This window comes from Rhinolophus sinicus, linkage group LG05 (genome assembly GCF_036562045.2).
Source record: "Rhinolophus sinicus isolate RSC01 linkage group LG05, ASM3656204v1, whole genome shotgun sequence".
Taxonomy (NCBI): Eukaryota; Metazoa; Chordata; class Mammalia; order Chiroptera; family Rhinolophidae; genus Rhinolophus; species Rhinolophus sinicus.
In genome coordinates, this window is record NC_133755.1 from 81,040,246 (window position 1) to 81,319,670 (window position 279,425).

Consider the following 279,425-nt stretch of genomic DNA (forward strand, 5'->3'; position numbering starts at 1 on the left):
ATATATTTAGTTTATTTAAGTAAACCAGGTGAGGCAATGCGTACTTCACCTCGAGTGAGTGGCCCGGCTGTTTGTGTATTTTACCACATATGGCCCTTGGTGAAAAACGTTGAAAAAAGTTTGGACACCCCTGACCTAACGGTTACATTCAGGGGACAGGGTAAAACTGCAATTAGGTTAAGTATTGATTCTTAGTTTGTAGACATGGGCTTGGCACAAGTGACTCCATTTTGGACCTGCTGTCTGTTTTGTAACAGGGTTTTGCACTGGCCGAACACCCCGTCTAGCTCTCCCCTCACCTCTGCCCCACTTAACCCCAAGGAGTAAAGAAGCCAAGGAATCTGATAAAAGATTCCAAGTATATATCTACATACATCTTTTGGGGAAAAAAATTACCTAGAAATAAGGTTTAATTGCTGGTTGAAATGCTCCCGTGCGGAATGGAGGGAAGAACATGGTTCCTTGGCAAATTGGGTTTCAACGCCAGACGTACCATTTGCCAGCCTCGGTTTCCCCCCTGTGGGGACAGAGCCAGGAGTGCAGTTTCCAGGCTCTCGGCCTCACGTGGAAAGGTGCTGGCTCAGGTAGTAAATGGGCCATCAACTGTGATCGGATGGCCATCAGCTGTGGCTAGTTGGCTGTCAGCTGTTACCAGTGAGCAATAGGCCACTAATATAACTGCTGTGGCTACGCTAGCAGCAAATGGGGGCCTAGCAAGAAGATGGGGCTGAGCTAGCAAGCGCGGATTGCAGCTAGTAAGTGAGGTTGGTTGGCAGAGAGAGAGAAGTGGACGGCGGGTTGCGTGTGACTCCCACTACCTATGTCTCCAACCCAGCCGCCAGCGAGACCATAGTGGTGTGACTCCCCTACCTATGGCTCCGTGGGTGTTCCTTTTTGGCCTCACCATGTCCTGCATTCTTACGTGGGGAGCGGGACCAGAGACCCCACATGACACCCTACATGACACCCTCCTCCCCCCAAGAAAACAGGAGGGCAACACCTACCTCGCAGGGCAGGGGTAGGACACAGGGCGATGTGGCCAATGCCCAGCCCACACAGCAGGTGCCCACTTAATCTCCCCCTCTCAGCACTTGGCTGGGCACGGGCAGTACATTTTACCACCGAGGCGGCTTACTAGTCTCCGCTCCTACCACTCAATGTTTCCCAAGGCCCGACAGGTGGGCCTCCCACAGCGGCAGCCCCCGTGAGACGAACATCGCTTCTCACCCGCGCAACCAATCAACACGAGGCCCGTGGGCCTCCGATTGGCTGTTCCTCGCCCGCCCTCCATATCCGGCGTCGGCGTCCGCCGGGAGGAGGTGGCTTCCGGTCCCGGCCGCGCGGTGGTTGTTTAGACGCTCTCCGGCCGTGGGGCGCGTGTACCGGCGGGGGCGTGGTGGCGGGAAGGACGAGGACGGCGCGGCCGGCGCTCGCGGTCTCCCGGAGCCGCGTCTTCCCGGGAGCCGGGCCCTGTGGGCACCGTAGGGGAAACGGAGCGGCGGCAGGAGCCTTCCCGGGCCGGCGGGGTCAGTCAGGCTCGTGGCTGAAGGTCCTCCTCATCTTGTTCCGCACGCGCTGGAAGTGAAACCCCTGGTTGGTGTTTGATTGTTTTTGTTTTGTTGGTGGGGATGTGCGCGGGACTGAGCTGCAGAAACCATCACTGAAAATGGGGGGTGGGGAGGCGGGTGGTATCTGAGGTGATATGGTCCCTTTATCCGATATGACCCCCGTCTCTTTCCTCCGCAGCTTTTATCTCGGTGGGGCCTTCCACGCCCCTCATCTGTTCTCGATTCTCTGCGACATCTCTCCTTCCTAGGAGGCCATGGATACCTCGACGCCTTTGCCTCCGGTCCCTCCGTCCCCGATCTGCAACCCAGCGCCACGGACCATCCAGATAGACTTCCCTCAACATAGCTCATTGCTGCTGGAAGCCCTGAACCGGCACAGGCTAGAGGGAAAGTTCTGTGATGTGTCGCTCCTGGTGCAGGGCCGGGAGCTTAGGGCTCACAAAGCAGTGCTGGCTGCTGCCTCTCCTTACTTCCATGACAAACTTCTTCTGGGGGACGCGCCACGTCTCACTCTGCCCAGCATCATTGAAGCTGATGCCTTCGAGGGGCTGCTCCAGCTCATTTATTCAGGGCGCCTCCGCCTGCCGCTGGATGCGCTCCCTGCCCACCTCCTTGTGGCCAGTGGCCTCCAGATGTGGCAAGTAGTAGATCAGTGCTCAGAGATCCTGAGAGAATTAGACACCTCAGGTGGTGGAATGTCAGCCCGTGGAGCGACCCCTTGTCACACACTTCTTTCCACCACGTCCTCTACGGGAGGTTGGTGCATTCACTCTTCCTCTTTCCAGACTCCAGTGCAGTCTTCTGCTTCTACCGAGAGCCCCTTTGGAGGGGAGGGGAGTGAACTGGGAGAGGTGCTACAGATTCAGGTTGAGGAAGAGGAGGAAGAGGAGGAGGAAGAAGATGATGAAGACCAGGGGTCAGCAACACTCTCTCAGACTCCTCAGCCTCCGAGAGTATCATGGATTCCCCGCACTCATGGATCCCACCCACTGCCCATGTCCGCCGTTCCCTGTAGGCTTCCGGAGGATGGGAGTGCACCAGCTGAACCTCCTGCCCCTCTAACCACAGTGCACCCCAAAATCTTCTACGTTAAGCAGGAACCTTTTGAGCCTAAGGAGGAGGTATCAGGAGGTGGGACTCAGTCTGGAGGAGTAAAGGAGGAGACCAAAGTGGTTCCTGGAGGGGACACTGAAGGGACTAGAGAGCTGGGGTTCTTGCTTCCCTCAGGAGCAGGGGCAGCATCTGGGGAAGGAGGTCCATCCTGGAAACCCGTGGATCTTCATGGGAATGAGATCCTGTCAGGGGGTGGGGGACCTGGGGGTGCAGGGCAGGCTGTGCATGGGCCTGTGAAGCTAGGCGGGGCACCCCCTGAAGATGGAAAACGCTTTGGTTGCTTGTGTGGGAAGCGGTTTGCAGTGAAGCCAAAGCGTGACCGGCACATCATGCTGACCTTCAGCCTTCGGCCCTTTGGCTGCGGCATCTGCAACAAGCGCTTCAAGCTGAAGCACCACCTGACAGAGCATATGAAGACCCACGCTGGAGCCCTGCATGCCTGTCCCCACTGTGGTCGTCGCTTCCGAGTCCATGCCTGTTTCCTTCGCCACCAGGACCTATGCAAGGGCCAGGGCTGGGCCACTGCTCACTGGACTTACAAGTGACCACTGAGGCCAGACACTAACTTCCAGGACGAGAGCTGCTGCTGCTGCTGATGCTTACCCTTCACTACCATGACACCCCAGTCCTGGCTCTTGTAATCGTGCCAACAGGAGAGATACCTTATGGACTCTTGTTCTTGGTTGTGGGCCTCAACCTGGCAGATTTGGAGACTCAGATTTTTCATCCCACTCCAGGTTTTGACTAATCACCCTTAGCAAAGTGGTTTACAGGCCATATGTAAATTGGTCACTTGCCCACAATAGACCTTTTCATACAGGAAACCAGATTGCACATTAGAAGTTTATCTGAAGAGAGAAAAGTTAGAACAAGAAGACAAAATGATATATGTTTCATTCAGTCTCCATGAGGAGTTAAGGGGCAGGTCTCCACCTAGGTGTATGTTTGATTCAGAGCTTTAGTAATTCAGAGACGAAGCTCTAAGTTTCCTTTCCCTCATCATAGCGGAAATGTGAACAAAATTCTTTTTTTTATTTTTTTTTAAACAGAACTTTATTCGGGAACAGTGTGTACTTCCAGGCCTTTTTTTCCAAGTCAAGTTGTTGTCCTTTCAGTCTTAGTTGTGGAAGGTGCAGCTCAGCTCCAGGTCCAGTTGCCGTTGCCAGTTGCAGGGGGCACAGCCCACCGTCCCTTGCGGGAGTCGAGGAATTGAACTGGCAGCGTTGTGGTTGGTAGGAGGTGCTCCAACCAACTGAGCCATCTGGGAGCTCAGCTGCAGCTCAGCTCAAGGTGCTGTGTCCAATTTTAGTTGCAGGGGCGGAGCCCATCATCCCTTGTAGGACTCAAGGAATTGAACTGGCAACCCTGTGGTTGAGAGCCCACTGGCCCATGTGGGAATTGAACCGGCAGCCTTCGGAGTTAGGAGCACGGAGCTGTAACCGCCTGAGCCACCGGGCCAGCCCCAGAATTCTGTTTATGTACTTTCCTTATGTCTTTCCAGAAGCCCCTCAGGGTGTAACTTGCTTTCTCACCAGTAGACACCTTCCCAACACCTTTATGTTTATGTTGTAGTTGAGCACTTTAATGTTGAGCATTCCATGTGTCACCCCTAGGAGCCCCTGTAATAGAGAGTATTCCCTCCACAGCCTGTGCCTCTTGTCTACCTTTGACCCCCCTGATCACTCATATATTGATCACGGTAACTGGCATGTGACCGATGAACTCAGGAGATGGCCACTGACCTAAAATGCTCTCAAGGTAGAACCACTGCTCTGAACAAGTGGCCTTGGTCAGAGGGACTCAGGGTGGAAACAGCGCCTGCTGCAGGCACAGTGGGACCACACCCTCCCTTTCTGTCCCCACCCACACAACTGCCTCTTGGTGGAGAGATACAAGGGCAGATTTTGGAGGGGACGAGTGTCGCAGGTTACTTAATTTCTTCAAATAAACTTTGCCCTGAGGTCTCGGCTGACAGTGGATGGGACTGAGTGATTTATATGGGGAAGAACGTGAGAACAGAATTGCAAAGACTTCGATGTGTTCCTTGTGCAGCTGGGTTATGTTGATGGGGGAAGAATGGGATGGTTTCACACTGGTGCAGAGAAAACTGTTCTGGATTTCAGTGGGCCAGATTCTAGGCCCGGACCTGCTGCTGTGAATAACCTCTGGTAAGTTACCTTATCCTTCAGAGTCTGAGCTGTTACTTTTTTTTGGTGGGGTGGTATGTACCTCCTAACTGGTTCACTGTCTTCTTTTTTAAAAGGGCTTGGTTCACGTGATCTTTACCTATAATATTCTCTGGCTTCGTGTATTACGTATAATGTTTGGTTTATTCTACAAACATTTAGTGCAAAGCACTGTGCTATACCCTGATTCATACTCTGCCCTCAAGGAATTCACAGCTACTATGGAATCTAGACAAATAATGATAGTGCAGTATGGCAAGTCCCTGTAGTGGGCAGGACAAGCCACTGCTGGTGCAAAGGAAGTCCAGCAGACCTAGTACAGCTCAGCAGAGGTTTCACAAAGGACTCCATGTGCCAGAGTGTGGCAGTTGGTGTGGGAGGCTGAACTGAGGTGGAAATGGAGAGCATGAGTTGAAGTCCCAACTTCACTTCCAGGAGTGATAGCCTTCCCCAAAGCGTGTTCCTCAAAAGTTACTAGGTATGGCACCAAAAATGTGACATGGCTGAGAAGGTGAGATGTAGCTGAGAACTGTCAGCCTCTCTAAAGAGCCATGCCTTGGCACCATCCCCATGGTAAGGGCTGTGAACACATTGGGAAAGGTCAGGGAGCAAGGCTGCCAGTCTTCAATCTGCTGCAATCCCACCCCCGCCCGTCTTTTGGCACACAGTCTGTAGGTGGCTGTAGCCGGGGGCCAGGATCCTTTGGTTGCAAGCAACAGAACCTGGCTCTGACTAGACTTATCAAAACAGGGATCAGTGGAAGGATGTGGGGTGGCTCCTAGAATAAAAGGAAGGGATGAAGGACCAGCCTTTGGAAGGACAAGACCTCGGTCAGCTCTGGGGGTCCAGGGAGCAGGAACTCCTGGGGAATCTCTTCAGGTCATATGTTACGGGATGATGACCCAGTCATTATTTCTTGTGTCACTCAAGATAAAATTTCCCAGGTGAAAACTCAGTCGCAGGTCCACCCTCTGGCCAGAGCACCTTGATCATGTTCTATCAAGGCAACAAAGTGGGCATAGAATCCTCAAGGGGGAAATTGAAGTCCTGGGATGATTGAAGAGTGGGGAACGGATGCTGGCCAGACAACAGGAACACAGGCTCACCCCAGACAATCTCCACATGCTGCCCATCTTGGGATCCTTAAAGCCTCAGATACACCTGGTACTTAATAGTAGGTGTTCAAGATATATGTTGAACCTGCCCACCTTCCACCTCTGCTCTCTGAACTTAAGGCAGAATTGCTTCCTCCCACTCCTTAATCCCCGTAGCACTTTGTTATGACTCTGTAAAGCCAATTAAAACATGTTCAAGTTTGATTTTAAAAGTTACTAGGTATTAGAAAACAAGTTCCGTGATGAAAGATTTTGATTTAAACAAACGTGTGTGTCCCTTTCCTCCTTGTAGTGGCAGAGATGTCCCTCCTGCAGTCCAAGGCTAGCCCCTACCCAGGACCTTTGTCCTTTTTCATTATCCCGTCTGCCCTGTTTCTTCGTGTAGTTCCTCATTTGCAGTTAATCATGCTCACGGGTTGTGAGATTAATATCTGTAAAATGCTTAGTGCCTTGCAGTCAGTAAACTCAATAAATGTTAGGTATTATGAGAACATTAGTCAGTTACCCACACCTTTACTGGGACCAGTTCTTTCAGGGATCAGGGAGGGATCACTTACGTAAAGAGAAAATATTTTCAGCTAAAAGGGAAATGAGGCACACAGCGCTCAGTAAGGGTTAGATGTTAACCCTTGTGTGGGGACAGAGCCAGGAGTGCAGGGTCCAGGCTCTCGGCCTCACATAGAAAGGTGCTGGCTCGGGTAGTAAGTGGCCATCAACTGATCAGATGGCCATCAGCTGTGGCTAGTTGGCCGTCAGCTGTCACCAGTGAGTCATTGGCCACTAATATAACTGCCATGGCTACGCTAGCAGCAAATGGGGGGTAGTAAGAAGATGGTGGCTGAGCCAGCAAGCGCGGGTTGCAGTTCGCATGGTGGATTGCAGCTAGCAAGTGAGGTTGGTTGTCAGAGAAGCAGACGGCAGGTTGCAGATCGTGTGGCTCCTGCTTCCTGTGTCTCCAACCCAGCCGCCAGCGAGTCTATAGTGGTATGACTCCCCTATCTATGGCTCCATGGGTGTTCCTTTTTGGCCTCACCATGTCATGCGTTCTTATGTGGGGAGCAGGACCAGAGACCCCGCATGACACCCTGCATGACACCTTATTATTACCTTTCTCATAAATGCTAGAGTTCTAACTTTATGCACTCCTGGGTGATTTTTATCCACTCTTCTGAGTTAAACCACTTAATACTGATAACCCTTAATTTTGTATTTTCGATTTTCCTGACCTCCAGACCCACTTAGATTTCTTCTTTCCTTCCTTCAATAAGTGTCTGCTGTGGACTTGTACGTACCAGATAAAAAGAGCAGGAAGTATCACAAGGGCTTGGACCTAGGAATATCGCTTTAAGAGACAGATGTTTAAACCGGCTATGTGGATACTTCATAGATACCTCAAGCTCAGCATGTCAAAATACTCTACCCCACCTACAGCCAGCTGTTCCTCTGCTCTTTCCAGGTTTAGTAATGGTTCCGCCATCCACCTAAATGCCCAAGACCAAAACCTGGAAGTGTTCCTGAACAGCTGTCCCACCTCCCATACCTGCCCTACCACTGGTGTTTCCTAAATATTTCAAATTGATTCATTCCTTCATTCTCACTACAGCTACTGCAACCTAACTGGTTGTCTTCTGTCTTGCTTCCCTCTGTTTTGCCATCTACACACTACAGCCAGAGTGATCCTTCTAAAGCAAAAAGTACTGTTTGACCAACTCTTAGCTTAACCCTTTTGTCTGCTTCCTCTTGCTCTCATGAGGTCCACGTGATCCGGTTCCGGTTATCAGTCTCTCAGTCTCGTTGCCCGTGGCTGTCTTCCCTAGGCCTCTGCTTTGTTCTGCTTATCATGCTTCTCTCTCCACCTAGAATAGTTATCTACCTAGAAATAGCCTTCCATCGGCTAATTCCTACTCTCTTTAGGTACCAGCTTAAACATTACTTCTTCTAGAAGTTTTCCTGATCGTTAAGACCTCTGCTATGTGTTCTTCTACTAGCTCTTATTTCCCGAGTCATGAGACTTCCTTGGAATTTCCTTTGTTCAATAAGCATTTGCCAGCTACCCACTATTACCCATTATATGGGGGCACTGTTTCAGGTGTGGTGGACATCGCTTGCCCTCATAAGATTACCTTCCAGGCTATAAAGGAAATAAACCTGGTAATAAGGCGGAGAGTAACAGAAAAGGAAGACATACGGTACACGTTGATCTAGTGTCCAGAAGAAAAGAAAGACCCAGACATGCAAAGCAGGGCAAGGAAGATGGTTCCAGTAAGGTGTTTAGCAGTTGCAAAGTTCAAGAAACAGAGGTTGGTATGTTTGACAAGGAGACTGGTGGGCCTGGAGAGGAATGAGATGTTGTTTTAGTCTGTGTAGGCTGTTCTAACAGAATCCCATGAATTTGGTGGCTTATAAACAACAGAAATGCATTTTCTCAGTTCTGGAGGCTGGGAGGTCCAAGACCAAGCGCCGGCAGATTCAGTTAGCGAGGACCTGTTTCCTGACTCATAGCCGGTCATCTCGCTATCTCCTCACATGGCACTAAGACAAAGGGAGCTCTTTGGGGTCAATTATATATAAAGGCACTGATCCCATTCATGAGGGCTCCACCTTTATGACCTCATCACTCCCAAAGGCCCCACTTCCTAATACCATCACATTGGAGGTTAGGATGTCAACATAGGAATTTGGGGTGGGGGGGGCACACATTCAGTCTGTTGCAGATGTGATTGAAGAGGTAGGCTGAGCTTGGTTATATACAGCCCTTCAGATCGTGATAAGGAATTTGGATTTTATTCTAAATGCAATGGGAAAGCAATCAAGAGTTTAAAGTAGGGGAGTAATGATCTTAACATTTTAAAAGAGATTTCTCTGGCTGCAGAGCAAATATTGGATCATAAGGGGGCAAGAGTGGAAGCAGGGAGACCAACTAAACTTTCAGTTGTTCAAAGAGGTGGATAAAAGCAGCAGATATGGAGAGAAGTAGATGATGAAAACTATTTTGATGTAGGACTGACACAGGACATTCTAACATTACAGATTGTGGAAAAGTGAAAAATCAAGGAAGATCTCTATAGAATTTTGGCTTGAGCAATTGAACTAGAGGCCATTTAATGAGTGGAAGACAGGAATAGAAGAACTTGGGAGTGGATCGAGGGTTTTGGTTGAATGACTAGAAATACCTACTGGGCAGGTGGATGTACTTGTCCAGTGTTCTTCTAGACCAGGGGTTTGCAAATTTGTTCTCTACGGGATCAGATAGTAAATATTAGGCTTTGCCTATTAAGAAAAAAAATCAAGGCTATTTCATAAGTACATAAAATTTGAATAAAAATTACAATTTTGTTATTGACAAAATTAAAAAATAATAATAGAGCACAATCTTTTTGTAATACAAAGTTAGTGTTCCCTATCATCAAAACCAATTGCAAATGTTCATCTGTTAATGCTGATGTGTAATGAGATTTTATATATTTCATCTTTGAAAATGTCTTCATACAGATAACACTGCCAAATACTGCTATCAATCCAAGGGCATATGATTTTAATTGAGCATATTTATCACTTGAAAGACATTTATTGATTCTATTATGTCCTCTTGATACTTGTCTCTTACCATGTCATTACATTATAGATTAATCACATCCAATTGGTGGTTAGGTGGAAGTTCCTCAATTGCGCAATTAAATGAAATTTTCTTTGCACTTGCAGTGAGGTTCAAAAAACACTGTTGGAACGGTAATTTGAGCTCAGAAGATATATGTGCTACAGATTTGTGTGGAAATGGAGGTCTTGCTTTTTGTTTTACCATTTGATAGCACAGGAGGTGTGTATAGCAGCTTAGCATTACCTGTGATTTCAATGACCTGAATGAGTTGGCTGCAGTAGGTTTCACATATAAGCACTCTTCTCCTTGTGATGTCAGATTAAATTAATGAAGAAACATTACCATGTCTGCAGCGAGTGTCCACTGCCAGATGAAAGGACAAACAACATGTGGTATACACATATAATGGAATGTTATTCAGCCTTAACAAAGGAAGGAAATTGTCACATGAATGAATCTTGAAGACATTAGGCTAAGTGAAATAAGCTAGCCACAGAAGGACAAATACTTTATGATTCCATTTATGTGAGGGACTTAGAGCAGTCAAGTTCTTAGAGATAGAAAGTAGAACGGTGGTTGCCAGCGGCTGTGGGGAGAGGTAAATGAGGAGTTATTGTTTAATGGCTGCAGAGTTTCAGTTTGGAAAGATGAAAAAGTTCTGCTGATGGATCATGGTGATGGTTGCACAACAGTGTGAATGGACTTAGTGCCCCTGAACTGTACACTTAAAAATGGTTTAAATTGTAAATTTTATGTTATGTATATTTTGCCACAATAAAAATAAATAATAAACAAACAAACAAACAAACCATCAATGATCTAGTGGATCTAGATATTGAGCTTCAGTGGCTGCTAAATAACATAACAAAAAAGAAACAACCAGACATTTTGTGCTTCTTACAGAAAATACCACCACAACCTATGAATTAGTCTGGCCCAAAATATCGCACTTGAATGTGACCAATTGCTCAAGATATACCTACCAATTCCCAGAAAATGCAGAGGGCAGGGAAACATGTTACACCACACCACAGTGGTGCAATGCACAAAACTGAGACTGTAAGAAATACTAAGGAACAAACAACCCATTTTCTTCATCAAAAAAAGGGATGCCTTTTTTAAACCTATAGTTTAAAAGATTTTAAAAGACATATTAACCAATTATAATGTCTGGAACTTATTTGGATCATAGTTTAAAAGATTTTAAAAAACATTTATGACCTATATGAGACAACTAGGGATTCAACCACTGACTGGGCATTTAATGATATTAGGAGTTACTGTTAAAAATTTTAGTTGTGATAATGGTATTTTTGTTAAGGTTCAAAAGGGCCCTTGTCTTTTTTTTTTTTTTTTTTTTTTTGAATTTTTATTGGGGAACAGTGTGTTTTCCCAGAACCCATCAGCTCCAAGTCAAGTCATTGTTTTCAATCTAGTTGTGGAGGGCGCAGCTCACTGGCCCATATGGGAATCAAACCGGCAACCTTGGTGTTATGAGCACTGTGCTCTAACCAACTGAGCCAACCGGTCGCCCAGGCTCTTGTCTTTTGATGGAATTGGTTATTTATGGGTAGATGAATATATCCATAATTATGGATTGAATAAAAATGCCAAATACATATATATGAGCTCTAGGTAATTGTATAAATTAAATTATCACTTTTGTATATATAGTCCATTTTTTAAAAGATTGAGAAATAAATTTGGAAATAGCTGTACTCTTTTAAGAAAGTCTAATCAGAAATTTTATATCACAAATACATTCTGGTTTGTGTTCTGGTCCAAGTTAACAAAACTTCCTGCTTGACTCTTAAGATAATCGAGTGCTCTGTGTATTGATGTAGAAAGATCTCCAGTATATATTGTTGATTGAAAAAAGCAAAGTGCAGAGCAGTATATATAACATGCTATGTTTTATAGAGACAGTGAGGGTGGAGAGGAAATAAAAAATAATATTTGTTTATATTTGCAAAAAGATGTACTTCTAGAATAAACAAGAAACCAGTAAAAAAGGAAAAAGTTAGGTAAGGACAGGACAGAAACAAGACTATGCTTATTTTAAGATTCCTCTGTGAGTACTTTGAATCATGTAATTCCATTACCTAATCAAAAAATAAAAGTAAAACATTTTTAATTCTTTAAATTTGAAAATAAATGAACTGAACCATGTCGACTTGGCAACATAATCACAGAGAAGGAGTTCTGTAATGGGATGTACTCTAAGGACAAAATAATCTCCAACTAAAATTTTAAACTTTAAACCCTTACATATTAAAATTTCTTAAATTTAAACTTCTCTAAGAATTTATATTGTTTGTAGTACTACCAGTAGTGGAATTTTGAAAATATAGTGATTTCTTATAAATAGGTTAAAGGACATCAATAATTATATTAATAATGTAAGGAATCAATATTTTAGTATAAAATATATACAATTATATAACCAAAGAAACTAAGCGAAAACATAATAGCATTAAAAATGAAAAATCAATATGAACTTATGAGTTTTCAAGTATGTATTTTCTGGTCCTGTCCATCGAAATGGATGTCCAACGGTGGGGCAAAGCTGTAATGGCCACCGTAACAAGAAGGTATCTTCAAACTGAAAGATGAAGCAGCAACTCCATAGATTATAACAGAATTTATTATAGGGTAATTTACTTCAGGAAGATTGGGCTGGAGCAGACTGACAGCCCAGCAGTTTTGTGTAAATTATAATCTGCAAATAGACCCCTGCTATCACACTTTAAAAATAGTATAACGTAGGTACTGGTGAATGACAAGACAAAAAGACAAATGCAGAGGTACCAGGGACCATACCTCCTGGTGGTCTTGTGATAGATGATTGTTTATAATTGATACTCTTACTAGTTTGATGTTTATTTTGGTTGTCATGACATTCTGTCCGTTACTAACAAAAATATGTCTACATTTTAAGGAACACATATAATTACCAACTAGCAAGCTTTGATATGCTTACTAAGGACAGTGAGGTCGCTCAAAGGTCACACACAGCATAAAAGGACACGAAGATGGAAATGTTTCTATTCACATCTATCACGTACAACGGACTGGGAGCAACGAGCAGTTCTTGTGCCCGTTTTGTGATCTCTAATCCTATTCCCCATTCAAACAAAGTCTGGGTTCTTCTAGAAACCTCTGACTCCAGGTCTAGAGCAGGCACTTTCAAAGGTTCACCTGGGACACCTCTGTGTTAAGAAGCAAGAAAGCTTTAGAAGATACTGTCATGTCAGAAGGACCCAGGAGCCCATATGAAAGTGTCCCCACTGAACAAAGTTGTGACAATCTGAGCAACTAAAAATTGATTGTATTGAACACATTGAAGCAATGAAAATTCATTATTTTATAATGATACTCAAAATGAGAGTAAGTCAAGAAGTCTCATTTGTTACCATTTGAGGCAACTATTAAAACAGTTATTTTAAAAATTGGTAATTAAAGGAAAAATATTAAGCATTTATTTTGCTCTCCCAGTAAAAATTTGTTTTAGGATAACCAAATATTCCTAGTAAATAAAGAAAACCTTCACAGAATTCTAGTTAAACAAAGTAAAAGAAAGAAAAGAATTAGAAAAACAAAATTTCACAGACTCCCACCAAATTATTGATTCAGGCAAGCGTTATTAATTGGTGTTAAAACCAATAGATGATTGATGGTTGTAAACATTCATATAGAGCCAAAGTAACACCACACAGTTTACTCTCTAGTCTCGAGGGAAAGCATTAACTGTAAACCAACCAATGAAACTGTCGCCACCCTAATCTAGGGAGTCAATCTCAGCATCACAAATGGTTGATCCCATATGTCTTGTAATGGAAAACAACATTAAGTACACGGCCGTCTGATAACTGTACGGCTCTATTCTCTCAGTACCTCGTATCCCAGTTCAGGCCGCCTTCAGAGCATTTCATCCATTCCTAAAAACATGTTGGAGAGTCAATTTCTAGATAGGGTGGTTCTGTACATCATTCTTTTAAATGGAAAAAATACAACTGTATTCCCAGCACATCTAAAAACCCCAACCAATTTCCCTGAGTACTTGAAACACTCTAAAAAAATACATATAACAACCAACCAGGTTTTCCTGCTTAATATAACGCCTTTAAATCACCAGTTACCTGTTCGTTTAACACTTAATTGACTCATGAATGAGTTTATTTGTGCAGTAACATTATAGGATATGAATCATGGTTTCCTTTTAACTGCAACAAATGTTTACTGTAATATAAATGAACACAAAATAATATGTTAAAGACACATAATGAAAGGAAATAACACTCAGCCATAATAAAATAAGCAAGGCAACTTTTTAAACATGGTCACTGAAGATTGCAGTGTTTCCTGAGTGAAGTTTGGGGCTGAGAAGGGAGAGAGGGAGGCTGTAGTCACTGTTGCCATGTAGGGTGGATAAAGGTGAGCAAGAATGAGCATCAGTGCTCACCTGGGCAGCCCACAGGCTGAGACTGGAACGGCACAGAGATTAGCATGGCCCCTGTGCCAGGATGACACGCAAATCTGTGAAACGTTCCATATTTTTATCACTTCATAGATTATATAAATGCCTAACCATTGTACTGTACACCGGACCGAGGGTTACAAAAAAATGTGTACACATTTTAAGAGATGTCACCTATGCTCAAGCAGTAGTTGGCCGTCATCAGAAGTGTCTGAACGCTGATGGTAACCACTTTGAGCACCTCTTGTCATTGCAGAAGTCAGACGTGACTTGTATTCATCTTCTGTTATCAGTATATATTGAGTATTACAATTAATGCAGTTTTTTCCTTTCTTAAAATGTGTATACATTTTTTGGCACCTCTGTATGTATACATATATGTATATATACTGACGAGATGTAAAGTACCGGATAGGGAGTATAGTCACTGGCACTGTAATAGCTGTGTACCGTGTCAGAGGGGTAGCAGACTTGGAGGGTTATCACTTTGTTCAGGGTGTAAATGTCTGATCATTGTTGTTTTAAACACCTGAAATAAGAAAGAAAGGAAAGAGAGAGAGAGAGACAGAGAGACAGAGAGAAAGAGAAAGAAAAAAAGGAAGGAAGGAAGGAAGGAAGGAGGGAGGGAGGGAGGGAGGGAGGGAGGGAGGGAGGGAGGGAGGAGGGAGAGAGAGAGAGAGAGAGAGAGAGAGAGAGAGAGAGAGAGAGAGAGAGAGAGAGAGAGAGAGAGAAAGAGAGAAAGAGAGAAAGAGAGAAAGAGAGAAAGAGAGAAAGAGAGAAAGAGAGAAAGAAAGAAAGAAAGCTTCAGAAGGAGAGAAACGGTAAATGCCTGAGGTTCATCCAGGTCGGCACCCAGGAAGCTGGTCTGTTTGCCTTGGCAGTGGCGTCTTCAGAAGTGGATGGCTGTGAATCATCTTTTGAAAGTATTGACAAAGCATGACAAGGAACTCAAAATGGGCAAGTGTCACATTCCCTCGGCTTGTGTTATGTCGCTTCTGATAACCCCAGACTGTGTTGCAAATTACATTTTGAATGTGATTTTTCTGCTCTCGTCATGATTATGATCAATGTCTTGTAAGCAACACAGATCGTTCTGTCTACATGATCTGAAATCTCTTTTAAATACTTGTTTTCAAGTATTAGTGGCTCCTTATATTAGTCTGCGAGGGCTGTCATTACAAAACACCACAGGCTGTGCAGCTCAGACAACAGATACTTATTTTTTCACAGCTTGGGGACTGGAAGTTCCACGTCAGGATGCCGGCAGGTGTGGTTTCTCCGGAAGCTTGAGGATCACTGCCCTCGTGCTGGGTCCTCAAGCCGCCTCTCTCTGAGCCAGCACTCCTGCTGTGTCTCTGTTTTTACAAGAACACGGCCACGTTGGATGACGGCCCCACCATGATGGCCTCATTCAGCCTCAGTGACCTCTTTAAAGGTCCTGCCGCCCAATACAGTCACAGGGAGCGTTAGAGCTTCAACGTATGAATTGTGTGGGGGCACAATCCAGTCCGTAACACGTCTCTTCTTCCAACTTAGTTCCTTCCAGCATGATTCCTTCCAATGGAATGTGTTTCTTGGAAGGATTTTGGTTAACTTTCCAGAATCAACAACATTTTAATAATGCGTTTTTGTTTTCTCACACACAGGAAATAAGGTATTCATAGTAATTGGAAACATGTGTATGGCCAAGCACACATCTTGAGTGTGCTCTTAAAACACTTCACCTCTTAAAACACTTTATCACCCGGCCTTGGGCGGGTGGGATGCGGGGGGTGGGGGGGTGGGGGGCGCCGCCCGAGGGGGTAGAGCGCGCCCGGTGGGGATGGGGCGCTGGGCAGAAGTGCGCTCCGAACGCTCTCCCTCCTCGCTCGCCCGCCGGCTCGCTCCTCTCGCGGCGCAGCTGGGCGGCTGCTGGCGCGCAGACAAGGCGGCGATCTGAGCCTGGAATGAATCTGCTCCCTGCCGGGTCCTGGACTTACGGGATCACCAGGGGCGGCCGAGTTTTCATCAACGAGGAGGCGGAGAGCACCACCTGGCTGTGCCCGGTCACCAGCGAGGCAGTGGTCACCAGGCACCGGCTGCAGAGCACAGATTTACCTACTGGCTGGGAAGAAGCACATACTTTTGAAGGTGCAAGATGCTACATAAATTATAATGACAGGAAAGTGACCTGCAAACATCCAGTCACAGGACAGCCATCACAGGACAATTGTATTTTTGTAGTGAGTGAACAGACTGTTTCTACTATGACATCTGAAGAAAAAAAGGAACGACCCCCAAATATGATAAATGAAGCTTTGAACTATAGCGTGACTTCACATTACGCAGAGCATCCAATGAGCCCTGGAGGCAGAACTTCACACCTTCCAAAAAAGTTCATAATTTGGGAAAGAGATCAAATTCAATTAAAAGAAATCCCAGTGCACCTGTGGTCAGCTGACTGAGGTTGGCTTATGAACAGGACTGGCATGAGCTCTGGAAGACACGCTAGGTGGTGCATTCTGACCTTTGCCTTTCTCATTATAGAGCTGAGAAAGAAGAGGGTGGTTTTCAGGTATGCTTACCTAATCGCAAAAATCTCAAATATGCTTTTAAAGCAGCCCATCCAAACATGCGGACCTATTGTTTCTGCACTGCTACAGTAGAGGAGGTGGAGTTGTGAATGAAAACCATGGAAGACGCTGCCCTGGTACAGACAGAACCGGTAAAGAGAGTGGACAAGATTACATCTGAAAATGCACGGGCTCAAGAAATCAATAACTTTCCCAAGCATAGAGTGCTAATTAAACTAGAGGCTAAACATAACCAGAAAAACAAGGGGGGAAAGCAAAAATGAAGAAAAAAGGGCATTAGAAGCTGAAAAATATGGATTTCAGAAGTATGGTCAAGATAGACCTCTAACAAAAATTAATAGTGTAAAGTTGGATTCTCTGCCATCTGAATATGAAAGTGGGTCAACATGCCCAGCTCAGACGACACTACAGGCCAATCAATGTGAATAGTTCACAGAACAAAACAGTCAACGTTAGCCTGGCAGACCTTAGAGGTGGAACTTGCCCAAATACAGGGCCCTCACACACACAGGCCGATCGACTCAGGCAGAGAACCAATGCAATGCAACAGTTGGAACAGTGGATTAAAATCCAGAAGGGGAGGGGTCATGAAGAAGAAACCAGGGGAGTAATTTCTTACCAGACATTACCAAGAAATATACCAAAGTCCCCGATTATGGCCGGCCATCCTGAAGGTTATAGAACACTCCCAAGAAACAGCCAGACCACGCCTGAGAGTATCTGCAGTGAAACTCCTTCCACTCATGATAAAACAATAGGACCTGGAGCAGAAGAGAAAGGAAGCTCAATGAGAGATGACGCGATGTGGCAGCTCTATGGATGGCAGCAGCGTCAGTTTTATAACAAGCAGAGCACCCTCCCTCATCACGGTACATTGACCAGTTCTAAAACCATCGTTAATATTTCTAACCAGACAACACATTCTATTCCCATATCACCTTCCCATGGGTCAATAGCTACTTATCAGGGAGACTCCCCTCAACGAACCTACAGATCAGAAGTGTCTTCATCAATTCAGAGAGGAGATGTGACGATAGACCGCAGGCACAGGACCCATCACCCTGAGCGTGTGTATGTGCCTGACAGGAGGTCAATGCCAGCTGGCCTTGCTACAGTCTGTTAGTCCCCAGAGTCTCCAAGGCAAAGCGCTGTCACAAGATGAATGAAGAGGCACATTATACAAACGAGACCTGAAGAAGTAGATGCTGATGCCAAGTGAAGCCATCTATGTGAACAAGATAAAGAAAGTGGTACGTGCTCTGGAAGAGAAACTTCAGCAACTCCACAAGGAGAAAGACACACTTGAACAAGCTTTGCTATCAGCCAGCCAAGAAATAGAAATGAATGCAGATAACCCAGCAGCCATTCAGACGTGGTGTTACGGAGGGATGATAACACAAAACGGACTGCTTAGTACATGTCCATAACTCTCTCGAGCCACTGCTGAACTGGAATGAGCATGGAGAGAATGTGGTAAGTTAAGATATGATGTAACTGTTACCAGAAACAAGATGCAAGAGCAGCTGGATCGCCGTGGTGAAGTTCAGACTGAAGCAGCAGGAGTTCAACATGCACAGATTCAGAAAGAACTTTGGGAATTCAAGATGTCATGGAAGGACTGAGTAAGCACAAAGAGCAAAGAGGCACTATGGAAACAGGCATGGCAGTATCAGAGCCTATCTCAACAGTTACACACAAAAATGAGGGTCCAGATTATAGATCTACAAGAGTGAACCAGAGTTACCAAGAGTGGCAGAAGTCAGAACCTGTTTCAGAAATGGATAAAAGTTCCCACTTTCCTCTTGGAGTCGTCCTTCCAAAACCAAAATCACCAACACCCGAACCTTCAACTATAGCCTCATATGTAACCTTAAGGAAAACTAAGGAATGGTGGATTCAAGAACGGAAAGACCAAGACGTGCAGTGGAACCGCTCTATTGGGCTGAAAGTACTCGACCCAGGGTGACTGTGGAAGAACACATGGAAACAATAAGGAGACATCAGCAAGCATGCTTAAGGGAAAAGAAAAGAGGATGAAATGTTATTGGTGCCTTACACCAGTCACCCTTACAGACTCCTTCAAATTTAAGGGATAACCCTTTCAGTGTTACCCAAACTCGAAGGAAGGATAAAAATGTTAAGGAACGGGACACTGTCATTAGCGAAAATGATGTAATGCCAAACCGTGAAACTCCTGCAGCAGAAATTGTTAAATTAAAAGAAGCCGAACCTCAAAACATGGATTTCAAAAAAGAGTTTAAAAAACTGAAAAAGTGTTTCACAAAACACTTTTCAAACCTGAGCCAAATGGAGTAAATTCTGAGGAAGTCATGGATGAAGAAAAAAACAAAGAAAAAATGCCTGAAGATGTTTCATACAGCTCTCCGGATGAGACACAGATCACAAATCGTATATCAGGCCACTGAAGAAAATATAGAGGATGATACTCACCAGCAGGAAGAAAGCGTTGTTTCTTGTGAACTAACTCCTGAGGCTTCGAGAGGAAACCAAACAATGACAATGAGAAGCCTGTCCTTGTCGCCTGAGTCCTCAGCTCACAGGTTTGTCCCCTCAGCTGCAGCTCACAGAACGACCACATTTCGTGTGTGTAGTCTCAGAAAAACTGTACTGACTTCTGCCGAAACCATCACACCTGGGGACATGCCCTCTGGCAATGTGAGAAGATATTGTACAGTATATTTGAAATCCATGAAATTCATAGTTCTGATGCTTTGGGCCACGGAGCACCCTTTTATCACTTCTGGCAAATGTTTATTCCAAAACAGCTTTAATGGTCCATATGGACACTCCGTGATCTCAAGGTTATTATTCTGACACCAGCTTGCTGCTCTGATTTCAGAGCACATAAGTAAAGGTGCTTTTTCCTATGCAGTCTGCAGCCAGAGTGCATAGCTGCTGATTTCCAGATTTTGATGTTCCTAAAGGCTAGGTGGAATTATATTTTTTTGATTTTCCGTTTTTTCCAGCGAAAGCTTGTTTTCCTTTTGTTGTTGTTGTACCCATTTTGGCTACTGCAATGCTTTGTTTCACACTTGATTTGTTTTATATGTATATATGCCATGCAGTCATCACCACTATCTAGTTTCAGAACTTTTCCATCACCCCAAACAGAAACCCTGTGCACATTAAGCAGTCATTCTCCATTCCCCCATCTACCAGCTCCTTCAATCTGCCTCTGTCTCTATGGATTTGCCTATTCTAAATATTTCATATAAATAGAATCACTCAATATGTGTGGCCTTTTGTGTCTGGCTTCCTTCACTTAGCATGTTTTCAAAATTCATGTAGAAGGTATTATTAGTACTTCACACATTTTTATGTCTGAATAACATCCCATTGTGTGTATATACCATGATTTGTTTATCCATTTATCCACTGATGGACATTTGGGTTTTTTCCATCTTTTAACTATTGTGAATAATACTATGGAACATTGGAGTACAGGTATCTATTTGAGTCCTTGTTTTCAATTCTTTTGACTATCTAGAAGTTGAATTGCTGAATCAGATGGTAATTTTTTAAAGTTTTTTGAGGAACTGCCATTTTGTTTTCCACAACAGCTGTACCATTTTACATTCCCACCAACATTTTCCCTATTTTTAAACTGGGTTGTTTGCCTTTTGTTTTTGATTTGTAAGAGTTTTTTGCATATTCTGGATACTAGCCCCTTATACATTTTTTGCAAATATTTTCTCCAATTCTGTGACATATTTGCAAGTATTTTCTCCCCTTTTATAACTTATCTTTTCATTTTCTTGATAGTAGTGTCTCTTGATGCACAAAAGTTTTACATTTTGAAGCGGTCCAACTTAGCTATTTTTCTTTTGTTGCTTGCACTTTGGGTGTCATGGTCCAGAAACCATTGCCAAATCCAAAGTCATGAAGGTTTCTCCCTAAGTTTTCTTCTAAGGGTTTTATAGTTTTAGCTCTTACTTTTAGATCTTTGATCAATTTTGAGTTAATTTTTGTGTTGTGTTGCGTAAGGTTCAAATTCATTGTTTTGCATGTAGATCTGTGTTTGTGTGTGTGTGTGTGTTTCTTGAATCCATAATTTAATGTTTATCAGCGATTGGGGAAATCCTCTGCCATTATTCTATCAAATATTGCTTCTACCACATTCTCTATCTTTTCCTCTGCTAGAACTCCAACTAAGCCTATATTACACTTTTTACCATTTCTGATGTTTCTCTGTTCTTTTTTGTATTTTTCATCTTTCTGCTTCAGTCTGGATATTTCTTACTAACCCATTTTCCTGTTCACCAATCTCTCTTCAGCTGTGTCAGTTCTGCTGTCAAATCTACCTATTAACTTATTAATTTCATTTATTGTATTTTTACATTCTAGAATTTCCATTTTATTTATTTTTATATGTTCCAGTTCTGCAAAATTTTCCATTGTGTCATGTTTTTTTCTTGAACATATTAATCAGCTATTTTTTCTTTTTAATTTTCTTTTTTTGTTGTTCTTTTATTGTTTGTCCTTCTTTCTTAATCAGCTATTTTAATATCTGCATCTGAAATCCCAATATCTGGATCTCCTAATGGCCTGTTACTGTTGACTTTATTTCTTGTTCCTGTTTCTTGGTGTGCCTGGTAGGTTTTTATTCAATGCTGAACATTTTGTTTGGAAAATTGTAGACACTCTGGATGATGTTATCCAGAGAAGATTTACTTCAGCTTCTCCAGGTGGGGAGTTAGAGGTAGAACAGATTAATTTAATCTGGTCAGGAACTGAGCTAATTTGTGCCTGGTTTGCTCTAAGGTTTTATCTATTTCTGGTTTCCCATTGCTCCTAGGACATACACCTTAAAAGGTCCTAATGAGAACCTGCAGATAATAGGGAGCTGTCATGCGGGGGACCCTGCTCCCTGCACCATTTGTCATGCAGGGTGTCATGCGGGGTCTCTGGTCCCATTCCCCACATAAGCACGCAGGACATGGTGAGACCAAAAAGGAACACCCACGGAGCCATTGATAGGGGAGTCATACCACTATAGTCTCGCTGGTGGCTGGGTTGGAGACACAGGCAGCAGGAGCCACACTATCCGCAACCCGCCGTCCACTTCTCTGCAATCTGCAACCTGCACTCCGCCGTGCTAACTGCAGTCAGCGCTTGCTAGTTCAGCCACCATCTTGCTAGCCCCCATCTTCTGCTTGCGTAGCCACAACAGTTATATTAGTGGCCAATGGCTCACTGGTTACAGCTAACGGCCAACTAGCCACAGCTGATGGCCATCTGATCACAGTTGATGGCCATTTACTACCCGAGCCAGCACCTCTCCACGTGAGGCCGAGAGCCTGGAAACTGCACTCCTGGCTCTGTCCCCACAGGAGCCCTCCTCCTTAATCGGCCTGAACTCTGCATATTATGTCCCTCGCACCATGAGACAGCCGAGACCCGTGTTTAGATACTCATTTCTTGGCATATGCTTCCTGCTCAGCTTCTTAGCCTCTCACTCTGTCACTGGCAAATAAGCAAATGCCTTGCAGGGAAAGTTCATTTTTTAGGTCTTTCCCCTCCATGGTCTTGGCCCCTCGAGTCCTGGTTGTCTCAGAAGCTTCCTCAGCCCCATGACATTGTTGAGAGAGCTTCCGAGCTTCTGGGCTTTTAGTGGCCCCTTTCTGATCAGCTTCTTCTCCTCCTCCTCCTCCTCCTCCTCCTTCTTCAAGTGGGAGGAGAGTCAGTGATCTCCTTCCTATTTATTTATTTATTTATTTGTATTACCTCATTTAATTCTTATTATAACCCTGTTTTTTTCTTTTTTCTTTTTTTAGTTCCAGGTGTACAAAACAATGTAATAGACATTTACACCCCTCACAAAATGATAACCTCCCTCCCCCAATCTACTCCCCCTCTGACATCGTATACAGCTGTTACAGTTCCATCGACTCTATTCCCTCTGCTGTGCTCCACATCCCGTGACTATATATACATTAAATTATAATTGACATTCAGTATTATTCAGCTTCAGCTCCAGGTGTACAGCACAGTGGTCAAACACTCCGTCCATGAAGTGGTCTCCCCAGTAAGACAAGTGCCCATCTCTGATAAGCTTCTTAGCCTCTCACCCTGTGCCACCCACAAACGTCTAGGTGAAAACTGGAGTAGAACTTGGGCTCATCTCAGTGACTTTCCATTCTCTTTGGAAACTTGGCCCCTGAAATTCTGGCTGTCTTGGTAGCTCTCTGATAACTTCAAATAAATTTTGTTTGTTTGTGTTTCTTTTTATCTAGTCCTTCTTGTTCTTCATGCGAGGGTTAGTCAGTGACAAGCCAGTCCATCGTAGCTAAAAGAGGGAGTCTCTTCTTCACTTTGTACCCCTTTCCTTGCTTTATTTTGCATATCACTTATGGCCAATTGACACCTTTTTTTTTTTTAGTGTTTGTTTGTTTATTGCTCATCTCCCCTCATTACAATGTGAGCTTTATGAGAGCAGGCAATTGACCTGTCTTGTTCATTGCTGTGATGCTAGGACCAGAAACCGCACCTAGTACATAGTAGGGGATCAATAAATATTTTTAAATGTTATAGTAGCCTCACAAATGGTCTGTAAAAGAACATTCCTTTTTTGCCTTTTTCTGGAACTGCTTGGATAAGCACTATAGAAAAGTGGTTGAAAGCATTATGCTAGTTATCCATTTATCAACTGTCAGCTCCAAATTCCGCCTGTAGTACTTGCTCTGCAGTAATGGACTGCATTTTGCTTTTACTGCTCCCACTACATGGTCTGTCAGCATGTGTGTGTGTGTGTGTGTGTGTGTGTGTGTGTGTGTGTGTGTCGGCCGGGAAACCATCCGGGAGTGCTCTGCCCTCACCATGAGCCCAGGCCGTGCAGTCCCTCAGCTACCGTGAAGACCCAGGGTGGGCCCAGTGGTCGCTTCGCTGCTGCTGTCCCCGTGCAGACAGAGCACATGTGGGCCTCATGCCCATGGTGGTGCCCTGACTCCCGCTGCCTGCCCGCTCACCAGCCTCAGCTCACCCGCAGCCTGGAGGGTTGTTTCCTGCTTTACCTGGTGATTGCTGACGAGCTCTGGCCTGGGCAACCCAGCAAACGTGTCTGCCATCCATTGGGCTGCAAACATACCTCCTCCATAAGGTCTGAACCACAGCCTTGGGGACTCTCCCTCAGCGCTCGGAAGATTCTTTTTAGAATCTTCTTCACATCTTTATAGTTACTATCCTATCATTGTTTAACAATTCTTTGTATTAAACTACCCTGTTTAAATTACTATGTGGTTTCTGTCTCTTGTTTTGACACAGATTAAAAAAGAATTAGTCAGGAATGGTCCCAGGAAATAGACCCATAAAGGTGGGATTTGGGCATCGGTTTGGTTGTGCCTTTGGGCTTAAGCACAGTGCCCACCTCTTTGCCAATGAGAAATGGGCTGCCAGGAACCCATAGCAGCCGTGGCACCACAACCAATCAGACTATCACCTGTGGTTGTTTGCGATGAAGTGTGAACTGAGGCACATGCCGGGGAGCCCACGTGGTGGCAGGAACAGTGACCACAAGCACAGTGGCAGACACCATGTATTTGAGTGTATTGAGCACTTATAAGGAGACAATGAGAAGCTCGGGTCTCTTAACTCTCAGCTCAAGTCACGGAGTGAGAACCAGAGAGCTTCCATGAGAACCCTAAAAGAATTTCTCACTTCTAGCTCCAGGATAGTGCTGAAAATCAAAAGCTAAATTTAATTGTGTGGGTTGCTGATTAGAATGACTGTTGAATTAACAATCTTGCCAAGGTTTTCATATGAAAGTTAAGGCATTGATCAGGAAAGAAGAGGATCCTGAACCTTGAAATTGAGACATCTCAAATGAATCGAGACATCCAAATAAAATTGATAACCATGGATCCCGGGTCATTCTGAGGTCCCTGACCATAGAAGTAGTTTGCCCTCTGGTGTCTGAGGACACTAGTTTTCCTCTACTTGAAAAACTTGTGACAACCTTACTTGAGCAGATGCCTTGAAGGAGGATGTTCATTCTTCTCAGGAGCCACCACGGTCAGGAGCCACCACGGTCAGGAGCCACCACGGTCATGCCCTATTGCCACTAGGCTATGACAGTGTCAAATCTTGGCATGCTCTAGAGGGTCAGGAGCACAATATGACCCAGGAGGAAGTAGCTTGGGCACCGAAAGAGTTGCAGGACTTTGCTAATATAGATATATTGCAGTAACCTGGGGAACATGGGTGGGAATGGGTTTTTAGGTTGGTAGAACAAGGAGGGCAAAATATAACACTACAGCAGGTCGTTTCTATGTGAAGATGCTTACTAGAATTCCAGATAGAGTGTGTAGCAACTTGTGTAGCTAGAAGTACTTCTAACTTCCTATTTGGTTGACTGACTGAAACTTGAATTCAATATCCAAGTTTAATGAGGTCACATTTAATGAGGTTAAGATGCCAGAGCTTTCCTGGCATGATGCGGAGGAAGAAATCCAAAGGCGTCGGGAGACTGCAGTGTTGGCTTGGGTTTATCTCGTGTGACCTATCCCCTAACTATATTCTGTGTCGAGGCCCAAGAAGACACTCCTTTTACTGAGGAACTGAGAAATATATTAGTGAGGGGTCACCTGCATTCTTGAAAAGTTCACTGGTTGCTCTCCGTTGTGGGCCCGTTATAACTGTAGGAGATGCCACCTTGAAGATGGGCTCCTGCCTTCAGTGAGGACGGTGGTACTCCATTGCAGCACAGGCCAGCGTGAGCCCTTCACCAGCAAAGACAAGGTAGTCCCGTCAGTCGGAAAGGGCATCGGGAATGTGTCAGGACTCAGAATACCTTGACCAGAGATCTTCAGTGCTGGCTGATTGATCATGGTGTCCCTAGGAATGCAATTGTAATCAGCCTGCTAGAAAGTTGCTTGAGCTCCATAACAGGAAAAACTCTAGGTCTGAGAGCCAAAAACCTGACTTGAGTCACCATAGTGGAGAATGATGCCCTCTCACCCTGTCCAGACTTAAGTCAGTTCACAGACCCAGAGCCCTTTGAAAAAGTCGGATTCCCTGAGGAAGCACCTTGCACGACTACCACAAGGAAACACCTTCATCTTCCTCCCAGCATCCCCCACAGGGACCTGCCGCCAGTTACTAGAGGGAGAAAGGAAATACCCAGACTTTTCAGGGATTACTATTACAGACACTGGCTCTGAATTGATGCCAGTTCCTTGGGATTCAAAATGCCACTGTGACCTCCCACTCAGAGTAGGGTATATGGTGACCAGGTGACAGATTGAATCTCAACTCAAGTCTGACTCACTGTGGACCCAGTTGGCCCATGAACCCACCCTGTGGTTATTTCCCTGGTTCTTAGAAGTACAATTGGAATAGACATCCTTCGGCAACTGACAGAATCCCCACCTATGGGGATCATTATGGGGTCATTATGGCAGGGCTAAGTGGAAGCTTCTGGAACTTCCACCCCTTGCCAAGATAGTAAACCAGAAGCAATACTGCATCCCTGGAGGAAATGCAGACATTGCTACACCATCAAAGACTCGAAAGAAGCAGGGTTAGTGATTCCTAACCCTTTGCATTTACTTTACTAGTTTGGACTATGCAAAAGCCAGGTGGATGTTAGAAAACTGAGTGTGGACCATTGGAAACTTAATCTGGTGCTGACTCTGACTGCAGCTGCTGCCCAGACGTAAGGTGTAGTCTTTTTAACCATAGTATCTTCTACTGGACCTGTGGCCTGCGATTCACCTAGGGTGTGTGTGTGTGTGTGTGTGTTTGTGTGTGTGTGTGTGTTTATGTGTGTGTGTGTGTGTAATTTACAAAAATATGGAGCTTTAAAGGTATCTTTTTTAAAAATTAATGTCTAACTTCATTGCATTGTCATCTAAGCATATGTTTTGTATAATAACCTTTGCAATTTGTTAAGACTTATTTATGCCTCAGTGCATAGATAATTTTTGCCATTTTTGTAAATGTCTCCTATGTACTTGACAGGAATGTGAATTCTCTAATTGTCGTATGTTAGATTGCTTAGCTATGGTGTGCTAAAATATTTCTTACTAACTTTGTCTGCTTGATCTAGAAATTTCTGAGATGTATGTTAAAATCTCCCATTGTCATTGGGGATTATAAACTTCTCATAATTCTGTCAGTATTTATCTTTCTGTGATACATTTTTTATCATTTTGTTTGCTTGATCTGCCAGTGCCCAGTTCTAACCTCAGCTACTTCTAATCTTCTGTTTAACCCACCCATTGAGTTTATAATAATCATTTGTAATCATTGATACCTGTCCAATCATATTCCATTCATTTTTCATGCCTTTGATTCTTTGTTTTACGACTTCAATAATTTTTAACATCCTAATAGCTGAATCTTGTAATTCCATTGTCTGAAGTGCCTGAGGGTCTAATCCTGCTCTTTGTTATGTAGACCAACTCCCATTCATGGTGGATTAATTTCTTGTGGGTTTTCTAATTTTGGATTGTGAGTTCATGTTGGTGGCCTTGAGACAGAGCTTCACAGACTAGCACGAAGATTCAGTAAATTAACTCATATGAAGGTAGGTATCAAGTCCAGGTGTAAATGAAATCACAATGCAAAGAATATATAGAAGGGCAAGAACAGTCCGCCAGGTCATACTATGTGGTGTAAACACAAACAAACAAAGCAAAAACCCCACAAGAGTGATGTGCTTAAACCATCAAACCCTGACAAGAATCACCCAGGGAATAACATTAAAAACTCTCCCCCATGTGCCAGACACTTTACTCAGATTATCTTCAGTCTTCATAACAACTGCAAGGGAGGTGGCAGTCCCATTTCACTGACCAGAAACTGCAACAAGCTCATTAATTTACAGCTAGTTGGGGAACCCCAGTTAAAGCCCAGGTCCGAATGATTGTAAAGTTCATGCTCTTTCAAATTCATCCCATTGTCCCTCAGAATTATTACTGGGGGGAAAAAACACCATCGTTTGGACTACATATGTATTCTTTCCCAGTTTTAATTTTAATTCAGGCTAGTTACCCTAATGGATCATAAAAATGTGTTAAATAATTAAGGAAAAAGGAAAAAGAATGCATAAAACTACAAAAGAATTGCATTTTAAGTAGAGAAATTTTGGTTCTTAATCTTCTTTCATTTTTCCAATTTGGGATTTTGTTTCTGTACAAAAAAGGCAACTAACAAGAAGCTTACTTATGAGAAACCCCTGGAGCTCCCAGAATCTAATGAAAAATGTATCTGAGCTGAGCATTCCAAATACAGCACAGCAAAACAGTGTAAATCCCATCCCTTAATGAGGAGCTTGCACATGTAGCTTCAACACAATTTTACATCAACAAACCGGAATCATCAAAGCCAATTGGTGGGGATACATTTCAGTAATCAGTCCTTTGTTACCCAGGCCTAGGCAGGCTGTTGGGATGTGCCCACTGGAATGTGAGGTTCTGGGCTGTCGAGCTCTTCCAAAGATCAGCTTCTAAGAACATGCCAGGCATGTTCAGGAATTGCTAACTAGAATAGATATACTTCCAGTTACTTCAGGAATTTTAAACATTATCGGCATATATTGTGCCTAGTATTTGGGGTAAAGGGATCTGACTTTTTTTTTTTTTTTATTTAATTGGGGAAGGGCAACAGGACTTTATTGGGGAACAGTGTGTACTTCCAGGACTTTTTTCCAAGTCAAATTGTTGTCCTTTCAATCTTAGTTGTGGAAGGTGCAGCTCAGCTCCAGGTCCAGTTGCCGTTGCTAGTTGCAGGGGGCACAGCCCACCATCCCTTGCGGGAATTGAGGAATCGAACTGGCAACCTTGTGGTTGAGAAGAAGCGCTCCAACCAACTGAGCCATCCAGGAGCTCAGCGAGGCAGCTCAGCTCAAGGTGCCGTGTTCAATCTTAGTTGCAGGGGGCAGAGCCCACCATCCCCTGTGGGACTTGAGGAGTTGAACCGGCAACCTTGTGGTTGAGAGCCCACTGGCCCATGTGAGAATCGAACCGGCAGCCTTTGGAGTTAGGAGCATGGAGCTCTAACCGCCTGAGCCACCAGGCCGGCCCCTAGGGGATCTGATTTTAATGAGGTAGATTCAGTTCCCGATTTAAAACATATGGTATGAGTTTATTTAAAGTACTGATCTGCATCTTTTGCTATAATCACCTTTCCACCAAAAGTTAGTGCTTGGCATTTGATATAAATTTAATACATGACTGCCACATCTCAGATTGGCTCTAGATTTAATTTTATTATATGGACTTTAAAAAATTTTAATAGCATTAAATAATTAACTAAATAACTAAGTTTAATCATTAACCAGAAATATGAAGATTATTTTGTTCACGAATTTAGCAAAAATAGATGATGCAAATAATTGGAGTCACTGGGAGATTTACTCTCTCCAACTAATTGATCAGTTTTGTATTTTGGCTGTGAGTTAATTTTGCCAGACTGTGGGACCAACACTGTTACAAAAAAACAAAAACAACTGGCATTATAAAAATATTTTATTTTTCTAAAACAGCCACATCATATCATCTGGATTATTTCTTCTATAACAAGTGTGTATTAACTTTAACAAAACAAACTAAGCGATTTTAATACCATGACAGCAGTACAAATAAAATATTGTTAAAATTGAATTTTGTAATCATCTCAACATGAAAAAATCACCTTGGCTTCCTATTTAGTTAGGGCCCCTTAAAGTAAAGCTTTCTTCCTTTTTCAGTTTCCATAGGCTACTGAGTGACTTATTCCAAATGAAAACATTCCTTTCATGTCTGCTTTAATAAAGCCACTGCCAGCTACATGAGGGCATTCATGCCAGCGGCTTGCAGCCCAGCATGGCTGGGGTAACGACCCTCACGCTGTTCTCTGCACAGGCCTGTGCAAGGGTGTCTCTGAGCTCTGAGCCCAGGACTAATAGTAACAGTGGGCACACGTGCTGGTGGCACAAAGCACTACAGGTGCCTCTCCAGAGGGTAGTAGTCTAGACATATCCACAAGCATTGCCCAAGGATGCCAGCTCCCCGAATCCTGGCCAGGGTTGGATATTTCTCACTTTGCTAACTTTTGTCTCTCTAATTGGCATAAAGTGGTTCTGTCACTGACATGAGTTTTTCATTCCATGTATTGCATTTACCATTTCTAGAAGTTCAATTTGATTATTTTAAAAACCTATCACATTGCCTTTTAATGTAGATAGTAAGGGTACATGGTGTTTTATGAAATTACCTTTTCAGTTTCCTATTTCCTGCCGATATTTCACCCTATTTCTTTTAAATAATAAACGTAATTATTTTATAATCTGTATCAGATAGTTCCAATATCTAAAGTCTTTATGTGGGGCTGCCCCTAGGCCATAGGGCACCTTTATGCAAATTAGAAGAAGTGCCCCTTCTTCAGGCACATTTTTTGAAAAGTTGGAATATTATCACAGAACCTGACTAGCTCTGCCAGGGAGAACTTTCTAGCACTCTGGTGGCACACACATGCACCTACAGTGTCATCTACTCAGAATCCCTGGATGCTGGGACACACCTCTGCTGATGGCCACACCCTCTATGCCACCCTTGCACCCAGGTGTCAGATTTGAAGCCCACAGAAACTGGGCGTCTTAGGCAGTGGGTGGAGCCTAATTCCTTGTGTCCCGAGTTATCTTTGACTATATGCTGGTCATTATATTTGAAAAGTTCTTTATAGGAAAAATTGGGGGGCCAGGATGAAGGTAATTTCCTCCAAAGAGAACTTGTGTTTGCTTCTTCTGGGCGCCTGGGGGCATTGTCAGTGCTGAGCTACCCAAGGTCAAGGCTTGGGATCCCCTGGGTAACCCAGGCAAACAGAAGCTGTAATGCTGGCAGGTTGGTCCACTTCTATAATAGCTTACCTTCATGGATTACTAGGGGCAAGGGGACTCCAGTTGGACTCGGCACAATGCCCCCCTCGGCACAAAGGCTTGGCAGGCCCTGGGTTGTGATAGAGACCTCGTCATCTCAAGGGACCATCAAAAGGGAAGCTCAACCAACCCCTAGTGGAGTCCTAGGGAGAGAGCCGACAGCAGCCTCTGTCCTCCCTCCTTGGTTCTCGTGACCTGAGAGTGATGCTGTCCCATCTTGTCAGTTCTTTTCAGAGCATGCTTGCAACATTTTATCCAGCTTATTTCATAGTTTTCAGGAGGAAGGTTGCTGGAGAGTTTTTCTGCTATGACCAGAAAGAGAAGTCCTGTTGTTTTAACTTACATTCCTGTGATTAGTGATGTTCCCAGCATCTCTTCTTACTCGGGTAGCACTTTGAGTTTCCTCTTCTGTGAAATGCTTATGCATCCTGGGACCTCTTGATGGTTTCCTGCTTTTCTCTCGTTGATTTGCAGGTGTCCCTTAAATACTCTAGCTATTCATTCTGTGTTAATTTTATATAATGTATTTTCCTAGTCTGTTATTCATCCAGTCATACCTTTATGGTGTTTTTTACTGATCGCTGATTTTGATGCTGGCAAATTCAACATATCATTCTCCTCTAGAAGGTTTTAAATGCGTCAATGTCGTCCTTAATAATTGTTCAGACAGAGCCAGTTCTTCCCACATCAGTTTATCTGCACAAAGCAGAGCGGCTCTGACCGGCCTCTGTTCACTAAATCGCATTTTCACAGGCTGTCTGCAGTGTCCACGACCTTGCCGTATTTGTCAGCTTCCAGCAAAAACCACAGGTCCCTCACATGTGTTGCTGTGAAACGTATGCCCCCTCATCCTGCGCTTATGATGTCAAGTTTTACACCTACAGGCCGAGTACAGATCTCTGTTATCCTTCGTCTTGATCCAGCGTGCCATTCCAGGCTGCTGTTATTTTTGGACCCTGATTTTGTCATCCAGTGCTTTGGCTGTCCCAGTTTTCACCACCTGAAACTTTCATAAATATGTCATCCATTCTCATGTCCAAGTAACTGGTAAGAATGTGGAACGTGAGAGAGCTAAGGCCAGAGCCCTGAGTCATGTCCTGGGCTGGAGTCCTCTTTCAGGCAGATACTAATTAATGAATAATAACAGTCCACCAAGAGTTATTGAGGAGCATTGAAATGCCTGAGCCTGAGTAAGTGCTGGGAAGACAGAGGTGGCCCATGAAATAAGAGGACACCCTCAGAGGGTTCACCTTTGAGCGGAGGAGACAAATGCAATGAAATGTATGATAGACATGATAACTTAACACTTGTTCAGTAGTTTTGGTTTGACAAAGAACTCTCCTCAGGGATTGTCTCTTTTGAGCCCAGTTTGGGACAGGGAGTCAACCAGGGATAAACTTACTTAACCACAAACCATCCCACATCTCCCGAGTTATCCTTGGGGTTATTAGGAAACTAGTCAAATGCTTTGCTGGAATCCAGGTGCACCGTGTCTACAGTCCTCGTGGAAGCGTTTCAAACAGGACAGATTCATCCGGCGTGAATTGTTCCTTGGGAATGCGCGGTTCCCCTTTATATCTGCTTTTTAATTGTTTGTTCATAATTCCCTGCCAGTTTCAGTGTGGCACTTCCTCAAAGGTCTCTGAGGCCAGTTCTCTCCGCTGGGATGTAATTCATCAGGACAGGGAGATTCAAGAACATGATCTTACAGTTCTCATTGTTTATCTGAGGAGGGGATTTATCCTTCAGCCCAGCAATTCAGGGGAGCCTGGTAAAGCCCTCTTCTGATCCACTGTGGGGAGGTGGTAATGCAGTGTTTCTCCACCTGGGGATTGGGGGAGGGCTGTCCCATTAATGAATTATGAAATGCATTGAGCAGTTCGTGACCAGCATTTCCTTTGAAATGAAGTGGAATAAATAGAATAGAAAGTATTTGTGAGCACACTGTAGGTAGTAAGGGTCCATGTTGTTTTATGACATTTTCCGTTCATTGTATGTTATATGTATGTGCTCTAGGCCAAGACCTAATACATCTCTTACTGTGTGGGTCTTAGTCAAATTTAAGTTCGCAAGCTACTGGCATAGTGATTAAATCCATCCTCTTGAGTCAGCTAAAACTGGGTTTAGCTGTGTGGCTTTGGGCAAGTTACTCAACCTATGAGAATTTCCTCGATAAAACAAGATTGTAATACCTATCTCCTTGGGTTGTTATGAGGATTAAGTGAAATAATAAGTGCAAATTGCTTAGTTTAGCACCTGGAACGTAATGTGTTAGAACAGTGGTTATTTCCCAGCTTTAACGATACGCACACATGGCCCTGTTTCTTTCTCATTCCCAGAGCTATTAATTGCACTTCCTATTTTCTATTTTCAGCAGTTTGGAGAAGCAAGTCTGTGGCTTTCTAGCAATCCTGGATTTTATGGATATTATCTCTCACACCTCAGAGGGTTTCAAGGCTCATAAACCTGCCTCTCCCACTGCTGGATGCGGGTGTTACCTGCAGTTTGGGGCGCGGATCCGAGCTCCCCGACCACCCTCCGCAGTCGGAGATGCGCCTCCGGGGCCCCATTGGTTACTGAAGTGGGGGTGGGGATGAGGGTTTTGTTTTTAACAGAAGGCTCGCTCCTTCCTTTTCCTCTCAGGAATCGAAACCTTTTTCCTGCCTGTCCTCCCAGCGCTGCACGCTTTCTCGCGTTCCTCGCGGGAAATGCCCTCCGGCCCGCCGGCCATTCTCCCCCCACCCTGCACCCCCGCTCTTTGGCCGTGGGGTCCAGGTGCGCTCAGCCCACCGCCCGCCTCATTCCTCCACCGCCCTCTCTGCTCCGACCGAGGGGAGGGAGCCATCTGTCCGCCGGGGTTTGGGGACAGCTCCCAGCTGTAACGCCTCCTGTGTGGGCGGGGACCTAAGGGCGGGGCAGCTGGGCTGCGGAGCCCACCCCCTCCGGGAGCAGGCCCCCGGTTGGCTGCTTTATGGCCACGTGACAGCCCGGCAGGCCTCAGTCATTTCCTCCTCATTCAGTTCTTCATTCACAAGCGCTGGAGATACCGAGATGGCTGAGAAGTGGCCTCTGCTCTCAAAAAGCTCAGTGTAGCCCTACGGCTGTAACGCCACCCCTCATAAAAGTTCGTATCAAGCAGCAGGGGTAGGAGGGACCTCTGAGAAGTTTCTAACGGTGGAAATGACCTATGTTAACAATACAATTTAAATTCAAATACGTAAGATTTATACAAGTGAGAAATGGAATCAGGATCAAAGAATTTTGAAGATGAAGCGAAGCTGGCTTTTAAAAAAGACTGTTCCCATTTCAACGGTTTTCCTGTTAAATTTAAACAGGAACCACCCTCATTTTTCTCTTCAGGTTACGCATTTCGTGTGGTGTGGAGAGGGTAGCACGATACTGCAGCGTCACTTCTAGGCCAGGGGAAACACAGCATCACACGGAGAACCCTGGAAGATAAAGAAGTCCGCTCCACCTCTGGAGACAGGTCCCCAAGTGACTACGCATGGGACACTCCCTGCTCTGCACAACTAGCAAATAAACATCACTCAGAAAAAACTCTGCAGTTGGTACACCAGTAGGCAATGAAATGGATACTTCTCAAATATTCCAAAATTATACCCCCTTTTCAGCAATCCCATTAGAACTAGGCTTTAATCTTTAAAAGTAGCTCTGATTAGATAGTAACTATTTTTCTACACTTTCCTTAAGCCAAAAATAGGTTATAATTTTTTTAAATCTGTGCTTTACTAATCACGTGGACTGTGTGGAAATTAAATTTCGAAAGCAATAGATGTTATGGAAGGATCAGCTGAGCAGAGCCCTAATCCTGAAAATATTCCTTACAAAAGACACTAACTAATGGTCAGCAAACAACACACATATATTTTTCAATATTTTCATTTCTCATTCTGATTACAAAGTACCTTAGAGGCACACGACAGACAGCAGGGCTCTCCAACAATTCCATTTCCGATGACAAACCTCAAAAACAGTTGAGTGCCTGGCCCATCTTATCCATAGTGAGGCCTGTGTGTAAACACTCTTCCAGGAGAATCTGTAAAATAAGTAGAAATGTTTGCTTCCATCAGATGGTTTGAAGTGCCTCTGACTGGTGGGAGGACAGCATAGGATGGAGGGGCTTGTGCTGGTGCTGGGGGTGGCACACTGCCCCCTGCAGCATTTCTTTAGCTGGGGTTGGCTGAAAGGAATAGAAGGGAAAACTGGGGAAGGAGGCGACTCAAAGGAAACACTTCGAGTTGGCATTCCTCCAGGGAAGGGGAAGAGCTGGGAGGTGGCAAGCAATTCCTGGAGGAGGCCAGTGAGGCCAACCTCCGGAGGGAGGCTGGCATACCCCCATCCTCAGTGACTCCAGGAGAAGGCCAGCCACTCTCCCTCAGCACCGCCCCTGCCTCCACCACCAGCACCACCAGCTGCTATGCCCGGGGCAGAGCTCACGGACCAGCTCCTGCAGGTGGCAGGCGGCAGTGGTCCTCTTGGACATCTGCTCGGAGCATAGCCCTTCTGGAAATGCAGGAGACAGCTGATTCCTTCTCCCTACTCTTCTCCTCCAGTTCATTCCCCCAAACAGGGATACTGGGCCAGTCTCTGCCATCGTGGAGCTACCCTCAGGCTGATGACAGACACTAAACAAGTGAATTGAAAGAACAGAGGACCCAACTTACTTGTTAGGGGTGTGTCTCGGAAAACCTTTTGAAAAATGTATGTTTCAGCTAAGACTTGAAGCACATCCTCCCCACAAACCATCTTCCTCCAGGTGTTATCCCTTTCCAGCAAGTAATTTCATCCTGGCATCACATGTCTCTACACATCGAAATGTGGCCTATTCTGGAGAAGGCCCCTCCCTAAGACCTTGTTTAGTTCTCTTTTGTTCAAGGCTGAGATGACCTCAACCCCCCCATTCCCCAAAGCACACCACTATTTGTGTCCCTGTTTAAGAAATCCTAAGAGCTGGGGTAGGCTTTTACCACCTGAGATCTGGGCACTGGCCTTATGCCAAGCTTACTGTGGGTGCCCTGCATACAAGGAGACGGCTTCTTGTCCCTGGGAGCTTGGGAAGTGGGTTTTGCTATATGAGGACAAGTTTCTTGTGGCTGCGGGGAGGATATGTGTTTGTTTTATGGATGGCTGCCTCAGTACAGAAGGCAGCCTGGTTTCTCTATGTGCCCTTAAGGGCTGCCAGGGGCGCCCACGGCAGCTGGGGCCATTGTAAGTTTGTTCTCTTTTGCCTCCTGCCCATGGGCCTTGGCAGTGCTCTCTCCCCACCCCCAGGCAAGCTCTGGTGGCCTCTCGACATAGAGAGCCCCTGACGCAGTACGCCCACTGCAACAGCTGATTCCAGAAAGGCCGTGGCTGTGTAACAGGAATACTGTGATACAGCTCCCCCCACGTCCTCCATCCCCCTTCTGAGAATGTGTGTGGGGTGCTGCATCTGAGCTGAGTATAACAAGATCCTTGCTTTCAGCAGACAAGTGTGACTCAGGCTTACCCTCTAGCTCTAGACACACTTGCTGTCTGTGCTCCCCCTGCCCCCATTCTCTCCAGAACCAACAAAACCTGTAGTGGGTTGAATGGTGCCTCCGCAAAAAATATGCCCACACCCTACCCCACAGGAACCTATGAATGTGAACTGATGTGGAAAAAGGGTGTTTGCAGATACAATTAAGAATCTTGAAATGAGATCATCCTGGATTATGGGATGGTCCCTAAATCCAATGACAAGTGTCCTAAGCGACACAAGGAGACAAAAAAACAGAATAGGGGGAGTGTGAGGATGGAGACAGAGAATGGAGTTCCACAGCCACAAATCGAGGAGTCCCAGAGCCGCAATTCAAGGAGCCACCGGGAGCTGGAAGAGGCAAAGGATTATCCCCTAGAGCCCTGGGAGGGAGCACAGCCCCTGATTTTGGACTTCTGGACTCTAACAATTATGACAGAATAAATTTCTGTTGTTTTAAGCCACTCTGTGTGTGGTAATTTGTTGTGGTGGTCCTAGGGAGCTAACACGCCCCCCTGACAAATCCAGTGGTCCATTCCCAGCCCTGCTCTTCCCTGTCCAACGGCAGCAGTTGGAGGTGACCGTCCCACCCTTCAGAGGCTTCCTTCTCCTGACCGCACATGCTGTATTCCTTCCTCACAGGATGCTTTCAGTCTCCGGCTGGATCCCTCCTTCTCCCTGATTTCTAAATATTGGAGGCCCCAGCTCAACCTTCATGAATCCCCTTGGTGAAATCATCCAGTCCCATGGCTTTAAACACCATCCACATGCTGACATGTCCAAATTTACCACTGCAGAAACCTGGCACAGAGTTGGGGCTCAAAAATTATTTGGAGGAAAGACTGAATCTTTTCACATGAATCCCTATTTTAAGTGTTTTACCATAGTCACTTCGAAGGCACTATTATTTCATATTTCTCTAATTCACTCGTATTGATATTTTTGTGACCCAATACATTTCTTTCTTTTTAAAATAATGTTTAATTACAGTTGACATATGATATTATAGTAGTTTCAGGTGCACAACATAGTGATTAAACATTTATAACTTATGAAGTGATCACCAAATCTGACACCATACATAGTTAACTATATATATTCCCTAAGCTACACTTTATATCCCTATGACTATTTTGTCAATACCAATTGTACTTGTACTTTTTTTCCTTCTTCCCCCCCTCCCCCACTCCGGTTCAAGATGTTGTTTCTCAGTCTAGTTGTGTAGGACACAGCTCCCTGGCCCATGCTGGTGTTATGAGCCTTGCGCTTCCCTGGCTGAGGCAGTTGTTCGGCAGCTCACAGCTGCTCACGCTGGCTGCCGGCCACTCACACTGGGTGCCAGCCACTCCTGGCAGCTCACAGCAGCTCATGCTGACCTCCGGCTGCTCATGGCTCATGGCAGCCCAGCTCCAGGGAGAACCATTGTTCACAATCTAAGCTGTAGAGGGCGCAGCTCACTGGTCCATGTGGGAATCAAACTGGCGACCTTGACGTTAGAAACATGGTGCTCCAACCACCTGAGCCACTGGGCCGGCCCTAATTTGTACTTCTTAATCGCTTCCCCTTTTTCACCCATCTCACCAACCCACCTCCCATTTGGCAACCATCAAAATTTTCTTTGTATTTATGAGTTTGTTTCTGTTTTGTTTATTTATTTTGTTTCTTGGATTCCACATATAAGTGAAATCATATGGTATTTATCTTTCTCTGTCTGACTAATTTCACTTAGCATAATACCCTCTAGGTCCATCCATGTTGTTGCAGATGGCAAGAATTCATTCTTTTTTATGGCTGCATAATACTCCATTGTATACATGCACCACATCTTCTTTATCCAGTCATCTATTGATAGACCTTTAGGTTGCTTCCATATCTTAGCTACTGTAAATAATGCTGCAATGAACATATGGATGCATATGTTTTTTTGAATTAGTGTTTGTGTTTCTTTGGATAAATACCCAAAAGTGGAATCATTGGGTCCTTCTTTGTTTCTTGTTATAGCCTCTGTTTTAAAGTCTACTTTGTCTGGTATAAGTATTGCTACCCTAGCTTTTTGTTTGTTTGTTTCCATTTTCATTAAATATCTTTTTCCATCCCTTTACTTTCAGTCTGTGTTTGTGTCTTTCGATCTGAAGTGAGTCTCTTGTAGGCAGCATATGTAAATGGGTTTTGTTTTCTTATCCTTTCAGCCTTCCTATGTCTTTTGAATGGAACACTTAATCCATTTACATCTAAAGTAATTGTTGATAGATATGTAGTTATTGCCATTTTATTATTCATATATATTTTTTTAATTTTTATTGGGAAATATTGGGGAAGAGTGTGTTTTTCCAGGACCCATCAGCTCCAAGTCAAGTCGTTGTTTTTTCAATCTAGTTGTGGAGGGCACAGCTCACTGGCCCATGTGGGAATCGAACTGGCGATGTTGGTATTATGAGCACTGCACTCTAACCAACTGAGCCAACTGGCTGCCCTTATTCATATTTTTTATTCTTCTTCTCCTCCTCCTCCTCCTCCTCTTTTACCTTCTTAAAGTCCCTTTAACATTTCTTGTAATACTGGTTTGATGGTGACAAACTCCTTTAGCTTTTTCTTGTCTGGGAAGCTCTTTATTTGTCCTTTGATTCTAAATGATAACTTTGCTGGGTAATCTTGGTTGTACGTCTTGCTTTTCATCATTCTGAATATGTGGTACCAATCCCTTCTGCAAAGTTTCTGTTGAGAAATCAACTGACAGTCTTATGGGAGCTCCCTTGTGGGTAACTAACTGTTATTCTCTTGCTGTTTTTAAGATTCTGTCTTTGTCTTTAACCTTTGCCACTTTGATTATGATGTGCCTTGGTGTGGTCCTCTTTGGGTTCATATTGTTTGGGACTCTCTGGACTTCCTAGGCTTATATGTCTATTCCCTTTGTCAGGTTAAGGAAGTTTCCCATCATTATTTCTTCAAATAGGTTTTCAATTCCTTGCTCTCTCTCTTCTCCTTCTGGTACCCCTATGATGCCAATGTTAGTAGGCTTAATGTTGTCCCAGCAGCCTCTTAAACTATCCTCATTTTTGGATTCTTTTTTCTTTTTGCTGTTCTGATTGGGTGTTTTCTGCTACCTTACCTTCTAAATTGCTGATTCAGTCCTCTGCTTCATCTAATCTACTGTTGATTCCCTCTAATGTATTCTTCATTTCAGTTACTGTGTTCTTCATTTCTGACTGGTTCTTTTTTATGTTTTCTATCTCCCTTTGTATGTTTCCTATCTCTTTGTTGAAGTTCTCCCTGAGATCATTGAGCATCCTTATAGTCAGTGTTTTGAACTCTGCATATGCTAGATTGCTTGTCTCCATTTTGTTTAGTTCTCTTTCGGGAGCTTTGTTTAGTTCTTTCATTTGGGAAATATTCCTTTGTCTTCCCATTTTTGCTGCCTCCCTGTGTTTGTTTCTGTATTAGGTAGAGCTGCTGTTTCCTGGTCCTGGTAGAGTGGTCTTATGGCACAGTCCCTTTGGTCACCTGAGCCAGGTGCTCCAGGGGTGTTCCTTGTATGGGTTGTGTGTACCCTCCTGTTGTAGTTCAGCCTTGATTGCTGTGGGCATGTCAACGGGAGGAATTGACCCTCAGGCTGACTGGCTGTGAGAACTGGCTGTGACTACAATGGAGGAGCTGTTGTGCAGGAGCTGAGCCTACAGAGCAGGATTTGCTTTAGTGGGGCTCTGATGCGTGCTGAGTCTGCTCTTTGGGTGTGTCATTTGTGGAGCTGGTTGGGTGGTGCTCTGGTGTGGTTTGAAGCTAACCACTAAGTGTGTTGGTTCTAGGGCCTCTTGAGAGGGCTTCTCATGCAGGCTAAGGTCAGCTGCTGCCTATGCCCTTCCTAGGGCCACTGGTATTAAATGCAAAGTGATCTGCAGATGGTTGCCACTTGTGCTGGCCTTGGAGTGCCTGGGAGAGGATAAGCTATGAACTGAGATTGACTGCCGCTAATGCCAGCGTTTGGGCTGCTTAGCAAGAGGTACAGGGCACACCAAGGCCAGATGCTGATTGTTTGGGGGTTATGAATCTTTGAGAGATTTTAGGAAACTTTGCAGCATTAGCCAATACAGGCCATTTGTGTGGAAAAGCCACTGAAAGCGACTTGGGTGGGTCCACAAGTTGGATGGGGCGGAGTGTCAGGGAACCACCAGGGCGAGGTGAACAGTGTTCACCAAGTTGATGGAGGCTCAGCTATGGTGGCAGCCTGTGTCTGAACGCCAGGAGGGGAGAGGGCTCAACAAGGAAACAATGGCTTCTGCCATCACTTCTTCTGGGAGAAAGCTGCCCCTCCAGCCCTCTTTCTGAACCCAAACAATTCACTTCCTCCACCGTATGTCCCTGGCACCTTTAGAGCAGCTGTCCGAGCACTGGAGCTCAGGTAAGTCAGTCCGTCAGTGAGTAAGTCCATGTACAGGCTTTAAGAGGAATGCCTGGGACTCCAGCAGCACTCTATCTCACTCAGACACAATCTCTCCTGGTTTTTACAGCCAAAAGTTATAGGGACTTCTGCCGCACTGGAACCCTGGACTGGGAGCCGGGTGTGGGGCTGGCATCCCTTGCTCCTTAGGGGGGGCCTCCATAGCTGAGATATCCCTGCCAATTTTTAACTGCCACACGTGGGTGTGGGACCAGCCCATTCCATGTCTCTGCCCCTACCACCAGTCTTGAGGTGGCTTCTTCTGTATATCCTTAGTTATAATCTTCAAAGACACTTTTAGATTTACTGCTTTGTTCTTTTCATAAAGCCCTGTGGCTTTTGAGTGACTGGGTGCTAGTCCTTCAGCTCTTTTGTGGCAGAACCCGGGTCTCTGGGTATTCAATGCGTCTCCTACTGATCCCCCTGACAAGGTGGGAGCACCCCCCTGAATGCTTTGCTCCACTGATCATGACTTTCTAGGATTTCTCTGAAGAAAGAATCCAGTCTAATGTGACTTTGAGTATAAGGTTTCTAGAGAGGCTTTCTCTCTAGAACAGGGGTTGGCAAAGTATGACCCATGGGCCAAATCTGGCTGGACATCTGTTTTTGTAAAGAACGTTTCACTGGAACACAGCCACGCTCATTCATGTCTCTACTGTCTGGCTGCTTCATGCTCCAACAGCAGAGCGGAGTAGCTGTGACAGAGACTGTAGGGCCCAACATATTCACTCTCTGGCCCTTTACAGAACAGCTTGCTGACCTGGCTCTGGAATGAATTAGCTGCAGTGAAGAATTTCCCCTCCTTGGTTTCTTTGCACAGTCTGTCTCCTACATCAATTCTGGGATAGAGTAAGGTGAGATCTTTTTCTGCTTTCCCACTCATCACACTCAAGGGATTTGAAATTGTGTGAATTCTACTATGTTAATGAAAATCTCCAAGATCATTAATAACCTTCCTATCCTCCTCCCTCTTCGTCCCCAGAGAGGAGTCTTTGATTAATAAGGTTGGTATTCTTTGTAAAGGCCTTCTCTCCTGGTGTGGCCCTTGATAGGCCCTGAGATTCCAGTTCTGGCTGAGGGCTTTCCCGCACCTCTGAATTGACTGTTAAGGCTTCTTCACAGTATGAATACTATGATGGGCAATAATGACATGGGGCTGGTCCCTGCACTTACCACACGGAAAAGGCTTTTCTCCAGAGTAGATACTCAGAGAAACCAAGGGTTGGAAGCATTTACACTCAGGGGCCTTCTCTCTGCAGTGAAGTTAGTGTTGTGGGGGTTCAGAATGAGCCACCCAGGATGTGCCTCAGTGGTATGTAGATTGTTTTGAGCTAAAGGCAACCCCTACAGGCTCAAGAGAAACTTCTGCCCCTCCCTTAACTACCTAGAACTTGAATTGAGGGCCTTGCCCTTAATAAGAGATTATCAGAAGTAACCTCTTTTAACCTGTCTACAGGGCAGGGTAAACTACTAATTACTAAGCATGTGCTTTCCCTGCAATGACCCTTTGAAGCCCCAAGGTGCCTTACCTCATCCCTAGTTCAGAATGTCATATATACCCATGTTCCCTTTCGGTCTGAACTTCTCATGTATGTGGGATCTCTTGCTCACATATGCAGAGTTCCCATACATATGTATGTAGTTAAGTTTGGTTATTTTTGCTTGCTAATCTGTCTCATGTCTATTTGATTATTAGCCCAACTGAAAGAACTTTGAGGTTAGAGGAAACTTTCTTCCTCCCCCACATAAAAACTTTCTTCCTCCCCCTACATAAAAGCCCTTCCACATTTGTGCGTGCATATGGCCTATCTTGGCTGTGAACTCTCTGGTGTGTAATGAGGTGTGACCTGTCTCTGAAATCTTTCCTGCATTCTTTATATTCTATTCAGCTTTCCTCTAGTGTCAACTGTGTGGATGAGAAAGGGGCCACACACTAAACCTGACAAGCTCAGGGGAGGCCTGTATGGCAGGCCCTACAAATCCAGAGACCTAAATTAACCACACAGGATGGTCTGAACATAAAAATTCCTAACTAAAAGTGGGTCATCATGGTGAGTAGTCTCGTCCTAGGCCTGTAGCTTCCTTGACAAAAGTCAATCTTTACTTTAAGGGAGACTATTTTCTTTTTGCAACTAAGATAATATACCCTTGGAATGTCAGAGTAATCCCTTTTTCCGGACCCCTCCGGACACACCCCACCACACCAGAGCATGAGACCACAGACCCCTCATTGTTATCTTGTTGCTCATATACCATCTCCATGTGCCATAAATGTTAATTATTAACTATCCTGTACCCACCAATATAAAAGAAGTATGTGTCTCTCTGTTTCACTTTTTATCAATCCCAGAGATTTCCCCACTTTGCTTTTTTCCACCCACTTAATCTACTACCAATGGATTTCATGTAACCCTCCTTACAGCTCCTCCTTTGATTCTAATGTATAAAATAAGCTGAAAAACTGCCATTCTCTAGAGAATTTTCTCAATCCATTGAGATTTTGCTTTCTGGCAATTGTCATCAGTTTGCCCCCAATAAAAATTCCCTACAGGTTTGGATGTTTCTTATGTCGACAACTGTTTGATCAACAATAAAAGTGGCCTCCTGAGAAGCGGCCTCTCTGCACTGCTTACAGATATCCAGATATACTCCTTCCCACCGTGTGCTTACTAATGGGAAGAAAGGGCCTCACGTTGGAAGGCTCTCCCACACTTGTTACATTCGTGGAGCCTGTGCTATTATGAAGTACTGATGAGCGGTTTGAGTGACTGGTTCCTGATGCTTTTTCCAGACGCTCAGCACTCAGGAGACTGCTTCCCATGTGTTGTAAACTAGGAACCAGGGCTAAAGGTTTGGCCTCGTTCACAGGCCTCGTTCACTCATATTCACAGGCCTTCTCTCTGCTGTGGATAGTCACAGCCCTGGACACACAGAATTCCCCACTCACTGCAGGTGTGGGGTTTCTCTCTGGTGTGAACGTGAGAACACATGTCTCCTTCTCTGCTTTCTCACACTCCTTATACCTAGGAGACTCTTCGCCCAGGAAGTCCTCTGGGCTGCAGGATGAATGCCAGCAAACCTCTCCCCAGTGGATTTTCTGACAAGCAGTAAGTTGTGACGTCCTTAGGGATTCCTTACTGCACGCACCATACTTGGAGGATCCTTCCTTCTAAGACCCCTTGTGGTTTCTTGGGATTCATGAGATTCTTCAAAATTGGATCTCTGGAGCCAAGGCGTTGGGAGTTCTCACAATGCTCTCCCTCCCCATTTAGTGTCCTCAGAAATGCCACGCTTTAAACTTGAACCTTCTTGATTGTGCTCTCACCATCTGACAAATAAAAACACATGACCTGATCCCCATTCTGAGCAAAAACCAACTTGAAAAGGACAGAATAATCATGTACAAGAGAGAATGGCAGTGTGCAGCACTTGTCTCACAACCCGTAACAGTAAGAGCAGGGAATGGGGCCAGAATGGAAACCTCCAAGAGCCAGCAGACAAAGAAGGCTGAGTGTACTGGTAATACATGAACTAGAGTAAGAGGGAGGGAACAAAGAGCTTGCTGGGGAAGCGCAAACAGGCAGGGCTACTATCTAAGGGGACGACCATCTCAGGACAGAAATAAAACTCCCGAGGGCAGGGTCTTCAGTACAAAGGCAGACTCCCCGGGTACCAGTGAGGCGAGGGCAGACCCAGAGCACGGGAGAGCTGCCCATCTCCAGTGAGGGAAATACCAGAACGCAACATTAAAGGGAAGCAAAAATAGCCCCTTTGCATCAGGAGGGATCCTGCAGCTGGCAAGGATTCAGAAACTGAAACCAACTGAACTGACCCTTTAGACACACCCCTGCTGACAAGTGGATGGCGCCAACGACGTGGTTAGCAATGGTGAACTGAGTCAGACAGCGTTCTTAGGCAGTCACATCATGTTCCAGAAATTCTCCATCATTGCATCCTGATGGAGATGCCTCCTGGAGGGGCCCGACAATGTCAGTCCCCATGAGTAGAGTGTATGGCCATAGCCTCACCGTCCTCTGAGGTCTTTCTGGGGACCAGCCCCGTCCTGAGGCGATGGAGGGCCCCACTCTAAGTCACCTCATTAGCATAAACTTAGGTGTGCTCAGAAGGGGCTCCTTGTGCATAACAAGAAAGTCCTATCACTCGGGAAATTCCAAGAGTTTTAGGAGCTCTGTGCCGGGAATCAGGGACAAAGCCCAAATATACTTATTAATATTATAGCACAGGAAGGAATGCAAACCTTATTTGGGTGGCAAGGCAAAGTCTTGCGAAGGAAGCAGAGGGAAGCAAGGCTTCCCAGACCCAAGTGCTGGGGCTGCAGCTGCCATTACCTGGCCTCGTGGTTTTCCTCTGCAGAGGGTGGATACTTTGGGGCCATGACTGGTTAGACTCAGGGAAGTTTAAGGCAGAAAAAATGGCAGAGATAGGACAGGGCAGAGCACCTAAATGCAGGAAACAACAGAACATCAACTGTGGGCCAAAAACCAGTGAACCAGGATGTAGCACAAACTGACCAGAACTGGCCAAGACCAAGATGGCGACAAGATTCACCTCCAAGTAACCTCCAGCCTCATTATACCCTCATTAAAATACATCTCCATACTAAATAACACGCCCACCAGCGCCATGACACTTCTGAAAAGGATCGTAAAAGAACAAAAAAGGATGTATCCCTAATTTTCAGAAAAGCCCACCTGTTTCCTGAAAATAGAATATCCTTCCCCTTCATTTCCATGTGGAATACCTACCAAAGAAAAAATTACTGCCACACATCGAGTGGAGGTGGTCTCTTACTCAGAGGCAACCTCTACTCTGCCTGGAGAGTAGATCTTTACTCAATAAACTACTATTGCTTTCCATCTGGCTGACTCATTTTTGTTGTTGTTGTTGTTGTTTTTTAGTTTCAGGTGTACAAAGCAACATAATAGGCATTCACACCCCTCACAAAGTGATAACCCCTCTCCCCCAAGCTACTGCCTCTCTGACAGCTTATATACCTATTACAATATGTGATCCACTCTTGAATTCTTTCCTATACGTAGCCAAGAACCCTCTTTCCTGCAACACACCTGCCTTGTATATTTGTAATCCCAGAACCAGCTCAAAATGGTCCTGTCCAGTTTGACAAGATGCTGAGTTGCTTTTCAGACACAACAGGCTCAAACCAGAAGTCTGTAGCCAAAGCATGCACAGAGGAGAGAATTTTGACCTGGAGCTGTACCTGGATCTAAAGTCTCGCCCTCCCCCACCCCCTGGCCCCCCAACCCCCACACACAGAACCAGAGGACCTGGACATAACCCGAACTTGAACACTGGAACCCTTTCAGAAACGAAGAGTCCGTTGTCCAGGAAGACCCAGTGCTGATACCTCTTACCACAAATGGCCAAGTTCCAACGTCCTCAATGAAAACTCACCCCACCAGTGCTTCTGCATATGTGTTCCCCTAATCCCTTAAAAATCCTTAACCTAAAAAAAAACCAACAAAAAAAAACCCTTAACCTAGTCCAGTGAGCAAGATGGATTTGAGGCACTATTAGGTCTCCCATCTTCTTGCTTGGCACCTTCTCGATCAATAAACCTTCCCTTACTCCAAACCCGGATGTTTTGAGTTCTGGCTTTTCAAAGTGTGGGCACATGAACTTGGGTTTAGTAACACCCTGAACAACTCCCAGTGACCAGGGAGAGACTACACACAGGCAAGAATATTTACAAAGGGGGGAGTGTTCACAACCCTGCACTTCTGAACTTGCACCAAATCCACTTCAGAAACCAGACTCTGGGGTAATAATGTACCCAACATCTCTCATGTGGAGGAAAAAACATGTAGGTTTCGCTCTAAGAATTTTAAAATTTAGCCATATGTACCCTAACCTTATCTTAACTTGGGCTGTTGAATAGTTAAGCAACTAAAAATATCATAAAGGATACATCCCCATTGGCTAGATGGATACGGCACGTCAACATATGAGATACCATGAGCTATAAAGAATAAAGTATGTTTATATGGAAAGACCTGGAGGTGTTTTCATACTGCAGTAAGTTGCGGTAAGTGGAAAAACAAGGTTCAGCTTGTTGCATTAAAAAAATACATATACATACATAAAATCTGGATGAATTTATTCTAAACTTTTGAAGGAAAGGATAAAGAGAGGTATTCACTTTCCACATCTGTTTTACACAAAGAACTTCAAATTTTCTTCGCAAATTTTTATTATGGTAAAATATAAACATAAAACATAGCTAGTTATTTACTTTTTAAACCAGCACAAAGATTTATTTCTCATGTGTGTTACTTCCACGAGGATGTGGTTGGCTATGGCTTTGCTCCCTGGCATCCAGCTGAAAGAACAATCCCAAACAAGACTCTCTCATGGCTGAGCCCAACCAGCCACCATTCTTTTTTTTAAAGTTGTGGTAAAATGTATGTAACTTAAAATTTACCATTTTAGTAATTTTAAGTGTACAGTTCAGTGGTATTAAGTACATTCACGTTGCTGTGTTACCATCACCACCATCCAGCTCCAGAACTTTTCATGTTCCCAAACTGAAACTCCATACCCATTAAACAGTAACTCCTCGTTCCTCCCTCCTCCAGGACCCTGGCAACCACCATTCTGCTTCTAGCTCTATGAACGTGACTCCTGTACATACTTTTATAAGCAGAATCAAAAATCGTTTTGCGACTGCCTTATTTCACTAGCATAATGTCTTCAAGGTTTATCCATGTTGTAGCAGGTCAGAATTTCCTTTACTTTTAAGGCTGGATAACATTCCATTGTGTGTGTGTGTGTGTGTGTGTGTGTGTGTGTGTAGAAGGTACGATCAAAAAACATGGTGCATGTTTAAATTTTTAAAAATTATTACAGTAAAAGACACCTTGCCATTAATCCCCCTCACTTTGAACACACTTATCCCATTGTTCTTGCCACTTTCTGAAGCAATTCTGGAAGTCCTCTTTCGTGAGTCTGTAGTTGCACTGTTGTGGCTGCCTCTATATCCTGAATTGATTCAAAACGTTTTCCTTTCATGGTCATTTTGACTTTGAGGAAGAGCTAGAAGTCACACGGCACCAGATCCAGTGAACAAAATGGATGAGGATGCACCATAATGTTTTTATTTGACAGAAATTTCCGTACCAGAAGTGATATGTGACAAGGAGCATTGTCATCATGGAGGATGAAGTAAAGACACTCACGAAAGAGGACTTCCAGAACTGCTTCAGAAGGTGGCAAGAATAAATAAGTGTGTTCCAAGTGAGGGGGAGTATTTTGAGAGGGATTCATGGCAGTGTGTCTTTTACTGCAATAAACTTTTTAAATTCAAACATTCACTGTATTTTTTTATCACACCTTGCATGTATATATACTATCACATTTTGTTCACCCAGTCACCCATTAATGGAAACTTCTTGGCTATTGTGAATAATGCTGCTATGAACATGCGTGTGCAAACACCAGAGTTCCTGTTTGCAAGTCTCTTGGGTGTATACCAAGAAGTAGAATTGCTGGGTCATTGGTAATTCTATCTTTAATTTTTCTGAGAAACCGCCATACCACTTTCCACAGTGGTTGAACCATTTTACATTCTCACCGGCAACGCACAAGGGTTCCAATTTCTCCGTAGCCTTACCAATACTTCTTATTTTCTGATTTTTTTTTTTTTTTTATACTAGGCATCCTAATGGGTGTGAAGTGGTATCTTATTGTGGTTTTGATTTCTGTTTCCCTAATGATTGGTGATGTTGAGCATCTTTTCATGTGCTTATTAGCCATCTGTGTATCTGCTTTTGGAGAAATGTCTGTTGAAGTCTTTTGCCCATTTTTAATGGAGTTTGTTGTTGTTGAATTATAGGAGTACTTTATATATTCCGGATAGCTTTCAAATTTTTAAAACTTTCTAAAAAGTAGAAAAACTGCAGTCATAAATATTCTGTCATTCTTGTTTCATCTACTTGCTCTTGATGACCAAGAATGTGTCAAAAATATCTTTTATTGTTGGATCAGGTTCTTGGAGATTTTTCAGCTTTTTGTTTTGCAATGAAAGCTCTACAAGATCTTAGATATTTGTATCTGGACTTGAAACAGCATTACAGGCTGAATGTAAAGCCTGTACATGTGAAGCCAAGCGGAGAGCCTGTCGCAGCCCCGCCCGGAGGCCACCTAGTTCACAAAGCAGAATGGGACACTATATTTGGCAGGGAGAGTGTGTATCTGGGAAGAACAACAAGGTCCATCACTTCAAGTTATTTTGGTTTCACTGAGAACATCCCCAGAAAAGAATTTCCATAAAGGGTAGGCAGTGGAAATCATACTTGCTACCAAAAATGAACTGTGACTATTAGTGGGGCAGATTTTGTAAAAAGCTTCTCCAGTACAATCTGAGCACTTGTGCTAGTCACCCCCCAACATCACGTTCCTCTTTCCTATGAACAGAAACACACTTGTATTCAGGGTGACAAAGTGCTCCGCTGACAGACCACAGCTTCCAGCCTCTCCCGCAGCCAGGGCTGCTACATGATACAGTTTTGCCCAATGAAATGAAAGCAGGAGTCACTGGACAGGGCTTCCAGAAAGCTCTGTAAAGCCCTGTTATTAAAAGTATGATATTTTGGGGGCAGCCAGTTGGCTCAGCTGGTTAGAGCGCGGTGCTCTTAGCAACAGGGTTGCCGGTTCAATCCCCACATGGGCCAGTGAGCTGCGCCCTCCACAAGTAGATTGAAACAACTACTGGACTTGGAACTGATGGGTCCTGGAAAAACACACTTAAATAAATAAAAAAGTTTTAAAATAATGTGTGATACTTTGTTAGCCGTACTTGTTGTCTGTCGTCAATAAATCGACAAACAAGTGCGAGCGAGGATGTGGAGAAGAGGGAACCTTCGAGCACTGTTAATGGGATTGCAATTTGGTGCAGCCACTATGGAAAACAGTATGGAGGTGCCTCAAAAAATTAAAAATAGAATTAACTTATGACCCAGCAATTCTACTCCCGGTATTTATCCAAAGAAATCCAAAACACTAATTCAAAAAAATATATGCACCCCTATGTTTACTGCAGTGTTATTCACAATAGCCAAGATATGGAAACAACTGAAATGCCCATCTATAGACGACTGGATAAAGAAATTGTGGTGCATTTATACAATGGAGTATTACTCGGCCATAAAAAAGAATGAAATCTTACCGTTTGCAACAACATGGAAGGACCTAGAGGGTATTAAGCTAAGTGAAATAAATCAGACGGAGAAAGTCAAATACCAAGTGATATAGAGAAAAAACTGATGGTTGCTAGATGGGAGGGGGCACGGGGGAGAAGGTGAAGGGATTAGAAGGTACAAATTGGTACTCACAAGATAGTCACGGGGGTGTGAAATAGTATGGGGAATATAATCAATAATGTTGTAAAGGGCCGGCCCGGTGGCTCAGGCTGTTGGAGCTCCATGCTCCTAATATCGAAGGCTGCAGGGTTCGATTCCCACATGGGGCAGTGGGCTCTCAACCACAAAGTCGCCGGTTCGATTCCTCGAGTCCCGCAAGGGATGGTGGGTTGTGCCCCCTGCAACTAGCAACGGCAACTGGACCTGGAGCTGAGCTGCGCCCTCCACAACTAAGACTGAAAGAACAACAACTTGACTTGGAAAAAGTCCTGGAAGTACACACTGTTCCCCAATAAAGTCCTGTTCCCCCTCCCCAATAAAAAAAAAAAATCTTTAAAAAAATAAAATAAAAATAATCTTGTAAAGAGTATGTAAGGTGCCAGATGGGTACTGAACTTATTGGGGGGATCACTTCATAGACTGTGTAAATGCCTGACCACTGCACTATACACCTGAAGCTGAAGTAGATTAGTGTTAAATGTCAATAATTAAGTGTGTGTGTGTGTGGTCACAGGATGTAAAGTACAGCATAGAGCATACAGCCAATGGTATTGTAACAGCTATATACGATGTCAGAGGGGTAGCAGACTTGGGGGGTTATCACTTGGTGAGGGGTATAAATGTCTAATCATTATGTTGTTTTGTACACCTGAAACTAATATAAAAAAATAATAAAAATTTTTTTATTTTTTTTTATGATCCTTTGTTAGAACTGCAGGATCTTGGGCCACAGTGCAGACCTACAGAACCGGGAGCTACATTTTAACAAGATCCCCTGTTGATTCACACGTGCATTCAAAGTTTTGAGAAGGGGAGCTGACATAGTTAGCTTCCTCTTTCTTCCTGACTGAAATGTGAATGCGATGGCTGGAGCTACAGTGGCCATCTTTTGACCACGGTGTGACCTCTAAGAAGCCACACACTGAGGATAGGCGTGGGGGAAAAAGGCGCCAGGGGGCACTGATGGCATCATGGGGCCACCACACCACGTGGAACTCCTTCCTCCAGATTTCTTCAACAGAGAACAATCTCTACCCTGTGCATTCACTACTGAGAAGGAGTCAGTCAGATGCAGACTGGGTATCAGAAAGCCCTACGTAAGAAAGACCACAGACGACCGCTACTGATTATAAGCTATATATAATCATTTTAAGTTAACATATGTACGCACATATATCTGTATAAAAATGTCTGGGGGATGGAAGTACATACATCAAAATGCTTATGGTGGAAGTGGTGGGACTATGAGTAAATTTAATTTTCTTCTTTATACCTTCCTTTAGTGACTGAATTTTTAATATTTTGCATGAATTTTATTTTATAATAAAAAACATTTTAAAAAAGAAAGAAAATGTACCCCACCCCACACAAAAGTACACCTTTCTTAAGACAAAAAGGTACATGTTGAACAGGATAAAGAATTGCCTACTTTTGGGGGAGTTAGTGCGCTAAGAAGAAAATAGGGGATAAGAGGGACCTCGCTCGACCAGTGATGACAATGAGCCTCCAACTGAGTGTATTTGCACACCCCCTACTCCCAAGGTCCAGCAAATCCCCAGGGCACATCACATATATTTTTGACAAAACATCAATTTACCAGCTTGAGCAGTCAGTCCCTTGGTTTTCAGACTCCACTAAATAACTTTTGGCTACATTTCATAATAAAGTGATCTTCAAGAGGCAAAAACTTACCTCATCTGAGGCCTACACTCATATATGTGCCAGCTTCGAAGGCGACTCCACAAACACTTAAACAAGCACAGCAAAACTAAACTAAGTATAGCTTTCCAGGATCCTACCTGTAAGGGGGAAATGTACACACACACACACGCACACACGCACGCACACACACACACACACACACACACACAACACTGCAGCATCCTGTTACACACATTTCCTTCTCTCATTTTCCTTCTCGCTCTACTCTCCACACAATATATAAGAAGAAAGTTTCAAAAATTAAAAAAACACAACTATTTAAGTTGAATACAGCAAAGTTAAAATGTCTGTACAACAAGCCAAACTGGCAAAACTCACACTAAACTAGAACTGTAACAAAAGAGTAGCTGAGCCGATACTAGTACATTGATGCCCCACAGTGAAATTCCTAACACCCAAGCCCCACCCCACGGGGATGTAAGTTCATGAGGGAAGGGCTTTTGTCTTTGTCTACTGGCGACCCCATGTGCCTAGAACAGCACCGGGTACACGTTAGGTGTGGGGAAAAACAAAAGCTGAAGGACCGTATAGAGCAATAAAGTCTTTGCCTGAATTTAAAAATTACTGGTACGCACACACATTAAGTTGATTTGCAAATGTCTCCAAGAAAAAAGGATACTAAGTTTCCGCCAATTTATACATTCATCTAACAGTATGTAAAGCTAGTATTTTGTCTATTAATACTTAGATGTTACAAAGATACAGATTCTCCCCAGGCAAGGAGATGAAAGTTATGGGGCAAAGATTACAAGCAGCATGTATGCATGATGGACAGCCATGTAAGGTGTTTGGGTGTCAGCCCGTGGGGATGATGGTGACAGACACTCAGGAGCCTGAGGGTGGCGAGAGAGACACAATTAGTCACCTGCAGAACCCATTCACCTCAGGGAATCTCCAAAGGTGTGGGTAAGGAGACCTGACACACATGGTTCAGGCAGTCTCTGATGTAACTTGGAAAGCTGCAGTGTAGACAATCTTACTCAAACGTCCAAATCTGCATTTACAGGCCATCACAGAGCTTGCTGACCCCAGTTATTAAGACCAATGTCCCTGTTCTGAATTCTATGATATAGTTTGATTTCCTACATACTTTCTTACAGGGAAAAGATGTGTGACCAATTTGCAGAAATACTCTTGTTTGCTTGCCAGATATATTTCTCATTGTAAATTTGCATGCTGGTTAATTATAACAGCTTGGAAGTTACATAAAGGTCCAACAATAGAAAAATCAGTTAAGAACAAAATTCATTATAGTGCATACGTATAAGACTATGCAGCCATTAAAAAACATGATGTAACCGAGTAGGTACTGCCATGGAAAATGTTCACAATTGATGGCATTTTAAAAATTAGGCTACAAGGCCGGCCTGGTGGCTCAGGCGGTTAGAGCTCCATGCTCCTAACTCCGAAGGCTGCTGGTTCGATTCCCACATGGGCCAGTGAGCTCTCAACCACAAGGTTGTCAGTTCAACTCCTCGACTCCCGCAAGGGATGGTGCGCAGCGCCCCCTGCAACTAAAATTGCACACGGCACCTTGAGCTGAGCTGCCTCCCGGATGGCTCAGTTGGTTGGAGCGCATCCTCTCAACCACAAGGTTGCCGGTTCTCCCGCAAGGGATGGTGGGCTGCGCCCCCTGCAACTAGCAATGGCAACTGGACCTGGAGCTGAGCTGCGCCCTCCACAACTAAGACTGAAAGGACAACAACTTGAAGCTGAACAGCACCCTCCACAAATAAGATTGAAAGGATAATAACTTGACTTGGAAAAAAGCCCTGGAAGTACACACTGTTCCCCAATAAAGTCCTGTTCCCCTTCCCCAATAAAATCTTTAAAAAAAAAGAATTAGGCTACAAAACAGATGTATCATATGACCCCAGCTGTTTTTAAAAATTTATGCTCAGGAAAAGAAAAAAACAACCCTGACAACCCCTAGTGTGGGTTTATGTCAGTGTACAATTAAAAATGAATTGTTTTAATTTGTAGTTTCTAAATTTATTTTTTTCTATATTTTCCAAATTTTCTATAATGAACAATAATTACTTGTATAATACAATCAGAAAATAAGAAGAAATATATATGTATTTTAAATTATCATTCAGATGACCTTAGGCAAGTTATCAACCTCTGTGCCAGTTTCTTACCCTATAAATGGAGATAAAAGCACCTCCCCCTGAAGGTTGCCAGGACAGGGAAAGCTTCTAACAGTCCCTGGGAAGTGGGAGTTGCTCGATAAAAGTTAGCTATTAACACCGGAATTTTTGTGAATTTGGGGGTGAGCCTGAGGGCCAGGCCTGTGTCACGTGTGACCTCACTTGTCCAGCCACCATGAGGGGCCAGCAGGCTTCTCCATCCCATTCCAATGTGAACAGGTAACACAGACAGAAGGGAAAGTGAGAGCTGAGTTCACAAACTCACAAGTCTTCAGGTACCAGGTAGGAAATGTAAACATGACTGAAGCAGCTGGGAGTCAGAAGGGGGGTGGGAGGGCCTCCCTGGAGAGGGCGGACTCCCCAGAAGTACCTCAGTTCAGCTTATTGTAACACCCTGCACTGGACTAACAACCCTCATATACCCCGCAGCTGCCCTGATTTGTGCACTAAGGTGTCCCCCAAAAAGACCAACGTAAAGCCGTGTGAACTGCACAGGACTTCCCAGTTGATGCTCTGTTTTCTTCAGGGTGTTTACAACAGGGTTTCAAATGTTTTTCAGTGTTCCTTTGGAAGGGTGTTGTTAAAGCATACGGCAATGAACAGCTTTCATCCTCATACAGTATCAGCGACCACAGAAATGATACTGTGGTAACGAAAGGATGGGTGGGTTGCACAGTTGAGGGGGCCTGTAGGCAAGTCAGCCTGACTGGTTCCAGGTGGACGGAATTCAGAGCAGGAACCGACAGGGAGCAAACGTCAGCTGTCCTGGAATTCTAGGGACCATGTGATTTATCGGTACAATGGGGATACCTCCTACTTCTGAGCGTGGCAGGGAATGCTATTAATTACACCAGGACACAGGACTTCACTGGAACTGCCTCAAACAAACTGGGACACATGGCACCCTATGAAGTGAAAGTGGTCCCTGAGCCTACGGTAAATTCCAGCGCTTCACCTGAAAACTACTTCTGTGGCGGGAAGGCACCTCCTCCAATCCAGAGACCGATTTCAAGGGCTCACCACACACACTACCCTGGGATCTTCCTCTCCGGAATCCCGGACAGAAAGCAGAGAGCCTCTGGAGCCAGGGGGAGAGCCCTGCCTCCCAGAGCTGAGAGAAGTGCTTCAGAAGGAAAGGTAGCAGAGATTACTCATCTCTGACTCTCTGCTCCCTGGTCCCTCCCCAGATTCCTGATACCATGCCAGCCCCCACTGGGGACAAGAGCGGGTGTTTTCTGAGCAGCTAGGCAGTGGCTCCATATGGACTTACCAGTCAGGGGCTGTCCCACCAGCCAGCCTCTCCCCTTTCCTCACTGGAACCCAAGGGTTACAGGTTGGCCACTGGCTCAAAAGCCACGTGAGCAGCTGGGCCCACCTGGGACTTAAATTTGATGTGCACCCTACCTCCCAAGTATCCTACAGATGGGAAACAGGACTGTTACATCCCCACTTTCTGTTCGGTAATTATCCTATTCAGCCCTTTTCCTTTCTGGGTTGTGAATTCCAAGCTTCTAGACTTGCCTCTCTTTTCCCTCATCCTGTACTAACAGAATTCCAAGCCTGGCTTTGAAACCTCAGGCCTTCCCAACTACTGGAGAATTAAGTTTCAGCAAGATCCGGGGAGAAAAAAAATTGTTTTCCTACAGCTGCAGAAAAGCAAAGACTATTCAATGTCATAAAACTGCTCTTGCCAATGTTATTTTTAAGGAGACTTTCAAGACTCCTGGACTTTAGAGACTGTTACCACATCCTGGGAAAGTGAGCTTTACAATCAAGTCTAATTCCAATTGGTTACTTAATCATTTGTTATCCTGGTGGCACTATTTAAAAAGACATGCTAGGTTTTCTGGAAGCTGTGATTTTTCATTCTTAAGCCAGGAGAGGGTCATTAGCAACCTCCTGTACTCATAAGACCATGGAGGTAAAAATGAATAAAAACGATGACTTTACTGGATTTAGTTTTTAAAGAGAATCTGACAGTCTAAGGTTTAAGTTAACCTCAGCAATAGAGCTCCAACTGTGTAAATGTCTGGTGGTTGAAGTCATTCTTTCGCCTTCAGCAAACCCGCGGAGAGGACTGCCACAAGCTGTCTGGGTCACAGGGACCGCAGCCATCCTGCACGATGGCCAGGGCCCAACCCCGCAGCAACCATGAGAGCGGAGAACAGGCATGGCTGTCGGTCCTCCACGTAGCCAGAGAAGGGCTTCATCTTCAAGGGGCAAAAACAGGCTGTCCTATGGAGATAACTTTCCGGTCTTCTTTCCATTGCCCTGAATGAGAAGTCTCTATGATTTCACTGAGAGGGCAGTGGTGAGGAAGGAGGGCTGGGGTCCCATCACAAACACCTTTTCTCCGTCCAATGTCAGAATAGGGGCCACTGGAATCAGAGTGGTGCTTATTTGAATATGAGCGTTCTGATGATTTGGGAGTTCCAGGTCCGAAGCCCCATTCTCTACTCTGCTTCCATTTCCAAAGGAAAATGAAGATGCAATTTCTAAGTAGAGCACATAAGAACTGTAAATGCTACACTGTGCTCACTTAGAAATCCTAAGTCCACTGGCAACTGAGGAAGATGGAAAGAAAGCCACCTTAAGGCTTCTTTCACAGTAACTCTGAACCAGAGCAAGACCTGAGAGAAAAAGGCTGGGTAATCACTGGTAATAGCAAAATCAACCAGGAGGAAATAAGTAATTAGAATGACCCTATAAGCTGTTAAGCAGAACTCACAAGCCTTTAGAATTACTTACTATAAACAGCGGAAGGCAGACAGCACAGGGGCCCCAAAGCTCTTCCTGCACTCCCCCTACTGGCTTTGGTTTTGTCCAGCCCAGATACACAAGGCCTCCCTCTTTCCAGATGGCTTATCACCTCAGCTTTATAAACTGAAAATGCTATTTTTGGCCAAAGAAAAGAGTCGCACATTAAGGAATCTGGGTATTAGAGTAAACGTCTGCCGGTGCCCCCCCTAATCTCACCACCCCAAGCAAGCTTTGTTCGCCCCTTGGCTTTTTTCCACTGGTTCTAGACAGTCCATTTGCTTCCTTCTTTCCTTTCTCCCCATGATTAGCTGTAGACTTCGCAGCTTTCCATTTTCTTACTGTCCACTCTAACCTAAAAAAAGCTTCTCAGATAAAGGTTTTTCCGCTGATCACTACAGAAACAGACAATAGGGAGTTAAAGCCAGTCTATATTTCTGGTTTTCCTTTTTAGATGCTATCCTGGGAACTTTTTTCTACCCCTTTCATATCAAGGGTGGAGTTCAACTCCATCCCATTCTTACATACTTTCTCCAACACTGGGGGGGGGGGGGGCACTCCTTTTCTAACTACCAAGGAAGAGGGACTGGCAAACTCCAGGGGGCAAACTCCACCTCAAAGTCCCTCCTCCCCAAATTTAACCTAATTAACTCATCCTGATACAGGATTATAGTGACAAATGTAGCTAAACACTCCTTTCATATATTTGGGAGATTGGAGAAATATGCTTCCTCCGGGGCCAGATTACAGAGGCCTGCAAAGCAGCATGGTGCTGGTGGGCACGTCCTTTTTGTGTCTGAGACGACCTGAAACACAGCGGCAGTGAACAGCCACCCCAGAAACCTACCAGTCAGTCCCAGACCTGGGATCCCACTGCAGGGAACGCTGACAGAACTACCATATGAGAAAGGCAATCATGGAGAGCACTTAGAAAACTGCCCACTTTTAACAGGCAGGAATCGGGATACGAGTCTAAGAGCAGAAATCGTCTTGCCCCATGGCCCAGTAGCACCTCAAGGCTCTCCCCGTCAACACAGGGGGATCACACAGCTCAGCTCCATCCAGCAGCATTCGCACCAAAAGAGGGCCTGTCAGCCCCAAAAGGACACAGGAAAACTCCAAGCCTTTTCGTCTGACATAAAGGTAAAGTAATATAAAAAAGAAACAAGGAAACACTGACTAAAAGAAACAAACAAAAAACGAGACACTTGAGCTCAGAGGTCTATCCAGACACATTCTGGAAGCTCCCGTTTCTGACACGGTCCAGAACACACGGAAGAAGACCCAGTGAGGACGAAACGGCAGCTAAGCTTTCCAGTCCGGCCGCCCGTGGGTCCCAGGCGGTCCTTACTCAGGGCGATGACGTTCCCACAATTCTGCAGCATCACCTCCGTGTGGAGCCTTCCCAGGGCGCCCGGCGCTTCCACTCCGTATCCGAAGCTCAAGTTCTACGTCCTCGAAAGTCACCAGTTCCAGGAACAGCAACTTTGCCACTGTGGCCCGGGGACCCCACCACCACTCCTCAAAGGATACGCACGAGTGGAAACGTGAGGCGTGGGGGATGGTCGGGCCTGAGACGAGGCGGCCGGGAGACACGGAGGGTGCCAGGGCACCGACAACCCGGGCACCGGGACACGCGCGGCGGGTGTCGACCCTGCAGGGAGCCCTCCTCGGGCGCCGGCGACACGGCTCCGCGAGGGAAAGAGGACAGAAAGGTAAAGGGCACGCTGTCCACGCTCCACTGGGCGCGTTCCACGGACTCGCGTGGAGCGGCAGGACTCCGCCCCGCACGCCGACTGAAGGCGACGCGGTCCCGCCCTTAGCCAACTGAGTGGCCTCTCTAGGCTGCGCGGAGGACCTGCATCTCGGTGGGCCTCCCGGGACACCGGGGACCGCGGGTCCAGGCTTTTGCCGGGGTAGGAATGCGCGGCGGCGCTGCTCTGAGGCTTGGTTTAATCTGCATTCAGATTTTATGTGACTTTTTTTTTAATCCAAAATGTGTTTATTGGGATGGTTCCTCACTCATCTTGACTCAAGGTGCTTTTAGTGCTGCTTCCTTCTGCAGGAGCATCCTTCTGTAAGCCTTGCTTTTCCTCCTGTAGACTGACAGAGGGCCGTGGAGCAGCCAACACACAAACTCCCGTCTGTGCATGGCTAAAGACGGTGGTGATTCTATAGCATCCTGGGCACTTCACGTCCCTGAAGTAGGAATCGGGCTCTGCACCAGGCGCTTCTTCTTGTGTTTCTTCTTCTCCTCTTCTGGACAGGAATGATGGAGACCGAGCGAGAGGCATCTTCTCGTGGGGAGGTCGTCACCGCCGGAAAGGGTGACTCATTTTTTAAAATGCTTTTTCCCCATTGTAGTTCCCGTTGGACATCTGAAGAAAAATAAGGAAGGAAAAAAAAACAAAAAAAAAACGTTACTCCTAATATACGGAAATTACTACTGTTAACATTTTAGTGAATTGTACTCCGATAATTTCCTACACATAGATATTTTTGTGTTTTTGTAACCTCCGATGTTTCAACTTAATTTTTGTCACGTAAGCGCCCCGCCCCCCCCCATACACACACTCTGTGGCGTGCATTGTAACAGTCCATTAACTGGGTTATCATCAATTATTTATTCATTCCATATCAAATCACCTGGATTGAGCTCTTCCATAGAGCGGCGGCACCGAATTGTGTCTTAGCCTATTCCTGGGGAAATGCTCGTCACTATATTTTCTCCAACGAGTTGTTGAGTATGGTGCTTGTTGACTGCGCTGTCCCTCTTCCTAATTACTCAAAGGAGGATGTTCTTACGATCTTGCTCTCAAGAAGAGTTTAACTTTTCCAGAGCAATTGATTGGATTTTGGCCTATGGACCCTATAAGTTTTGAATTTGAAAAGCTTAGAGCAAATCATACCGGGCAAGATATATGACGTTAGAATGTGAATTTGGTATCGCTAACCCCACTCCTGCCCGCCCCCCACTCTACTATCTTTGTTTTTCCTTTGTCTTACCTTCCTTGTTTGTTTTAAATATATTTTATCTTGATTTTTTGTTTTATCAGCCCCCATAAAACCCCTTAAATCCTATTTGAAACAAAGTGGCATAGAAAGAAATAAATAAAATTGCTCAACTATTTCCCTACTGTTGGAATAAATAGTCCTAATGTTTAGTTATTTGTAATTTTGTTGCAAGTGAGCATTTTTTACCATAAAGCACTTTTTCTATTTAGGTTTTCCTGTAAGCCAAACTCCTAGAAAATACTGGATCAAGAGAAAGGATATTCATTGAGTATTTATTGGGTTTGTGGATGCTGTGGGATATGGAGATGATTGGGGGAGAGGGGCAGGAATAGCTAACATTTGTTGAGGGTTCACTCTATGCCAGGTACTTCCTAAGCCTTTCCCCTGGGTCTTGCCCTCAAAATGCTCAGACAAAACATGTATTCTTATAAAAGTTAAATAACCATAAAAGACAGGGCTCAGTGAAAGAGTTCCCAGGAATGAGTGTCGGGAACTCATGAGATGGAGTTAACTGGCTACCAAGAAGGTGAATATCCTCGGGACACACACGCAGAAAGGACTGTTTGCAGTTGCTCATGTTTAAATTAATTTTCAATTAATTAAAGTTGTAAATTTACAAACAGATTTTCTTAAATTTTTAAGTTTAACTTGCATACCTTTGATGTTCTAGTTAGAAATCTTGTAATTTTGTATAAAATAAGAGCAGTAACTTGTTCCTTGATTAATGTTCAATTAGCCTATGGGCTTGACATATTAAATTTACTCGAACATTACTTATGCCATTTACAAAGTTAATTAAATTCTCTTAAATATTTAAATGGCGTTTACAAATTTAATATACTTGATTTTTTTTCAAGCACTTCAAATTCTTTGTAGGGCAGATTTACAAGATAAACAAGAAAAAATCTTAAGCACATAAATAACTCTCATAAACCTAATAATTCAAGCTTCTAAATGTGGCAAATCAAGTTATATTAAAGATTTCAATACTGTCTGCAAATGTAATAAAATTATCTTATAACTTTCAACTTTAAAACACAAGTCTAAAATAAATTACACAGTTCTCTTTGAAATCACAAACTAATCTGTCAGATTCTCTTGTCTGACAAATATTCTTAAATATTATAGACACATTAAAAACAATCACACAGAGACCATCTCAACCTTCCAAAATCTTTCTCCTAACCTTTACAGTAATGAAATAACCTTTTGGATTTGTTTTTAGTAATTTCTGTTTTCCTTCCCAAGATGGTATGATAAAATACCTCTTGTTCATATTTTTCTTGCAACAATTCTACAATTATCTCATTTATTTTCCTCTACAACTAAAGAAAAGTCATATAAAATAATTACCATTCTAAATGTAAACTTAGGTTTAAACAAAACTAACATATTGTGAAAATTAATGAAAGAAACCTCAATTAAAATTGGACTTGGGAAGGCCTGTAGAGGGAGCTTACACCATACCAGTCCTCACCAATTACCCCAAACGGAAAAAGACAGTACTTTGCATCGCCAACAGGAAGGTATTTCTACTTTACTACCCCAGCAGAAAAAAGAAAGATTTTCTTCTTGCCCAGCAACAAGCCCCAGCAACAAACCCAGCCAATGGAAAACGCACCAGCTCAGCCAATGAGAAGCCGTCATCACCCTTTTACTTTCTTCCAATGAATTTCACTTTTCTTTTGCTAATGACTTGTTTGCCCCACCCTCCTTTCTATAAAAGCCTTCCATTTTTTATAACTACTGGGAGTATCTTTCTGCTTGGTAGATGAGATGCTACCCTGTGTTTAATAAAGCCAATTGCTAAATTTATTCAGTTGAATTTTGCTTTTAAATAATATTTATTAATTTATATTATTTATCTGCAAAGAAACAAAATATTTATGATAGTGCCGGCCCATTGGCTCAGGCGGTTGGAGCTCCCTGCTCTTAACACGGGAAGGCTGCCAGTTGGATACCCACATGGGCCAGTGGGCTCTCAACCACAAGGTTGCCGGTTTGACTCCCGCAAGGGATGGTGGGATGTGCCCCCTGCAACTAACAACGGCAACTGGACCTGGAGCTGATTGGCGCCCTCCACAACTAAGATTGAAAGGACAACAGCTTGACTTGGAAAAAGTCCTGGAAGTACACACTGTTCCCCAATAAAAAGTCCTGTTCCCCTTCCCCAATAAAAAAAAAATCTTTAAAACAAGATTTATGATAGAGTAAATGATGCAACTAACCATTACCTTATACTATCATGTTCTCCTTTCTTTTTTTTTTTTGCTTTTACCTATACTTTTTTTTTGGTTCCATATGTTAAATGGATATAATAATGAATTATCTTAGAGAGTTGTACAGCCAAAACAAGATGTCAGTCATAAGCATATTAATGCATGTTTGTTCCCTCCTTTTTCCTTTCCTGGTGCCACAACCTGTCCCCAAAACTCAGATTAATGTTGAGAAATTCCAAGGTCTCTTCTTCTTCCAAATGTAAGGGGAGGGGACATGTCAGAGAGGTAGTTTTGTGAAAAGGAAAAAAAAAACATTTTTATCCAGAGAGGCATCCCCTCTCCTTACTCTGTTCACAATGGGTTTTTTTAATGATTTAATTTACTGCTTTAAAAAAATAGCAGTAGCATATATACTTGCGTCTTCTGTTTTGAGGAAAGAATGAAGAAACAAATAGAGTTACTATAGTTAAGCTAACAAAAATCAGAGTGAGCTGAAACATGAGGAAAATTATTCATTTTACTTTAGCCTGGAGACTTAAACTTTTGAACTTTTCAGTTGTGCATCAATGGCTGGAGATTTTTAAATCCTATAGAGGACCCTCTGAAGAATTTAGGAAAGAATGTTCGAGGCCAGTTAGCTCAGTTGGTTAGAGCGTGGTATTCTTAACAACAAGGTTGCTGGTTTGATCCCCACACTGGCCACTGCAAGCTGCACCCTCCACAACTAGATTGGAAAAACTACTTAACTTGGAGCTGATGGGTCCTGGAAAAAGACACTTAAATAAAGTTTAAAAAATAAATAAATGAAAGAATGTTCAAGTGTCCAGACCATGGGCCATCTAGAAGATTACCATCTCAGACCAATCCAGGAGCTAAGAATACAGGACTGATTCTTCTCAAGGATGTGCTTTTTACCATAAAAACTTTCAACTTTTCTTTTTCTTTGGAACACTCTGGATGTTGCCTGACAGTTTTTCCCAAGTTGGAATTCTCTTGCTTAAGACCCTTCAATAAAACTTTGTCATTTAATTCTAGTGAGCTTCCTGTTTCATTTACACTCAGTCGACATTTAAAAGATATGTTAAGGATTCTAGGAGCCGGCCAGGTGGCTCAGGCATTTGGAGCAACGAGCTCCTAACGCGGAATGCCCCCAGTTGGGTTCCCACATGGGCCAGTGAGCTACGCCCTCTACAGCTAAGATTGTGAATAACAGCTCTCCCTGGAGCTGGGCTGCGGTGAGAAGCCAGAGGTTGGCGTGCTACCATGTGTCAGCGTGATCAGCCCACAGTCAGTGAGAGCTGCCATGAGCGACCGACAGAGGACTGGAGACTGACTGCCTCAGCTTGCAGACCGACTGCTTCAGCTGGGGGTCGAGCAAGGCTCATAATACCAGCATGGGCCAGGGAGCTGTGTCCTACACAACTAGACTGAGAAACAACGGCTTGAACTGGAGAGGGGGAATGGAAGAAAGGCGAGGAGTGGAAAAAAGAGGGGGAAGGATTCTAAGAAAAACAAACTTTTTAAGGAGAAAATCTAAAATCATTTGATTGATGATTTAAATCAAATCAGTTTAGAGCAAGATAACTTCTTAAAGAAAAGAAAAATTAGACAGTTAATAATAATTTGTGATTGCATTAATGACCCCAATTCTTCCCCTCTAGCTATAGCCACATCCTTTGCCCTATGACTTTATAATTCCTCTCTCTCACAAAAGAAGCAGAGCCTATTTCCCGACTCCTTAAATCTGGACTTGACCATGTAACTTTCATTGGCAAATAGGTGTTAGCAGGCATGAAGCCAGCAGGAGATTAAACAAGTGCTTTTGTGTTTGCATTTCCTCTTACTTTTCTGTAATTGCTATAAGAACATGACCAGTCTAGCCTGAGAACATGTCTGGGCCAGCTGGAGGGATGTAAGAGAGACACAAGTCGTCCCAGCAGAGAGCACCCTAGACCAGCCACCATTAGCAAGACCAATTGACTAACTACAGATGGGTGAGAAAGCTCAATCTAAATCAGCAGAACTGCTCAGTTGACCATTGGCTGTGAGAAATAATCTATGATTATTGTTTTAAACCACTAAGGTTTTGGGTTGTTTGTTATGCGGTCATAGCTAACAGATATTATTAGAAAAGAAAAGAAAAATGGAGTCACTTATGCTAAGCCCTATGGCAGCGAACCAGGACTTAATTGCAGTTTCAACCTCTTCCAGGAATGTGACATTTAACTAGACAATCTGGAATCAACCGGTCAGCACTCGTGAGGTAATCTGCATGGTAGACCCTTCCCCTTACCCCAAAGGAAGACGACCTTGTCTAATACAATCTACTCCTTGTTACAACCTTTTTTTCCCCATCCCCTTCCGCCTATAAAAGCCTTCCATTTTGTACAGCTCCTCAGAGCTCTTTTCTATTCGCTAGATGGGATGCTGCCCAATTCATGGATCATTGAATAATGCCAATTAGATTCTCGAATTTACTCAATTGAAATTTTTTTTTTTTAACAATACAGAAATTGGTGCCAGAAGAGGGGTGCTACTATAACAAAAACCTAAAATATGTGGCATTGACTTTGAGGCTAGGTGGCAGGGAAGGCTGGAAAAGAGTGAAGAATGTGTTAAAGAAGGTGAGGGAAATGACAACTCACATTCTATAATAGCGAAACAATTGGTAAAACTGTCACCTGTGATAGAAAATGTGCCTAGTAAACTTGTAGACTTGAGCAAAAAATCTCCAGGTAGAATGATGAAAGTGTCGGTGGGCTCTTACTATGTTCGATAAAGTTTTATAAGAAAGAGAGGAGCTAAAGGAAGAACTAGTCAATTTGCAAGCAGAATTTGGAGGAAATGTGAAGGGGTCAGAATTTTCTGGGTTGGAAAATAAAACTATTGCTCATTCCCAGACTCACAGGTCAATAAAGGATTATCAAAGTAATAAATGGCCTCAAAGATGTGCCTGAAAAGTGTTAAGTTCTTTGAGAAAGTAAGGTTATGCCTAACAGACCCTCTTAGCTGAATAAATGGGCCTCTAGGAATTTTAAAGGCATTACCCCCATAGCACTCTGACATAGCCCAAAGACTGTAAGTCAACAGAGAAGCATGTCTCAAGAGAATTTTAGATGTGGTTCTTGGTGTATGAAGTGGAGTCCAATCAGATATATAGAATAACTCCCAAGTTTTTAAGAGTATTGTATCCTTAAAAGCACTGCTAGAGTGGTCAGATGACTCAGTTGGTTAGAGCACGAGCTCTTAACAACAAGGTTCCTGGTTCAATTCCCGCATGGGATGGTGGGCTGCACGCCCTGCAACTAAGATTGAAAACAGAGACTGGACTTGGAGCTGAGCTGCGCCCTCCACAACTAGATTGAAGGACAATGACTTGGAGCTGATGGGCCCTGGAGAAACACACTGTTTCCCAATATAAATGAAAAAAACACTGCTAGTCTAGACAAAAAGGTATTGAGACTATCCATCTTGTACAAAGGCCTCTGGGCTGCCTACTTTCCATCTGTGGGAAGCAAGCTGAGAAAGCTTTTTGGTAACAACTGAAGGCTGGTTCTTCCAATGAAGTCAAGGAACATAACAGAAAAGAAAAGTTGCCTCACACTTGGGGGACCCAAAAGCCATGGAGAACAGTGGACTGGGGAACCAGTCTGAGGGAGCATAACCAGGCCTAATCGAGGAATACTACCCATCCCCAAAGTAGGGGTTCATGGCTGGATTTGCCCAGCTGATTTCAGAAGTGTTCTGGACCAGTGACTGTAATATGCCTACTATTCTTCCTTATTCTTTTTTAAGGGAGTGTCTATTGTGGTTATTCTGTCCCTGACTCACTTGTAGTGTGTGTGTGTGTGTGTGTGTGTGTGTGTGTGTGTGTGTGTGTAAATAACTCGTCTTTGTAGTCTTTGTAGATCATAGATATTCCATTCAGAGCCACATCCAGATCCAATATAGATTACAAGATTCTGGACTTAGAGCCTAATGTCATGATTGCATGAGCTTTTGGGGGTCCTGAAGTGAGGGTGAGCATATTTTACATAGAGGGAAAACAAATAACTGTGGGCAGATCTTGGTAGATGGACTGTATTGATTGCTCGAATTCTTCACCCTTCTGTATATCCACACCATTTGTCCTGTGCATTTGTAAATCCTTTCATAACAGAAGTACAGTGCGTATCCCTACGCTCTTGAAAAATCTGAGCTTATCCATGTGACTTGCTTTGGCTATTATCATGATATTAGCAGATTTGACACAAGTAGAGGTTTCAAAAAGTATCTATGTGTTTCTGCTCTTCTCTTGCTTGTCTGTGATCATGATGAGAATGTTAAAAAAATTCAACTGAGTAAATTTGAAGATCTGATTGGCTTTAATTAATCGACTCATGAATCAGACAGCATCTCATCTAGCAACTGGAAGGGCACTCTTGACAAAAAAAAAAAAAAGAAAAGAAAAGAAAAGAAAAGAAAGAAAGAAAGAAAGAAAGAAAGAAAGAAAGAAAGAAAGAAAGAAAGAAAGAAAAGATTATTTTTGGGCCTGGACATCTTTTCTTTGGGGGAAGAGAAAGGGAAGAGTTATTATCATATAGATTGCCTCTTCTTTCTATGGGGAATGAAGAGGGTCTAGGTGACAGATTACTTACCGGTGCTTGACCAGAAAATTCCAAACTGGTTAATTAAGATTATGTTTCTGTGAGAGGTTGAAACTGCAATCAGTTATTAAATCTAGGTTTGATACCATGGGCTTTTAAGCATGAGTGATGCCATTTTGGGCCTGTGGTTTTTTTTCTTTAACAAGAACATACCCATTATGTCCCTGACAGAAAAGATGGCACCCACCTGGGGGCTGCATGGGAGGAAAACCCCATTCAGGGAAACTGGCAGCTGCCCTCCAGTCCTTGTCCTAAAGCCACACACCTCAGTCTGTCCCTCATATGCCTCCATCGTCCCCTGAGTCCCACTGGAGCCCAGGCAGGGGGTAAGCATAGTGTTCATCTACTCTGGCATCTTGGATGTCTCCTTATTTGCAACTTTTGAAAGAAACAATGGCTCCTGCCAGCACTTCCGTCTTAGAAAAAGCTGCCCCCCAGCCCTCGCCCTGAGGCCAGACAATTGAGTTCCTCTCCTTATATCCCTGGCACCTTTTGAGCTGCTGCCCCAGTGCTGGAGCTTTGAGCAAGTGAGACCATCAGCAGATTGGTGATCTTACAGAAAAACTGGAAACTGCATCTTCAAAATGTCTACATCTAAATGAAAAAAATCAATTTCTCCAAGAGGGGTTATTATCTATGGAAGGAATGCAAAAGAAATATGAAACACTAGAGAATAAAAAAAGAAGCTGAAACAAGAATTAGTAAATCTCAAACGTCATATGGTAATAAATATGATATTGTAGAATACAGGGAAGTACAACAGTATAACCAGGAGATTGAAGAAAGGTAAGTCAGGATATAGTAGAAAAATTAAAAGAAGTCAATCTATTTTTACAGGCATAAGCAACAGGTCAAGAAAACTTAGAGCAGTTAAGATAGAAAAATAAGGGCCGGCCCAATGGCTCAGGTGGTTGAAGCGCCATGCTTCTAGCTCCAAGGTCACCGGTTCAATTCCCACATGGGCCAGAGAGCTATGCCCTCTACAGCTAAGATTGTGAACAACGGCTCTCCCTGGAGTTGGGCTGCCATGAGCAGCCAGAGGTTGGTGTGAGCTGCCACAGGATGCTGTGTGCTGCCCTGGGCTACCATGTGCCACCATGAGTGGCCGGTGGCCAGCGTGAGTGGCCGGCAGCTGGCGAGAGCTGCTGTGAGCAGCCAAGCGATGACCACCAACCAACTGCCTCAGCTGCGGGGAGTGCAAGGCTCATAATACCAGCATGGGCCAGGGAGCTGTGTCCTATACAACTAGGCTGAGAAACAATAGCTTGAAATGGAGTGGGGGGTAGAGGGGAGGCAGAAGAAGGGGGATAAAAGATAGAATAATAATGCTTCAATAAGAAGTCAAATGGAATTCAGAATTAAAGACCTGGAATCTGAATTCTCCAAAATGAAAACTTTTCAAAAAGATTCTAATAAAATAGCATTGGAAAAATATGAAACACTGGAGGAATTAGAAGTTAGAACATCACTGGGAAATAAACTGAACAAGACTAAAAAGAGGTTAGTGGAGATCAGTATCAAACTTTTCATGAAGAAACAGCAGAACAGATCTTTACTTAGCACTCTTGTTACTTGACCAAGATGCAGCAGGAGCTGGACAAAAACATATAACTAGAGAACTAAAAGAAGCTGCTGCTGAATTGGAATCTGAATCCTATAGACCTTTTCCACAAGTCTACATCAAGATCTAGGTTTGGAAATGTCACAAGACTATGTAGATTTTGAAGAAAAATTATATGATCTGAAACATAAATAGTAAAAATTTATTTATTGGACTGTTTACATAACATTTTAATTGTTTCTCATTAAACATATGACATGTGGGGAAAAAAAGAAAATATTTGCAACTTTTAAAACTGACAAAGAATTAATTTCTAGACTATACCAGAAACTATCACAAATCAAGAAGGAAAAGATAGGAAACTTTTTAGAAAATTAGGCAAAGGATATGCATTTATAGGAGGCTTACAAATATAAAAAGAGATGCTCAACCTCACTGGTGATCAAAGACACACAAAACAAAACAAGATGTCATTTTCTATGCATCAGATTGGCAACCATGAAAGAGTGATACCACCAAGTATCGGAGAGAATCTGGGGAATGAGAACTCTCAAGACTGCTAGTGGGAGTGTAAAATTGGACATCCTGGAGAGCTGTGTGGCATTTCTTTGTAAAATTATTTATATACTCCATAATTCAGCAATCACTTCTAGGTATATGCCCCAGAGAAATTTATGGTCAAGTCTAGGAAGAAATATGAACGAGGATGCTCATTGAAGCATTGTTTATGGTGGCAGAGAGCTTTCTAACCAACACAGACTTCACCAGGAAATGGGGAATAAATGATAATAATATTTTTTAAAAAAAAGAACAACATACCCAAACACACCCTGGTTAACCTGTTGGAGGGTTGTGAATGATACATGGAGGGAAGATGAGTTGTCCTAGGTGAAGTTATCCTAGACAAGCCAGTCCTTAGTTGATTGTCAATATATGAGTGAACCCAGCCAAGAGCAGCCAAGCCTGGCCTGGATCAGCAGAATTTCTCAGTTGAAACATTGATTGTGAAGAAAAATAAATGTTTGTTGTTTTCAGTAGCTAAGTTTTGGGATAGTTTTGTTACACAGTAGTACCTAACTGATACATGATTATTAAATATGTATGTACATTTTTTAAAAGATTGGAAAAGAACCACACAAAATATTGAGAAAAGTGAATTATGGATTTATGGTGATTTTCAGGTTTTCTCTTTATTTTTCTCAACAAATCTTTCCCATTATAAAAAGAACACAGAGTAACAGAGTGATGAAAATAATAGACTTCAGAAAAATCACAGGCTCTAGAATAAAATAGATTTAAGTTAAAATATTGGCTTATCACTTATACTCCAGAAGAGTAATTTAACCCCACCTCAATTTCTTTATCTGCTAAGTAGGTACACTTCATAAAATTGTGAAACTTAAACAAGATAAAATATGTAAAAGATGTAGTACAGAACTAGGCACATAGTAAAAACTCAACAAGTTCTAGATATTTTATTAACAATAAAATATTTTTGAAGATTATAATGAGGGCCTATTATTTGATTAGCAGTACTGATAAACAAAATACAATAGGTACAACTCAGAATTGCTACCCTCAAATCACATATGTTGACATAAGCAATGCCGAAACCTGTAGAAAATTTTTATAATTTACTTGAGCCAAAACTGATGACAATTGCCTGGAAGCAAGATCTCAAATGCTCCACAGAATGGCACTTTGCAGCTTCTTTTATGCATTTGGAATTCAGGGGGAAAAGTAAGGAAGATTTTATGGAGGTGGGAGAAAGCAAGACAGGGATTGGATTACAGGATAGTTAACAAAGATTGTGTGCTCTGTTGAGGGTGGTTATGCTTCAGGGGGTCTGAAAAAGAGGCATTTCAAAGGTGAGTTAACCTAGATGCATGAGAACAATGGACAGGGCTGGCTTAAGGCAATGATAAACCTTTTACTACAGAAACTATATGCCTGGGGTGTGACTACCCACCACGACCTGCCCAGTTAGGAATTTATGATCAGGTCACCCTGGGAGGTTACTTTCCATAGAACCTCTTCTTTATCCACACATACACAACAAGAACAAATACTAGAGCTACTTCCTAAGATCTTCCATTTGATTTGGCTTCATAGAGGCTTTATGGTTGAATGAATGAAAGAAAGCATGAACTCTAATTTGGTTTCATATTTAAAGAGAGTAGTCTAAAAACTAATACTTATAAGAAGCAGACCTATAAGAAGTTGCAGACCAGGTCCCAAATACTTACACCAGGTCCCAAAATTTACAGTAAAATGTTCTTCCTGACTGGACAAGGCCATTAACTCCAAAGGAGTGGATTAGATCCTCAGGGGCACTGGAGATGAGAGGAAGAGACTCAGAGTTGGCAGCGTGGTCAACAGAAGACTTCCTAGCAGAGAAGGAATTAGCAATGGACGTGTAGGGAAGGAAAGATCATTTTCCCTCTCTCCTGTAACAAAAGAAGGATTAACAAGAGAAAAACAAACAGAAGTTTATTAACATGTATACCTCATGCATATATAGGAAAGACCCTGGGAAAAATGAGTAACTCCCCAAGATGGCTTAGAATTCAGGATTAAATATCATCTTAATAGGGAAAAGGGAGGGGTTATATAGGCCTTTTAAGAGAGAGTACATGATTTTTAGGAAAGATAAATGACCTTAAAAGAGATGGGAGGCATGAGAGTTTGTGACAAAGTTTGGGTGTGGTGTCTCCTCTCCTCTAATTAAGAGTCAGTCTTCCCTGGTTGATGAAATTCCCTGGAAGGGATCTGGGACAATTGAGTTTCTTTTGCATGATATGTCTTTAGGTAGATAAGAGGAATTCAGAGACAGTTTCTCCCTGCACCTGCTGTTTTTCAAGTGCCTACAGCCCAAAATATACCAAAGTAGCATATTTTGGGGTGACATATTTTGCTGCCCTTCAGATGTTAAAGGATGCAGATCCTGTTAAATGTGGTGTGGGATGGGGGTTTCAGGAGGAAGTGGGAGAAGCTCTAAAGACACCACAGTAGTACAAGCACCATTTATTAGGAATAAGAAAAATGGCAAAAAAGCTATTGAGGTCTCAAGTGCCTGTCTGACATGATGAACTTTTGTCCCTTCCTTTGAGGAGCCTTCCTGGATCACCCCCAGGCCAAGCTTGGTGCATCTCCTGTGGGACCCCTTGGCCCCTGCCCTCCTCTGACACTTCTCACCTGGGTCATCATCACTGCTTGATGCCTCCTCCATTAAAATGTTAGTTCCCCGAGGACTGAGCCTTTGACTCTCCAGTGCCTCCTCTAGGGACCAGCAAAGAGGAAGTGAGTGTAACACATCGAGTAGATTTTAAGTGGGGATGCAACATGAGGACAACAATGTTTTGTGAAGCCAGTTTGGCGGTGGTGGGTGCTGGGGATGATCTGAGCTGGACCGGACCTGAGGAAGGACCATTACCAAAATTCAGAACATAGAGAATATGCCCCAGGGCCTCGGCAGCGGGGATGGGAAATCAGAAATGGGGAGCCGAAGGGTACACAGTGTACAGAAGCAGTGCCTGACTCAGGGCAGCTGTGAGCAGAGGGAGGTACAGTGACACACAGCGTGGTTTTGGGGAGGGCCCAGCGCAGCAAGGAAGAGACGTTCCTTTGAGACACTATGCCCGAAACTTTGCCCCCAGCTTTCCCTTCTCCACCCTCTTCAAGTTACCCCTCCCATTGGACAAAACCCTCTGAGTCTGCCCCTGTGTGGCAAGTTCAAGACAAATTCTGCAGCATCATGTAGCATGGGAATAGGCTTTTCTGATACTGGAATTTATAATAAAAAATACATATTTGGTCTTCATCCTTGTTTCTGGTACAGAGCTCCTAAAACCCTTGGAGTTTCTTAAGTGATAAGAGCCAAATAGAAAAAAGTGCCTTTTGTTATTCTTAACAAGATGTTGCAAATTAATCAAACCTGATGAGGGGGATGTGAGAACTTCTGATTTAGCCAATAGGTCAGAAGCACAGGTGACAGACAGCCTGGACTCGAAATTGATGGCTGGGCGGAAGCAGCAGGGCGCAGTCTTGTGGGACTGAGCCTTTGACCTGTGGAATCTGACTCTATCTGCAGGTAGACAGTATCAGAATTGAGTTAAATTGTAGGACACCCTGCTCGTGTCATAGAATTGTTTGGTATGGGAAAAATTCCTCCACACTTGGGGGCCAGAAGTGTCAGAAGTGATGGTAGTGCTGTGAGTACACAGAAGACAGGAGTGTGTTTTTCCTTTACAGCTTTACTGGAGAAATAGAAAACAAGAGGTCACTAAGAGGGCCCTCCTGTCATCCCAAGGGAGGTGAGCAGGGCAGCGGTGGCCGGGCCTGCTGTCGGGCTTGCTCTCGAGCGTGCATTCCAGCAGAAGAGCCTTCCTGCCATCGCCCTGCCTTGTGTGGGTTGTCATGAGAAAGCAACCTTGTCAAAGAAGGAACACCAGGCGGCTTGGCAGCACACAGTCTGGATTCAGGGTGACAGCCCATTACAGGAGTTGTCTGAGGATGTCTACACCAGACACCTCAGACCCGTGAATATTACTGTGTCCCCCGCTGGCCAGGGAGGGGGAATAGCCCCCAATCTCAAGGTAAGCAGAGCTTGAGTGTGGCCTATGTCACCCAGAGAAGGGGGGTTTGACACCTAGTTAGCCCAATGTTCAGGCAGAATGAAAGTCCAAAGTCACGGGAAGACAATCTTATTCATGACACTACACATCACAGCCAGGGGCATTTCCCCACCCCCTTACCAGGACAGCACTTGGCTGTTAGCCAGGACACATCCCTTCTCATACACGGCCTGGCAGCAGTGTTATTCAGGTTCCTGGAAACCTCATTCTTTTTCAGCAGACACAGGAACCACATCTCTAAGCCCAACCCAGCAGCTCCCTTGTACTCTGATTCCCATCCACAATTCAGAGATGTGGGACATGCCAAATGTACCCTGCCTTTCCCTGGTGTGGTCCTCCTTTAGCAAGAAAATGTTGCCACTCTTGAATCAGTGTAAACATCTGCAGGAAATGAATGGGACAAGTTGCTCTCAGTAGGGTCAGCTGTCAGGTCAGAGAGGGGTCAGTCAGGCAAAACATGAGAAAGTTGGTAAGCCCAGCTTCCATGCAGCCAATCACAAAAGTTTGTGCCGTGAACTCTGCCAAATAGGTACTGCATGATGCAACGGAGAAGACAATTTTGAAGAACTGTCTTCGTGATGTGTTCTTAGCCAGTATTGGGAAAAGCTGAGGCGCTGGGCATCAGGAACGATCCCAACATTGCACAGGAGGAATTGAGGTGAGTGGAGCTGAGAGGTATACTGATTTACATGTTGAGTTCAACAATCAATGTCCACTCAAATGTTACTCTCCAGATATCACACACATACACACCCTCACAGGCATCCAACTGGTGCCTACCCACATCCATTGCCAAATCCCACATTCTAGGTGAAGGGAGAGTCTGTGGCTTTACTCCCTTTGGTTATTAAGGGGCTTTTTCAGAAAAGCCAAGAGTCTGCCTTCGTTGGTCCTTCACCTGATTTCGGTCTTGTGAGGCTGCCCCTCTATGGGATCTGTCATGCAGGGTGGCCTGCGGGGTCTCTGCTCCCGCTCCCCATACAAGAACGCAGGATATGGTGAGGCCAAAAAGGAACACACAAGGAGCCATAGGTAGGGGAGTCATACCACTATATTCTCTCTGGCGGCACTATACTCTCACTGGAGGCTGGATTCACACTGTCCGCAAACCGCCATCCACGCTTGCCAGCCCAGCCGCCATCTTCTTGCTAGCCCCCATTCTTCTCTTTCCTCTTTCTCTCTCTCTCTTCTCTTCCTAGCATAGCCACAGCAGTTATATTAGTGGCCAATGGCTCACTGGTTACAGCTGACGGCCAACTAGCCACAGCTGATGGCCATGCAATCACAGTTGGCCATTTACTACCTGAGCCAACACCTTTCTATGTGAGGCCGAGAGCCTGGAAACTACTCTCTGGGGCTCCGCCCCCACAGGATCATTCACACAATTTGCTGGGGACCTGCTTCCAGTCATGTGCCCAATAGGCCAGATCACTACTTTTTGTCCTCTTATTATTTGGTGGGCAGACGGGCCTCCTCTCCCCCCCCCCCACATCTTTTATATCCCAGCAGTCTGATGTTTACCTTTTGAACACGTCCAGCATGGTGAACATGCCTCAGAAACTGGGTTTTGCTGATTTTCTGGTCCCTGACCTCCAGCAATCTCTGGTAACTCCATTGTCTGTTTCTCTCTGCGCCCCCCTCCACGTCCCCCCAACACACACAGGATTATGAACATCTGTTCTGCTTAGACCGAACTAAATCTATATTTTACAAACGTCTTTGACCAGAGATCTTTACATCTGAAGTGTGTACAACTGGAGCAGAATATGGTGGTTTCATTTACTTTATCTAATGAATTAATTTTAATTTATTTTAATGTTATTCAGATGGTTAGGTAATAAACACTTGTTCAAATAATTTACTGAGTGATTTGGGCAAAATAGGATTTTCTCGAACTAAAGGGTTTGGATGGACACCCAGTGACCTAAAATACACTTTCTTCAGAGGAGGCCAACCAGCAGACACTCGCAGGTGGTGCAGAGTGGGGGCGGGGAGGTGCCGGGTGAAATGTAGGGCAGGTGTTTATACCGACACTGCACAACTAAGCAGGTGACACCGGGACATGCTCGTTTCCCATCGCTGACCTGCCCCATCGCAGTGGCACCACAGACTGAGGAATCTAGACCTCTTTGGTGGAAATGAAGCTACAATTTCAGAAGAACCACACAGTTTTAGGACATTCTGAGAACCTAACTTCCTTAATACCTGCTCCCTTATGCCCCACAGCCTCGTTCTGTCCCTCCCAGCTTCTCCTGCGCTGGTTTCAGCACCCCCAGAACGCTGATTTCGGTTTTGGAAACGTCGTCCTGGCAGCACAACAGAGGGTGGAAGTGAAGGGGCCGGGCTGCACACTGGCCAAGACCTTTTGGGGCGCCCCGTGCCTTTCAGGACAGCGTTCCAATTCCTTTCTTACAGGGGTAGAGAGGCCACCGCCGCTGCCCCTGTCCCCCCGCCTTTCTGCTTGCCATAGAAGCATCTGCTCTTCCAGGAAGACCTCACACTGTCCTCCAAACCCCGAGCGAAGGGAGGCTGAGGCGCGCCCGGGGGCCCCGCCTTGGGGGGGGAGGGGGGACACACTAGCGCGCTCGGTGCGGCGGCCATCTTGGACCCGGTTACCCCGCCTGCGTCCGGCCACGCGCGGTGGCCCAGCCGCTGCCTGCGGGGCGGAGAGAGGACACCGGACACCCTCTCCCCTCGTAACCCCTGGCGGGCCTGTGCTCCTTGGCGGGCCCAGCTCCCACCCCTCCTCCGTGTAAAACCTCGAGCCAGTATCCTGGTGGCGAGTGCCAGCTCTCAGCCCTTTCCTACCTAATGACAGCAGGCACCTCAGTTTTCTTATCTGTGAAGTGGGGGTTTGAGGCCCCCCTCCCAGGGCACCAGCTATAATACCTACTGGTTGAGCATGGACAATGAATTCTCAGCATGAAGCCCAGGACAGTGTCCCATAAATGCCTATGAGCTTTTCATTTTGGTGATTGTGCGGTGCTTTGGAGCCACCCCTGCTGCGATTGCGTCTGTGTGGACTCTGAAGGCCAAGTTGGAGGGGCAGGGGATTGGCAATTTAGGAGTTAAAGCCCGAGTCCTTTAGGACTTGCATGGGACCTTTTGGAAGGGTGTCAGCTCAGGGTGCCCAGGACTGGAAACACTTTGTAGGTTGTGGAACATTTACACGCCCCCGTGCTTGTTATTTTTATCACCCCTGGTTGTGTCCCCAGAGGGACACCGATCAGCACAAACGTCCTAGAATGAAAAGCCCAATGTGCTAGCTGTGAGGGACATGCAGAGGGAGCTGGGACATCACGTCTCAGGAGCTCAGCAGAGGGGAGAAGGGTTTTGGGCCAGTGTGGTGGTGGCCCCAGAAAGGGAGAATTCACACTAGGCCTCAGGTTGCCTATGGGCGCCCCTAGACATGTGCAGCTGCTCTACCCCCTCTGCAAGCCAGAACCCAGCAGTTTGGGATCCCTCAGCTTCCTCAGGGGATGGGAAACTTGCCCAGAACTCAGAGATGAGGGAAGTGCTTGGAAAAAGGGCTAGAGAGAGGTGGGGAGCGGCCAAGGCCTTCTAGAGAATCACACCCAGCCCTCTGCAGGGCTCTGGAGGCCCAAGATGAGGCCTTATTCAGTAATAAACCAGGTGAATGCCAGGAAAGCCCAGGTTCCCCCAATCAATCCTGATGGAAAAAGGGGTAGATAACAAAAATTATCAAGCAAGACATGGGGATGACAGTTTATTTTCAGACACACTCAGAGGGTGGGGGTGGCCAGTGGGCTCCATCTGCATCCCCTCCCCGCATTTGGCTTAACTTCTCTCCCCAAATCCCTAGGCTGTGCAAGTCAGACAAGGCTGTCCCACCCCCACCCAAAGGAGGGGCTTGGGCAGGTGAGGAGTGTAGAGGGTGGGGGGGTAGGTTCAAGTATTCACAGTTCCCCCATCCATACCCCCAGATTACACTGTGCCCAGGCCATGTGGGAGGATCCCAACCCTGAGGTTCCTAGTGGTTCACAGCCCTTCTCTCTCACAAACCTCAAGATGAGCTCCCTACTCTGTTTCCCTGACAAGAACCGCACTCTTAAACCCTGGTGTGCACCAGGAGGGCGCCTCTGCTCTCCACTCACCCAGGGCCTCTGCCTGCCTTATATGGAGTGATGGGGGCAGGCAGACTGCACTACTAGGAATGAATGGGTTGGGAGCAAGTGGTAATGGGTGCGGGGAGAGAATCGAGGATGTCAGGAGGCAGGTTTGGAGAACCTGATGGAGAAATTCAGACAGCTCTGGCCTGTACCCTCACCCCACACCCCAGGCCCAGAATCCCTGAGAGTCCAACAGCCAAGGCAATATAGGGTGGGGGAAATAGGTGCAGGGGACAGCTGAGCAGGTCCTTGTCCCCCACCCCCAGCCAGTCCTGTTCCTGGGGGACATGAAGCTTAGGAAGGGCCACGACTGGGCTCCAGGCCCAGCTCTCAAATTCTAAACTTCCAGAACAGGATTCAGTGGGGGTTTACTAATCCCCACATACTAGATGTCCTGGCTTTGGGCAGAGTGGTGGGAATGGGGGTGGGGAGGTCCTCCTAAGGGTATTATTAAAAAGCTAAAACGGTTAAAAACTTCTTGGGGAGAAGCCACTCCAAGCCTCTTGCTCCCAAGTTATCAACCTTCCCAACACCCAGCAGACAGAGCTGAGCCCCGAGATGGGGCCCATTAGCACCATGCAATGTTGGGGCACCCCTGTATCCTGACTGACCCCTAGGCAGGGGCCCTTCAAAGCTGGAGTGCCCACTTGCTAAAGCTTCTGTACTCTTGGTGGGGTGGGGGGAACCCCTGAGGGGCGGGAGCGAAGGGAGAAAGCTTGGCTAAAGTCCAGGCTGGGGTCTCAGCTGGGACCCCAAAGGGTCCCTCCAGGGGTCATGACTTGAAGAATCTTCGTATCACATACTGGCCCAATAGAACCACAGCCAAAACTATCAGCACGTTCCGGATGGGGCCGTTGCCCAAGTCCAGGGCTGCCACCTGCCAGGAGAGACAGCGGTCACAGAAGGGCTGGCAGTGTATGCGGGCACCCAGGGACTGGGTGGGGCTGGGAGGGGCGGCCCGGCAGCAGGGAGCGGTGCTAGTGCTGGCACTCACCCAGCCACCTCTCTGTGCGATCCACCGGGCGATGCAGTGATGCAGCATGAAGTCAACCACGAAGTGGGTCACCTGGCCCAGGAAGCCAGTCAGGCCGCGCTGGTACACGTGTAGGGCCAGGCGGTAGCCAAAGCCCAGCAGAGCCACCACTCGGCCCCAGTTGATGCCGCTCTCAAACAGGCTGCGGGTAGAGCACGGATACCCTCACTGGAAGCCCCCCAGGAGGCCCTCAGCCTGCTTCCCCTCGCCCAGCCCGTGTCCCCCACCCCTCCCAACTCGAAAGCAAAATGGCTTAGCTGTGAATCAAGGTGGCAGAGGCTGCCCCAGCCTGGCCTCTATTTGGGAAGAGCCTGCATCTCTGTGAAAGGAGAAAGCTCAGAGGGCATGGAAGCGGGTTGCTGCTGCTGCTGTGTTGCCCCAGGGCTGCGGGCGCAAAGGGCACAGAGAGGGCGCAGGGCAGAACGAGCGGACGGAGGCAGCAGGGAGATTACCTGTGGGCATTTCTGCTGGCCTGGCAGCCCAAGGGGCAGCAGAGAGAAAAGGACAAAGAGGAAGTTAGGATAAGTCCTGGAATCACAGCGAGATGGGGGGTGACCTCTAAGGACACAGACAGGACATTCCAGCTCTGAGTACTAATATTCTGAATCTATTGCCTACTCCTGCCTTCACCCCGTTTCAAATCTGCTGAGACTGACCTCCCTGACCTAGATGGTTACAACAGCTAACACCTTGTAAATGTAAACTCTGTTCTAAGCAGATTTTTCCTATTTTGTGGTCGAGGAGACAGATGGCTAGAAAGTTTCGCAAATTAGTAAGAGGCAAAGCTGAGATGTGACCCAGGCATTTGGTCTCTAACCACCACACCAGATTTCCTCTTGATGTGATCACAGCATCTGGACGCCATTTCCAGGACCTGGTAGGGGGTAGCAACCTTACCATCTTTGGTGTGAAATGTGGTTCCAAATTGGAAGGACAGCTGTGTCCTAGCTGGGCTGGGGGGGCTCTGGGGACATCCCCACCCCGCCCGTCTGCAGTCCTAACCTAAACGCTCAAGTCCTCAGTGCCAGAACGCACGAGAGGTGTAAGCTCATGCACCAGAGATGTGGGGTCTGGGACCCAGAGAGAGAAAGACAGGGGCCCCAGGCAACATGTAAATTAACAGCAGACATGGAGACAGCGAGCGTGTCCTGACACTGGCAGAGAAGCTTGTGTGTCCCATCCCCTGGGCAGGGCACAGTGTGGTGATGACAGCACAGCAGAGAGGCAGGGCCGGGGCTACCTGGAGGCGATCTTGGTGAAATACTGATAGGCATTCTCTACTGTGGGCTGCAGGTGCTGTAACATGGTCTGGAACTCCTCGTCATAGCGCTGGTTGATGTCATCCCCGATGATGGCGAGCCTCTGTCCCACCTGCGCCATGGTGCTGGAGGAACAGGAGGCAGCAGGTGAGAGACATGGCAGTCAGGGCTGGGGTCTGGGCTCACGATGAAGGGGCTCTGTCTGAGATGCCCCTGGCCTTGGCACCCCTCCTCGGAGGTCCTGACTGTGTTCTGAGACACAAGGGCTGGGCCCAGGGACAGGGTCCCACATGGGGTTGGGAGCCCAAGGGGAGAGAGGGTCAACAATGAGAGGACAAGACCCCCCCAGATCGCCCAGCTCCCAGGACCTGAAGGCAACTCCGAGCCTCTGCCTCCCTGAAGACGTCCCTGTGGGCAGGGGGCTGCTGCTTACCTGGCAGGTTCTAGGGACAAGGCAGCTATTTCCGGGTCGGCGGGTAGAACCGCCCCTTCAGCCTCCTGCTCCTGCTGATGGCGGTAAAACACGTAGCTGCGGAAAACTTCCTCTGTGTCCTGGGCTACCTGCTCCTCTGAGGATCAAAGCCAGGAGTCAGGGAGGAAGAGCTGGACCTGGTAGCCCGTGCTCTGGGGGTGCTTGCTCTTCCTCAAGGCCATAGCTGTGCTCACCCCTGGCAGCAGGGCCCCTACTCCAGCCCTTACCTGACACCTAGTGCTCACTCTGTGCCAGGTGGTCTTCTGGCACTTCCCATTTAATTCTCACAACAGCCTTGAAGTAGGTGACCCCCACTTTACAGATGCGGTACTGAGGCACAGGGTGGTCATACAGCTGGAATGAGCAGTGGAGCCGGGATATAATTCCAGACATTGGGTCCCTGAGTTTGTTTTAGCTTGTACAAGGGACCCAGCTCTCACAGCTTAGGGAATGTGGGACCACAAAAGCCACAAAGGGAAATAGTGACAGGCCTAGGATGGAACCCAAAGTCCAGGGAACAGCCTGCAGTGGGCTGTGAGCAGCAGGCTTCCCTGATGCTCCCCTTAGAAGAGGGAAGAAGTGCAGCCATCTCACTTCCTCCCCAAAGTCATAAAGTTTTCCCTGTTGAGCAGCCGTGACTCTGTGATAAGCCAACTTACTTCCTTATTTCTCCTACTGCAGGAATAGGTCAGCCACGCCCCACTCTTCTTTCCTTCTAACCCCATCCCACCCCTCTGCCCTGGGATGGCCCTGAGCCCAGCTCACGCTTACTCCCTAGCATCTCCCAGCCTCTGTACCTCCCAGGCCCACACTCCTCCCCACTCCCAGGGTTAACCTTGACTTCACTTTAGCTTCTGAGCCCAATGGGCCACCTGCATTGGATGGGAAGATATTTTCTCCTTTATCCAAGGTGAGTAAACTGAGGCAAGAGAGCCTGCCCCTAAGTCCTGCCTGGCCCTGTCCACTTCTGTTCTCTCCATCCTCACAGACAGCCCTGGTGGTTATGGGATAGCTGAGGGGACAGAAAGACCCTTACCCGAAGTGGAGGAAGGGGCAGGCTCTTCACACCCCTGCCTGGGAGGGCCTGGTCCTTGCCCAGATGCCATTTTTCAGGTCCCAGTGGAGGGCAGTGTTAGCCTGTGGGGGTGGGTTTAAAAAAGCAGAGATGAGGACAAGCAGGGGCCACTGATGAGAGCTTCCTACACAGGAGTGAGGGGGCCCCCCACTCCCCAAAAGACCCCACAGTCCTAGCTCCAGCCATTCTTATTTCACCACCTTGGATCTGTGGAGTCTGCTGTGGAGTCCTAACTTATTGAGCATTTCACTGGCAACTTCAGGGCAGCCTGGGGATGAGAAAACCAAGGCAGCCAAGATTCCCAGCCAGGCATCAGCACCCTGGCATCCAGGGCCCCAGGAGGGGTGGCTATAGCACTGCCCTAGTGAGTCTCAGGTCACAGTTCACTTCACTCCTGGGAAGTGAGTCTAGTTTCATAGGCTGGGGGTTCTTTCCACTGCTCATGGGCCCTCTGCACCCAGCCCAGCACTTACCGCAAGCTTGCCACCTTCCCAGCCAATGACCCATGAAGGTCGTCCTCGAAGGTCCCACTTCCCCTTGGCTGGTCAAAGCACACCTGTTTTCCACCTCAGGCCTATTAGCCACAAATATTTCCTGAGTGCCTATCGTATACTCCAACCATGTATGAGCACCCCCAGGGGGTGTGGAAAATGCACATTAGCTCAGCAAGATAAGCATCATTATACCCATTTCACAGGTGGGAAAAATGAGGCACAAAGAGGTTACTGGCCAAGGCCACATAGCTAGTCAGGGAGTCAGGTTGGTTATCTGAACTTCCATGAGTCCATATACTCAACACTCACTTAAGATTTATCTTCTGGTTTCTGGATCTCAGAGGGTATGCTTTCCAGGGCAACTTTTCCTGGTTACGTGTGGCCCGTGCCTTCCCATTCCTGCCTTGCAGTGAGCTGAGGAGCCCTCAAGAGTCAGAGCCTTTTTCACAGCACCCCAGCCTGCCTCACACAGATACCCCCACTTGCTCTCCTGTCCCCAGCCCCAATTTTCCTCCTTGCCTAGCCCTGGCTATAGCCCCAATGTTCTCCGGGAACCCTTGACACAGGGAGTATTTCCGGGACATGAGCTGTTTCACTTTCAATTTGCACCCCTTTTATTTCCCCCTACCCCCCTGCTGCTTCCATCACCAGCGGGAGTGCCCTTCCCCCCCATTCCTGGGGAGGGGACAGCCCCCACCCTGGGCTAGGCAGAACAGCCCCTCCTCCCTGGGAAGGCCTGTGTACCCTTCCTCACCCCCTCCCTCTCAGACCTGAGGCCATTTTTGAAAGTCCCCAAGGACGGAGAAGGGGTGGGGGAGGGCTGGACCACCAGTGTACTCAGCTCTCCACCCCTCCACTCTCAGGGCGGGAACAGGGAGAAGGCAGAGCCTCCCTCTGCCACACTTGGGTGCTCGTCAAGATAGACCTTTGCCTGGCACACCCCCATCCCGGCAGCTCTTTCAGGAACAAGATACCTGTGCCTCTCCCCTGGTCCCCCAATCTGGGCACCCCAGGACAACGGCCAGAGGATGCTGACTGAACCTGCACCTCCCTTTCCCACGACCCCAGGGCTCACTTCTGGGGAGGAGGTGGAGTCTCAGAACAGTCCCCGAACCAGAGGTCTATGCCAACCCGGGCCTACCCCTGCCCCCATCCAAGTGGCCTGACTTCCTGGTAAGGGGAGTCCCCTACACCCTACCTACTGGGGCTGCTGGGCCCAGAAAGTTCCCCAAAGAAAATGCCTGGCCGGGCTGCAGATGGAGTCCAGGGCTCCTGGGGCAGCAGGAAGCGCCGTCTGGGTTCTCCCCCTGCTCTTGACCTTGGCTCTGACCTCCACTCCCGTCCCCCAGACTGCTAGCAGACCTGGTTATTTGGCACCCGATTCTCAGGCACTCAGGGCCTGGGCTTGAGGGGAAGCTGTCTAAGGGGCAGCCAGAGGGAGCCCTGGCTGAATCAGGCCCCCGTCAGGGGTTGGTGAAGCTGCCCGGGCAAGGCTCCTCCTCCCACCCGGCTCCAGTGGGCTCCCTGCCCCACCCTAGGCCTGGGGTTGCCCAGGGTGGGGAGGATGGACAGGACCCTCCTCCACCTTCCCTCAGCCCCGGCTTACCTGTCCGGACCCTAGCCTAGGCCTAGGATGGGAGGAGACTGGAGATCCTGAGGGGCTAGCGGCTGCTCCCAGGCGAAGCTGCCCAGGCCTGCTTCCAGGAACGGGTGTCAGTGAATTCCTGGAATCTGGATGCAGCCTCTGCTCGTCCCAAGGCAGCCCTGGGGACTGAGAGGCTCCGAGCGGTGATCATAGAGCTGCCGGCCGGCGGCTCCCGGCTCCAATCAGCTCCCTCTAGAGGAAGTTGCTCGGCGGCAGCCGGATGCGGATGTACCTCTGGCAGCCTGGGCTCAGAGCCCCCACCCACAGCCTCGGCCGCGCAGTGCAGTGGCTCCTCCCCTGCTGCTTTTCCCACTCTGGATCCTTGATCTTTCCCCCCTCCCGTCAATCAATACCAATAAACAAGTCAGGATGGTGACGTTTCTTAAGCAGCACTGTGTGCCATGAACGTTAGTAGCCATCGTCTCATTGAATCGTCTCAACAGCCCTTGGAAGTAGGTGCTGTCAGCCAAACCCATTTTACTGATGAACAAAAGCAGCTGAGGCTCAGCTGTTTTAAGGAATTCTTCCCAAGCTCAGCAAGCTGGGTTTAGAATCAAGTCTCTAGGTGCAGTGGGGAATAATAATACTAAATTGAGATACAACGTACAACTAAGACGTGTACTAGGCACCTAGTGGTCTCTGGAGGTAGAAATCCTGAAGGTGATAGTCAGGTAAACAGATGAAAATGTGGTGAGGTCTGCTCCCCACATGGGCACATGCAAGCTGAGTATTCAGAGGAGAGAGAAAAGGGCCACAGATACCAGCCGGCCATCGTCAATGGTTCTCAATGACAGAAGCAGCCACAGGCAGGAACAAGCCAGGTGGAGGGAGGGTGTGCTGAGTCCTCGAGAGCCCTGCCTGCATCATGCTCAGGGTCCAGGTCCACTGTCCACCCTCCAACCCCCTGCTTCCTGGAGCCTCACCAGCCAGCCCCCAGACTGGCTCCCCAAGCCTCCTTCCTCTGCCTCATCAACCCCCTGCCCTCTCTGCCCCCAACTAATCCCCCCACCATGCCCCGCCCCCATAACCACCCCCCACCTGCCTGACCTTTGCCTTCTAGAACTCCTGGAAGTTTCCAACTGTAGGTTTTCATTTGAAAACTCCTCCTGTTCTTAAGCAGTTGGTCCTGGGGTGGCTGCTACAGGTCCTCCCTGTGAGTCAGGGTCCCTCTCAGGATGGAGAGCCCAGCTCCAACCCCTCGATACCGAATTTTGGGCCGCTCCTCCATGTTCCGCTTTTTTCGTAGCCTGGTGGGGAGCAAGGGCAGCCCAAAGAGCTCTGACAAGGCTCTGCTGGGAGATCGGGCGTGCCCCTCACAAGAGCAGGATGCAGTCCCCCTGATGATGGACCACCAGGAGGGGGTGGGGAGGAAGGAGCCCAGGCCACCCGCCACGGGACCCAACACCCTCTCTGTGGCCCTGCCATCAAACGATCCCTCAGGGCTGGGGATGGGGGACATGGGGGCCCAGATCCCCACCCCCGTGGAGGTCCTGAAGGTCGTGGCCCAGGGTGTAGAGATGAAGTCATTTGTGCCCAGAAGCAGCCAGGAGGTGTCTGAGAAAGAGAGAGAAGAGGAGGAGAAGGAGGCAGCAAGGAAGGCCTCTGGGGATACAGGGACCTCAGACAGGTGAAGGACTGGGCTGTGGGTGATGGGAAGGGGTCTGGGATGGAAGTACTGGGACAAGGCCTGGATGTAAGACGGGAAGGATTTGGGCCTGAGATGGGAGGACCCAAATGGGGGAGATGCCAGAATGCGAGTCCCTGGATGCGTGGAGCTCTGGACCAGGTACCTGGACGGGGAAGGATGGACATACCAAGGGCGAGGAGAAGTCTGGAGGTGGGGTGTGAGTATGTGGGGAAGAGGGAGGTTTCTCCCACAAGTTAGGAGTTGCGGATGGAGGCACCTAAAGGAAAGGGAGACAGGCTGGGGACTGGGAAGGAAGTGTGCCAGGGTGAGCGGGCTCCCATTGCTTCCCAGCTCCTTTCTCGGCCCCACTCCACCCTGCCTTCCCTCCCCACTTTCTCCCTCCTGGTTCCCACTGCCATTTGGACCTGACCCCCCCCCCCCCGTGAGGAAGGGAGACCATCTCTCAGCTACCTCCCACCTCCATGATGAAGCCCCAGAGGACCCAGCAAGGAGCTGTTGGGAGCAGGAGCATGGAGGGGCTCTGAGCAGGGCCTGTGGAAGAGGCTTGGGGGTGTGTGAAGGTGTGGGGCCTTTGCCACATCTCTGGGCCCCACCTGCCACTACCACCTGACTATGCTTTGGGATCAGGGACCACTTTGCCCAAGCTCTGGAGCTGGAGAAAGGATGCCTGCAGAGCTCCATGGGGCCACTGGAGGTCAGCCCGGAAGCCTTCAACTGGGAGGAGGAGGAGTGTCTGCTGGACAGGGATGGTGAGTGTGGGAGGGGCCACAGGTGTGGGGCGGGGCCAGAAACAGATCCTCCTCCTCTAGGACTCTGCAGGGCTGTGGGACCTGGAAGGACGCAGCCTAAGGGAATGCTGGAGGCAGGTTCCCTGGGTTTGAATCCCATCTCCACTGTGTTGAGCTGTGTGTGGTGGCACATTGTTCAGCCTTTCTGTTTCACAGTTTCCTCATCTATAAAATGGGAATGTAATAGTACCTATCTCAGAGGTAGTTGCAAGGATTAAATGAGATGTCCTTTATAAAGTGCCTAGAACTGTGTCTGGCACATAGTAGGTGTTTGCTAAAGAAAACCAGGAAACTTCACCCACAGCTCAACCTTCCAGCTGTCCCTGCCCTGCTGGGCCTGGGCCACCTCCCATTGCTATTAGAATGTCAGTGACATTGTCCCATCACAGGAGACCTCAGGCTGGCCTCTTGGACGGTGGGGGCAACTCCCTGGAACCGCCTCCTCACCTTGTACAAGCAGCTTCAGAAATCGACCATGGCCAAGGTCTGTGGGGCCAAGCTGCAGTAGTTGGGGGAGGGGCCAGGGAGGCCTGGGTGGGGCCCCTCCCCACTTCTGGCTGGGCCCCAGGATATGTGGCGTGGGCCAAGGGCGAGCAGTCCCCTTTCCTAACCTTTTGGAGGCTGTTCCCTCCTGCTTTCTGTTTTACGTGGGGTGGGGCTGGGACTGCAGGCTTGGGGTCCTCCTCACCTGCTCAGTGACCTGGCACACCCTCAGCTTCCTCTCAAGGAAGCCTTACTCCATGAGGAGGAAAGTGAGGAAGAAGAAATGGAGGAAGAGAACAGCTCATTCAAGCTCTGTGTCCCAGGCAGTGCCACACTCCAGTCGTCAATCCATAAGACTTTTAGATCGACAGATACAGTGGGTAAGTGCGCTGCCCCCACCTACCCTCCCAACCTGCCCGGAGGAGGAAATCACACTTTGTCTAGTGGCTCATAGGTACGATACCAGTTTTTACCACCAGGTGGTACCAGAGGACCTAAGATGACCACCCGAGGTGGGGGCCAGTGCGGGGCGGAGGGCGGGGGTGGCTGGGCTGGAGGTCCTCCTCTGTCAAGGTTTGGGAGGCAGGAAGGTGGGGGTTGTGACTGTGGGGGCTGTGGCTCCTCGAGTCCCACCCTTTCGCAGCCTGGAATTCTCTTTTGGTGGCCACCTCCATCCCTGGTTTTCCTATCACATATCCACTGTTGTGACAGTGCCCCAAAGGGTGTCCTGAGGGCAGATAAGGAAAGAGTGGGGGCTGGTGATAATATGAAAGAATCGTAGACATTTACATAGTCATTTCTATGGGCCAGATCCTCTTCTAAGACCTTTTCACGAAATAATGCCCTAGGACTCCGAGGTAGGTCCTATTACAGTCTCCACTTCAGTGAGGAAACTAGGCACAGAGAGGTTAAGTAACTTGTCCAAAATCACGCAGCTAGTAAGTGGCAGAGCTGGGACTTGAACTGAGGCAGTTTGGATGGTTCCAGATCCATGCTCATGAGTTGGTGGCTGGATGGGGGGCAGATATCTGCCCCTTGCATGCTCTCCCCAAGAGGTGATGAGACACAGTCATGCTTGCAGGAGGGAGCCCATGGAGAGTGAGTTTCTTGAGGAAGGCATGGCGGTGGGGAGGTGGCATCTGGCTGGCTCCAGGTAATGGGTGAAGAAAGCACTGTGGCTGGGGTGACCACAGGGCTGGGAGGAGGTGGGAGAGGGAGCCGCCGCCTCTTCCTTTGACCTCCAACAGGTTGCTCCACCCCACTCCTGCCTGTCCTTTGCCCATCTCTCTGGCTGTCAGGTTTCATGGAGTCAGAGTTAAAGAAGCTTCTGGTCGTACAGCGGGAGTCCCGCCTCTGGAAGATGGGCATTCACGAGGACAGGGAGCTACTGACCCAACCAGAGATCACCTTGGAGGAGGCGGGCATTTTGGATGGCCAGGTATGCCACCCTGCCTGAGGATACTTGCAAAATGGGGCTGGAGGCCTCCCATCTCCATAGGCCCAGGTCCTGGCTCCAGCGCCTACCCCACTGCCTGGGTAGGGAAGGCAGAATCTCTCCTTGGTGGTATTTCTGAGAATAGGACCGTGACCCCCTGCACACACACAATTCTCCATCAGTCTCTCTCTGTCTCTCACTTGACTCAGAGTCCAAATGTCCATTTTTAAGGCTTGACTTTGCCATTCACTTGCTGTGTGGCCTTGGGCAAGTCCCTTCCCCTCTCTGGGCCTCAATTTCCTCATCCATACAAGGAGGAGATTTGTCTAGGTGGCTTTAAGGCTTTCCAGTTCATCTGTAACTCACATAATGTTGCTCTTTTTCTATTTTCTCTCCCATTCACACCCAAGCCTACTCCCACAAACATAGGTGTGAGGCAGTTCCCCTGCTGGGTCACACCAAGGACCACCCACTGCCCACCCTCCTTGACACCAGCCTTAAAACATTAGGCCTGTCCCAGCTTCTCTGAGTGCACGTGGATGGATGTGTTGTTGAAACGTGTGGGTATCCTTCCTGAGTTAGTTTCCCTTCGTTCATCAGCTCATTCTTTCATTCAGTGGACAGGTGCCCCTGTCGGTCTGTGTGATTTACAAAAGGAAAGAGCACAAGGTTTGGAGACCAGAGTCTTTAGTCCAAGTCCCTGTTCTAGTGTCAGCTTGTTCTGTGACTTTGACTACAGCCTTGGTTCCTTAGCCTGTGAAAGGGGACTGTTGGCAGGGTCAGAGGAGATACAGGCTGGATGCTGTCCCTGCACAGGGCTCTCCAGTATTAAGGATCAGGAATACAGGCCTGCCAGGCACCGAGGGGAGGCCTTCTTATTGCCCTGAGCCCACGTGCCCCCTGAGCTCTGGGGAACAAGGCTGTACCACGTCCTTCTAAGCCACACAGCCTGTCAGCCCTGGCAGGGCCCCATGCTCTGCCTTTTCACCCTAAAGGGATCTGTTACTCACTCACCCTTCTCTCCTTCTACCCTCCCCTAACCTCCAGAACCACCCCCTGAGCTGGCCTGCCCCTGGCCCAGAGGTCACAGTCATGGGGTGGCCTGAGCAACATTGGAGGGGCCTAAGGAGTTTCTGGATGGTGGCATGTGGGGGCCCAGCTCAGTCTTCACTTTGGGGGCACAGCTGCCTCAAAAAGATCTTCCTCCTGTGGGAGTTTCAGGGGTCCTGTCTTCATCACCACCCCACTCTCTCCTTATCTGCCCTCAGGGACACCAAGCTGAGGGGGAAGGAAGCCGCCCCCCACTCTTTGGGGAATGCTGGGGACCTGGGGGAGGGGTGCTGAGGCAACTGAAGCGACACCCTAGGCTGGAGGGAAGAGTGCAAAGCCCCCTTGGTGTGGTGTCCAGGACAGAGGTGACAGAGGGGTGTGGTTGGCTGGGGTGCCTGACTCCTAGGGCTTCCAAGGAACCCCCAAGTTGGATTGGAGGGAGAAGGGTCCCTCCATTTTGTGGGAGGGAGGTGGCTCAGGGTTGGTGGACCGGGGTCAGCTGCAGGATGTAGGGTGGGTCTAGAAAAGGGGGCCTCAGGGTGCTTGTCTCTGGGGAGTAAATGGGGAGGTTCTGGGGGTGCAGAGCCAGAAGGGGAGAGCCCACAGATGCCCAGGCATCTTCCTTCACCCACTTTTCCCCCCCAGCACCTGCTCCTGGAGGAGATGGATGAGATGGGAAACTGGCCTCCAGAGTGAAGCTGCTGCTGAGTCTGCCCTGCCCCCGATCCCTGGAACCTGCACAGGGATGCAGCCCCCCTCTTCTAAGGGAACATCCAAGGAGCTCCTGGGGCCAGGGGGTCTTGGGATAAATGGTGTCCATGTGTCTGCAGGGTGGGCCTGCCCAACAGGCTGTCCCCCCATCAGACTCAGGCCTGTGACGTCATTAATAAAGCCCAATTTAACTTTGGCCTCCTTGGCTGGCAGGCTGTGGACCCGCCCCTCGTCCTCAACTTGGAACAAGCTCAGTTTATTTGGGGTCTCAGTCTAGTCCCCAGTCCGTGCCCATGGGGCTGCAGGACCGTGGGCCCCAGCGGGGCATCTGAGCTAGAGGACAGGAGGTCTGCTGCACCTGACCTGGGGGCGGGAAGAACCCAGGAGCCTCTGCTGCCACAAGACCTGCCCTTGTTGTCAGGAGCTTCCCTGACTTCCCTCCCGCCTAAGTCCCCAGGCCAGGCTTGCGGCCTCACAGGGAGGATCCGGGAATTCTCCAGCAGGAAGTTCCTGCCCAGCTAGCACAAGGACAAAGCCAGGAAAGCAGCCCCTGAGACCGTGGGACCTGCCTCGGGCTGGGCTGGGGGGCAAACGAGGGGTCCCTGGGGTTGATGCAGGAGGGCCCCATCCTGCTGCCCCTGGTCACAGCCCACTCTGCCATGCTCAGTGCCTGGCACCTCTGGGGATCCTGGGCAGAGGGTAGGCCAGACATCTAGAAAACCCAACTCTACCTAATCCCAAGAGCAAGGGTGGGCTTGAGCTGAGGGCTCATGAGGCTGTGCCCTGACTGGCCATGGAAGGGCACACCCTCACACAGGGCTCTGATGGGGGCGGGGCCAGGCCTGGTTTGGACACTCGAAGGTGCTATTCGTAGGGAGGGCCTGTTGGCTCCGTGGGACCCGGTTCCTTCCCTTCTGTGTGAGTCCAGGCTCTGAGGGTCTAGCATACTTTTGAGAGAGAGAGCTCACTCTGCCCCCAACTCTTTTCAACACAATTGCTAGTCGCTTGTCCGGTCTTCTCCACGGGCCCCCACTATGTCTAGCCGGAGGCCTGCTGCTGAGCTGAAGTTCAATATCAGAACATGGCCGCTGCTCTTAATAATCATTGTGATTATTAATAATCATTGTGATTATTAATAGCTGTCTGTTGGATGGATGGCATGTGCTTTGGGTGGGGGTAGGAGAACTGCAGCAACTGGCCTCCTGCCCCAGCCCAGCCCAGCCCAGCCCAGGGAAGGTGGGAGTCCCCACCTCCTACCCCCCAACCTGGAGTCGGGAGAACACGGAGAGGGTAGGTGGTTCACGAGTGGGCTAGGGGCTTTCTCCTGGGCTTCCTGGCCAGGGCCCCTGGCATCGCTGACTCAGCCTCTGAGCTGGAGGCTGGTGGAAGGGGCCATCTGGACTGTCCCCCTGAGTCAGCCAGGAAGCAGCCTTGTGACCATATGACTCACCTGTGCCCTAATTATTTCCTCCCAGAGTGGTGGCTGTTGGGAAGGGTGAGGGCCTTGGAGGGCAGCCTGTGTGCTCCCTGGCTCTGCCTGGACCTCCTGCTCTCCCCTGCACGGACCCAGCATGGACCCCATGAGGATACTTCGCCTCCTTCCCCTTCCTGATAGGCCCCCAAACCTGGTGCCAGCCATGCCCACTGGAGTGGGGAATCCTGGGGCCCAGGGCACTCCAGAATGGAGCTTCTGCCTCTCCCCAGTCAGTTACCCTGGGTGGGGCCAGCCAGTGGCTCCTGGCAGGCACCACCTCAGGTCAGGGCAGGCCAGGCCCAGCTGGTGGCTCAGGCTCCTTGGCTGCCTGCGTGAGCTGAGTGGCCATGCACAGGCCACATCAGCTCCTCAGACCCCATGAGGTGGGGCTATGAGGAGTGAGGGGGCAGAAACCTTGGTTCAGTGGGGGGCTCTGTGCTCACCACTCCCCTGTGCACCTTTCTCTCCCTTTTTGTCAAGTGAGGGTCATGGCACCTCTGCGTCCAGCCCGCCCGGGCTTCCTATGACCTGCCGAGAAGGGCTGGGAGGCTGGGAGGTGTGGCTGGTGCTGGAGCAGGAAGCTGGCACAGACACAAGGGCCTTTTCCCGGTCCCTCAGAGCTCTGGCTGGTCTCTGTGGATGGGCCTGGCTTGACACTCGTGAGTGGTGAAGGCAGGGCTGACATGGCCCTGGGACCTGCTGTGGGGGGAGGCCCGGTGGGCAAGTGGAGACAGCTGGGCTCAGGCTCACCACCACACGGAGACAGCACAGGAGTTTCTGAAAGGCTCTGGTGGAACGCCAGACACATTTGTGGTCAGACCTGAGGACTGGCTGGCTTAAACTTGCCTTGCCCTCCTGGGTATGCCAATAGCTGGGGGAGGCTGCTATGCCCTGCTGTGCGGGCTGGGCCCTGCACAGGGTGCCTGGCTCCAGAGTGAGAGGGCTCTGAAACCCAGAGAGGGTGCCTGTTTCTAATTTGCTCAAAAGGGCCAACTGGGCTGCCGGTGACCCTGGTTAGGCCTGTGGGGTTAAGTTCAGCCATTCTATGAGAACTTGCCAAGTGTCACCACCCTCTGAGTTTCTATCACCTTCCCCATCTTCCTCCATCTCTGTTGGTATCTGCACGTGTGTCGCTGTTTCTGTGTCTGTCTGTTCTCTCTCCTCTCTGTTACATAAAATTTCCCAGGTCCGAGAGATGGAAGGAGGCTGAGAATGCATCATTACATCAAGAATTTAATAAGGGCACTTCCGTACGAGGCGCGTCTCGGACAGTGACAGGATGACGTGGACATCCTCGTGGCAGGCGCTAAGGGGTTACACAGGACAGGACAGGATGGGTAGGGGTGCTGGGCCCCCGATAACGGGCAAATGCCTCACATGCGTGCCTGGGGAAGGGCCAGGGCATGTTCCAGGAACCAGCACAAACCAGCATGCTGCGGGGCATGGGGCAGGGATGGATCAGGGAAGCAACGTCTGTTCTGCCCCAGATCTAGATGGATCTATCCGGAGGGCCCAGCAGTGGTCCTGTCATGTACAGGCTCTTCTCCACACTCTGTTTTTCTGCTGTTGCTCACTAGACCCCTGGTGGGATACAGGCAAGAAAAGCAGTCACCAGATCCATTCTGAGGGTATTGTGGGGACAGGGGTGGCTGAAAGGAAGGCAGTGGGGTGGGGAGAGCAGGGTGGGGGGTCCCAGGGAAATGTGGGCAGAGTCAAAGCTGGGCCTGTCTGCTTGGGGAGACAGTGGGGTCTCCCTGCGGCAGGATAATGGGAATGCTGTTTGAGACGAGCGATGGGATGCAGAAGGCCTCCTTGAGGAGATCGTATGTAAGCAGGACCACCAGGAAATGGGGGTGTTGGAAGGGCATGACAGCAGAGGGCACAGCAAATGCAAATGCCCTGAGGCCTGGTGTCTGGAAGGGCATGAGGCGGAGGGGGAGTAACAGGAGGTGAGGTCAGGAAGGACAGAGGAGACCTTGTATTTTGCTATCTGGGTTTTTAAGGAGTTATTTTATCAGTGAGGAGTAACATGATGTGGTTTGCATTTTAAAAGTCTGCCTTGGCTGCTGAGTGGGAAGAGACTGTAGGGGGAGGAGTAAAGCAGGGAGGACACTTAGGAGGCGTTATTATTATGAAAAGGGGGCTGAGGTTGCTGGGGGGAAGGGTCTTGAGCACCAGGGGGAGCCCATTGGCCTGCAACTCTGTGCCTGGAATTCCCCCCCACCCCCACCCCCATCCCAGAGGGTGGAGGGGGACAGGGGAGACCTTGGGGACTGGGGCGCAGGAAGGGCCTGTTGAAGGTAAGTGGGCGGCCTGGTCACACATGGGCGACTAGGCGAGAGGGCGGCAGGAGAGTGTCAGGAGGTGGTTGGCACCAGCAGGGTGTGTGCTCACCGAGGCAGAGCAAATGTGTCCTGGCAGCAGCCCCACCACGTCGAGAACAGGCTGGGCCAACGGCTGGGAGCCGCTGAACTGTAGGGTGTTTCTGCTCCGGCGGCCCGGGCGGTGCTCAGGCTGGAGCTGGGCTTTCCTCTGCTGAAGGCAGCTTGGTTCAATCTGCCCATCAACCAAGAATCGAAGACACTTCCTGCATGAAATTCCCAGTCGGGGGTGTGGGGTAACAACAGACCCTGCAATGAAAATCAGATGCTAATGTTGCCATAACACAGGTTTGGAGACCACAGAGGAGGGAGGAAGTAATTCCTCGGGTTCAGATGAAGCACCGTTTGTGATTTGGGCTTGCAGGAGGAGGAGTTTGACAGGTGAAGGAAAGGAAGAGGGCGCGCCTGCCGGGGCCGTCTGCACCACTGCCCACCTCTCTGACCAAGCCAGGAACATCCTGGACCCCCCCCCCCCCCGGCTGCTTGTTCAGTTCACCCCTTCAGTCCTTTGCTCCCTGCCATCCACACCGTCTTCACACTTGCTTTCTCAGTACGTTTGCTGGGGCCCCGAATCCCAGCCACAGCGTCCCAACCATCTCAAAGCTACTGCCCATCACTGCTAGGTCCTCCACGCTCCCCTCGATCACCCCCACCCATCCTGTATAGCTCAGCTACAGCACCCCCTCTTCTCCTGGAGTCCTGGTCTAACGGGATCCACATGTTTACCTGCTCTCCCCTGCCCTGGACAGACAGACACACAGGAAGGCCGGCCCTGGGGGCTTTGTCTCCATGTCTGCAGTGTCCAGCGTGGTGGCTGGGGCAGAGCAGGCTCAAGGGGTGGTGCCAGACTGAATGCGTGAGGGAGGGCAGGCGGGGCAGGGGGCTCAAGGATAGACCTGGAGAGGCAGTCAGGGGCACATATGCCAACCTCAGTAGGTTGGCATTTATCCCTAGGGCAGGACTCTAAGGATAACGCTAACGCTGGGGGAGTGGCCTGCTGAGGTGTACAAGGGAGGACGGAGTAGAAGGGCAGGGGGCCATTCAGGAGGCTGTCATAGGCGTCATAGCGGGAGGTGCGTGAGCCTGAGCTGGGACAGTGGCATATGGGGTGGACAGGAGGACCCTTGGGCAGTGGTTTCCAACCGGGCACAGCTCTGTCTGCCAGGAGACATTTGGCAGTGTCTGCAGACAGTTTCATTTTGTGGCAACTTGGAAGGGGTGGTGGTACTAGCATCTAATGGGTAGAGACCTCTCCAGCAGGGGTGTCCTCATCTTTAGTAAAGGTTATTGGGAGAATTAAATGAGTTAATACGTGTACAGTGTTTAGGAAAATACTTAGAAACATTAAACACTAGATAATATGAGCTACTGTTATTTTGGAATATAAATCCTCTTTTTAAAACCCTGCCCCCCATCGTCCAAGTGAGAGCTGAAGTCCTTCCCAGGGCTGCTCAGGCCCCTCACCATCCTGCTCCCTCTCCGCCTCCAAGCCCACCTCATGCTGCCCTCCTTGCTCCATATGCTCTGGCCACACTGGCCTTGTTGCTGTTCCTTGGACATACTCAGCCCCTTCCTGCCTCAGGGCCTTTGCACGTGCTATTCCCGCTGTCTGAAAGCTCTGCCCCGAGGAATTTATGTGATTCACTTCCTCACCTCCTGAGGTCTTTGCATAGCTGTCACCTTCTCGGGGGTATTTATTAACCATCTATGTTTTAAAAAAATATCTACCTTGCCTCCCCCCCAACTTGTCCTGTCCCTATACTTCTGTCCCACTTTATTTTTCTTCAGAGCATTTTCACCATATCATAAAATAAATTATCATATGTTTAATTTACCTAGGTGCTTATTGTCTCTCAGCTCAAATCTAAGCTTTTTTTTTCCCAAGTCAAGTTGTCCTTTCAATCTTAGTTGTGGAGGGCGCAGCTCAGCTCCAGGTCCAGTTGCCATTGTTAGTTCAGGGGGCACTGCCCACCGTCCCTTGTGGGAGTCAACCATCCCTTGGAGGGAGTCAGCAACCTTGTGATTGAGAGCCCGCACTCCAACCAACGGAGCCATCTGGCACAGGCCCATGTGGGGATCGAACTGGCAGCCTTCGGCATCAGGAGCACTAAGCTCCTACCGCCTGAACCACCAGGCCGGCCCCTGAAATCTAAGCTTTGTGAGGGCAGGCACTGTTGCCTGTCTTGTTTGCTCCTGTGTCCTCAGGGCCTAGAACCTCATTAGCACATACCCAGTGTTCCTTTAAGTGTTGCTTCAATGAATGAATAAATAGAGTGAGTGAAAAACTCCACCAGGAGTCAGAGCTGTAGGAGGGGAATGGAGGGCAGGTAGAATTGAGGATGGAAGGGAGGGCCTGAGTGGACCTCTGAGAGGGCCCGGGGTCCTGGCACAGAACCATGTTCATCTGCTCCTCCCCACCCCCCAGCCCCATTCGTTTGTTCACTGGGACCCTCCTTCAGGCAGTGCCTTGCTCTGCCCGCCTGGCCGTGGACATGGTAGCCCCAGCCCAGGCAGATGGCCAGGCCTGAACAAAGTGTCCTTTCCCCTTGATAAGCTGCCTCCTTCCAGAGGCATGCGGGGCAGGACGTGTCCTGCTGCTCAGGAAGTGCCTGAGGGCCTGGGAAGGCTCTGGAGTGGGCAATGGCCGCCACCCGCCTGGAGATGGCACAGAGGAGCAGGGGCCAGGGGCCAGGGGCCAGGGGCCAGGGCAGACCCCTGCCCACCACCAACCCCACCACGCACCCACTCATTCAGCAAATCTCTACTGAGAGCCCATCAGGAGTACAGCTGTGAATGAGTCTCTGCCCTGGTGGGGAGGAGGGAGGCTGGGTGACAGGCTGCCACGCACAGGGACACTGGCCTGCCTGGGCCACTTTGCCTTGGGGTGCTATGGTGTTAGATGGGGCTGGAAGCCTAGAGCAGCTTCAGGGACAACGGGGACAGGCTGGGTACTAAAGGGGAGTCTTACCTCTTAGCCTCAAGGAGGGGCTGGGAGGGTGGATTTATTCAGGCTTCCCTGACACCCCACCCCAGTGCCCCACCCCCTCTCTCTGCGGGTGTTTCAGTGGTGACCATGTCAGTGGGCAGCTGTCAATGGTTTCTGTTCATTGATCATAGCTCAGCTTGTCACAAGCCCTGAACCCTGAGACCCCAGGACCAGAGTCCCAGCCCCTCCCCCCACAGACCTCCTTCTCACTCATAACACTCTTGACTTGCTCCCTCCCTCCTGAAGCCCCTTCCTCCCAGTGGTCCTGCCTCTGTGTTCCCACAGTACCTGCAAAACGTGTGTCCCAGGGGAGGGGAGTTTGGTTACAGAGCGCAGCATCTTCTAGAGGGTAGAGTCACCCTCTCACATCACCGACACTTGCAAGTGCTTGTACGCACACATACACACACTCCCACACCCCATCGCATACCTCTCCAGGTTGCTGACCTGCCCTGGGCCTCAGGGCCGGAGGACTCCTTGGCCTTCCCCATGACAGACAGGCAGGATGGGCAGAGGCGAGGGCTGAGGCCAGAGCTCTGCATTCTCGGGGCCTGAGCCTTCACATATGTAGGCTGGCTGCTGCCTTGAGGGCCTTGGTGTCCCCAGGGCCTATAACCTGTGAGGTCCCAGTTAATGTGGGGAGAGAGCCCTGTTCTGAGATGTCACCTGTGATAGTTTTCAAATATGGCCCAGCATCCTTTGGCCCTCCTCTCGGGGAGGGGTCTCTGTCCTTCTCCCCTTGAATCGGGGAAGGCTATGACTGCCTCCATCAACAAAGTACAGTGGCAGTGACACCATGTGACTGCGGAGGCTGAGTTATAAAAGACCACACAGGTTGCACCTGTTTCCCTTAGGACACTTGCTCTGGGATAAGCCAGCTCCCTGTAAGAAGTCAGACGGCCCTGAGGTTGCCAAGCTGGAGAGGCCACGCAGACTTGCTCATATCCACGGTCCCAGGTGAGTTCCCACAGAGCCAACGCGGCCTGTCAGCCATGGGAAGGAGCCATCCTGCACTCCAGCCCCCTGAGCCTTTCAGAGACTCCAGCCCCCTGAGCCTTTCAGAGACTCCAGCCCCCTGAGCCTTTCAGAGACTCCAGCCCCAGCCAACATCTGAGCAATCACATGAGAGCCCAGGTGAGAACTGCCTAGCCAGGCCCTTCCCTAATTCCTAACCCATCCCGACCCATGAAACTTGGAGCAGAATAAAATGGCCGTTGTTTCCCACCACTGAGCTTGGGATAATTTGTTATGCAGCAATAGTAGTCAGAACATTGCCCCATACATTTCCTGATTCTTCTCCTAGTCCCCTTCCCACCTTGACTCCCAGGATGAACTCTCCTGGATTGGACCCAAAGCCCGGAGATGGCTCCCTGGGCTCTGCGACTACCGAAGGGGAGCTGGGGCAGGCTGCCCACCCTCCCCCCCAGGAGGTGCTTGGCTTACCCTGATGTCCACCACCAGCCAAACACCTGACAGATGAGCTGCTAAGTGGTACCTCCACCCTGGTCCCTCCTGTTTGGCCAGGACTAGGGTGTGTCTGATGCCCACCTCTGTGCCCATGCTGGCCCTCAACCAGGCTCTGCCCTCAGCCCCCGGCACCCCATGTCTCCAAGGCTTGGCCTCCTGTCCCCAGTCTGCTGGCTGAGCAGGACTGGCGCTGGATGAGGATGTGATACTCTGTCAGAGCACAGAGCTGTGGGAAGCTGGGGCTTTGGACGTGGTGGGGTTTGAGTCCATACTAGGACTACTGACTGGTGGTGGGACGTCAGAAACTGACCCGGCTCCCCATCTCCCTGGAGGGACTGGGCTCCAATTGCCCCTGGTGGTCACTGGGTGGACAATGCATCCGTCATTGGCATCTATCCCTTTCCTGTCTCACTTCTCCACTCCTTGATTGGCATTTAACGTGGTCAACTCCACTAATGTATGTGTCCTCGAGTCTTTGTCTCAGGGTCTGCATCGTAGGGAATCCAAACCAAGACAGAGATATCAAGATGAGTCCTCAGTGAGCTTAGAGTCGGGCCTGGGAGTGAAATCAACAGTTAGGATGCTGAAGTGCCAATCAAAGAGTATATGTCATAGATTTAGTAATGACAACGGGCCTCATCTGCTCTGTGCCAGGAAATGGTCAAGATGTCTGCTTATCTTGCTGAACACTCACCATGATCCTCTATGGTTGGTAATGCATTATCCCCATTTGACAGATAAGGAGACTGAGGTGTAGGGAAAGTCCTTTGTTCAAGGTCAAGAACTAGGAAGTGGCAGGTTGTCCTGGAGAGCCTGGGCTCCAAACAGTGGTGGTCCCTACACGTTGTTGACTGCCGCAGGGAGAGCAGAGGTCCTTGGCACAACCTCTGGGAAAGGAGGACATTTAAACTGAGCCTTGAAGAATGAACAGACATTGGGAAGATGGAGCGTCCTGGAAAAGGCCTTGGGCCTTGGTTTCCTCATCATTCAAGTGGACATAATAACGGTGGTTCTCCCATAGGGCTAAGTGAAGGTTAAGTGAGCAGAGACATAAAGGGACGGTAGTACGTGTACTGTAAGTGCTAATTCTTAGTAGCTATGAAAGGGGACAGTGTGAGCTGCTGGGTGTGGTCCTGGCTGGAAGTCTGAACAGGTTTTGGAGGTAACCTTCCAGCTCCCACTCCTAGCACTCAGGCCCTGAGGGGAGGGAGCTGGAGAAGCCTAAGGAAGTTAATTAGTCTGGAAAGCCCTAATTTAGATTTTTTCTCAGGCAGCCTGGAATATTTCTTTTTTAAAAGAACTCCACAACCTTTGTCACCCACTCTCCTTAGCTCCCATCCCTGACAACCTGGAAGTCCTTCCTGCTGTCTAACCTCTTTTCCTCCTGCTGTGCATGTTGTCTCTTGGGACAAAGAGCATGCTAATGAATCATGGTTGGTGCTGGAGTCAGGGCAGGTGCAGCCTTCGTGTGGCGCTCAGACCTTGGTACCTGAGAGAACCCATCCTGGGTGTGGAGGCCCACCGTGCCAGAATTGAGGGAGCCAGGCTAGCTCCCGCTGGAAGATGCAGTCAGAGGAAAGATCTAGGTGACAGCTATAGGTGGAGGCTGGAGGCAAAGGCCTCGTTGGGGTCCCTGTCCCAGTTAGGAGGCTTCCCCAGCCACCAATGAGGGGCTCTGGCAGGGTCCACAAGGGCAAAGGAACAGCCCTCTGTGGGCCTAACTCCTGAGTGAATAAAGATCCCCTCCCAGATTCCCTGTCTGTGACCCTCTACAGAGTGAAGATGAAGCCTACAGGCTTTGGGGTCAGGCAGGCCCGAGTTTGAGTCCTACCTCTGTCACTGATTAGTCGTGTGACATTGGACAAATCCCTTCACCTCCTGAGATTTCCTTATCTGTTTGTACATCTTACTAGCTGTACAAGTTCCACCAATCTAATGGATAGCTGGTTTCCGTTTCCTGTCTGTAGACTGGGAGGGATCCATTTGCTGTTTGACTGCTGTCAAGTCCCCTCAGCTCTGGGAGCCTCAGTTTCCTCATCTGTAAAATGGCAAAAGGGATGAGGTCAGACTAGCTTCATGAATGCAGCCATAGCGCCCCCTAGGAGTGGGCAGCAGGTGTGGGCAATGGCTGATTATTACTGCCTCCCCTTCTGGCTCCAGCCCCAAAGGGCCTTGCCTTGGGGAGCCTTCCTCTCTGTTCCCCCAGCCAACCCTGAACAAATACTGAGGGCTGGCTGAGGTGCTGGGGGCCACTCCCGGGAGTGGCTACAGTTAGAGAAGGTGTAGAATGATGGCAATGCCAACCAAAGGAAGGAGCGGGGCAGGGGCCGGGGCCGGGCCCATGGTGACCATGGCACTTAGGCCCTCGGGGAGCCCTCATCCTATTGCGTGTAGAGTGTCCAGCACACAGCACAGACTCAAGCAATATTCGTCAAGTGGCTGAATGCAGCCCTCCTCTCCGGACTGCTTGCCCGCAAAGGTCCAAAGCTGGGTTTGTTCGCTCCAGACCAGGAGCGCCCCTTCCAGAGAAACACTGGCCAGGTTTGAAGTCCCAGACCCGGAGGGTTTCTGCAGCATTCAGGCCTCAGGAAGGCAGCATCCGGGGGTTGCTGTCTGGGTGGGAGTGGGGGCTGCACTTCACCAGGCCCGGGGAAGGCTCCTGGCTTCCTCTTGGGCTGGCCCAGGAGCTGGGAGGGGGTGTGGGAGGAAGAAGCTGATTGCTCAGCCCGGGAATCCCTTCTCTCCCCCGGCTGCTCTCCATCTGGCCAGCAGCCTCCCCCGCTGCCCCAGCACAAGGGCCCCAGTGTCTGCTCTGCTCCTGGGCAAACAGCAGGCCTTTCTCTCCCGCTCCTCTCTGCAGCGCCTTGGCTGTGACCCCTCCCTGCCCTCGTGGAAGGGCATGGCACACCCCTTGCTGCACAACCTCTTTCTTCTGAACGATCCAGAAACAGAGGCTGGCAAACCTGGTGTAGGAGCAGGTCCTGTTTGGTGGGTGAACCCCTTTATTTCAGCCCTCCCAAGCTTTGGCCAGGCAGCCTGGGCAAGGGACGGATTGCAGGGCCTCAGTCCTGCCAAGGTGGGTGTGGGGCGCAACTGGAGGCCGGGCCCAGCCCAGGTGCACCTGACGTCATCCTGTTTGTGTCCTGCCAGACAAAGGCTGCTCCTGCTGGGCTCTGGCCCACCCCACCCACCCCCCTCCGGCCCGGCCCGGGGAGGTTTGTCATGCTCCTCCCTTTCCCAAAAGGATCACAGGCTGATGTTCCCTTGCCCCCAACCTGCCTCCCTTGCTGACAGGTGAGGTGCAGAGGCCTGGGCAGCTTTCCTCATGGAGCAGTGCCCCCCTCCGGAGTCTAGAAAGAAATGGAATTGCCCAAGGCCTCCTGTCTTCTCAGGGGCTCCTGCCAAGGTCCTAACCTGGGCACCAGGATGAAGTGACCTCACAAGGCAACTGGGAACTGAATCAGAGGGCCTCCACTGGACCCTCCAATGCTTCCCAACTCAGACTTGGAACTCAGCGGGGTGTGCAGCCCAGCCCAGGCCCCTGGACTCCTCCTGGGCAGTGGGTACAACAGGCACTCAATAATGGATTGTTCAGCCGGGGAGGGGATGCGGAGGCCTGATTTGTGAAGAGCTCAAGAAAATCTTCTGCCTCATCAATGTTCCCTCCTTGGTCATCCTATAAAGCAAAATTCCACCATCAGATTGTCATTTATTTAGATCTCAAGCACTTCTCTTTATTGAGAACCCTGAGAACTGTGCAAACAAAGACGATTACAGAGAGTATTTGCTGACTGAGCTGAGTGTTCTACAAAGTAGTTACTTATGCTAGATATTCTCCATTCACCCCTCCGGGTCCACTGGCCACTCTTCTGTGCTCGCGCTGTGTCCAGGGAGGCTGACCTCTGTGGCCTGAATTCCCCGGGCTCCCTTGCCCTCTGAGCCAGTGGGAGGCACCAGTAGGTCAGACCCGGAGGGCAGGAGCAGGGAGAGGTGCCTGGTGTTTGTTCTGTTGACTCCTTTGCAGGCTGGGGTGGTACCAGCTCTGCAGTTGCTGGCTCCAGGGCTCTGTACCTCCCTTGTTAGGCCCTTAACCCTGCCCACAGCTCTGCAAGTCCATCCATTTATTAACCTCTCTTCAGTCACCCATTGGGCATGTGTTGGCAGTTTCCTGCCAGGGTCTCACTAACACAGCTCTGTATTCTTACTTTTCACTCAAGAACAGTGAGGTCCAGGACGCTGGGCAGCGCCCCTGTATAGCTGGCGAGTGGCTGGTCTTGCTCCAGGATTTCTGCTTCTCACTAATTGTGGGGATGCCAGGGAGGGTCACATCTTACTTGCCAGCCACTTCAGGACAGAGGAAGAGCAAGGACCAGGAGTGGGGCCCTTGGTTTCAGGACTCCAGAACCAGGAGGCTTCTTTCTTGAGAGGCCAAAGTTAGAAGAGAAGGGGGATGACGCCTTCTTTCGTGACCACAGGGAATCCCAGCGACAGATTGCCTTATCTGTTCCTTCCCAGCCCAGGCCACGTGTTAGGCTTAGCAGAGCATTGCTGCAGTCTGCTTCCCCTCTAGTCCCTTGCATGTGGTATGTAGTCAGCGATGTCTGAATAAATAGATATGGCACTGATGGCTGGCGAGTGGGGGTGGGGTGGAGACCAACAGAACAAGTTCTGTCTCCTTCAGACTTCCCAAGAGGGTGAGTATGTGAGAGTGTGTGTGAGTGTGTATAAGTGTGTGTGTATATGTAAGTGTGTGTGTGTGTGTGTGTGTGTAAGAGTGTATGAGGGAGAGTGAATGTATGAGGGAGAGTGAAAGCTCCTGGAGCGGGCAGCCCTGGCTGTGGCTAAGCGGTTACTGTGGGCTGGGGTGCCCGCCCAGAGCCACTTATGGCATGGGGAAGGAATTCTCTGGGAACCCCAGCAGGCCTGGGCTGGCACCACACCCACGGCGGGTGACCGGGCTGGGTGGCTGCTGCACTGAGTCAGTCCTGGCCTGACTCCGCCCTGCCTCTCCTGGCTCTGCTGCCATATCGAGTGAGGGGCATGAAAAGGCCTTGAGAACTCCCTGTTGGTTATCTGCCCCAAACTACGAGATGGCACAGCTAGCATGGGGTGGGGAAGGGGAGGAGGTCTCCTCTTCCCAATTCCATTTGGGGAGGGCCAGACAGAGCTTAAAGAATAGCCAGAGCCAAGGTTGAAAACCATGTGAACTCTGTTGACGAGGAGGAACCTGAGACCAGAGAGGCCTGTACTTTGTGCAGCCACATTGGGGAACTGGGAGTACGTCTCCGCAAGGCCGTTGTGGTGGCGATGGGGGTAGTGTAGGATTCAGAGCTGGTAGCCCCTCCCCATACTCCAATTCAGTCTTGTACCGACCCCCACCCCCTCCACACGCACTGTTTTCGTTGGAGTCCAGGGAGAGGGTCTGAGCAGAAATTCCCTTCCTTCCCTCTCCTGCTCCGGCTCAGGTTCGATGGAGAGTGAGCAAGTGGATTTCCTGGAGGTCTTTCTGCTGGTTCTTGGAGCTTGGGGGTGATGCTGTGAACATTTTTATTTCTTTTTGGTTATAGGTATATATCCATATAGTCCAAAATTCAAATGTTTAAATAAGAGATATGGTAAAAAGTAATTACCGGCCCCCAACCCAGCCCCTGCCCCTCTGTTTCCCTTTCTAGAGGCCCCTGTAAGCACTGGCTTCCTGTGAATCCTGAGTTTGAGATTTCGGACCAGAGCTCCCCATTGCTTCTGTTTTCTTGCTAGGAGAGGCTCCCTTGGGAGGTGGGGCTGGTGGGTGCTGGGAGACACCCAGCCAGGAGCTGGGGGCCTAGACCAGGCAGACTACTTGCCATGCAGATGGTGGTAGCCTCTCTCCTGGGCCTGCGCTTGGCCCAAGCTTAACAGTACCCAACTCAAGCCACTCAGGAGAGGTCAGTTTCTCCTTTCCAACTGCTTATAGCATTTCTGAAAGCCCCCCACCTCCCACCTGGGGTACCCCAAGCTGTGACTGTCACAATCTCCATTTATCTCCTGGTATAATTTATACTGGGGATGCCAAAAAAATGTATAGAAGTGGATATTTTGGTCAATGTTGCTCAAGCAGTAGTTCGCCATAATCAGAAGTGTCTGAACGCCAATGGTAACCACTTTGAGCACCTCTTGTAATTGCAGAAATCAAATGTGACTTTATTCATCTTTTGTTATCGGTATATATTGAATATTACAATTTTAATACAGTTTTCCTTTCCTAAAATGTGTATACATTTTTTTTGGCACCCTCTGTATACTTTTCCCACCCTCTTTCTCCTTGACAGTTCAATTCCACTCAGATTTATTAAGGTAGATTTATAACGTGCCCAGCCTGGCCTGAAGACACAAAATGCAGTGCACACAGCCTCCTCCATCCAGGAGCTCATGGTCTACTGGGGAGGCCAAAAAGGAGAGAACATTATAATTCAAGATGGCCCATGTTACATTCTCTGCTAGGGGGCAAATAAGACATTCCACATTAAGAAGCCTGACAGTACCTCGTATTGGTGAGGGGGTCACACTTCTAGTGGCTGGTGAGAGGATGAGTTAGAAAGGCCACTTCGGAGAGTCATTTGTCAATTCTAGAAGTTGACAACGCACCTTCCCGAAGATTCAGCAATTCCACGTTCTAAGTTCTCATTCCAGAGAAGAGTTTTTAAAACTTATTGACAGGTACCCTCAATAAGCATACACTGTGTTCCAGGATACACACATCACCCACAACAGGCCCAACTTTTACCCTAATAGTTACCCTGGTGATATATGATGCACGTTGATATTTTCTAATCAATTCTGAGTTTGAAAAATGCTGATCTTCACCCACTAAATTGATTTCATGACTCATTAATACGCCTCAATCCATAATTTGAACACTGCCCTAGAGACACTGGTGTAGGAACAAAGAGACAAGAACGTTTATCGCAACATTGTTTTGATAGCAAAAGCTAACATAGGGCTTTAATGGTCAGCAACAAAATGGATAAACAAATTGTGACGTGGTCAGGAAGTGGATTATCACACACGGCAGCTCCATGTTTCAAAGGATACACACAGGGTGATACCATTTATATAAAATGTAAAACCCTGCAGAGTATAACATCACTGTTTGTGGATACATCCATATTGTGGTACAAGCATAAAATTAAATGAAATGACACCCAAATCAGGACAGTGGTTGACTCTGGGGGAGGGGATGGGAAATGTCACTGGGAAGGAGTGCATAACGAACTCCAAATGAATTTTTAAGGTTTAGTCTTTAAAAATATATGTATTGAAACCAAATTTTGCAAAACATTGAGATTTGACAAAGCTGGAGGAAAGGTACAAAGCATTCACTATATTTTTAATATATTATTTTTTACTTACTATTACTTCTTAAAGTATTTCGTAAAAATACTTATAAGATTGGTACTCCAGGGCGGCCGGTTGGCTCAATGGTTAGAGCACGGTGCTCATAACACCAAGGTCGCTGGTTCGATTCCCACGTGGGCCAGTGAGCTGCGCCCTCCACAAGTAGATTGAAAACAACGACTTGACTTGGAACTGATGGGTCCTGGAAAAATTGTTCCCCAATATTCCCCAATTAAAAAAAAAAAAAGATTGGTACTCTAGTACCTCAGGGGAGGGGGCTTTATTCTGACCATGGGAAATAAAAGAGTGGAGGGCACAGCACGAGCCCAGGAACAGGGACAAAAGTGGATAAAGTCCTGGGGAAATGAGAATGAACACCCCCAGTCCTTCCCAGCCTGGGCTGCTGTACCGCGGGCTTCATCCACTTCCCTCACATGTCCAGACCGTACTCTCCCCATATAATACATGAGAAAACAGGCTGAGAGAACGGTCCCTGGAAAGTGGCAGGTCTGGGACTCGAACCCAGGCCTATGAGAGCCAGAGCCTGCGCTCTTGAGCAGTTGACTGGGTAAACAATAATATAAACTAAGCTGCTTTAAAATGGAGCAGGAGCTGCCATGACAGAGGAACTGCCTTGCACGTCTTATGCCTCAAACCTTGGAATTTGTTAAAAAACAAGGCAAAACAAGGCCTGGGTCTTAGTAACCTCGTTTCCCAGAGAACTGTTCACAAAGATAACAAGAAAGCAGATATGATGACTACTGGACTGATGAAAACTGAAACTTAAAAACATTATTTAGAATTAGTGTCACTCTGTTAGCTTATCTGAACCAGTAGAAAATGCCTTCCTCCTATTGATGGAATTGTTCCCCTCCCCTTTTTCATGAATAACCATTGCCTTTGTCTCCTAATCAGAACATTATCTGGGCTTCTGCATGAATCAATGCTTCCTGAATAGCTATTCTTTTTGACCTCAAATAAATGCTTGTTACCTCTCACTTTGAAAGGCTTTTTATTTTTAGGTTAACAACAGTATGGTTCCTCCCTGAGGGGCAACCTTTTTTGTCTCCCCCTGGGACAGACCAGGTCCTGGAGTGCTGAGCTAAGGCCTGTAGACTTTATTCCGTGGGTGAGGAGGAGACGCAGGAGGGTTTCAAGCAGGGGAACAGGGAGTGAACTCACTGGAGCTGTAGCGTCTGTTTCTTAAAATTCTTTTTTAACCAACTGAACCTTTCTTTGACCAAACTCTAACTGAGGACCCAGATCTATAAATGCCTTCCAGTGGAGTTGATTTGGTAGAAGCAGACGACCAGGGCCTCAAGCCCAGGGCTTGCTCCTCTAGGAACGCTGCATGGTACATTATGTTCCAGAAAAATACCTAGAAGCAGTGTGCGTGGCGGGAGGCTGGCAGTGGTGTCCTGATGAGGACTTCTCAGTCGGATGGGAGTTATGCTCCCTGCTCTGGGTCCTCCTGGCTGGTGGAGGGACAGAGGCTCAGAGCACTTCCAGGTTGGGGGTGGAGGGAGAAGCGGCAGCATGTGCTTTGGGTGAGCTAGGCCTGACCCCCGTTCTTGGCCGTGACCTTGGCTGGTTATGGGACCATCTTTGAGTCTCAGGAGAGGAAGGACATGGACTTCTGGATGTGGCTGGGGCAAGCAAGGCACGTGTCCTGAGTCTGGCCACTGGAGAGGATATTTCCAGAATGTCCCTCTTCATCCTTGTTGTCTGGGGAAGTGGAACAGACAATTGCGCTGGGGTTGATGGCTTGATCAGAACCTGGTGCCCAGAAGAGGCCTGGCACATAGTAGGCCTTCAATACATGCTTATGGCATGAATGCATATGTTTCTACCTACCAGGAAGTCAGTGGAAGTCGGACTTCTGGGAGCTAGTGAGGCTGTTCCAGGGGCTGGCCCTTTGCAGCAGGGCTCCCGGGGTGGACAGCTGTGGCTCCAGTGCAGTGCAGGGTATTGGAGAGAAGAGTCAGGGGCCGGGCTTTGCGCTGTGGTTGCCATGAACCTGCTGTATGACCTTGAGGTTTGATGTTCCTTCTGTGGGCTTTGGTCATTTCTTTTCCGCAGACTGGTCTGGATGAGGTTTTTCAAACTGCAGTTTACAACCCGTTTGGTACATTTGAAAAAGCAATTTAGTTGGTCACAATCGGTATTAAAAAACAAAACACTGAAATAGAACAGAAAATATCAGAGTGCATCACAGGTCATAAGGGTATGTATTGTTTTGTGAAACTATTGTTTTGTTTATATATAGATGAAGGTGTGGATTGGTCTGATGTAAAGCTTGTTACTGTGGGTCCTGGTGAGAAACTGTGAAACACTGAACTCAGCAATTCTGGAGGTATTCCCCCTCCCACATTCTAGGGGTCTTTGTGAGAAAGCCACACACCCAGGGACTCTTTTCTCCCTCCCCCTGAGTCAGCAGCTGTCTCTTTGCTCTTAGCTGCCTCACCCCTCCCAGGTCTCTTCTTCCTACTTCAGTCTTCCAGTCCCCTCCTCCCTTTCTCCCAGGGACAAACCTCCCCCTTCCCAGGAAGTCGGGGTGGGGGGGTTCGGAAGGAAGTAAATGTGATCGAATGTGGGTGGCAGTGGGCACTTTATGCCAGGAGTTCAAATAAAAGGACTAGGAAGCAAAACACCGGGGAACAGGACAGAAAATAGGCGAGCTGAGGACGTGAGTTTGAGGGCAGGGCTTCGTAAGCTAGACCTTGGCGGCGACAACGCAGCGGGTCACTCCCAAAGGCCGGCACCAGCCTTGTCATTGTTGGCAAGGTGCGCAAGTAACTAGCGAAGGTAGCTTTCGCCCCCGCCCCCTCCTCCCTTTTTAAAAAGAAAGACCGAAAGAGCTAAGAGTTTGGGAGCCAACTCCTGGAGAGGGAGAGGCTGAACTGATTCGGAAGTTGGATCTCTTTGTACACAGGAATGCGGAGAGAAAAAAACAAAACCCACCCCATTGCTTCATTTCCCCTCGAAGTCCGAGCACTTTCTATTGTGCAATGAAAAGGCTTTTCACGTTGAGAAAAATGAATCTCGGTTTGTGCTCCGAAGGAATGAGCGCGCCTGTGGGCGCGAGACGGCGCTCAGCTGGGCGCGGAGACCACGCGGTGGCCAGAGGGCGGCCACGGCCAGGGCGCTACCGGGTCCTCCGCGCGCGGCTCACACCAGCTCCCAGCGATCCGAGGAGTAGATGATCCGGGGCACCCTGAGGGCGTACAGCCCCCACTACGGCTGGGCCTCCCGGGGTGGCGGTTCCCGGGAGCTGGAACTCCGTCCAGGGGAGCCTGTTGGAACCCAGGACTCCTCGGAGTTTCGCAGGGCAGGCGGCTCGCTCCGCGTCCGGGAGGCTGGGCCGGGACGCGCGGGGGGCGCAGGGCGCCGGAGGCGGGCCAGTGCACGTGGGTGCCGGGGGCGGGCCGCGCGGGGTGCGGGGGGGGGGCAGCTGGGGTGTGGCTTCCACGCCTCCCGGGCGGGATTTGCATGTGTATGTGACGGCCCCAGACTTCCTGCTCCTTCTACGCTGCAGGTACGCGCGGGCCGGGTCCGCGGGCGGGCGGCGGGCGCGCCAAGACGTGGCCACCTCCTCACCGCCGGCTCTTGGCCACGCTGCGCCGCCTTCCGCTCCGGTGACCGCTAGCCCGCCCCGGCCGCGGCGTGCGCCCTGCTTCGAGGTGAGGACGCTCCCCACTCCGGCCCCTCGGTCATCTCCGTGCTTCGAACCGAGCCCAGCCGTGCACCCCTGGGTGCCCCCACCGCCCCGGCTCCCCGAGTGCCGCAGCCATGAGCGAGATGTCCAGCTTTCTTCACATCGGAGACATCGTCTCCTTGTACGCCGAGGGCTCCGTCAATGGCTTCATCAGCACTTTGGGGTGAGTGAGCCGAGTTCGAGGGGGGCGCAGACGGGGAGGGGGCTCGGTGGGCCCTGGTGCTAGTTGCGTGCATCCAGCCGGCCGCCCCCGACAGAGGACCCGGACGTCCCCAGCTTCCAGGAGCGGGGGGAACGATTCCCCTCCTGCTTTTAGAGAAAGGAAGTTAGATGTTTGCCCAGGTAGGAGTCGATGCTCCGCGGGAGTTGGCAGGAGGCGCCCTCCTCTGCGAAGTCTCCACCCTGGTGCGCTCGCCCGCCTTTCTTCAGACGGGGCGGAGAGACTTCCTCTGCAGGTGGTCCCGGGGCGGGGGCAGGTGGGTGCCTGGGGCCTGACTCGGAGAAAGGCATCCGGGCTGGACGTGACCAGCTCTGGGGCTGAGGCAGACTGTGGGGGCGGGGGGGGGGGGAGGCGGGGAGGTAGGGCAGCCTGGAGCCCAGAATCCTCTGTTTAGGCACCTGGCATACCTTTGAGAGGTTGCACCTTTTCCTCGTAGCTCTCTCCTGCCCTGCCCCCTGTAGTAGGAGTGTCTCCTCTTCCAGGCGTCCCAGGTCCTGGCCGGCTGCCCCCCTTCTCCCCGCCTCTCCCTGTCAATTTCCTGCGCAGCTCATCTGGCGCCCCTGGGTCCCTGGTCCCAGAATCTCTGGAGCACTTTACAAACATTAATTAATTCTGGCCGCCACCCCCCAAGGTCTGGGTTGGATAAACAGGGAATCAATTCAAGTCGTGGGAGAGGGCCAGGCCAGAAGCCGAGAGAGGGCAGGAGAGGAATTAGGCAGAGGGAATGGGTTCTCCTCAGAGGAGCAGTTGGATGAGCTGAGGGTAGGGATAGAGTGCTTTCTCCATCTCCCCAGCCAGGCCCAAGGGCAGGGCCTGCTACCTTCATCCCATTTTCAGTCTGGAGACCTGTGTTAAGTTGTCTCATCCTCCCCACCACCCGCAGCTGCCCTTTAGGATGAATCCACTCTCCTCTGCTGACTACTTCTCTGGACAGCAGCCAGCCACCAGGTGCCTCCCTGGGGCTTTGGAGGACAGCCCCAGCACCCTCAGCCCAGGGTTGACTCTGTACCTGGCCTGTCTAAGCCTGAGCTGGGAGGTGGGAGACACCTGGCTCCTTGGGTGTCTCCCAGGGTTGCTGGGAGTTTAGCTTTCGTTGGGCAGCAAAGGGAATCCAACAGGACTGTGGGGGCTGGAGGCTGGCTCTGCTGTCCGGACTCTAGGAATCCCAGCAGACCCACTCTCCTTACTTCGCAGCACCCTCCAGGCCTCTCATCCCCTCCCCCACTAGACCTGACTTCTCTTGCTCAGTTCCCCTGAGGATGGGGGGGGGGAGGCACATGTGGGCATGCCCCCTGCCCTAGCAATGACCAGGGCCCTAGCTACCCCTCAGCTCAGGGCCTGCACCTAGTAGGTACACAGAAAACACCTGTAGTAATGCTGAGGGGAGGAGGAGAGAATGTAAGGGCTGTGGGGGACGTGGGGCGAATGGTGGAAGCCCCTGTCCTCGTGTCTGAACAGCACTGGAGGCTTTTGAGAAATCACATTCTTCTTGTTGCTTTGTGCCTGGCTCAGGGCTGGGCACACAGTAGGTGGTTTTAAGCACCTGTGATGTGAGATCCAGCTGAATCAGGGGCAACAGTCTTCCTCGACCCTCCCCACAGGCCTCATCCCTCCAAGGATTCTCTCTGTTGCTTCCTAACATAGCTCTCTCCTGCCTTGGCCCTTCCTGCCCCAGAAAATTGCTTCTTCCAGTGCACTTTGAGCCTGGGGCAGGACCAGGTGACCTCTGAGAGGCCCCCTACTCCAGGGTGCTGGTACTCTGTGTAAACACCCCCTACAGCTCCTGACTTTCCACTGATGGATGCCCACCCTCTCAGCCTGGCATTCTAACACCAGCATGTGCGGCCCCAATTTAATTTTCAGGATTTTTTCACCTCCCCTCACACCCCCGCCCCCCTACGTGCACCACACTGCTCCCAGTTCCTGGAACCTACCCCACATGCTCACAGTCTCTTTACCTTTGCTCCTGTGTTGCCTGCCCTTCAGCAGGTTTCCACCTAGGTAAATCGGACCCACCCTCTAAGACCTAGCAAAGTGGCCTCTTTTGAGAGCTCCCACCCTCCACCCAACCCAGCAGAATTAACCCTTTTCCCTCTGTGCTTTTCACTGCCGTATACAAACTCTTCTCTGGTGTTAATTGTGTTGTTTTACAATTAGTTGGAAGTTTTTCTGTAGGGCACATTGCCAGGATTAAGTGATTAATTACACCATTCATCCACTCAGCATGTCCAACTGGGGACTAGGTGGCGAATAAGGGAGCTGTGCGTCCTAACTTCTCAGAACTTAGAGTCAGTGATAGCTCCTCAGAGTCTAGTCCTCGGTCCAGCGTCAGCGTCACCGAAAGCTTGTTAGAAAAACAGAATCTCACACTCCTGCCTGTCTTGCTGAATCAGAATCTGCATGCTGACCCCAGGGGATCTGGTGCCTTAGAGGGCGAGATGCTCTAAGTGATTCTCTGCTCCATCCTCGCCAGGACCTCTCTGCCTCCATCTTCAACTCTGGCCCCCTTTGCCTCTACCTGGCTGTTGGTGCCCGTGTCTGTGAACCCTGGAGGCTGATTTGACTGAGTTCCCAGGCTAGCCCAACGCGCGGTGTCCAAGAGGTGCCCAGTAAGAGCTGGATGAAATGAATGTGTTGGAGACGGGGGCAGTCTTGGAGGGCAGAGGGGTTGGTTCCGCTGGGAGGTGGGAAGGGGGGGCCAGTGGTGGAGGAGGGAGTCTAGGGCAGCCTTCGGATCCCAGCCAGGCTCTGCAGGGCCAAGTGGAGGAGGCCAATTAGAGCTGCCTGGATAATTAGAGCTCTGGGTGAAGATTGTACATTAACTCCCGATTGGAAGGACGGGAGGGGTCTGGGGAGTGGATGCCGGAGCAGTTCGAGACCTTGGCTGGAAAAGCAAAGCAGGCCCACTCCTGTTCTTGGCAGGAGAGCGTGGCCAGGCCCCTGCCTCGTCCCTCTCCCCTGGTGGGAGGCAGCAGAAGCCAGGGCTGGAGCACCTGATGGGGCCAGCCAAAGGTGGAGGATTTAATGTGGCTCCGGGCCAGTGGCTGCCGGAACTAGCCCTGAGTGTGCAATGTGGGCCCCTCCAACTCTCACATCCAATCCCATGAAGACCTCTTTGGGTGCCCAGAGGGGGTGGCCTCGTACCACAGGATGTAAGGTGGGGAGTGCAGGTGAACTGCTCTTGAAACTGACCTCACAACATTTGTCACGGTGCCTCTGCCACCCACACCTGGGCCTCGGAGCACCATTTGGCGGCTCTCGGGGCCTCCGGACCAGTATCACCCAGGGCTGGGTGATCACAGGGAGGAGGGTTATGAGGGCCCCCCTTTGGGGCTCCCTGTCCATCTTGCACCCTGAGCCACTTCCCCAGGAGGGTGGGCACTGGAGGTCAGCACCTAGAAAATGTGGAAGGCAGAGTTCTTTGGAAAAGACAGTGATGCTGGGAAGAATAGAAGGCAGCAGGCAACGAGAAAGACCACGTAGGACATGGACTGACTCCATAAGAGCTACGGGTGTGAGTCTGCAGGAGCTGAGGGGCTGTTGAAGACAGGACAGTGTGGACATCACTCATTCGTCGGGTTTCCAGGGGTCAGAGCTGACTCAGTGGCACATAACAAATGTGGACGGTCAGGGGCATGGCTCTCCTGCTTTGTCACTAACTCACTGGGTGATTTTGGCAAGGCCCTGCTTTCTCAGCGTGTGTTTCCTTCAGCTTGGAATCCTCTAAGGTCCATCTGAGAATCCCCTGGGGTTACTTAAAAAAAATTCAGCTCCCAATTCCCTCCTCAGACCAGCTGTATCAACATTTCTAGGACTGGGGTGTGAGGTTTGGATTGTTTAAAAGCTCCCCAGGTGATTTTAATGGGTGCCTGGGGCTGGGATCCCTGATCTGAGGGCCCCCAGCTGACAGGCTATGAGGAAGCCTACCTGTTGGGTTTGCCAGCCCTTTGGTCCAGAGGGCCCATCTCAGCCTTCGTCAGGCTTCATTAAATCATCCAACAAACATTTATCGAGCACTTACTATGTGTCACTGTTCTAGTCAATGAAGAATCAGTAGTGATTGAGACAGAGTTCCAGCCTGGTCTAGTCTGCACAGTGAGGAGCTGTCAGAGAGAGATAGTCTGTCAGGGCCCTTTGAGCCTTAAGTCTCTGTGACACATGTAATTCCAGGAGGGGGCACTCGTGCAGACCGCATTCCCCCAGAGCAGATTTCAGACCTGCCCTTTGGCTTTCACTTAATTGTGATTTCACCGGAATGAAATGTTGGACTCCCCCTGTCCTGTGCCCCAAGGCAGGGTCTTGGCCTCCGCTGAGCCAATCCTTGCAACTCGTGTTTGGAAAATACATACTTTTTTTCTGATTAAAATACAGTATCTGCTCGATGGAGTAAACCTGGAAAACTCAAATAAAAATTGTCTGCAACACCACTGTGACTTATATTCACATCCTGTATGTGGACCTTCTAGACCTTTTACTTAACAAATAAACGTTTACAAAATGATATGAAATTGCACATAGGGCTTTGCACCTTGCCTTTTTTTGGGGATACGTTAAGCTGTCTTTTCCCATGCCAGCACACCACTGATAGGGCTGCATAGCATCCCCTGCTATGATGTAGCTGAATTTATTTAAGCAACTCTAGTATTGGGCATTCAGGCTGTTTTTAAATTTTTGCCATTACAGACAATCCACACTAAACACCCTAGTCTGTACATGCCCGAGCACTTGTCCAGTTATCCTCTTAGGATAAATTCCCAGAAGTGGAATTCTGAGATCAAAGGGAAGGAAGGCACACCTTTTATCTCACAGGCTCTCTCTAATTCTGCTTGTTTCTCTGGCGGTGGAGGTGGTGGAAACAGGGACCCTGTGCCTCGGGGTATGGCCCAGTTTATGTGACAAGTTTGAGAGTGTTATGCTAGGGGGTAGGGGGAGTAAGACCAGCCTCTGTCCTGGAGGTTGGATGTGGTGGCCGTCGTGGGGAGGGGAAGTGGAGAGAGGCCTTGTGCGGATAGGGTCAGCCCCTAGATTCCTCCCCGGGATTCCAGGGGCCAGGCTATACACAACGCCTCCCTCCGCCTAAAGAATCCGCTGCAGCCACTTACTCTCACTCTGCCCTGCCCTACATTCCTGACCCCACATCCCCTCCCCGCTTGGCCCAGTGGGGCCATGGGGTGGGTGGGGCCCTGTCTGGGGTTGGGGGTGGGGTGATGTGCTGGATTTTAGGGTGGGGCCATACCAGCTTTCTGCTCTCAGCTTAGGGGGAGGTTTCTGGGTTTCGATTACTCCTGAGCACACCCCTGGAGTCCCTGCTGTCCAGCCCCAGGCCTGCTCTCCCTCTTTCAGCCCATGTTGAGCTGGGAGGCTCTTCCCTGGAAGTGGGGACTGTGAGAGAGGAGGGAAGGAGGCCTGGGGGGAGGGGCGGAGAGCAGAGCCCAAGTCTGCACTAAGTTCATTCCATGTGAGCCCTGAGCCCCCAAGTGTGTCACGCTGGTCATGCCAGGAGTGGCAGTGGTACCCAGCATTTGTACCTGCAGTGAGGACCCCTGGCTTAGTGAAGCTAAATGACTTGCTGGTGTCACATAGCAGAGATCATCGGAGTAGAGGCTGCAGGGCCTTTCACACCAGGGCTGTGGGGGCAGAAATGAGGCTGGGCCTTGACAACCGTGAGCCCAGGATGTGGGATGGGGCTGGGCGAGGACGAATGGTAGAGGGGTTTCCACTTGGACAGGCAAGCTGGAGGGACACCTGGCAGGAGACTGAGTGGGGAGAATGATCACAGTGGTGTGTGAAGGTGTGTAAAGTATTTTGGCTGGCAGGTGGGCAGAGCCAGGAGAGGCAGGCCTCATAAATCTCAGCCTGGGGGCAGCTGCAGGTGCTCTGGGAGACACCTGTGTACATTTGGTTGGCAAATCACTCAGCCAGCCATCACCCCTTCCTCCAGTCTGCAGGAGAGCCGTCTTCTCTAGGGTGAGTCTAGACATGGGTGATACAGGTCATAGGAAGGACAATTAAGTCTGGACCTCAGAGACACTGCTGCTGATGGCAATGGGTAGATTTTATAGAGCTTTTACAGTTAGCGCTGGCCTTACCTACGCTGTCACTTTGGCCCGTCACCACCAGCCTGATGGGTGAATATAATTCAGGAAAAGTAGAGAGAACTGTTTAAAACACCCATATGCTCATGTCTTAGATTTAATAATTGTCCACATTTTGCCGTATTTGCTACATCTCTTTTTTGCTGAAGCGTTTTACGGTAAATTACATACATTGCATGTTTTTACCTCTAAATACTCGTTATACATCTCTAAGACATAAGGATATGCTCCTGTGTAGCCATAATACTGGTAGCACACCAGCTAATACTTTCGTAACAGCACCCACTGCCCAGTCCTTAGTCAGATGTGCCCCATTGTCCTCAGTCTATCTTTGACCACTGGTTTCTTTAATTCAGGATCCAATCAAGGTCCACATGTTACAGTTAATTCTTATGCTTCTTAATTAAATCTCCTTTAATCTAAAACAGTGCTCTGCCCCCGCCTCTTTCTTTCCCACCATGATACTGAGTTCCTGAGACGGGTTAGTTTTTCTGTAGACTCTCACTTGCTGGCTTCGTGAGGGCTGCGCTTGCTGCTGTTGCCCAGAGAGCTGCACGGAGGCTGGGAGCTGGGCTGGCTGGATGTCAGGGCCTGTCCTGCTGCAGCCCCTGTCGCCTCAGTGACCATGTCAAGTAGGACAGGCTGAGAGCCCAGTGCCGGGTTGTGGAGGCCAGGAGAAAAGCGTGGGCCCTGCAAAGCCAAGGCCAAGGTGTAAGGCGAGGGCTGGCTGGGCAGCCCCTGGTCGGACTCCTCTGTCTCAGCTTTCCCTCTTATCTCTCCTGCTCCCTCCCTCTTCTCCTTGGCCTAACATATGTCTTCCCGTGTTCCCAGCAGCCCTATTGAGACCCTAGGACTTACCAGAGCCCAGCCAGTCCTGAGAGTCAGAAATTCAGTGACCTGGAGGTTTGCACACGGGCCAGGGATTTTTATTTCTATTGGGCTAAGTTCAGTCATTGTTGCCACCTCCATTCCTCGCTGGTGAGACCCTTGGGGGTCTCTGAGCGGGTGGCTTACTGTCTTTTCTAGGCTTAAGCTGTCTGAAGGGATGAGGCATGCTTGGTTTGAAATTCCATATACTGTGTGTTCCCTTGGGTAGCACAAGGTGGATCCTTGGTAAAGAAAGATAGTAGAGGTTAAGTAAATGGATTTTTGTGCAGGGCTGCTGAAGTGAATTTCTTTTCTGTGATGAGCCAGGGATCCCAGCCAGTGAACTTGGGTTCCTCTCCCAATAGACCTCTCTACTGCTATCTAGTGGGTGTGACTTTGGGTATCTGGAGAAGAGCACTCTAAGGCCCCCCCATCCACCACCAGCCAATCCCTGTGTTCTGGCAGTGCCTGCATAGGGCGCCGTCTTCCTTGGCTTTATCCTAGAGCTGTGGGGTGGTGGGCAGTGCCCTGGGCTGGGAGTCAGGAGACCTGGGGTCTGGAGCTGGCTGCTCCTAACTTGTGTGACCGGCTCTGCTCATTTCCCCGCTCCATGCCTCAGTTTCTGAGCTGGATTGGGGAGGGGCTGTCTAGGGTCCCTCCGGCATTTGCCCAGTCGTGATTTCTTCATCCGGAGCTGTTCCGATGGAGGCGTGGCAGGTGCAAGCTCTGATTCTGGCCTGTCTGCGAGTTTCCCACCCCACTCCTAGCTCCCTCCTTCCTCCTCCTTATCTAATCTTTCCAGACAGCACTGACCCGCCCATTGCCTTCTCCATGGCTCCCACCTGGATCTCAAAGTCCAGCCTGGGCAGAATGGAGCCACCCAGGTCCCTGTATGCATCTGACCTTCTCTCTCCTTCAGACCGAAGTCTTGGGTGCCGACCCGAAGGGCGTTTCAGGGACAGTGCCCTCCACACCCTTCTAGAGCAGTTGTCAACCAGTTCCTCTGAGGGTCCTGCAAGGGGGCGGGAATTCAAGGGTGTAGGCCATGGCTGCTGTCCTCAGAGTACCGGGTACCGGCATGGTGGGCAAGATCTTCTGTGGTGGGGACCACACCCAATGCATAATCTGCTCTGAGTGAGGTTTTATTGAGTGGATGGTGGCCTGGGTTGTATATGTGACCTGGGTACCTTCTACTCTGTGAACCTCATACTGGACTGTGGTAAGAATGGCATGAGGTATTGGATGTAAAAACGATGTATAAATTAGAATGTGTTCTACACGTTGGAGGGTCAGTTTTTCTAATGCAATCCAGGCTGGGGTGCCACCTGCCTTTAGATGAGGGGTGATGCCTGTGGTGGGAATGGGCCGGGAACTCTGCAAGAGTTTAAGCGCCGCCTTCCAGAAGGTGGGACTCGGTGGGGTTTCGGGGTGTGCAAGATGCAAAGGTGAGATGGTGAGCTTGGTGGGCTGGCAGGACCTTGGGTGGAGGCGGAGGAGCTCAGGAAACGGGAGAGTGAAGCGATGCAGCCACCTGCCCCTGGAGAGCTCGGGTCCGGTTACAGGGAGCCAGGTGCGTTACCTGAAGCCCAGCACCTGTGCCACGCTAGTTTAATAAACAGGTGCCCCCAAGAGGAAGGGAGGTGGGCTTGGGTGCCACCGGGTGGGGAGGGGGAGGGGTCCTCCGGGGCAGCCCTCCTCCGGGGCAGCCCTCCGTGGACGGCCGAACCCCAGAGGGGAGGAAGTGCAAGTGCGTGCGCAGGTGGCAGGTCGCCCACCCCGCCCCCGGGCGCCTCTGGCGGTGTCCCAGCGTCTCCAGCATCCCGAGCTCGACTTGCTGTCAGAGGCAGGCCAGGGCGACGGCTGCACGTGGGGCGGGCGAGTTTCGCTCTGTTGTAGGGGGCGGGGCCCAGTGGCCCTAGTGCATCGTCTGGGGGCGCACTCCGGGGTCTGCCGGGAACACAAGTTCGGGCCTGAACCTCCGAGGCCCCTCCTCCCTCAAAACTTACCCATCAGGTGTCCCGGCCTCGGGCCTCCCTCTGGCCTCAGGTTCCCCTGCAGCCCATCTGATAAGGGCTTGCCTGCTTACCTGTTAATGGCTTCGTGCTGCACCCTTCCCACCCTCTCCACCCTCCCCCGCCTGATAACACCTTCTTGGGATGCTTCAGTCCTAATGCATGTGTACGGAGGAATGAAGAGGCTTTGCGGGGCGCTTGGGGACATCTGGGACTCCAAACATACTGCAGATGGCCTTTGCCTACAGGCTAAGGTGGGGGGCTGCCCTAACAACCAAGTGTGAAATAAAAAGACCTAAGGCGCCACCCCTGGAGCTTCTTGGGGAGGGATACAAGGTGTAGCCTAGAGTTCCCAGGCCATGTTGATTCTGCTAGTTGGGGACCCATGTGTGGACTATAGGGGTGTGGAATGTCAGAGCTGGAAGGAACCCCTGAAAGTCCCATCTACTGACCTTGCTTTCCTGGGGAACCTCCCTGCCTTTCTTATCCTCCCACATGGCTTGCTTCTGTGTTCTGGTTCCTTACACAGACCGTTCCTGTCCCCTCCTGGCTGTGGGTCTGGGCTGTTTCCTTCTCACCCCTGTTTGAAGTCCTCCTGGAGGCCATGCTCCCCTCCTGACCAATCCTGCCGCTTCTCGAAATGCCTTCAGTTTATGCTCCCAAAATGTTTTCTGGATCCCTGGACGCTGGGGAGGGGCTTAGCTGGAGACATCAGGGCTTCAGAAGCTGTGCCGGAGGGGGTGAGGACAGACGGACAGCCGCGTCATGGCCAGGTGGATTTGTGCTAGGGCATTAGGGAAAGCATGCCCGGCACCTGAGTTTGCATGACAAGGTGTTCGCAGGGGAAGTGTGGAGGGGCCTGGGGTGAGGATGGGTTTCTCCTCTGACGGGAGTCTGTGAAGAGGGCCTTTACAAAGTCTTGTGCACTGGTCAAGATAGGGGCGGTGGGGGGGCTGCCCAGCCTCTCCTCAGCTGTACCAACTTCCATGCTGCCCTCTGGCTGCCCAGCACCCCTGGCAGTGCCAGGTCCCAGGCCTGGGCCGACACTTTCTCCCCTCCCCCACCAAAAGTTACCCTCCCCTTAGGGCTCTGCTAAGAGACAACCAGCTAATCTGATTCACTAATGTCTTACAGGAAATGCTATGAATCATTCAAGGCTCTGCATAGCTCCTGCCTCTTCTTTCACACCTTCTCTGATTGGCGAAGCTCTGACCTCTCCCTTCCCTGAATTCAGACGAAATCCACAGCTGGTATCACCAGTTGGCATCAATGCATATTCCTTATATCATTAACTCTTCTGAGTATGTGACTGGTCTTCCCAATGAGATTTTAAACTCCCTGAGGCAGGGACCTTATCTTTTGCTTCTTACTATGTACTTCCCTCAGCACCTGGTAAAATGTATTAATCCACTCAGTATGTCTTCCTGTGTGCGTGCTCTGTACACGGCAGTGGTCTACATGTTGGATACAGCAGGCGGCAGGACAGACGAGCTCCTTGTCCTCATGGAGCTTCCGTCCAAAAGAAATTAGTGAAATATACAGCAGGCTCTGGAGAACAGTGAGGCAGGGAGGTGGATAAGGAGGTGGGAAAGAGCAGTTTACAGTTTTAAAAAGGATGGGGGAGGGAGGGTGTCCAGGGGAATGGGCCATTGGAACCAGAATCTGAAGGTGAGGGAGGGAGCCAAGAGGGTACCTAGGGGCAGAGGGTTTCAGGCAGAGGGAAGAAGCAGTGCCAGCTGTCCTGGAAGGTTTCAGGGGCCTGGAGGAGGGCTGTGGCTGAGCAGAGTGGACTCCGGCAAGGGGACGAGATGAGGTTGGAGAGGTGAGGGTTGGATTATGTGGGGTCTTTCAGGCCATTGTGAGTTCTTGGCTTTTACTCTGAGACGAGCGGTTCTAGGGTTCTGAGCAGAGGACTGCCCTGACTTGACTCACCTTTTAAAGAGATCGCTCTGTTGCTGTGTGGGGAGCAGGCTGTAGGGGGAAGGCTGAGGGGGGGTCATCAGGAACCAATGAGGAGGCAGTTACTGAAATCCAGGTGAGAACTGGTGGGGGCCTGTACTGGGTGGTTGGTGGCAGTGATGAGAAGAGGGCGGATTCTGCACGTGTCTTGAAGATAGAGCCCACAGGGTTTCCTGACAGAGTAGGTGTGAGAGGTGAGTGGAAGGAGCCAAGGATTGGCCCAGGGTCTTTGGTCCGAGCAATTGGAAGGATGGGGTTGCCATCAAATGGGGAGGACTTCAGGAGGGGCACGTTAGGTGGGAGACCAGGAGCTCGGTTGTGAGCTACAGGTTGCGATGCCTGTGGACGTCTAAGTGGAGATGTGGAGTAGGCAGTGAGATCTCTGAGTCTGGCGTTTGGGGGAGCGGAATGGCACGGGGTGTGGGAGTCATCGGGGAGTGTATGGAAGTGGTGCTTTGAACCCATGAGTCTGGCTGAAATGAGCAAGGGCGTGAGTGCAGATGGAGAAGGGGAGAGGGCCAAGGACAGAGCCAGTGCTGGAGGCCGGGACAGGGAAGGAGACCGAGAGTGTCCTCGCAGAGCAAGCCGCCCTGTCCCCTCCAGGCCACTCTGATGCTGCATAGCCTGGCTTCAACGCCCAGCTCTGCTGTTTGCTCGTTGTCTCTGAGATTGTTTGACCTCTCCCTACTCTGGTTTCTCGGTCTGCGACGTGGATATAATAACAAAGTAGATTTAGAAAATTAAACAACATATGAAAATATTAGAAACAAAATACTGCTTGCTATTGTTATTACTATGGGCCGCATTGTGTCAAGGACTGGTGATGCCAAGGGGAAAAACACAGGGTCCTACCTTCAAGGAACTCCTCGTCAACACGGGAAGTGGTCACAGTAGAAAGAGATGGCAGCAGGTGAGGCCAGGGCCAGGTGCTGTGGGAACACAGCGGGGTGGGGGCAGAGGATGGGGAGGCACTGGGCAAGGAAGGCTTCACGCAGTAGGAGAGAGGGGCTGAGGCTGGAAGAATGAACGGAGGTCTGGGGCTTGGAGGGGAGCCAGGGTGGGCTGAGTATGAAGAGCATTGCAGGCTGCCAGGACCATTTCTGTAGAGGTGAGAGCTCCAGGGACCGTGGGCTCAACTGGAGGTCTAGCATGGCTAGGGCAAGGATGCTGTGAGGCTAGAGGGGGGAATGGGTGGAGGTCAGATTAGCCAGCCCAAGGAGGGGAGGAGCAGAAGGAGGCTTTAGAATTAGCTCTGTGACTGCAGGCAAAGTGTTCAACTTTCAAACCCAGTTTTCTCCTTTGTAAAATGGTGCTAATGACTAGCCCCTTGTGGGGAAGTTGGTGAGAATTCAGGGGTAACAGTTGTGAAGTGCTGAGATAGAGCTGGCCTCTGAAATGATGAGTTATCATTACTTTATTCTAGAGGCATAGAATGAATGGATGGATGGGTAGGTGGGTGGCTGGCTGGATGGATGGGTGGGTGTCCTCCAGATATTCAAGATTAATCCCAGTAAGGGGAGAATTTCAGGCCCAAGGTGGTCAAAGAGAAGGGTGTGAAATGGGGGCTCACTGAGTTTGGGAAGGTGCTACAAGGTTTATTGACCTGTCTTTGAGACCCAAAGGCTTGTCCCCCTAGTTTGGTGTCTCCTAAGCTACTCTCATCTGTCCATCTGCCCCCAGTCTCTCTCTGCCTGTTTCTTATCCTATTTGTCTTTCTGCCTCTATTTGTCTTTTCCATCTCTTTCTGTCTCTCCCTCCCTATGCTCTAACTCTCTCTCTCTCTCGCTCTTTGTTTCTCTTTCTGACTTGGTCTTTGTCTCTCTTGGTCCCTTTCTCTCTCCATCCTCCATCACCCACTGCCCTTTTAGGTCTGCGCAGTAGGGTCTCAGGGTTATGACAGGAGTTATATCTATAGTGTGTGTGACAGCCCAGACTGGCAGCAGACCCCCACAGGACAGCTCTAGCTCCAGCCAGGGGACTGGGGAGGGCTGGATGTGTCTCTCTGCTTTTCCTGGGGGCTCCCCACCCCCACCCCAAGAGATCTTGCCTTTTAACCGTGGTGCCAGGAAAGGGAGTGACGATGGTGAGGGGTTTGTCAGTGATGGAGAGGTTACTTTGGTGGCCTCCCTGGTGCCCTGGGATCCCCTGCCCTGAGGGAGGGATGCTGTGAGGAGATGGGGCTCTTCTCTCCCGCTGACCGAGCTACCTTGTCCCCCAGGCTGGTGGATGACCGCTGTGTGGTGGAGCCTGCAGCTGGGGACCTGGACAACCCCCCTAAGAAGTTCCGAGGTAAGACCTCCCCTCCCACAGCAAACTCCCCCCCCCCCCCCTCCAGCTGCTGAGTCTTGGACCTGGGACTGAACTCATTGAACCGCATTGAGCCCTCACGGGCTGGTCAGGCAGGGCTGCCTGCAGCCTTCACACTGCTGTCTGGACCCCTCCCATCCACTTGCACTGGCACCATCTTGGCACTGATGGCGTCTCCCTTCATTTCTTTGGGGCCACGCCCCACATCTCAGGGGCACACCCATTTCTTGCCAGGGACCCATTCTCCCTGGAACTCCCCACCAGCCACAAGGCTTTCTTTGTCCGTAGAACTGGGCGTTTTCTGAGGGAACAGGGGAGGAAAAGAGAATTCCCTCAGGCATTAGGAGGCCCAGGGTGAGAGCTCTTCTCTGTGCCGCTGTCTCATCTGTGTGGTGAGAGGAGTGGACCTGATGGTCTCTGGGTCCCTTCTCCTGACCCCAGGTGTGTCCTCAGCCCCATGTGGTGTGGATGATCCTGCCCCAGGGGGCTGTGGAGCCCAGACCTGGCTCTGCTGAGTGACCCCGGGCACATGCCTGTCTTCTCGGGCCTCTGTGCGCTCTGTGGTCAGCGGGAGGGTCCTTGTGAGGATTAAAAGGTATCCTGCTGTCACTGTGCCCAGCCAGGGTAAGGTGTTACTGTGATTACTGAGGAGGCTGAGAGTCGCACAGACGATCCTGGGCGTGGTGGGCATGGTGGGAGCAGGCAGGGACATGCCAGCCACCCAGCCACCTTGCCTGCCCACGAGGCTGCTCCTCTGAGGAGAGATTAGCTGGAATTGTCCTCGGCAGGGTGCTGGGAGGGGAGCAGGATTGGAGATAATCCTGTGGCCTCCTTGGCTGTCTGTCTGTTGTGGGCCTTGCCCATCCATTGCAGTGTGGAGAAGATGGGGGTTCCTCCCAGCCTGCAGAGGGGCCCCGTGTCTACTCTTCTGCTCCTGCTTCTATCATGGGCCCCTGAGTGGGAGCTTTGCTTAGTGGTCTTAGGGGACGTGCGTGGATGTGTGGCAGCTCCCTGTGGCACTGGGCTTTCCTCACCACTAGAGACCCCTCGCCCTATACCAGCCAGGCTGCTGCCTCTCCACCTCATCGCCTCCCCCTTGCCTCTCACTTTTTCTTTCCAGCCACACCAGCCTCCCTGCTATTCTTCATATGTGTCAGCCACACCCCCACCTCTGCCCCTTTGCACTTGTCCCTCTGCCTGCGAGGTTCTTACCTCAAATATCCGTGTGGCTCGTGCTCTCATTGGCTTCAGGTCTCATATCCTCAGTGGGCGTTCTCTGATTCCCCCTCCCAATATAAAATTGCTCCTCCCCCAAAGCTCCCTTCCCAGCTGTCTTTTCTCCGTGCCATAAATCTGACAGTCTGCATGTATTTTGATTATCTGTTTATCATCTATCTCCCCCGCTAGAATGTCAGCTCCACCAGGGCAGGGACTTCTGTCTATTTTGTTCACTGTTTCACCTGCAGCGTCTGCCACGTAGTGGGTGCCCAGTACATGTGATGAATAAATGCATGCACCGGCCCCCTCCTCGGGCTGCCTCCTGACGCCGCTGCCTCTCTCTGGCTGCTCTGGGTCCCAGTGTCCTCTGGTGGAGCCCAGCCTGGAAGGTGCTGGGCCCAGGTTCTGGGGTTTCAGGGTGCTGCAGGCCTTCTGCGTGGAGGCACAGAGCTGACCATGCCTGTCCCTGGGTCCTGAGGGTTATGCGTAGGTGGAGAAAGGGGCCGTGGGGTCTCCTGCAGCCAGAAATAGAGTTTTGTAGCTACTGATGGAGGGGGCAGATTTCTGCTCTACTTGAGGGAGTTAGGTAAATTCTTGGAATAACTTAGTAAGAGAGAAAGTGGTGAGGATCCTGAGGGTGGGCCGTGCCAGGGCAGCGAGGGGACGGAGGCTGAAGGGAGAAAGTATGTGGGTGTGTGGAGGTACATGCATGCAGCTTTGTGGTGTGACAGGTGGTGACAGGGAAGTGGGTGTGGCAGAGGAAGATTTGCCCTAGAGTTTCAGTGGACAGAGTTTGGGGCCAATTTTTGACAACTAAAAAGCCACTTAGCCGAACAAATGCTCCTTTGACTTCTTGCCTTCCTTCCCATCATTCCTTCCCAACTCCCTCCTTTCTCTTCCTCTCTATTTTCCCAAAGCGCATGAGCAGGGCCCTCCCCAGCATCGGGGAGCTGCCCAGTGGTCCCCGTAGCCTTGCTGGGCCCAGCCAACTCTGTGATGGAAGAGGGGACGGCCTCCTGCCTCTGCCCGCCCTCTCCGCCCCAGGCCCTGGCCTGTGGTGCTGTGGTGAGGCAGGCACAGGCCCCCCTGTGGCCCCCCTGTGGCCCTGTTTGGACCTGAGAAGACCCAACCTTCTGGGACAGACCCAGGTCTCCGTGCTGCCTGTGGCTGGCGGGTTAGAACTTGGGGCAAGAGATGGACTCCAACGTCTTCAGTTGAGCCCAGAGAAGAGAAAGGTGGAGCTTGGCCTCACACCCAGGAGTCCTGGCTCTCCTTGTTCTCTGACTCCTCTGCAAACACCCTGGCCCTGGGGGAGGTCCCAGCAAGGGCGTGGGGCCATGGCACGCATTTTAGAAGTTGGCAATAGGCTGTCAGAGATGGCTGTGTCCTGAGGCCCCCAGTGTTGTCCTGCCATCTTGGGGTGTGCTAGCCATTGCTGGGAGCCGTGGGCTGTCCCCCCTCCCCACAGCCCACTACCAGTTCCAGGCTGACTCCTCTTCACCTCTTGATTCTGGAGATACCTAGGCTGGGCTGGCAAAGCCCCGTGCAGCCCCCACCCTGTCTCCATCAGCCTTTGATTGGCTCCTTGCTTGTGGTTTCAGTTCTAGCCTTCTTCCAAGGTCATCCCAAGCCCTAACATGTTCTGGGAATTCTTCCCAGAGTCTGCAGAGCCCTGGGAGGCCCAGGCTACTGGTGCCCCAGTGTGTAGGGCGCCCCATGTCAGCCCTGCCTTCCCGACCTCTGCTTTGCTGTAGGGGTCTTGGGGTTGTGGCTGCTCTGAGTCATGCGTGGCTGGCCTGCCCTGCGTCTGGGCACGTTCCCTCCCATGAGTCCTTGCTCTTTCTCCTCCTCTTCCACGCTGGGTCGATGGCTGACCCTCGCCTCCCCCTCTACCTCAGGGAAGCTCAGAGGTCACAGTCCCAGCTACAGGGACCCCAGGAAAATGTGTAGGGTTCAGTTACCCACCCAGACCGGCGGGGGCAGTGCTGGGAAGGGGGCTGATGAGGTGGCCCCCCTATGCTTGCACGGCCGGGGTTCCCCCCTGCCAGCCTTATGCCTCTGCTCTACCTGTCCATCTTCCAAGCCCAGTTTATTGTTATTTTCATTATTATTAAGCCATACTTTAACTCTACACAAAAATAAAGAGAAAAATAACACACACCTATGTACCTATTATTGTGTTCCGTCGAATCCTTTTTACCCTGTTTATTTCAGATGTTTGCATTTTTAAAGAGATAGCATCTTATGCCTGTAGTGGCAGCCCCCTGAGTCTTCTCCCTGATCCTTTTCCCCTCGCTCCCTCTGCAGAGGCAAACACTCTCAGAAACAGGTGTGTGTCATTCAGGGGCCTATTTTCATGCTTTTGCTATTAATGCATAGGGCTATATCCATGAATGATATGGGGGATTGTTTTGCATTTTACACCCCTGTATAATAAAGGTAGTCTCCTGTGTAACTCTGCACTTTTTTATTCTGCACTGGTTTTGAGATTTATCCATGTTGACACTTGCGGTTCTAGTTCATCTGTTTAATTGCTATGTAATAATATTCCACTGGGCAAATAAACTGCAATCTATGTATTGGTTCTCGTTTCCAGCGTTGGTAATGCCTACGATGCTGCAGTGGGTGGTCCGGGCATGTATGTACATCTCCTCGGGCTCCTGTGCAACGGGCTGGTGGGTGTGTTCCCAGGGCAGCCATTCTATTTTTCGTTTTCTTTTTTTTAAAGATTTTACTGGGGAAGGGGAACAGGACTTTTCTTTTTTTTATTGGGGAACAGTGTGTACTTCCAGGACTTTTTTCCAAATCAAGTTGTTGTCGTTTCAATCTTAGTTGTGGAGGGCGCAGCTCAGCTCTAGGTCCAGTTGCCGTTGCTAGTTACAGGGGGCGCAGCCCACCATCCCTTGTGGGAATTGAGGAATCGAACTGGCAACCTTGTGGTTGAGAGCCCGTGCTCCAACCAACAACTGAGTCATCCGGGAGGCAGCTCAGCTCAAGGTGTCATGTTCAACCTTAGTTGCAGCCTTCGGAGTTAGGAGCATGGAGCTCTAACCGCCTGAGCCACCGGGCGGGCCCATTCTGTTTTTCGAGGAGTGGCCCTGCTGCCTTCCTTAGGGGCTGTGCCTGCCCACCCCCAACTCCACAGACTGTGGGTGTGGCCCTCCTTCCTCTATCCCCGTCCTTGCCCCCCTTGGTTTTGTCCCACTTAAATTTCTTCCAGCCCAATGGGTGTGAAATGGCATCTCACTGGTTTTAACAGGCATTCCTCTGGCTATGGGTGGGATGGAGCATCTTTTCATATGTTTATTGGCCACTTACAATTTTGTTCTTAATCTTTTTCCTTTTTATAAAAGTAATACAAAGACTTGCCCTAGGATGAAGATGAAAGCAGTGATGCCCTCACCCCACCCTCGCTCACCTCCTGCCCCCCCTCCATATGAGGAAATCTGACTAGGTAATTTATTCATACAGTTAGGACCTCAAAACATGGTGCAAATATACACTGGGAGTGGCTCCCACTGCCCTGCCCCCCTCACTGTTGTTCCTCAGGTAACCAACCACTTTCTTTAGTTTCTTATGCATCTTCCAGTGTCCTCGATGCAAATACAAACACGTATTCAGATTTCCCTTCTGTTCTAATACAAAGGTAGCATTCTCTGTACACTATTCTATTCTTTGTTGTTTTTACTTTATACATCTTACTATGGATCGACCCTACTGGAGATCTTTCCATACTAGCATGTAAAAATCTTGGACACTCTCTTTTTTTCATTTGATAACTCATTTTTATTCCGTATCCTGGACAAATGTGAAAATAATGTTCCTATCGATTATGTAGTTTTAAGCATTTAAAAAATATTTATTTTTTGAATTGTGGTAAATATTCATGATACAAAGTTTACCATCTTAACCGTTTTTAGGTGTACAGTTCAGTGACATTAAACACATTCTCACTGTTATGCAGCGATCACCACCATCCGTTCACAGAACTTTTTTCTTGTAAAACTGAAACTTTCTACCCATTAAATAATAACTCCTCGCTCCCCCTCCGCTCAGCTCCTCTACGCTCCGCTCCCCCTCCTCCAACCGCCATTCTACTTTGCATCTCTATGGATTTGACTATTCGAAGTACCTCCTATGAGTAGAATCATACAGTATTTGTCCTTTTGTGACTGGCTTATTTCACTTAGCATTATGACATCAAGGTTTACACACGTTGCGGTGCGGCCTGTGTGTGGATTTCTGACCTCCCTTTCCACAGCTACAGAGCCTTCCATTATGTGGCTCTACTGTGTTACTTAACCCATCCCCTCTGATGGGTACTTGGCTGTTTCTAATCTTTATCATGCCTGCCAGCACTGCGGGGCAGGCCCTTGTCCCCGGTCATTTTGTACAAATGCAGACGCATGCACTCTTAGAATGAATGACCAGCGGTGAGAGTGCTGAGTCAAAGGGAGGGCACATCTGTGATTCTGAGCAAGACTGCCAGTTGCACCCCCACTGGGGATGCCCCACTTTGCACCTCCTCCTGCAGTGTAATAAGAGAAAGCAATCCAGCTGAACTCTTTTCATTGTTTTTTCTGCTGGCTACTCCCAGGTCTCCAAATGCTATGCTTATTACAGGAGAATTTAGCTCACTCCTCCGCTTTCCCTGCCCCCGTCCTCCCAACAGCACCCTGTGCCCTGTCTCCCTCCCACCAGTGCCATGTCACTTTCAGTTTTACAGCATCAGGACTGAATAAGCTTTACATTCTCTTCCGTAACCACAGTGGAGTCTTGGGTGTTTTGTTCTATAGATAAATCTAAACACTAAAAAAACTTAAAAACTGATGTTTACATGATTTATACAGATCTTATACATTATTGTGACTGTATAACTTTATTCCCTGTCTGCTGTTATTACCTTGAATCCTCCACTAGTGCTTTTCAAACTGTGTTGAACAGGAGAACCATTTGTGTGTGTGTGTGTGTGTGTGTGTGTGTGTGTGTGTGTTTGTGTTTGTGTGTGTTTGGGGGGGCGGTGCTTTTAAAAATGAATATTCCCAGGCTTTCCCCCAGACCTATCAAGATCTGTGGGGAACCTGGGAGTTTCCGGGGTGCGTCCATGCAGTGGCAGTGGCTTTTGAAGTGTTACACACCCTAGTCAGTTTGAGGGAATGTCAGTTGACTTTTATACGTAAAGATCCTTTTGTCTGTGGTCTCACAAGCCCTGTGTCCCCCTCACACACAGGTACATGCCCCCCAGCACACACTCATTACTGTAGGAAACACCCCCTGGACCCAGACTCTTCTCTTGGACTTTTCTCTTGCTGCTCCTGCGTGGGCTCAGTCTCCTGGCTGCCCGTCCACCCTTCTTCCTCTGCCCTTCTGCCTTGAGGATTGGTGAGAAGGAAGGTTCTGGCCCCTTCTGGGGTTTGGACAGGGCTGCCTCTGGGCAAAGAACATAGACCGGTAAAAGCCTGGACATGTGCGTGGGGTGGACCACAACATTTTAGGGAGCTCAAATCATTTATTCATTCAACAAGCATTTTCTGAATATTACGGGCAGAGCTCTAAGGGAGGATCTACATGATAGAAAAAGACGAATTTGATAAGGTAGTATGTTTCCAAGAAACTATAGAGGCGTCGGGAGCAGGGAGGGATCCCTTGTGGCTTCATCCCTCTCCTGGGATGTTCCAGTGCAAGGTGCTTCATTCAGACACAGGTTCTGACCCACTAATGGGCTGTAAAGTCCCTTTGATGGGGCTCAACTATCCTTTAAAGAGTGGGACAGAATAGAATTAGAATGCATCAACTGTAGTAAGGGTTGTTATTTCATTAATTCTTCAGCTCTGGCTATTCTCCTGTTAAATGTACTCAGTGAGTTTTAAATTTGGTTATTGAAGCTGTTTTATTTCTAGAAACTCCATTTGGTTCTTTTTCATTCTGCTGTGTCACTTTTTATAGTTTCCTGTTCTCTGCAAGGATCCTCAAGGGCTTCTTTTATTGATTTAAGCAGAGTAGGCATTTCTGGTTTACGATGACGTCAGTGTCTGAAGTCTCCTCATATCTGTTTCTGGTGTCTGTTTTGTGGGTTTATTTTCTCTTGTAGTGTCTAGTTCCCAAGAGTTCCTGGTTATCTTTGACTGTATACTGGTTATTGCATTTGAAAATTTGTTATGAGTGGTTGTGGAGTAGGAGAAAGGTACCCTCTTTCACAGAGCCTGTGCTCCCGACTCTTGGGGGCACCACTTGTCCAAGACTACCGGAAGCCAAGCTCAAGCCTGGGGTTTTTGCACTCCCCCCTCCAACGGGGCTCTAGCTCCTAGAAGCAGCTGTTCTACTCCAGGTTCAGCCTTCACTGGGGGTGTAGCCCTGAGGGGAGACTCTCCTGCTACTCCCACATTCCGTTGGCCCGGGCTCTGATTTTTGCTGCCTTAATAAAAGGTCATGTCTTCTGGAATCAGCAAATAACCCTCAGGGTGAAAGTAGCTTGGGTATTTCTGTATCGCCCTGGTTTTCCTTTTGATCTGTTCTGGCCGGATGATTCCTCACTGCCTCGCAGGTTCTTTAAGAAGTCTTAAAATAATGACTGAAAAGTCCGGTTGCTTAGTTGTTTGCTGGTTGGGGTGGTCCAGAATGGAGTATAACCACAGTTCTCAGCCCTGTCAGACTCAGAGCCTGCCCCACTTACCAGGGACAGAAGTCGCCACGTTGCTTCATGACATGGTGATCTGAATATGTGTTTCCTAGGTGAGTCAAGTCAGAAAAGTCTGAGAACGTCTGTTGCAGGGTGACCTGGGCAGCCTCTCCCTTTCCTCCTGTCTTCATTGGGGCTGTGGGAGACCAGGGAGCTCAGATCGCCAAGGCCTGTGGGCTGCTGGCCTCCCAGCCCTCCCCTGTCTCCAGGCTCCAGGCTCATTAAGTCTCGGGCCCGCCAGACCTGATGTGACTGTCCCGTGTCTCACTGCCACCTCCACCTCTGTCTTGCCTTTCCCTCCCTTCAAGGCTGAATTCAAGCCCCTCCTCATCATGAGGGAGTATTTCTGGATTCATGTGTTCATCTGGCAGACGTTGCCTGAGCCCTGGTCTAGCGGTTGGGGACACAGTGATGAGCTACACTCAGCCCTGCCTGCCTGCCTGCCCGTCAGAGCCTGGGAGGGATGCGGAAAAAAGCACATCAGCCTGTTAGGCCCAGAGCCACCCCCGTTTAATATTATGAAGTAGAATTAAGTAATAATACAATCTCTCCGTTTCCATATTTATATAATATAAAATGGGGAGGGGTCCAGGGTCTGAGGGAACCTGGAGCTGGGGGGAAGTAGTGAGGCCAATATAACGCTCTTAGCATGACAAAAAAGAGAAATAAAAGGAAAGCATTATATAACACAGTCCATATACATAATGAAATAAGTAAGAATATACAGAGGGTGCCAAAAAAATGCATACACATTTTAAGAAAGGAAAAAACTGTATTAAAATTGTAATAATATATACCGATAACAAAAGATGAATACAAGTCATGTGTTTCCGTTTTTTTGGCACCACTGGTATAGTATATACTTAGAAGCAAATATTGGGCACAACTAGCAGACCGAGGAGGCAGTCAGAGCTCGCCTCCGAATCATGACACGGTGGCCACACATGGAGGCATTTGGCGATTGGTGCAGCCGTAAGTGATGCATTTTCTGAAATAGCAAAAACCTGTTGGTCAACTTGGAACAATACAAAGGACAGTCTTCCTTCAGTTTAAATCGGAGTTGCATTCCTGTAATTTTCAGTGTTTGCCGAAACTATGCAAGAACTGTGTGGTGTTTCTGTGTGCCACTCTGGGCCCAGAGCACTGCCGCAGCTGTCCCCTGCGAGCGTGTGGCAGGACCTTCGTGGCAGGTGTTACACCGGAGAGTCTTTATGGTGGAGGTGCCCAGCATCCCTGTCCTGCCCACTAAATGCCAGCTGTGACCTCAATCACTGAGACCATCAAAATCCCCCTCACCTTTCCAAAACGCCCCCTGATGTGGCCCACTCCCCTGCCTCCTGCTGGGAGCCAGTGTCCACTAACAAGGCAGTGAGGTTGATACAGTGACAGGGGGATTTGCGGGAGCCCTGGGAGCTCAGGCTGAAGAGGCAGGAGGACTTCCTGGAGGGGGTGACATCCTACTCCTTGAGGGCTGAGTAGAACACCGTAAAGACATACTCTCTCCAACAAATGGAGTGCGTGTTTCCGGAAGTGATGTCCAAGGTGGGCTGGGCAGGGCGGCCCTTGGCGGTTCTGTGTGCTTATGGAATTGACATTTCCCCCTCCCTTTAAGGAAGTTCTGTCTTCTCTGAACTTTGACTCACTTGGTTTCTGCTCCTGATGACCCTGATGACGCCTGGGACCTCTGCCTGCTCATGGGCTACATGGAAACTCCAGTTTCACTTTTAGTTCCCAGGGCCTGGAGGACCAGCTTTTACCAGAGCTGGGACATAGCTTTCCTTTAGAGGGCAGATAAGAGGGGCTGAAGCAGGGAGCTCCCCGTCTCTGTGATCGGCTCCCCCAGCGGCCTGTTTCCAGGCTCCCCAGCCCACCATCTTTCTCCTATGTGCTAAGTTACTGGGGCACTGCTGTTGTGGAGGCACAGCCCTGCCGCAGGAGGGGGTCTTAGAGGCCATGAGCCCACGCCCTTTTGCAGGGTGTGGTTCCCTCCTGTGATGGGGAACTCACTGCCTCCTAGCACAGCCCTTGTTCTTGTCAAATAGGTCCATCTCCTGTGCCAGCGTTTCACTGTGACCCAGAATCCTTGTCCCCACCCACCACACTTTAGAACAGGATTTTCCAACTCATGGCTCCTTTTGATAAGCAGAAAAATCTGACACCCTTTCTGCAGTTTGGGCTTATAAAAATCACTATTGAGTGCTTATTTTGTGTGCTTTCCAAAATAAAAACTAATATTGAATTTGTTTCTGGAATTTTGACCAGCCCTGTCTTAGGTCGAGTTCCCTAAAATGGGGAATTATTGAGAGGGCTCAGGAGGAGAGTGAGGGAGCCTCGCTCACACAGGACAGGGGAGTGCAGAGCAAGGATGTGGTTTTAGGGGAAGAGAAGGCTTAGTGATCCCACTGGGAGCTGGGGAGTGACGGGCACACAGATAAGCTCCCAGAGGCCGGGCTGTTACCTGCCTGGTCGGCTGCTGGGTGCGGCTGCCCCTCTGGGGGGCGGGGGGGTGATGTAATTTTACAGGCATCTGTGGGCACGATGGCAGGTGGCCAGAGAAGGATGCAGGTATGAGCTGTCAGCCGTCAATGTCCACAAAAGCTGGGCACAGACAGGGCAAGGGGTGGGGGCCCAATAGTCTCTGATGAATCTCCTGTGGGGCAGAGGGCAGGTGTCCATCTCCTAGGTGAGATCCTGCTCTCAAACCTGCTTCTGGGACTCTGCCTTCTACCCAATCCAGGGTGCTCCAGGTTCTATGGAGTTCTCCCAAGCTCTGCCTCTCGGTGGGGGGAGCCGAGGTGGGATTTGAGGCAGGGCTGCAGGCTGGGGTTCCCCAGGGAGGGCCTCGAACCCCACATGAGCCCGTCTCCCTCCCCCCCCGCCCTCCCACAGACTGCCTCTTCAAGGTGTGTCCCATGAACCGCTACTCAGCCCAGAAGCAGTACTGGAAGGCCAAGCAGACCAAGCAGGACAAGGAGAAGATCGCCGACGTGGTGCTGCTGCAGAAGCTGCAGGTGTGTGCTCGCAGGTGTGCACTGCGCGTGCCTCGGGGGCCCTGCTTGTCAGCGCTCACGGGCCCGTGGCGGGCTCGGTGGGTTTTAAAACCCCAATATGCAAGAGATGGGTGTGGGGCTGTGAAGGAGGTGAGGTGGGAGTGCTGTCCTCCCAGTGACCCGCTCGTCTCTGTGGCCCCTTGTGCCACTCAAAAGAAGGTGCCCCTTCCTTCAGGCTGGCGCAGCCCGATGCCAGGGCACACGCTCAGTGAGTAGAAGGTGGACTGGGGTTCAGCTCCCACCCAGTCCTTCAGCTGGACACCGTGGTGCAGTGAACAACCTGTACAGCTGTACATGGAGTTACCAGTGGCTCCAGGGAACCTGATTTGAGAACTAGTCTTAACTTCTTTCCTTGTTTTATAGAGTTGGAGCCTGGGGCCCATAGAGGGGGCTGGGCTGTCCATGGTCACCCTGTGTTTGCAGTAGGGCCTTGAAGGTCCCTGGGTCTCTGGCCCACCTTGCACTCCTTGGACACGTGGACAGTGCATGGGGTGAGGGCCTGCTGGTTGCCCATGGCCTGGCAGTCCTCTGGACAGAGCTCAGGGCCCCAAGCCCAGGCCCCCTGGAAAGGAGAGTGAGAGGCTTTGGCTGTGTCAGCAACTTGGCAGCCAGCTTCTGAGACTCTCTCGGCCCAGGTGCAGACCTTGCATCCCCATGCAGACCTTGCTTCCTTATGTTCCTTCCCCTGAGGAGAGGTGTGAAATGGGGGAAGGGTTGTCTGTACCCCATAGCTGTGAACTGGGCTAGAGACAGGTGGTTGAGGGCGGGCTTCCTGAGCTCTGTGATAATCCCATCTCTCCTCCGGGCTGGGGCTGTCACAGGCTTCCTCCCTGCTGCACAGACATATACTCAGAACCAGATGTGGTCACACAGCCACACACTGTAGGTCTATGGAAAGTCACGTGTACACAGCAAAGCTACCCAGCAGCCACCCTCCTGCCTCAGTCATGAGGCCCGGGTAATGGGACTGAGGGAAAGAAAAGGGGCAGAGGGGCCAGTGTTCTCAGGGAGTGCCAGGCTGATGGAGGAGACAGAGCCTATCCTCAGGCAGCTTCCAGTCTAATGTGACACAAGGGTCCTTAATGGGATACAAACCAAATTCGCAAAGCACCAGAGTTGGATCCATCAGCATTGAATATGGCCAGTCAGGAAAGGCCACCTGGGCTGGAGGCAGTGGGCTAGGAGCACACACAGCTTTGGGGAGGGAGGGTCACAGAAGAGTGGAGTGGATGAGGAAGACGTGGCACCAAGCATGCCTGTCAGCGTTTGGGCTGGGGCAGGGGTTCCATGTTGGGGCATCGGGAGTGTGGTGAGATGGGAGTAGTGAGGCCCAGCTTAGGTGTCTTCTGGGGTTGTCCAGGGGCATAGGGGGCTCTAGGACCAGCTGGCATGCCGCCTCCAGAGGGAAGTGATGGAGGGGGGCGGGGCAGGGGTGAGGGATTTGGTTTCCTGGGCTGCAGGCTGCATGACCTCGGGCTGCACTTCCATGCTTGCAGCCTCAGTCCCTTAATAGTGGGAGGGCACGGGCTAGACGGCATCTGAGGGTCACTCTGGGTCAGCGCCAGGAGCTCTGTGTGCGTATGGGGGGGCGGGCTTCTCCACCTTGTATGTGTCTGCACAGCATGCAGCCCAAATGGAGCAGAAGCAGAACGACACGGAGAACAAAAAGGTGCACGGCGACATTGTGAAGTATGGCAGTGTGATCCAGGTGAGGCCCCCCCACTGCATCTCCCCTCGAGGAGGCCTGGGATGCTGTTGGGTGGGGGGTGCTAGCCGACATGCCCTTGGTGGGTTTCGTCCCCAGTGGGTGGCTCTGGGACCTTCTCTGTGACTGCATATCTGCTTCTGTGTGTGGCCTGAGTAGCATGTCCAAGGGTGCGTTTTCAGCATGGTTGTCATCAACCTCGATTCTGGGGCCACGTGATCTGGGTTCAAATCTTGGCCCCGTGACTTAGGCAAGTTGCTTAACTTCCCAGTGCCTCAGTTTGCCCATCAGGCCAGTGATAGTACTTCCCGCTTGCTTGTTGTGGGAGTGCATGAGATAATACATGGAGGGTATTTAGAGCAGTGCTAGCTTCTTTTGTGACTAGGTGACCAACTGTGTGTGTGTGTGACTGCGTGTGTCTCAGTCTGTGTCTGACACCGTGAGCATCCAGCTGTGGCCCAGGATCCAGTGGCCCCAGTGCCCCTCTCTGATGGGCTGGCCTCCTGGGCTCCCTCACCCACACCCGCCTGCCCCCCAGCTCCTGCACATGAAGAGCAACAAGTACCTGACAGTGAACAAGCGGCTGCCGGCCCTGCTGGAGAAGAATGCCATGCGGGTGACACTGGATGCCACGGGCAACGAGGGTTCCTGGCTCTTCATCCAGCCCTTCTGGAAGCTGAGGAGCAACGGGGACAATGTGAGGACAGGGCCGGGCTGAAGGGGTCTGGGGGGGCCGCAGGCCACAGCTCCAGAGCAGCTTCTGTGTGGTCTTCGAGGCGGGGCCTGGATGAGGGCGTGTCCATTTCTTAGAGGGGCAGACTGAGCCAGAGGGAGGCCTGGAGGCCTGGCCCTTCCCACCCTCACCCTGCTCTGCCTGTCCCCATAGGTGGTCGTGGGGGACAAGGTTATCCTGAATCCCGTCAATGCCGGGCAGCCTCTGCATGCCAGCAATTACGAGCTCAGCGACAATGCTGGCTGCAAGGAGGTGAGTGGGTTGGTGGAGCCAGCCCTGGAGGGGAGAGGCGACCCCACACCCCTGAGGGTACAGAGCCTCCCCCTCTCCACCAGGGTCTCTGCCTCCGATCCCCTCTGGCCCGCTGGACAAGCTGGGTCTTACTGCCCTCCCGCCTGTCTCCCAATGTTGCCCCCATTCTCCACCCCACAGGTGGCATCCCCAGGGCAGCTGGGCTGGGGTCTGCGGGCCCTGGCTGGGAGGAGACACCCCTTCTTGTGCTCTAATGGGTTGGGTTGGTCCTCCTCTCACCCTTCTCTGGGCCTTCAGTGCTGCCCCCCTTCCGAACCGCTGGGGGTCTGCCTGGCATCACGGATCTCTTCGCCCTTCCCCAGGTCAACTCTGTGAACTGCAATACCAGCTGGAAGATCAACCTGTTCATGCAGTTCCGAGACCACCTGGATGAGGTGTTGAAAGGGGTAAGGACGGAGAGCGCCCCACTGCCGCCCTGCCCGCTGGCTGCCAGCCCCTGCCCCACAGGCCCCTCCTCTGCCTTCTCTCTCCTGCCCAGCTCTGCTCCCCGTCTGGCCCTCCCTTCCGTGTGCCCCCTGCTCTGGCTCTGCAGCCCCTTCAGCCTCCCTCTGCACACCCCCAAGCCCCTTCAGGGGTTCCCCCCCAGGGGCCCTCCCACAGGGGCCCACCCACCAGCCCCAACCGGACCACCCCTTCTGTTTTCTCTGGCCTCACAACCCCCCTCTCCATCCTCTGTAAGACCTGGGTGGTCTCAGTTTGCTCACTTGCTAAGGGGGTCAGTCGGTGGACTGGGGTCCCCATCCTTCCACCTTGGGGTGGGGCCAGATCCTTTGAGCAACCTGTTCCCTCCCCCGTGCCTGCTCCATGGTCTGGGCCAGACTCCCTACCCTTTGCCCTGTGCCCTCTTGGCAAGGATGTGAGGCTGTTGAGTCAGGGCCTGCGCCCTGGTTCCAGACCTGCCGATGTGGGCGCTAGAACATAAGGGGTTGGCAGGTGTGGAGGGACGAGCCTGTGTGGGACAAAGTGCTGCTATAAAGTACCGCAGGAACGACTGGGAGGGACCAGAGCAGAGGGTGGAAGGAGGGCTGGAGAGAGCGGGAAAGAAACCCTGAAAACCAGACTTGGGGACAGAGAGGAGTGTTCAGAGGTTCCTTCAGTGGACTTGTAGGGGAGGGAACCAGCCTACTGGGGTGCAGGCGGTATGTGGAGGGGAAGACGGGAGGGACAGATGTGGGTAGCAAAGGGGGTGGGATTCCTCAGCTAGGGGAGTCGGCAGGTACACCTGGTGGTGGTGCCTGTGAAAGGGATCGGTGACAGGCCCGCGAGGCTGCCCCTGCTCACTGCACAGCAGCCTGCAGTGCTCCCTTGCCCTCCTCCCACAGCCAGTGCTCGGTCAGACCCTCCTGTCCCCCTCAGGCTGCCTCAGTCCCTCGCCCTCCTCCTTGCTCCTGTCTCCCAGGCTCTTTCCCAGCTACCTATGCTGTGTGCCTTTCCCTCCGTCCCTTAAGCCTTCTCATGATCCACACGTCAATCAAGGCCCAGCCCATGTGCTACCTCCTCCCAGAAGCCTTCCCTGATTATACGTTCTAGCCCCAAAGCTATGCAGCACTTAGAAAAGGACGCATCGCTGGGCCAAACCCTGAGGTGCTGCCCAGAGTGGTTTCAGTGAATCTTTCATGGATTCCAGGCACCTGGGACGTGAGACTTGAGCTAACAAAGCCCACCCCTTGTTTGCTGTCAGCCTGCCCTGCCGGGGTACAGCAGTCACTGGGTTCTGCCTAGTAACGGACCCAATCTGTGTATATTCACTCATTCCTTCGTTCAGCCACTCATGCGTGCACTCCACAGGTGTTGGCGGAGTCCTTTGTGTCCAGCGCAGTGCAGGGAAAACAGATAATGCCATCAGTGGTCACCATGCTAGGAGCAGGAGCCAGGCCGAGAGCCTGCGGGGGGCAGGCTCGCTGTGGGAGGAGGTGTGATGCAGAGATGAGGGTGTCGCCCTGGAGCTGCGGCACGGATTCATGTCCCATGTGTCACTAGCTACGTGATCCTTGGCAGGACGTTTGCATTCTCTGTGCCTGGGTTTCCCCACCTGTGAAGTGGGGTAATGATGTGTGTTCCCAGAGGGTTAGTGCGAGGATCAGGGGAGGAAGTACCGTAAAGGGCTCTCACGGCAGCTGGCACGTGGTAAGAGTGTAGTGTTACTTCATTGTAGAAATTAGAATCCTCACAATATCGCAAGGAGGTCATAATATTCCCATTTTACAGAAGAGGAAACTGAGGCTCAGAGATGTTAAGGCCTCGGGTGGGATACCAGTGGTTTCAGGGGGCGAGGTCACACACACAGCTTATCAGAGCAGAGCCAGGATCCAAATTTGGTCCTAGTGTCCAAAGCTATGGAGATGAACAGGTCACCATCCCTGCACTCCGGCTGCTCCAGTCCAGTGGGGAGCAAAAGGAATGGGAATGATGTATCAATGAGCAGAAAGGGCCCAGGGGATCCCTCCTGTGTGACTTAAGACTGGCCTTTAGGAGTCAGGCAGGGTTTCTAGAGATACAGACTGGGGAGGGAGGTGATCAAGGGCAGGTTCCAACATGGAAGGCTGGGGAAGGCTCTGGGTAACAGCATGTCCCTCCTCAGCTGTCTGGAGTTTCTGAATTTGGGGTCTGGCTGAGGGCTGTGGGCACAGTGCCTGGCTGAGGGGTCTGGCTGCTCTCTGGTGGGTGGGGCTCAGCGTGCACCTCACCCTCTGCTTGCTGGCTCTGGCAGGAGCGTGCAGGGCCCAGCCAGCTGCGCCTGCACCTGAGGCAGGTGGTGTTAGCCCCCGGGAGGGTCTTTGTCTTTCCTGAGCCCACACCCTGCCGCCTGCAGGGAGACGTGGTGCGGCTGTTCCATGCCGAGCAGGAGAAGTTCCTGACGTGTGATGAGTACAAGGGCAAGCTGCAGGTCTTCCTACGTACAACGCTGCGCCAGTCCGCCACCTCAGCCACCAGCTCCAACGCCCTCTGGGAGGTGGAGGTCAGAGCTCTGCTGCTGTGCCCAGGGCCCAGCCCTTCTCTCCTGCTCTGGGCTGCACCCTTCCCTCTTCTCCCATCGCTCTGGGGGGTGGGAGGTCAACCTCTGCCTCTCCTCTGTTCCCCTCCCGAGCCAAAGGGCCCGGAAGGTCCAGAAGCCACCCACCCAGAGTTCCAGTGCCCCTTCTCCCATGGAGCTTTCCCTCCCTGGATAGCCTCACCCCTGTACTCCCTCAGGTGGTCCACCATGACCCTTGCCGTGGAGGCGCTGGCCACTGGAATGGCCTGTACCGCTTCAAGCACCTGGCCACAGGCAACTACCTGGCTGCTGAGGTGAGTGGGGAGGCAGAGGGCATCCTGGGAGCTCAGGCTGTGTGTGCTCATGGGCATGCACAAGTGTGTGTGCCTGGAGCACGTCTATACAGGTAGACATGTGCCTGTGGACCCTGACTTATCTGTGCTCGTGTATTTAACAAATACTATCAAATAAGTGCACGACTGTAAATGAGCCTAATAAATACTATTGTGCTGCCACGTGCCAGGAGCCATTCTAGGCACTGGGATACAGCAGTGAGCAAAATTCCCAGCCTTGTGGAACTTATATTTGACCCCCGTGTCTATCGTAATGCACAGGCTTGTGTGTATTGGGGGATTCGTGTGCATGTTCAGCGGTGGGTCTGTGGAGGGTGTCAGGAAGGGCAGGGCCCTGAGGCTCTCATTGCTGGTCCTCCAGGGGTCCTGTGGGTTTTGGGGCTGGGGTGGGCACCCCTGGGTGGATGGGGCTGCGTGCCCCGACCCAGGGCCGTTATGTGGACTTTGCTTTGGGGTGGGAGTCATGTGGGTATAGCTTGGTGTCCAGTAGCTCTTCCCCCTCTTGTATCTTTGTCCAGGAGAACCCCAGCTACAAGGGTGATGCTTCTGACCCCAAGGCAGCAGGAGTGGTGAGGACCAAGCCGGCTCCAGGGCCAGGGGAAGAGTGACTTTGCAAGGCTCTCGGTGTGGGCAGGGGAGGCCGTGAAATCCTGGGAGGCGGGCTGGAGCGAGAAGGCCTCTCGGGTGGGATCCCAGTGGTTTCAGGGGGCCTGATGACGGGGGCTCCTGCCTGAGTTGGGGTGTTTATCCCAGGGTGCGCAGGGCCGCTCAGGTCGCCGGAACGCGGGGGAGAAGATCAAGTATCGCCTGGTGGCTGTGCCCCATGGCAACGACATCGCCTCACTCTTTGAACTGGACCCCACGACGCTGCAGAAAACAGACTCCTTCGTGCCCCGGTGGGTAGGCACCATGTGCCTGGGGGCTGGCCGGGGTGCCCAGGCTGGGCCATCCTGTCCCTGGTCTCCCTGCATCCTCTGCTCCTTTGTTCTCCTGAGGTCCTTTGGCCTCAGCACCTGCATGATCTGTCCCTCTGGGGATTGAGCTCTGAGGCCTATAGGCAACTAACCGCCATCGAATGCTTGCCATGTGCCCAGTCCTGGGTGCTGCCCACACTGGGTGATGCCTTGTGCTAGTCGCTTTATCAAAATGCCTTCTCTCCAGTGTTCTTATCAGCTGGTTGCCCGGGTCAGTCTGGGTGCTCAGGCACAGGCTGCATGATAGTTTGTCTGGGGTACACTGGGTGGGGAGCTGGGCTCTGACCTGTAAGGCCCTGAGATTCTAGGATGTAACATTGAGAAACTGCCGGGTGTCATTCAGGTGTTAGCATTTACTAGCTGTAGGACCTCAGGCAGCTTAGTTGGTCGCTGTACCCCGATTTCCTCACCTGTCAAGTGGGAATATCGAGTCTACCTCTTACCAGCGCTGATGGGAGAATAAATTGGTGGAATTAATCATATAGGCCCACGATTCCTTATCTGGAATTCGGGCTAGATGTGTGTGGAGATTCAGATTGCTTTTCATTTCAGAAAGATAATTATATTTCATAATCAAAGACATGAGTATTTCTGCATATTGACATTACATGGGACAGATAGTCTAAACAGCCTCATTTGTCCGAATGAATTTTGGTCCCATGTTTACAAACAGGCCTTGGCTTTTGGAGCGCTTTGGGTTTGGGGGGTGTGAGTGAAGCACGTGTCCTGGCCCGGGGTGTTCGCTGGTGCCTCTGCTCTGGCTCCTACCTGGATGGGACCTACTGCTGTCCCATGGCTACTGGGTGTGGAGTCAGGTGGAAGATGTGAAGCCGCAGGGGGTGAGGGAGGGCACCCAGCCGGCGTGCTCCGTGGTACACTCCGTGCCCTGCCCCTGCCCTGCCTGCAGGAACTCGTACGTCCGGCTGCGGCACCTCTGCACCAACACGTGGATCCAGAGCACCAACGTGCCCATAGACGTGGAGGAGGAACGGCCCATCCGGCTCATGGTGCGGGCCGCCCAGGGCTGGGGGGCAGGCTGGGGTCTGAGCGTGGCCCTGGCGCCCTACTGACCCCTGTCCCCGCAGCTGGGCACCTGCCCCACCAAGGAGGACAAGGAGGCCTTTGCCATTGTGTCAGTTCCTGTGTCCGAGATCCGAGACCTGGACTTTGCCAACGATGCCAGCTCCATGCTGGCCAGCGCTGTGGAGAAGCTGAATGAGGGCTTCATCAGCCAGAATGACCGCAGGTGGGCTGCGCGGCAGGGTTACTGAGATTTTCTGAGAGGCTGGTCCTCCTGGGATCTGGAGTTCATGAACAGAGGACTCACAAAGCAGAAGCTGGGCAGGCTGGGCTGGCACAGGGGAGACACAGGTGGGGACTGGTCCCTGGGGGCCCTGGGTGGCCCCAGACCTCTGCCTCACTGCTCACGTACTCCCAGAGCTAACCCTGTGACGGAGCTGTCATTACCCTTGTTTTACTGATGATGGGACTGCAGTTCAGAGAGGTTAAGAGACTTGTCCAAGTTCACACAGCTAGAAATGGCAGTCAGAATGGAGCCCTTGGGCCCTGCGGTTCCTTTTCGGATTGGAGTACACTGAGATGCTTTGTCTTAGGGGCACTTTGGAATCTGGGGGTGGGGAGCACGTGATAGGTCCTGGGAGCTTTCCCAGGGTCGGTGCCTCACACTTGTCACCCCTTGTGTCCCTTTGTGAAGGTTTGTCATCCAGCTGCTGGAGGACCTGGTGTTCTTCGTCAGTGACGTCCCTAACAATGGGCAGAATGTCCTGGACATCATGGTCAGCAAGCCCAATCGGGAGCGGCAGAAGCTGATGAGAGAGCAGAACATTCTCAAACAGGTGCCCGTGCCTACAAGTGGGGCCCCCAGCGGCAGGCCTCGGGGAAGGGGCCGCGTGACAGGGAACGGTGTGACTCTTTAACACGTGTTTGCTTTTTCCCGTCTCCAGTTGAGCTGCAATCTCCTGCAGTTTCTTATCGCCCCCTTGTAATAAAAATAATATATACTGGCACTTACTGTGTGCCAGGCACTGCCCTAAGTGCCCTACATGTATAAACTCGTTCGATCCTCTCAACCTGTGGAGTCCCTATTATTATCTACATTTTACCTGAGGAAACTGAGGCACACAGAGGTTGGAGTACACAGCTGGAAGCAGCAGGGTCATATTTGAACTCAGGATGTTGGGTCCAGAACTTGTGCTTAAATTTGTTTTCTAAGTCTTTATTATGAAACTTTTCAAATATTAAGAAAGTATTACATCCACTGCCTGGATTCACTAGTCACCGGTTTGCCAGGTTGGCTGTATGTAACTCGGCATCTGTACGTCCATCCTCCATGCGTGCATTTCAGAATTCCCTAAAGTTTTCAGTGTGTTATCTCCTGAGCATATGTAAGCACAGTACCATTATCACACCTAAGAAAATTAGCAATAATACCCAACACATACAGAATTTCTCCACCTTTCCCAAAATGTCTTTTTAAAGCCTTTTTTTTTGAACAAGGATCCAAGTAATGTTTTCTTACTCGATTCACTTCTATCCCTTTGGTCTCTGTTGTAGAATAGTTTTTCAACCCCACCTACACTTGCCTTTTAAAATTTTTATAATTCCTTTTAACGAGATAGGCCTGTGTCTCTCTGAAGCTCTGGCCACACCGGCCTGGCCTGCCCTTTTTCTTAGCCTCAGGCTCCTTTGCTCTTCTCCCAGACACTGGCCCAGGCCCAGGATCTGAATTGGGATTTGAATTCACGTTGGCAAGGGTGGGCGGAGGCCAGCGTGGGGATTCCGGCCGGAAGGGAGTGAGGGCTGGAGCTGGCCGGTGGTGGGTAGGCTGGGCTTGTAGTCCAGCTTAGAATCGGCTCAGGGTTAACGTGAGGGTGGCTTTGGGGCAGGGTCAGTTTGGGGCTTAGGGTGCCTGGGGTAACGAGGGGTGCAGGCAGGGGTGGGGCTCCCTCCTCACTCTCCCTATTCCTCTAGATCTTTGGCATTCTGAAGGCCCCGTTCCGTGACAAGGGGGGCGAGGGCCCCCTGGTGCGACTGGAGGAGCTGTCCGACCAGAAGAACGCCCCCTACCAGCACATGTTCCGCCTCTGCTACCGGGTGCTACGGCACTCCCAGGAGGACTATCGCAAAAACCAGGTGCCCGCCCGCCAGCCTGAGCCCTCCCCGTCTGCTGCCCCCACTCATGACTCGCTGGCTTGCTCAGTCCCTCGCTCGTGCTTTCATTCAGCCAGCAAGTATTTACTGAGTCCCATGTGTGCCAGGCGCTGTTTCAGGCCCTGGAGACATGGTGGGGAAGTAGACAGTTGGGCTGGCTTCCCGGGTGTGTCACCTGGCTCCATCCCCAAAAGGGCCTTGCGCTGGGTTCAATGCTCTGTTGCCGTCTTGAAATTCTTAATGTTTGAACAAGGGTCCTGCTGCTTTATTTTGCACCGGGCCCCACAAATTACATCGCTGATCTTGCCAGATAGACAACGTCCCTTCCTGTGGCGGTTTCACTCTGGTAGAGACAGACCTCGCGCTGAATAACTGTATTGTGTAAATACGCGCTTCTGCCCAGTGCAGGCTTCCTCTCCTGAGCCCCCACCTTTGTAGGTGTCAGGCCCCTGTCTCGCTGTCTGGGGCAGTGTGTGGAGCACAGCTGCACCCCGTGACCCCATCCCGTTTGCCCCCCAGGAGCACATCGCCAAGCAGTTTGGGATGATGCAGTCCCAGATTGGCTACGACATCCTGGCTGAAGACACCATCACTGCCCTGCTGCACAACAACCGCAAGCTCCTGGAGAAGCATATCACCAAGACCGAGGTGGAGACCTTCGTCAGCCTTGTGCGCAAGAACCGGGAGCCCAGGTGGGCCTGCCGCCCTCCCCTACGGCACCCATTCCCTTCTCCCTCCACCCCTGCCCAGGGTAGAAAGTCCGCCACTGCTGGTTGTTAAATACTGAAATACTTATGCCTCTGTTGGTAAATTGCCACCTCTCTGAAGCCCCAGCTGCCCCCCGCCCCTCACTGGGCACCCTCCCAAATTAGGCCCAATCTAGCAACAAGAGGGCTGCCACCTGATGCAACAGGGCCCTTAAGCCCTTCTCTGGTGACAATGTCGGTGCCTGTATTGTTGTTAAATATTTTGAATATCACTCCTGTCCTTGTGCCTTCTTTATCCCGACGCCTCTGGACCCCACCTAGGTCCCCCCCTGCTGCAGGGTGGTATCCATGGATTGTGCCGAGCAGCCCATCTCCAAGCTTTGGGGAGGGAGCAGGAGCAGTCCCTGGTCCAGGGAGCCTGTGCTGCCAGCTGGGGAGAGCGGGCTTCGTCCTCAGGCCCCCACTCCTGTTGTCACCACCCCAGGTTCCTGGACTACCTCTCTGACCTGTGTGTGTCCAATCACATTGCCATCCCCGTCACCCAGGAGCTCATCTGCAAGTGTGTGCTGGACCCCAAGAACAGTGACATTCTCATCCAGACCGAGTGAGCAGGCGTCCCACACCCAGGGCTGTGCCCTGCCGGCTCCCCAGCCGCCTGAGCTTGGGCCCCGTCTGGGTTCAGGATAGAACTGGCACTTGTGCTCTCTGCAGATACGTACCTAGTGCCTGCTGTGTGCCCACCTCTGTGCTGGCACTGTTGGTAGGGGTGTGGAAGGGGGCACAGAAGGATGAGCCAAGGGTCCTGCCCTTAAGAAGCTCAGGGTCTGTTTGGGGTCGTAAGCTGGAGGCGGGTCCCCCATGGAGGCAGCATGGAGGCCTGACTGGCTCTCCGCCGTGCTCTGGGAGGAGAGGACTGTGGCCGGGCCTGCTGGGGAGGGCTCTGGGCGTGCGTCCCGCCCCCGCCCCGCACCCTGTGATGGATGGCGTTGGTCTGCAGGCTTCGGCCAGTGAAGGAGATGGCCCAGTCCCACGAGTACCTGACCATCGAGTACTCGGAGGAGGAGGTGTGGCTCACGTGGACCGACAAGAACAACGAGCACCACGAGAAGAGCGTGAGGCAGCTGGCACAGGAGGCGCGGGCCGGCAATGCCCACGACGAGAACGTGCTCAGCTACTACAGGTGCGCCTGCCCCAGCTCCTCCCCGCACTGCTCCTGTGAGCTTTGGCCTTTTCTGGAGGCTCCCACAGCTTCGAGGGGGCCTCCTGCCTCCACTGGCCCACAGCGCAGCCTCCCCCAGGGAGACTACGTGGAGCTCGAGCAGCACTGGGCGGCCGTGAGACCAGGCTCAGCTCAATGATAGGCCTGAAAGAAACCCAAAGCAGTCTCTGCACATATGCTTTAAAAACAAGAATAAGATAACCCTTGTCAAATGCTCACTGTATACCAGGCACGGTTCAAAGCCCTTCATCCATCTCACAGCAACCCTGTGACGTAGGGACCATTATTACCCTCATTGTAAAGTTGGGGAGACAGGCACAGAGACGTAAAGGAACTTGCCCAAGGTTACGCAGCTGTCCATGGAGAGCCACGGTTCAAACCCAGGCTGCCCGGCTCCAGAGCCGTGGTGGGTAATGCAGGGCTGAGGAGGAAGCAGAGGGCGTGATGTCAGCCGGTGCAGGACAGAGCTTCCCACAGTCTGCATTTCTGCAGCTCTTCCATCACTGTCTCCCCCTTTTCACTGGCTGCTCACCCTTCCCTCCTCTCCCGCCCAGTCTTGCCCTCACGCCCCTGCCTGAGGCCTGTTCCTCTCACTGCACTCTTCTTTTCATGTCCCTGCCTTTCTCTGCCATCCCTCTTCCCACGAAGACCCGTCCTGGCTGAGCCAGAAAGCGTTCTCATCCTTAGCAAGTTGGGGGAGATTTGCAAATACTCGTAAATCTAGACTTTCCTTTCAGGTCTCTTACTCAGAATTGTGTCCTTCCTGTGACAGTGGCCGGTGCACGCTTTAGCCTAAGTCGCGTTGCCACTGTCGCGGGTCCTCCACAAGCCCCCCAGTCCTCACTGCCCTCCTGCCAGGTCCTCACCCGCCTCCCTGCCCCACAGGTACCAGCTGAAGCTCTTTGCCCGCATGTGCCTGGACCGGCAGTACCTGGCCATCGACGAGATCTCGCAGCAGCTGGGCGTGGACCTGATCTTTCTGTGCATGGCGGACGAGATGCTGCCCTTTGACCTGCGTGCCTCCTTCTGCCACCTGATGCTGCACGTGCATGTGGACCGCGACCCCCAGGAGCTGGTCACACCTGTCAAGTTTGCCCGCCTCTGGACTGAGATCCCCACAGCCATCACCATCAAGGAGTGAGAGGGGTGGGAGAGGGTGGGCCAGGCAAGGTTGGGGTGGGAGGATCTCAAGGACCCTCACGCCTCGCTGCCTCCACTCCCAGCTATGATTCCAACCTCAACGCCGCCCGAGATGACAAGAAGAACAAGTTTGCCAGCACCATGGAGTTCGTGGAGGACTACCTCAACAACGTGGTCAGCGAGGCCGTGCCCTTTGCCAACGAGGAGAAAAACAAGCTCACCTTCGAGGTGGGCTGGGGCTCAGCGGGCTCTGGCTTGCTCCCTCACTGGTTCTCACTTGCTCCCAGGGGTAGGGGTGGGACCCATGACCTCACTTCCCTCAGTTACCTTAGCAAGTACAGAGGGACAGTATGGACTGCTGGGACTCCCCAAGGGAGGCTTCTCTCCTCATCAGCTGGGGCTGGGTGGCAGGCCACTGCCAGGAGCCCCATCCCTTTCCTGCATCTTTGTTCTATCTTCCCCATCATAGCCTCCTTTTCAGGCTTCTATTCCTTAGTAACCCACTGGGGTGGGGCTGCTCCTGTCTGGGACCCTTGGATCCATGTTCAGGCAGCCCCACTGTCTTAGGGGAACCTCACCCTTATTGCATCCTTTTAGCCCTGGTTTCCTGAGCTGGCCCCGCCTTTCTCGAGGCCCCGCCCATCACGCTTTGGTCACGCCCATGCTCACCCCGCCCCGCCCCCTCTCCACAGGTGGTCAGCCTGGCGCACAATCTCATCTATTTCGGCTTCTACAGCTTCAGTGAGCTGCTGCGGCTCACGCGCACCCTGCTCAGCATCATCGACTGCGTGCAGGGCCCCCCGGCCATGCTGCAGGCCTTTGAGGACCCAGGCGGTGAGGCTGTGAGGCCATCCACCATCCCCCGTTTCTCAGTCTCCCCTTAGCACCGGAGGTCCTCTCTGATCACACTCCTGTACAGCCGCCTCCTGGCTCTGCTGCAAGGGGGCGTCTTCCTGCCCAATCCCCTTCAACCTCCGCTGGACCAGCAGGGCTCCCTGCGCAGGCACTGTGGTGACCCCAGGATCTGGGCGAGATGCCTTCCAGTACAACTTGGTCTTGAGGGAGTAATGAGAGAGGAGGGGAGACACAGGCCTTGCCTGGGGAGCTCGCAGTCAGATGGAGGGACACAGCCCTGCCATTGGGGAATATAGGGAGTAAGGGGGGGCAGGCTGAGGGAGGAGTCACAGCCCTGTCATTAGGGACATGCCAAGGTTGCGTAAACTGAGTTAAAGAAAAAGTGCATAGAGACTGACACCTGCTTTTTAGTGCGCTCCAAACATTCCCCTCAGCTCCTTATGCTCTGTAGCAGCTCTCATGATTTCCTGCAATGGAATGATTAGTGATCTCCCCACACAGTTCACCTTTGCCCTGGCCCTCCTTTTTCCTAGATTTGGCTTAAAGCTCACCTCCCCCAGGAAGCCTTCCTGGGTTAGCCTTGCCCTTTCCTTAGCATGGCTTTGCCCTGCAGTTAGTTGGTGGAGACAGAGTTAGCCCAGGGGCCCCTCCGACGCCCCTCTGTTCCCCACTCCTCAGGCAAGAACGTGCGGCGGTCCATCCAGGGCGTGGGCCACATGATGTCCACCATGGTGCTAAACCGCAAGCAGTCTGTCTTTGGTGCCTCCAGCCTTCCTGCTGGTGCTGGGGCTGCTGAGCCGCTGGACAGAAGCAAGTTCGAGGAGAATGAGGACATTGTTGTGATGGAGACCAAGCTGAAGATCCTGGAAATCCTGCAGGTGGCCAGGCCAGAGCATGGTGGGAGGTGCTGGGAATAGGGCAGGAGAGAACGGGGAGGTTGAGTGGGGTATCTAGCACTGGGAGGCTCCAGGATGATTGGCTGTGTAACCCAGTGGTTCTCATACCAGCAGCATCAGCCTCACCAGGGGACATAGATATGCACATTCTTGGGTCCTGCCCTAGACTTATGCACCACAACCCTGGAGAAGGGGCTCAGTCTGTGCTGTGACACGCCCTCCCAGTGATTCTCGTGTGCACTAAAGTCTGGCTCCATCCCCCTACTGCACAGATGAGGAAAGGAACAGGGAGGGGACTTGCTTGTGGTCACACAGATTTTGAAGCACAACTAGAGATTTGAGAGCCAGTTTCCTGGCAGGGCAAACACAGTCTTCCGTCTTCTGGGTTTCATCTGAGACTCCCCGCAATACTTGGGGAAGGGGTTGTTAAGGTCCTGAGAAGGGATAAGGACTTTGCTTTTGCTTTGCTGCCCCCAGAGGACAGGTGGAGTAATGCAGTGACCTCCGCTGGGACTCAGTATGGGCAGGGCCTGGTCAGGAGTCAGAGGAGGGGGCTTCTGGGTCATTCCCGGGCCTGGGGCTTCCATATCTGAGTTCTGGGCTGTGGCCAGAAGCTCTGTGCCCCATGAGGATGGAGGCCAGTCAAGGGTGTGTGCAAACCCTGGGTCCTCACCCCCGCCCCAAAGTGGCCTCTACTGCCTCTTCACAGTCCTTGGTTTCCCCCCACCCGCCCCGGGAGCCCCAGGGTCTGTTTGGCAGAGTGGGATGGGAGGACAAGAATTGGCCTTTGGACCTGGGGATCTTCCTTCTCTTTCCTGTCAGCGTCCAGCCTGGGAAAGAGAGGCTGAGTGGTCTGGGGTGGGGGCGTCTCGCCTCATTCTAGAGGAGGTACAGGAGCTGGGGAGAGGGTGCCCTGGAGCTCCTTGGGGAACAGGGTCTTGACTGTTTTGTTATGACGTCCTGGAGCATCCCTGAAGAGCTGTGCTGAGACCCCGGCATGCTGGAGCTCATTCGGGGTACCTGTCACCTTCCGGAAGTGGGATTGGCCGCCTGTCCTCAGACCGTCCTCTCCTTCTCCAGTTTATTCTCAATGTCCGCCTGGATTACCGCATCTCCTACCTGTTGTCCGTCTTCAAGAAGGAATTTGTGGAGGTGTTTCCCATGCAGGACAGTGGGGCCGACGGCACCGCCCCTGCCTTCGACTCCACCAGTGAGCCCCACCCCTGCCTTCACCCCCTCCCAGGCTGAGGCTGACTTACCCAGGGGTACCAGTGTGTGGAGCCTGGGGGACACTGGGGGCCAGCTCCCCAGCCCTGGCCCTGTTTCCCAACCTCCAATGGCCTTTCTTCTCCATTGTCTCATTTAATTGCTGCAGTGAGGGGGAAGGGCAGGGATCATTCCCTCCATAGAGGGGCAGGGACTTGCCCAAGACCACAGCCAGTCAGAGGCTGAGCCACATCAGGACCCTCAGGCCAGAACTCTGCTCTGGCCCCTGCCCTGGTGGGTTCCACTTCAATCCCAGGAAGGGGCAGGCAGAGGGCTGCCACCCAACCAGGTGGGGAAGGGGGTGGTTTGAGTGTCTCCCTGCTCCCTCACCCCTGTGCTCACCATCTTTCCTGCACATGGACCCCACCTGCCCCCATCTGCCCCTCTTGCTCCCCACAGCTGCCAACATGAACCTGGATCGCATCGGGGAGCAGGCGGAAGCCATGTTTGGAGTAGGGTAAGGCCAGGGTTGAGGTGTGGGGGGATCTTCAAATCACGCCTGGGGTTGTGTGGGGTTGCGTGGGTGATGCCAACACAGGCTTGAGACCCCCTCGGAATGGTCTGCATTTCCCAAGGCTGGGGCTGGCCTCTCCCTCCCTGTTGTACCCCCTGCAGCCCCTTACCAGGACGGGCAAGGGGACCCCTGGCTATCTGCCCAACCCCAGTGATAATAGGGCCACTTGGGGCCCACTGTCACCATGGTCACTCCCCTGCCTCCAGGCAGGACAGTTGTGCCTTGTGCATCAGGACTTGGCCAGGTAGCTGGGAGGACGTCTCCCCCACCCCAGGCCCCAGGGATGTGCCGTCTGCTCCCCAAAGGGCTGGAGTGGGGAGAGGCCGCCCAGGAGTTGGGGGCTCACCCATTTCTACGCTGCGCCCTTGGCATCTAGTGAAGCCTTTGGACCCCTTCTCAGGTGGCATTTGTAAATTGATAACATAAAGTGCATAAAATTACAAAGGAAACCAGTGGTACTGAGATAGTTATCAAACTATTGAAGAAAACAAATGTGAAGTGACAGATATATATGTGCCTGTTTATTAACACGTTAAATAACAAGCTGTGCCGAGGTGTAATTAGTACCATTACTCCGAAGTGGTGATGGATGTAAACGATATTTCACAATTTCTGTAACAACTCTAAGGTGGTGTGAAAACGTCTGTGATTTTTATTGGTGACAAAATCACAGGTACCACTAATTTTTTCTCATTAAAGGAAGTGCTACCTTTTAGTTAGAGGTTGGTAAAAATAAAGATGTAGTTTTTCCCCATCTCTGTTCATGGACCCCAATTTCTGTCCATGAATCCCCCTTGAATCTTTGCTTCAGTTGCTTAATCAAGAGGTGCCCTGTGGGACCTCAAAGGGCATGGGGGTCACTTGGGGAGCTCAGGGCAAAGGCTGTTTATAAACTGGTGAGAAAAACGTCAGTATTTTTAGCACGTATGGCACTGGGCGCTGCATGGGTGGCAGGGAGCGTGCGTGTCCCCTGGGACAGCAGCGCCCACCGTGCCCGCACCCGCTGCTGCAGGAAGACCAGCAGCATGCTGGAGGTGGACGACGAGGGCGGCCGCATGTTCCTGCGTGTGCTCATCCACCTCACCATGCACGACTACGCGCCGCTCGTCTCGGGGGCCCTGCAGCTGCTCTTCAAGCACTTCAGCCAGCGCCAAGAGGCCATGCACACCTTCAAGCAGGTGCTGCCCCCGCCTCAGCTCCCTGGCCCTCAGGGAAGGGGAGGGAGGCCCGAGGACCACCAGGCCCCGGCACCGAGCAGGCAGGCTGCCCTGGCCACACACTGGCCTACGCTGGGCACTGGGGGTTAGCAGTGATGGAGGAGGTGCTCACAGCTCAGAGGGGAGCTGGAGACGCACATTGGGGTTCTCGGTCTTGCTGAGCTCCTTAAAGGTGAGCGCCAAGTCTTGGCCACTATCTCCTCTCAGCCTTAAGGCCTATTGTTTCTTATGATGTGGACAGCACTTTACAGTTTGCAAGCTCTGTCACGTGCACCTTTGCTAAGTGCTTCAAATCACGCCTGGCACACAGTTAACCCTCACCGAGGTGACTGGTTTTGTTATTGTGATGTCATGTGGTCTTGATGGCTCCCTGTGAAGTGGGACTAGCATTTAACGAGTGCTTGCTGTGTACCCAGCACCGAGCATTGGACTGGCGTTCATGGAATTCTCGCAGCAGCCCTGACAGTGTGGTTACTGCTCTCATTCCTATTTCACAGAGGGGGCAGATCGAGGTCCAGGGATTGAGGTCCTCCCTTACCCACTGGCCCGGAGTGGGTAAGGTGGGAGTCAGGGTTCAGGTCCCTCTTTCAAGCCAGCATTCAGTGATGACAGAATGCTCTGTCCTGCCCTGGTTAGGGTCCGATTGAACAAATGACAGGCCATAGTAGCAAGTGACATGAGTCAGTGCGTGACTGAGGCCAGGTGATGCGTCAGCTCACGACAGGCAGTGCAAGCCGGCCTGAGGCCATCAGGGAAGGCTTCCTGGAGGCAGTGGACTTAGGGCAAGGCCATAAACATTGGCTTTGGGTTGGTGGAGAGGAACCGCGGTGGAATGGGGATGCCAGGAGCAGGAGCCTGGAGCAGGGCAGGCACCGGGACTCGACCTGGGCTGCTGGTGTCACCAGGCAAGGCTGTCCCTGACCTTCAGGTGCAGCTGCTGATCTCAGCCCAGGACGTGGAGAACTACAAGGTGATCAAGGCGGAGCTGGACCGCCTGCGGACCATGGTGGAGAAGTCGGAGCTGTGGGTGGACAAGAAGGGCAGTGTCAAGGGCGAGGAGGTGGAGGCGGGCGCCGCCAAAGACAAGAAGGAGGTGTGTGGGGTTGCGGGGAGCTGGGACCGGGCTTCCTGGATGGGCGGGTCCAGGCTGACCCCAATCCCTGTGCCCCCAGCGGCCCACGGATGAGGAAGGCTTTCTGCCCCCGCCTGGGGAGAAGAGCAGTGAGAACTACCAGATCGTCAAGGGCGTGAGTGGCCGCGGTCCCCAGGGATGGGGTCTGCCTGCCCTGGAGGCTTCGGGGCCAGGCCTCTGTCTCCTCCCAGCTCTGCTGGCCACTGGCCCTCAAAATAGACATCTTCCAGCTTTTCCTGCACGTTAAAAACAACCCTGCCACGGTCCAGATGGAATTATTTTAAAGCCTAAGGAATTTAATGAAATTCCATTTCACAGTCATATTGTTCTATTTACTTTTATGGGTGGAATTGGGTTTTTAGTGCTCCCCTGCCTTACGATGATCTGATTCAGTGGCCGTGGCCTGCTTCCCCCTTCCTGTCTGCCGTGTGCTCGGGGACCCCTACGGCCGTGGTGGGCATGGCACTCTGAGCAGCCTGAGGGGTGGGCTGGGGGAGGGGAAGCCTGAGGAGCAGGGAAGGGGCTCTGGCTCACTCCTCTCCCCTCCAGATCCTGGAGCGGCTGAACAAGATGTGCGGTGTCGGGGAGCAGATGAGGAAGAAGCAGCAGCGGCTGCTCAAGAACATGGATGCCCACAAGGTCATGCTGGACCTGCTGCAGATTCCCTACGACAAGGTGACCTCTGACTTCTGACCTCTGGCTCCTCAGGGCAGGTTCACCCTGAACCCTGACCTGACCCAAACCACATCCCTAAGGCTGACCTATCCTCGACTCCCCTGACCTTTCACCCTGACCTGTCTGTCCCCAGGCCCGCCCTGGCCCGACTCCAGACTTAGCTTCATCTCAACCTCTGACCCGCAACCTATTGCACATTTCCACACCCTGACCTGGGGGTCCAGCTTTCACCTTGAACCCAGGCCCTGACCCACCCTCACACCTGTCTGAGTCAGGCCCACACCCGGCCTCGCCTTCCTCCTGTAGTGGGCCCAGCACCCTCTCCCCCCTCTGTGCCCAGGGCGATGCCAAGATGATGGAGATCCTGCGCTACACACACCAGTTCCTGCAGAAGTTCTGTGCGGGGAACCCCGGCAACCAGGCCCTGCTGCACAAGCACCTGCACCTCTTCCTCACGCCGGGGGTGAGGGCGCAGGGCGGGGGCGCCGGGGTGGGAGGGGCGGGGCCCGGACCCCTGTGTGACGGCTGCCCTGCCACCAGCTCCTGGAGGCGGAGACCATGCAGCACATCTTCCTGAACAACTACCAGCTGTGCTCCGAGGTCAGCGAGCCGGTGCTGCAGCACTTCGTGCACCTGCTGGCCACGCACGGGCGCCACGTGCAGTACCTGGACTTCCTGCACACGGTCATCAAGGCCGAGGGCAAGTACGTCAAGAAGTGCCAGGACATGATCATGACTGAGGTGAGGGCGGGGCCGAGGGGCCCATGGGACTTGGGTGGTGGCCACAGAGGGGGGACCCGGGCGCCCAGACCCAGAGCTAGAGAAGCCAGACAGTGTGTCACGAAAGGATCACTGGGATGCTGGGTGTGGAGGGGCCGCAGAGGGAGAACTAAGGTCAAGAGGCAGGTCTCGCGGAGCTCAGGCTGCAGCCTAACAGAACGTCAGTGGGGCCCAGCAGTTAGGCACCCACTAGGACTCAACTAACAGGCCTGCAAGATCTCAGACATGCACTCCTTCCTTTATCATCTATTATCATTTATTTAAAAATCATGAAGCACCTGCCATGTGCCAGGACCGTGTATACCTGGGCAAGTCAGTCAAGTATAAGCTTGGAGGGATGGGGGCACGTGGACCATGTCCTTTGTGCTCATTGCTAGCGCCCCAGCACCTGGCACATAGTAGGTACTCTGTAAACACCTGATAACTGAATGCATGAAGGTGAAGGGCTGAGTCTAACTCCAGAACAGACGTGGTCTCTGCCCCGGAGCATCTTATAGTGTGGGGTGGGCAGGGGGAGAAAGGAGCAAACACTAACGTGAGATGAGACACTGCGTACTGAAGTGCTATACAACGTTAATTATGTATTGCTATTATTATATTACGTGTATTATATAATCGCTGACAGGAGAGAGATGCAGTGTGTGCTCTTCGAGGGTTTAAATTAAATGCTGTGGGAGCACAGAGGAGGGAGGAGATGAGCTGGGCAGGGCAGGATTACAAAGGGCTTCCTGGAGGAGGCGCTTCTGAGACAAGCCCAAGTGGAACTTTTTTCCTTGGGGAAGAGGGTGGACTTTCTGGGGCCAGGGATCAGTATCTCTGTTGGCAGAAGGCCCCAAGGGCCAGGGAACCCAAAAAACTCAGGGGATGTTTCCTGAGTGTCGGGTGAGGATAGGGGTCAGAGTCTCAATCTCCCTGGTAAGTTCAGAAGAAGGGGGCCCAGGCCTTGCTGCACTGAGGGGCTGACACGTGCCCCCCTCCTGCTGGCAGCTGACCAACGCAGGTGACGACGTGGTGGTGTTCTACAATGACAAGGCCTCGCTGGCCCACCTGCTGGACATGATGAAGGCCGCCCGGGATGGCGTGGAGGACCACAGCCCGCTCATGTACCACATCTCTCTGGTGGACCTGCTGGCCGCCTGCGCCGAGGGCAAGAACGTGTACACAGAGATCAAGTGCACCTCCCTGCTGCCCCTGGAGGACGTCGTGTCGGTGGTGACACATGAGGACTGCATCACCGAGGTGGGCCCATGTATCCACAGGGGACACAGGACTGGGAGAGGTGGCTGGGGTCAGGGGAAGGCCTCGGGGGTGAGGGGTGCTAGAGCCAGCCCGAGCAGAGCAGTCTCAGGCCTGCGTGGAGGGGCAGGGAGAGGGAGGGAAAGGAAAGTGGGGAAGGGGCCAGGAATGGGGAGCTCGGGGAGAGTGGTGGGGATTGGGCAGAGAATAAGGGGCGGTCGGGAGGAATGGGTGAAGTGTGGGGGAGAGCCTGGGTGGGCGGGCCTGCGTGTGCCCCTGACCCCCCGCCCCGACGGCCCAGGTGAAAATGGCGTACGTGAACTTCGTGAACCACTGCTACGTGGACACGGAGGTGGAGATGAAGGAGATCTACACCAGTAACCACATCTGGACACTGTTTGAGAGCTTCACCCTGGACATGGCTCGGGTGCGTCGGTGTGGGGGTGGGGCCTGGGGCCGGACTGTGGTGGCTGGGGGCCCGGGCAGCCTTCTAGGGGTGGGGGTGGGAGTGGAGGGTCCGTGTGTTGGATGCCCCCAGGCATCGCTGTCTCCTACCCCAGGTCTGCAGTAAGCGGGAGAAGCGCCTGGCGGACCCCACCCTGGAGAAGTACGTGCTGACCGTCGTGCTGGATACCATCAATGCCTTCTTCAGCTCCCCGTTCTCTGAGAACAGCACCTCCCTACAGGTGAGCTGCTCCTGCCCAGGCGGCTTTTGTGTAGGGAAGGGGGAAAAGCAGAATATATATTCCTATTTGCTTGTCATGCAGAAAGATATAATGGGAGGATATACGAGAGTATTAGGTGTCCATCCTGTGTCACAAATGACCCCAAAGTTTAGCAGTTTAAAACGACAAACACTTATTATCTCAGTGTCTGTGATAGCAGTTACAGTGGGAGCTCTACCATAGAATAGGAATTCCTAAATTCACTGGGGTGGCAGGGGACGCCTGGCAGCACTTACTCACCAAAGACAAGGTGGGCATGTACCACAATGGCCAGCAGAGCCAAAGCAGTCATCAGGGGAGTCTGGTGCACGGAGAACTTGGGCGTTGATCACGGTGTCCCTAGAACTGAGATAGGTGGTCAGCCTTCTGTCTTAGAAGCAGAAAAACTCTGGGCTGTGAGCAGAGGTTTGACTTGCCTCACTGAAAGACTCATAACCCCTCAGTCGATTCCCAGACATCACAGCCCCAGAGCCCCTTGATGGAAAAGAGCCAGGTTCCCTTGAGAAAGGAGCCTGCTACACCACCTGAATCATGAAGTAACCCTGGAAGGATGTACAAGAAACCAATGAAAGGGACTCCCTCCCTACAGGTGGAGAGCCTGGAAGTGGAGTGGGGATAGTATGCTGAGAGTTGTCAAAAATGTTGAGTCCTACTCTCCCAGCAAGGGTGGGTTTATTTTGCCACGTGTGTTTGGGCCCTTGGACCTCTGTGGGACTGTGGGACTCTGGTCATTTGTATCAGCTTTGCCTGCCTCTCAGCCACAGGGCAGAATGAGGGGCAGTGGGGATGGTGAGGTAAGACTTCTCAAAGTGCGCCTTTTAATTACCTGTCGGTCTTTGACCCATGTAAGTAAATATATCACCTTTTCACAACATTAATTTATTTAAAAATATTTTTAAAGGAAGAAAAGGGTCAGCAGTAGGGCTGTAAGCCTCAGGCCTGGACCTTGGGGAGTTCTCATAGAGCTGCCGTGTACAGTTGGGCAGGTTGTGCACTGCTGAGGAAAGGGGGTGTCTTTTTCCACCTGGCGCAGAGGCACATGGTTGCAGTGGAGGCTCTGTCCCTCCACCCATGCTCATTCTCAATGGGCCCTGTTCCCTGGGCCTGGGCGGCCTGTGGTGGAGGGTGGGCCAGGCTGCAGCCGCACATGTGTTGCTTCTTGCAGACACACCAGACGATTGTGGTGCAGTTGCTGCAGTCCACCACACGCCTGCTCGAGTGTCCGTGGCTGCAGCAGCTGCACAAGGGCTCCGTGGAGGCCTGCATCCGGACCCTCGCCATGGTGGGTGAGTGTGCCAGGGCCACTGGCTAGCTCCAACCACCCTCCCTTCCCTTCGCCAAGGGACGCATGCCACACAATAAGCATGTTATCCCTAAGCTCACCCATCATCTGCTCCCAGGTGGTTCTCAGTAAGTGCTTCTTGGTGTCTAGCTAGCATCTTGGTGATTGAGAGCAGCTGTTTTCTCCCGAGTCAGTTCCCCGAAGGAGAATGTTGGGTGACATTCCCCCACCAGAGTTTTTTGTGCTTGCACATGGTCTCTGGCAGGAGGGGGGCCTGCAGTTTGTCAGGGAGAGTTAGGGAAGGGGAGAGAGAAGGTGTGGGAGAGGAGAGAAGAGGAGTCAGGGTGGGGCCGGGGTGGCATCAAAGAGGCAGAAACATGTTCTTTTTACCTAAAAGGGAAGAGGGCACCTCAGTCCAAGTGGGGCCCCAGACCCCCAGCCTAGTTCACCTTGTCCACCAGTACAGCAGCCCTGGGCGTGGCCCCCAGGCCGGTTGAGCCTCCGCACCCCTACCATCCCTCCAGTACCGCACCCCACTCCCCATCCAGCCAAAGGCCGAGCCATCTCCCTGCCCATGGACCTGGATGCCCACATCAGCTTGCTGCTCAGCAGTGGTGTCAGCTGTGTGGCTGCTGCCCAGCGGAACGCTTCCAACTACAAGGCGTCCACACGGACCTTCCCCCGAGTCACCCCCACCGCCAATCAGTGGGACTACAAGAACATCATCGAGAAGCTGCAGGTGGGTGTGGGGTGTCCTCCACGGGAGCGACTTTGGGAGGGTGTGTACTTGAGGAACCACTCTTCCTGTGCTGCCCACATTCCCTGGGAAGGGGCTGGTCAGCTCTTCCCCTCCTCGGGGGCTGCTAATTGTAGGCCCTGGGCAGGGGACTAAGGGGCATCATTCCAGGGGACCCAGGAGAACCCAGGGTCCACAAGTGGGGTTCGTATTCATAAAGAGGGTCAGGACACCCCTCAATCCTGACAGGACACACTTCTGTCCATGCTTTTGTTGGCCTGTAAAGGAAGTCTGGTGGCTTATTATCCCCATGTGGCAGGAGACAGGCCCAGAGAGGGCAAGGAGTTTGCCCAAGGTCACAGAGCAAGAGGAGGGGCTAGGAGAAAAGCTAGGGCTTGCACTCTCAGCCAGGGGCTCTGAACAGACATCTGCTTTGTTCAGGGCAGTTCTGTGGGCCCAGGGTCCCTCAGACAGGTGTGGGGCAATCTGTGGGGCTGTTTGGTGATGGGGGGAATGGCAGGCAAGCCTTGGTCGTCTTTTGAGCCTGAGTGGCCTGTAACTCGCCCGGCGGTGACCCTGCCCTGCCCACCCCAGGACATCATCACGGCCCTGGAGGAGCGCCTGAGGCCCCTGGTGCAGGCCGAGCTGTCCGTGCTGGTGGACGTCCTGCACTGGCCCGAGCTGCTCTTCCTGGAGGGCAGTGAGGCCTACCAGCGCTGCGAGAGTGGGGGCTTCCTGTCCAAGTGAGTGGGATGGGTCGGGGTGTGGAGGGAGCAGGGGTGCAGCAGCCTGAGACAGGGAATGGCCCTGCAGGGCCTAGCCGGCCCGCAGGTCAGAGGGCGGGGGCAGTGGCCGCAGGGAGGCAGTGGGGCTGTCCTGACGGGCCCCTTTCCTCCCCGGCCAGGCTGATCCAGCACACCAAGGACCTCATGGAGTCGGAGGAGAAGCTATGCGTCAAGGTGCTGCGGACCCTGCAGCAGATGCTGCTCAAGAAGAGCAAGTATGGGGACCGGGTGAGTGCCCAGGCAGGCTGGGTGCCAGCGGGCTGGCCAGGGGCTCCAGGGGCTCAGGGCCAGGACTGGCAGGCCAGTGGTTGCATGGTGAAATGTACCAGTGTGGGGCCTCGCTCCCTCCTCCCCAGGGCAACCAGCTGCGCAAGATGCTGCTGCAAAACTACCTCCAGAACCGGAAGTCCAGCTCGCGGGGGGACCTTCCGGACCCTGTGGGCACTGGTCAGTACTGCCTCCCCCGCCGGGTCTCTGGGCGGCCCATTGGCCCAGGACCTGGGTCCTCCCTCCCGCTGCCCCGCCCCATAGCTCCCCCTCAAGAGAATCCCCCTCCTCCAGGCCTGGACCAAGACTGGTCAGCAATTGCAGCCACCCAGTGCCGACTGGACAAGGAGGGGGCCACCAAGCTGGTGTGTGACCTTATCACCAGCACCAAGAACGAGAAGATCTTCCAGGAGAGCATCGGCCTGGCCATCCGCCTGCTGGACGGCGGCAACACTGAGATCCAGGTGTGGGGTGCTGGGGCTCGCCTCCTTTGGGCGGGCGCCTCCAGCTCAGGAGGGGGACGGTGGCAAGTTTCTGAGGCCATGGGGCTTGGCTGCTGCGCTGGGTGCTGGCGGCCATTTCGAGTCTGGCTGCCTGTGGGCGGCTCCACCTCCCACATCTGCCCCTTTTCTATCCACGCACTCTCCCTCTGCTGCTGCCGGGCCTGAGCCTGTCTCCCACCTTGCTGTTCTCCATTACGTCCACCAGCCTCTGCTCGCACCTCCTTCCCTCCTCTTCCACGCCCTCCATGTCTTTGTTGCCCGATTAGAGGCCTACCTCCTCCAAAAGGCCCTCTCTGCTTGCTTTATCTCCTTCTCTCCTTCCTTTCAGTAAGTCTGCATCGATTGCCTTCTGTGTGCCTGGCAGTGTTATAGGTACTAAGTATTCAGCAGTGAAAAGAAGAGACAAAATCCAGGTTCTCTGGGCACTTACATCCTCGTGGGGACAACAGTCAATAGCGTAATCCCTGTGTAACATGGACAGCATGTTAGCTGGTGGTCATTCAGGCAGGGGCTCAGGAAGTGCCGCGTGAGTGAGGGACGTCTTAGATGGAGTGTTTGGGGAAGGCCCTCGGGGTGGACATGTGGGCAGTGGGCAGTGGCAGGGCGAACTGGGCAGACCAGGCAGCTGCCACGAAGGCCCTGACTACGAAGTGGTGGCCGTGGCTGTAAGGGGATGGAGGACACGTGAGTGGTGCCCCCTGGGTCAGAGAGGTGGCAGGCCGTCACATGGCCTTGTGGGCACTGTGAGGCATGGCTTTTCCTCTGGGTGCGATGGGGCCACTGCAGGGTTTCAAGCAGAGGAGGGACACGACTTAGATGTCAGAGGGACCCCTTGGCTGCTGTGGGAACAGATGAAGGCCAAGGGCAAGCGCAGAAGGCGGTCAGGCAGCTCGTGCCAGCCTTCAGATCACAGTACAGCAGTTACAGGCCCTGGCCCTCCACTGCCCCCACCCAGCCTCAGTCTGGCGTCTCTGGCTTCCCCACCTCGGTCTGGTTTGAGCGTGTCTGGGGACCCATCTCTGCCCTGTCCTTGTCCTGCAGCATAGGATGGAGGTCTTGGGTCTCACCCAGGGCTGCTTAGAGCTAAGCCCAGCTGAGGCTGCCCCCCCATATCACTGTCCTCCCCCAGAAATCCTTCTACAACCTGATGACAAGCGACAAGAAGTCAGAGCGCTTCTTCAAGGTGCTGCATGACCGCATGAAGCGGGCCCAGCAGGAGACCAAGTCCACAGTGGCTGTCAACATGAGCGACCTGGGCAGCCAGCCCCGTGAGGACCGGGAGCCGGCAGACCCCACCCCCAAAGGTCAGGGTCAGGGCCAGGAGCAGGGGTACAGGGTGGGAGTGCTGGGTGCGGTCAGAGGGTACAGGTGAGGGCATCACAGGGCAGGGATAAGGGCTTAGGACGTAGAAGAGGGGGCTCAGGTGGGAACATGGTGAGGGTGAGCCCTGGCTACGCCAGCAGCCCCAGCCTCACCAGGCCTTGTCCTGCAGGCCGAGTGGCCTCCTTCTCAATGCCTAGCTCCTCATCCCGCTATTGGCCGGGCCCCAGCCTGCGCCGGGGGCACGAGGTGGGCGAGCGTGTGCAGAGCAATGAGATGGGCGTGTCCGTGCTCATCATGCAGCCCATCCTGCGCTTCCTGCAGCTGCTGTGTGAGAACCACAACCGGGACCTGCAGGTCAGCGCCACACGCCCGCCCCTTCCCCTGCCCTCCAGCCCCTGTCCTCCGCTGTGCACTGATGCTCTGTGCCATCCTCTGGCCTGGGCACCACTGCTCTGTGGCTGGTGATGTCCTCACCCCTGCAGCACGCAGGATCGCGGTCCCCCGCAGGCCTTTCCCCGCCTGCTGGAGCCGTGCCACGCCCCCCCATCTGTGCTCTGCAGAACTTCCTGCGCTGTCAGAACAACAAGACCAACTACAACCTGGTGTGCGAGACGCTGCAGTTCCTGGACATCATGTGCGGCAGCACCACAGGGGGCCTGGGGCTGCTGGGGCTCTACATCAACGAGGACAACGTGGGCCTTGTCATCCAGACCCTGGAGACCCTCACCGAGTACTGCCAGGGCCCCTGCCATGAGAACCAGGTGAGCCGTCGGGGTACGAGTGGCAGCCGGGTGGGAGGATGGAGCAGGCTGGGCAGGGGAGAGACTGAGGCCTCTGGCTGCCACAGTCCTGAGGGGCCTGGGCCCTGTGTCCCCCCACTGCTCCTGCAGACCTGCATCGTGACGCATGAGTCCAATGGCATAGACATCATCACTGCGCTGATTCTCAATGACATCAGTCCCCTGTGCAAGTACCGCATGGATCTGGTGCTGCAACTCAAGGTGGGGCCCGTGGCCGCCCCTGTGAGTGCATGGGTGTGCATGTGCGTGTGCACATATGTGACGTGTCGAGTGTGCATATTGGTATGTGTGCAAGCATGTGATATGTGCAGGTTGCATGCAGATGTGTAATGTGTGCAGATGTGTAATATGTATGTTTTTATGTACTCCTGAGTGAACGTGTGAGCAAGCATCCTGGACATACACTTACGCTAGAAGCAAACATAGTCTCAGTTGATCCGAGGGGCTCCTGTGTGTGTGTCTGTTCTCTGGTTGGGGGTGGGGGGTGCGTGCCTGCCACAGGGTTGGGTGAAGGTGGCGTTGTTGGAGGCCTGGATATGCAGGACACTGCTCAGCAAGCCGTGGGGATTGGTGGGGAGTGGGGAGGCCAGGAGAAGCCGTTATGGAGTACTGAGCAGAGGAGATTGTGGGGGGTGCTGGGGTCCTCAGACTGGCCTGTCTCCCCCCCACCCCAGGACAATGCCTCCAAGCTGCTCCTGGCCCTGATGGAGAGCCGGCACGACAGTGAGAACGCCGAGCGCATCCTCATTAGCCTGCGGCCCCAGGAGCTTGTGAGTCTGGGCGGGTGGGGAGGTGGGCAGGTCACTGTTGGGGTGTGTGGGCATCGGGATTAGGTCCCAGCCCGCCCTATGCCCCAAGAAGAGGGCATTCGAACAGGCACTGCTCCACTAGGTGGACGTCATCAAGAAGGCCTACCTGCAGGAGGAGGAGCGTGAGAACTCAGAGGTGAGCCCACGTGAAGTGGGCCATAATATCTACATCCTGGCGCTGCAGGTACCAGCCCCTCCCCGTGGCCCTGCCCCTGGTGATCATGTCCCCCAGCAGTCACACTGCAGTGACTGGCACTGTCTTCTCGGTCAGCTCTCCAGGCACAACAAACAGCTGCAGCACCTGCTGAAACCTGTGAAGCGCATCCAAGAAGAGGAGGCTGAGGGCATCTCTTCCATGGTGGGGGCCCGCATGAGGGCGGGGCTTGGGCCTAGGGGCGTGGCTGGGCGGGAGAGTGGGTGGGCAGTTATCTGCGGGTGAGGCTGGGAATTGAGGGCGGGGCTATGACCCGAGGTCAGGGATGAGGGCAGAGCTGAGACCTGAGAATGCGGCTGGGGGTGAGATGGGGCGGGGCCAGGAACTCGGGGCGGAGCTACGGCTCGGGGGCGTGGTCGATCTGGAGCCGAGCTAGAATTGCGGGGCGGGGCTCAGGACGGCCTGTGGCCGGGGGTGAAAGCGGGCCTTAGAAGTGGGGGCAGTGGGTCTGCGTGGGTCTGGAAGCCTGGATCAGGACTTACGGCGCACCTGCGCAGGGCTGCCAAGGGCGCTGACTGTCCTATAGGATTCTGTGGACATGGCTCTCTCACTCCTTCCGACCTCTTTGGGGCCGGGTCTTAGTTGGGCTGGATCTGGTCTGACTTGCAGGTCACACACTAGGCTGTAGTTGAGAGCTGGGCTCAGTCCTGTGGGGGGCTGCCAGGCCTGACCTCAGCCCCCTCCCCACCCCCAGCTCAGCCTCAACAACAAGCAGCTGTCACAGATGCTCAAGTCCTCGGCGCCTGCGCAGGAGGAGGAGGAGGACCCTCTGGCCTACTATGAGAACCACACGTCCCAGATTGAGGTGGGGCCTGAGGCAGTAGGGGCCCAGGGAGTGAGGGCCGGGAAATCGGCCTCTGGCGTCGGCCCCAGTGTGACCACGTGCCTGTGTGTGCCCAGATCGTCCGGCAGGACCGCAGCATGGAGCAGATCGTCTTCCCGGTGCCTGGCATCTGCCAGTTCCTGACGGAGGAGACCAAGCACCGCCTCTTCACCACCACAGAGCAGGATGAGCAGGGCAGCAAAGTGAGCGACTTCTTTGACCAGTCCTCCTTCCTGCACAACGAGATGGAGTGGCAGCGCAAGCTCCGCAGTGAGGACCCCGGCAGGGGGGAGGGCAGGGCTGGGCCTGGAGCAGCTCCCTGAGGCCCCTGAGGCCTCCCCCGCCTGCTGGTGGGTGCCTCACCCCCGTCCCTAGGAGGGCTCCAATCCTGAGGTGGGGCCTGGAGCTTGTGGGGGCAGTGGGCCCCGTGGGGTGGCCCTTACACCAGCCCGCCACCCCCTCCCGCAGGCATGCCGCTGATCTACTGGTTCTCCCGCCGCATGACCCTGTGGGGCAGCATCTCCTTCAACCTGGCGGTGTTTATCAACATCATCATTGCCTTCTTCTACCCCTATGTGGAGGGCGCGTCCACAGGTCAGGACACAGGGACTCACAGCCCACAGTCCCCCTCCCCGGGTTCGGGCAGAGCCGTGGGGTCAGCCAGTCTCTGAGGGGGCCAGAGGCAGAGTGGGGAGAAGCCACCCCTACACGGCCCTCTGGGCTCCACATCCCACCATGGAGACACAGATGTGGTCCAGTGGGACAGACGGGATCCTCCCCTCTGGACACAGGGCTTGTATGTGCAGACACATGAGCCAGAGACCAGACGGGTGGCAGCACCTCCTGCCTTAGGCCTAGCGGTGCAGGGGTGGCAGGGCCCTAACCCAGGTGACCAGGACCTTGACAGGGAAGGCTGCAGGAAGGTGTGGCTTCTTGGGATCTGCTGGGTGTGGTGGGCGTGAGCAAGCTGTGCTGAGCCCCGCTGCCTGGCCCCAGGAGTGCTGGACTCCCCGCTCATCTCGCTGCTTTTCTGGATCCTCGTCTGCTTCTCGGTCGCGGCCCTGTTCACCAAGCGCTACAGCGTCCGGCCCCTCATCGTCGCGCTCATCCTGCGCTCCATCTACTACCTGGGCATTGGGCCCACGCTCAACATCCTGGGTGCCCTCAACGTGAGTGCCAGGGAGCCCCCCAGACCTCTCCCATGGTGGCCCGGCAGCCACTGCTCTGCCCCATCTCCTTGTCCCGGGCTTGGGGGGACCGGCAGTGGGCCTTGTCCGTCCCCCTGGACAGCCTGGGGCGGCTGGCACTGGGATCCAGCAGCCGGGATCTCTCTGGAGGCCTATCTTCAGGGCTGCTGTGCGCACGGTGTTGGTTGTGCACTGTTCCCACTGGGCAGCAAGGACTTGTGTGTCATGACAGTTTCCTGACAGAAGTCAAGTGCCTTGAGCAAGGGGGCGCCTTTTCCTAACTCAGTCACTGTAAAGGCTAAGGGTGGTCTTCTCCAGCCCATTCTCCTTTACTTGTGTCTCCTGTTCTTCCTGGGCCTGGGGAACCTAAGCAACTACTCTATTCTAGTCCCAGGGGCCCAGATGCGCTTCTGGGAGGATTTTCATTAATGCTGTTTCCGCTGGGCTGAGCAGGACCAGCTCAGGTCCACTCCATGGAAGGCCTGGCCTCTGAGCAGGGTGCTGGGTGGGCAGGGAGGCAGAGGGTGGTGATTCAGGGTGGGCAGGGTCCTGACTTCCGTGCGCTGCACTCACCCCCAGCTGACCAACAAGATCGTGTTCGTGGTGAGCTTCGTGGGCAACCGTGGCACCTTCATCCGGGGCTACAAGGCCATGGTCATGGACATGGAATTCCTTTACCATGTGGGCTACATCCTGACGAGTGTCCTGGGCCTCTTTGCCCATGAGCTCTTCTATAGCATCCTGGTGAGACCTGGTGGGGTGCTGGGCGGGCGCGGCAGGGTGCAGGGGCTGCTGGGGCTTCTGGTGAGTTGCTGGCGGTTTTACAGCGCCAGTCTCTGCCTAGTCCTCTTGCTGCTGGTCTGGGAGGAGTGGATTTCCAGAGTCCTCCTCTGCCTGACCCGCCTGGCCTGCAAGGCCCTCATGGCCCCTCCCAGCCCCCAGCTGACCCATCTGCCCTGTATGTTGCTGGTGTAAGCCTGGACTCAGGAGCCAGACCGCCGAGCTTGGCCACTACTAGCTATGTGATTTCGGGCAAGTTTCTTCACTGCGCTGTGCCTCAGTTTCCCCATCTGTAAAACAGGGATAATTGACAGCGCCTACCTTCTAAAATAATTGTGGTTGAAATGAGCTGAAGCACAGAAGTCACACAGAGTATGTCCTGTAGCAAGTACAATATAAGAGTTGGCCGTCCCTCTCCCTCTGTGTGGTATCCACCTGTCCCTGGACCCCTCCGTTTCCTTGGCTTAGAACTCCAGGTTCCTTCGAGAAGTACCCCCACCCCTCCAGGACCACTGACCTGGCTATGCCTGCTCCAGTGCAGACGCTTCCAGTGGAGGCTATGGGGACCACTGGCAGCTGGGCAGCCCTGGTTCCAGCAGTGTGCCCAGCCCCTCAAGGCCCCATTCCTGCCCTGCAGCTCTTTGACCTTATCTACCGTGAGGAGACACTGTTCAACGTCATCAAGAGCGTGACCCGAAATGGCCGCTCCATCCTGCTGACTGCCCTGTTGGCCCTCATCCTCGTCTACCTCTTCTCCATCGTCGGCTTCCTCTTCCTCAAGGATGACTTCATCCTCGAGGTTGACCGGCTGCCCAGCAACCACTCCAGAGGTCTGGGGCCCCTCTCCTGGGGGTGTGGGGAGAGAGGGCCTGCACAGGTGACTGACAGCAGGACCAGAGCGTGGGAGTGCTCATCCTGCCACGCCCCTGCCTCAGTTTCTCATCCTGGGTTCTGGGAGGGCTAGCTCACACCAGTCTGCCTCCCTCTTCCCTGGGGCAGACTGAGGCGTGGGAGAGCCTTGGGTCTCCAGCTCCCTAAGGAGACACTTGCTTGCAGACCTTGTTATTCATGTTAGACTCAGAATTTGCAGGGGCTGCCCATGTGGCAGATTTGGGGGTGCAGAACCCCCTTTCCTGCCCTTAGTGTACAACTCAGCTGGGACAGGGCATGAAGACCCTTCACTTGTAGCCAGACAGAGTGGGGAGCTGGCCGGACCAGGAAAGGCTTCCTGGAGGATGTGATGCGGGGGACAGAACCAGGTATTTGGACCTCCCTGTGACCTTGTCTATGTCCCCTCCAGTCAGCCCCCTGGGGATGCCACAAGGAGCTGCCACGTTCATGGGCACGTGCAGCAGGGAAGAGATAGACTGTGTCTCGGGGGCCTTGATGCCGGAGGTTCTGGAAGGTGAGGGCAGTGTCTTTGGGAGTTTGGGTGGGGTGGGGGGCGGAGGCAGGTGGCCTGGTCTGGGTATGAGCACGTGCTCCGCTGACAGAGGACGAGGAGCTGGACAGCACGGAGCGGGCCTGCGACACCCTCCTGATGTGCATCGTCACTGTCATGAACCATGGGCTGCGCAATGGTGGTGGCGTGGGCGACATTCTCCGCAAGCCGTCCAAAGATGTGAGCACCCCGGCCCCTCCCAGATCCACGCGGCCCAAGCCCTGGCCCCGCCAGGTCACGGCCGGCAGAGCAGCTTGGACCCTCAGTCTTCAGTGTTAGAAGCCCCCCGTCCCCCCCATTTGTATCCCCCTTTCCCTGCTTTCCCACCTGGTCAGTGTACAGTTATCACTGAGCCATCCCCACCCCCAGCTGCTCAGGCACCCCACCAGCGCACTGTGGGTGCTCTAGGGAAAGGCGTTGGTAACAGCTTTGCCCAGGCTGGGTAAGGTGTGAGTCACTGGTGGGCAGTTCCCTGGGCCACACGCTTCATCTGCGAGCTGGAGCCCCAGCCCACAGGAGGGGAGGCAGGGCGGGAGCTGAGCCGGCTTCATAAGGAGGCCTCAGGATTTGGCTTGGGCAGCCCAGCCTTCCCAGAACAGCAGTCTGTCCCCAGTCCCATGGGGGCGAGAAGCCACCTCCCTGGCCAGACAGGAGTCCTGAGGGTGGGGCAGTTCAACGCCGGCTCTTCTAACCAGAAGTTAGGGCCCGGCACACGCCTCGCCCTGTAGCCCTAGCTCATTCTGCAGGGCTTTGTCCCGGCTGGCATCTTTTCCGAGCCCGCTGTTTCCTAATCCACATGTGGGGGTGTGATTCTCGCTCCATGGAGTGAGGCTGGGTCTACTCTGCCATCCTCGGGGCCCCGGGAGCCAGAGGCCCTCATTTCCTTCGGCCCTGCCCCCCGAGTCCTGTCTGCCTGTGAGCTGGGGCAGCTGGGCCCAGCCTCCCTGCCTTGCCCGCAGGAGTCCCTCTTCCCGGCCCGCGTGGTCTACGACCTCCTGTTCTTCTTCATCGTCATCATCATCGTACTGAACCTGATCTTTGGGGTGATCATCGACACCTTCGCGGACCTGCGCAGCGAGAAGCAGAAGAAGGAGGAGATTCTGAAGACCACGTGCTTCATCTGTGGTGAGGCCGCGTGTGCCGGGGCCTGTGGGCCAGTGGCAGCCTCAGTTTGGCTCCTCCCCTGGTGCCTGCGGCCACTGGGGAACCCTGCCCTGGGGCTGATGGCTTGATGGCTGTTTGCTCATCCCAGGATTGGGGACAACCCTGCCTAAAGCTGCAGTAATGGAGGGAGCTCCAGGAAAGGGCCTCAGAAACCATGCCTTTAAACGCTCTTAACTTACAGAGGAAACTGAAGGCCAGTCAGTGGCCTCAAGCCTCTGGTCTCAGTCCAGGGCTTCATTCCCATCCCTGGTGTGAAGTGCTGGTCCCCTCACCAGCCACCACAAGCTAAGGAACAGGTGTCACCTCTAGGACAAATCCTTTATCCAGCTCTCTCCCTGCTTCCCTGGGTTTGAGGAACTCAGGTGTTTGCTCTCATCATCCTTAGCTGCCATTGTGGAGGGCTGCAGCGGTGGCAGGGCGGGATCTCCATGGCTAAGTGGCTGGTGCTCTAAATAGAAGTGACATAAATAGCCCGGAGCGGGCTGTGGCCTGCGTTCATCAGACCTTTCAGCCCGAGAACAGACGTCCCTCTGCATCGAGAGGTGGTGTGAGCTGCACCAGGGGCCCCGCAGGGACTCTTGGAGGCTGACCGCTTCACCCTCTGCATCCTCAGGTCTGGAGAGGGACAAGTTTGATAACAAGACGGTGTCATTTGAGGAGCATATCAAGTTCGAGCACAACATGTGGAACTACCTATACTTCATCGTGTTGGTCCGCGTGAAAAACAAGACGGACTACACGGGGCCCGAGAGCTACGTGGCCCAGATGATCAAGGTGTGGGCCCTGGGAGGGGCGGCCGCGGCTGCCTGCACTGACCGGGAGGCCCGGGGGTGGGGCAGGACAGCTGTGGACACTTGTTGAAAGGCCAGCGGGGAGCAGAGGAGTAGCTGGAGCAGCTGGAGCCAGCCCTCGGCGATGCGGGAGCCCGGCCAGCTCTCTGCTGCAGAGGGTCCTGCGTGGGCTCTGCTGTCAGGAGAAAGCCGATGGCAAACCCATCAGCCCCAAAGCATGGGCGTGGTGCCCCCGGGCCGTGGGTACGATGCTGAGGTGGCATGGGAGCAGGGCAGACGCTGTTGTGGCTGCTGCTCTGTGGACCATTCCGAGGGAGCCTTTGCAAGCTCGGCGAGAGGAAGGGCAATTTCCCAAAACCTGGACGGTCCCAGGCCGAGAGGGAGCATGGAAAAACTGTTAGACTTCAGAGGAGTCAGACTTAATCTGTCCAATTTCTATAGTAACGAAGGGAGTGAAGACAGTGAATAAAAGAAGGTCTTGTAGCGGCGTGTTGGGTAAAGGCAGCCCATCAGCCCCATCAGATGCAGTGCGTCTTCAAATTGCTGCACAGCAGATAAACTGCAGGCTGAACAGAAAGGCCTATTTACTGGGGAAAAGGAGTTCTATTTGTTTTTCAGTCTGTAATTGGAACTGCTCTGAGTCCAGGTTTATCATTTGGTCTGAGAATTCACAGCTTGCCACAAGGAACCAGAAAACTGCTTGGTGCCCCCTCCCGCTCCTCCTCTGTCCTGGGAAATGTGGCTTTGCCTCTCAGACACTTCTGATGGCAGCGTCCTCAGCAGGCCTCCCCCGCTCCCTCAATGTGCCGTCTGTCTGACTCGCATCTTCCTGGGGTGTGGGGTACGGGGCGCGTGTGTTAGGGCAGGGTGGGGAGGAAGGAAGGAAGGAGATTCAGGGCCTGGGTGCAGAGGCCTTCGCTCCACCTCTCAAGGGGTGTTGTGAGCGTAAACAGATGGTGCTGATAGCGGTGAGACTCAGGCCGTCTAACGGAAGTCAGCCTGTCAGTGTGCGGCCCTCACGCCCACAGAGGTTCGCTGCCAGCTCACTCTGGCCCCAGGGAGGACCCGGTCAGGTCAGACTTTCCCATGACACATCCCTGGGGAGTACTTTTGTTAAGGGTGTGGCACCAGGCTCCCCGTATGTTACTGCTCTTGTCAGCGAGGCCTTGCTAGGCCAGGCCCACGCTTGCTCACCCACTGGTGATCTTTCAGAACAAGAACCTGGACTGGTTCCCCCGGATGAGGGCCATGTCTCTGGTGAGCAACGAAGGGGAGGGGGAGCAGAATGAGATCCGGATTCTTCAGGACAAACTTAACTCCACCATGAAGCTGGTGTCCCACCTCACTGCCCAGCTCAACGAGCTCAAAGAGCAGGTGTGCACCCCAGCCCCGTCCTGGTACCACCCTCGGGGTCCCACACTGGGCAGCCTCAGACTGTCACAGCCCAGCCCGCCACTGGGGGGCGGAGTAGGTGTTGGGCCTTCACTGAAGTGTCCCCCCTTTCTTCCTGGCCTGTCCTTGGCGTTGGGGTGGAAGACAGGTCCAAAACACATTCTCCCCTCTGTGGAGAGTTAGACTGGGGTGGCAGGCCCCATCCCTTATCCCCTGAAAGACATGGCCAAGTGGAACCTTGGGGCAGGTGTGAGGCCCCCCCCCCCACTCTTAGCAGCTGCTAGAAAGTCCCTCCGAGGGGTTCACTGGTGGTAGGGGGAGGTCAGGGTGTCCTTCCACTTCTCAAGATGCCCTCATGCCTGGGGAGTCCTCTTTATGGGGCAGTGACAGCGAGGTCAGGCAGCCCCTCTGTTAGGTGGGGTTTCCCAGCTGCACCACATCGGGGGTTGTGACGCTAATTGAGGACGAGGGTTTGGGGCTGACGTCCTTGCTGCACCCCAAGGGCCTTGACCCGTCACCAGCGTTGAACAGCAGCTGGGTCCATGGTGGGAGGGTGGGCCTGTGGAGAGGGCACCGGGTGGCCTGAGCTGTTGGCATGTTTAACCCTAGATGACCGAGCAGCGGAAACGCAGGCAACGCCTGGGCTTCGTGGACGTCCAGAGCTGCATGAGCCGCTGAGAGCCACGGAGGCCCCACTGAAGACCCAGACGGGGATGCCTGTCCCTGGAGAGCTGTGAGGGGGAACACTGAGCCTCCCCTCAGGTCGGGTGGCCCCCAGCCCCCTGCCTCCAACTCCTAATCTGCCAGACACCCCCCAAGCCCACCCAGGATCTGACCAGCATGGAGGGAGAGCCCTTAAGACTCAAGAAAGTCACTGGGACTCAATTTACCTTAATGCCTTAGAGGAAGGTAAGTCCTCTTAAAGGACTATTGCTTTGTCCCTGAAATCAGTAACTGACATTCCTTGTATTCCTCCTCGTGGGTGATCAGGAGTGGGGTCATCTCTTTACCAAGCACTACATTTTGGTTGCTGCTGCCTTGGGGGCGGTGCGGTAACACTGTTGCTCATGATTCTAGGGCTGTTACTTAACTTATTCACAGGCCGTGCTCAGCCCTGCCCATGGCTGCACGGCCCCCGAGCTCGTGCTGCCCAGTGCAGACCTCACTGTCTGTCCGGGCCGCCACTTGTGCAGCCCCAGGTGGACTGGTGACCCGAGGATGGAGAGCCTTGCTCACGGGACCTGCCTCTTCTGGGCCTCCTGGGAAAGAGGCACAGCCCCAGGGGACATGGCTGTGGTGTTAAGAGTGGCTGGTTTTTGACCGCTTGTGTTTTTTCCTTTTGGTGTAATGTTTTACAAATCCTTTGGCCTGAAAACTAATGTTAATTGCCTTAAATAAATTAATAGAAATATAGTCCATTAGAAAGGACTGCTGTTTCCTATACCCCCGGGGTTGGGGGGGGGGGGGTTTGTGGCATACTGGCAGAGGACAAAACACAAGCCCTCGCCTTGGCTGGACCGCACCGCGGGCTTTTGGGAGATGCTCTGAGTGATACCCTGTCTCACAGCGATTCCTCACTAGGGCTCTGCACAGACTACTTACTGGTTTGCAGTATAACTGGTTTCTGTCATAGTCCCACGTATTTTACTGTATGCGTTCCAAAGCATACTGAGGAGTCCAGGGACAAATGAGATGAAGAACCCACTTCCGATTCTTCCTAACGAGGGGAGAACTGCTGTCGGCCTCTGCCCCACCCCTGCCCAGCTCGGTTTTTAACTGAAGAAAGCTCAAGTACAAAATACGAAGGTCTACTAGTAAGACCTAAAGTTCCATGGAGTTACAGGCGACCCTGTATGTGTCCCAAGCCAGGGAAGCCTGTGGCCTCCAAAGAACCGTCCAGAGCACTGAAGCCACCACAACCCAAGGCCTGTCTGTAGCTCCACTCTGTCCCTTAAACCAACTTGGAACACAGGTTTTCTGCAAGGTCAGGGGCAGAGGGCCAAGCTCCGTCCTTCTGAGTCAGTGGAAATGAGGGCCCAGCAGGCTTCTCATCTCTGCTGTACCCCCACCTGCTGCTGTTTGCGACAGGATGCCTTCTTCGATATTCGCTGCTATTTTTGGCTGTCTCCCAGGAGCTCCTCTAAAAGGGAGCAGGGAGTCTTGCCAGAAGCCAGCCAGACCCCTGCTGACAGGTGGGGCTCCTGTGGCTGCACAGGAAGCACCTTGTCCAGGGGCCCTGTCACCTTCCCTTCTCAGGCCCCCACGGACCCCGTGCTTCCCCTCCGGGAGACTTCCCGCCCCTGACTGGCGGGCAGGGCGGATGCTCGATGGCATCCCTTCTGAGGCTGAAGCTTTCTTTAGAGCAACCAGGGCTTCCTCTCTGTGGAGGCTGGATGAGATTCCCGAGGAGGCCAGGGAGAGATCAGGGCAGCTTTACTTATGATGACAACATACAAGACTCGGGCTTAGGTACGTGGGCGCGGTAAGGACTGAGCCCAGGCCTTATGCTTCTCCTCGGGACTCACAGGGGCAAACTTCTCCTGCAGTTTCTTCCACATGCCTTTATTCATATCCTTGAACTCTTCCAGGGTGTCTGCAAAACAGCAAGACAAAAAAAGACTTAAGTCTCAAATCTGATTATGTACATTGGCCCCACAGGGCTTTTGCTTACGAGCATGCCTTGCTTTTAACACGAATGTGCCTGAAAAAGGGAAGTGTAGACGCAGCTTCTGAGAAGCCCATCAGATAGGTAATAGGAAACTAACTGCCAGCGTGCCAGGACCGAGCACTTGCACACCAGGCCCTGCGGAGCACGAGGCATCCTTACACCGGCCAGCATCTAAGCAGGCCCCCAACGCCCCGCTGCACTGAGTGGGCAAAGAAATGGCACTGGTGTCAGCAACCCACAGGCCCAATGCTCTCTCTCAAAACGGCCTTTGCCACACACACCTCACTGTGTCCACGTTTCAGGTGTGGAAACTGAGCCAGAGGGAGGTTAAGTGACTTGCTCAGGTCGCACAGCTACCAAGTGGTAGAGCTGGGATTTGGACCCACGTGGTGTGGGTGGGTCCACCACATGCTGGGAGCTGAGCGGACCGGGGAGGGAGATGGCCCTGAGCCAGATTCTCTGTGCATCACATCGTTTCCCCACTGGGTCCTCGCAAACAATACCTCAGCCTCAGGTTTCTCATCTGTAAAGCGGAGCTAAAAACACCTGCCTCAAAAGTTGTGAGGATTAAAGGAAATAATGGAGGTAACTTGCCTGGTACCTGGCCTGCACCCAAGAAAAAAGGTGACTATCTTCATAGCTATGAAGACAGCAGGGAACTGGTAGAAGGCAGTGGGGCCCTTGTTTCAGCGTGCACGCACGCACGCACACACGCACGCACACACACACACGGCCCCAAAGGAACCAAAGCTGGGTTTCTCAGCCTCGGCACTCTTGACATGTTGGACCAGACAATTGTTTGTTGTGGGGCCGACCTGTACGTTGTAGGGCGTTTAGCAGCATCTTGGCCTCTACCCACTAGATGTCAGTAGCAGACCCCTACCCCCACCCTGCTAGAGCTGTGACAAACTAAAATGTCTCCAGACACTGTCACATGTCTCCTGGGGGGCAAAACTGCCTGCAGTTGAGAACCACTGGTCTAAAGTCCAGGACTAAAGTGCAATGATAACCTAATTTTACCTGTATATTAAATTGAGATATTCAGATAATGTCTACATTTCATAGCCTGGACTTTTACCTGCTAACTTCTAGAGAAAAGGAATAGCTTTTCTGAACGAAAAGGTGACTTACATTACTTGTTGGCACCATCAGTGGGCTTGACTAATTAGTGGGCTTGACTAAGGGAGGACACACCCTGTACCTCAGCTGTGAGCCCAGCATCCCACCCTGGGCACACAGCGGGATGCTGAGGGATCCCTGCCCACTTCCAAGCCATAAGATCTCCTTTGGAATCTCCCATGACCCCAGGCCCAGGTCGAGGCCACTTGCCAGGCCTCAAATTCTTTCACTACATACACTGCAAGGTGTCTTCTTGGCCTGTGGAGACATTTGGAAAACTTATTCCACAGTCACAACAAGAATATGAGGCTTGCGGTGAAGACAAAGTATCCGCAGATTTCCTGGAGCTGAACCCCCAGCCGGAACAAGCGGCAGCACAGGCCAATGGTGGGGAGTCTGGACGTCTCCTCCGCTGGGGCCCGTTCTGCCCCCTCACAGAGGCTTCCCTGAGGGTGAACAGAGGGCAGAGGCTGGGCCTCCAGAACTTACTTCCATTCTAATTTCAAGTTCAAACATTGCTCAAACTCACCGGGGCCTCACAATGACACCTTGCATCAATGCTGGTAATTACATGGGCCCAGGGACATGGGAATAAATTTATATGCTTTTGAAAATTGCCAATAAAGTGGTCCTGCCTGGCCAAAATATCTTTACCCCCGTTTTCCAGAGAGTACTGTAATAAAAATAGGATCAGAGTCAATGGCTACAACAGCAGGTAACACCACCAGGTTGTAATCTGCTCAGAAGGTAACTTTTCTGGAAGGCCAAATCTCCAAAGCTCAGTTGCTGAAGGCTGCCAGAAGAATAGGAAATAGAAATTTCTAGAGTACCAGAAGGTGAATGTTTCAGGGCCATGCCCTCCCAGAAAAGGTTAGCCTATTTTTGTATATGATATCCTTGGCAATAAAAATAGCAATTTTCCAGAACCTGCCACCACCCCCCACCTGCCCCTTCAGTGACAATGGAGATGGGGAAGTAAGGAGGGGACAGCGAGGCAGGCTATTTCCTTTTTTTGTCCATCGGTCTATCAGCGACTCCGAAACATACCTAGTTAAACCCATATCTAACCCACAGACCATGTCCCCTGGGTCAGATAACTCTTAGGCGGATATCCCCATACATATTTATTGAATGCCTTTTTGTTTTAATTAAAACCCTCATTGTTTATAAAGCCCCCTTAGGACCATAACAATTATTTTCCTTCCATCCCGACTTGACTACTTCCATTTGGCAAATACGTATTCCCCTGTTCCCTGTCGCCCAGCCTTGAATTTAAAAGCTCTAACGATGGATTTTCTTTTTTAAATAATGCCTTTGAAACTCCCTATTCTACAGCCAAAGTATGGGCCCTTGTAGCTTCAAAATTTGCTCTGGGCTATTCCACAAGACTTTCCATCAAGCAAAACTGTCTTACTGGACAAATCCCCTGGCCACTCAAACTCCAAGGATCATCTACAAACCAGCGAGGAGGGGCAGCTGTGCGTACACACCTGTGGACAGGATCAGCTTGTACTCTTCCACCGACAGGCCACTGAAACTCGTGTCTCTGGGGCGAGGGTACTGGTCACGCAGGGCAGAGAGGAAGAGAGAAAGCGGGGAGAGGGTTAGTTCTGCTGCACAACCTGAGTGAGTACCTGCTGAAACTGGACTTGCTCTCTAACTGCAGTTCACTGGGCCATGGAAGGCCCGAGGCCGGAGGCCTGGCAAGAAGAGCAGCGCCACCTGGAGGTCAAAGACTTGGCCTGAAAGAACCGCCGTCGTCTGCTGCCGGCTGCTCCAACTTGGAACTTGCACGTGAATACTCAGGAAATGCAGGCTGTGATTCAGAAGCATGGGTGGGGCCCACGAGTCTCATTTCTAACCAGCTCCCAGGCGATTCCCCTGCTGCAGCTCTCGGACCACTCTTGGAGTTGTGAGGATTTAGAAGAAATCCTTTTCCATGTTGGCTGGACGTTTGGCCATGTATGTTTGGGGAGTTTACTGAACACATTTTTCAAGTCTGGGGAAAACCATACTCAATGGAATTCGACAGTAATCATGAAAGCACCAAGGAAAATCCCAGTTTTGTCTGAACAGGACTTTCCCAATCACCCCATCTTTATCACCCGAGTGTGGGGAAATGCCGGTTCCATCAGCGTGGATAGGAAAATAGGGGAGAGATCCAACAGTTATCAGATACACCTAGAAGCACATGCTGGCATATAAAATACAGGGATTTTATTCAAAATCATAAATAGCTTTTATTTAAGTGACTCTACTGGGTGCCCTGAAATTACTGGTTACATTTGAAAGTAGCAAATCCGCAATTCTTTACAAAACATTGTGTAATCAGATTTTTACTTGTTCTTACCGGTCCTCTCCAGTCAGAGGGCTACAAAAGACTGGCCCACTCACCTTGTGTTTGTAATAGTTTGAATGGAGTCGTGCTAAGCTCTCGTACATCTGGTCACAGGCCTCCGGCTCTGCAATCTGAAAGACAAAAGAACCCCAAGGAAGTGAGGAACGAGCTCTGCTCCCACAGCAGGTCTGTACCCCCAGGAAGGACCCCTTAAATGAGGCATTCACACGAAGCAGGCCTGCAGTTTAGCACCAGCTTCCCGCTCTGCAGGAAGCAAACCTGGCTTGCAGCTCCCGCTATTATTATAGAAATCACCTTTTGGAAGTTATGGCTCCACCTCATCAACTCAACCTGCAGTAAACCTCAACCAACTGGCAAGCAAACATTTGAGCCTCTGTGACCTGTGAACCAGCAACCAGCTGTGGTGGGAGACACCACAATAGAAATGTAATACCGGAGGGCGTTTATCTCATAAAGGGAGGGCTAAGGGCAGTCAAAGGAGGGGGAGTCCCCAGTGCTCAAGTGGTCAGTGTATGGTGGAAGCGAGACTAAGCTGGGTTCTGAAGGATGCACAGGAGTTCGGGAGCAGAAGGGGTTGTGGAGAAGGCCTCTCCTGGTGGAGGAGATGAGGTTAGCAAGGCAGAGGAGGCAGGAATACCATCTGTGTTTCAGACCATCTGGCTGAGGGCCTGAATACGCAGGTAAAGGAACCTGGGCTGGAGGGGGAAAAAAAGAGCTTTTTGAGTTAAACCTTCAATATGAAATGTATTAAATAAAGATTCATTGGGCCAACCCAGTGGCTCAGGTAGTTGGAGCGCTGTGCTCCTAACGCTGAGGTCGCCGGTTCGATTCCCACATGGGCCAGTGAGCTGCGCCCTCTACAGCTAAGATTGTGAAAAACGGCTCTCCCTGGAGCTGGGTTGCAGCCATGGGCTGCCGGGAGTGCAAGGCTTGTAACACCAGCGTGGGCCAGGGAGCTGTGTCCTACACAACTAGACTGAGACACAACGGCTGGAACAAGAGTGGGGCGGGGGGGAGGCAGAAGAAGGGGAAAAAAATTCTTTTATGAAAAGCAAAAACAAAACAAAACTGAGTTTTCATCTGAGGTAAGTGGGGAGCTGTTAAAATGTGCAAGGAAAGAAACATGAAGAAAGTAGCATATTAAGCTGAGATACGTGAATTGGGGAGCACCAAGAGGGAGAGTCCAGTTAGGTCCTGCCAGGAACAGAAGGTACAAGACACAAAAGGGAAGCGAGAGTAACACCCGCACAGTTTTAAAGAATATTATGCTGACTATCAAAAGATAATTGCGCATTTCGTCTCTTGCTTACTCTCTTTGGATCTGTAGAGATGTGTTCGCTTACAAATTTAAAAGCCATGCACTGAGTATGAGCAGGTCTCCATGGCTGTGGAGTCAAATGCTTGGGTTTGAATCTTGTCACCATCACTTTTCTGGTATGATGGGTAAATCACTCAATCTCCACCACCTCCAACTCTTAAAACAAATTGCCACATTTGCTTTATCATTCTGTATATCTACATAAACATATTTTTCTTCTGATCCATTTGAGAGTAAGTTGAAACATAATGCTCCCTCACGCCTTCATATTTCAGTGTGTTTCCTAAGAACAAGGACATTCTCTTACATAACCACAGTTCAGTGATCAAATTCAGGACATTTCACATGGATACAACACTTTTATCCAGTCCACTGTCTATATTCCAATTCTGTCAACTGTCTCAGTAATAATCTTTGCAGGGAAAACACCCTTCCGGCCCAGAATCACCTACTGCATTTATCTGCTGCGTGTCTTTCTTCTTTCAGCTGGAACAGTTCCTTGGCCTCTGTCTTTTAAGCACTTGACATTTTTGAAGCATACTGGCCAACGTAACGTTTCTTTTAACAGAAAAGATAGTAACAGTCCCTATTTCTGAGGACAGGGTGAGGGTAAATGAGGTAATGTCTGGACTGCTCTGAATTCGGGACCTGGAACAGGGATGAGTGTGGTTAGTTTCTGTCACTATCAGTAGTAAACAGTGCATGAATGCAGGCCTCTACCTGGCAACTCCACGGGGAAAGACAGAAGCGTTCAGGACGATCCTGGTGACACGGAACGAAGGACGCTGTGGGCACACGGAGGGCCCGATGCTGCCAGGCCAGCCAGGGCACACCTGCCAGAGGGTCTCGGTGGAGACAAGTGGGAGTTACCAGAAGTGGGGCTCTCTGGGCACAGGCTCGGCTTAAGCACATGTCCAGGGAGTGGCAGTTAGGACACCACCAGTGGATCACTGTTGCCGTGTGATTGCTGGGTGTGGCTAGAGATGGAAGTGATGAAGGGACAGGAAAATCGCTGACGCTGGCCTCTGGCCCTGACCCTGAGCACTCTCGGCGGCCACCCAGCAGTGCATGGTCAGCTCAGCCGGGCGCCAACACCGACCCTTGGTCTCTGCCAAGTCCTTCACCTGATGATTGCTCTTCTGGGTCGTCCCCTCCTGCCACACGTGGCCACCTTCCCACAAGCTCTCCTCCCACTGCTGTCCGACCACCAGGGCAGCGTCTCCTTGTCTAACCCACATTCTGACCAGGCCCTTGCCCTCAGAAACCTTGCCAACGCGAGTTCCCCTCCTGCTTCTCTAACATCTCACGGTGAGAATTTGCCAAAAGGCTGCTCAGCTGCCTCCTACCGCACCCTCAGTGGGGTAAGCAGGGTGTCGTCTTCCCCCCATCCTTTCCCATCTCTGACAGGGCAGGGAGAGGACGAGGTCACCCTTGCAGAACACGGCTCCCCTGGGGGCAAAGAGCAGAAGGCCTGAGTGAAAAAAACAGAGTGACCCTCTGGTATCCCTCAACTTCTTAAAATTCCTTCAGAAATGGAGAAACTTGCTAGATACTTCACATAATGCCTGGAGCTCAATTAATAATCAAAGAAAGAAGCAAAACCCAGAAATACCTACAAATAACCAATCACCAAAAATGAACTTGTCACCCAACTTCCTATTTGAGGTCAGCAAGTGTCTCTCCGAGGCTGCAAATGGCGCCGTGGAGGTAATGAGAGTCCCGGTACGCGACTGCAGGCTAAGAGGTTACTGCTTAAGTTGAGATGTGTGTGGGGGGGGGGCGGAGGGGGAGGGGGGGCGGGCATGCCGCTGCTGGGCTCCTGGCCACACCCAGGCAAGCTCAGCAATTAAACAAGTCTTGTTTACGCCTTAGAAGGACAGCAGTAGAAATGCTGCCTAATTCCAGAAGCCTCGCCACGTACCTACATCCTACTTTATTCACAGACGCTGGCACAAACATTCCTGAATTTTGAAATATAGTTTTCCTGATGACACGTACTGCGCACTTTTATACGTATTCGTACACACAAGCTTGGAATTACCTAATTTTGCATCCACACCTAATGAGATCTCAGATATTTGGGGACTAATAGCAGTGCTGGGTTTGAAACAGGCCGTGGTGCGACATGATGGAAAATTCAGCTCTGCTCCCTAAATGTGAATAGAATAGATGTTCAACCGACAAAATGCCCTTCGTGGCTCTATTTTTGCTCCTTTTGCATTTTCCCTGCTCAGCCGTCAGTAAATTTCTCTTTACCATATTAAACTTTTATACATACAAATCTACATCAGTGCCGCAGGCACTGATTTCGATTTTCAAAATTGAATTTTAGGTGGCGACAGCAAGTGGTACAGCGGCCCCTATTTTTGTCATACAAAGGGACGGATAAGCACTTTTGGGAAAGGGTGCCACAAATTGCTTTGCTAATTAAGGTAGAGCTGGATTCAGTCCAGGAGGATCTATGAGAAAAGGTTTTCATGACTTGGTAATGAACTTCTGAAATGAGTTCATTCTGCTCTGGGAGCCTATTGCCTTCAATTCAAGTGAAAATGTATTTCTTGAGCACCTACTATGTAGAGCGCTCCGCCAGGCGGCTGTGGAAGGACATAAGACCCAGCTGCAACGCTGGGGAAGCTGGCAACACTGAAGAGACATGACACACATGACTAAAGCTCAAACATGGCCCAGGGCGGCGTGTCACTGAGTGCCCGCCTTACAGATCAGAGAAGGGAGCTGGTCGCCAGGCCTGGCTAATAGGACAGGCGTGGCGGGGAAGGTCTGGAGTTTCACGGCAGTGGCCGGTCACAGAGTGAGGGTCAACCCGAGTCCCTCACTGTGGAGGGGTGTAGACTTCCGAGCTGGACTGGGCATGGGAGGAATGGGGATCAGAGGAGTGACTTGGGGGGAGCATGAAAAGGCAGGGGGCAAGCACGGTTCACGTAGGCAGGGTCTTGAGCCAGGGAGGGCTTCAAGGAAGCCACCACATGCTTGGCTCCGTGTTTGCAGGGAGGACGGTGGCATCCAGTGTGCTAGGTTCTCAAAGGTCAAGAACCGCTTATATGACGGAGGCAATGAGAAGATACGTCGCTGAGGCTGGGGTGTGGTGACAGACAGAACACAGGCGGGGACCAAGGACCAGAGGACACTGACGGCCTCACAAAGCTGCCTGCCATCTGTCCTGGAGGCAACAGGCAGACCCAAAGGTCTCTGAGTAAAGTGGACTCACTGAAAGAGTTCGAGAATTTCTCTCTCTAGGAGGCGCACCTACATCTGTAAACATGCACAGAAAAGTGCCAGCCCTTGGTCTAGAACACTCCGTACCTCACTCTTAACTCCAGTCGGAACCAGGAGAGAAAAGAGATGGGCAATGATTCTCCTTACAACTCCAGGGGTTCAATGTTATAGCTAAAAATAGCAGAGCCTGTCCTCGGGCCATTCTCAACACATGACTTCTGGGGGCCCACATATCGGGGTGAGCAACTTTGACATGGGGTCGCCACTGCCAACTCCCTGCCACATTGAGAAATGCCTAAGACCAGGCCTCTCCTGGATGACAGAAAACAGGATTATATAAAACCTCTGAATTCTCCTCTGAGAAGTTGGAAATATCATCTACATTACTGCAAACCCAAGACAAAGTTCAGCTCTTTCCAATGGGGCCGGTATTATTTAAACATATATAGAATACAAGACCTCACCGGTGGGTGAGCCCCTTCCTGGGGGCGACATTTCCAGGCCGTTCCTCAGAGCTGCGCCCCATGTTACATAAGTGAGTGCTGGTGTGCAGTCAGGGGGATCTTTTGGGAAGCTGTTTGTGTACCTAATGAGCTGGTTAGAAGGATTTGCTCCTTTCCCTGTACTTAAGTCAACAATGACAGTGGTTTTGTCACCTTCCCCCATATTGTGATTCTTTTATTAAGCTCTCGGTGAGGCAGGGAACACGTGTTCTGTTAAGGAAACTCTATTCAAAGGGGGCAAAGCCCATAAACATTAACATCAAAAAAGTACACAATGAGACAGAGGGGATAAGCAGTGTTAAGTGTGTTTCTGCTCCCACCTTCCCCTCCCTCTTGGTGGGTTCAGGGTGGACCGTGAGACTCCCCAAAGGGCAATCTGAGGTGGAATTAAAAGAGGCAGTGGTTTTTGTACTCTGGTTTCGCATCTGAAGGAAGAACTTGCTTTCTAGTGAGTCTGGCTTTTCTGCATGGGTGTCTCACTCGAAGACCACCTTTCTTCCCATCCGCACCGGGGAAGATAAGCTGGGCCAAAGAAAAGCAGGTGGGTAAACATAGGGAGGTGGTTTAATTCTTAGCCCAAACTGTCCATGGTCCAAAAAGGTTTGAGCAGGGAATGAAGGGAAGGGAGGGGCTTGAAGTTCATGGAACAAGAAGCCTTTCTAACAAGAAGTAACTCAGGCAGAATGGCAGCTGAGGAAAGCTCGGGCCAGGACAGCGGGTCTGTTTCCGCTCCCGGGGACCCTGAGTAAGCTATTTTATTTTTCTGCTTTTGTTTCCTCGTCTGTAAAATGGGAATAGTGATGACACCTTCACTCAGCTGCATGACAGATTAAACTCAATGAGAGCAAGCTGGCAAGTGTGCCAAGCCTGGGTTCCAATGTAGGAGGCTATGAGGCTGAGAGGACAGCCCGCCCCTCTCCTCTACAGGAACAAGCAGGCAGAGCAGCGCCCCTTCCAATCCCGGCATAACCAAGGGGGAGCTCTAACTAATCAGCTGACTGGGTCTGTGCCTGCTGCCGCTGCCAACTTAACGAAGCGACTACCAGAACCACCTTTCTTCTCAAGGTCATTATAAATGAGCTGGCGGTGTCAATGGGAGCGACAGAGCTGTTCTCAATTTCGGCAAGGGGCTGCTCCCTCAAAGATTTCCTACGGCTGGGGTGACATCAGGATGAGAGATCATGACAGTGGTCCTGAGTAAAGGTCTGCTGCCACCATGATGCACTGGGTCACTCCACCAGAGATGCACTGCGGCCATGACGCAAATCTGTGTGGGTCTTTTCCTGAGCAGAACCATCTCCTTAGGTGATGACAAAGGATGACAACTCCCAAAGAGAAAGCTCTGCCCTCCTCTTCTGGCTCCTCTTACACTCACAGTCACGGAGGTGAATGTCACACTCTCTCACCTCCCCAGGGATCTTGCCGCTGTGGGCCTCTCTGCTGGCTGCTTGCACCACATGCATTTCATTAGTCAGTCATGTGTCTGCCGCACCGTAAGCTCCCTGGTGTAAGGGCCAGATCATGTCCCTCTTCTGCAGTTCCTGCAGGACCCTCCCCATAGTCAGCTCTCCGATTAATTCTCACCACTCAGACACACAAATAGTCCCTTCTCACTTGTCACTACTACTCTCCATCTAGTTCTGCTACATTTGTAACTATATTCAAATGATATCTGTCTCATGAACCATAACCAATCATTTATTTATCTATACACTCAGACATTTACTGAATGTCTTTTCTATGCCAAGAACTGTTATTTTAGACACTGGGGGAAGAAAGATAAAAATGGCACCATCTCTATTCTCAGGAAGCTCACACTAAAAATATGTAGGGAGCAGAGCCCTAGGAAGTCTATCGGGTTGGCAGAGTTGGGACGACACATATTCTTACCTTTAAGATCTTTATGCTTTGGGCCAGTGAGGACCCCTGTAAGAGGTGTGAGGACCCTCAGTGCAGTGTGACCCTCCACTGTCCCCTAAGCCCTGAGGCAGACACTCCATCCATGCCCACCACCCACTCAGTGATCGGTTTCATTGATGTCACTTGGTCTGTTCTTGCTCCAGTAAGTGGGCTGGCTTGGTTCTGTATTGGGCTAAGTTGCAAAACAACACAAGTTCTTCCTTTGACAAAAAAAATTTTGCAAGACTCATTTCCTCAGGCTGTGTGTATATATCACATTTCATATCTCTGACATCTTGCCTGAGCCCCAGGTTCAAATATCCCACTGCCTACTTGACATTTCACTTGGAAGTAAGTCAACTTGGCATCTCAAGTGTAACATGTCTAACACCAAACTCGGTATTTTTTCCACACCTCACCTGTTCCTTATGTAGTATTTCCCATCACAGTACGTGGCACCACCTTCTACCCAGTTGCTCAGGCCAAAAAAATCTAAGTGTTATCCTTGGTTCTTCTTTCTCTTTACCCAAATCCAATATATCAGCAAGTCCTGTTGATGTATGAGGTGTGATCAAACAATATGGTAAATGTTTCAATTAAAAAATAAAATTGTAACAGTAAGACACATTGCCATTAATCCCCCTCAAAACATTCCCCCTCTCTTTGAACACACTTATCCCATTGCTCTTGCCACTTGCTGAAGCAGTTCTGGAAGTCCTCTTTCGTGAGTGTCTTTAGTTGTGCTCTCATGGCTGCCTCGATGTCCTGAATTATTGTGACTTTGGGGAAGAGTGAGAAATCACACGGTGCCATATCCGGTGAATAAGGTGGTTGAGGACAAACCGTAATGTTTTTATTTGACAGAAACTGCTGTACCAGCAGTGATGTGTGACACGGAGCGCTGTCATGATGGAGGATGATTGACGGTACACTTTAAAACACACCTTCTCTCAACTGCAGCTCACACCTGACTGACTGCACTGAACAAGTTGAAACGTCACACACTGTTATTAAGGTTCGGCACGCTGCTTCCCGTATTGAAGATCCCTGCCTTTCTGTTGAATGGCACTTGGCAGCAGCAGTCACCGTATTTTGTGATTACAACGGAAAGGCTCCGAGTCACACATCACTTCTGGTATACGGCAATTTCTGTCAAAGAAAAGCATTACAGTGTGTCCTCATCCACCATATTCACTGGATTTGGCACCATGCGATTTCTATCTCTTCCCCAAGGTCAAAATGAGCATGAAAGGTAAATGTTTTGAATCAATTCAGGACATCGAAGCAGCCACAACAGCATTAACTAAAGACACTCACGAAAGAGGACTTCCAGAACTGCTTCAGAAAGTGCCAAGAACGATGGCATAAGTGTGTTTGAAGCGAGGGTATTTTGAGGGGTATTAATGGCAATGTGTCTTTTACTGTAATTTTTTAAAATTTAAACATTCAGCGTATTGTTTGATCACACCTCGTACCCTTCACTGTACAACCCAAATATAGCCACTTCTATCTTCTGTGCTGCCACCCTCATCCAAGCCTCCACCATTTCTTGCCTGGGCTACCTTGGTAGCCTTTTCTGCAGTTTCCTTGTTTTATTCTTGTTTCGTATAATCCACTCACCACATACAACCAGAGAAATCTTTTTAAAAAAAGTAAATTAGGTCATATCAGTCCCGAGTAAGCCTTCCCAATGGCTTCTCTCTGGCATATGATAAAATCCAATTCCTAACCAGAGACAAGAAGACCCTACTGGGCCTGGTTCCCGTCCTCCTCTGACCTCACCTCTTAGCAAACTCCATTTCGTTCACTACCCTCCAGCCACTGTAGCTTTCTTTCTGTCCCTTTACATGCCAACCTGTTTCCTGACTCAGGACGTTGGCACTGCCTGAAATGCCCTTCCCACTAAGTGCACACTGTTGGCTCTTCTTCTTCCCTGAGGTCTCATCCATGTGTCACCCTCTCAGTATGGCCTAATTTGACTGTCATAACGAATATCATGCGACTCTACTTTGTAACCATCACAGTTGACCCTTTACCCCAGTTGATGACGTAGGTCTGAACTACGCGGGTTCATTTACACACATTTCCCCCCCAATAAATATGTACAGTACTGTAAACGTATTTTCTCTTCCTTATGATTGTCTCAATAACATTTTCTTTTCTCTAGCTTACTTTATTGTAAGAATACAGTATATATCACATATAACATACAAAACATGTTAATTGACTGTTTACATTATCAGTAAGGCTTCCAGTCAACAGGAGCTAAGCTTTTGGGGAGTCAAGTTATATGTGGATTTTTGACTGCTGGGGGTGGGGGTCGGTGTCCCTAAACCTTCCCCTCTACTCTCATTGTTCAAGGGTCAGCTGTACTTATCTGGATTGTCTTATGTATGTCTACTTGCTCATGGTGTCCTAAACTAGAATGTAAACTTAATGTCATCTAATTCATTGCTGTCTTCCCAGCACCTAGCAGTTCCTGGCACACGGTGGGTGCTCAATAAATGTGTGTTACACAAATGAGTGAATCCCAGAGCTGCAGCCCCCCTGGAGGAGAGCGGGAACTTCAGGCTGCGACTCACACACAGGGGCGTGGGCTGAGGACCGAAGCTGCTCAGGGCGTACGGGGGCCAGCAGAAAGCATGCACATGCTCGGCGGGGCCTGCGCAGGGCCTTAGGGATCGGCTCGGTCCGTGAACAGCACTGCGAGGCCACGGCGTCGTGTCAGGGCAGAAACAAGCCTACGACTGTCACCACCTACGGCTGGCGCTGTGGATCTCAACCCGGCTACACGTTGAATCATCCGGGGAGCTTTTAAAAATACTGAGGCCAAGGCCTGATTCCCAGAGATTCTGATTTAATAAGGCCGAATGGCCAGGCCCCCTAGATTTTTAAAAAGCTTCCCCGCTAATTCCAAGAGCGGGGGTAGAGAGCGCTGAGCTGAAGGCGGCGGCGTCGCTCCCCGAGGTTCCCCCCGGATAACAGGGCCGCGCACGTGCGGCCAGCGAAGAAAGGCGCGCGCATGCACACGCCGCGCCGCTCGCCCGCCCGCGGGCCCCGCCCCTGCGTCGTCCTTTCCTCCCCTCGCCCCGACCACCTCCCCTCCGAGGGCGGAACCCACAGTCCAGTCACCTGGGTGTTCTCTCCCTCCCGAAAGGCCTGTGCTACCCGCTGCCGCAGGTAAGAGCCCAAGTCCCGGCCCCGTTTGGTCTCGTCCACCGGCCATTCCTCACACAGCTTAAGAAAACGCCGATAGCGGCTGGCCGCCATCTTGGGCCCCGCTTGTCCCGCCCCTGAGGGAGGAGTCTGCCCGACCTCTGGCGCTTGCGCACTAAGGCTCACAGGCTTCCCGAGGGTGAGGGGCGGGAGGGAGGAGTGAGCATGCGTGATTTCGCGCCGGCTCTGCAGCTCTCCGGGCAGAGGCGCTGCTGGTCTGTTTCTGTGAGCAGAGCTGATTCAGTCATTCTCCTGGACACAACCCAGCAACTAGGGGCAAGTCCGACGTAGAGAACCCCAGGGACAGCTTTGCTTCTCTTTTTCAATGACTGCACAAGCTCCAGACTAAAAAGCGCTTCTCGGAGAACTCTGCTAATTTTCATAAACGAGTATATTTGCATGTAAATACAGGTTATTCGATGAAGATGTTTGAACTTAGTCACGTGGCACGCACAGCCTTCCTGCCCCATTCTCTCCTCACAGCCTCAGTACCTGTCACCACCACTCGGTACTCTGCCACAGTTTCTTCTTTAATGCTCAGTTCTTGTCCTTTCTCCACAGCCCCTATCCTATGAGTGTCCCTCTGAGCGGCCCCTCCCCGAGCCAGGCACTTCACCCTGGGAGGCGCACATTTCCTAGCTTGAGCATCAACGGGAAACAACGATTCAGCGTGGAAAAACTTTGTTTTACCAAGCCTTCTCTTATACACCTCCAGCTGCATCGTCATGTGGAATGTCCTGAGTTTTCTTTTCAAAAGAAAAAAGATTTTCCTTAAGAAAGCCTCAGTCCCCCCTTTGTGTCTTTACGGTCCTGAATTTAGCCAGGACTGTCTCATGCATACAGCACTGGGCTTCCCCCAAACCTCTTCCTTCTCACCCCACCTATTTTGTCAAGGGGAGTCCAGGAGACTCCTTCCTTGAGTAGGGGGAGTGAATACACAACCAAAACACAAAGTTAAAAGTGACAAGAGTTTTGGGCTGGCCGGGTGGCTCAGGCGGTTAGAGCTCCATGCTCCTAACTCCGAAAGCTGCCAGTTCGATTCCCATATGGGCCAGTGTGCTCTCAACCACAAGGTTGCCGGTTCGACTCCCACAAGGGATGGTGGGCTGCGCCCCCTGCAACTAGCAACAGTGGTGGAACCTGGAGCTGAGCTGCGCCCTCCACAACTAAGACTGAAAGGACAACAACTGGAAGCTGAACAGCACCCTCCACAACTAAGATTGAAAGGATAACAACTTGACTTGGAAAAAAGCCCTGGAAGTACACACTGTTCCCCAGTAAAGTCCTGTTCCCCTTCCCCAATAAAATCTTAAAAAAAAAAAAAAAAAAAGTGACAAGAGTTTAAATTGAAGTGCTAGGGAGTTTGGAGAAAAAACAGTACTTCTAACTATTCAGGGTAGCAGGGGGAGAAAAATCGGGAATGGCATCTAAAGGAGATGACATTTGGGCTGGGCCTTGAACAATTATTAGGCTTTGGGTAAGTGGGAATGGAAGGACACTGAGCTTCAAGAGCCAGGCCTAGGGCAGGATTGGGAGAGACAGGAAGAGGGAGGAGTCTAATTTGAGGAAATATCAATGGGTAATTTTAACAAGGAACAGCTTTGAACTGTTCTGAAGGCGTTAGGAGTGAAGATCTATTGAATGAGAGCCTCTGGGGACTCAGGGTATGCGGTGCCTACTTGAAGTGAGTTTGGAGGTTGCCCACCTGAAGTAAGGAGAGTTCAGGAGGAATGCAAAATGCACTCAAGGGCACCCCCACCATGTTCCAGCCCAACAATACCTCCCTGCTCCACCTTCACCATCAGCTGTGTTTATAGCCACACAGTTTTGATGGCTGCCCCACGGCCCAAAGGGCCAGGGTTGTATCTATTTACTGTCAAGCTCCAGGGACCTAGGGCTGTGCTGGGTGCGCTGAGAGGCCTTGATTCCGCTGGAGGCCCTGCCACAGCTGTGGCTTTGAAGAGCACCTGGCTGTTCTTGGAGGCAAGGACTGAGGTCCCTCTTTCTTCAGCAACAAGAAGAGTAACATTAGGTGGCAGCGGATGGTTTTCACCCCACTTGAGGCACAAGTGCAACGAGAAGTTGAGAAGAAGAACTGGATGCCAGGGAAACCCAAATGCCTCTTTCTAGGCTCTCCCTTCCCAGCATAGTATCTTCTTCCGGGTCAGGCTGGGATTACTCCCCAGTTCAGGATGCCCTGCCCACCTCCCTTCCCCCCACGGGAGGCGTGTTTTTATCTTGCTGGTTCAGTAGTGAGGCTTTGGAGTCTGACAGACCTGGGCTGACATGTGGGCTTGCTCATTCATTCATTCATTCATTCATTCATTCAGGACTGATCCGTATAATTTGCAGGCGCCCTGTGCAAAATGAAAATGTGAAGCTCCTTGTTAAAAAAGTAAGCATTTCAGGACAGTAACAGCAGAGCATTAAACCAAACGTGGGGCCCTGCAGAGCTCAGGGCCCGGTGTGACTGCACAGGTCACATACCCAAGAAGCCAGTCCTGAACTCCTTCCACGTGGTGGACAAGTCAGATGAGGGTCCTGATCCCCTGGGTTTTACATTTAAGTGGGGGGAGGTAGATAACCAAGCCAACATACAATAACAATAACAGTAGTGCTTTACATGTATGAAGTCATTTACTAAGTGAACAAGACAATTTCAGGTGTGATAAGTGCCAGGGAGAGAACAAGTCTGGGAGCTAGGTGCACCGAGGCTGGGGTGGGAGTGGGATCTGGGTGGTCTGCAGGGGCTTGTGTTTGAGAGACACCTGAGTCACCCAAGGGGCAAGAGCGGCTTCCAGGTAGAAGGGCAGCAAAGGCAAAGGTCTTTGGAGCAGCCAGCCTTGGGTAGGTATTTAATTGCTCCAATCTCAGTTCTTCATCTTAAAATGGGAATTACAGTGATAAACTAACGCTTGCTGAGTATTTGCTGTGTGCCAGGCACTGTTGTAAATGCCTTGTGCATATTGACTCATTTAGTCCTCACAATGGCTCTTCAGGATAAGTACCACTACGATCCCCATTTTACAGATATGGAAACTGAGGTACAGAGAGGATAAGGACTTGCCAAGGTCTCCAGCTGCTAAGTGGCAGAGCCTGGGCTTGAACCCCAGCTGACTGGCTTCACAGTCCATGCTCTTGCCCACTTGATGCCTCTTCCAGCCTCCTTGCAGCGTTATGGTTGTGAATTGTATGCTGGTGTTGTGTTTCTGTACACATTGTAGTTTCCTAAGGGGCTCTAGGATCCTCTCTGGCCTTGTTTTACCTGGCCCCCCACCCCCATGCCCCCAAGCCTGTGAGTGGTTGGAGCCAGAGTCTGGGCTCCTGGCTTGTCAATCACCCAGCTGTTCTGGGCACATTAATAGGCATTACCTGGAATGTAACTGGGGCAGTGGCTGCCCCTCGGGGAGTTGATGACCATTTTAACACTCACCTGTCACTCCGAATGCAGGCCCTCCTGGCTCCTTGAAAGCGCCCATCAGGGCCTCACCTTCCAAGCCATTTGAAATGGGTATTTGGGCTTTATGGAGCCCTGCTCTCTGTTTATAGAATCTTTATAGAAATGAGGCACCATCAGGGAGAGGAAAGAGGAGGGAGGGAACGCTGCTTCAGTTTTTCAAGTTATAATGATCCCAGTAATTGAGACACCAAATTGCACATTTAAATCACTTGAAAGTAAAAATATCGTTTTGTAATGCTGGTGTTAGTAATGTAAACATTAGAAAGGAATTAAGTAGTTAGCTGTATTGTAGGGCACGATTGCCTGATTTTTCTTCTTTCAAATTATTCAACAGGAGGAAATGATTGGCTGCAACACCCAAATCTGTTACCATGAAAAGTGGGTCTGGACTTGCATCAGAGTCGCCAGTCATTTAATGCCCCCAAGTAAGGGTAGCGGGAAGGGTCACACTTGGCAGTAGTTTCCTGTCTTATTCTGGAGGTGAGCTTTTCTTCAAGACACACAGGTGTTTGAGGTGTGCTGGGATAACCTAAAGGGGTTCCGAAGTGCACCTTAATATGTCCAGAGCCCCTCAGTTCTGTTGAGACATCTTGTCATCTGCCCCCAAAATCTGTCTCCCTCCCTTCACTCTGCTCCCTGCTCCATGTCACCTCAGGGGGGCCTTCCGTGGTCCCTGGCCCCCAGCTAAACCAGCAGCCCCATTACTTTTGGTCCCCTTTTGCCTCAAACGCATCACTATTTGACAACGTGTCGTGGTTCGTGGTGGTCTCTCACTAAATGAATCTGAAGAGAACAGATGACATTAGAATATAAAACCAGGTCTTCTGGCCCACTTGTCTCCACCCCCAGCCCGGCCCGGTAAGATGCTCATCTCGGGGGCTGAGGGGGAAGGTGAAGGGCAAATCAGGAGCAGGCAGATTGCTGCATTTGTTCTTGGATTAGCTGTCAAACTTCCTGGCCCGTTTCAGGGCAGCTTAGTAACGGAGGCAGAAGTTCTGAGCAATGAATAATGAAAACGACCCAACCTGGCTGCATGTCAGCCTGTCTGGCTGGCACTCAACTTGGTATTGTCCCAGAGCTGCTTCCCCTTCCCCCTCCCCCATCTAATTCTTGGCACCCATGCCTTCATTTTAGTTCTTTCCCTCATCTTCTGTTTTATGCTTTTGGCCACAGAGGATGCAGATTTAAATCAAAAGTCAGAAGTTTAGATCATTTTGAAGAGCTGCGGATGAGTGGTCTTGCTTGGCCATTTGTTTTATTAGATGCTTCCTGCCCTTTCCAGCATGGTCTAAAAGGCTGCGTGCAGCTGGGAAGAGTGATGGGGCTGCCAGGGTGCTGCCCAGAGGCCCAGGCTTCCTGATGACAGTGCAATATGGAGACGCTATAATAACATTGTGCTCTTAAGCTTTCTCTTCAGTCGCACAGGGGGTACCAGAGGGACGGAGGTGGGGCTGAGTGACTGTCGCCCAGGCTGCCCTTGCCCCTCCCCCCGATGGGGAGGTCAGGAGCAGGTTGCTCTTTCATATCACCTGTCTTGAGGACCGAGTTAGAGTTCCTGTGGGACAGATAAGGACACTGAGGTAGGGGAGAGGCTAAGCAAATCGACCAGCACTCAGTGTATGAGGACGTGGCGAGGGGAAGGATCTGGAGTGGAATCCGCAGCTCTGGCACTGCCAGGCCCCTGCTGTCTTCTCATGGCCCCCACTTGCTCTTTATGTCTCTGTTTCTCCCTTCTTAAATCAGACATCAATTTAACATGAGGATTATGGAGAAAGCGGTTATAGGAGAGGCTGGGTTCTCATTAAACCCATTTCCTCTTCCTAGGCTCACAATTAAACTACATCTCAGCCCCCTAGCATCTGGGTAGGGCCATGTGACTGGTTCTTACCCATGGCATGTGGGTGTGCCTGTCTAACTTTAGCCTTGTGGTTGAAGGTGGTGGTGTCACGAGGAGAAAGTCCCCGGATGACTCTGTGGAGCAGAGGCGCTCTGCAGACTACATTGGGTTGCGATATTAATCTACTGATATTTGGATTGTTCGTTGTAACAGTTAGCCTACCCTAATACCTGTGCGTTTCTCAGTTCAAAGAAGAAGAGAACTTCCCAGCCTGGGTAAGGGAGGCCAGCCGGAGGCTCTTACGGTGTCCTAGGCAAGAGGGAGTGGAAGAGGTGGAAGGTTCTGAGGTCCTTTCTGTTCTCATGTTCTAGGGTTTCTCCATATCCATCTTGATCTCTCTCAGTGCCCCTGCAGGTCAACCCCCTGTGACCAACACAGACCACTTGCCGTTCCCTGGGCAGAATGTTTGATTCCCCATTCCTGTGTTTGTCAATCCTTTCCTGGAACACCTGCCCTTCTTTATCACCTTTCAGACTTGCCTCCCTTTTGAGGCACAGCTCAAACACCACTACCATGGTCACCCCATGTGGCAATGAGCCCTCACAGCCCTTGTTCTCCTGGGTAGCACTCTGCACAGCTGAGCAAATGGCCCCCCCCGGTGAAGCACCCATGATGTTTTCATACGAGGGTTTTTACCCATGAACTGATAAGGTTCTTAAGGATAACATCTTGATCCTCACACTTCCTTGTTTCCTACACGGCCCTAGCACTGTGCTGCGTGCACCAGGCACTCAGAAAATCCTTGTAGATAGGAAGGAAGGAAGGAAGGAAGGAAGGAAGGAAGGAAGGAAGGAAGGAAGGAAGGAGGGGACTAATGAAATCACAAACGAATGAGCTGCTTAGTCATATTTTTAAGTGTCTCTACCATCCTGCTCACTCTATTTCTCCACTCTTCATTTCTACTACTCCCAGCAACAAAACACTCATTCTGAATGCCAGAGTTTTCCTTCCCTGCACTCCCTACCCCCCCCTCAATCCCCAGCCCCTTCCCCACTCCTGTCACCCCTTGGAATCCAGATTCTTACCTCCTCCAACAGTTTCTGTGACAACTCTGCTCTCAGCACACCTCTTCAACTTTAAATGTTAGGATTGCTCCTCTGCACCACACATTATCTATCCTCTGTCCCATGGGGCCTTACGTGGTTTGCTGTCCGCTCATGTGTGAGAGCTGGAGCTTCCACAGCGCTTAGCAAAGAGACCAGTGGGGGCAGGTGTTCAGTACAAGGACACACTTGCTGATGGCTGGATATCTGGGCCCCCTCTCCCCTTTTGTCATTTTTAAGTAAACTCAGATTGGAGATCAAATACATACACACCCATCATCTCTTCTTTCCATACCTTTCTGTTCTCCGTCTGTCCAGATTTGTAGTAATTGGGTGAGCTCATTCAGCTGAGTTGCTGAATCTGCAAAGCTTATACAAGTTTCCAGACCATGGTGACCCCTCTGAGTCTGGTGGTCCAGTAAGAATGGTCTAAAACCAGGAGCCAACTGTGGCTCTTGCAACAAACTGCACTTCTGTTGGGGCCTCTTCAGAAGGCGGTGGGAATGCGGCTGGGCTGCAAATGATTTGTAGAGGGGTAAGAAGGCCTCATGTGAAGGGCACCATGGGGTAAAGGTATAGCCAAAGGAGGGCATCACATGGGCACGAATAGGAGCCGGCCCATGGAGAGCGACATGGGCGGCCAGCCCTGAAAGACCTAGACTCCGACTGCTCCTTCCTACCTCATCCTCGGGAAGCCCTACAACATCCAGGCTGCTCATGGCGGAGGAATCAGGAGCTAAGTGAGGAAGCTGAACTTGGTTGATGTGGGACCAGGTTCCCAAATGAGGAAGTAGCTCAGAAAAAGCAGTATTTAGGGCTCTGTGTTGTCATTAGCAAATACTTAGTTTTCGGCTGACTCCCTTTTACTACCCAACGGGCTTTGACTCAACTCTCCCACCATGGGCACTGAGCATGCAAATTAATTGTGTCATTACCTTGGCCAAACATAATTAGGGAAATTAACTTGCTTTGAAATCCATATAATGTATCGCAAAATTAAACAAAAGTTTTTTTTTTTTTATTATCGAGGCTACGCTTTCCTTCTATTAGTGTGGATTTTGGAAAGTTGATGGTAATTAGCTATGAGAATTCAGAAAATTACTTAATTTTGCAATGTATAAGGTTCAGATGGAAGGACCGCTTCCTTCTCAGGTCTGGTGCCTGCCTTGTGGATACATGCAAATGTTTTATTAGCCACCATTTTCCACCGGGTTCCCTGAAGGACTGCAGGAAATCTGTGAACTGCTCTTGCTGTATAGTCTAGTCATCCATAAATTGGAGCTACCATACAGTGTGGGGATCAGAATAAATAAACAGAAAGGGTAATAAGGTGCACCAAATAATCACTGGTGACCTCAGCAATTTTATTAACAAATTTCCCTAATTGGGTAACGAATCTTAGTGCTTGACTCAAGGGCATTGTAATAAGTTTCCACACTACAGAAGAAGGAATTAATTAGAACTCTTTGCTCTTTGTTCCGTATTTACCCTTGTCCACCGGTCTTGTAAACATTGCGCCTGGTTTCCTTGGTCCTCCAGGCTCTTTACTTCTGAACCCCGCCCCCCCCCCCCAATAAATAAATAGAAAGCTGAGAGTGTAGTTTAACATCAGTGGCGCCTCATGCACAGTTCACCACCACTGGAAGCTGTGTTTCATGGTCAGAATCAGAGCCATTTCGTGGTCAGATTCTGGCAGAATCATTGCTTCCGCTAGGTACTCGGAAGTCTGTAATGAAACCCTTCTCTCCACAGGCAAAATGGAGAACCTGGGGTGTTGGTTTGTCAGTGCTGTGTCTGGGCTTGTCCTTGTCCATTCAGAACCTGGGTACAAGCTGGTGAGATGGGCAGATCTGTCCCACTGCATCCTGCCCCTCTGATACAGTGCCTCCTAGGAAGGTAAGAGGTGTGCATTAGCTTCGTCTGCCCTTGGAGCAGGCAGCCCCTGCAAGCGAAACCCATGAACTGTGAACTCACTCTTCAAGACTCCTTCAAGTAAGGTTCCTTTGCCTCACAACTTGCAAGGACTGCAGCATGACAACAAGAAAGCATTTTTAGATGCAAACGCTCCAGATTCTCACTGCACTGCTGGTCTATAGCTCATGTTGCATGCCCCCAGTGAACCCCGCGGTGGTGCATTTCATACAGACTGTCCAGGCTGTGAGGACCGGCCTTAGCACAAGACGCCAGGTATGTGAATTATCTCCAGCGCTGGTTTCTTTAGCAGCTGTTAACGTAGCTTGCCATGTACAGTGGTGGCTTTCATACGAAGATGGGATTATTACAAAGACATCTAAGGGGTGTCTAGATTACCCTTGCTTCCAGTAGGTCCCTTTTAAGATCTAGATTCCAGAAGACTCTGGATGGGCCCAACACGTCTCATTCTCCCTCCTGAATATCCTGCATGATCTGGATGAGGTTTTCCAGGCCAAAAATATAGCCCGGATCTGGTCCGTCGTAAGTGGTGTGCTCATTCCAGGAGCCCTTGTATGTCGTGTGAGCAAAGTCGATCATCCGGATGTCCACTTTGGCGAGATCTCCTAGAGAGCTGCCATGGGCTGTCTGCGGAGCCTCCCGAGGGTGCGGGCTGCCTAGGCTTCCTTCCAGCAGCTCCTGCCCATCGTAGATGATGAGGAGAGAGCTGGAGTAGAACCGGTACGAACTCTGGCTCCTAATGACTGAGAGGAGGGCCCGGAGCTGGCGCTGGATGGGCTCTAGCAGCTCTGTCCGAAGGCGGGTTCCGTTGTGCAGGAACTGATAGAGGGCTTGTCTGAACCCCTCGGCCGAGAGTTTCCTTCCATAGTATTTGTCTTTGCAGAGAAAGTGCTTCTTATCAGTTTGAAAAACCTTATGTTAAGAAGAAGAAAGAGAAAGTGTGAAAAATTAAAAACAAAAAAAAAATTGCATCTGCTGCGGTTGCAGTGTCACAAGCGAACATAACATATAAGCAGATTTCCAGGAGAGGCAGGACGAGAATGGCTGAAGCAAACAGAACGATGATCTTTCATCATGCACCTTTCAGTGTTTACATTTTAAAATGCTTTCTGTGCAAGCCTCTAATAGGAACCCAAGGTCGAAAGATCCTTCACCCTACAGAGGTGACCCTCTACGCACGAGGAAAAGGGTTGGATCTCCTTTCTTGTGAATTTCCAACGTCAACCTCCAAATCATGATTTAAACCCTGGCTTCTGGCCCTCTTCAATTCAAATCTTAGCAAACCCAAGCCAGAAAGCCTTAGTAAGAATCTGAAATCACAGCCAATGGCCTTGGAGAGCCAACTAGATTAAATTTTCTCCAACAAAGTTTATAAAATCCTTTCTCTGCAGATTCTAGGGAAAAAATAATGGCTCTTGGAGTAGAGTGGGATGAATTGTTTGAAGATAAAAAGACAGGCTAGATCAGGTGTGGCTGGAGTGTTTGGGCAGCCAGTGCAGCTGAGGGGAGCCTGGCTGGAGGAGGGAGGTTCACAGCAGCTCCAGGGGCTGGTGACTCCTATACTTGGCACCAGCTCCCGTCCCCTCCCCTATCATGTCTTGGCCACCAGAAGGGAGCAGATGGAAGCGAGATACTGAGGGGGGGGGGGACAGTGGAAGCCACCCCTTTTCAATTCAGATGGCATAGGCAGCAACAGAGGCTGAAGTGAGGCTCGCAGCTGGCATGGCCAGAGAATGACTTGGCACGCCTCTGCCTGGAACACCTGGACAGGGCTGCCCGTACCTGGCCAAGGCAGTTTCTCGGGCTTTCCTGCCTTCAGAGTATGTGATGTGTTTGTGAACACCAGTGTTGAAAAAAATCAGAAAGATAGCATAGAGTTGGTGTTGCCTTTGGAGGGTTGGGGATCGGCTGCTAAATTAGCCATCATAAATACACGACAGGCATCACTTTCTAAATAAATCAGATCAATTTCAGAAGGTTTCAGGTCCAGAGAGAGATTCCATTTACACCACAAATCATCACACTTCATTCTCTTGAGGACTGCATTCCAAGCCTTTCAAGGGACATCTGTGCAACAAATTTATAGACTCAACTTCCAGCTTCAAGGGGTGGCAGTTTCAATTAAGGAAAGCTATAACGTTTACCGTCAAATCAGTGTCTGGTTTTGCTTTGAGTAGATAGACTATAAAGAGTGAACGAATGGTGAAAGTTTATTTCCTCCTGTTCTCCTACAGCCTCTGCCATAAGCCACGTCAGAGCAGCAAAAAATCGAAGCATGGAGCCGAGGCAAGAAAAATTAACCATTCGTTTGCCTGGGCTTAGCAGGTTACGACCTTCCTGCTTTGTTAACCAGAGCAGGTAGCAAGAAGCAGAAAAGGTGAAGTGAGAGGAGAGGACGGCTAATAAGAATTCAGAGACAGACTGCCTCACAGCATCTGAGGAGGAGTTCCCCTTTATCATTCGGAGAATGAGGAATCCGCAGAAGGCACAGAGGTCTTTGGTTTAGTTCCTTCCCCAGCCCCCGCTTACACACCGTCATCAACGCACTGCTCTCAACACGGCAGGACCCACGTGGCCGCCGGAAAGTTTCAACTGCCGCAGACCCTGAGGCCAAGTTGAGAAATGGTGGGATTCTGACACCACTACCCTGAAAGGTGCTCTTTGAAAACGTCAGTGTGTCACAGAGCGGGCTGTGCGTTTCCTTGGGGGAAGGTCAGTACCTGGCGGAGGCCTCCGCCACAGTGAGGAGCTCTGCAGGGGGCAGTGGTGTCTGCATGGGGGACATCCTGCGCCCACAGTGGACTTGCCAGGGAGCCCGGCCGTGCAGTGGCCCCGCCACCCACCTGCATGCCGCAGACACGCACGCCCAGGCGGGCTGAGGTGCTTTGCGCGCATTTCATCGTGTGCCGGGCCTTCTTCTCCTCGGGCGCGTCATCCCCGTGCTGCCTGGTCCCCATCTTCAGGTCCAGGATGCAGGGATGCTTGTATCGTGACACGACGTTTTCCAGCAACAAGAACCCTGCACACGCTAAGTTAAGGTGGATTCGATAACGTGAAGGCCGCTGTCCCCCAGGAGGCAGGCAGCACACCTCTCAAGCTGGCTGGAGGCTCCCTACGCTGAACGCTGCCTGGTCCCTCCTGTTTCTTTCATTACAGACAAGCCCATCGTCGCTATTGAGAATTCCAGGTAGTAGCTTTGCAGGCTGCTTTCACAAGTCCATTTATTTAGGGGGAGTTTGTGAGGATGCAAACTTCTTTTCAAGTTTGCTCTGAGGTTGACATTTACACACAGATCTGAAACCCCTGGTAGGCCTTGCCCAATTTACATGTTATGGCAGAAAATCCTAAGGCTGAAACCTCCACGTCACTGAATGGGCCAGTACCTTTTGGGACACGTGGATTGACGTTAACTTCAGAGGTGAGTTGTAGGAATATTAATTTCAGTGGAGGAGTTATCCTGCAAAAACTTCTTAGGGATTAAGGTTACAGATGTGTCTTAGTACGTACTATGAAACTAGCCACTCCTTTGCAGGAAGGAGCCCCGTGGTGACAAAGGGGTGTTTCAAGCCTAAATTTGCTCCCTGAGAATATGGCAGCCTGAGGGGGTGTCTACCTGTGGGTACTTCCCTAAGGGAGGAGCCACGCCCCTTCCTCCCCTCAGCTCTGTGGGAAGACCCCTGTGGGGGGAATTTGGAGGGCTGGAAGGTAGGTTGAGGTGCTGGGTGACTGCCCCCACCCAGAGTGACAGTCATCATTTGTATCTGCCCACAGAGACCCACCGCCCAGCCCATCCTTGCTGCCCCGGTAGCAGAGAAACAGCCAGTGACCCACCAGGGACACTGTGTTCAGTTAATTCCCAGTCTGACTCCCCTGAAATCTCTCATTTTCCTTTTGGAGAGAACTTGTTTCTCCTAGGTCCCAGGTTTGAGGGCTCGTGCCTCCAACTCTCCCTCACATCTGTCTCTCTCTTCCCACATAGCCCTCACGTGACCCTCCTCCTCCCACCCCTGCCCCTATATGTCTCTTTGTCTCTGTCACTCCCCCATCCTCTCCCCCCATAGGGCCACCCTCCTACCCTTGGGCCCGTGTGGTGGGGAGGGCAGGCAAGGATACGGTGCCGCTTGTTCTCCGGGTACTCGGTGCACAGGCGGGTCAGGTGGGCCAGATGGCAGTGCAGGCCCCACGGGTTAAAGCTCCTGCTCTCGGCCTGGTTCCCATTAGCATCTTCCACCAGGGAGGACACGGGCGTGCTGAGGTGGAACTCGGACCTCAGGAGAGCTGTGGCCGAGCTGCAGGTGAGGGAAGCACAGGACAGTCAGGGCAGCTGGGGCCACAGGGCTGGGGAACGGTGCCCGGCCCTGTGACTGCTTTCCTGGACTGGACTCTGACACGGACTGTCCCTGGAGACTCTCCAGGGCACTGGCCTGGCCTCAGAGTGCCCTTCCTGCCCCATTCAGGCCTGGGCACCATATCAGGCCACACTGCAGCCCTGGGGGTGGGGGAACCTAAACTCAGATTAACTCATTTGAGCCTGTCACCCCCTCAGAGGGCTAAGGTGGTTTAAATTCACTTGTAAGTGAGCTGGATTCTTATCTCATCACTACTGAAGCAACACAGTATGGGGGCAGCAACTCCACGGGGAATCAGAAGGCTAGGGGGGTAGGCTGTTACCCTTGAGACCTCAGAATGCCATAGGGGGTGGGAAGCACGGGTCCCTGGTCCCCCTCTCTCCTGCCCTCTGCATCTTGGCTTCCCCATCTGTGAAATGGAGATAATGCTCCTGCTTCCTGACACTGAGCCAAGAGGCTTAATTAGATCTGTTGTGCTCCTTGGGGAAGGGAGGTTCTTTCATTGTATTAGCTCCCTTTTCTTTCCCATAAATGTTTTAAAAATCCCCAGGGATCCTTTTCATCTGAACAAGGCCAGCTGACATTGTCAGAGGTTTCGGGGACCTCTCCAGGGCCCTCAGAGTGTCTGCCTCTCTCCTAGTCCTTCTCAAGTGCTCAGAAAGCGATTTCTGAGAGACATTAGCCACTTTTCCTCATGTCAACTATTCTGGGGTTTCTGTTCTACATGCTTCACCCCAGAGACACTTCATGGCCTCAGTGAAATAGGTATTTAATTAAACAAATGTGTGCCAAATGCCTGCTCTGCTGTAGAGGGCTTGGCATGTACATCGACGTCTGAGATAAATGCATCAGAGTCCTCTCCCTAGAAGTGGCGTGAAGAAGATGCATTCCTTGCTTTGGACACGTTGGTTATTCTAGACAGAGCCTTCGTCTGAATTTCTCATTTTCTCCACTCCAGCCTTCACGGGGAGCCATTGCCTTAGCACAGGTGGGAGCAGTACTAGTCCCTGCTAGGGACGAGCTCCCAGTGTCTGTCATCCTGCCAGGTGGCCCTCACCTCTCTTCGAGTGCGTGTGCCAGCTGAGCGTGCTGCCACTGGGAGAGGGGCCGGGTGCTGCCACTGCTGGTGGTGGTCTGCTGGAGCGTCTGCCATATCGCCACCGCCGCTGACGCTGTGGAGACTTTAAAGGGCTCCTGGTTCTCCTTCCGTGGGTTGGCAACCAGGCTGAGATGGCCAAGACTATCTTTCCGGAGGTGCACCGTGATGGTACCTGCAGAACACACGAGGGAGGGGCGGGGCAAGAAACCAGGTGGAATTTACCTGACTGGACACGTTGCAATGGGTGACATCCTTACGAAGTGCAGTTTAATGGCAATGGTCAACCTTCCCCCTTTCCCAACTCCTCTCTCAAGGAAGAGTTATGGGGCCTGGGCTGGTTTAGCCTGAACACGACCTGTTCCAGAATGAGCCCGGAGCCGTGGAGCCTGCAGAAAATAGCCTTGGGCCAATCTTGGCACAGCCTCTGCTTTATCGCATTTCTGACCCTTCACGCTGTAAACAAAGCCAGCCCTGTACATTTTGTCCTCGCATTCCAGTTCCTTTGTGCAGTCACACCTTCCCAGTCAGCGCACAGCTGCCCAGCTGGGTCCAACCTGGGGGTATCAGAGCTGGTCTTCCGCAAAGAGGGGCCCCCACCTTAGAGTGGCAGTGAAGGCCGTTGGGGCCCGTCCATTCCTTCCCCTTGTCCTTTGCCTCCACTATCCTTTCTGTCCCCTCCATTTGTCTGTATCTGACCAGACAGTGTGCTGTGGCTCAGGACGCTCCATCACGCTCTCATCCATCCTCCCCCATCTCTGGCTTTAACACTAATGCTTGCTGTTTCCTTTGGTCAGATGCCTGGCATATGAAGATTATTGGCGGAATATGGTTTGTTGATATAAAAAGACCTGTGAGATTTCCCCAACTCGAGTACCTTCGAACCATTGGTGTTTATAATCAAGGCACAACATCCTGCTCCAACTTGTGAATATGAAGAGTGAGGGGAAACCCAATGACCAGATGTGCTAACTGGGCTTCTCCTCCAGGACGCCGGCTGAGCTGGTCCTTAGCCCTGGCACGACATTCATGGCTCTGTGGCCACCCCCTTTGGATTTCTCACTCAGATGGCAGAGTTCAGGCCTTCCTCTCTGGGGCTCAGCCTTCAGCCGGTGCCCAGCCGCCCCAGAGTTCTGGTGAAGAGGGAATGACACTCTCGCAGTGGCACAGGAGACTGCCACCCAAATGGATTTGTGAGAACCAGGTCTCAGAGTCCTCGGTTTCCTGTTCTTCCGGCCCTACGCTGTTTTCTCTGTCTGCTCCCTCCCGCACCAGTCTGCTCTCCACCAGTGTCCCCCCTGCTTGGTGCCTAAGAGGCCAGCTCTATGGAGTGCACCAGTGGCTTCCTTCCCTGTGGCTCCCAGTGAGTTTGGCCAATGGGGGACATTGGCAGATGAGAAGGGGAGAAAGGTCGGGGTGTTTCTCCCGCTGGTTCCCTCCTGTGCAGTGTGGCCTTGCCGTGGCTATAGCCGCCCTCTCTCTGGGGCAGTTATACCATCCCCTCCGCTGGGTGCGCCCTTCAGGCAGAGAGGTGGTTACAGCTTTCCAGGGCTGCTGGTCCCGGGCGCCTCACCATGCCGACTGCCTCAGTGGGGGGGGAGCGCAAGGCTCACAATACCAGCGTGGGCCAGGGAGCCGTGTCCTACACAACTAGACTGAGAAACAACTGCTGGAACCGGAGTGTGTGTGTGGTGGAGGCGGAAGAAAGGGGAAAAAAAGTTATCTTCATTTGAACCCCTTCGCGTGTGCCTCTCATTTTCTGCTGGGACCCTGACTGAGAGGGTGGGTTGCTTGTGATCATGTCCTCTAAGATATTTATATCCTCTCCTGGCCAGCCTAAGTGGAAGTTTCTGCTGAACAAGCACTCAAGGCAGCTGATATCCTGCTAGTATCCTGCCCGGCCCCCCGGGGCTGCTCAGTGCACACACTTATTTTCGGGGCTGCTCTATAATCCAGCAGGTCGCTCTTCAGAGCCATCCGTGCCTAGCTCAGCGGTCTCCCTGGGCCAGTCCTGTCATTTCAGATTCCCGGTGCCCTAATTTTGCAGCCTGAGAATGACATTCAGTTTTCTCCAGCTCCTAAAAACACTCTGCTTTTCCTCAGCTCATCCCAGGCCCCATGTTCTGTAAAGTAATAATGATACTAATGATAATACGGTTCCTGAACCTGACGTTTACGGTTTATCTGAAGACCGGCATGTATGGAGCCCGCTGAGCTGGGCTGCCTGTGAGAGACAGCGGGGGCTGAACGCAGGACGGGGAAATAAATACTGCGCTAATGGTCATCACTGCTTTGTCTTTCACACCTACCGTGTTTCCCCGAAAATAAGACCTACCCCGAAAAGAAGCCCTAATGGAGCAAAAAATTCATCTAAAACCCGGTCTTATTTTCGGGGAAACACGGTACTACTACTGGTATGAGGCAGCATTCCGTGCTTATCATCTGTTACTGCCTGACTGTGGTCCATGGGGCTCAGGGAGATTGAATAACTTGCCCAAGGTCACACAGTAAGAGGTAGAGGTCTGAGAAGGCCACACCAGACGGAGATGAGGAAGAAGGACCAGTCTGTCACATGGAGCTGAGGACTTTATTGGGAGACTGTTGTCACACTATGTTTATTACCCGTGTGTGAATGAGGACACTCCTGCTGTGTCCCCAGTTATGTTTGTTCTGGTCATTTTGTTCTGTGGAGCAAACAAGCTGTGATCCCATAGTCCTGTGGGAGGTGGCAGGGCTGGGAGGGCCAGGAAACCCACGGATGGGGGGGTTTATATTTCCAGCCCTGTTTCCTTGGGTTGCTCTGCTTGTTCTAAGGAGGGGCACTGACCTGGAAACCGCTGTCAGGCCCCAGAGCCCACCTTCCACGTGCAAGAAGGGAGAGAGCTCGCTGGCCTCCGTGATCGTCCCTGGGGTGCTCGGAGCCTCCTGGCTGCCTGGGGAGCCCAGGATGGGATGCTGCCAAGGGCAGGGCCCTTCCAGATCTCGTAAAGTTCAAGTTACCACCCGGCAGCAGCCCAATTATGAGGCTGTGGTGACGGCCCTATCAGAAAGCAAGGGCTCAGGGAGCCTCCCTGGAAGGATAAGAAATGTGACCTTCTCTCACTTTCCGGGCTCTAGCTCTTCTCTGATCTCATCTGTTCTGAGTGTCTAAATAAATGGAAGCGAGCAGAGGTGCAAATAACCCAAAACCAATAAAATCCAAAAGTCATTTCTATTTCTCATATTGTCAGAGCGACACAGCCGTGCTCCGTGTCCCTGCCTCTTCGCGCTGTCTTCCTGCGTGCCTCTTCCGGGCTCTGTGTCTCCATCTATCTGTCTTCCCTCCCTCTCCCACATGCCCCTCTATGGCTCAGCCCAGCTCTTCCCTCGGAAGCTGGGACCCAGCACAGACAGGGCCTTGCAAACGGGCTTGCGTTGCCTGCTCTTGACTGAAGCAGCGTGTCTGCCAGGGGCTTGGATAGTTCTTTTTGTCAGGAGCCATGCTGGCCCTGGCCTGGCCTCCAGCTTGCCCTGTCTGTCCATGGGGACTAGGTCTCGGAGGCCCTTGGGCTCCCAGCACTCTGCTGCCCCTGCTTGACCAGGACAGTGGGACCCAGCGACAGCCCCCGGCTGCCTGCTCACAGCCCTCCCCCAGAACCTCAACCTGCCACCAAGCCAGGCTGGCAGACAGGAGTGCTTACTGCTGTGATTGACATGCCCAGAGCGTCTCAGCAATTTTGGTTTAGCTGAGCAGCTTCTGTCATGTATTTATTTTTAAGCTCATGAGAGTATTTGCCACCGTCTGTAACATGAATCTGGCTCATCCGTTAACCAACTGGGTCTAGGAGCGTGTCCTCACTCACCCAAAGCTGACAGGCAGACTGGGGGGTAGAGGGACTCAGCCCCAAGACGCTGTCATACCTGAGGAGCCCAGCAAAAGGTGCAGGGTGAGCTCCTGGCTCGGGGAGGCTGCCCTTAGGAATGACATCCCTGCTCATCACCCCTGGTGCCATCACAGTGCCTGGCAGTGGGCAGGGAGAGGGTGTGCTCTGAGGCATGCCGTGGCCACTTCAGTAACAGCCCTTCTTTCTGGGGCTGTTCCCATCAGGGAGAAAATGGGAGAGCCCTGTGGCAGCCCTGTGGACACTACAGTCCCCCTGACCTGAGGTTGCATCCCCTCCCTCGTGATGCTGGACACCTCCCTGAGCACAGGCGTCTGAGGCATCCATCTCTTTAGTAACAGTAGCTGGTGGAGCCAGACACCACACTTGGGAGCCAGACCTTGGGGCTTTGCATCCTGGCTCTGCCTTTCACTGGCTGTGTGGCCTGAGGCAAATCAGGTAACCTCTCTGTGCCTCAGTTTTCTTACCTGTGAAATGGGGATAATGGTCCCCACCTCAGAGGGTTGTGAGGTTTAAGTGAGTTTGTGCACAGAAGCTGTGTTTGGCACTGAGGGAACACTAAGGGTTAACTGATGTTACTTTATTATGGGCTGAAACAAGAAGCCTGCACAGCCCTGGGAGGGTCCCTTTCGCACCTAACACCTGACCTCAGTTACCTGCTCCAGACGCCTGAGAGTGAGGGTCCCGGATCTGGGCCTTACAGTGTCTCTGTAGATGTGCGTTTCCTCGGGTGATGTCTGCTCGGATTGTGACCAGTGAGTGAATCAGTTTTTCTGCATCCTTGGAACTCTATGTTTGGGTGCCCCCAGCCCAGGAGCTCTGCCTCACCTTCACCCTCAGCAAGGCTGCATGGTCTCACCTGTGTGTGTGTGTGGGGAGGTCTGCGGTTCCCTGACAAGTTGTTGGGAAACACCATCTCCTGAGTGAAGCCCGGGGGCAGGGACTAAAGGGCTCCAGTGTCTGTTGATGTGTGTGGCTCTGATGCCTTGGATCAAATTAATCTATCACCTTAGCAGAGCCCCAAGGCGGCTGGCACGGGGATGGGCCCACATTGAAGAGGGAAGCAGGGCGGACTAGGGGACTGGACAGGAGACCAGGGCCCAACAGTGGTACGCTGTCCTCCCCCTAGAGGAACGGGCATGTGAAGACAGGGCTCAGGGAGAGACCCTGGGTGGGGTCCTGGAGACCCAGCAGCCTCGTTCACTTCCCTGCTTTGCCTGTGCCTGCCCTGGAGTCCCTCAGCTCCAGAGCTGTGTGGAACAAGCATGAAATGCCGCAGGCAGGAGTCCACCCCATGCAATGACCTGCTACCCCTTTGCTGGGTTGAGTTCAGTGCAAAAGGACAGAGGCTAATTCCAGTGGCTGCTCTGACAAGATGGGCAGTGACCACAAGCGATGAGCAGCGCAAGTCTGGGCCCCAGGAGTCCCCCGGGGGCCCCAGGGGAGGCCTGCACAGGCTGTCCTCCAGCTGTCGGCCCCATTTCTCAGTGTCGTCCCAGACTCTCAGGAAGGCCTGGCAGTCCAGGACTGAAGCAATGCCCAGGACTCAGGCTTGGCCTCCTACCTGTGAGTCTCAGTTTGGAGCATGCAGAATACAGATTCCTGGGCCCTGACACCAGGGATTCTGATTCCCAGGTCTGGGATGGGGCCTGGGAACCTGCACACACACACACACACACACACACACACACACACGTCAGCGATTCTGGTAAAGTTGGTCGATCCCAGATCACACTTTGAGAAATACGGATGTAGATACTAGGCCCATCCTTCCCAGTTATCTCAATCATTGCAATGCATGCGAGTTTTTGACTGACTTGTTTGGATGTTACCATCACCTGCACTATAGATGCTTGGACATGGAGAGCAGCAGCCTGCAGTCATCACACCTAAAATCTTTTAAAGGAGGTCTTTTCTCAGAGCCCTAGTGCCAGCGTGGGACTGGCGCCTGGCAGAGTCATGCCCCGAGCCCTGTAAGCTGCATTTACCAAAGGCTGGGTATCGACAAAACAGCCCAGAGGCCCTGTCTGGAGGCCGCTATTGGCAGCCCTCCCCACCAGCCTTCTCTCTCCAGAACCCCCCTTGTGCACAGATCAGAACACCCCGCTCTGTGCCCATTTCCCCAGCTACACCTGGAAGGCAGCGCAGACCTCTGTCCTTGCCACTGGATGAGGGCAGGAATTCTGGTTTCCTAAAATTGCCATATCCCAGCTCCTCCATGTCCTGTCCTAGGCCTGAGGCTCCCGCCACCCGCCTGGCTCTCTAGAGGCAGGTAAAGAAGGCCTCCACCTGTCCTGTGTTTACCGGTTACGGCCACACAGCCATGGCACTCCCAAAGCACAGGCCACAATGCCCCATTTATTCCATTCTCAATTCCTCGAAGCCTGGTGGCTTGAGCTAATTTGTAACAACTCCAAATGTTATTATACTCCAGACCTGGAAGCTTGAAGAGTTCAGAGAAACTAGGACAGCGAAGGCCTGCCGGGCTGCAGGAGAGGGGCGCGTCTCCATGGCAACCGTCACACACACCGCTGTGCTCGAGGAAGCGGTGGGTGCACGGACACGGGCCTGGTCCAGGGTGGCGGCCCGCGCCGCCTGTGCTGCCGGACACTCACCTTTGTACTGTGGGGTGAACTGCTTCATGGCTAGCGGCAGGGATTCATAGAACTTCTGCTCCTGGGAGACGAGGGGCTTGCACACAGTGTCCTCGTCATACTTCATCACACACAGGTGCCCCCCAACCTGGTGCAGGAAGGGCTCCAGTTGCACCCCCACATTGGTGTCCCCGGCATCTGCACTATTCTGCACAACCATGGCCTGATGTAGAAGCAGCAGCTGCAGCACAACAGGCAGGGCTGTCAGGGGGCCTCGGCTTTCTCCTCGGCCTTTCCCGTTGTCATGGCATAGTTGTCTTCACAGCCGTAGGCTCTTGGCGGGGCCCCTGGAAAGCAGAGGAGGAAGGTGGAAATGATGGGAGGGAGATAGTGTGCTGGGGACAGCACACGGGACAACCCACAGTCCCCAGCCACGACCCAGCAGTAGTTAAAGAAGACTGTAAACAGGCATTGATTACTTCTGGAATAATCTGTTACGAGAAACTAGTAACAGTGGGTGGCTGCCGGGAGCAGGGCTAAGAGTGAGACTTTTTCTCTAAATACAGTTTTGTACCTTTTACATTTAAATATTCAAACATTTGTAAATATCAAACAATACACACAACTGTAGGCTTCCAGAGTTCAGAGGCTGTGCCTTAGCTTCTCATGTCATGTTGCCTGCCTGGGGGAACATGGATCCCAGCCCCGAGAAGAGAGCAGAGTCTCTCCTGTTGGGGCACTCGGCATCCAGCGGGGCTTGGGGTACAGGAAAGCTTCATTTTTGTTAGCATAGCTGTGCCCATGAGTCTGCATCATGGCTCTACAACATAATTGCTGTGTGACCTTGGGCAGTTACTAAACCTCTCTTGGCCTCAGTGTCCCCATCTGTGGAATGGAATAATAATAATACCTGCCTCATGGTGCTGGGAACAGAATTGAGATAAAGCCTGTGAAAAAGTTCGCGCAGGGCCCAGAGCTAAGTGCTCAATAAATGTGATTTACCATTATTTCTGGCATTATTGCCTTGGTGGTTCTTATTTTCCCAACAGCTCTGGGTTGTAGGGAAGGCAGGTTTTCTCACCGCTATTTGCAAATGAGGAAAAAGCAAGGCCTGAAATGCTTTGCCTGGGCCCAGCAGGGTCCAGGTGCAGAGGCGGAAGTAAAGCGGGGCTCCTTGTCTCTGGGCCTCGTCTTCCGCTGCCTGCTGCTCCCTTTTCCTCCCGAAGGGTGGGCTTGCTGGACCTCAGGCAAATGCTGGGACCCTGGGCTCCTAAAGACATCCTGACTTTGTCTCAGGAGAGTGCCAAGGAGACACTGCAAGGGAGGCTCATCTGGGTGTATTCATCGGGTCTGAGAGGACATTCCCATAGGGGTTCCCCTCACCACTGAGTTATCAATACTCTCTTCTGCTGGACTCCCGGCTGAGCAGTGCTGGGTGTGATGAAGCCTCTAAATGACCTTCAGTCCTGACCATGGGCATGGCCGGCTGGTTCCTTGTACAACAATACCCATCAGTTTGTTCAGGAACCTGGCTCAGAGAGGCTCCGGCCACCGCCCAGACCTCCAGCACCAGGTGGCATGGTCAACCTCAGCCCAGGCGCACTCGTTCCACCCAGGGGGACTCTCCCACCCTGGTTACTATTCTGCAGGCCACAGAGCACCACTTGGGAAGGGGAAGGGGATGTTGCACCTGGTTTGTGCGTTTGCTTTGCTGGACGCAGGGTGAGGCTTCTGGGAGCTGTCTTCATGGCTAGAGCGTGGCTGGGGTGGGCGGGGTTGTGAGATGGGGCCTTGGAGTGGGGAGGCCAGAGGCCTGATGGTGAGGGGCCTGTGCCTGAGACCACAGCCCAGGCCTGTTTCCAGCTCTGCTCTAAGACCGCACTGAGCTGAGCCCTCCTGCACCAGGAGCTGAGAAAAGAAGTTGGTGGGAGGCATCCAGATGCAGAGGGAAACCAGAAATCAGCCCAGGGATGAGTTGATGTCACAGTTGCTTAGCAAATGCAATCCTACTTGCAAATTTGGCAAAGGCCACAAGGAAGAAAAGAGAAAAACCAAAGTGGCCCACCACCACTCCTCTCACTGGGGTCGCTTGTATGTCGGCCTTTGCCAGCTGACCTGTCCCGGGGGGCAGGCCGGGGGCGGGGAGACAGAGAAACTTCTGGTAATCAGAGGGCCAGTCAGGGTGTAAAATTCATTGCTAGGTAGTCCTGGAAGGAGCCTGGGCCCCGTCCCTCACACCTGTCTCCCTAGGGCCGGGCCCAGCACTAACCAGGCCTGCTCTACCAACGGCCAGGCGGTATCATGCCAGGCCCTCATGCTCCCGCACTGGGCAGTCCACTGCCATTCTTCCCCCACACCCCCCATAAGGAGCGCTAAGGACACGGATGTCACCTCACTGTGACAGCAAGGGCAGAAATACCATAAATTATAAATGAAACAATCATGTAGTGCTTGCCATGTGCCAGGCAACGTTCTAGGTGCTTTGCATGGATGAACCCTTTTAAGCCTCATGACTACTCTGTGAGGCAGTGTTGTCAGCCCATTTTACACATGAGGAAAAGGAGGCACAGAGAGGTTAATAAGTTGCCTGTGTGCACCCAGCTAGTGTGGGGAGAGCAGGGATTTGTGCACAGATAGATTTGAACATTAGCCCCAGAGCGCTTACCGCTACGCTGCGGGGAGGCTGAGGGCTGCCGTTTATCTACCTTGAGAGTCAGGAATTTGGGCCTGAAGGAGGCTGGGAGTTGACCAAAGTCACCTACAAGTCAGGCTGTGCTGGGACAGGGCCCAGGTTGATGGTGAGTTCATGTCCTAGTGGTGGGTGGGCTCCACACCGCAGAAACCACTGGGGGGGCAAGTCAGGGAAGGCGCACCTATAGCTGGGGCTTGTTACTGACCTGGCTGGGGGTGTCAACCAGACCCAAGAGGCACTGTTGTTCACAGACATTCTCAGGAGCCCTAGCTGAACCTTCTCAGAGAGCTCAGAGTGAGCCACAGTGACCCTGGGCAACCAAGACAGCCCACAGCAGTGACACAAACGCTTCTGTCCTTAGCCTTGGGGTGGGTTGGTAGTAATGGGCTGTCTGCTGGGTAGTCACCCTGTATTTTTCAAAAAGCTGGACTCAACAGCTGGGGAAACTAAGGCCCTTCCTCTCAAGGGTCATCTTAGGGTGGAAATTGGGTGGCATCTCAGACTCCTCCCACACTGAGCTGTGTGGCTTTAGTTCTGACACAGGTTGGTGGGAAGAGGTGGAGGGAAGGCGGATGGGCAGTGGCTTCAGTACCCAGAACACCTGCCTGAGCTGGGCAGTGGGCTTGGCTGCTGCTCAGGGAGGCATTCTGTGGCCTTCCTGTGGCACTGACACTGACCTTGGATTCCCAAGGAAGCTTGAGGTTTTCATCTGTTGCTGTCTTTGCGTGCAGCCTGCCGCTCTGTGGGACCAAGCTAGGGAAGGCCTCCATTCTTCCTATCCCTCCCTCAGACGTTCCAAATAAATAATCCAGCCCAGACATTCCTTACACCACATGCAGGCACTTCTGTCATTGCCATGGGCCTTGACCTTTGATCAATGCCTCTGGGCCCGTTTCTGTTTCCTAAGAGCACTGGGCAAGGAGACAGGAGCCCAGGTCTGTTCTAGCTGTTGCACAGCTTGCTGAGGCCCCTGGCATGCACTGGGTCTTGGTTTCCCACCCACCACAGCCTCGTCATGCTGCTCAGATGACAAAAGGCACACACAGCACTCCTTTGTGGAGGCCTCTTCCCAAGCGCCTCCTTCACAGGGTTTGCCACTGTGTGGGTGATTCTCAGGACTGACTCAGCTTGGGTGCTGGGAAGGCAGGTGGGGCGCTCGCCTGAGACAGGACCTCATGCCTCCTCTGACACACTTGCTGAATACCCTGGGCTCCCGTTAGTGCTTCAAAGGGAGACAAATGTGTCTGTCTCCAGCCCACGCCTCCTCCTACAGTCCCAGAGCCCAGACCCCAGAACCAGCTCCTTCCTAGTGTTCCTTGGGGAGGGACAAGAGGGAGTGAGGATGAGGGAGGGTGGGGAGGGAAGAGGTGAGATACCCCCCAGCCAGAAGAGCTCAGCTTAAAGGCCCCCTCCCCAGGAAGAGTGGACACATGGCCCCAGGTCCCCGTCTTCCTGCCCTGTCACTGGGTTGTCCTGAATGATGAAACTCTGGGCCTCACTCCAGGAGACTCAAGGGCTGTTTCTCTGATGGGGCCCGGCCATCGAGCTGGTTGTTAAACGAGGCCCTGGATGGTCTGTGTCGGTGCAGCCCTGCCGGCCTGAGTGACAGCCGCCGGCTGCTGGGTTACAAGACACTACCTGGTCTGAAAGGAGGGTCACAGACAGCAGAGCCTGTGGCTGGATTGGCTTCCAGAGTGGGGACAGATGACAATACCAGGAATGTCAGACACAAAGACAGATGCCACGCTGAGGAGGGTGAGGGTCATGGCTCGTCACTACCAGTCGGCACATTTTCTTTCCTGAGAGCCTGTGTGTATATAACCCTGGCCCACATGCTAAACCTTAGTTCTTTAAAAATTACAGGAGAGTTTTTGTTTCTGTTTCAAACTCGCCACTCCCGTTTTGGGGAAGATGGCAGGCGAAACCACAAATCAAACTTGTCAGGGTTCAAACTTGGACTAATTAGTCACGGACTATATCTTATCAAATTCTGTCAGCTCCTTGAATCTGGAAACAAGTGGGCCGACTGTGGTCATTGTCTCGGCTGCTCACAAATATTCTGGTGTTCTCTGCAGGAACAAGACTACCTCCCTTGTCTTTTGAAGCTAAGTGTGGCCACATGATTTGCTCTGGCCAACCTAATGTGCATGGAATCGACAGGTCACTTCCGGTGAGAGATTTAGGAGCAAGCAGTTCCCCACGTTCTCCTTCCCTGGCTGTGGTCATCCTGGAAGCACAGTCACTCCCTGAGTGACTGTACATGTTGGCTATGTAGCATGACAGACAAATAAATCTCTTATATCAGGCCACCAAGATTTGGGGGCGGTTTGTTGTGCAGTACAGCCTAGTCCGTCATAATTCACTAGCTCACAGCCAGATACCCAGTGTGGGGTCCTGAAGTTGAAAGCAACCTCACTTGAATCAGAACTCAAGTATTTCATTGCACAAAAACATCTATACAGTAATAGCCACTCCTATTGAGCATCTATTGTGGACCACTGGCTTTGCAGTCACCACCTCTGTTTCTTAAGAGAATCCTTTTTAGGTGGAGAAAAGTGAAGAGCTTTCCCAGGGTCCAGAGCTCGTGAGCACTGAAGGTGGGATTCAGTGCGGTGAGTCTGTTTATTCTAAGGCTCCTGCCCATTCTGCCACACTGTGCAGTCTTCATTTGGGGTCCTGAGACCCAAGTCTGGCTCTCAGGCCTGGGTCCTGTCTGAGGCCCTCTCCAGGCTGGGTGCCTCAGTGGCCTCCATCAGAAATGGGAGCTTTCCAGGAACTTGTAGCGGCTGGGCAGCCAGGGCACCACACCCCGGGGCAGCATCTGCTGGCGGACAGGCTCAACCAGCCGCTCGTGAGGGGGCTCAGCACTGTGGGTGAAGGACTCTCACCATGGGCCGGTGCAGACCTCACCCAAAGCCACAGCACCAGTAGTGAACTCTGCAGACTCAAACCGTAGCACCCACAGAGCGCGATCATTTCTCTAGTGTATGTCACGCTTTGGTGATTACTGAAATACAAATTCATTTGAAGGCATTATTGCGTTCCTAGCAGTTTTTGTCATCATCTATTTTCTCAATCAACAGATACTTAAACGTATAATGAGTATTGCAGGAGAACTCATAGGGAAAAATTATGTTGAAAAATGGGTCCTAGTTGAAAAGGTTAGGAGAGAGGCTGTTGGCTGAGATGGCGGTGGTGGGAGGGTGTGGGAAGGGGAATGAGTGGGGAGAGATGTTGGCTGGGCCTGGGGCAGCTCAAGGAAGGCCTGTTTGGGGTATGTGTGCAGGGAGCAATAGGGAAGAGGGAGGCTGTGCGGGGAGGAAGAGGAAGGATGCCACAGGGGCCTGGTCGTTTCATGCCCTCCACACTGCTGCAGCCAAGGAGGGGACAGAGAGGGTGCCTGACCACCTGACTGGAGGTGCCTGTGAGTCCCGGCTCAGTGTCGGGGAGGCGGTTGCCTGAGATCATTGGGGTGTAGAAGGCTTCAGGACCACATCCTAAGAAATCCGGGGGAGGGGGGCATTCTGAGGAGGAGATAATTAAGAAACAGCTTGTAGCAAAAGAAGACTGCAATATAAAATGTGTCAGGCTGCAGATTCAAAAAGCAGCATGGTTTATAGCCCGCCCTCTCGCCTCTGAAACGCTAACGCACATTCGCAGGCCTCTCGGAGCCAGAGGTTTGGTACAAGTACCATTCAATGTCTTCGCAATGCCCAAGGGAGCATTTTTTAATCTATTAGTGATGAGAGGACCCAAAAACCATTTAAAGCCACTTAGGTCGTAATGGGCAGAATTTTGGTGTTTCTCACATGGTAGAGGGTTGTGTATCATCTGAGGCCATCTAGGCTGGGAAAGCACACGATTATTTTCTGGAGAAAAAAAATTACGTGTTAAAATCCATTCTAAAAATGACTCAAGGGTTATAGGCCTGTGTGCCCTCCATCTGCATGGCCCCTGGCCCGGTGGGATCAATATTGAACACTGGGGGACTTCACACATCACCTCCCCAGCTGTGGCTGAAATATGTGGCTATGGAGAGAGTCCATTTCCCAGCAAGCCTCGATCTCCAGAATCATAGAGCAATACCTCATATTCCTCAGTTGCTGCAACTTATTTCGAGGCTGATTTTATCCTTTGAGAGAAGATTTTTTTCCTCTCCTTTTCTCTTAACATTTAAAATCTCCCAACGTTCCTCCAGCTTGAGGAGCAAATGTGATTTTAATACAGCGATTATTAGTTTAGAAGCCCTTCAGCCACTGACAAATGTCCTTAGCAGCACCAGCCATGTTCTGAGCACGCTGTCAGGGCGGGAGACGCATGGGGCAAAGATGACTCAAGAAGCTGAGATGTTGGAAGGGCCACTCTGGGGGAGGCAGAGGGTGGGAGGGCTTCTCCCTCCCTGGGCTCTAACACACCCTGACCTCAGGCAGCACAGTGGGTCCTCAGGTCCCTGGGACATGGCCAGTAACTGCTACACCAGCACCTCCAAAGCTTGTCCCCATGAAGCTGCAGCCAGGATCTTGGATATTGCTAAACACCCTTCCCAGTACATTTCCCAACCTCTGACACCCTGCCCCACACCTCCCCACCTTTCTCTAAGTAATATGACCAGCCACCTGCCTTTGGAAGAGATGGAAGATTTAACCCATGGTTAGCGTGGCAACTTTATCGCTGCAAGAAGAAACAGCTTTTTAAGGTCAAAACACAAGTGTGTGGAGCAAGTGAGTGTGTGAATGTGTAGATGAGTGTGTGAGTGTGTGTGTGTGTGACTATGTGGTTATGGTCTTTCAGACCACAGAGCTGAATTGGCCAACTGAAGAGCAAGCCTGTTGGGGAGCACGCCAGCGAGGCCGCCCCCAGCAGAGGGCAGCAGAACTGCTCAGAGGAGTCACACTGGCCAGAACCCTACAGCCTGCCAGTACTTCCTGGCCTAGCAATGGGGACACATTCCTGAACCACCCTGGGTTTGCCAGGCCTGTCCTCAGAGAGCCCAGATGGCGAAATGTCCCTGTCTTTCCCGACAGCCGTTTTTAAAGAGCTCAGAGTGATCACCAAGGTTGATCCCCCCCATGTTCCCTTCTTGCGCCCTCCCTGCTTTTTCTAAAGGTTGGCTGGGGGGAGCTTCCTGCCCTGGATGAGGCACATTTTGAGGAATGTGGTGCCTGGCTCAATTCATGGGGAGGGACCCCGAAACCAGGGACAGGGCTTGCCGGGGAGGAGGTGAGTTGAGGGCAGTGGAAGCACATTTGAGCAGAGTGGGACGTGGTCTTTAGCATCTCCACTCAACAGGTCCCTCCCGGGGCACGTGGACCCCGTGGCCCCTTCAGCTGCCTCTGGGCCAGCCCAGCTGGTGGAGGAGGAAGAGCAACTAGCATGAGGGAAGGGCTGCCAATGTGGCACTGGGTGTGTGGGCCGCTCGCCTCACCCCCTGTGTCCACCTCCCTGCCTCCTACCCCACCAGTGCCCTGAAAACCTGATGCATCAATTCTCAATGCTGCAAAGCTGATTGCTGCTCCAGGGCTGCTGGTTACAGACAGCGACCTTCCGGATTTCTGCCTGGGAAGGGTTTACTCATTTGCCCTGCTCGGAGCGGGAGAAAGCTGGGGGAAGCTGCTGGCCGTGGAGCGGGCTCAGCCTGGCCTGCTACCCCAGGATGCCCTGGGGCAGAGGACAGGGAGGGTCCCAGGGACCACAGCCCCTTTGCAGAGGAGTTTCTCGGATCCTTGATAAGGAACTGGCTCTCAGGGAGCACAGTGGGGAGGGGGGACCAGGAGACCTGGTTCTGCCCCAGACTGCCCGTCCTTTCCTCTCTGGGGCTTAGTTTCTCTGTCTGTTCTGAGAGCTGTCTGACCAGCCATGTTCTTCCCCTCCTACGGGACAATTCAAGTCAATGTTGGGAAAATCAGGGGAGGAGGGTGGTTGGCAGAGACGTTTCCAGATTGAGAGACTTAGAAGACGTACTGACCCAACGCAACTCGATTGGTCTGAACAAAACTTTGAAAAACATTTAGAGGGCAGTTGGGGGAGTTTGAATATGGACTGGATGTAGACATTCTTGGGGAGTCATTACTTTTTCTAGTGGGACAGTGGCATTGTGGTTATGTAAGAACCTGCTCTGGGGAGGAAGGCTGGGATGTCTACAAATTACTTCAAAACACTTTAGCCTGAGTAGTGGATGAAGCAAATATGGCAAAATGCAAACAACTGTTAAATCCAGATGCAGGGTGTTCATTATATCACTCCCTCTATTTTTTCCTAGAGGCTTAAAGTTTGTCATAGTAAAAAGATTAAAAATAAACTGGTAGCTTTTAAAGGCTATAGAAGCCCAGGCCCTGTCCCAGGGGGTCCGAATCTCTGGGGAAGGGGCCTGGCATGGATTTTTAAGGGCCCCAGAGACCCTGAGGACCATGGCAAGCGCAGGCTCGGGTCTCTGGTTCACTGGAGAGCCCAGAAGCATCCACGGCGGGGGCTCGAGGGGTATGCAAAGACTCTGGCACTGCCCAGGGCAGGGGGCCCTGGTAGTGACATGCCTCTGATGCCCATGGTCCACCATCACCCCGTTCCATGGGGGCGCCCGCACCCAGGCCCCAGCCTGCTGCCCATAGCTCTGATGTCACCCACGCCCCGTGGCTCCACCCGGTGAAAGGGTGGGGCTGCTGGTACAGGACATGCCGGGACAGGACATTCCTGGGCCCAGGCAGTGGCACTCACTTCTCCCGGAACAGCTGCTTCTGTTAAGGGTTAAACCCAGCAGGGTGGTGAATCATGGGCTCTAACCCCTGCACCTGCCACACGGCTTCCTGTGTGGTCCCAGTTCAGCCCAGCACCCCCAGCCCCGTGCCTTCCTACAGGAGCCATGGGAAGGGAAGTGTTGGAATTACTGTACGGGAAGGGGGACCAGGACGGCAGAGAAGCAAATGACAGAATTTCCGTATTGCTGAACTGTTGCAGCTTGTCCCCTACACAGGTGCGCACAGATGTACAGACACACAGACACACTGGCACCTCCACAGGGCAGATCCTTAGTCAGCCCTGGGTGGAGAGGAGGCCCGTCCCTCAGACCGCGCGGTCTGAGCAGGCTCAGTGGCCATGAGACCCTCTTCCCTTTCTCAGGCACCATCAGGGGCTCAGCAAGGCCCTCCCTGCCCATCCCATCCTCACCCCCAAAGCAACACTCACCAGGGCCTCGTCCGGTGGGGTCGGTGGGGTCGTGGAGCGTGCGCACAAGAGGGTCTAGCAGAAAGCAGTCTTCTCTCTCAGTGCCTCCTGACTGCAAGGGCCTTTCTCAAGGTCCCAGTGTGGAGAAGTCACTGTCCACTACAGCTCTGGTGGCAGGTCTACCCAGAGAGCTGGGCTACAGCGGTCTGGGGAGGGGAGGTCACCTGATCCTGGGGAAGGGCTGGCAGGGGCTGACTGTCCAGCTGTCAGCTGGTATTTGCTGCTCTGGGAGGGGGGAGGAAGAGGAGGAAGAGGAGGAGTAGACAGAAAGGGAAGGGAGCTCTGCTCCGCTCCCTGGCTGGATGTCAGGCCCCGCGTACCAACGGCCAGTTGCCCAAGGCCCCTGGTTATTTTTTGATTCCTTGTTCGTGGAGTAAGGCGAGGGTGGGGAGCCATGCTCTCCCTTCCCCAGTCTCCCTGCCCCGACCCCATGCCCCACAACTTCAAGCTGTGGCCACCTGAGAGAAGGAAAGCCAAGCAGCAGGCTGTCATCCAATTAACAGTCATCAGCCTGAGGACTAGGCCACCCCAGGAAACTGCCAGACCAGTGCCTATTGTCAGGGGATTTTAATACAAGCTGTGGGTGGGTGGGGGTGTTCAGCAAGTCAAAGGGCAATTCCAGTATGTGTTTGGTTGGAGAACATGGAGCTGAGGGGGCCCCCTCACCTACTTAGGGGGGAGCAGGGGTTGTATCCTGGAGGAAGTAGCCAACGGAGACCTGAAGGAAAAATAGGGTCCTCCATGTTGGGTTTGGGGAGGGTGTGAGGAGAGAGCTCGGGGTAAGGGAAGAGCACATGCAAAGGCCCTGAGGCAGGATGGTGGGTGGGGGTCAGGGAGGCAGAGGCACTCACAAGTGGCGGGAACATGCAAGGAGTGGGAAGTGATGACAGATGAGGCTGGGGGCAGGGGAGCGAGCCTCCCAGAAGTATCTTTAGTTTCTCAGAAGGAGCTAAAGCACTTTCTGCCAGGAAGGGCCACGCTCAGGTTTATGTTCAGAGCTCTCGCTGCTTTGAGGAAGGCAGATTGGGGAGCAGTGGATCAAAAGCACTCAGGCAGGTCTGGAGGCCCCTGGTGCTGTTCTCCAGGTGACGCCAGACTGAGGGGGACAGAGGGCAGAGGAGGGAAGGCAGACGTGGAGGAGGCAGCCTTGATTGGGTCTGGTGACATGTGGATGGGGAGACATGCGTGGTGGCAAAGGACAGGTTGTCAAGGGACAGGTTGCAGGTCTGGGTGAGCCTGGTCCAAGTATGAGGAAGGGCTGAAGTCTGCCCTTAGGCAACTCAAGCGACCCCAGACTTCTGGCTGCAGTTCCCCTGGGTGCTGGGCGCCCCACGGTCTGGGGCCTAGCTTGTCCCTTCCTGGGCTCCTCCATGTGGGGGCGCTCTGAGGCTCAGGAGCAGCCTTGCACTTGGTCACATTTTGCCCCTGGTCTGGTCCAGCCTCTCTCTGACTCTGGGCCACCCCCGCCCCATGTCCTTGCTTTCCCCAGGGTCTCCTCACCCCTCTCCTGGTTCTAACAGCGTCCCCCCAGCCCTGTTGCTTCAGCACTGAGCCATACCGCCTTTCCATCTCCCCATTTTGGTATTCCCACGTGTCCATGGGGAACTCATTCCATGCAGACAGCCTCGCCCCTTCCCGGCTCGTCACCTAGCAGAGGAGTCCCAGGTTTTGACAGAAGGTGACATGGGAGATAAGGTGGGTGAGTGCCCCGGTCTCCTGGCTCTTGTCCCAGAGGCCCTTTCAGCCATTGTTCCCTCAGGGTGAACAGCGATGGCCAGGCAGCGGCTGAGCCTGGGTGAACCAGGGCTTGCTTTGGGAGGGTCAAGCCCACATTCCAGTATGTGGTTTCTGTTTTTATTGTGTTGTTGTTGTAAAGAACAAGGTTTTATACTGACTTCTTATTCACCCATTTATTTAACAACAGTTTTGAGCCCCTAATATGTGCTCCGAGACACACAGGCTGTAAGTAAAACACACAGGCCCTGCAGCCTTGGAGCCAGTGATGGGGGTTTTCTGTTATGAAATCAAACAGGCCACTTTATTTCTGTTTCCCGACTGTGGCCAGGTTCTCTCCATGGTCATTTCCCGAAGCTCAGCTTTGCCTGCGAGATGCCTGCTGCTAAGCCTCCTTCCACAGCCGCGTCTGCGACCGACCTCTGCCCCATGACAGGGCCTGGCCCCTGTCCCTTCTCCAGGAAGTCAGCCCTGACCAGCTTGGCTTTTCTGCGGACAGAGCATTCCAGGCCAGCTCTTACACGCCACCATTTGGAGGCAGAAAATGCCTGGGGCTCCTAAGCGCACACCAGCTATTTGGGGGGACTGGCTGGGCTAGTCCCTTCCTTGCAGCTCCCCCTTCTCCTCCCCCATTGCAGCCTGACTGATCATTTCCCACCTTCACCTTCACTGCTGTCTTCCCTGGCAGGTCATCCATCACCACCACGTTCGTCCATCCTGTGGCTTTCACGTCCCAAACTGGACCCCTTTTCTCTATCTCCACAGCCATCGCCCTGGTCTACCACCATGTCCCTAACCAACGACCCCCCCTGGTGTTCTCCCTTCTCCTCACACCCCCGTTCCTACAATCCATTCTCCCCTGAGCGAGGTTTTAAAACAATTTGGGTCATGTTACTTACCTGCTTAATACTCTTCAGTGGCTCCCTTTCCTTAGAATACAATCCGAAGCCCTCCCCAGGGCCCAGGCCTGCCCACCTCCCCAGCTCCATCCCGCAGGACGTCCCCCTGGCCTCTGTGGTCCAGCCACACCTTGTGCCGGCCCCTTGTACTTGCTGTCCCTTCTGCCTAGGATACCCTGCTGTTACCTCTACACCTGGCTTATTCCTCTCCCCCTTCAGATGCCAGCTGAAGCATCACCTCCTCCAAGGAGCCCTCCCTGACCTCTCTGACACAGTCTTCCACCCACTGCCTTTCTTTAGAAGTACTTTTCCCAGACATAGTTGCACTTCTACGATTATTTGCTCCTTGCATATTTCCCTTCCTCGAGGATACAGACTCAGCTTATTTTGCTCTACACTGTGTCTCCAGCATGTAGCACAGCAGCAGCTTCCCAGTACATGTTTGGTGAATGAATAAATGAATGAATGAATGTGTGAACTCATTCTGGGTCTCTGGCTTCCCTACCCATCCTCTCCTTGTTGTGCCTTTCACAACTAGAGGTGCATGGAGGAGCCGACCAGGAGCCACCCAGAACTGGTGTCTGGGGGTTTTCTTTTCTCTTCCTAGCCCCGCCTGGCGTGGAGGCCTTGGCCTGACCACATGGCCCTGGGAAATCCTTAGCAGCTCTTCCACCCCACTCCCATCCCCACCCCACATGCCCTCATGACCCAGTTTTCCCATGTTAGAGACAACAACAACCCTTCTTGTTCCAGGACATGTCATCACACCCTTCCCTGGATGTAAATGTCACGGCTGCCACGATGCTGCTGACCTGCCCAGATTCCAGCAAAAGTCCCCCCTGTGCTGGGCCACTGCTTGCTGCACTCCCGCTTGGCATACTGCCCTCCCCTTCTTTCTCCTCTTCCCCCTCCCTGGCTGTGTGGGTGCCTCCAAGACAAATCTAAAGACTGCCCCATCCACGGCCCCCTCCTGTCGGTGCGAGGCCCACTTTACAGGCCTGAGTGGTGAAGCTCAGAGAGAAAGCCCACTCGGTCGTGTGATTTCCCCACAGTTCTGGCTCCCTCCTTTCCTGCCTGTTTGTTATTCCCTCTGCTGTCTTGGCTTTTTCTCTCTGGTGTTTCTTTTCCTTCTCTCACATTCTCATGTTACCTTTTCTGTTCCTGCTGATACTTCCTGTTCTCAGTCTGCTGTGGTCAGCCCTGTGTGAGCATGTGAGTGTGCATGCACTCACGGGTGGGGAGGGCCTTGACACGGCGGAACATGTTGGGCTAAACAGGTGCGTCCTGATTAGTGAGCCTTTGGGAACGGGTGCTCTGGAAACGCCACGTTATGGGATTCTGCCCAGGAACTTGGGCACAGAGGGACCTCACATGGGCCCTGCCTGCCCGAAAGTGACTGCCAGAGCAAGGTCCCAGCAATGGAGCCCCTTGGCTTCCTTCGTGGTTGATGCACTGATCTCCCTCACCTGCATCTCCAGTTCCCCCTGAGCCTTCCACAGCCATCCTGGATGGTGGTGCTGTCCTGAGGGTCAGTCGCCCCCTCCATCAGCTGCCACCCCCTCCCTAGAAAGCCGAGGATGGAATACATGCTGAGGGAGGCCGCCGTCCAGCCCCTCACTGTCTGAGGAGTCCTGAATCGTGTCCCTGCCAGCCTGACCCGTCCCCCAGTTCCTGATCCCTCTGGGAACTTCTAGCCTGGATCCCATCCAGGTTTCTGCTTCAGAACATGACGGGGCTCCTGTTGGGAATCCCTGGGGGAGGAGGGGTCCCAGGCCACACTCCTGGGTCTCCACCTGCCCCAGGGAACTGCACAACAGGGGTAGGTGTTAAGCTCTCTGTAAGTCAGCGGGGCTACCTTGACTCTGAAGCTACAGGATATCCTCAGCCAGTCCTGGGAGCAACCTCAGGAGCACCTGACATGTCAGCCAGGTGCTGGGGGGAGTGGGGAGTGCTGGCTCAGGGTCTGGGAGTTGGGGAGGTGCTGAGGGAGCCACCGCAGCCACCAGCTATCAGCACCAGCAGGGATAGCCATTGTTCAGCGCCTGGCTCTGCACGCATTACGTCATCTGATGTAATGGGCCCCCAACCCACTCAAATGTGAGGTTGGGGCCGTTACCACCCTCATTTTATAGCTGAAAAACTGAGGCCCAGAGAAGCCTCATGCCACACAGCTACTAAGTGGCAGAGCCAGGATTTGAGCCCGGGGTCCTCCTTTGTTCCCCAGGCTGCCCCACAGTCGGTCACACACCAGTGCAAGAACACCTCCCCACCTGGGGGAAAGCATGGGGTGATCCCTCCCTCCCCCAGCTAAGCCCAGGGGCCAGGTAGGTCAGGCAGGTGGCAGGAGGAGGGCTTGACTGGTTCCCACACATGGACACAGCGGGGAAGCTTCGCACAGGGCTGGTTCTCCCAGCAGCACTGGGTTCTGAGCCACGTCCCCCAGCTCACATCTGGCTGAGGCTCAGAAAGGTGTCTCCCCAAGACAGCTCTCAGGAGGGTGAATTCTTGTGGTTGTTAATCCATGGAAGAGCCAGTGTGTAGCACCGAGAGCCCCGTTACATGGTGTCAGTATTGCAGTGCGTGTCTCCTTAAGCAATCTACGTGTACCATGTATGAGGCCTGCCCAGTGGCTGACATAAAAGGCCATCACAGGAAGGACCCTGCCCTGCCCGAGAATGCCCGAGAACTGTGCTACCCTGCCCTCCTCGAGAGAACCTTCTTCTGGGCATGATTGTCGGGGGAGTGGGAGGGCCCTGCCCCAGTGCATCCCCCAGGGGACGACCCCACTACTCATTCTTTAACAGTTTGTCAGTTCCGCTGGTCTGAGCGGTGCGTTACAGAAAGAAATGAAATCCCAGAACATCAGAGCTGTAGGGTCCCTCACGGCCACCCGCTATCATCTTTTCATTTTACAGGCGAGAAGAGACCAAGCGAAGCTGCAAAGAGAGGCAAGGCCCTGCCCAGAGTCACGTGGCGGTCAGCAGAAGAGCCACACTTACCGGTCCCGCGACTGCCAATTCTTTTGGCTGCACAGGATGGAGGGCTGGACAAACCTGGGTTCGAATCCCAGCCCTACCATTTCCTGGTGATGGGACCCTGGACGAGCATCTTAACCTCATGGAGACTCGGTTTCCTCATCCGTATTGGGGACAATTTTCTTAGGGTTATTGTGACATTTCAGTGACCTCATGCAAGTAAAACACCTCTAGCATGGGGTCTGACACAGGCCTCCAAAATGTTGGCTCCTATTATTGTAGTTATAAATGCCTAGCAAGGCCTCAGTGACAGGTTTCAGTGGGGGAGGGGATCCCCAGTGCCTATACTTTCCGATCCTGAATTCAGATTCCTGCTCTGACATGCTTATGGAGACAGTGACCCAGAATAATTGAGCCTGGGACTGTCCCCCCAGTGCAGGGCCTCTGAGTACCACAGAGGCACATATAAAGTGCTGAGGGAGGGGTTAATCTGCTTGCCATGGGGGGTGGGCTCTGGGCCTCCCAGGGGAGGTGGCTTCCTAGCTGGGCCTTGCAGGTGCATAGGGATCCCCAGGCAGAGAAGGGAATGAGGGGAACAGCATCCACAATGGCACAGAGGCAGAGGAGAACACGGCACTTCTGGAAGCCTTCAGGTGACCGGAGAGGGTGTGGGGGTGGGGCAGGTGACGAGAGGACGCTTGTCTCTCCTCCCTTTTAGGAATGCTCACGTTTGACTGTGCAACCAGGACTACAGCCTCTTGCAAGAGCAACACTTGCCACTCACACAGACTTTTTCTGTCATTTCACAGATGAGGAACCAGAGGCCTGCACAGGGGCTGGCTCCCCAGAGGTCCCCAGCGGGGCAGGTGGAGCCAGCTGGGGACGCAGATCTGCTGACTCTCAGGCAGGGAACCGGCTTTCAGACGTGGGTGGCGGGAGCTGGGGAGGATTTACTTGAGGAACTGGGTTATACAAGGCGATGGTCCCGCTCGCACTCTGGAAGGTCTGGGCTGGGCCTGAGAGAGTGATGGGCAGGGATGACAGCCTGGGGCAGCTGACGCATGCTATTTATGCTTGTTTCTCTGCAAGTCCTTCAGGGCCGAGAAGGTAATTGAATAAGTGAGTGTGAGCAAATGCAGGCGATCATTTAATTGTGGCATAAAATGAAGTTGTTTGCAGCTGGGGGCCGCCAGCCCATTACCACTGGCCCTGGTTTCTGCTGAGCTGGGTAAGCAGGGCTGGAGTGGCCATCCATCCTTGGCCTGCCCCCACCCTATCCCGGCAGCTGTCCCCACACCAGCAGGCCCTGGGGACGTTGGTGGTCAGGGAGTTTATTCTCTGGCAGCTCACCCCATGCCCCTTCTCTGCACCAGGAAGGCCCTAGGAGGAGCTGGGAGTGCAACGGGAAGCCTGGGGCCTGGTGGCCAGAGCAGCGGCTCAAGTAATGACATTTGGAACACTGTACACACGTAAAGCCCTTGTATGTGCAGGCATTGTTCTAGCCACTCATTGTATCAACTCAGTTAATCCTCTAATCACCCTGTGAGGGGAGTGCTATTATTCTCCCCAGATTTCACAGATAAAGAAACTGAGGTATGACTCCTGACTCCTTGCACTGGACTGAGAAGCCCTGAGAGGTGCTGAGATTCTGGGGGGACTAGTGGGGGCTGCAGCAGTGAGATGTAGTGAAGACCTAGCCATGAGGATCCTACAGGGCCCTGAAAGCTTTCTCTGTCTCACCTCTTGTCACCTACCCCTCCGGGGAAGACCAGGCCAGAAGCTTGGAGCCCAAGTTCAAAGGCAGGAAAGGGCCCTTCAGGCCTGGGCCACCTCAGTCCCCAGAGCTTGGGCCCTCTGGTGCCCTTTACAGCTCTTCTGAGGAAGTGGATAAAATTAGGCCTGGAATGTGAGAAGCCGGTTCACCTTCCCAGGCTGGGCGGCCATAATAGCCCCCGGGGAACGCTGGGAAGGGCAAGCCCTGCTGACTGGAGGGGCCAGAGCAGAGGTGGGGCTGGGTCTAGAGCCAAACTGCAGGTGGGCTCAGGCCCTTCCTTGGCTTCCTGCATTTTATCTGCCCTGCCTGTGGCTCTGGCCTCAGTCTCATGCCTGTCACACAGGATGGTAACGCTCCCTGCCATAGTCACTGGTGCCCTGCAGTGAGGAGCTGGAGAGGCATCAAGAGGCGCTCCTGTTTCCTGAGCTCTAAGTGATCGGTCTGTCATCCCACTGAAGGCTCACAGGGAGCCCATGGGGATATTATCCAGTTGTTCATTCCACACAAGGTTACGAGCAAGTTCCGTCTTGATGTCAGGCACAGACCCCAAAATGACAAAAATCCCTCATGTTCAGTGGGAGACAAACAGTTAAAATGAGTAAAACAAGCAGAGGGTAGATGGTGAGTGCTAGGGAAAAAAAATAGAGCAGGGGAGAGGTGTGGTGTATTGGGAGTTCCAATTTTAGACAAGGAGGTCAGGGGAGGCCTCGCTGACAAGGTGTCTTTGAGCAGAGACTTGAGGAGGTGAGAATGCTAATGTGTGGAAATCAGGGGAAGAGGATGCCAGTGCAAAGGCCATGGGGCAAGAAGGAGGAGGCTGAGCAGAGGGAAGAGGGGCGAGTGGGAGGAAAGGTGGTCAAAAGTGTGTGTGTGTGTGTAAGACAGAGAAAGAGAGAGAGACAGACAGACAGACACTGGCTTCTACTTTGGGTGAATGGGAGCCAATCCTAATCCCGGGACGGATGTGGTCTGACTTCGGTTTTACCAAGATAACTTTTGTTACTGAGTGGAGAACTGAATGCTGGGGACAGGACCGGTGACCTAATTTGCAGAGCCCAGTGCAAAATGAAACAGTGGGACCCTTGTTCAAGAATTCTTAAGAATTTCCAGATGGTGATGGCCGAACATTAAACCAAGTGCAGGGCCCTTCTGAGCGTGGGACGCTGTGCAACTGATGCACAGAATGTGCGTCCACAAAGCCAGGCGTGGAGTCCAAGGTGGAAGCAGGGGCCAGTGAGGAGGTTTCGCAGTCGTCAGGCTGGAGGTGACAGGGGTGTAGACAGTGGAGATGGAGACAGGTGGCCAATATCCCCATTTTATAGATGGGGAAACTGAGTCTCAGGGACTGTAAGTAAGTAGCCCAAGACTACACAGCCAGTTAGTGGTCAAGCCAGGAGGAGAACCCAGTCAAAGGCGGGTCCCCTGCTCCGCCCACAGCACCATCTTGATCTGCAGCCCCACAGCCCACTGCAGGGCACCATAGAATCTTGCTGGCTGCACGGCCCCAGCACTGGGCCACTGGTGTCTGGAGCTGTTGTATCTGAAACCTGCTGCAGGCCTCCTGTCCTAACTTCTCTTTCCTGGTTCTAACTGCACGGCTCTTACCAGCTGCCAGGCCCCTCTGACCACTGCCTCATCCCCGTGCTGGCCTGAACCGCCACCCCTGCCCTTCCACCCCCACGCTGGTATCAGCCCTCACCTCTCACGTGGAGACTCCCTCACCCTCTGCGCACCTGGCCTTCCTAAGGCACAGACCTCCTCTCGCCCAGGCTGTAGTGGCGTGCTCGCCCTGGCCGCCGGTTCCTGTGACATGTTGGCTGCCCAGCTACCATCAGTCTCTTCCCATTCTGAGTTCTCATGCAGGTATTTGTATCTTTGCTTTGTCTTCTCTCCAACCTGCAGCCGCCGCCCACCTGGGCTGTGAGCTCTCTGAGGGGAGAGGATAGTGTCTCCTTGTCTTTCATTCATTCATTTATCCGTGAGGGACCTGCCGCCCACCAGGCACTGGGCTGGGTCTCACGGGATTTATAAAAATGAATCAGAGATGTGCTTCCAGTTAATCCACACGGTGGAGTAAACACTGCTGAGATCCCACTAGATGATAGCAAAGGGATAAAAAGTGTGCCCACAGGACAGGGAGAATGGAGGAGAGGATTGCAGGCAAGACACTCAGCTTTGGGAGATGGGAAGAGACGAACAAGTGGTAACCAACCAACGCCTATCTTTCTCCGCTTTGGGGAGGGCCTGCGTCAGGGATTCCGTGAGAAACCAGGTGGAAGGTGTCTGAAATGAGGCAAAGCACATCTGATGGAGGGTGAGCCCCACATCCTCTCCCCCGCCTGACTCTGGGCAGGCAGTGTCCTGTTTCTACATCTGGGCACCAGATAGGGCGCTGCCTGCAGGGTCAAGGCTAGCTCATGCGCCCACAGACAGAAGGAGGGAGCGCCGGAGGTAGGCCCAGGATCGTGAGGCCAAGTCCAGAAGAGGCAATCATCACCTTCATGCGTATTCCAGGGACAGGCTCTTGCCCCATGCCACTCTTAGCTGTGGAGGAAGGTGAGAAATACAGCCCAGTGAGGCAGCCACGCTAGTGCGTGGAAGGAGGGAGAGTGGGTTTTGGTGGCCACCAGCAGTCCACCAAAAAGGTGCTAAGAGATCTAATTCTCAGGCAGCCTGAGTCAGTAAGCTCTCAAAGGACGGCTTCCACCAAAATGAGGACATAAACCTCAAGAGAGTGATACCAATGGAACCCCGGCAAGCAGGGACTCCGGTGCTGGAGGGTGCGGGAGGGGTGGCCCAGCATTCAAAGTGCTGCAGGCCTGGTCAGCCCTCTAGGACTGGTGAGGTCACCAGGGGGGTGTGACCTCCTCCAGAGGAGGTTTAAAGTCTGCAGAGAAAATGGGGATAGATTTATGACAGGTATATAGAAATCTCAGGAGACAAGCACCAAAACGCAAATTGATTAACTTCAGGAAACAGAAAATTTCATAGGAAAGAAATGTAATCCTGGGATACTACAGGACTCAGCTGGAATAACATCTACAGTAATGTAAACATGGAATACGGATTTCACGAAAATTGTAATATAAAGATACAGGCAGGATGGGGGAGAGGAAATGGTGGTGGGTAGTGAAATCTTAATGGGAAGTTAAATTCTAATCTTCTACAATAAGAAGTCAGTATGTAAAACCTAAAATGGAAAAATCACAAATTGCTGGTATATGCGTGCTATGCAGAAATGAGACAGGGAGCAGAAAATGGCCACGGAGGTGAAAATAGACCTGGGGATGGGGCAGGGGACAGCTGCTCTTTCTTTATCAGCCATGAAATACTATTTGGTTTTAAAAATTATCTCCATGTGTTACTTTATTAAAAATGAAACTTACCTAAAAAGGAGGGGAGGGTAGTTTACCACAGTTTTAAAAGAACAAAGAAGGAAAGGAAAAGAAAAGGCTTCCAGTGTGTTGGCCCAATGCACCCAGCTGACGCCCACAGAAAAGTACATGGTGCGGCTGGATCCGTGGAGGGGGAGTGGGCAGAGGACACAGAGGCTGAGGGACACGGTGGGAGGTTGGAGGCGGGTGTTAATGAGAAAAACCGAAAACTAATCCTTGCTAATGGGTTCATTCTCCACCTCCCAGATGCCATCAGGGCTCTTGTGCATCTTCCTGCTGGGGTGTCACTCAGGACAACCAGCTGGAGAGGAGCAGTAGGGAATACTCCCTCTGCCTTCTCCTCTGGTCAGTTGGGCCCAGACTCTTTTGTTTCCTGAATTCTGTGTTGTGCAGCAGCTGGAGGGTGAGTGCTGGTGCGTACATGTTTGTATGTGTAGTTTCTCATGTGAGCACGTGTGCACATGTTCACACATACCGTGTTTCCCCGAAAATAAGACCTAGCCGGACAATCAGCTCTAATGCATCTTTTGGAGCAAAAATTAATATAAGACCCGGTTTTATATTATAGATGTAAGACCTGGTATTATATTATACTATATTATATTATATTATATTATATTATATTATATTATATTATATTATATTATATTGTACCTGGTCTTATATTATAGTAAGACAAGACCGGGTCTTACATTAATTTTTGCTCCAAAAGATGCATTAGAGCTGATTGTCCGGCTAGGTCTTATTTTCGGGGAAACATGGTATGTGGGGAGTATGCATTGTGAATGGAGGGCGTAGGTCTGTCCTGTCCAGTCTTGCTCCCTGCACACAGAATAGCTTCCTTCCCCCTCACATGTCTTTAGAGCTGGCCCTTGGCCAAAGCTTTGTGGCCAGTGACATAAATCCTGGGGACCCCCCCACCCCACCCCCAACTTGACCTCCTCTTGTATCTCTTCACCAGAATGCTAGGCATTCTCTGTCTTCTTTCGTTTGACAAATCTACTCCTGGGCGAGGCTTTGATGGGGTTGCATTTTTAAAAAGGATAAAGTATTAAGCTAAAGGAATGAATATTTAATGGTGGAATTTCAGGCCTCTTCCTCTTAGAAGAGGTTTTCTTTGTTTGGCTCGGGTTTGGTTTTGTCAGGGCAGCTTCCCTATGTCCCTGAAGCCACCCTGAAGGCCCAGCTCCCTCCTGGACACTGTTGGCCATGTTGCTCCCCCACAGCTGCCAGAGCATTTCCTGGGGTGGGGGTGGGGCCATTAGCTTTATCTGATGCCAAAATGGGCCCCCAGACAGGGCGGGTCCACTCTCTGCCCCTTTCCCTCCTAACCTGCCCTGTCTAAGCACACCCTTCCCAGAGGGAGGTAGGGGCACTCTGGGGCCAGGAGTGACCTGCAGCCCCTCCTGCAGGGCCGGGCTGGGCAGAGGACACCTGTGACACATGTGAGTCTGGCTCGATAGCTGTGACACGTCAGCTCTTACCTGGACCTATCTCCCCCACCTCAGTTTGGGGCTGCACCTACTCTCTCTGAGTAGAGGAGTGAGCCCCTCAGCCCCAGGTGGGTGCCCCCAACAGCCAACCAGGGGTTTTGTGCCCCAGAGCAGACTACAGGGGACACATCAGGCTCTCCCCAGTGTGCCCTGCCCCCTGCCCCACCACATCCCTTCTCTCCCAGAGCAGCCCAATTGCAGGCTCCATGCTCTTCAGTCCTGGAGGGTGAAGAGAGAGAAGGTCATCTTTGGGGTTCTCTGGTTGGTTGTGCCAGCTGGGATGCGTGTCTGGGGACCTGGCTGAGTCCCTGGCTCTCCCTGGGTCCAGTCTCCTTATCCTCAGCCATCTCTGGCTACCTGGGGGCCTGTACCTGGAGCTTCACCTCCTGGGGTGCCAGCACCTATGACTGGCATCCCCCGTCTGCCCAGAGCCCCTCAGGCCCACTGTGTTCAGCCTTGTGGCTCCTCACTGGAAGCCCCAGAGCCCTGCTTTTCCCATCACGCAGCCCAGCCCGCAGGTGTCAGGACTCTGGCCTCACCCTGCAAGACACGCCTCAGCCGGGGCCAGAGCCTCTGGCCGGGGATCCTGTCTGCCCTGCAGCAAGGAGCCCGGCCCAGAGTCACTACTGGCCCCAGAGCTGGTGGCCAGGTTGGCTGGCCACCTCCCTTCACTCCTGTTGTGCTGCTGACCCCTACTGGCCATCCACACACACCCTCCACAGACATCCCTCCATAGGTGCTTGAATGCTTCTGGGGACATGCGGCTCACCACCTCATGCAACAGCCTGCTCCAGGCACAGAAGCTTCTGCCTCTTAGAAAAGTTCTTTGAAATTAACTGAAGTGTGACCACGGTCACTTCCATCTGTTTATTCATAGTCATACCTTCTGGAGTCACACATTTTGTTCTTCATCTTCCTCTTCTTCTCGTCCTCCATCATCATCATTGTCAGCATCACTATTTATGTATCAGGCACAGCGCATTATGTCATTTAATCCTTTCAACACCTGCGAGGGTGATACCTGTGTGACCCCCACTCTATAGATGGGAAATCTGAGGTCCAGAGCAAGAGTGTCACCTAGTGAGTCACACAGGCAGGGAGTCGCAGAACCTGGGATTCCGGTCCAGAACCCACACTCTTGCCAGCTAGAGATGTGCCGTCCCACCCCCACCCTCCACCTGGCTCCCTTCTCCAGCTTGCTCTTACTTCCCTGCCAGGCTCTGCTGCTGCACATAAACACATACCTTCTTCCCCAGACCCTGCAGGTGATTAACTCCTCCTCCAGGAAGCCTTTTTGTCACAGCCAAGGGGTAGGGAGGAAGCCTTCCTTCTTCCCTGCTATCTTCTAACAGGGAGAGGAAAGGAGGGGAGAGGATTACGGGGCCACATCTATGATGTGGGTGAGTCTGTGGTGACATAGTGGGGAGGGTTTGTTTCTGCTGCTCCTGTCCCCTCCAGACCAGGCTTTGGTCAAGGAGCTAATGCCCCCACTTCCCTGGCAGAGCCCCAGGAGTCAGCATTTGAGAGGCCCGCCTGGGCCTGCTCACACTGACCCTTGGCAGGGTGGCAGGGCCTTTGGCAGTGGGGGTGACATCCTCTTGCAGGCCTGTGACTGGGCCCAGCCCCATGTACACCAGGTTTTGCTGGCGTCTCAGCAGGGCTGAGGCGGCAAAGCTGGGGGTGCAGACTTCATTGCCCCTTGAAGGACAAGGAGCAGCGAAAGGCATGGAGAGGCTTCCTGGATTGAGCCTTCCGCTGGAGCACCAGCTCACATGCAGGCAGAGCAGCTGTGTGGGTGTGTGAGGGGTGGGATGCAGGACACTAGTTACTGGGGGTCTGGAATCTCCCCCATCCTTGGACGACCCCTGGCCACACTCCATGGCCACAGTGCGCTCGGACATGCTCATGCACACTTACCCCTGGCTGCCACCTCAAGTTCCTTCCATTTCCCATTCTATAGTCCCCAGTCTAATTACTGAGGCCCCAGGGAGAGGCACCACATACAGGGTTCCCATGGGTAAAAAAACATGGTGAAGTTTTAACCCAAAGCTTGCCTAGTGTTGCATCATTTCAGTGGAGGGCAAGATTTCCAAAGTCATCTAGCTCTATTCATCCATTCCATGCTAGCATCTGTGCTGAGTGCCCATGTAGTCTCTGCTTACATACCTCAAGTGACGGGAGGCTCATTACCTATCAAGGTAGCCCAAAGCTCAAAACAGTGAGGGCCTTCCTTCTCCTGCAGAGCTGAGGTTTATCTGCCTGGGGCTTTTCTCATAAGGCACAGTGCTGCCCCCTCAGGGGTCCTCAGAACCAGCCTAACCCTTTCCCTTATGACGTTTGGAGCAAGTGACCATCTTCCTGCTGAAACTTCTCCCCAGCCAAAGCCAAGAGAAGGGGCTAGTGACAGACCTTCTCAGTGAAACTGTGAGGAGCCTGTCAGGGGAGAGAGATATCTCACTCCCAGCCCTTAGCTGAGCTGCTGAAATTCTGAGCCCAGCCCTGTGAGCTTTGGGGTGGAGAGCAGAGAGAGAGTTCCCGGTGGAACTGACCTGTTCTCCTCCCACCCCCACTTTGGGGACATCTTGGAGGCCAAGGCCTGACTCTTGCTGGGACATGTTTAATGGGAGAGGCTGCCTGGGGATACCCTGGCTATGGGAGAGGAGAAACAGGAATGGGGGCCTGATTCTCAGGTGGACAACGTGGAGGGGGGCCAGGCTTTTATGTCTGAAAGTCCCCTGCCCAACAGGACAACATGACAGTACGGGGCTTCAGATTCCAGTGCTCTGACTCCCGAAACCCTCCTCAACCTGGGTGCTGCACCTCCATTTATTTATTTTATATTTAATTTTTGCTACACCTTTATTTAGTTATTTATTTTTTTATTTTTTAAAAGATTTTATTGGGGAAGGGGAACAGGACTTTATTGGGGAACAGTGTATACTTCCAGGACTTTTCCAAGTCAAGTTGTTGTCCTTTCAATCTTAGTTGTGGAGGGCGCAGCTCAGCTCCAGGTCCAGTTGCCGTTGCTAGTTGCAGGGGGCACAGCCCACCATCCCTTGTGGGAGTTGAACTGGCAACCTTGTGGTTGAGAGGAGGTGCTCTAACCAACTGAGCCATCCGGGAGGTCAGCGGCAGCTCAGCTCAAGGTGCCGTGTTCAATCTTAGTTGCAGGGGGTGCAGCCCACCATCCTTTGAGGGAATAGATCAAACTAGCAACCTGTGGTTGACAGCCCACTGGCCCATGTGGGGATCGAACCGGCAGCCTTCAGCATTAGGAGCATGGAGCTCTAACCGCCTGAGCCACCGGCGGGCCCTTACTACACCTTTATTGATGCAGCGACAGACCCACCTCCCATTGCTGCTCACAGAACCAACCATCATCCCGAAATCCCCAAGCCCATGCTGGAGCTCAGCCCCAGGCCCCAGGTCTGTGCACTTAGATCTGTGGCCCCGATGCAGGTGTTACACTCCCTTCCTTCTGTGAGCCACGGATCCCTCCCCCTTCCTCCACACGTGGAAGCAGGACACAAATAAATAAATAAAACGAAATAAACACGTTTGTCCCTGTTAAGTTTCATCTCATTAGATCCACCCCATCACTTCAGCCTGTCAACTTCTCTTTAGATCCCAGCTCTGTCATCTGGCATATTTGCTATCGTGCCCCCAGCTGCGTGGCATCTGCAAATTTGATAAAGTACATGGAGCGTGTTCATCTCAGAGAAAGCCCCCTCCCCTCATGGATGGCTGGAGCACAGGTGTGCAGACACACGCACACACACGCACACACTGCTGTCTGTCTGGCTGAGGCTCGTCCGTTCTGTCCGGCCACCTTCAACATCCTGGTGCTGATCCTGGGACCCTGCCCCCCACAGAGGGCCTGGGGCTCAGCAGCCACTCATTGTGCACTTGTGTCCCTGTGGGGGACGAGACACTTTGGGGACTCCACACTCCTCACCTCTACTGGCTGCCATTTAAACAGCCTTTGACCTGGTCGTGCCCCACAGGCCTCTTCCACCAAGCCCGGGGTGAGGCCGGCCAGCCCGCCTGGGCCTGGGCTCCCCTGACAGCCATGTGACCCTCCCTCCACTCCAAACACGCTGGATGAAGCACCTGAATGCACAGTGCATTTGCCTCTTGGCTGTGGCCGTGGCTGCCGGAGCGGAGCCAGGACGGCTGCACGGGGTGAAGATGCCTTGCTCACGTGGCTGCTGCTGCGTTTCTCTGATCCTTCTCTTCAGGGAACCCCAGACCTTGTCTTTGCAGTAATTGCGTAGCAGGGAAAGATCCAGATCCTCACTGCAGAGCCCACTGGACACTGCCATAACGGAACGAAAAGATCCCTGGGCCTGGGCAGAACTTCCAGAGTTTTCTAGTCTGTTCCCAGCCTCTAGGACTGGACGCTGGAGTGTGGAAGACTCGGCCATGTTCTGACACCTCCCCTACCTCACTGCGAGCTGTTTGGTCTTCCCTCAGGGAAGGTGGCAAAAGCCAGTTGCCTGTGTCAGTCAGCTGATGCCAGTAACAAACATCCCCAGATTCTTGGTGGCTTTTATCAACATACATGGAGTTCTTGCTCACACCACAGCATTGTGGGTCATTGGGTGTTCTGGTCCCAGCCATAGTTGCTCTGGGATCCTGGCTGAGGCGGCAGCCCCCACTGCAGCATCACACCACAGCAGAGGAAAAGAGGCAGGTGGCACACGAGCTCTTCACGTTTCTGCCTCCAAATGTCATTTGTCACTTCCAACACATTTCACTGGGGAGAGCCAGTCTTAGGGCCATGCCCAACTTCAAAGGGAGTGGGGAAGTCTAATCTTTTCTTGTACCAGGAATTTTGGCAAGTGGCCTCAGTGGCTGCTCTGCACATGAGCTGTCCCTGTCCCTCAGAGCCACCGAGTTCCCAGCACACCACTTGGCTGCTTGTCTCTGAGTCCAGCATAGAATGTTCTTCCCCTTCCCTCCCTGGGGTCCATGTACCCAGGCTTTTGCCCTCACGTCTCACCTGCTTTGCCCCAGTGCACATCTTTCTTTTCCCTGTTTCGGGGCTCTGCCCCTTCCTTTGAGAGGTGCTTCTCCCACCTCCTACCTTCAGTACAGATGTGCCCTGACCCAGGGAGGCCCCGGGTCAGTTCTGACAAACCTGCTCTATCCCCAGTGACTAGCCTGCAGGTGGGCCCCTGTCTCGTCTCTTTCTTTCCTTGGATGCCCTCAGCCCGGTGCAGCCAGATGCAGGAGCCCTCTGAGAAGAGGGGCCGGAACCCAGGCCCTGCTGCTTCCTCTGCCCCTGGATGGGCTGTTCCAGGCCCACCTGCCCCTGCCTCTCAGTTCTTTGATTTATGTGAGCCAGTGCAGGCTCCTTGAGCTGCATTTCTGTCACTTTCAACAGAGGAATGCTAAGTAATACACTCCTGGGGATCGCAGCGATTCCGCACCCGTCATCGATTATGAGTAACAGACCACCCTGAAATTTGGTGGCTTCGTGTGATAAAATTTCATAGAACTACACACACACACACACACACACACTACCAAGTGCATGTAAAATTGGTAAAACCTAAATAAGGTCTGTGCCTGAGTTAATATTGTATCAGGGTTGATTTCCTGGTTTTGACAATATGCCAAGGTTATGGGGGGTGTGGTCATTCAGGGGAGCTGGGTGAAGGGTACACAAGTAATTTCTGTACTATTTTTGCATCTTCTGTGAGTCGTAAACTGTTTCAAATTAAAAAGCTATAATAATTATATGCACTTAGTGGCTTAAGACAACCACCCTGTGTTTACTCATGATTCTGTCACTTGGGCAGGGCTGGGTGGGGACAGGTTACGTCTGTTCACACGAGGCTGGGACACGTGGCTTCACACCCACCTCTGGTGTGCCGGCAGGGATGCTGGAATACGTGGTGGCTGGTGGGTGTCTCCCCACAAGGTCTTTCCAGCGGGGCAACTGTTTCCTTTTCACCTGGTGCTTCAGGGCCCAAGAAGGTGAAAGCAGAAATGACAAGGCCTCCGAGACCTTGGGCTGGACGTGACCGGTGTCCCTCTGGTCCCATTCCATTGGTCAAAGCAGTCACAGGGCTGGTCCAGCTTCAAGGGAGAGGAAACAGACTCCACCTCTTGATGAAAAGAAGGGCAGACAGCCTGTGGCATATTTTAACTCAATGCCGTCACCAAACGGTCAGAGGCTTCTGAATCTGCCTCCCGGAGTTGAGTCCAATCTCCACAGTCGGGATGTGGGGATGGCGGCTGGAGGGGAGAAGAGGGTCGGCCACACAGAGAGTCCACACGTGGACTCAGGGGCAGAGCTGGACTCCCAGCCGGACTCTTCCCAGCGCAGGCCCTGAAGCCCTCCTCACGGCGGGGCCCACCTCCCTACCCTGGCATTGCTGTGTGGGATTCTGCTTTGCACGTGCTGGGGTTTGCAATCGGAAAGTTCAGCGGCCCTTCCAGTGTGCTGAAATTAGTCCCTATGAAAACCAAATCACTTCATTTGTAGAGAAGGGCTTAATTGCAAGGGGAACGAGGCAAAGGGAATTCTGTTGCCTGTTTTCATTGAAGAAAATTACTGTACTTTCCCCTGTCTCCTCACTACACAGAAGCCACTTAGAAATTGGGTTGTAATCCCGAGTGACACCTCTCTACCCTTTCTTCTCAGAGCCTGTATAGCTCTTCCCTGCTCGAGACTCTGCCCGACTCTTCCCACTCACCTACCTGGCCAGGTACCCATCCTGGCACCGAGGGGGGCAGCCCTTCCGTGGTTTGCTTGAGTCTCAGCACACCCCTGTGAGGTTGAGAGGATTGCCCTCGACTTCATGGCCTTAGCCACGGACTGGTCCACACTCTTGGCAGGAAGAACCATCCATCTCTTCTTTTAGAAACCACATGAAACCCACTCAGTCCTTGCTCACCTCACCAGGGCTGCAGAGAAGTCACATTTTAGGTGGAGGGCGTCCCTGACCAGCGCATTGTACAAAGCTTAGGGCTCATCTGGTTGGTGCCTGGCAGATGGGAGGGGGCTTGGCCCCCAGACCATCTTCACCACGGCGCCTGTTGTCAAGTAATGCTGAGGGCTGGCAGGCCCTCCAGTGTCCCACGTGAGGAAACCCGGCAAACGCACACCCTCCGGTCTGGGAAGGCTGCTTCCCTCTCTGTTTCTCTGCCTGACAGCCCTTCCCTACCTCAGACAGTCCAGCCTGATTCCTGCTGTGGCCCATGTCTCCCTGGGCAGGGGGTATGGACCCTGCAGGGTGAAGGTAACAGGCTGGTAACCTGCAAGGGGGAGGTACAAGTAAGTGAAATAGGTAGCACATCTGGTGATAGGAGAGAAATAAAGGAGGGCTGGGCCTAGAGGCTGGGAGGGGTTGGGTACAGCTCCAGCTCCACGGGGATGTGGTCTGGAGAGAAGGGAGGCGGGAACAGCAGAGTGGGTGGAACAGCAGTGCAGTGCTCAGAGGCAGCAGTGGGACTGGTGAGGGCAAGGGCAGCAAGGTGTGGCCTGAGCAGAGAGAGCAGCCTCCCAGAGCCTCTGTGAGGTCCTGGCTCTTCCTCTGGACCAAGGTGGTTTCATCCCGTTTCGGCAAAGCCACAGCCGCACAACAAACCTGAGTGGCTCCCCCTTCCTTTCATTGGAGAGGGGAAGAGAGCAGGGCTGAGAACAGATCCCAGAGCCAGGCTGTCTGAGTTCAAGCCCCGGCTCTGCCACCAACCCAACCGCCCTGTGCCTCAGTTTCCCCCTCTGTAGAGGGGATAACAACACACCTACCGCATGGGGTGGTCGTGAGAATTCTGTGGGCTATAGCTCACTATGGTGTGCTGTAATGCTATCATGTGTTGGCTAATTTTATCATGTCTTTCTTAATAACCTCCCCTGCTACAGGGGTAAAGCGATTAGCCTGAGGTCCCAGCCAATAATGGGCAGAGCCAGTGCTGGGGATGCTGAGTCCCAACTCCACACAGCCCCAGTGCAGTGCCGCGCCCTGAAACGGCAGCACCAGGCAGCTGGTGCCCCCACCCACCCCCTCTGCCTCTCCTGTCCCTGGCGCATTGTTGAACCCTCTGGCCAGACTCTCTCCATGTCTCCAGAGCTTTCTCTGGGGGCGGGTGGGCTGTCCCGCAAGGGCTGCTTTGGAAGAGTTGGGTTGACTTATGGCATAACCGCTCCCTTCCCTTTGGGGAGGCGACAAGATAATGGATTTGAGTCTACACACCTGCCTCAATAAAGGGATATTTTTGTTTTGAGGCTCAAAGTCAATGGTGTATTAATTAAGGGGGAACAGCTGCTACTGCAGTTCTTATGATAAGTCAGTGACAAATGGCCATGTTTACCTTTTTTTGAGCAGAGACTCTGGAAGGTGGCCTGGAGCTTCTGTGTGGACGTCCACCAAGATTTGTGGGTACAGCTTTTCCCTCCCTCACCCCCAGCTTCTTTATCAGAGCCCATGGAGCCTAGAGGATATTTGTCACTGGGAAAGACAGGTCTATGGCTGGGAAGGTGCGTGGAAGGGGCTGGGTGGAGCAATGGGAATGTCTCCACAAGGGCTCCCATCCAAAGTCGCCCCAGGATCCCTCCTCGGGTAGATGCCACCACCCTGCGCTGTCCCTTGTGAAATAATAGATGCTTTAAAGGGAGCCGTGGCCCTTCAAAGCCGAGACAGGCTGCAGAGCCGGGTCTGAGCCGGCTGCAGCACTGAGGACACACCTTGGGGCTTTTGTGCCCAGTGCTCTGTGTACCATAAAAGAAGGGCCGGCTGGCGGGGGCCTTTTGTTATTCCGTTTATTTTGATCTCGCTCCTGCTCTCCAAACAGCTTCACAGAAAAAGAGCCCTGCATTGGTTCCCTTCTCGGCTTAAGACAAAACACAGCAGAGGGAAAATCTTTCACTGAAAAACAGAAAAGGGAAAGACGGGCTCATTTTATTCTGGGTCCTTTGATTATCAATTTACCCACCAAATTTCTAGTTGATGGGAGGACTGAAGGATGACGCTCACATACCAGTCACAGCCACAAGTGGGGCGGGTGTGGATGGGGACAGCAGGGTGGTGCGAGCTGCGGCAGCTCAGAGGCTGCCTTCCTTCCAGGCTGAGAAAAGGTCCCTCAGGATCTTGGCACCAACCCCAAACACCTGCAGCTTTCCCCCACACCTGCGGCACCCCCAAGGTAGAGGTGGAGTGCGGAGGACCCTGAAGCACACTAGGCAAACTTCGGCCTGTGGTCAGGCCCACCTCTGCAGGTGCGGCCCCAGGCCACACTGTTCTCCCCAGTGGTGAGGGCCCAGAGGAGCTACACGTCTGCTGCCAGTATTACCCTCCCTCACACTGCTCTTCCTCCTCTTCCAGGGCTGCATGAGCACCTGGGGCCTTGAGTGGAGACATAAATGGGGCCCAAGGAAAGAGGCTTTATGGACCCCCTCTCCTTGCCGCCTGCTGGGACCAGGCTGGCCTCTTGTGAGTTCACCCTCAAGGGTGAGGGGTTGTCATACCGTGTCCTAAATGTGGGACTGAGGTTCTGCGAGGTTCTGCAGCTTGCCCAAGGACCCCGTCCCTGAGCCGCTGAGCCCAGAGGGAGGAATCCTGCTCAGCCCACTCCCGCAGCCTCTTCCAGACGATCTCTCCCAGAGCCAGTGCTAAGAACCGCAGGGTGCCATTCCTGACATCGCTTTGGGGTAAAGGGAAAGAACCACGGATGAGAAGCACATTCATTTTTAATAAATCATTTATTTATCCAACTTTCAACCCTGATAGTGAATGAAGCCTGTTCGTTTCTTAGTCTCTGGCTGGAGTCTGATTATGAGACTGTTCCATTGCCATGGGGCTGGGGCCCGAGCTCAGATCCCAGCCTCAGAGGAAATGAGTATTGCTCAAATGAGGGAGACTGGCGCTTTATTACAAAAACAAAAAATAACAATAAGATCAGAAAGGGGTGGTTGACGCCTTTGAGGCAGCTGCTGTGTCTCCCCTGCTTGCCCCCTCTCCTGCCTGCTGCGGATGAGAGCACATGGGGATGAGACTCGGATGGAGAGGCTCTGGCACTTAACTAATAAGGCCCCCTGCTGGCCTGTTTCTGGAGACTGCCCCCCTGCCAGGCTGGCTAGGAAAGTCCGAGGCGGCCGCGGGCAGGCTCTCGGGTGGCCAGCAGGGGGCAGCAGTGCAGCCGTTGCGCCTCATCCCAGCACAGACACCACGTGGGTTGGAAGTTCTGGTTCAACAGCCCCAGATGGGGAGACTGTGGTCGCTGTAAACAAGGTGATCTTCCCACACTGACAGTGCAAAGCTCCCAGGTTCCTGGAATCGGCACGCTTGGCCTGAGGCAGTGCCCTGGCTGCAGGTCTGGTCTAAAACCACATGTTCTGTGAGAAGCACCACAGGAAAGGTCCACCCCTGGTGGCTGCTTCTGCGGGGGCCCAGCGGATGGTGACTGGCGGCAGTCCCCACACTCCTCTCTGCTCTCAGGCTCTGTGACTACCCCAGGTTCCTCCCAGGAGGCCACGCCAACAGCTCACATCTGACATGAGAGCCTGAGTGCCAGGACCAGGCATTTCTAGGTTATTCTCTAGGACTTGTTCTAATTTCTAGCACCTTCCCCCATTCAGGATAAAAGAGGCCCGATCCAGCTAGAGGACAGGTTTTCTCCCGTCACCTTAGCGCTCCCAGGTAACACCCCCTGAAGGCACATGGACAAGCTGCTCCCAGACCCGCTGCCCGCCCACCTCCCACAGGCACGATGCCACCTCCCCGCCGAGCGGTCACTGCAGTGGACAGCTCCAGCCCACCCAACCCACACTTGCTCTGCAGGGTCTCATAGCAGCTGCTCTTTTATGTTTTCTATTCAAGAAAAACAAACCCTTGTCCCCTTTTCTGCCAGCAAGAGGCCAGAGAGGATCGGACCAATGCAGAGGACAAGCTACCCACCTGGCCTCTGGCTTCTCTCCTCGCCCTTCAAGAGCGCTCGCACTTCCCTACTGAGCTAACCTCTCGCGAGTCTTACAGAGCCCTCTGGACCCAGGGTCAGGAGGTGGAAGTCAAGGCAAGTGTGGATTCAGCACCGGCAGGCCTGGTGGCCCTCTCGAGCCCCCGAGGGTACTGGCTGGGACAGGCTGACTGGCCCCTGCAGGGGTTTATCGCTCGGAGTCGGAGAAGGAGGAGGGCTTAGTCCATCTCCACACCAGCATGTCTTCTCCAGCCACGCGGTGGGACTCTGTCTGGATCCGGGATTCGTTGGAGGCCAGGAACTCCACGGCCCGGTCCCAGACCCGCTTCATGCGTCTCCTGCAAAGAGAGGGGCCAGGCTCAGCAGGCACGCTGGGGCTTGGCTGCTCTGCCCCGCACTGCCAAGGGAGGCCAGCTGGTCTGTGGAGCCCCTGTGTATAAAGGGGGACAAAGCTCCGAGATACCACACAGAACTTATCTATGGGAGGACCAGCCATTAGGTACTAACAGACTCCTGCAAAAGGAAGCAATTTCTTGGGCCCTGGAAAAATGACTCCCCGACCATTACTGTTCCAAAAGCATTCAATTAAAGGGAGCGGAGAGGGTCCAGAGGTATCCAGAGCAGGCCTGGGTGTCCAGGTGGGAAGGGGCTGTGCTCACCGGGCCTGTTTTTGCAGCTACCTGGCCAGGCGGCTCCCAACCAGTGCAGCCTCCATCTTAATGCCTCATGTGAGCTAATTAGAGTGGCTGCTGGGCTGCTGAGCCCAACTCTGCAGCACTTCAGGGGGTGGGGAGGAGCTAAGCATCTAACAGGGCGGCCAAGAAGCTGTGGCTGCCCCTGGAAGCAGAGCCCCTGCCCGGGCAGGGCCCCTTCCGGCTGGCTGGCCTTGGGCTCAGCCCCGTAGCCAGAGGCCCCCCTCTGCTGGGTCCTCAGGGCCTCGCACCCCCTCAGAGCCCTGTATTCCTCTCCCACCTCCAGACTGCATGGGAAGACTCCAGGGCCTCTGTGAGGCCAGGGAGGGTTATTGGATGCCCACCCTTTGATGAGCCCCTGCTTTTTGTCAGCACTGCAGACCACCTCTCCATGAAACAACAAGTGGACGGGAGCAGGAAGGCCCAGGCTGGGGGGGACAAAGGCAAGAAGCTCCTGGCGTGGCCCGTGAGTCAGGAGGCAGAGGGGTGTCAAGGCTTGCTTCCCTGGGTCTAGGTCCTGCCACTGACCAAATCCCACAGCAGTTTAGCAGGCCCAGGTGCTGGACTGGCGAAGGCCACACATGCCTGAGGACTGAGCCTGTCACGCCCTGAGGGGGAGGCAGCCTGCGCCGTGTGGGCCGTCCTTCTCAGACTGCCTGTTAACAGATAATGAACAAGCGGCTGAGCAGCTGCTCTCCTCCGCTGCCTGCTTTCCTCACATCTCTTTCCATCTCTCGGGAGCAGGCGCTCATCCACAGGGCACATCCGAGTGTGCCCATGCAGGCCCGGCAGGAGCTCGTGTCCTTGAGTCCAGAGCTAGGCTGCACAGATGGGCAGCTCGGAGGTGAATCAGGCTGAGAATGGCAGGGCGTGAGCTTCCCGGGGGTCACTCAGACCCTGCAGGGTGACTGCCTACAATCTCTGCTGATGCAGGGAGCTGAGGCCTGGCGGCTCAGCCCCATGACAAGCTGCCACGCCACTTCCTGCTCTCGTTTAACCGAACATGTTGCATATAATTAAAGCCCGAGCAATAGCGGCTGCTCTCGAACGAATGCTCAAGTGCTAGGCGATCCACGACTTAACGAGCTGCGAGGCCATCTCCCCGACACCCTGCCCCCCTTTTCCTTAGCACTTGTCACTACCTGTTGGTACACATTTTCCTTATGCATCTTCTCCTGTGTCTTCCTCCTTAGAACCAATGCTCTAGCAGGCAGGGAATTTGCTTCTTCCCCTCTGCACCGCCTCCCCATGACCCAGTGTAGCATGGCATATAGTAGGTACGCAACAAACACTTGCTCAGTGAACGAATGACAGCCTCTCTTCACCTCAGCCCTCTGCACAGTAGTGGTATTATCTCTGTTTTATGGATGATGAAACTGGCTTAGGGAGGTCGTTACCCGTGGCCCCATGACTCCTGGCAGGAATTAGGTGGTGTCTGAATACACCAAGTGGCCTCTCCCTGGAAGCTAGAGGGCCATGTGGCTGCCTCATGCCGGGGACAAGTACAAGCCCCACACCTCAGTCTGCTCTCTCTAAGCTTCCTGCCCGCACCTTTCCAGGGGGTGGGGTGGGCGTGACAATTAGCAAGCATCTTCACATTTAAAAGTGGCCCTTAAATGTTCAACTCTTCCAATTCCTCTTGGGTTGAGCAGAAAGGGATGACCTGACCACAGAGCCTGGCAGGGGGCACAGAAATGCCACCCCGTGGGCCTCTGAGCATGTTTCCTAACTTCCCTGTGCCTCACCTCCTCACCTGTAACACGGGGTACTCACTGTTCTCCCCTTCCAGGGCCATGGGGAGGGTCGAGTGAGTGAGCGAGTACGTGTGCGCCTCCAGGGCTCAGCACACAGCCAGCACTGAGCATGCGCGAGGGCTTAGCACCACCGAGAGGACGCCTTCAGGCCAGAGACTGCAGCAGGATCTCCTAGCAGGCCCTGCTGGCTGCCCCTGCTTCTCTCAGGGACCCACCCAGCACCTGCAGCCCATGTGGAAGGTGGCCCTGGAGTCCAGCGTGACACGCCTGCCGTGTGCGCTGGAGGCTGACTCTCCTGGCCGCTGTGAAACTCTTTCAACTACATGTATGTATGTATGTGTGTGTGGGAGATGCACCAGGACATTTTAGGTAATACGTGTTTCTGACTGTGGGTCATGGCTAAAAACGTTTCAAAACCAGTCTCCTCCTTGCCTGTGACTGATTCGAGAGTAGGTAAGTGAGCAACTCTGGCCTTAGTGGGGCCTCACGCAGTGCGTCACGGGCGGCACTGGGAAGGTTTTCTCTCGCTCGTGGGAACAACAGTAAGCCCACGTCCCCCTGCTGGCTGTGACGAGGCAGAGGAGACGGAACCAGACCTGACTGTCTGTGCCCAGCACCCACGTGACTGTGGGCTTCCACTCATGGGAAGCCACCGGGCGCTTCCCTGCTCGAGCCCCTGGGGGAGGGAGGTGGTTCCAGCACTTGCTGCTCAAAGCTCCGAATCAGTACCCAGTGCTGCTGCTGCTCCCTCTACCGACACAGCCCCGCTCCGTACTGCCCGTCTGGGCGTGGACGGCCCCACCTGTGACGCGGCCCCATCTGTGACACGGCCCTACCTGTGACGCGGGCCCAGCGGGAGGCTGTGGCCTCCCGTGGTGTGCGGGGAGTGCCGGGACTCACCGGCTCTGTGGGGGGATGAGGCTGTCGCGCACGTGCAGGATGCCCACGTACGGGTAGCGCTCCATGTCCTGCTCCCAGTCCACGTAGTGGTCCTGCACCACATCTGCAGGGCAGAGGGCACGCTTAGGGCGAGGAGCTCCCGGGGGGCCAGCGCCCTTTCCCCAGGGGCCACACACCTATGATCTTCTTCACCATCTCGTACATGGCCTGCTCCTCCTCTTCCAGCTTGCGCCACCGGTATTTCAGGAGGATCAGGAGCCCCCACAAAAAGGCCAGGCCTGTGCAGGAAGGAAGAGCGCACCATTAACCACTCACACCGCGTCCGGCTGCTCAGCCCTCACTGAATCTCACACGGGCGAGCGGCCGGCTGGAGGCTGTGGGTGAGCTGCACGTGTGTTCTGAGTACCTACTACGTGCCGGGCCCCGGGCTAGCATGCAGCGACAAGGGACGAAGCAATACCAAGGGAGAACAGATTATGAAGTGGTCATCGTCCCCCCAGCTGCTGTCACCACACAGGTGTCTCCAGCCGCCCAGCACTGGCTCCGCCCAGCCTCATCCTGGGGCTCTCAATCCCTCCCTGTGAGAACCCGGGGCTTCACACATCCATCCATCCACGCCGGGCCCTCTGTATTCCGAGATGCTGCTGCCGATAATGACGTCTGTGCCCACAGCATGGGCGAGGGCGCCGTGCGCACGCCCACATGCCTGTGATCTGTAACTCGACTACCTCGGCAGAGCCGGCAGCTCCTATGACTTGGGCTCTCGCCCTCACAGACTCCCAGGGTCTGCTCAAAGGCGGCCCTGCTGTCGGGAGACAGGCCTGTGCTGCTTTTCAGCTCACACCCTGTGTCCTTCCCGCTTTCATTAGGCATCTGTAGCTACCCAGGAGATGTTTACATTGTTCAGGGAGTAAAATTAGGCCAGGCTCCTATTGCGTCTCCCCCATCTCGCCCCTCACAGCCGCCGGCCCTGTGGGGTCCTGGAAGGGACGCCCTCCGGCCTGGGCCAGGCCCCCTCTCAGGCACACAGACAGTCAAGGACATTTTCGAGTTATCCTCATGCTCCCGCCACCAATCTCCACAGGTAAAGACGACCCAGGGCAGAGGCTGACTCGTTCACGTCCTCTGTTTTATTACACAAATGAACTCTCAAGGGCGGGGTTTCTGTAACTCATCGTTCCTGCCTCGGGTCCCCTGGAGGCATTGAGTGTGAGGAGTCCTGGGGGGTGGGGGTGGGAAGGGGGCCCAGGACTTACACCAGAAGAAGATGAGCACGTGGGTGACAGCGGTGAGGAGGGCCCGGCTCAGGCGGCAGCTCACGCCCATCCGGGGGCGGGCGGATTCTAAGCAGACCACCTGGTCCACGGCAGTCACCAATTCCGACGGGTCTTCCCCTTTCAACCTGACACAGGACACGGGGTTGTAAGTGTGTCCAAAAGCTCTGAGGAGCCGCAGTCTAAGCCCCACTTTAAAAAGGAAGAGAAGGAAGGAGGGGCTTTGAGGCCTCTACTTGCTTATAAAATGGACTTAGTATCCTGGTTACACTCTTTCCAGAAATTTCCCATGTTGGCTACTTAGAAAGAATAAAGCTTTAAAGAGGCAGCAGGCTTGAACCCCTATTGCTAAAGTGACGTCCCCCTTGTTGGGTCTTTGACAGCCCCTCTCAGCGTGCGGAAGATTAAACTGTAAATTGGATTCCCACCTCCCAGCATAGAGAAATGGAAATGTTTACTGAATCGCTGGCTTTGCACTGCATGGTAAGAACTGAAAGAATCTGGGCGAATGTGCTTTTCCTCGGTGACAAGGAGGCACATAAGCTGTTTAAGTGTAAGATCCTGGGGTGCCGCAAGGCTTGGCACGAAAACTGCCAGGCTCTCAGAGACCAGGTCCCAGCCACAGCGCCTCCGCCCTGGCCCCAGCAAGGTGTCAGGACCCAGGACACCCACCCCATCTTGCAGCTAGGTGACAAGCCCATGCCCTTGACGGCACACGAGAATGGCTGGTACCTGGTGTCCTGATTTCTCACCACACACTTTGAGCACTGGTCGTCTGAGCTGGGCTCAGCCACCCGCCAGGCTGCCATCCCCAGTGTGAAAAGGTGAGTATCATTCTCCTGTCTAGCAGCTGCATATTCTCCTCCGCCTTTTCTAACACAGGAAATTCAGCCACTCAGGGAAGCTTTATTTTTTTTTTAAGCCAATGAATTTTAATTGTGCCATGCATCCAGTTATCAAGCTTTAGGCTGAGCTGCCCTAGGGGCTTCTGCTGGATGCACTGCTGATGGAATTAGTAATTTGGGGGGATTAGAGAGGAAGAGAACAAAACCCTAGAGTCTGTTTTAGTATCAGGAGCTGTAACCTGAGCAGAGACCCTGACAAATCCTGAGGAATGGGAGCAGGGTGACAGGCCGTGCTTTCCCAGCAGGGAAATGCTGGCTGTCTGGCCATAGACTGGTCCCCTCCCTCTTCCGCCCCCCCAGGGCTGAGCAGCCAGATGGGGCCTTTCAGGAAGGCGAAAGGGCGCACTATCTCTGCTAACTGCTCACCAGAGAGAGAAATGAGGCGGAACTCCCCAGTCAGAATAAAATCCAGTCTCTCCTTTTGCAATTTCCATACTGAGTGAAACCAACATATAGAATCATTTCATCTACAAATGAAAACTAGCACCCGAGGAAAGGATGTGTAGAAAAATGCTTTCTCCAGAAAACCATGCAGAGCCGGTGAATTAAAAAGGTACAGACTGAGTTACTTGAAGCAGGTCTAGCTAAGACACCGAGCTAACATCCTGACCCCTGGGTTTTGTGTCCCATCTTGAAATTGCTCCTTATACTGCATTCCTACTGTGTCTTCTGTCCATGGCCAGCTCTAAGCCTAACCTACAAGCACGCAGCTGGGAGACAGGCCCTCTAACCTTCAGACCTGAGACCCTCTGTTGCAGACACTTCTGTTGGAGCGCTGGAGTGAGGAGTCAGCGGGTGGGCGCGGACAGTGGCCGCAGGGACGCACAGCTGGGCTGCCACCTCATCATGCCCCACCCACACTCACCAGATGCCTACGTCTTTGTTACTGCTCAGTATCCAGGCCAGTGCAGCTTCAAACTTGGCAGAGGAGCTGCCAGTCACGTTCTGTGGGAGGGGCGGGAGAAGGTTAGTTCTGCGTCTGGGCGGGGTGACCAGAGCATTAGCTGCCATTGGCCTAAGGAAGCCTCTCCTATGTCCTCCACACACCCCCAAAGCCCTGTTCTGCATGAAGGAAATCTGGGGCTGATGAGAGCCAAGTAAGAGGCTGTAACTGGAGGAGGTGGCGAAAGCACACACAGGAAAACAATGTGGGTTTGAGGCAGCCGAAAGAAGACAATTTTCTTAAGGAATAAAAAATTAGGCCAGAGAGGTGGCAACTCCTCTTGGGTAAAATGAAAAAAAAGTGTGCAGGTTGTCAGGCCTCATGGCCAGTCCTAGCTGTGTGACCCTGGGCAAGTCTCTGCCCCTCTCTGGGCCTTAGTTTCCTCATCTCTGACATGAAAACTGGACAAGGTGACTGAGATTTCTGCCAGCTCCAAATATCGAAAATTCTATCATCCTGAAGACTTGAAGAAAATCAAATGGACTCTGAACAATCCACACAGTACTTAAGGGGAGAGAATGGACAGGTGAAATATAGTCCTTAAATCTGCTGAGAAGGGGAGAAAAGCAAACCAAAGGAGGAGCAGGTGACAGAACCATTTCAGAAGGGGTGGCCTGCGGCGGCCTGCACCCCTGGTCAGCAGTGAGCTGTCACCTTGGGCCCAGTCACCCCCACTGCTGCCTTGAGGTACCCTAGCACTCGACTAAGTTAAAAGAAAAAAAAATTGGGGAAAGCAAGAAAGCCAAAAACCCAAACACAAAATGAAAAGGGAAACAAAAAAACAAACGAGGGGTTTGAAAGATCAATACAAAAGCACCAGGCCCTCCCGAGGATGTGCGAGCACCCCAGCCTACTCACGGCTAAGTATTCCTGGGCTTCTGTTACAGGAATACATTTGCTTTTGAGCTTCTCTGGATTTCCACATTCAAAATTACCTAGGAGGGAAAAAACACACATTCAAACACAAACAAGAGGTGAAAAAAAATTACTCTGAAACACGAAAAAAATGCAGCCAGAATCAAGCCATCAGCTCTGCTAGGGAGCATGTGGCCTGGCCCTCAGGCTTCTGTGGGACATCTTCACTCTGCAGCAAGATCAAAAGCCACTTAGCTTGGATCGATTCCAGATCATTAAAACCTGACCTGCAAAGCAGTGCAGCGATTTGCATTAAATGACTAAAAAGCTGCCCAATACCAAGGTCTGTTTGCAATTGATCCCTAAAAGGATCAGACAGATAGCTTTGGAAGGTACTGGAACGGCACTATAAATAAACACAGCCTGAGAAAGAGAAAGGCACGGAGGCCATAGGTGCTGCAGGGACTCTGACGCACAATAGAGGCAGGAGACCTGCAACACCAGGCCCACTGTTTCGAGGGGTCCTGGGAGGAATGTCCAAAATGTCCCATGGAGAAAGGGGGCCTGTGGGGACAGAGTGCCAGACAGCAGTTTCCAGGCTCTCGGCCGCACGTAGAAAGGTGCTGGCTGTTATCAGATGGCCATCAGCTGTTGCCAGTTAGCCATTAGCCACTAATACAACTGCCGGGGCTCCGCTCCGTGAAGGGGTTGGTTGGTTGGCAGAGAAGCGGATTGCGGATCGTGTGGTTCCTGTTTTCTGTGTCTCTAACCCAGCCGCCAGCAAGACTATAGTGGTGTGACTTCCCTGTCTATGGCTCCCTGGGTGTTCCTTTTTGGCCTCACCATGTCCTGCGGTCGTTTGCGGGGAGCGGGAGCTAAGTCCCTGCATTACACATGGCACAGTGAGCAAGGTATAGTTCCGGCCAGACTTCCCAAGGGGGAAACGGAGCAGTTTATATGTATGAAAGCTGTTTCGGGAGACCCGTGAGGAGCGGCACCAGGAGCAGGAGACGCAATCTGCTTGGTAGAAACATGACCCCTCAGTGAACGGTGGTCCTCTCAAGCTCCTGGATGGCACGCCGCCCTGTTGGCCATAGCAGGCGTTGCCTGCTTTTTGGTGGTCTGCTGCTGCTGCTGTGGGCTCCTACTGTTGTGGACAACTTATACCAGGGCCACCACCCACTCGGACACCGGGCACGGAGAGCAGGATTCTGGCCAGGTAGGAATGGTGCCTGACTCTGGGCAGGAGGACATGTGGCCCCCACACAGTGTGTGGTGCCCGGTAGCCACTATTCTCAGGAGTTGGATCCCCGTGGAGGGGTGGGAGGACATGGATGGTTCTCCAACCAGCACAACCGGAGAAAGCGAAGGTTGTTGTGACTGTGGGGGCTGGGAGGTGCTTGCTAAGGCGGCCCAGGTGAGGGACTTGTAGTCCCAGGAGAAAACGCTTGCTGAGTCCTCGGTGGAGGCTGCAGGGGAGGTCGAGGTCATCCCTCACCCCCAGGTTGGGGAGGACTTGGAGCCCTCGCCCTGGGGGGAGGGCACACATTGTGAGGCCTACTGTCATGCAGGGCGGCCTGCAGGGTCTCAGCTCCCGCTCCCCACATCAGAACGCAGGATATGGTGAGGCCAAAAAGGAACACCCACGGAGCCATAGGTAGGGGAGTCATACCACTATAGTCTCACTGGAGGCTGGATTCACACAACGTGTGACCTGCTGCCCGCTTTTCTGCCAATCAACCGACTCCACTCGACTTGACTCACCAACCAGTGCAGCCACGGCAGTTATGTCAGTAGCCAACTGGCTAACCGGCTACAGCTGACGGCCATCTACTACCCGAGCCAGCACCTTTCCACGTGAGGCCGAGAGCCTGGAAACTGCTCTCTGGGGCTTTGTCCCCACACTAACGCACAGCCCTGGCGAATGACTGTGGACTATGGGGAATTGCCTTCCATCTCTGATTTGATGGACCGCTTGACTGTTTGCTTGGGAACGTACCACTATGCAGTGGAACCGGCGGATGTTTGCTTCCTGCGCCTCACCTGGCCGCCAGTGAGAGTACATGGGCCCCTTGGCTGTGAGCCACTGTTCCAGCATAGTGCCCTGGGGAACCCTAGCTATGCCCAGGAGGTCTGACTGTGCCCAGAAGGACTGGTGGTGCCCTGGGAAACCCTGGCTGTGCCCAGAAAGTGGGTGGACATAGAGGGAAACCCCCTGGGACATTACTTGAACTGGACTGAAACTTGTGAGCTGGGTTCCTGACATGGGGCCTCTTGCAGAAGACGCTTGTTGTGTAGATTGTGAGGCGAAACCCTGTAGGGGTGGAGTGTAGGAACAGAGAGCAGTTTCCAGGCTCTCGGCCTCACGTGGAAAGGTGCTGGCTCAGCTGTGGCTGATTGGCTGTCGGCTGTGGCCGGTTAGCTGATTGGCCGCTGGTATAACTGCTGCGGCTACGGAGGAGAGCCGAGGACTGCCGAGGATTGCCGAAGAGCCGAGCAGAGCCGAGGAGAGTGGAAGAGGAGAGCCAAAGAGAGCGGAAGAGAGGAGAGGAACAGGGTCAAGAGAGTGGAGGAGAGTTGTCGGTCGGTCGGTTGGCAGAAAGGTGGATGGCAGGTCACGCGTCCAGTGAACCCAGCCTCCAGTGAGACCATAGTGGTATGACTCCCCTACCTATGGCTCCGTGGGTGTTCCTTTTTGGCCTCACCATATCCTGCGTTCTTGTGTGGGGAGCGGGAGCAGAGACCCCGCAGGCTGCCCCGCCTGAAAAATGGCACGACAATCAGGCCTCCGCGCACGACAAATTGCGCAGCGAGCAGGGTCTCCCGCACGACAAGTGGAGTGTGGGGACAGAGAGCAGTTTCCAGGCTCTTGGCCTCACGTGGAAAGGTGTTGGCTCGGTTATTAGATGGCCATCAGCTGTTGCCGGTTAGCCATTAGCCACTAATGTAACTGCCGTGGCTACGCTAGGGGGTTGGTTGGATGGAAGAGAAGTGGACGGCAAATTGTGCATCGTGTGGCTTCTGCTTCCTGTGTCTCCAACCCAGCCGCCAGCGAGAATATAGTGATATGACTCCCCTACCTATGGCTCTGTGGGTGTTCCTTTTTGGCCCCACCATATCCCGCATTCTGATGCGGGGAGCGGGACCAGAGACCCTGCATGACAGGGCGTCTGCATCTGGACAGTGAGCAGGGCCTCAACAGTGCTCCAAAGCTCCCTTCTGAGCACTCTGGGGGGCCAGCTCCCACCTAGGATGGAGCTGGGAGCCTCCCCTAGTCCTGCCAGCTTGTGGGTCCAGAGCAAAAGCCACCTCCTCTGGAAGGCCTCAGCCTGTGGGGGCTTCTTGTTTAGCCAGATTGCTCTGAACTTGGGGGCCTGCCATAGCCCTTGGCTTTTGATCACCTGCCATGGTTCACTCACCATGAGCCGCTGCACTGCCAGACCCCTTGAGAGCAGGGCCTGTGCAGGCCTGGGCACGTAGAGATCCTTTACCATCACACGTGGTCTGACTGTCCTTGACTTGGCAGTCTGGGGCTTTGGGTGGCCAATCTATGTGTGTCTGTTTGATGGGGAGGGAGCTGCTGAAGGTAATATTAAAAATCTTGAGAGTGAACTGGAGCCTGTCCCTCCAACCTCAAAGTTGACCTTGCCCGTCTGGGTCCTATGACACCAGGTTGGCTTCTCGCATCCTCCTGCTCCCACCCAGACCTCCCTGTCCTGCGAGGGCCGCCTGGACCATTGCCACGGCCTCTTGACTGGTTTCCTCCTCTCCTCTTTCTCATCCACATGTTATTGGTCAACAAAGCTTTAAAATAATTCTACTTAAATGACACTACCCCACGTAAGCTGCTGCCACATTTGCCTTCCTGCCACCTGGCTCTCAGCATGCCTCTCCCCTGCTCAGAAGCCTCCCTGGCCCTCACTGCCTGCAGGACCAAGCCCTAGTGCCCTGGCATCTATGGCTATCCACAGTGGGGCCCAAGCGACTTTTCCAAACTCCATTTCCTGTTTCTCCTTCCCCCATGAAAACAATTGCTTCCACCCCAGACGCTGTAACTTCCTGCCTCTTTGGCTCCACCTTTCCCTTCACATATATATAACCAATCCTACCTGGGCTTCGCGGCCTGGCACAGACGCCACCTCCCCTGTGACACTTTCCTGACTACTCTAGCTGAAAGGCATCACACCTCTTGGGACTTCCAGCCTCTCGGTTCTCATCCAATGACATCTTATATCACCCAGTGATCAGGGAGGTAGGTGGCCTGTCTCTTCTACTAGACCACAGGCAGTCTTTGGGCAGGAGCCGGGCTGAGCCATCTTGTATCCTACAGAGGCCAGCATGATGCCCTGCCCATAGCTGTCTCCACCAGGAGGCAGGGGGAAGGGAGTATGGCTGAGCAGAGCGCCCACACTCCCTGGCAACGTCTCAGTGAGACGCATACCCTCAGGATTGCCCCTGCTACGCTTGTTGGAGGACAGCAAGAATCAGGCCTCTTGAGGGCATAAACTAGGACCACATAGGGGGGCAGGATGGAGGAGAAATGTCTATTACGATCCACCGTTTAAAATGCAGACTTTGATTTAGTAGGTTTGTGAGGGACCTGACAGTCTGCATTTGCAATAAGCTCCCAGGTGACGCTGCAGGTCCCTGGACCACAATTGAGTCACAAAGGTTTAGAACACCCTTAGGCCTGCATTTATATCCCAAGCACCTGGACCAAAGAAAAATGCCCATGACGACCATGATGCTGTGAGCCCCACCTCCTGCCTTTCCTCTGTGGAGTTCTAGATGCCTCCCTGACCACCTCGTCTCCCACAGTCAGCGGGGAGGGTGGGAGGAGGTGGCGGAGGCCCACAAGGCTGGTTCTGAGCACTGAGGACCCATCAGGGGTCCTAACCTTAGACAAGGTTGGCCCGTAGGTAAGAGGTGCCACATCAATAAGGTAAACAGCCCATGAGACAGCTCCACCTGGTTCTTGTGCCAAGTGTATTTCACACAGGGCACATGCCCTTGGCATTCGCCTGTGTCATCAGCCAGTGATTCTAGGAGACTCCTGGCTGCCAGGTGTGAGAAAGGACCCAATAATGCAAGTGCCCTCTGGCCCCAAGGAACGTGTTTACCAAATAAAACAATAGGGGAGCCTTCTGGATGGATGCGTTTTCAGGGGTCTTTCCTGGGGTTGCTGAGATTGCCTTCCTCCAGAGCACAACACTTGACTTTCATTTTGTAAAAGAAAAAAAAAGACAGATCCAGGATCACTGAGTAACAGGGAGACGGAACTCCTGAGACTATCAGGGCCTCGCCCAGGGTCCTGCAGCCCAACGGGGCCATCAGGACCAGATGTGACACCAGGCCCTGGAAGGCTGGAAGGGCCTGAAGGTACTCAGCCCACCCTGCAGACCCCTGCCACCCGCACAGGCCTCCACCTGGAGTAGGGAGGTCCCCCAGGTTGGAGCACTCAGACTGAGACCTGGGCCCTCGCACCCTCCAGGGCAACAGGGACCCCCCAAACAGTTGGTGGGGGCATCTGGAGAAGGGAGCACATCTGCTGAGAGGCCTGTACACCTGCCAGGACCCCTTAAACAGGATGTGAGAACCAAATGTGTTTTGCCCAAATGCAAGGCTTTAAAACAATGTGTCAGAGTGGAGAAGAGAAGGGGAGACATGTTCTGAATGTGTCTTCTAAGCGACAACCACAGAGCATCTCGGCCCCCCCGGCCAGCCTCCGCCTCGCTGGCCGGGGCAGTGGCCCACACCCGCCCACCAGGTCCCTCAGGCCTCGGGGACCGACTCACCCGCTTGGATGGCCAGGAAGTTGTACAGTTCGTGCAGCACCTCCAGCAAAGCCGCCTTCTGCTTGGCCTGACAGAACTGAAAGGGCACAAGACAAGTGGTCAGCAAAGACGGGGCGCAGAGGGGAGTCTGTCTGTTTCTACTTCGTCAGCCACACTATTAAGTACTACGCAGCAAGGAACACCTCGTACTTTTAAAAAATAAAAACAAATTCTGCAAAATGCTGGGCCCAAGGACAGGGTCGGTAAACATGGAGCTAACTGACTGGAAAGGAACTCGGGGAAAGCCGAAGCAGAGCTGAAAGCAGACACAGTAACTAAGGGTCTGCCGCCCTGGAGGCTCCCCGGTGGCGGCCCCCTGGTTCCATGGGAATCAAGGCCATTACGTGGGGGTGTGGTGCAGAGGCCACGTGGGGAAATGCACTAAGTGGTTCCCTTCCTCAGAGGGAAAGCAAGCGCTGCTCTGCTGTATCTTATCCCCACCCTGGGCTATTCCCGCATGTGTTTTGGAGTCAAATGTCTATCATCTGCCTGTGGGTTGCCTGCTTTGTGGACTATCTGCTTGCAGATGTTTTAGACGGGATTCCCCTAGAAAAGTAACATTTCTAGAAATCGTGAAACTGTTGGAGGGAAAGCCATCTGTATGAGCAAACAGGGCTAGGGATAGAAGCATACCTGGACCTCCAGCGCCTGTTAACAGAACTCCCGCCGTTCTGCTAGACTTAGGATCTAGAACACTAAACGGCTGCTCTTCCCCGAGAGTAGACGAAGTGCCAGGTACTGTGCTGAGTGGTTTATAGGTGTGTACTGAATCCTCACAATCCTTACTGTACCCCAATTTCTCAGGTGGGGAGCCCGAGGTTTAGAGGCCTTAGTTAAGCCACCAAGATCCCACAGCCTGTAAGTGGAGTCAGGCCAGTCAACTCCAAGCCCACTCCCCCCGTCTCCCCCAGTCACACACACTTCGGGCCTCCTTTGGGGTGTCACTGGACAAAGCCCTGGACCGGAAGCCAAGAGCCTGGGTTTTCAGTGGCTCTGAGACTGGCTCTGCAACTACAGAAGGAACCAAAGTTGTTTTCCTCCTCAGGGCTCATCTGTTGTCCTCATCTGAAAAGTGAGGGCTTGGTTTCTAACACTCAGAGGCCAAGATCTGTCCCCTTATATTGCCTAAAGACCCCAAAGCCTTCACAAGATACAAAACGATGTAACCAAGATTTGTACACATGACCATAAATGTGCAGAAACGACTCACGTGTCTATCAGTAGAGTTAGGTACCCCAACTACTTTTAAAGAATGTTTAATGGTATGGGAAATGTTGACAGTGTTAAACATCATTGAATATACATTGAGATCCCGGTTCTATAAAATACATACACAGAGATAAGATGGGAACGAAATGTCCCCAAAACGTTAATGGTGATTATCTCTAGGTGGCAGAATCATGGGTGATTTTTCTTTGCCACATTTTCCAAGTTTTCTACACTAAACATCTATTACTGTCACAACCAGAAAAAAGGCAGTAACAATTAACACTGTTCCAAACTCCCCAACATTCAGGCAGAGCAGGGCTGATACAACCTAAAGGAAACAGGACAGAAGGTACCAGACAACAAGGCAGCCTGATTAAGACAACACTCCTACTCCCAGCCTGTCCCCACGTTTCAGTGGCACAAAGGCAGGAGGAATAACACAAAATGTCAGAGACAGCTTAGAAGGGAAAAAGCTTCAAATGCCCGGCAGGGTTCTGGGTGAGCCGGAGCCACCCAAAGAAGACCACTTTCAGCAAGAACCTCAGCAAAGCCCGACGTGCCTCCCATCCTGCCTGGTGCCCCATGAAATCACAGCTTCTCGGAGTCTATGATGGCCCAGACCCTGCCTTTCCATGCTGATGTTACAATACCCAGTCTGCTCACTGAGCACCTTTACAAGGAGCTGGCCTGTGCTTGTCTGGGCTCATTCGAGTAGGGCATAAGCACGTCCAGCTCAGAGGAGGGCCAGGGAACAAAGCTTTCATTCAATCGTGGATCTGCTACATTGAGCTGTGAAGGGCAAAGAAACAGAAACCAGGGAGCCTTTTTCTAATTAAAAGACCAAAAAAGTAGCATCACCAGAAAAGCCTTACAGAAAGTTATTTTTTTTCCTCTTTTTGTTTTCAGTCTTCAAAATTCTAGTTTCCCATCTGGCTGCTGCCTGCGTTTCTGGGCCACTTCCTTTAAACATCAATTGCAGTTTTGATGATGGAAGGCAGATGAAACTTATTATGAAACTACTTTTATAGAACAATTGGAAAGCAAAGATACTTGGTGGGTGAGTTCAATAAATGAATGTAATAAAACACCCCCAAATACCGTGTTTCCCCGAAAATAAGACCTACCTCAAAAATAAGCCCCAGTTAAGATCTCGGCCAGACGGATGCATTAAGTACATTATAATGATGTTCCAGATGACATGACTGTATCTGAATAAATGTTGATTGTCGCACATGAAAAAATAAGACATCCCCTGAAAACAAGCCCTAATGCAGCAAAAATGAATGTAAGACCCGGTCTTATTTTTGGGGAAACAGGGTACAACACTGCTGAAGTCCAAGGGAAATAAAACCGGTACCTGTACCAGGAGGCCCCTTGATTAATGTGGGTAACAGAGTCAACGCAGGGGCCTCGAGATGACCAGGTGTCATTTCCTTCCCAGCCGTCGGGCTGCTGGATGGATACTGAGAGCCCAGGAGGCCGGGCACTGCACACTTAGTAATCAGACTACTAAGTCATGCCCTTGGGCGGCACAAGCTCCTCCTGGTAGGATTTAGGACCCGAAAATTGACTGCCTCATGTTTTCCCCAGACTGCCAGCATCCCAGCTCCTCACTAACGCTCCTCTCACGACTCAGAAGTGGATGGCGCTGCTCACCTTCCCAAATATTATTTGTAGGGAACATTAAAGCTTCATAAAACAAATTTATAGACTAAATGGGCTAATTCCACTTCCGATGTGTTTAACGCCCCCTACCCCCCCATGACTTTCAAATTAGAACAGCATTTTCAGAGCCACAGATGTACTACTGGAGAGGAGAATGCAGAACATGGTCTCCTGTCGCTTAAAAACTGCCAGCCCTTCCTCCCCAAGCAGGGAGCTTGAGGTCCTTCAACCACAACTGACTGCCTTCCCCTAGATTGACTTGGGCAGGAGATCAAAGTCCCCGATGCTAAGATTGATGGAAGAGCTTCCTTAACAAGCCCAGGGTTAGATCTGGGAGTGCAATTCTCCGTTTCAAGTACTCCTTCACTGCCACAATTGAGTCTGGCACAAACATAACAGAACGCACTGTGACTCTGGTACATTACAGGAAGCACTCCTGAAAATGATCCTATTATGATCTTTTTCTGGGGGAAGTTTACCTCCTGATGGAGGCTAACATCCTTGGGAGGAATAAAAGCTAGAGAAACGCAAACTCACCTCATCTGTTTTTTTCTCACAGTCCACTGGCAATAATTTCACTGAGACCAAGAAAAGAAACAGAGGAAATTAAAAGTGTGGGTTGAGGAAGAGTACAAAAAGGGACCACGCAAAACATTACCAACATAAGGGTGGGATTAGAAAGGTATCATCTAAATGAGGCACTTTGAAAATGCAGATAGTAAAATGTGAGGGTTTACCAGGCCTGGATTAGGAATTAGGGCAGCTGGGTCCTAACGCTAGCTGAAAGTGACTAGCCATGGGACCTGGCCACCCAACCACCCTGACCCTCTGTTCCTCATAAAGCAGATCAATAAAGCCTTCCCTGCTTCACTCAGGGAGGTCAACTCCAAACAAGACAACACACGTGAGTTTCATAAATTACAAACAATGATGTTAAACAGGGATTAACACCATCATGGGAGGGGAACTCCAGGTAAATGCCAGTGTGTCTCCCAGAGCGGTTCTTCGAGCATCTCGGCAGTCAGTATGACTGTTTGACAGCACCAGAGTGGCTACAGTACCAGTACGGTACCACGCACTCCCGGGTTTGCTGAATTTCTCTAGTGGGTGGATAAACTGATCTCATAGTCAAGAAATTAATTGGGTACGTGCATGAGTCTGGGATCCCCATGCCCACAGACTTGTTTATTACACCCAAACATCCCTCTGCTTTAGCTTTCTCCTGCATTTGGGCTGTCCCTGCTAGGCGTGGAAAGATGTGGCCTTGGCTCAAGTCTGAGAGTAGTATTAAGCACATGCATGCTTTGCAAAGAATATGAAAAGTTGGTGAACTAGTATCAGTTTACACTTAAATTTATAAAGATAAGATCTCTCTGTTGTTTCCTTACCCGAGAGGCAAATGTGCCTTTTAGGAAACACAAATCTTCAACTATTCAGGAAACATACTGTCTCCTGCAAGCCACTTATTGGCATGTCTAATCATGTCACTAAGTGTGGACAGAAGCACGGCTGGGAGTGTCCTTGAATTACAGAAGCTTTGCTAACACACTCTATGATGAGCACTGCAAGCAATGATAAATGCTTGCCTTTATATCATTTATATCAATTTAAACCCTTTAAAAGGTTCTTCCACACCTGTCTCATAGGCACAGTTAGTAAAATCTCCCTTTGACAAATGAGGGCCCTGTGGTCCAAAGTGGATGGAGCAAATGGCCTCTTTGGTGCTGCAAAGCTGGGACTCCAACCAGATCCCATCTGTGTGCACTGAAACCTGGGGTGCCTTCAGATGGGCACTAATGTGTGCTTGAGCGAGAGATCAAAAAGGGAAGAAAGAACTAAAAGGGAGTGGGGGTAGGCTTGTCTGTGAGAGGGGGGTGTAGCTTTTTTAGAAAGGGAAAACCAGAGTTTGGGGTGAAAGTAACTACAAATGAGGATTGCTTCCAGCACATGGTTGAAGGGGAGATTAGTAGGGAGGGCTCGGGCAGAAAACGAGAACAGGAGAAAGTGAAGACGGGAATTATTGCTGATGCAGGAATCCCGGCCCTCTCTCCCACAGCTGGAGGAAGGGAAGTCAGGTCTGGAGATAAGCAGACAGCCAGAGGCACCTGACCAAGGCGGGGAACGGGCAGCCTGGCGTTGAGAGGAACAGGTGGTCGTTCGGGTGGACACACGCGCGCCCAGGGCCCTCCCCTGCGCCGGCCCGGGACGTACTGTTGTCCTCCGCCTCCTGTGGCTCCGAGGATTTGCCTATTTTCACCCAGAGGATGATCAGGAAGACGAGCAGCAACACCAGGCTAGCCCAGAGCAGGAACCGGGACAGGTAGCGCTCCAGCCGCCGCCCCCCCTCGGGCCGGGCCCGCGCCGTGCCCGCTGGGCCCGCTCGCGTCCCCCGCAGGCCAGGCCGCGGCACGGGGTCATGGAGGGAGGAGGGCAGCCGCGTCGGAGACGCGGTCCACAAGCGACGGGCCCCGAGACCCGGCGTGGCCCTGTGGAGTGGCCGGGCGTCCTCGTCCTCCTCGGAGCTGCCCCGGACCGAGGCTCGGCGCCTGAGCGGCGCAGGGCGGGCGGGGTAGGCGAGGCCGCGGCTCCCGGACCAGGAAGCCGCGGGCGCCCCGAGATCGCCGAAGGCCCCAGAGGTCGCGTAGGTCGAGCTCGAGGCGAGCGGGGAGAGCCAGGGCTCCGATCGCACAGAGGCCGCGGCGGGCCGGGCGCGCAGCGGCGCCTCCTCGCGCAGCCGGGCCTCCTCCCGCAACCGCTCCTCGCCCCGTGGCCGGGCCTCCTCCCGCTGCCGGACTGCTCCCCGCAGGCGGCGCAGCTTGTTGCGGTACAGGTCCCGGGTGGTATCGGTGATGGGTCCTGGCTGGAAGCCCAGGGCCTGCAGCTCCCGCCGCAGCTCCAGGTCCGACAGGCCAGCCATGGCCAGGACGCCGCCCCCAGCCCACCCCGGCGCGAACTGTACCCGGAACTGCTCCCGCCCGCGGCCGCGGCGGAGCGGGCGGGGCCCTCCGCCATGATGGGAAGGTCATTCACGACCGCCATGTTGAGATGGTCGGAGCCAGGCGGTCGCCCCGCCATGATGAGGAGGTCAGACTCAGCCATTATGGCCGCCATATTGGGGAGGTTAGAGGGGTGTTTTTTATGTTTTCTTCCTTTTTTCCTTCCTCTCCCAGTTCAGTTCCTTTGCCTCGCCCGTAAGACCGATCGGTGTTTATTTCTGAATCTTCTGCCCCTTGCGCAGTCCCTCGCACGTGGCAGACACTCACAAAATCCTGTTGATTTAATGCATGAATTGCTTAAGGGTGAAAAGCAAGCCACTACTAGAGTAGGGAGACGGAAACTGCCTCTCTCGGTGTTTGAGGACCATGTTGATCCCTTCTGCGCTCAGGGAAGGGCTTTGTTTGGGTTGTGGAGTAGACCTCAGGCATGCTCTGTGGCTCGCAGGCCTGTTTTTCCGGCGGCACCAAGGGCCTGCAGGCCTGGCCCCAGCTGGAAGCAGGCCTGGCGGGATCTCCTGCTGAAGGGGGCGCCGCTTCACATCCACGGAGGGGGCAGAAGAGCCAAACGCCTTTGGGCTCCAGTGCGCAGTTCAGGCTCTGGGAGGAGGCTGTGTGGCTGGATGGTGGGATTTTCACAAGGAGAGATGGGTAGGGGTGGATTTATGTTGGGGGTTCTCGAGTCCCAACTCCACCACTATTAGATGTGTGATCATATCTAATTAACATTGCTAGCCTGTTGGTTAGTAAACCTCCTGGGGTTTTGGGAGGATTAGAAGAGGTGATTTGTGTAAGGCGCTTAGGACAGAGCCCTGCATATGCTCCTAAGTGTTTATACTTATATCCCTGCAGCAGCATTGCTGTGGAGAACCTCCCAGAGGGCTCGCTGTTTGATTAAGAGACAGCTCTTAGGGAGAAAGCCCTAAGGGAAGCCTGGGGAGTGGTGGCAAGTGGAAATAGAGCTATGGTTCATTGTCTTCCTTCAGCCTCCCTCTCCCTCTTTGTATTCCTTCCACATCCCCCATCAACTGCCTTTCCCAAACATTTATCGCAGGCCTCCTGGGTTCCATTCCATTCCTACCTCTTCAGTTCGGTTCTCCCCTTCTCCCCTACAGTCCCATCACCCACCCGCCCCCCCACCCCCACCCCCGTGTCCCTTTCCTGGGGGTCAGCAGGTAAGGCCCCTCTGCCAGTAGTTTGCATTCCTGCCGCTTGCTCTACCACAGGGACATTCAACACTGGCCACAATTGCTGGAAAAATTACAGCCTCGGCTTGGTCAGCTTCTGTTGTTAGCCTCCCCATGTCCCCGACTTAGCTGCTCCCATGTGGTGCGATTTCTCTCACCAAGTGTTGTTTTCCTTTCCTCTGCCTGTGTTTGCACGGAATGCCATGGATTTGATATAGTGATTGCCTAACACATATACCACATAATAGTATTTTATTTCTTTCTGAAGCACTGTTTGCATGACAAATGAGTTGGTAACATTTGTGCAACTCCTTGCAGCTGTGCAGTTCAATATATAAAGAATGAGCCTTTCGGCATCAATACTGGCCCTGTGTGTTCTAAGAGGGCTTGAAACTGATGCTTAAACAAAGTTAAAAGTCACAGCCTTTCGCAGAGTTATGGTCGTTTCATCACAATGGATCTCAGGATGATTTAAAAATACATACTGAACTGGAACCACCCCAGTTAGTGGTCCCCAGAGTGGGCTTTGTCAGTTTTGTCAGCCTTTGCTGTGTTTGGGGTCGCTGCGGCTGCCACACACACCTAGGGCCAAATGACCTTCCTCCCACCCCTCCCTGTGTCTTCCCTGTGGCCTGGAACCCGTCACCCCGACCCCCATGGTCCACCCTTCTGCCTCCCCGGTGGCTTGTCTGCTGTGTCCAGCAGGCTTTTGGTGTGGTGTGCCACCACTTAGAACAGGTTTGCTGCTCAGTGCTTTCCTTCCCCACTCCCTCCAAGAAGAAACCTCACAATCTGATTGAGAAAGTCAGAAAAAAACCTCACATATCAGTCTTTCCTCCCAGGTCTCGGCCTTCCCATGTTCCTTCTGAACTTCCTGCTCCAGTCCCGCCCCCTCCCTGGATGACTAACCTCTCTGGGTCCTCCATCAACAGCCTCTGTCCCCAAAGCCATTTCACTTGCTTTAGTGCAATCGGCTTGTTGCTGTTCGCTTTCCTCCATCTAGCCGTCGCCATACTTCCTTCGCTGACCCTTGTGTTCTCCCAACCCAGGCCTCAGTGCTTCTTTGCCATCACTGCCCCATGGGGAAGAGGGGCTGTGCATGAGGCCCTTGAGGCCCTTCTCAGAGTCTGCCTTTCTGTGTCCTCATTCTGGTTCTTCAACCGGGCCTGTTCAGGAGGAGAACCCATATTTTAGAGAAAAGGGCAACATTGCAAAGTCAACATCCACCCTGACCACTCTCGTTTCTCATCGCTGTGTTGTGATTTTTTTTGTTAAGGTGAGCAGCTCAGGCTGCGGTCGGGCTTCCTGATTTATTAAAGACAAAAGAGGAAAAACAAGCTCCAGTGTCTAAATCTACTTAGTAACCACATCCACACATTTAGCAGAGGTGAGGGGCTGCTGGGAGGACGCTCTGGCTTCCCAGAGGGCTGCCACGCTGCCTGCCGTCCAGTTGACCTCTCGCTGTCTCAGAAGAGCCTTATAATAATAACAGCCATAAATCTTTCAGTGGGTTCCATTCTCCTCCTCCTGCTGCAAAGCCCTGCACACATTTGTCAGGTCCTTAAAGACGCTCAGGGACCATGGACTTGTCCTTGATCCACCCCGTCACCAGCCTCGTGGGTCCCTCAGCTATTCTGGGCTTCCTTCAAACCATGTCATGCCTGGCGTCACACTGTGGGGCGGGGGCACTGGGAGAGTGTGGCTGGAAAGGGGGGACAATATGGGTGCCATTTTGGGCTCAGATTTTGATTGCAATGGCCCCAGCACTGCCCAACATCTTGTTGCGTCATTTCTGTGTCGTGGAAGAGAAGGGTCACCCTTCCCATCGCTCTAGGTCAATGAAGGGGCAAAGAGAGTCACAGCAAAATGCTAGAACGGGCTTAATGGGCAGTTTTGTCACCTGCTTTTCAGAATCAACAGAAAATGAAACAAAACTCTCACTCTCTTGGCCACTCACACACTTTGATGTCTGTGGGTAAGAGTTCCTTAAGAGGCATGGAATACATCCCCCAATGTCAATATCGAATTGTGTATGAAGAAAAATGTAATGCTTTCAGAGCACTTTCTTTTGGACATTGTCCATGATTAGATTATACTAAATTACAGAGTACAGATATCAGGCAATTAGTATTTGCTTTTAACTATTCAATTTCATGGCAAATCCACATAGCTCAGTAATTATAAAATCACACGAATGTGGCTACTGAGAATATGCCTCATCCTCTCCATCTTGTGCGGCTAGGTTGCCCTATAATTACCTGTGGTCCTGGTAAGTGTAAAGTACATTCCAAATGAAGACGGGTAATCTATAACTCTCCGTAATTGCCAGGTATCTGGAGAGATTCTTGCAGATTTTGCTGGATAAACCTCAGCGCGGTGAGGAAGAGCCCATCCTCATCGGACTGGGTCCCCTGGGCCCTCCCCATCTCTGACCCTGGCTGGGTCGTGGCCCAGGCATTCTGTGACTTTAAGCAAGAATGTGTGTGTCTCGTCTTTCTTCTGTTTTGTGAAAACCTGGTCATTTTCTCTTGGCTTAGCTCACAGAATCCTCTGCAACCTTCCCCCCAATTTTAATTTCTTCCAGGGCTGTACAGGTCCTGTAAGCAATAGAGTCTGCTGTCCTAGAAACTGGAGGAGCTCGTTGGAGGAAAAGAATTATTTGAGCTGATTGTGAGAAATCGAACAGTGGCAGAAGGAGGAAAAGGAGAGAAGAAAGGAGCCGACACATCTAAACCGGGCCCGGGGCACTGTGCATACAGATGCCGGTGGTGGCTGGGTCCCTGTTGTGGCTCATTACTGAGAAACACATCAGAGGCCACGGGGCGAGGGTCGGGACAAGCCGGCTGCAGCGCTGAGCTTTGAACAGGGCTGTTCTGCAGAACAGGCAGCACCCTCACACTTTCCAGGAGCTGTGGTTGCTGAGCCAATTCCCATTAAAAAAGATGGAGACCACCTGGGGCGAATTCGCTTAGGGGTCTCATTTCCCTGCATGGCACCTATTTCAACACTGCTCTATAAACCCAGGATTCTAAAGAAAATTCCCCAAAGGGTGCTGGGACCCCTGCCCCAGAAATGGGCACCCCCTGCTGGTGACGGGTGAAGGTGGTCTCACTGTAGGGGCAGGTCAGAGCAGAGTGGGGAAAAGAAATTAAATCTGTCTTCCACATGGAAACAGTCAGCATTTTGTTTTTCTGCTTCTTGGAGTGCATTACAGATAATGGCGTGACAGGCATGGGGGAAACTGGGAAGGACCAGGAGTCCTGGATTCAATTTCTCCCAGTCGCATGCTTTATAGATCCCGGTGTCTTTTCCTCCTTTCTCTCCTGCACGCCCCACGCAGCCCTCTCTCCATTTATTACTGGGCGTCTTGGCAGCATTTCCCGGGCACCTGCAGCTGTGCTTGGGTTGATTAGTACGTGCATTGGAAACTGAAAGTGCAGCATGTGAGTGGGACCTGGGTGCTATGGAAAGCTTGGGGGTTCCTCAGCTTTCAGAGCACCCCAAAGGAGGGTCCTTTTTAAGGGGTGGGCTCTTCTTTTCCGGTAGCTATCTGCAGTTAAGCCCCCGCGGTGGTTGGATGGGTGGAAACATGGAACGGGCACTGTGTCTAATTGCTGGTAACCTATGGTTCCTATACAGCCCTAGCTTATAAATAAATGAACATTCATTAATGTAAAGTTAAATTAAAAACTGAAAATTCCCATCCAGTTTTGTTTAGAAGGCAGAAATAAGTGAGTTGGCTGTGTAATTTTGCTGCAGATACTGGAGCACGTAGTTATAAGGTGATGATAATTTGCTCTTTGCTGGTGCCTTGGTCCCCACATTTCAAGGCGGATATTACCACCTTGCTTTTGCAAGGGTTCATTGAGGTTAAAGGGCTAGCTGGCAGTTGCTCAGCAAGGGGTTGAGAGCAGAAGCCTTAAAACGCTCTGGCCCATTAGACCTCAAGCGCGCTGGTAGACCGCAAATGGACCAGGATTCAGGAGACCTGACTTCAGTCCTCGCTCTGCCATTGAGTGTGGACAAAACTATGCTGCCTCAGTTTCCTCACCAATGACAGAAGGGCCAGTGCAAATCTTCCAATTCTGTGGGTCCGAATATTTGAACATAAAATTTACAAAACGTACACAGTTGGCTAACGTATGCACCACTTATGGCCAAACTCCCTCTGAGCTGTATTTTCCCCCCTTTATGGCATGACTTGAGTTTGACCTTTGGAAATTAAGATATTAAATAAAAGAGTCATTGCTATATATTTTACATTTTATTTGCTGGAGGGGGATTTGCTTAGGAGAGGGTGTCTTCCTTCCAAGCCCAGCTGATGGGCCATGCAGACTTCGGGGCTTCCATGAGTGGGAGGGGGCTCCCAGTTCTGGCACCTTCTTCCAGGAGTGGGCTGTCACTTGGCTGCTGGAGAAAAGCAGAGATTTGCAGCTCAGTAGTGTCAGCAGGTCCGCTTAGGAGCTTATGAAACCACCTTCTAAAACTGCCTGCAGGTCCAAGGGAGGAGGGGCACCCAGCAGGGGCAGGTTTTACCAGGTTTCTGGAAACTTTACCTCTAGCTTTCTCTGTAGCCTGGGGCAAGTCATTTAACCTCCCAGTTTCTCCACCTCCAGCACTTCCTCCCTGCCCTTCTCTCCTCCTGGGGACTGACTGTGAGAAGTAATTAGTGGCTGTTTGTCATCCAAGACCTACCTTTGCACAAGTAACTCGGACAGACCTTGAACTGGGCAAGGCCAAGTGGGGCTAAGAACTTCAACGTGCAGAATGATGAAAAAATGCAGCCTTTGTGGCCCCACTGCCCCAGGGTTTCCTTCAGTGGTGTTTTGGGAGGGTCATTCATTTTAGCCCTCTGCCAGAAAGGTGTTTGAGAAACAGGCCTGAGCCATCCAAGCAGGGCCTTGAGATGCCCCTGGCTGGGGAACGGGGTGCCTTGGGCACCAGCACCCATGCAAGCCAGCCTGTCTGTGATTAGGCTCAGAGACCTAGGGCAGGGGGTGGGACGTGGGGTGGGAGACACACTTGCAGGATAGGACATTTTCTCAAGTGCAAAGCAGAAAAACAAATTGCCGTTCCCAAACCCTGCTCGGACGGATTCGCTCCTGGAATATTAACACTGCAGTGGGTGGAGGCCAGGCCCCAGCTGCAGTGACACCTGCCCTCCCCTTACCGTTCTGGGTGGACAACAGCACGTCACTCAGCAGCCCTTCCAGGGCGGCCCGGTACTTTTCCAGCTGCCTGGAGTTCATCCTCATTCCAATTTCCACAGGAGCAGTCAGCTGTGAAATAAGGCAGAGTTAACAAGAGGGGAGAGGCACCGAGTGCCATTAACCCCTGGGTGCCCCACAGGTGGCTGGGAACAACACACTCTGCTGGCTCCACATTCCCTGCTCCTCTGGGATCCTCTGGGCTTCTAGGGCCAGATGGGAATTCTGGCACCCCCCCCGTCCCCCCCCCCAGTTCTAACCAGGGGGCTGGATCCTGGAAGTCCCTGAGACCTGCTGGGAGGAGGACCAAAAAACCTCCTCTGGTGGGGAAGGTGGGATGGGAGGGGTGAGGTTGGTGGAACCCCCCTGGCTTTTCTCACTGCCCCCTTGTCCTGAATAATGATAGCTAACACTGCGGAGCCTCAGCACACTCCAGGTGTCATCCTAAATGCTTTAGTGTATTAAGCCTCTCAATAACCCTATGATGTAGAGACTATTAGTGTTTCCATTTTGCAGATGAGGAAACTGAGGACAAAGTGGTTAAATAACTTGCTGAAGGCCACACAGATACTAAGTAAGAGAGGAAAAAAAGGTACACCCAGGGGGCCTGTCTCCAGGGTCTGTGTCAGAGACCACCAGGCTACACTGTAGGGTCTCAGGCTATAAGTGAGACCCTAGAGGACCTGTCTGGAGGGTCGCCACCAAAAGACGTTGCAGCAGAGCCAGGGGCACTGATTGGTCTCACTTCCTGGGAGCTTCCTGGTTCAGTGGTTTTGTTGCAGGTAGGCTAGCCCTGATGGCCTTCTCCCAGGCCTGCTCCCTACTTCCCACCAGGCGCCCTGTCGGTGGAAAATGGGCTCTAGATGCCTGAAGGGCAACCTTAGGTGTGCTTCTGTGGGGTCCGGGTCTCAGCCTGGCCTATGCCATTCCCTTGCTGTGGCTATGCCTTTCTCTAGGCCTCAGTTTCCTCCTGGCCTGCATAGCATGGTTCTAGGGAGATGGAGAGGGGATGAGAGGTGCCACACCCTAAGCCTCCCGAGATGTTACCTTGGATGAAACGTGCAAGCAGGGCCTTAATCTCTGCCTCAGGAGCATGTTAAGGGCAGTTCTGAGCCAGTTCCCCCTTTGCCAGCTGGAGGCTCACTCCCAGCTCTCTTCTCAAGAGCCAGGGTAGCATGTGGGAGGGAAGGAGCCCCCACCCAGTGTGGTCACAGCACCAGATCACTCTCTCTCACACGTCCAACCTCACTGCTATGGGCAGCGTGCTGCGGCAACCTGAGGATGTGGCAAGATCGCTGGCCGTGTCCCGTGGGAGGCAGGAGGCACAGAGTCCAGCTAGGTGCTACCCTGACCTCGGTGTGACCTTGGCAAGGTCCTCACTCTCTAGATATCAGTGCCCCCGCCAGGCCCCTGACAGGAAGTGCCTCACGCTCAGCCTGAGGCCTCTCCCTTGTCTCTACCCGCCCGCTGGATGATCTCACCCTATCTTGGCTTGAAATTCCATCTGATTGCTGATGACTCCCACATTTGTGTCCAGCCCTAACTTCTCCTGAAGTCCAGACTTGTGTGTCCACCTGCCTTTGCAAGGTCTCCGCCTGGATGCCCAGCAGGCTCCTCACCGTCCGCAGTTCCAGCCTCACCTCCTGATTGTCCTCTTGTCAACCTGCAGCCACCACAGGCTTCACCGTCTCAGGAAGTAGCCAGTCATCCTCCCAGGGTTTCGGCCAAAAGCCTCACAGTCAGCTTGTACTTTTCTCTATTCACATCCTATATCTGTTCTTTCAGAAAGTCCTGTGGTCTTCTACCGCCAAAATATTTCCAGAATCCTACCAATTTGCTCTGCCTCCATGTCATGCCGGGTGTCATGTGGGGTCTCAGCTCCCGCTCCCCACATAAGAACGCAGGACATGGTGAGGCCAAAAAGGAACACCCACGGAGCCATAGATAGGGGAGTCATACCACTGCAGTCTCACTGGAGGCTTGGTTGGAGACACAGGAGGCAGGAGCCACACGATCCGCAACCTGCCGTCCACTTCTTTCTCTCTGCCAACCAACCTCACTTGCTAGCTGCAATCCGCCGTGCTAACTGCAATCTGAGCTTGCTAGCTCAGCCACCACCTTCTTGCTAGCTCCCATTTTCTGCTAGCGTAGCCACGGCAGTTATGTTAGTGGCCAATGGCTCACTGGTTACAGCTGACGGCCAACTAGCCACAGCTGATGGCCATCCAATCACAGTTGATGGCCACTTACTACCCGAGTAAGCACCTTTCCATGTGAGGCCAAGAGCCTGGAAACTGCCCTCCTGACTCTGTCCCCACACTCCACCTTGGCCACCTGGGCTGAGTCTCTCTGTCTCTCTCTGTGTCTCTCTCTGTCTCTGTCTCTGTCTCTCTCTCTCTCTCTCTCTCACACACACACACACACACACCAGCAGCCTCCGCAGTGGTCTCCCTAATTCTGCCTTTGCCCCTTCAACCTGTTCTCAACACAGAAGCTGGGGAGACTCTTTTAAATGTAAACCAGATCATGTCCTTCCTCTGCTCAAAGCCCCTAAAGGCCCCAGTCAACAGAGTGAAAGCCAAGTCCAAACGATGGCCTATGAAGTCCACATTCCTGCCTCACCTCCCATTCTCTCCCCTTAATCCCTCTGCTCCAGCCCCTCTGGCCTCCTCACTGTTCCCTGAATACACCAGGCCCACTCCTGTCTCAGGGCCTTTGCACTGGCTATTCCTTCTGCCTGGAATGCTCTTCCCAAAAACATTCTTATGGTTCACTCTCTCATTCTCTTCAGCTCGTTGCACTAATACCATCTACTCATGAAGCTCTAATCACCCTATTTAAAATCGCAACCAACCCCATCTGCTTTCCCTGCTTTATTTTCCTCCACAGCACCTATCACTACCTGCTATACTACAAAGTTTGCTTATTTATCCTGTTTTTCATGTGTTGCCCATCCTTCCAGTATCTTGTTTGTGGTCCCCCCGCTGGAATGTGAGCACCAGGAGGGCAGAGGATTTGTCGGTTTTGTTCACCACTCTATCTCCAGGGCCTGCAACTGTGCCACATACATAGCAGGGCCCAGTGAGTATTCATCACCTGAAGGAAGGGCTCCTCCTCATCATTCAGGTTTCAGCAAATGTCACCTCCTCCAAGAGGCCTTCCCTGACCCCTCCCCCACCCAAAGCAGTGCCCCCAAATCCCACCCCATCACTTTCTATCAAACCTCCCTATTTGGTACTAAAATGGTTTATTGTCTCATTGTTGGTAGGTCTATCTCTCCCTCCTAGGGTGGAGTTTGTTGCCTGAATGGCTGGCTCACTGCTGCACCCAGGCACATTCTCTGGCTGGCTCGGGGAACCTGCATTAGGTTTCTTTGCACTGTGCCCCCCTTTGCTTACCTTGATAACTAGGTTTTCTCCCTCCTCTGTGGGCTCTGCGGGGTCCAGAGAACCCACCTCTTCAGACCTCTGCTGTTCACTCAGGGATTTCTTTTGCCCTTTGTTCCGCTCCTTTTCCTAGGGGCAGAGCATAAAATTGCACAAAACCTGGCTTCCCTCAACTCACCCAGATGCCCCTGGCCTGTTTCTGCCCAGGATGCCATCTGGCCTGAGCTCCCCACAGGCCACAAGAGCCCCTTCTCCCCAGGTGCCTCCTGCACGAGGAGTCCAGGAGTCGTAGCCACCCAGTGGCCTAATGGTCCTCGGAGTAGCCCACACACAGCTTAACTTAAAGAGGAATCTGTTCCTTTGAAGTTCAAACGTTGCACCCAGATTGTTACTGTTAATTAAGTTAAAATGCTGAAAATAATGGCCTTTTTCATGCATATTAAGTGTGAAAATGTGTTTTTCTTAGCAGAGAGCCTATAAGAAAGGTGACAAGACACTCTAGCCTGCAAGGGTGCCATGTGGAGTGGCCTGGAAACTGGAGTGCTTGGGAGGTGATTTATAAAAGGCAAGACAGGGAGATGAATTATGGGGGAAGGAGTTTGCAGCTTCTTCATAAAAACCCCGGAGCCTGGCAATTACAGGGAGCAAAACCATAGAGCAGATTAATGCAAAATGTCCTTCGACTGCCATTTTGCTAGTTTATACTCTACTGAGTTTGCCTATTTCTGTCCCGTCCCAAATCTTGCCTGGCATCCTGCTTGCCAGTTCCCCCAGCACTGAGATCAGATACACCACTTTCCTTTAGTTTCTTCAATGACACTCTTGGGATTCAGCTCTGGGCCTGCCCTGAGGTGTGGTGATTCTAGAACAACTGATTGTCTTTTCTGGAGAGAGAGCCAGTGATGGAGGAAGGTATGTTTAGGGGGCCTGCTGCTTCTTCTCCATCTGTTCTCATGTCTGTCCCTGAGGAAGGGGAGCTGGGTCCAGCCTTGCCTTTGCAAGGGACACTGTTTAGTGGGTATATGGATGCTTGCCCTGGACAGAGGGTGTAGACACAGAAGCCAGACCGCAGAGTCATATGACCTCCCAGAGAACTGCCCCTATTAGAGACTTGCCCTCGGACTGGTGGGACATGGAACTCCATTTCTTCATCTCCCCACGTAAAAGAGAGAAACCAGTGTTAGCACAGACACTCAGAACCCCTGGCATCTAAAAAGTCACAGGGAGTCCAGTTTTCCTCAGGCCCCGCTGCCTGGTTCGGTTCAGCCTGCCTTATTTCCTCCTGGGCTCTAAAGAGAAGGAGGCTTTGGCCGCTGCTACACAGAAAGCCCCCTTCTCTCCCACCCTGGATGTCTGCTCCCACCCGTGCCTCCCTCTCTCCTGCTCTCTCAAGGCCCCAGCTCAGGCTTCACCTTTTCCCTGTAGGCTCCCGAACAGGTGCCAGCCCACAGTGACTGCTCCCTCCTCTGAACTCAGCGCTTACCATCAGCATCACTTATTGTGCAATTAATCATCCCCTGCCTTGTGACATCTCCCTTTTGTCTTTTATTGTTAGTGAATTTTTCATATGTTTGTGTCTTGACTCCCGAGCCTGCTCCTTGAAGATGGGAGGTTCTTAAATTTCCTTGTATGTCTGGCTTCTCACTCAGATGCTCAGCAAATATTTATTGACTTGTTAATTGAAAATTTCCTCTGAAGGATGGGCAAAGGTGGGCAAAGATATCACTCCACTGACAACTTTGAGTGGCACTCATGAAATGGTGGAGGTGGCCACGAAGACAGCTGAAGTCTGAGGTCATCTTGGGTCCAGGTCCTTCATGCCGTTCTCAGTGTCCCTGGCATAGTTGATTAAATGTAGGTTTATAGAAGTGACACTTGTGCCTTAGAAAAACTCACACCACTTCAGTGCTGAGCAGGGCTCTGAGTCACCTGGGCCACCCTGGGGAGGTGGGCAGCAGATTTCTTACCTGCATCCTCTGGAATTCGCTGTAGGTGAAAATGGGAACGAAGGCTTCTGTCTGGGAGGCCAGCATCGTGGCGACATGAACCAGCAGCAGGGTAGCCACGGCTTTGCGGGACACCATCTTGGAGCTGGACAAAGACAGAGAGTTCCTGTCCTGAAGTTTAGGGCACAGGGATGGATCGCTGCATGGGAGGCAGGAGCCCTCAGCTCTGGTCCATGCTCCACTTGTGGCTGTGTGATCTTGAGCAAGCTCCTTAGCCTCTCTGGACGTGGACCTGGTATGGGGCTTTACTGGATGAGCTCAGAGACCCCATTCTACCCCAGAGCCATGAGAGCTGACCCAGCACCTGGGAGAGGCCGCCTGGCCCCCTGCCACACACCAGGGAAGAATCATTCCACTTATTAGCTCTCCTCTTTGTTATAGGTGAGTTCTGCTGAGGTCAGCTGGGCTCCCAAAGTGGGAGGGACCTCATGTATCAGAGAAAAACTCCTAGATTATCAACAGAACTATGCCCCAAGATCCAGGGAGCCTGCCCTGCTCCCTGAGCCAATTAGGATGTTGAAAGGGACGGACCTAGGCCCAGAAGACCCTGACTCTACTTGTGAGCACCAGGCTAAGACCCCGGGTCTAGAGGGAAAAGGACTGAGACCCTCTGCCCATGTGGAGACAGAGCCAGAAGGCAAACTTCAGTGTGGAGCAGCGTTCAAGACCTGGGAGTGGGGTCCCCAGTGCTCTGGGGCCAGCACTGGCTCTGGAACAAACCCCTCCCCATCTCCAGCAAATCTAGTGGCCTGTTAGCTGCCATGCAGAAACAACAGGGGCACCTCGTCCCTGCAATCCCCCCCCTCCCACCTCACCATGTCATGAGTGCTGGCCCTCTGCATCCCAGGAAGTAGGTATGTCTGGAATGGCGGGCAGGAAGGTGGGCTGCAGAGACCTGACAGGAAGCAGTGGGCATGGTGACAGCAGGAGTGCAGAGACGTGAGAAGGGGTCAGGATGGGGAGGAGGGCGTGGCCTGCTGGGTGCCAGCCTCGGTTGATTCCTTACACTAGTGCCCAGTGTCCCATTCCGAGTCCCCTCCCACAGGATCCTCATGCCCCTGGGAGCAGGTGTGATCCGGGGAAGGGGGGAGGGACTCATTCACAGGCAGAGGTGGCTGTGCTTTTCCCAATACCCCACCATATGTTGCCGCTGGCCACACGAGGCGGTGAAGGGCATCGCAGGGGGCAGGCCTGCTCAGTGTATCTCGGGCACCAACATTCCTATGCTGGGTGGGCTGCTGAGCCCAGGGGCCAGGCCCCCAGAGCAGGGAGGGACCAGGGGTAGCCTCTCCTGTAGCAGGCATGGGGTTGTTACAGGGGTTCAGATAAAGAGCATCCGGGGTCAACTTGAGCCTCCCACAGGATCCAGTTGCATAGGAGAGGGTCCTGCCTAAGCGGGCCTCCCCGTTCTCTGCAGGTCCGGCCCTGACGCTCACTTTGGAGAGAATCTGCCAAGGCTGTGTCCTGCTTCTCTGCCAGGACCTGTCTCTGTCATCTGAAGCCACCTCTACTCAACAGTACCCTCTGCCTTCTTGCTTTCCTGTGGCCCCATCCTACTTTTTCTCCCCATCTTGATAAAACTTCACAAACAAGAGCATGAGAGCTCAGACAGCTCCCATCCAGCTGCACACAAATTCCAGGGGGTTGGGAAGGACTGTCCACTCACAGAAAACCACCTCTTGGACGCCGAGGTCCTGTACAGAGTCCTGGAAGGATCTTGAGGGGACAGAGAGCGGGTGGGGGTGGGAAGCTCTGAATCACTGCTCCTCCCCTCTGTTCCTGTCCTTCCCCTGGGGCCCCACTTTCCCTCCCAGTGGAGACACATGTGTCACATTTATGACATCCCATTTCCTTCACGGAGTCGCTATGGATCCCTTTGTATTCTGGTGTTGGCATTTAATTCACTCCATAAGAATCAATAAAACTTGAAATAAAAAAAGGCAAAAGCCAATTGCTGCTCATTTTCTTGATCCAACTGGCAGTCAACATATCACCTACATTCATTTGCGTTCCGGGGAGCTCAGAGTGGGAGAGAGCTTCTCACAATGTGGTGAGGTGCTAACTTCCCGTTCTATCACTGGGGACGGGCTCCAGCTCGGAGAGTGCCAAGCCTGGGGGATCTTGCTGAGCTATGTAATCTCCCTAGGGACCAGCTTTTCGCCTTAACTTTCCAGAGCAAAGCTTGCATGCCAAGTGGGGTCCCTGCTGAGCTCTGGCTTGGGTTTCTGGCCTGCAGTCGATGGCACCGCCCATCCAAACAGCCTCTCTGTTGCCAGCCATTGCACTCACCTGCTGCCCCCACAGCCTCCACACCTCAGGGCAGCCCTGTAGCTGCTTACTATGAGCGGCTTTAGCCTGCTCTTCTGGGGATCAGCCTGGGGCCCTCGGGAGCACAGCTGAGTATTTGACGATGACAGAGGGACATCGGAGCCAGTCAGCTCACACCAAACCACTCTGCCTTGGGGCTCCATGCTGACCACCTCTCCCACCCGCTTTCTTCTATGGCTACTCACAGTGTGACCGTGGTCTGCGTGGGCCTGGCGGAGTCTCTCTCTGCTTGTCCTCTGGTGTCTGGCTGCTCTGACAGGCCCTTATATACCTGTGGTCTTCCCTTTGGAGCCCATTAAGCTTTGGCCACACCTTTGGGGGCTCTGGCTGGGGAGTCTGAATTCTTGGAGCTCGTGGAAACAATGGGCTGGGCCTGCAATGCTATGGACTTTCTGGGGCTTTCCTGGAAAGCCTCTTCCTCACGCGACAGACAGGGTTTGGTGGCGGCCAGCCCCCCACCCCGACTCCTGTCCACTTAGAACTCAGCTGCCGCTCAGAGGGTCATTTTAATGAAAACACTTTCTTTTTTGTTACTTAAATATATGATGTTGTTGAGTATCTCCAGGCCGGCTCAGTGATCAGATTCTCTGTCAGCCTGTCAGAGTGCTGTATTAGGAAGATAACTCGTCTTCAGTCTTCCCCCGAAGCTCCTCATGAAAGAAACGCTCAGGAGTGCATGGCAGCGTTTCAATCGATTAATGAAAAGAAAATGACAGCCCAGATCCAGGGCTGGGGAGCACCAGAGGCTCTGTGGGAGCCAAGGAAAGGCGGAAGGTGTGTCGTATGGAAGGTTTATAGGTCTGTAGCCTACGTGGGGAGACAGGACACATAAGCAGGAACCGTTTCGTGGTAATTGTATAAATGGTAAATTTAAAGCTGCAAAGAGGGACAAGGTGAATGCGCTGTGGAGTCCGATGGGGCTTGCTGGCCGGTACCGTGTCCAGTGGGACCTCCAGCACCACTCAGGGAAGGCTTTACATTCACGTTCTAATTAAATCTAAGCAACCCCATGAGGTGTGTGCTCTTGTTTCCCCCCATTTTACAGATAAGGAGACTGAGGCACAATTAAATCGCTCCTCTGTGACCCACAGCAAAGTCTCTTCATACAAGGCTCAAGGCTGGACATGGAAGGCTTGGTCTGCACCACGGGCTCCTTCGTTGGGACACATAAACGAAATCCAGCTCAGCACCATCTTTATATAGCTTGTGAGCTTGGAGTAGTTTTTACATTTTTTATATAATTCAAAATATCAAAAGAAGAATACTATTTAATGACATGTGAATTTAGATGAAATTCAAATTTCTGTGTCCATAAATAAATAAGGCTTTATTAGAATACTCTCATTCATTTGTGCATTGTCTATGGCTGCTTTTGGGCTACAACAGCAGAATTGAAGAGTTGTGACAGAGACATGAAGCCCCACAGAGCTGAAAATATTTATTGTCAGGACTTTATAGAAAAAGTTTGCTGACCCCTGATCTTCACAGTGTCTGCAGAGTGGAAGGTACTTGAGATATAATAAATAATAGCCAGACATGACACATATCACACATATTTTAAAGTCTCACAACAACCCTATGAGGTTGGTGTGGCTATTATCCCATTTTACAGGTGGGAAAACTGAGGTGAAACAACTGGCTCTAGGTCACATGGCTTTTAAAATGGACTGGCCATTTCTTTCAAACTCAGGAGTCTGGCTTTAGGATCCACTATGCTCTTTTGCCTTCCAGCCTTTGATGAGTGAGTGCCTGGATGTCTCTGCTGGAGAAGGCCCTTAACATGGCCTGGTACAAATTCTACAAACCTGCCACACTCCCTAAGCCATTCCCTGGTAAGGTATCTGAGCATGATGTGTCTGAGCTGACCAACTGGACAAACATGGTTGTTCTCGTGTGTTCTTAGGTTTGGGGAGTCCAGACCTGGAGCCGGAAGGACTGCAGAGGGCAGGGCCAGACCACCCGCCAAGCACAGGGGGAAATTCGGCTGCTACCTGCCACCCCTCCCAGCCAGCGCTCTGATGTGCGTGTCCTGACTGCTGGACCAGCCTGGGCTCTGGTCCAGAGACACCTTCAAAGACACTGTCTGAGAAATGACTAGGAGACAGGCCTGCCATGAGGCATGAGAGAAGGGAAGTGCTGGAAACAGTAAATAACCTGAGATCAATTTTCTGGGCACGAATAACATTATCCTGGCTCTGTCCTGTGATTCGGCACTCCCGATCCGGGCACTTTGCAGTATTGCGGTATGACGGCTGCAGTTTGGTGCAGAAGGCAGGCAGATCAGCGTTCACAATGGGCTACTCCTGGTAATGCCGGGGACTGCAGGCTAATGGGGCTCGCCGTCTGCCGTGGGGTCACAGACGGCGGCAGCAGGGATGGAGCGGCCTCTCCTTTGTGACCTTCTTGGCTGCAAGTCTTGTGGGTCGGCCCTTCAGGACCCGTCTCACCAGGGGCGTGTCTTCTCTCCCCGTCTGTCAGGTGTCCTGGTCCTCAATGTGTATTTTCCATGGCCACGGTTAGTGCTTCAGAAATGGAGAGACGGTGGCTAAGAAGCCTAATCACCACTACTTTGTCTTTACCGGGCACACCATCTTTCCGTACACATGCTCAATTAGTGGCTATTTCTCCCGCTAGAAATTGGACAAAAGAGTAAAAGGGAGGCATCATCTGATGTTCTTCATTATCCGCGGTGTGCAGTGGCTGAGGCAGCAGGGAGGCATAAGACCTAACCCAAGTCTGGGAAAGGAAGTTTACAAAACTCAGAGGACACGACTCAGACCACATGTGGGCACTTGAGTGCCTCTTACCCCATGACGGGCCAAGCTATTAGCAGCTGAGCTCTCCTCGTGACCTTGAAAATATTGTTTGCTGGCCATAACATCTTCATTAATGGCCTGGAACAGGGAGGCAAAGGCGTGTTAATCAAATTTGCAGATGATACTAAATTGGGAGATGTAGCAAACATCAGGCAGGACAGAGACCTAATGCAAGCAGACACGGGAGCTTCGAACTACCAACCGGACACGGCCCAGGTGAGCTGCTGGACAGGTGTCGCCAAGGCCCGGAGGACACGGGATAGAGGATGTGGGTGGCAGGCGGGGGCCAGCAGGAAGGAAAGCGCAACTGTGGGCACCTGGTGGGGAGGCCCCATGGCTCCCACACTATTTTCCACATGGCTCCCTCCGAGAGACAGACCATGGTGGCGAGAGGAAGACAACATTCAGATGAGATGAAAGAGCTCAGGGATTGCCAGGCGTGTCAAAGCTTAAGGTGTAAAAATGAAAAATGAAAGATTTCAAAAGGTCGGCTTGCCCAGAACTCTGGTTAAGAATTAAATGCACATCGCTGACGTTAAGCAAAGGCCAAGGAGAGGCAAAGAACCCAGCTTCTCAAGTGCAGAGCAGTGGGGGAGGGGCGGAGAGCTGTTGCTCTGCCTATGGTTTCAAGCCCTTGGTGTATCTCATAGAGCTAGAGGCATGCAACTGGGCTCAGGAGCAAAAATATTAGGTGATGGTGACGGCATTTAAAACTAGGGCAAGCAAAGCACTGAGATGTATTTTAGGCAACAACTGTGTCCTGGCCCAGGGGACACAGGCTTGGGGACCTGTGAGGTATTTTTATTCTTTTCCTTCTGTGGCTCAGGGTCTTTTTCCAGAATTCACAGGTGACTAATTAAGAAGTGATACAGCAGAAACTGTCATGCCCCAAGAGCCCCTGGTATGGGAATAGTGCAAGTAGAAAGGAAAAACACACAAACGCAGAGAGGGTCCACCCAGCACTAATTTCCAATTAGTTGAGCTTCTTGTTTGTGTGTTACAGCTGCTACTCGAATTGACATTCCTGCATCTCCGATTTCCTGTTGAGTACATTCAATGCTCACCGGCAACCTGGACCCGCAACAATCCAATAAAATGCTCTCCTTTTCTTTTCAGCCTCATGGACTATTGACAGTGTGCACAGAACTTGGGGACTTGGCTGAGTTTTACAATAGCATTCCTGCCGACTTCCCGGTCAATACTTCCCCGGGTGGTTAATATACTCCCAGAAATGTCCCAGTCACCAACTTGCTTCTGGGTTCCCTTTGTATTTATGGGGGTTTATCATTAAAGCTGCTGCTATAAAACTTCCAGAAGAGGTCACATAACTTTTTTTCCAGGGACAGGATGTGGGTGCTAAGTGCTGGGTCTGTGGCTGGACTTCAGTGGGATTTGTTTTTTCTGCTCTTTCTGTGAATTGAACTGGTGACACGGGCTCTCCTTTTAATTAAATTTTAAATATATGCACTTATATTTTTATGGAGATGGTGGATGTATGTGAAGAGAAAGCAGATGGCTTTTGAAGTGACGAATTAATTATAAAGAAAGGTTGGCCCCTTATAAGCCAGAGTCTGTCCTTTCTCTTCACCTCCTCCCTGATCTGAGGACACGAGGTGCTAGAATAAGGAGGCAAGAGCAGCTGACGCATTTTCATAAATGATGTAGGAAGGCTGTGGTCGGGAAAAGTTTGTGCTTTCATGTTTAAGAAGCGGAGAAGTCTTGGTGGAGATTTTCCTCTGTGTGGATGGGAGCCAAAGTAGTTTCAAATGTCAGCCCAGTCCAGGGTAGATTCAGGTGAAGGGAAGCAGCTGTCCAAACTCTTTCTCTTCCATTGCACCAACGAACCTCGGTTGTCCACTTCCCCACATCTGCTTGGGTGCTGGTAGTGGGAGCAGCGGGCCACTTGCAGCCTCTGCCATTGACCATGGTGGCAGTACACCGGCCTCCTTCCCACCAACCTCGTCTGGAGGTGAGTGGCAGGGAAAGAAGGAAGATTCTGTTTCCTTTGAGGTCCAGGGGGAGGGCTGGATGATGGGGTGGTGTCTGGGCAAGTGTGGGGGCAACGGAGTTCACCCAGGAATGGAGGGGGCTTTGTTTGCTGCTCAGGCTTGGTGCTCAGGCCATTCACAGCTGCAGCCCCTTTATAGGTGTCTGGCTGAGCAGAGCCCGGGTCTGCCACCGCTGTGAGCATGCTCCTTATGTCCTTGTGGTCGCTCGTGTGTGCCAAATGGGCAGGTCCTACAACCCCAGTCGGGACAGGAGGGTAAGCTAGTAGAGGCGCAAGCTCATGTTTACACTGCAGGATCCAGGATGCGGGCAAGAGGACTTTGGAGAGAGCGGTGAAGATAGTGGCAAGCCTCGGAGACGCTCACCCAGGTCTAAAACAAGAAGAGCTTTGGGCAGCTCTGAAGATGGGGCCATTAGAGCTCCCCCTCCCCCTCCCCTGGCAGCACCCATCTCTCTTACTCCTTCTCCACTCCCTAGAATAACATTTTTCCTGAAAGAGCAACCAAGTTATTGGGGAACTTTAGCCAAAAACACTGCAGGTCTTTGAGAGAACCCCCTACTTCCCCCCAACCAGGTCTCAGGCAAGAGCCAATCACAGATAATTCATTTAATCATTATTCACCCAGGAACTGTCTTATGAACGTTTGACTGTCAGAACTGAATTCCACCCCAAAGAAAAGCCATCCTCAGAGAAGATTTGCAGTTGTTCTTTGTAAAAAGGAGTGAAAAAAGAGGGAATTTACTTAAAATAGACATGTGTAAGCTCCCAAGGAAGAGGGGGCATAAATTACAAGAACGGCTCCAATCAAACTTGAATCCTCCTGGTTTAGGATTTTACTAAGGAGGCTAGAAGATGAAAGGGAACCAAGTATTCTCACCAACTTCCAAGTCACATCAAGGCAGGCTGCTTGCGACAGGAAGGTTACCTGCAGGAGGGCTTTATTTGATGTGAAAAGGGTTAACATCATTTCAGTAGATTAGAAATTCTCTGGGTCTCTTAGAAGTGAGAAGCAAATTCAGAGCTTTTACATGAAGGAATGTGCATGAGTTCTTTTTACACACTGGAAACAAAAGCGGGGGAAATGGCCAGATGTGCTTTGTGTTTAACACACAGGCTCATGAGGATCTTATGACTTTCATTTTAGGGACGGCTTTGCTGGGTGGTGGGCAGTCATGGGGGGACAGGGTGGGACTATGTTAAACGCTTCAGCCAAAGAACTAGCCAATGAGTAGTTGACAGTCACCTACCCGGTGTTGCTCTGTGTTACGCACTTGGTGTGGGGGGTGGACACTGGTGTCATAGCACAGCCCACCCCTGGAGCAGCTCATGCACTAGTCGAGGACAGCTGAACAGCCCGGAAGCAATACTTCATACAGAGATAGTAGTAAGCTCTGGAGGACTCCAGAGGAGAGAACTGCCTTAGGCCGAGTCATCAGAGGGCTTCCGAGGGGGGTGGGGTGAGAGAGCCGACTTTGGCTATGGGGTGGGAAGGCAAGCAAGCCTCAGAAACCTTGGTTCCCGTGCCACCATTTCCCCCTTTCCGCTTCTCTCTCTTCCCTTGTTGCTGCGTCCCTCTGCCCTCAACACCTCCCCCACACCCCACCTCCACCTTCCCCAGAGGCTGACGACACATTTTAGGCCAGCTGTGTTATAAGATTTTAAGTGACGCTATGACTTTTTAATTCTTGCTTAATTGCCTTCCTATGCAAGGCACTGAGAATGGTTGATTACCAGGCAACTGGGCCTGGTAGTCACAGTCCTTATCCGATGTCCCTTCAAGCTACAATGAAAGGGACATGCTCCCAGGACCTCAAGAGTGGGGTTTTCTTTGGCTGAGCGCCACCCTCTCCCCAGCCTCCAGCAGCAGGCGCCTGCTGGGGCTGCCTGCTGGGGCCCAGGGCGCTGTCCGTGGTGCTGACGGTCCCAGGCCGCCCCAGTTAACCAGGCTCCCCAGCCACCCCCTGGAACTTGGCGGGATGAATAATTTAAATAGATTGACTTGGACATATTTCCCTTTCCCCTAAGGGCAGCAAAACCTCCCCTGATGAGTCTCTGGAATGATTAGCCCTCATTCAAAGGAACTCAGCGGTGAGGGGGTTGGGTGCCTCTGCCAGGAGCTCAGAGAATGAGATTTGGGTGGATGGAGAGAGGATGTGGGCAGGCTCCGCTGGGGCTTTCCTGCTGTGGGTGGCATCCGCTATTAGTTCTCCAGGGAGAGGAGACCTGAAATGAAGAGCCAGGCCTGGCAGCCATGTCCAACCCATCTTCTCTCAGCCTCTGGCCTTGACAGGTCCATCCGAGGGGTCCAGTATGTCTGCTCATCATTTTC

The 279,425-nt window shown here is 51.8% G+C and overlaps 8 protein-coding genes, 2 long non-coding RNA genes, 1 other non-coding gene and 2 pseudogenes across 15 annotated transcripts; 5 read left to right on the forward strand and 8 right to left on the reverse strand.

Annotated features, from left to right (window-relative positions):
* Positions 1-1,321: 1,321 nt before the first annotated feature.
* ZBTB9 (zinc finger and BTB domain containing 9) lies at positions 1,322-4,992 on the forward strand. 2 transcript variants are annotated; one of them, XM_019738794.2, is made up of 2 exons: positions 1,322-1,593; positions 1,747-4,992. In XM_019738794.2, exon 2 carries the CDS (start codon positions 1,823-1,825, stop codon positions 3,224-3,226), a length of 1,404 nt encoding a protein of 467 aa, XP_019594353.1. In that variant the 5' UTR covers positions 1,322-1,593; positions 1,747-1,822; the 3' UTR covers positions 3,227-4,992. The 2 variants fall into 2 exon arrangements, with proteins under 2 accessions (XP_019594353.1, XP_074188904.1); XM_074332803.1 differs by having other exon boundaries at positions 1,324-1,593; positions 1,817-4,992.
* A 9,042-nt stretch (positions 4,993-14,034) lies between these two features.
* LOC141571943 (U6 spliceosomal RNA) lies at positions 14,035-14,138 on the forward strand. Its single transcript, XR_012496985.1, has one exon. It is a non-coding gene; the product is annotated as a U6 spliceosomal RNA (small nuclear RNA).
* Positions 14,139-15,885: 1,747 nt separating this feature from the next.
* LOC141571623 (pleckstrin homology domain-containing family A member 5 pseudogene) lies at positions 15,886-27,365 on the forward strand (annotated as a pseudogene).
* A 1,633-nt stretch (positions 27,366-28,998) lies between these two features.
* On the reverse strand, positions 28,999-58,365 carry LOC109450981 (uncharacterized). Its single transcript, XR_002137904.2, has 3 exons — positions 57,832-58,365; positions 34,430-34,560; positions 28,999-33,952 (listed from the first exon to the last, which is right to left on the reverse strand). It is a non-coding gene; the product is annotated as an uncharacterized LOC109450981 (long non-coding RNA).
* Positions 58,366-58,396: 31 nt separating this feature from the next.
* Positions 58,397-58,838, reverse strand: LOC141571624 (small ribosomal subunit protein eS27-like; annotated as a pseudogene).
* A 17,431-nt stretch (positions 58,839-76,269) lies between these two features.
* BAK1 (BCL2 antagonist/killer 1) lies at positions 76,270-82,867 on the reverse strand. The gene is made up of 6 exons (XM_019738841.2): positions 82,625-82,867; positions 80,486-80,586; positions 79,411-79,546; positions 78,959-79,102; positions 77,680-77,860; positions 76,270-77,562 (listed from the first exon to the last, which is right to left on the reverse strand). The coding sequence occupies exons 2-6, from the start codon at positions 80,553-80,555 to the stop codon at positions 77,458-77,460; spliced, it is 636 nt and encodes a 211-aa protein (XP_019594400.1). The 5' UTR covers positions 80,556-80,586; positions 82,625-82,867; the 3' UTR covers positions 76,270-77,457.
* A 2,827-nt stretch (positions 82,868-85,694) lies between these two features.
* LOC109450908 (putative gametogenetin-binding protein 1) lies at positions 85,695-88,891 on the forward strand. The gene is made up of 3 exons (XM_019738662.2): positions 85,695-85,962; positions 86,881-87,020; positions 88,713-88,891. The coding sequence occupies exons 1-3, from the start codon at positions 85,866-85,868 to the stop codon at positions 88,761-88,763; spliced, it is 288 nt and encodes a 95-aa protein (XP_019594221.2). The 5' UTR covers positions 85,695-85,865; the 3' UTR covers positions 88,764-88,891.
* A 2,582-nt stretch (positions 88,892-91,473) lies between these two features.
* LOC109450947 (uncharacterized) lies at positions 91,474-93,566 on the reverse strand. Its single transcript, XR_002137900.2, has 3 exons — positions 93,360-93,566; positions 92,647-92,882; positions 91,474-91,833 (listed from the first exon to the last, which is right to left on the reverse strand). It is a non-coding gene; the product is annotated as an uncharacterized LOC109450947 (long non-coding RNA).
* Positions 93,567-107,912: 14,346 nt separating this feature from the next.
* ITPR3 (inositol 1,4,5-trisphosphate receptor type 3) lies at positions 107,913-170,876 on the forward strand. The gene is made up of 58 exons (XM_074332805.1): positions 107,913-108,338; positions 121,547-121,617; positions 132,422-132,543; positions 134,204-134,290; positions 134,826-134,984; positions 135,174-135,272; positions 135,635-135,718; positions 138,145-138,291; positions 138,525-138,620; positions 139,178-139,228; positions 139,413-139,555; positions 140,541-140,640; positions 140,719-140,879; positions 141,348-141,489; positions 142,625-142,786; positions 143,324-143,496; positions 143,996-144,115; positions 144,509-144,691; positions 145,616-145,867; positions 145,954-146,098; positions 146,563-146,704; positions 147,404-147,603; positions 148,702-148,831; positions 149,287-149,344; positions 150,414-150,579; positions 151,547-151,711; positions 151,791-151,865; positions 152,300-152,425; positions 152,766-152,888; positions 152,966-153,166; positions 154,193-154,444; positions 154,743-154,868; positions 155,002-155,127; positions 156,332-156,452; positions 156,997-157,187; positions 157,779-157,927; positions 158,089-158,197; positions 158,326-158,416; positions 158,531-158,700; positions 159,869-160,043; positions 160,232-160,416; positions 160,623-160,823; positions 160,953-161,063; positions 161,537-161,632; positions 161,754-161,855; positions 161,943-162,029; positions 162,580-162,690; positions 162,786-162,978; positions 163,177-163,302; positions 163,705-163,877; positions 164,475-164,639; positions 165,313-165,505; positions 165,976-166,080; positions 166,169-166,296; positions 167,076-167,241; positions 167,894-168,054; positions 169,284-169,445; positions 170,073-170,876. The coding sequence occupies exons 1-58, from the start codon at positions 108,250-108,252 to the stop codon at positions 170,139-170,141; spliced, it is 8,016 nt and encodes a 2,671-aa protein (XP_074188906.1). The 5' UTR covers positions 107,913-108,249; the 3' UTR covers positions 170,142-170,876.
* Positions 170,877-171,879: 1,003 nt separating this feature from the next.
* Positions 171,880-185,875, reverse strand: UQCC2 (ubiquinol-cytochrome c reductase complex assembly factor 2). 2 transcript variants are annotated; one of them, XM_019738753.2, is made up of 4 exons: positions 185,696-185,875; positions 175,645-175,719; positions 174,741-174,810; positions 171,880-172,056 (listed from the first exon to the last, which is right to left on the reverse strand). In XM_019738753.2, exons 1-4 carry the CDS (start codon positions 185,831-185,833, stop codon positions 171,929-171,931), a joined length of 411 nt encoding a protein of 136 aa, XP_019594312.1. In that variant the 5' UTR covers positions 185,834-185,875; the 3' UTR covers positions 171,880-171,928. The 2 variants fall into 2 exon arrangements, with proteins under 2 accessions (XP_019594312.1, XP_074188908.1); XM_074332807.1 differs by lacking the exon at positions 185,696-185,875 and adding an exon at positions 177,648-178,384.
* Positions 185,876-193,502: 7,627 nt separating this feature from the next.
* Positions 193,503-216,086, reverse strand: IP6K3 (inositol hexakisphosphate kinase 3). Of its 2 annotated transcripts, XM_019738852.2 has the most exons (6): positions 215,903-216,086; positions 206,053-206,378; positions 199,518-199,731; positions 198,225-198,400; positions 196,955-197,130; positions 193,503-195,023 (listed from the first exon to the last, which is right to left on the reverse strand). In XM_019738852.2, the coding sequence occupies exons 2-6, from the start codon at positions 206,249-206,251 to the stop codon at positions 194,556-194,558; spliced, it is 1,233 nt and encodes a 410-aa protein (XP_019594411.2). In that variant the 5' UTR covers positions 206,252-206,378; positions 215,903-216,086; the 3' UTR covers positions 193,503-194,555. The 2 variants fall into 2 exon arrangements, with proteins under 2 accessions (XP_019594411.2, XP_074188907.1); XM_074332806.1 differs by lacking the exons at positions 206,053-206,378; positions 215,903-216,086 and adding an exon at positions 199,915-200,053.
* Positions 216,087-237,901: 21,815 nt separating this feature from the next.
* Positions 237,902-258,127, reverse strand: LEMD2 (LEM domain nuclear envelope protein 2). The gene is made up of 9 exons (XM_019738778.2): positions 257,377-258,127; positions 255,703-255,743; positions 252,253-252,328; positions 246,461-246,537; positions 245,525-245,604; positions 243,737-243,882; positions 242,657-242,758; positions 242,481-242,583; positions 237,902-239,472 (listed from the first exon to the last, which is right to left on the reverse strand). Exons 1-9 carry the CDS (start codon positions 258,080-258,082, stop codon positions 239,322-239,324), a joined length of 1,482 nt encoding a protein of 493 aa, XP_019594337.2. The 5' UTR covers positions 258,083-258,127; the 3' UTR covers positions 237,902-239,321.
* A 5,469-nt stretch (positions 258,128-263,596) lies between these two features.
* On the reverse strand, positions 263,597-273,023 carry MLN (motilin). Of its 2 annotated transcripts, XM_019738779.2 has the most exons (5): positions 272,458-273,023; positions 269,906-270,029; positions 267,951-268,067; positions 264,516-264,624; positions 263,597-263,755 (listed from the first exon to the last, which is right to left on the reverse strand). In XM_019738779.2, the coding sequence occupies exons 2-5, from the start codon at positions 270,020-270,022 to the stop codon at positions 263,745-263,747; spliced, it is 354 nt and encodes a 117-aa protein (XP_019594338.1). In that variant the 5' UTR covers positions 270,023-270,029; positions 272,458-273,023; the 3' UTR covers positions 263,597-263,744. The 2 variants fall into 2 exon arrangements, with proteins under 2 accessions (XP_019594338.1, XP_074188911.1); XM_074332810.1 differs by lacking the exon at positions 263,597-263,755 and having other exon boundaries at positions 264,050-264,624; positions 272,458-272,746.
* Positions 273,024-279,425: the final 6,402 nt, after the last annotated feature.

Bases quoted from the DNA above. Each gene is read 5' to 3' on its own strand.
- BAK1 (XM_019738841.2), bottom strand. From the start codon at position 80,555: ATGGCATCTGGGCAAGGACCAGGCCCTCCCAGGCAGGGGTGTGAAGAG. The intron at 79,547-80,485 runs GTAAGGGTCTTT...TTTGATCCTCAG, and splicing joins TGCCCCTTCCTCCACTTCGG to AGGAGCAGGTAGCCCAGGAC. The intron at 77,563-77,679 runs GTGAGTGCCAGC...CTCTCCTGGCAG, and splicing joins TCGCACAGAGAGGTGGCTGG to GTGGCAGCCCTGGACTTGGG.
- UQCC2 (XM_074332807.1), bottom strand. From the start codon at position 177,839: ATGTGCTTAAGCCGAGCCTGTGCCCAGAGAGCCCCACTTCTGGTAACT. The intron at 175,720-177,647 runs GTAGAGGCCTGC...TTTGTCTTTCAG, and splicing joins TTTCCCCGTGGAGTTGCCAG to ATTGCAGAGCCGGAGGCCTG. The intron at 172,057-174,740 runs GTGTGTACGCAC...GCTGTTTTGCAG, and splicing joins CAAGCTGATCCTGTCCACAG to ACACCCTGGAAGAGTTCAAG.
- MLN (XM_074332810.1), bottom strand. From the start codon at position 270,022: ATGGTGTCCCGCAAAGCCGTGGCTACCCTGCTGCTGGTTCATGTCGCC. The intron at 268,068-269,905 runs GTAAGAAATCTG...CTCTGCCCCTAG, and splicing joins GCGAATTCCAGAGGATGCAG to GAAAAGGAGCGGAACAAAGG. The intron at 264,625-267,950 runs GTAAGCAAAGGG...CTTATTTCACAG, and splicing joins GAGAAAACCTAGTTATCAAG to CTGACTGCTCCTGTGGAAAT.
- ITPR3 (XM_074332805.1), top strand. From the start codon at position 108,250: ATGAGCGAGATGTCCAGCTTTCTTCACATCGGAGACATCGTCTCCTTG. The intron at 143,497-143,995 runs GTGGGCCTGCCG...TCACCACCCCAG, and splicing joins CGCAAGAACCGGGAGCCCAG to GTTCCTGGACTACCTCTCTG. The intron at 150,580-151,546 runs GTGCTGCCCCCG...CCTGACCTTCAG, and splicing joins CCATGCACACCTTCAAGCAG to GTGCAGCTGCTGATCTCAGC.
- ZBTB9 (XM_019738794.2), top strand. From the start codon at position 1,823: ATGGATACCTCGACGCCTTTGCCTCCGGTCCCTCCGTCCCCGATCTGC.
- IP6K3 (XM_019738852.2), bottom strand. From the start codon at position 206,251: ATGGTTGTGCAGAATAGTGCAGATGCCGGGGACACCAATGTGGGGGTG. The intron at 199,732-206,052 runs GTGAGTGTCCGG...TGTGTTCTGCAG, and splicing joins GTTCACCCCACAGTACAAAG to GTACCATCACGGTGCACCTC. The intron at 197,131-198,224 runs GTATCCTTGCCT...TAGCGTGTGCAG, and splicing joins CCCGGAGAACAAGCGGCACC to GGTTCTTGTTGCTGGAAAAC.
- LOC109450908 (XM_019738662.2), top strand. From the start codon at position 85,866: ATGGAGGAAGAGAACAGCTCATTCAAGCTCTGTGTCCCAGGCAGTGCC. The intron at 85,963-86,880 runs GTAAGTGCGCTG...TCTGGCTGTCAG, and splicing joins TAGATCGACAGATACAGTGG to GTTTCATGGAGTCAGAGTTA. The intron at 87,021-88,712 runs GTATGCCACCCT...TTTCCCCCCCAG, and splicing joins CGGGCATTTTGGATGGCCAG to CACCTGCTCCTGGAGGAGAT.
- LEMD2 (XM_019738778.2), bottom strand. From the start codon at position 258,082: ATGGCTGGCCTGTCGGACCTGGAGCTGCGGCGGGAGCTGCAGGCCCTG. The intron at 252,329-255,702 runs GTGAGTTTGCGT...GTGCCCTTTCAG, and splicing joins GTGAGAAAAAAACAGATGAG to TTCTGTCAGGCCAAGCAGAA. The intron at 243,883-245,524 runs GTGAGTGTGGGT...GTCCTGTGTCAG, and splicing joins AACAAAGACGTAGGCATCTG to GTTGAAAGGGGAAGACCCGT.